This window comes from Nasonia vitripennis, chromosome 3 (assembly GCF_009193385.2).
Source record: "Nasonia vitripennis strain AsymCx chromosome 3, Nvit_psr_1.1, whole genome shotgun sequence".
Lineage (NCBI taxonomy): Eukaryota > Metazoa > Arthropoda > Insecta > Hymenoptera > Pteromalidae > Nasonia > Nasonia vitripennis.
The window spans coordinates 9,868,237-10,083,353 of NC_045759.1; the positions used below are offsets into that span (position 1 = coordinate 9,868,237).

At 38.7% G+C, this 215,117-nt stretch overlaps 32 protein-coding genes and 2 long non-coding RNA genes across 69 annotated transcripts; 13 read left to right on the plus strand and 21 right to left on the minus strand.

Annotated features, from left to right (window-relative positions):
• Positions 1–17,677: 17,677 nt before the first annotated feature.
• On the minus strand, positions 17,678–48,624 carry LOC100119358 (multiple C2 and transmembrane domain-containing protein). Of its 4 annotated transcripts, none has more exons than XM_016984481.3 (14): positions 48,317–48,624; positions 39,929–40,302; positions 36,502–36,912; positions 33,899–34,213; positions 33,481–33,623; positions 33,180–33,371; positions 26,973–27,121; positions 26,317–26,722; positions 25,783–25,925; positions 25,270–25,629; positions 24,882–25,011; positions 24,420–24,515; positions 24,018–24,343; positions 17,678–23,935 (listed from the first exon to the last, which is right to left on the minus strand). In XM_016984481.3, exons 2-14 carry the CDS (start codon positions 39,981–39,983, stop codon positions 23,800–23,802), a joined length of 2,862 nt encoding a protein of 953 aa, XP_016839970.1. In that variant the 5' UTR covers positions 39,984–40,302; positions 48,317–48,624; the 3' UTR covers positions 17,678–23,799. The 4 variants fall into 4 exon arrangements, with proteins under 4 accessions (XP_016839970.1, XP_016839969.1, XP_008213341.1 ...); XM_016984480.3 differs by having other exon boundaries at positions 24,420–24,551; positions 39,929–40,299; positions 48,317–48,623; XM_008215119.4 differs by having other exon boundaries at positions 24,420–24,551; positions 48,317–48,623.
• Positions 42,445–45,567, plus strand: LOC100679324 (speckle targeted PIP5K1A-regulated poly(A) polymerase). 2 transcript variants are annotated; one of them, XM_031926106.2, is made up of 6 exons: positions 42,445–42,818; positions 42,903–42,991; positions 43,141–43,482; positions 43,547–43,635; positions 43,706–43,966; positions 44,050–45,567. In XM_031926106.2, the coding sequence occupies exons 2-6, from the start codon at positions 42,912–42,914 to the stop codon at positions 45,495–45,497; spliced, it is 2,220 nt and encodes a 739-aa protein (XP_031781966.1). In that variant the 5' UTR covers positions 42,445–42,818; positions 42,903–42,911; the 3' UTR covers positions 45,498–45,567. The 2 variants fall into 2 exon arrangements, with proteins under 2 accessions (XP_031781966.1, XP_008213344.1); XM_008215122.4 differs by having other exon boundaries at positions 42,446–42,818; positions 43,136–43,482.
• A 3,176-nt stretch (positions 48,625–51,800) lies between the features above and the next one.
• On the minus strand, positions 51,801–60,567 carry LOC100119295. Of its 2 annotated transcripts, none has more exons than XM_001603036.6 (11): positions 60,183–60,567; positions 58,930–59,144; positions 58,257–58,849; positions 57,869–58,174; positions 57,732–57,794; positions 57,109–57,655; positions 56,764–57,034; positions 56,518–56,697; positions 56,096–56,432; positions 55,607–55,998; positions 51,801–55,509 (listed from the first exon to the last, which is right to left on the minus strand). In XM_001603036.6, exons 2-11 carry the CDS (start codon positions 59,084–59,086, stop codon positions 55,239–55,241), a joined length of 3,117 nt encoding a protein of 1,038 aa, XP_001603086.2. In that variant the 5' UTR covers positions 59,087–59,144; positions 60,183–60,567; the 3' UTR covers positions 51,801–55,238. The 2 variants fall into 2 exon arrangements, with proteins under 2 accessions (XP_001603086.2, XP_016840066.1); XM_016984577.3 differs by lacking the exon at positions 60,183–60,567 and adding an exon at positions 59,378–59,841.
• A 1,421-nt stretch (positions 60,568–61,988) lies between these two features.
• Positions 61,989–68,867, plus strand: LOC100119259. Its single transcript, XM_001603012.6, has 10 exons — positions 61,989–62,868; positions 63,136–63,925; positions 64,023–65,045; positions 65,126–65,818; positions 65,901–66,526; positions 66,596–66,826; positions 66,926–67,302; positions 67,375–67,629; positions 67,702–67,888; positions 68,046–68,867. Exons 2-10 carry the CDS (start codon positions 63,145–63,147, stop codon positions 68,073–68,075), a joined length of 4,203 nt encoding a protein of 1,400 aa, XP_001603062.1. The 5' UTR covers positions 61,989–62,868; positions 63,136–63,144; the 3' UTR covers positions 68,076–68,867.
• A 264-nt stretch (positions 68,868–69,131) lies between these two features.
• On the minus strand, positions 69,132–73,855 carry LOC100679834 (probable basic-leucine zipper transcription factor Q). 2 transcript variants are annotated; one of them, XM_008215116.4, is made up of 3 exons: positions 72,972–73,855; positions 69,353–69,845; positions 69,132–69,270 (listed from the first exon to the last, which is right to left on the minus strand). In XM_008215116.4, the coding sequence occupies exons 1-3, from the start codon at positions 73,227–73,229 to the stop codon at positions 69,218–69,220; spliced, it is 804 nt and encodes a 267-aa protein (XP_008213338.1). In that variant the 5' UTR covers positions 73,230–73,855; the 3' UTR covers positions 69,132–69,217. The 2 variants fall into 2 exon arrangements, with proteins under 2 accessions (XP_008213338.1, XP_003424245.1); XM_003424197.5 differs by lacking the exon at positions 72,972–73,855 and adding an exon at positions 70,060–70,621.
• On the plus strand, positions 70,713–72,431 carry LOC107980938. The gene is made up of 3 exons (XR_001729067.3): positions 70,713–71,232; positions 71,310–71,512; positions 71,595–72,431. It is a non-coding gene; the product is annotated as an uncharacterized LOC107980938 (long non-coding RNA).
• A 930-nt stretch (positions 73,856–74,785) lies between the features above and the next one.
• LOC103317434 (low-density lipoprotein receptor-related protein 6) lies at positions 74,786–77,849 on the plus strand. Its single transcript, XM_008215527.4, has 3 exons — positions 74,786–75,035; positions 75,098–75,579; positions 75,651–77,849. Exons 1-3 carry the CDS (start codon positions 74,918–74,920, stop codon positions 77,175–77,177), a joined length of 2,127 nt encoding a protein of 708 aa, XP_008213749.2. The 5' UTR covers positions 74,786–74,917; the 3' UTR covers positions 77,178–77,849.
• LOC100116930 (holotricin-3) lies at positions 77,400–78,909 on the minus strand. 3 transcript variants are annotated; one of them, XM_016984654.2, is made up of 3 exons: positions 78,297–78,432; positions 77,879–78,089; positions 77,400–77,788 (listed from the first exon to the last, which is right to left on the minus strand). In XM_016984654.2, exons 1-3 carry the CDS (start codon positions 78,309–78,311, stop codon positions 77,625–77,627), a joined length of 390 nt encoding a protein of 129 aa, XP_016840143.1. In that variant the 5' UTR covers positions 78,312–78,432; the 3' UTR covers positions 77,400–77,624. The 3 variants fall into 3 exon arrangements, with proteins under 3 accessions (XP_016840143.1, XP_008213337.1, XP_001600990.1); XM_008215115.2 differs by having other exon boundaries at positions 77,849–78,089; XM_001600940.5 differs by having other exon boundaries at positions 77,400–78,089; positions 78,297–78,909.
• Positions 78,910–88,061: 9,152 nt separating this feature from the next.
• Positions 88,062–90,396, minus strand: LOC100679428. Its single transcript, XM_031926214.2, has 4 exons — positions 90,305–90,396; positions 89,745–90,038; positions 89,188–89,590; positions 88,062–88,700 (listed from the first exon to the last, which is right to left on the minus strand). The coding sequence occupies exons 2-4, from the start codon at positions 89,829–89,831 to the stop codon at positions 88,327–88,329; spliced, it is 864 nt and encodes a 287-aa protein (XP_031782074.1). The 5' UTR covers positions 89,832–90,038; positions 90,305–90,396; the 3' UTR covers positions 88,062–88,326.
• On the plus strand, positions 90,036–90,849 carry LOC116416752. The gene is made up of 2 exons (XR_004227096.1): positions 90,036–90,182; positions 90,307–90,849. It is a non-coding gene; the product is annotated as an uncharacterized LOC116416752 (long non-coding RNA).
• On the minus strand, positions 90,259–93,662 carry Wds (Wolbachia density suppressor). 2 transcript variants are annotated; one of them, XM_032597743.1, is made up of 5 exons: positions 93,428–93,662; positions 93,013–93,327; positions 91,878–92,939; positions 91,493–91,649; positions 90,259–90,847 (listed from the first exon to the last, which is right to left on the minus strand). In XM_032597743.1, the coding sequence occupies exons 1-3, from the start codon at positions 93,443–93,445 to the stop codon at positions 92,667–92,669; spliced, it is 606 nt and encodes a 201-aa protein (XP_032453634.1). In that variant the 5' UTR covers positions 93,446–93,662; the 3' UTR covers positions 90,259–90,847; positions 91,493–91,649; positions 91,878–92,666.
• A 1,550-nt stretch (positions 93,663–95,212) lies between these two features.
• Positions 95,213–97,630, minus strand: LOC100679298 (neurofilament heavy polypeptide-like). Its single transcript, XM_003424221.5, has 3 exons — positions 97,059–97,630; positions 96,875–96,973; positions 95,213–96,782 (listed from the first exon to the last, which is right to left on the minus strand). Exons 1-3 carry the CDS (start codon positions 97,143–97,145, stop codon positions 95,721–95,723), a joined length of 1,248 nt encoding a protein of 415 aa, XP_003424269.1. The 5' UTR covers positions 97,146–97,630; the 3' UTR covers positions 95,213–95,720.
• A 107-nt stretch (positions 97,631–97,737) lies between these two features.
• On the plus strand, positions 97,738–104,105 carry LOC100119007 (condensin complex subunit 1-like). 4 transcript variants are annotated; one of them, XM_031926211.2, is made up of 19 exons: positions 97,738–97,959; positions 98,060–98,200; positions 98,278–98,471; positions 98,548–98,690; positions 98,762–98,843; positions 98,886–99,203; positions 99,282–99,614; positions 99,681–99,849; positions 99,927–100,315; positions 100,389–100,781; positions 100,857–101,104; positions 101,178–101,298; positions 101,362–101,867; positions 101,939–102,193; positions 102,251–102,523; positions 102,598–102,740; positions 102,803–103,183; positions 103,267–103,413; positions 103,502–104,105. In XM_031926211.2, the coding sequence occupies exons 1-19, from the start codon at positions 97,842–97,844 to the stop codon at positions 103,612–103,614; spliced, it is 4,467 nt and encodes a 1,488-aa protein (XP_031782071.1). In that variant the 5' UTR covers positions 97,738–97,841; the 3' UTR covers positions 103,615–104,105. The 4 variants fall into 4 exon arrangements, with proteins under 4 accessions (XP_031782071.1, XP_031782072.1, XP_031782073.1 ...); XM_031926212.2 differs by having other exon boundaries at positions 103,505–104,105; XM_031926213.2 differs by having other exon boundaries at positions 103,267–103,398.
• LOC103317396 (glycine-rich cell wall structural protein-like) lies at positions 103,543–105,483 on the plus strand. Its single transcript, XM_008215112.4, has 3 exons — positions 103,543–104,784; positions 104,920–105,077; positions 105,155–105,483. The coding sequence occupies exons 1-3, from the start codon at positions 104,770–104,772 to the stop codon at positions 105,309–105,311; spliced, it is 330 nt and encodes a 109-aa protein (XP_008213334.1). The 5' UTR covers positions 103,543–104,769; the 3' UTR covers positions 105,312–105,483.
• LOC100118928 (suppressor protein SRP40-like) lies at positions 105,362–108,165 on the minus strand. 2 transcript variants are annotated; one of them, XM_008215111.3, is made up of 5 exons: positions 107,904–108,165; positions 107,496–107,702; positions 107,281–107,424; positions 106,444–107,214; positions 105,362–106,249 (listed from the first exon to the last, which is right to left on the minus strand). In XM_008215111.3, the coding sequence occupies exons 1-5, from the start codon at positions 107,919–107,921 to the stop codon at positions 106,007–106,009; spliced, it is 1,383 nt and encodes a 460-aa protein (XP_008213333.1). In that variant the 5' UTR covers positions 107,922–108,165; the 3' UTR covers positions 105,362–106,006. The 2 variants fall into 2 exon arrangements, with proteins under 2 accessions (XP_008213333.1, XP_031782110.1); XM_031926250.2 differs by having other exon boundaries at positions 105,362–106,289.
• A 2,699-nt stretch (positions 108,166–110,864) lies between these two features.
• Positions 110,865–112,217, minus strand: LOC100677900. Its single transcript, XM_003424171.5, has 2 exons — positions 111,955–112,217; positions 110,865–111,882 (listed from the first exon to the last, which is right to left on the minus strand). Exons 1-2 carry the CDS (start codon positions 112,099–112,101, stop codon positions 111,502–111,504), a joined length of 528 nt encoding a protein of 175 aa, XP_003424219.2. The 5' UTR covers positions 112,102–112,217; the 3' UTR covers positions 110,865–111,501.
• Positions 112,218–112,913: 696 nt separating this feature from the next.
• LOC100679277 (glycine-rich cell wall structural protein) lies at positions 112,914–114,222 on the minus strand. The gene is made up of 3 exons (XM_003424220.5): positions 114,094–114,222; positions 113,786–113,904; positions 112,914–113,434 (listed from the first exon to the last, which is right to left on the minus strand). Exons 1-3 carry the CDS (start codon positions 114,169–114,171, stop codon positions 113,176–113,178), a joined length of 456 nt encoding a protein of 151 aa, XP_003424268.4. The 5' UTR covers positions 114,172–114,222; the 3' UTR covers positions 112,914–113,175.
• Positions 114,223–117,135: 2,913 nt separating this feature from the next.
• LOC100680065 (MAR-binding filament-like protein 1-1) lies at positions 117,136–121,047 on the minus strand. Of its 3 annotated transcripts, XM_008215108.4 has the most exons (8): positions 120,780–121,031; positions 120,488–120,559; positions 120,138–120,407; positions 119,821–120,066; positions 119,226–119,744; positions 118,292–119,140; positions 118,040–118,210; positions 117,136–117,847 (listed from the first exon to the last, which is right to left on the minus strand). In XM_008215108.4, exons 4-8 carry the CDS (start codon positions 120,052–120,054, stop codon positions 117,737–117,739), a joined length of 1,884 nt encoding a protein of 627 aa, XP_008213330.1. In that variant the 5' UTR covers positions 120,055–120,066; positions 120,138–120,407; positions 120,488–120,559; positions 120,780–121,031; the 3' UTR covers positions 117,136–117,736. The 3 variants fall into 3 exon arrangements, with proteins under 3 accessions (XP_008213330.1, XP_008213329.1, XP_003424217.1); XM_008215107.4 differs by having other exon boundaries at positions 117,136–117,698; positions 120,138–120,559; positions 120,780–121,047; XM_003424169.5 differs by having other exon boundaries at positions 120,138–120,559.
• Positions 121,048–121,068: 21 nt separating this feature from the next.
• Positions 121,069–127,231, plus strand: LOC100116887 (hsp90 co-chaperone Cdc37). Of its 4 annotated transcripts, XM_016984036.3 has the most exons (7): positions 121,083–121,185; positions 124,436–124,712; positions 124,876–124,913; positions 125,056–125,189; positions 125,268–125,712; positions 125,793–126,098; positions 126,391–127,222. In XM_016984036.3, exons 4-7 carry the CDS (start codon positions 125,140–125,142, stop codon positions 126,643–126,645), a joined length of 1,056 nt encoding a protein of 351 aa, XP_016839525.1. In that variant the 5' UTR covers positions 121,083–121,185; positions 124,436–124,712; positions 124,876–124,913; positions 125,056–125,139; the 3' UTR covers positions 126,646–127,222. The 4 variants fall into 4 exon arrangements, with proteins under 4 accessions (XP_032454557.1, XP_016839525.1, XP_032454556.1 ...); XM_032598666.1 differs by lacking the exon at positions 124,876–124,913 and having other exon boundaries at positions 121,069–121,185; positions 124,424–124,712; positions 126,391–127,231; XM_032598665.1 differs by lacking the exon at positions 124,876–124,913 and having other exon boundaries at positions 126,391–127,231.
• LOC100118787 (polypeptide N-acetylgalactosaminyltransferase 35A) lies at positions 121,306–125,482 on the minus strand. Its single transcript, XM_008215098.4, has 7 exons — positions 124,211–125,482; positions 123,806–124,148; positions 123,044–123,725; positions 122,848–122,965; positions 122,274–122,762; positions 122,073–122,204; positions 121,306–121,986 (listed from the first exon to the last, which is right to left on the minus strand). Exons 2-7 carry the CDS (start codon positions 124,146–124,148, stop codon positions 121,825–121,827), a joined length of 1,926 nt encoding a protein of 641 aa, XP_008213320.2. The 5' UTR covers positions 124,211–125,482; the 3' UTR covers positions 121,306–121,824.
• Positions 127,232–127,354: 123 nt separating the features above from the next.
• Positions 127,355–128,342, minus strand: LOC100118748 (derlin-2). Its single transcript, XM_032598667.1, has one exon. The coding sequence runs from the start codon at positions 128,201–128,203 to the stop codon at positions 127,487–127,489; it is 717 nt and encodes a 238-aa protein (XP_032454558.1). The 5' UTR covers positions 128,204–128,342; the 3' UTR covers positions 127,355–127,486.
• A 676-nt stretch (positions 128,343–129,018) lies between these two features.
• LOC100118712 (chromodomain-helicase-DNA-binding protein 1) lies at positions 129,019–145,772 on the plus strand. 3 transcript variants are annotated; one of them, XM_031926439.2, is made up of 20 exons: positions 129,019–133,281; positions 135,293–135,402; positions 136,222–136,497; positions 137,564–137,752; positions 137,839–138,172; positions 138,264–138,423; positions 138,498–139,018; positions 139,095–139,372; positions 139,456–140,428; positions 140,511–140,678; positions 140,767–141,051; positions 141,125–141,489; positions 141,563–141,797; positions 141,865–141,909; positions 142,026–142,142; positions 142,234–142,464; positions 142,541–142,861; positions 142,935–143,458; positions 143,608–143,727; positions 143,816–145,772. In XM_031926439.2, the coding sequence occupies exons 1-20, from the start codon at positions 133,276–133,278 to the stop codon at positions 144,099–144,101; spliced, it is 5,544 nt and encodes a 1,847-aa protein (XP_031782299.1). In that variant the 5' UTR covers positions 129,019–133,275; the 3' UTR covers positions 144,102–145,772. The 3 variants fall into 3 exon arrangements, with proteins under 3 accessions (XP_031782299.1, XP_001602612.2, XP_031782301.1); XM_001602562.6 differs by lacking the exon at positions 141,865–141,909; XM_031926441.2 differs by lacking the exon at positions 136,222–136,497.
• A 194-nt stretch (positions 145,773–145,966) lies between these two features.
• Positions 145,967–149,510, minus strand: LOC100679023. Of its 2 annotated transcripts, XM_003424154.4 has the most exons (12): positions 149,210–149,502; positions 149,013–149,121; positions 148,565–148,929; positions 148,264–148,453; positions 148,006–148,170; positions 147,777–147,927; positions 146,863–146,967; positions 146,697–146,779; positions 146,594–146,634; positions 146,458–146,507; positions 146,221–146,347; positions 145,967–146,160 (listed from the first exon to the last, which is right to left on the minus strand). In XM_003424154.4, the coding sequence occupies exons 1-12, from the start codon at positions 149,384–149,386 to the stop codon at positions 146,038–146,040; spliced, it is 1,686 nt and encodes a 561-aa protein (XP_003424202.2). In that variant the 5' UTR covers positions 149,387–149,502; the 3' UTR covers positions 145,967–146,037. The 2 variants fall into 2 exon arrangements, with proteins under 2 accessions (XP_003424202.2, XP_031782304.1); XM_031926444.2 differs by lacking the exons at positions 145,967–146,160; positions 146,221–146,347; positions 146,458–146,507; ... (1 more) ...; positions 146,697–146,779; positions 146,863–146,967 and having other exon boundaries at positions 147,079–147,927; positions 149,210–149,510.
• Positions 149,511–149,952: 442 nt separating this feature from the next.
• Positions 149,953–154,453, plus strand: LOC100118563 (arginine/serine-rich coiled-coil protein 2). Of its 4 annotated transcripts, none has more exons than XR_004344797.1 (7): positions 149,997–150,291; positions 150,810–150,896; positions 151,302–151,358; positions 151,890–152,011; positions 152,874–153,203; positions 153,286–153,691; positions 153,773–154,450. XR_004344797.1 is itself a non-coding variant. In XM_001602448.6 (6 exons), exons 1-6 carry the CDS (start codon positions 150,229–150,231, stop codon positions 154,064–154,066), a joined length of 1,284 nt encoding a protein of 427 aa, XP_001602498.2. In that variant the 5' UTR covers positions 149,953–150,228; the 3' UTR covers positions 154,067–154,453. The 4 variants fall into 4 exon arrangements, 2 of the variants coding, with proteins under 2 accessions (XP_001602498.2, XP_016840123.1); XR_004344796.1 differs by having other exon boundaries at positions 149,999–150,291; positions 152,892–153,203; positions 153,773–154,299; XM_001602448.6 differs by lacking the exon at positions 151,302–151,358 and having other exon boundaries at positions 149,953–150,291; positions 152,892–153,203; positions 153,773–154,453.
• Positions 154,454–155,010: 557 nt separating this feature from the next.
• Cdk1 (cyclin dependent kinase 1) lies at positions 155,011–157,387 on the plus strand. Of its 2 annotated transcripts, none has more exons than NM_001161461.1 (4): positions 155,011–155,145; positions 155,407–155,702; positions 155,791–156,110; positions 156,180–157,308. In NM_001161461.1, exons 1-4 carry the CDS (start codon positions 155,109–155,111, stop codon positions 156,421–156,423), a joined length of 897 nt encoding a protein of 298 aa, NP_001154933.1. In that variant the 5' UTR covers positions 155,011–155,108; the 3' UTR covers positions 156,424–157,308. The 2 variants fall into 2 exon arrangements, with proteins under 2 accessions (NP_001154933.1, XP_008213292.1); XM_008215070.3 differs by lacking the exon at positions 155,011–155,145 and adding an exon at positions 155,162–155,300 and having other exon boundaries at positions 156,180–157,387.
• Positions 157,388–157,614: 227 nt separating this feature from the next.
• LOC100118529 (apolipoprotein D) lies at positions 157,615–163,029 on the plus strand. Of its 2 annotated transcripts, XM_016984429.3 has the most exons (6): positions 157,615–158,765; positions 160,758–160,877; positions 161,034–161,160; positions 161,421–161,516; positions 161,880–162,355; positions 162,821–163,029. In XM_016984429.3, exons 2-6 carry the CDS (start codon positions 160,758–160,760, stop codon positions 162,824–162,826), a joined length of 825 nt encoding a protein of 274 aa, XP_016839918.1. In that variant the 5' UTR covers positions 157,615–158,765; the 3' UTR covers positions 162,827–163,029. The 2 variants fall into 2 exon arrangements, with proteins under 2 accessions (XP_016839918.1, XP_001600276.1); XM_001600226.6 differs by having other exon boundaries at positions 161,880–163,029.
• A 555-nt stretch (positions 163,030–163,584) lies between these two features.
• Positions 163,585–170,719, plus strand: LOC100118491 (acidic phospholipase A2 PA4). 6 transcript variants are annotated; one of them, XM_008215092.4, is made up of 5 exons: positions 163,585–164,159; positions 168,232–168,495; positions 168,578–168,915; positions 169,040–169,244; positions 169,397–170,719. In XM_008215092.4, exons 2-4 carry the CDS (start codon positions 168,232–168,234, stop codon positions 169,215–169,217), a joined length of 780 nt encoding a protein of 259 aa, XP_008213314.1. In that variant the 5' UTR covers positions 163,585–164,159; the 3' UTR covers positions 169,218–169,244; positions 169,397–170,719. The 6 variants fall into 6 exon arrangements, with proteins under 6 accessions (XP_008213314.1, XP_003424261.1, XP_032454560.1 ...); XM_008215093.4 differs by lacking the exon at positions 163,585–164,159 and adding an exon at positions 164,746–164,878; XM_008215094.4 differs by lacking the exon at positions 163,585–164,159 and adding an exon at positions 166,952–167,115.
• Positions 169,559–172,802, minus strand: LOC100678228 (NAD-dependent protein deacylase Sirt4). The gene is made up of 4 exons (XM_003424241.5): positions 172,086–172,802; positions 171,698–171,977; positions 171,343–171,625; positions 169,559–171,266 (listed from the first exon to the last, which is right to left on the minus strand). The coding sequence occupies exons 1-4, from the start codon at positions 172,153–172,155 to the stop codon at positions 170,943–170,945; spliced, it is 957 nt and encodes a 318-aa protein (XP_003424289.1). The 5' UTR covers positions 172,156–172,802; the 3' UTR covers positions 169,559–170,942.
• LOC100679579 lies at positions 172,799–175,422 on the minus strand. The gene is made up of 2 exons (XM_003424193.4): positions 173,524–175,422; positions 172,799–173,445 (listed from the first exon to the last, which is right to left on the minus strand). Exons 1-2 carry the CDS (start codon positions 175,025–175,027, stop codon positions 173,336–173,338), a joined length of 1,614 nt encoding a protein of 537 aa, XP_003424241.1. The 5' UTR covers positions 175,028–175,422; the 3' UTR covers positions 172,799–173,335.
• A 56-nt stretch (positions 175,423–175,478) lies between these two features.
• On the minus strand, positions 175,479–177,948 carry LOC100118450 (abnormal long morphology protein 1-like). 4 transcript variants are annotated; one of them, XM_032598668.1, is made up of 5 exons: positions 177,758–177,948; positions 177,313–177,528; positions 176,868–177,056; positions 175,920–176,783; positions 175,481–175,834 (listed from the first exon to the last, which is right to left on the minus strand). In XM_032598668.1, the coding sequence occupies exons 2-5, from the start codon at positions 177,463–177,465 to the stop codon at positions 175,676–175,678; spliced, it is 1,365 nt and encodes a 454-aa protein (XP_032454559.1). In that variant the 5' UTR covers positions 177,466–177,528; positions 177,758–177,948; the 3' UTR covers positions 175,481–175,675. The 4 variants fall into 4 exon arrangements, with proteins under 4 accessions (XP_031782560.1, XP_031782561.1, XP_032454559.1 ...); XM_008215089.4 differs by having other exon boundaries at positions 176,868–177,059; XM_031926700.2 differs by lacking the exon at positions 177,758–177,948 and having other exon boundaries at positions 175,479–175,834; positions 176,868–177,059; positions 177,313–177,648.
• Positions 177,949–178,305: 357 nt separating this feature from the next.
• Positions 178,306–180,272, minus strand: LOC100678181. Of its 2 annotated transcripts, XM_016984373.3 has the most exons (5): positions 179,924–180,262; positions 179,699–179,842; positions 179,181–179,613; positions 178,723–179,081; positions 178,306–178,638 (listed from the first exon to the last, which is right to left on the minus strand). In XM_016984373.3, exons 1-5 carry the CDS (start codon positions 180,089–180,091, stop codon positions 178,480–178,482), a joined length of 1,263 nt encoding a protein of 420 aa, XP_016839862.1. In that variant the 5' UTR covers positions 180,092–180,262; the 3' UTR covers positions 178,306–178,479. The 2 variants fall into 2 exon arrangements, with proteins under 2 accessions (XP_016839862.1, XP_008213313.1); XM_008215091.4 differs by having other exon boundaries at positions 178,723–179,613; positions 179,924–180,272.
• A 2,654-nt stretch (positions 180,273–182,926) lies between these two features.
• Positions 182,927–186,605, minus strand: LOC103317433 (ELKS/Rab6-interacting/CAST family member 1-like). Its single transcript, XM_008215526.4, has 4 exons — positions 186,239–186,605; positions 184,465–184,842; positions 183,351–184,373; positions 182,927–183,263 (listed from the first exon to the last, which is right to left on the minus strand). Exons 1-4 carry the CDS (start codon positions 186,377–186,379, stop codon positions 183,102–183,104), a joined length of 1,704 nt encoding a protein of 567 aa, XP_008213748.1. The 5' UTR covers positions 186,380–186,605; the 3' UTR covers positions 182,927–183,101.
• A 444-nt stretch (positions 186,606–187,049) lies between these two features.
• Positions 187,050–193,820, minus strand: LOC107980841. The gene is made up of 9 exons (XM_016983477.3): positions 193,545–193,820; positions 192,594–192,884; positions 189,500–190,402; positions 188,964–189,098; positions 188,702–188,773; positions 187,975–188,097; positions 187,768–187,890; positions 187,593–187,697; positions 187,050–187,513 (listed from the first exon to the last, which is right to left on the minus strand). Exons 1-9 carry the CDS (start codon positions 193,743–193,745, stop codon positions 187,289–187,291), a joined length of 2,178 nt encoding a protein of 725 aa, XP_016838966.2. The 5' UTR covers positions 193,746–193,820; the 3' UTR covers positions 187,050–187,288.
• Positions 193,821–194,207: 387 nt separating this feature from the next.
• LOC107980842 lies at positions 194,208–198,878 on the minus strand. The gene is made up of 9 exons (XM_016983480.3): positions 198,675–198,878; positions 196,800–196,994; positions 196,293–196,708; positions 195,864–196,212; positions 195,409–195,579; positions 195,064–195,174; positions 194,860–194,979; positions 194,667–194,777; positions 194,208–194,585 (listed from the first exon to the last, which is right to left on the minus strand). Exons 1-9 carry the CDS (start codon positions 198,822–198,824, stop codon positions 194,430–194,432), a joined length of 1,779 nt encoding a protein of 592 aa, XP_016838969.2. The 5' UTR covers positions 198,825–198,878; the 3' UTR covers positions 194,208–194,429.
• Between the last annotated feature and the right edge of the window lie 16,239 nt (positions 198,879–215,117).

Below are 215,117 nucleotides of genomic sequence, written 5' to 3' on the forward strand. Positions count from 1 at the left end.
TCTCTGTTTGTGTGTGGGCCAACGCACGATTTTTCTCTCTCTTTGATCTAGCTCGGACTAAGCGACGAAGGATGAGTATCGCGTTTTTACGGGCCGTAATGAGATTGTCTTGATTCGATATTGAGACGTTACTTTTGTACCTATCGGCCTGACTCATTTTCATTTGTTTCGAGGTTTTTTGTGGGATCGGAATCTTGGCCAGAGAGGATTTCGTAATAGGATAGCTCTGTGCGCGGGGATAATTCATAATCGTAGCGTGAGAGTAGAAAGAATCCGCGGGGATATTTCAGCTAATTTAGCGCGCTGCGAGTGCGTTTCAGAAAGAGCTCGCGATAAAGAGCTTGATGAAAGGCTATCGGATTATACGCGGGAGATTTATTTGCTTTTCGTAAAATTGAATTATTATTGAATCTTCGGTGCGTCGGGCTGAAGAAATCCCCGAGATTCGGGCAATTAATTTTAATAAAATAAGAACAGCGACCTCATAAGCGGCACGCGGTGCCGAGATTTCTTACAGAAATACGACTTTGAAATCCACTTGCAAAATAACAACGTAATCGATAGCCAAACGATCCCCGAACTCCCAACAGCCTCATCATCATCTTCAATCTGTGTAATGGTAACTCACTCCTCTAATACACCGAAGCGTGAGTCGGCTGGCTGCATAAAACGATCGAAGCCCATCCTATCTCCCATCGACGCCTCGAGTACATCCATCTATACACACACACGTATATCGTGTGGGATCCCTCGACCTTTCCGACGAGACAATGCCGATGAGCAGCTTTACACCTACTAATTACATCACGTTCGCCTCTGCGCTGCAGCGATGAAAGTATAGTTAACGCCGTCGTTGATCGGCCCTCTCGATAAGGATGTTTACGCAAACGCGATCTTTTTCGCGTCGTACGTATTATATTGTTAATTAACTTCGCGGCCCGACGTAACGCCTGGAAAAAGGACATCAATGATTCCAGAAAACTCGCGGGTTTTATAAGCGGCGACTGCTCGGCTTGTGCTTTTATTTCAACAAAATAAAGCACATCGACGCGAGGAATGCGTCTGGTGCAGTTACTTCCGGTCCGCTGACTCGATAGGATCCTGCTGCGCTTATCGCGGGGGAAAGCTCTAATCTGCTCGCTATATATTTTAATATTTACGTAACGTTATCGAAAATAAATTCTCTCACGCCCCGTAGCTCTGACTGGATAGTTCTCGAATAGATTTTTTATTTTCGAACTAGGCCATTCGCGCGCTGTACGTTACGTCAGTAGAAAAAGGACGTCGTGTACGCAGCCAGACGTATGGCTTTCGTAACGTCGAATCGTATTGTTCTTAATCGGTCGCGTCGCGAACTTGATTTGTCGCCCTGCGCGATTAATAATCCATTCGCAGTACGTTATAGAAACAAACAGTGGCACGAGTATCACTCGCGATTATATGTGACAGGAATTGGGTAATCGAGGGCAGGAACACCTACGCCGGGACTGGAATTTCAAAGAAACGAATAGTTATGCGATGCTCCTACTCCGGTAATTTTATGTCCCGACTCGCGATCGGTTGTTGGTCTATGTTGAGGCTGTACTTGCGACACGTCGAGGCGCCTGCCTGCACTCTGTGAATTTCAATGGCAGATTTCGTTTTTGTTAGAGAACGAGCCTAGTATAATCAACGAAAGATTCACGTGGCATACAATCAAGTATTTGTTTACTATTAATTACAACTGGTGGCATACGCCGACAGGAAAATTGCACTTCGGAGAGGAAATAATCACGCGTTATTCTCGAAAAAACACCGCGTCTACAATCCTCCGAGTCGAAGAGCCGTGAAATAGTATATGAACTTTCGCATTCTCTCTCCGACACTCGAGACATTAAAACGACCAAAAAGCATAAATTCCATATCGAAAAGACCAGCCGTCCCTCGCGTGTATCAAATTACCCTCTATACAAATACCATCGGCAGATATCGGCTTGTCAAAAGAGCCCCGACGAGACGATGGAGCGCGAGAAAAACGCAAGTAGCAGCATCACGACTCGTCTGCCGCCGCAATAAGACACAACAAAGCAAGAGCATCAAGATCGGCGGCGTATTTCGAGGCCGAAGTGCAGCGCACGTTTGGAGGTCGACGACGAAGAAAACACGTGAAAAGAAAAGCGACGCCGGTACACACAAGATCCTCGAAGGCTACAATGTTTATCCCTTTCACTGCACCGAGAACGCCGCCCCCTCCGGTGTACGCGTGTCCGTGTATAGTGTATATATATATATATATATATATATATATATATATATATATATATATATATATATATATATATATATATATATATTTTATACACATACGCCCAAAGAACACAGCTCGACTTGAGAGAGGAAACTGCCGCGCGCTATTTCTCCGTTTTAAATTTTTAGAGAGAGAGAGACTGACGCGCTTGGCTTTATTTTTATTTTTCCGCAGCGGCGCGCGCTTTATGCGAAGGATTTCTCGAGCGAGTTGCATTCGCGCGGCCCTTTTTGCGTGGAAAAAAGTTCGCTTTTTTTTCAAAGAGAGAGATGCGGCGCATTGTTAATCCGCTCAAAGCGGCTTCGGATAGTTACGCTGCCGCGTGTAATTGTGTGTAATTAATGTCGCGTTCTCTGCGCTTGATTCGTCGTTGCAGTTTTTCGCGAGAATGCGGGAGTCGCGGCGGCGGGTACTTTTAGAAACACGTTATAAAATATTTATAAATAGTGCGCGGGGTATATAGCATTGAAACGGATTTTCCTTTCTAAATTTCTTGCAAACCGTTAGACACAGTAGTCCGCAGCGTAAGCCGAGCGCGTTCTCTCTCTCTCTCTCTCTCTCTCTCTCTCTCTCTCTCTCTCTCTCTCTCTCTCTCTCTCTCTCTCTCTCTGCGTCTGCAATTTTATAAAATGTATGCTATTAATGCGCGCGCAGTGAAAATTAATTGTGTTACACTTAAGCCCAGCGCGTATATATACCTTTGGATAATGGATCCGATGCTGCATGCGTGTGTATAAATACACGTTTCTGACAAACGTAATTTCACCGCGAATTCTTTGTCCGATTGAAAATTTCCGATATCCGAGTGTAATTAGAATCTTTAGCCTGTATACGTGTGTGTGTGTATCTGTAGCAAAAAATGGGCGCAGTCCGCGATAGCGCCGAGTTTCGCGCGCCCGCGGTCCATTAAACCGGAACGGCCTTATATACCAGTAGTAGGCTTTATTCACCGCGTGCGAGCGAAAGACGATGTCCGTTCCGCAATCGCTACTGCGATTTTTTTTTCACGTAGCAGTCTATGGACTTTCCTTCGCGTGCTGTGACGCAGGGTTCAATGTTTTTCTATTTCAAGAGGTATCTAAGTGTTGAATATTCAAATTTGAAATTTCGAGGCTGTATTCATGAGCGGGAATTTTCGTAATTATATGAAAGTATAATTACAGGATTTTTCGTAACATTTAACGATACCCGACGAACAATAGAATAGGTATAATATAACATTTGAATAATGCGCATACGCTTACAAGGGATATTCAAAATGTCACCAAAACCACAGCTTCTCGCTCAGCGTACTGTCTCGCACCAGCCTGTCCGTTACTACTCACACTCGTGTACGGGCGTTAAGCTATTAGACGAATAAAATCGCAATAAAATCGCGCTCGCGTATCTTTCCCGATGCGAAATGAGAACGAGCTCACACACGAGCCGGGAATACTTTATGCCAGCCGAAAAAGTAACATCGACGAGCTCGCGTTACAAAACAAAGGAATTACAATACACACACTTGCACGGACGCGCACAGGCCGGGCTGCAAGCGAGAGCTTGTATACATTTTGTATTCATCGCGTGTGCGTTACGTAGTTACGTAGGAAGACATTATAGCGGCGAAGTAATCGTAACAGGTATCGTTGCATATGTGTGTACGCCGTTCGAATTCCGCCTCTTCCATTCTATACTATAGCTCGTGTGTGTATGTCTCCTTAAACAATTATCCTTTACATAAAATGCGGATTTTATTACGAACGCATCTTCTCACACTGCTTTACGTAACTGTTTTATACATAAATGGTGAATAGTAAAAAAGAACCTCGTAAAATCTAGTCCACAGGGTATTTAATATACCCTGTAGAATTACGTCATTAGCGCAAAAATCTTATTCGGAGAAGTGACTTATTTTTGACAAAAAGAAGATTAGCTGTCACTTAACTTCTCGTAAAGCCTACTTACCGAAAGTAAAATATTTAAATAACATCGCATACCCGGCTAATAACAGCCGAGCGCGCGGCCGCGTGATTATTCAACCACAGCTATACCGGCAAAGATAATAATCTAATTTCAGGCTCTAATTTGATTTACAACCGCAGTATAAGATGTCTCTCCCTCTCCTTACTCGCCTTCGAGTCCTCGTCCATTACACACCCGCATTTTTCGCCCAACCGACGAAAAGAAGAAAGTTGTCGATTCACACCGCAAATCAAGTAATAGACCGCGAAATGTCGTGATCGAGAGAATAGGCAGCCGGTACATTCCGCAGAGGCCGGATATTGCGCGCGGATAACAAGAAGATCCCGAAGCGACTTGCGACACGCGCTCTCCCGAGGATCACGTGTATATTATGCATATACTGCAGTGGAGGCTGTGCCGAGAGTCTCGAATTCAATGCCCGGATACGCGGCGTTCTTGATGCCTCGATGATTGCGGACACCTTCTTTTTCTATACTCAGCTCCCACTCGTGGCAAAAGCCTGTAATTGTACTGGATTTCTTCTGGCGCTTCGCTCGCTCTCTCGGCTGTGCGGAAAAAAGAAGCAATAGCTGAGGATGATGCTACCGCGCCGCGGCGGCTATGTAAACAGTCATTTTCTTGCGAGATGATCTTGAGGGAGCCGGTGGTTTGCGGACAATGGACTTTCGGTTTTCAGGTATCAGCGGCGCTGTTGTATAATTTTGCGGGAGTCGAGAGTTTTGGAATTTTTCTTTTTTTTTGGCAACTGTTTGCGCTTGGAGAAATGTGAGAAAAAGAAAGCGCCGGTACAGGGATTATTGTGCTTTTGCTTGAATTTCGAGTTTGAGCACTTTCCAATTACGTTATTGATCGAGCCTCGTGATTTTCATATTTTAGAGGAGTACACCTCGAGAGAACAATAAAGCATAATAGCGCGATCAGCAATGGGGAAGGATTATGCTTGAATAACGAGTGAAAAATGCTCAACATCCTTAGAAACGTCTCTCTCAGTCTCGGTGAATAGGACTCGGGTTTCTGGGTCAAAGTCACCAATACTCCTGGGCGCGCACCCCATTGTTTTTCATCAAAAAAAGCGACCTCACAGCGCTGCGCGAATATCCCACTGTGAAAATGAATAGATCCACTGTGTCGTTTTCAACTTTCTTTACCCGTTTGTCTCTCGCGCACAACCGGCTCCGCTCTTTTGCGCATCGAGTGTACGAATTATCTTAATTCTCACCTCGGCCTTTAAAGAAAAAATAAAAAATTTCTCAACTCGATCGAACGAAAAATTCGTCCGGCTTCAATGCAGACTCGTAGTATCTCACGCAACACACTAGCTATTTTCAACGTAAATTCGCTCTACATACGTATATATGCATACTCTCGCACATAGCCACGGTGAGTCGTGAGAAAAGTGGGCAGGTTGCGGACTGCGAGCGCGAGATGTAATGTAGCCGCTCTTGCGCGCATAGTTACTTTCTTGGAGCTAAGGCGCGTCCGGCCCGCGCTTTATCCACCCGATGTATGGAAATATATACAGGCGCTTTATCGTGACCGCATCTACTGCACTGGAATGACTTCACAGCTGCTGCTGCTACAGTCTTATGGATCACAAAGCCGCCGCTGCTTGTAATGAGAAAGTTATACGCTCTACTATATAAACTCCCTTAACTGGAGGTCTAATAGACCTGCGTGTACACGCTCTCTTGTAATGAAGTTCGATGATATTGATTTTGAGATCGGTATGTATGTAGGAGTCGCGCGAGCGACGCTTTGGCTTACTTTTTCGGACTTTCCAATGCTGTTCGCCGCTGCAGGCGAGGAAAATTCGATTAACGGATCGAGTTATAGATACGCCGCTAATAAGCTGAAAAATGTGGAGCGAGAAGAAAATGTATCAAATTTCCACGTGTATATATCTAGTACGATAATAAAATAGCTTTCCTCATTTGCACAACCAGTTTGCCCGCCGATTTCAATGTGAATGTCACGTACACCGTGTAAGATGATAAAAAAATTGTGGACTTTGAGCTTCGAAATAAAATCTCGCACATTTTCCCGACGAGGTATACCACACGCCCATCGACGTTACTGCATTATTACGAGGCCTGATTTACGAGCGGAAAGTGTATTGGTCTGCGGGACGCGTATAACTCGGTATACGAGTGTAGGCTATACGGTTTGTGAATGAAATTGGATTGTTATCTGCGGGAGATGTCGTGCGATTTCTCTTCAATTTCTACTTCACGACTCGGCGATTTGTCAGCGTTTCTTTCGATTTTCCAGCGCTGTAATTAATTTTTCATTACGATTCGTACTTGTTATTTTCATCAGTAGTGTGTACTCGTAACGACGTTACGGAGGAATCTTACGAATTCCGCGCGGATAACGAAGCAAGTAGGTGAGTCGGCGGATGAAAGCAAGAGATCGGCTGCTCCAGTTACTACATACGCGTTAAAGTCACCAGTTGCACGTTTCACGTTTCTTATACACAGTTGCGACCCTTTCAGTCACTCCAAATGATCCCTTTGCTTGACAAAATACGGCTTGTTTAGCTGTAATTTCACTGCATACGGGTTGAATACTTGCACCAAGGTTTTTCGGTTGGAGAGGGAAAAAAATTGAAAATCGACTAGTCACTTCGAAGGATAAGCCGTTGCAACATGGATTTTTCACTCGGGGGTGTGCAATTGCTCGGCGCCTTTTTGTTTACTTAGCCTTCGAGGCGTTGAGTACAGCTGTTTGTATTATTGAAAATAAGGTCAATAGAATATAGATAAAAATCGGCGCTCAAAATTAACAATGGATAGAAATCGCAGCGGATGCACGTCAGGTGCAGTTCTAAAACGACCAAAAAGTCGCGATCCGCAAGCTGTATCCTCGAATCTCCTACTTTCATCAGCGTTCGCGCATGCATTTCACCGACGTCGCGAGCAGGTACTCATACGTAAATAAACGCACAACCCAGCTCAGCGTCTCATCCAATCGACAAATCCCCGATCAATCAATCACACTCGAGGAAAATCAGCCGAGCGCTTAGACCAGATTTTCTCTCCCCTTGCGAAAATATTCGCCACGTAATTTTTCCGCTCGAAGCGTCAGATAATCGAACGGCTTGCCCGCGCGTTTCCTCTCTCGCGCACGGGTCAAAGGATCTTTCTCCATACCTATGTGTGTAAGTATTATACACTGTACAGAGAAAGAGAGAATGAGTCAAGTCAGGGCGAGACTGGCGCGGTTGCACAAGCGAGCGCACATATCGAACGCCAGCGCACTGTGTGTATGCTGGCCTCTCACTTTTCTTTTCTCTCTCCTTCTCGTGTATACGTAGTATGTAGGCTGCGAGAGAGCCGTTCCGGAAAGAGAATGAAAAGGATCGTAGGTGCAGCTGGGAATGCCAACGCGCTACTGGACACACTCACACAATGGAGTTGGAATGGACGTTCTGGGCTGTGTGTGATAACGCTCGAGTGGGATACGCGGATTTTATAATCGACGAGGGTGAAGAGCGATTTTTCAAGAAAAAGTAGAGCAGTTATGTTTGTAATAAGCATTATTGGAACTGTTGATTTTAGATGCTACCGTGTATCACGTAACTGCAGGTCTGATTATCTTAAAATGTAGCTGCGGTGCATGTAATGTAACAGCTGATCGAAATCTCATGAGAGAGCGCTTAGAAAATAAAAGTTCGCAGAGTGCAGTGCAAAGGAATTTCCTTATTCCTGCCCCTCTCTCTCTCTCTCTTTCTCTCTCACTCGGCTTATTATAAACTCGCGGATTTGAACTTTATTCCAGCTTTAATGGGCACGTTATTTTCGGATTAACTAGATCAAAGCGCGTGCGCGCAGGTAAGTTTTTTCTAAGTAGTAAATTGCCAGGGTGCAGAAGTTTAATATATTTTCAAAATTATTATTACATTTTATGTAAGTTGAGAGAGTCTCAGCCCTCAAGCAGTAATAGTGCGAGCGGCCCAAACATAAAGTGATTTTGGCATTGGTGACAAACCCTTATATATGCACTGGGCTCGCTGTATACCGACGAGGAAAATCGAAAAGCGCCTATGCGCCACCTATCTTCGCTGGCCCGAAACTGAGAGAGCACGAAGGGCCAGTCCAAAATTGTTTTGTCTTATATACAGTGTACATCGCGGTGGCATTAGTTTCCCACAATATGCAACCCGAGAATCGCGAAGAAATTGCAAGGCGAGTCAACGAGATAAACAAATAAAACGTGTTAGTTATCGCAGGCACGGCTGCAAAAAGTTCTCGAAATTGAAAGAGTTCAACAAAAAAGAAACCTTCCGAGGCGGAGGCATCCGCGCGTATACACTTCTAACTTCTGGCTCACGGCTGCATTCATACTTCACCGTGCGGACTTCGGCGAAAGTAAAATTGAGTTAAACTAAAGTTGTCCATGGAATTCTAAAGGAATTTTCGCCGTATCGATTTTTCCTCCCTGTAAGATGGAATTATCCAAGCGTTATTTTCTCATTTACATTGTAATTATATTGGTGGATGCAGAATCGCGTGCGTTTTCGCGAAAATATAAACGAGCGTTTATTTTCCGAATAATGGGTCGTTTCGGTATACTTGAAGTTCGCGAGATGAAGAAGATGCTTTAATAATACGTTTCGCCGGAGTTTGAAAGAGAAGATTCAAGGTCTGCAGTGTATGGCGCTGCTCTCGCGTCGAATCTTTGTACGAAAGAGAGCATGTCGATATCCGTAGGAATTTAATGATATACCGTTGACCATGAGACTATAATACAAGAGTGTAAAAAAAGTACGTAAGAACGCTCGTAAATAAATAAATCGAGAAAAGTACAACGCCGCGGGCTTGTTGCGTTAAACTTTCTTGTAACAACCGTCATTCAACGTCATCGCAAAAAAAATTGTTGGACTAGATAATCATTAATTATGCCGATCTATAACGGCAATTTCTTCGAAGAATTTGGCGCCGCCAATAAAAAGTAAACAACGCCGCGCAAAAACACCTCTTTCGAGTCCCATGCCGGAGAGCTAAACGCGGGATGATAGCCGGTCATCAATGCGCATAATGAGCTCCGTGAAAATACAAAGAATCGAAACGTCGGGAAAATGAGTACTAAGACACTTGATTACAGACATTCGCAATCCGAACAACGCGCGCGTAATAACACGAGAGCATCGCGAGATTTCCACCATCCGTCAAGGAACGTCGGATTCCGTATGCGCGTGTACATCATCGAATGTAACATCACGTGATGAAATGAAACTCATCGAGCAAAGTGTAATTTCACGTCGAATCTATCGCGTTTTCTGACATTCAATAGTTATCCCCGGCGCGCAAAGTTTCTATAAAATTGCGAGAACATGAACCCAGACGTCCTCCAATATTAGCAAGGGCGAGTCCAAGCGGCGCACGATTTAAAATTTTTCGAGACTGCTATATATGCGTGGTCCAGTTTCGCAAGGGCGGGAAAACCTGATTGCATCCGGCCGTTGCGCCTCGTAAAATGTACCGCCACTTGAGTTTCCATTCGGTGAATGAATATGAAAGTACACACGCGTATAAGAGCTGTGCCGTGCAAATCGGTAATTCCGCTGTATTTTCTCTCTCGTTCCCGCGTTGATTGGTCTACATATTCAGAACTGCGTTCCTCTGTAGCACAGTTTATTGTCTGTGTGTCAGTCTATTAGCTGCATGACTGTTGGGTTTATGCGTTTACGATGCGTCCATTATTTCTTTTTTTTTAAATTTCCTTCTGGGCCTATTATTCGAGGATGAGTTTGGACTCGAGCCAGGTTTATAATTGCGCTCTTTAATAAATATACGCAGAGGAGCCCTGGCGGTAACGCGCGTCGGATGCTAATGTCGAGCGGATGATCTAATTACTGGACTTTCGTATGCAAATCGCGATGACACTGTGTATCGCACCGCGTGTATTCTAATGGCCCTATAAATCAGAAAATCGAGTTTTTAGTACAGAGAGAAAGAGAGAGAGAGATTTATCGTTCCGAGTTTGCGTCAGCGCTTATTCAAACGCAGAACAATAATAGCCGTCGCGTTCGATTGGCTCTTCGGCTCCTTGAGCGTGAAGAACATCTATATACCTTACGAGAGAAAAAAGGTCGATGCACCGAAATTACACAACCGAGAACGCGTTACAGGCTCGTTTATAATTCAATTTTGCTATGCGCGGCTAAGATATCCCAAATTCCTCGCGGAACAATCGAATCATATCCGGCTATCAAAGCCTTTAACACTCGTAATTATTGCACAACCCACAGAGGAATCCCCCGTGGACGAGTTGTGAACTCTTCCTGATCCAAGTTTCTCGCCAAATCATCGCCGTTCGCGCGATAAATCCCCGCATTGTTCAGCGCCGCGGTTTTTTCGCTCTTCCGTGAAAACGGCCCGAAAAAAGGAGAGAATAACACAGCTCTAATTGGACCTGCCGCGTGACCGATGCATCTGGATTCTTTCTCTCCGTCGTCGCTATGCAGAGGAGAAAGTAGTCGTCCCGCCCATCCAAAGTGCAGTGGCATTCAATCCGGAGGCTGACTTTTACAAGTGTTCTCCTCGAGCCCTAATCTACTCGGGCTTTCCCTCGTGCGGATTCGTCTTCTGTTTTTGTGTTCCGTACGCACATTAGTGGAGTCATTATAAACTGATATATCAATTATGCGGCGATTCGGAGATTGATTGTTTTGGTAGATATACGAGAGAGGCTCTTAGGCTCCTGATTGATCGACGAAAGTGAGGCTCGCATTGTTGTCGGTGTGGATGAATACATCACTCCCTGGGAGGCACACAAAGTACTGATCTTTTAAATGCTGTTCTCACGGTGTGTCTAAGACGCCCGGCTAATCGCAGCAGCAGCGAGAGTGTCAATAAGCGCACGCGCCGCGTCACTTTCTCTGAAAAAGCAGAGCTTTGTAGAGGAAAAAAAGCGTCTAAAAGGTCGACATCCAAGCGCTGATGCGGCTTCTCTAGGTTAACAATCGGTATTGTTCCAGCGAAACTTTCTCTATCTCATTATATCGGCGGGATATCTAATTGGAAATAATTATTGCCACTCGATTTTAATTCATCTCTCGACAATCCCGCGGACGCCGCGATATCCATCGAGGATGTGCAGACGAGTTGCAAAAACTTTCCACGCCTAAAAACTGACGAGAGCGCAGCGCTATAGCGTCAATCAAAGTCGGATCAGCTTTTTTCCTCGCGCCTTTATATACTAACTCTCGGATGTAACAATTGCCCGCGCGATTTTCGAATTCCGCGCGGTTGCCTTTCTTTCACTTTCTACCGATTTTGCATCGGCTTCTTATGAGCACCTTTCCAAGTTCCCATGAGCTCTCCGAGAGGGGAGTGGTTCTGGCGGACGATGGTCACGACTTACGGCTTCGCTGTATGACAAGCCTGCAGGAAATGTTTCGAGTTATAAACTTTGCTTCTTTTTCTACGCGACATCGATTACGCGCTACAAGCTCGTACTTATATTGCCATTAGGACATACGGCAACAACTCGATTTATCATTCGCACTTCTGTACAACTTCTAATTGAATTACTCGTTATGTGCGTAGGATATAATGATCACACGCACAAATTCCTTTCTGCGACTGCTGTATACCAGCTGAAACTCCGATCGACAGATCTCCCGGATAAAACTCAATATAGAGAAAATTTCACCGGCATCGCGCGCGGGCGTGTGTGTATACGCCGACGAGGCCGCTCCGCGATGAGCAATGAACTTGACCGGAAGTGGGTCACGGTGGCACTAACTCTTCCCACTAGTCAGCGGAGAACGCATAGGCATACATGCGATGCCCCTTACACGGACATTCTTGTGCGCGCAGCTACGCCCGACAGAGGAGAAAGAGATAGAGATAGAGATAGAGAGAGAGAGAGAGAGATTCCGCGAATTATCGCGATTTTTCCACGCGAGTATTATACATTTGGATTCGCGTGGATGTGCTTTTCGAGTTTCTCCGCGTTGAAATAGGGATTTGCTAATTGTATCGATCCTAGAGCTATGCATGTATGATGTGATTAAAATTTTGAAATCGCTGAAATCTACTATCCCTTATCAAAACTTCCAGTCCCTCGTTCGACTCAGTTAATAAACCCACATACACACACAAATTATGCAGAGAGATAGAGGAAGAGCCTACACAATTCCGCGAGTTCCTTTGTCCGCTCGCTCGCAGATTCCTCGGTCTGATCTCTCTCCCTCGGCTGAATAATTTGCCCAGTGCAGAGCTGGCCCGGGCCAAAACGACGCCGCCGCGCCGAATCGATGCTGCGGCGGCAACGGCGGGGGTATATAATGCGACGTGACCTCGTGCGCATATGCGGTCGGAACCGCGCGAGAGCGTAGGATTTTTCTCTCCAATTTTCAGGAGCTTCCTCTGCTGCTCAAGTTTATTCGCTTGGATTATAGGAGGAATATCGGCGATGAATTTGGCGGGAAATTTTGAAACGTGCGTGGGAGGATTTTTTCAGGGAGGGCTATTTCGTAATTAAATCTATAAAAAGGAGTGAGCGCGCGACCTCTACTGTTGCTTTTCCTCTTCTATGAGCTTCATAGAGTAGAGACCACTTCGGAAAATAGCGGTGGGCCATTCAATTTGCCCCTGGAGGCTGATGGTACGTTGAGAGCCGCAAGTTTGTTCCGATGGAATAGAGTTGAAGCTTTGAAATAGTTGTCGAAATCGAGTGTAACGTTTTAATTAGTCATGGAATCATGATTGATAATTAACTAACTGTATTATAGAATCAGCGAATGAGAATCGAACAGCTGAGAGAGAAACACTGTTCACCTACGTCCCCCTCCCCCACCGCCGCGCGGCAGGAAAGCGCCTTCTCGGCGAAATTTTGTACCGATCTTCTCTATAATTTCTCCTTATATGAGGGCGGCATTGTCCGTCGAAACGTTGAAAAGAAAAGAGAAAATATTTTAAAGTTTTTTCTCTCCTCTCTCACCACACAACCTGCCTCGGGAAGACCGATAGAGACAAATCAATATTCTCAACTAACTTTGATGTCACATTTTTTGGGCTCAGTATTCAATAACCTCGATGAAAATCGATTATAAAAGACTGCAGTTTAGGCAGTTATAGCACAAGAGGCTCAGGCTGCAGGTCCAACAAGACAGTTTTGACACAGGTTGCAAAACCGTATTGTCTTGTATCACGCGGCTGTACTCTATTCCTCATACTTCCCCGCATGCCTCCTAAAACAAATCTTGTTTTCCGTGTGGGATATGATAATAAATTTCGCTGATTTTCATCGGAGCCACTCTGTAGTCATACATATACTTATATCTACTAACACTTATTCGGCGGTTTACCGTTGAGGTGTGACTTTCTCTTTCATTGTTCGCGAGAGTTATAGGCGCCGAATATAAGCGTATGCAGGCTTCTCACGATTTCGCAGCTCCGCGCGCGGCACAATGACTCATAATGCGTGAATTTCGGGCTCTTGTATACAGATCTTTAGCTACTATGATTTTCGCGAAAATTGTGCAACTCGATAATCGCCGGAGAGGTGAACTCGTTAATTACAGTAGGTCGTTCACTTTTTTGTCTACTCATAAAGACACCACCATAAACTCCTAAGTATATATATACAGTCGAGGGAGGGAGACGCGCGCGGCAAATAACTCAGATTTCATATAGCGGCACATAATGGCAGACTTTCTTAACTTTCATCTTGTAATTCACGAGCGAGCGAATTATTGTCAATGTGATTCAATTTCTCATGCAAAAAATGCGCCTCCCGCGGAAAATAACTCGCCGCGATATTTTACGTACAATTTTGCGCTGCTGCATTATTGAGTAAAAGTGCGGCGACTTCTCGTTAAATTGAGCCAGACGCGCGCGTCTTCCATTGCATAAAGGTCATTACACTCGCGCGCGAAAATAAAAACAACGACTTGTACACGAATTTCTCCTCGAGAATCTCCTTTTTATATTGATCTCGAATCATCTCGCTTTAAGTACATACACGATTGCGTCACACACGACTGCAATAAAAATCGCATACTGGTATAACAGCGTATAATCGAAAAGGACACAAGTCGAGCGTGTAATACAAACGCATCGCGGATATACGTGAAAGATCGGAGCTGGCGGGACAGTGACGGGAGTTTTCACCGGAAGCCCGAGTTATGGAGCGCCGACGAGCGATTAGGGATCTATGGGAAAATACGCGCCTCGCGTTACAGAATCACTTTCGGACACGTTCGCCGCCGGTTTAATGCACGCGTTCCCGCGAGAGCAAATATCCGTTATATATGCACTTAACGCTTGTTTGCACAAAGCAATAGGGGTAATAACGTGCGACGATAAACCGACCTTTTTCGTCTATATTATACGCATGGCTTATAAAGCCTCCGGAGCGGAAAAATCTTGCCAAACGAGATTTGTCAATATCGCGATCGTAAAGAACCGAAGAGTAGCTGAAAAACCTAACGATCGCTTATTTTACGGCTGTCAAAAATTTTGCAAGTGCCCGGTGTTTCGCTACGATCGTTTCCGGCTTTTTATCTACCGCAGAAAACTGCGACGTCGACGTCCCGCGATTTCACGCAGCCCACGTTTACCGATCAATCGGCTGCAGGCAATATATGCAAAATATTTGCACTGCACTCCCAGCAGGCAGAAAGTTACGATCGCGAGGTGTTCAAGGTCAAGGCGAAAGAAAGTCCCCCGTATAAAGCCGGGACGTCGTAAAGCGCCGGCGTGGGACGAATATGTGTTTATGTATAGATACGTACAGGCGAATCACACCTATATATATGTATACACACGTCCATACGGTTATAAGGACTCGCGCGCGAGTGAAAGAGCACACGCGGATCTCTCGCGCTACACTTTCACGTCGCAGCTGGACCGATATCGGCGCTGCAGGTTCAATGCCGATTTGCTGGCGAGTCATCGCTCGTATATGGTATGTACTGTATATAGGTAGATGGAGGGAATCATAACAACAATAACACCTGTGCGCGCTGTTTTTATCGAGTTTCCAAGCTGCCGGTGAATTTTTGCGCGCGAACGAGGTCGATATAATTTGATTACTCGTTTTTACGCCCGCGTTTATGGGGGAAAGAGAGAGAGAGAGGGAAAGTTGACGTTTATAGTGATCGACGTGTATCGGTTGCTTGCGGAGAACGATGTGACGAAGATGTGGGAGGGAATCGGATGAAAAATCGATGCTTGCGCAATGCTCGATTAGTAATAATGGTACTATTGTTGTATACTTTGTTTATCGATTCGATGTATAATATAACGGCGGAAAACTGATTGGAACTATAGTAGGCTTGTTAGCACGTGAAAATCGGAAAGGACTTTATAACGCTCGTTCCGGCGTAATATATCTCCCGTGTGCGCGGGTACATCATAAAAACGCGCGCGCGAAATATAAAAGCGACTTTCTAAAAAAGTCATATTTTCACAGTTTTCGACACAGCAGTCATGTTCTTCTCCCCTCGCAAACTTAATTATCTCACACTCTCACTGCAGGTTATTCTCTCTTTTTTTCTCCATTTTAATCCGACAATTTCTCACCGCATCCCTCGCTGCGCGTGTGCATACGTCGCACAAGCGAAAACGCGGCTTTTTAAGAAAGTGAATTCGCAGGACCATAAAGCTATGAATAATTCATAGGTACTTACACGCACACGAAAAAAAAGGGATCACTCGAAAGCCCAGTACAATAATAAAACGCGGACAACCGGTCGCGTTAAGTCGCGCTCATGAAACTAGTAGAGAATTCACGCGGAAGGTGGAGAAGAGAGCCATCAAAAAGTGGATCGACCGGATCCTCGAGAGCCTCCGACTTTCCACGCTGCATCGCGAGTCGCGCTCGTGATCGGCGCAAGCCAGAGAGAGGCTTACGATGAAAAAAAATACTGTAACGGCGCGAGTGGTTTATCGCCGGAACAAAAAATAACTTCATCGGCGAGGAACGAAAACCGACTTTTCTTCGTGCGTCGTGTGTTGTGTGGAAAATATTTTAATCGTTGATGAATCACGACCAGAACGCACACTCCGAGTGTGCTGGATTCGAAAGAAAACACTTTTCCCGCCGGCGTGAATAGAAGCATTCCAAGCGTAGACCAATTTGGATCACGATTCGAATCTGTTGCCGATTGTCAAAGTGGCGATCTTGGTCGAGGCTGTTGATCATCCCGAGAGCGCCGGCTTTTACTTTCACCTTCGGGCAAGGTCTAGGACACACCTGGAGGCTAGAAAAGAACTTTCCCGCAGAGAGCGCTAGAGGTGAACGATTTCGATCTAATTCGTTTTTTTTCCTCCGCTCCTTCCGACGCACGCATTTCTGTCAGTTTTGTGTCCACGTCGTATGCTCTGATTTTTCGGACTTTCTTTTTCTTGTAGCTGATATGCCTTGCGGGACTGATGCGAGTCGACAGGCGTAGAAATTGTGTTTACGGCTTATTAGAGGAATCGACTGATGGTCAATATACGAAAATATTTCTTCCCCTCGTTATTATCTTTTTTTAATCATTGATTCGTTTGTACAATATACTTAAAATACATTGTTTAGCGAGCGGGAGAAAAGTGGACTGATCCGGAGCCGAGATATAAGAGGCAAACGAGATTTAGGAATCGAATTGCTAACGAACGCTATCGGTCTAATCTCGTGTGTAGCAGGAAAGCAGGTTGTTCCACTTAGAGATGCTTCCCCCCAAGAGCGATTCGATGTTAAGCATCTCAAAAAACAAAAAAAAACGCCTTGCTTGTTTCTGCAACGACTTTACAAGCGGCTCGTTTAACTTTTTTCACAATAGTTTTAATTTGGCAATTCATTGTAAAGCACGTTACGCAAGTTATAATTAATAGCGTAAACGCAGCGTTATTAAAGTCATTATATCGCCATTACATTCAAGACGTGCAATTTATCATTTTACCAGGTCAAGAGTTCAAGAATGTGCCGAGACACATTTTCACAATGTCTAAGCGCGTTTTAATTTGAATTTGCTGTCGCGCCAAAAGAGCACAAAACAAAGCGTTTCGCAAAATCCTTATTCGAAACATAATTACAAATTATACGGTAAAAAACGGACTTCAAGCTCATCCCGATCCCCGACATCTGCAAGCTCGTCACGTCTGATCGAATCGTCGACGGCATCGCGTTGACCCCTCGTTTCATCTCGCGTATCAAGAGAAACGATTCGTCAGCCTAATCCATTGTGCATTAGCACTTGTCACGTGTTTCCTTGTTAGCCCCGCGAGGAACGTGACGAGCCGCGAGTATAGCTCCGTGACTCGATTACTGTTGGCCCGAACTATGGCAGGCGTAAATATGCCTTTGTCGTTTCCGTGCCGCCGGCACTTTCACCTCTCTTCGCGAATGCGCGAAAATATCAAGCTCTTGCGTTGAAGTTGGAGGATATACTATATATGTCTGGAGGAATGCGCAATAAACAACGGGAGATTATTGGATATTAATAAAAGCTTCATTTATTTCGATATTTATCTCTTCTTCATATATAATATAATAATGATAATAATAACGATTTTTTATCACTTCGTAAGTACATGAACGCAATTTGCTGCAATGATCGGGTTTGCGTTGCGTTCGACCCAGAAACGAAGACAATTCGATTTCAAAAGTCCGCAGCGTACGTAGCTCGTTCGCATGCGCAAATCGATCAGCAGTACAAACATCGTTTGTTCAATTGGTTGCAATTTTGCGACAGCCATCCGATCAGATCACAATCGCACTGCACAATCGTCCTCTAATACACTAATTAGATTCAGGAAGTTAAGAATTCTGTGCGAAGCATTTTTTTGCAATTTCTGTGTTTTTTTTTATCTGGATCAATAGTTTGAACATTCATAATTTCAAGATATATTATAATATAGTATAGAAGTATAATTTTGCACTTATTCGACGAGATTTCATCGCAATTGATGCTCAAACTCTTGCCAGACCGTCAACATTAGTACGCGAAACTTTTTAGGCATTCTACTGTTAAAATCTTATCCTTGACCTGTTATAAATTTATAATTCGATGCTTGTGCCTATTATTGACTACTGAAGCTTTCTCGCTTGAAAAATTTGTATTTATTATAATACGAAGAAAATTGAAAATTTCACGCTCGAATATGCAACTAAATTGAGCGCTAAGTATGTTCGGTGATAAAGATTGAAATATAAAATAAGATACGTTTGCCAATATAAAGTTGTAACATATAATGTTACATTTTTGGAAATTTTATTCAACAAATGATGCATCAGTTGAATGAATTTTTGTAGTCACAAGCGATTTAAAAGAATGCGTAGAACTATTTTCGATAAGCAGCATTTGTCCATGATTCGTGACTTATCGAGTTTATATAGACTAGTTTTCTCGAGAAAGGAAGGACATGAGTTTTAGTTGGAAATCGTAAATGTTCAGATCGCTCAAAAACAGTATTTATAACCAACAATTATATTTTCATTCTTCAAATTGACTTTTCTAAATTATTTACATAGTCTCACGTCCTTTTGGCTGCGATATCGCATAATATTTATATATGTCAACTTTTTAATACAACTCAACAATAATTTGTACACTTTGTATTTACTTTCAAAGTCTAATATTTATATACTATACTTGATACACACTTTTAATTGATCTCAGGTCCTTCCTTTTATTCATATAGTATTTATCGAAGTATAACGTCTTGTATCAATATTTTGTTTAGTCTATTTTATAGGAGTGCGTGACAGGATAGTGCCTGTGCAAACATGCAGTTTGTTTTAGAAAAATCTCTATAATAGTAACTAGAAAAATTACTTTTAACATCGAATTGCTTCTATCCAATATATTTTATAAAAGACACACCAAAAGCTGTAACTTATATACCTAAAAAACTATTAAAGTCTCGTATACACTTGAAACATTGGAAGTACAAAAATGGAAGAGTATAAAAGGGCATGACACGTTGTTGAAATTACTAAATCCATTATTTCTCACGAAAATCTTATTTAACACGTCGCTTTATTCATAAATATTGATAAATAATAATTAGGAATGTTTCTTACTCATATATAATCAATGCTGTTGTATACAGGATTTTTTTTGAAAAGCAGATTTCCTTTTACTTAAGATACTCAAAACTGTTTTATGCTCGGAAATTATGACATAGTTCAGATAATTGATTATTTTATAATCAATGATTATGCAATCATTGCTTCTAAATAATTTTTCATTTCAATGAACGATCGAATGTTCGCCGCTGTTAGTTATGATATTTCATTGCCTAACTGATGTAAGTAACGTATGCACAGAATATACTTTGCTATGCACATTGATCAGAATAATTTATTCATTTAAACTATTTGAAAGTAGATTTTTTTTTTTATATGATAAAAAACGAATAATTTTATAACTCAAATCGAGTTTAAATAAATAAATTTGGAATCGTGACTAAAGAAATAGTGGCTCATACATTATTTCCATATACATATAAGAGACTAAAAATTTTTGTAAAGATATAGTATATCAAAAGACATCTTAATCGATGTATTTGTAATTAAAGGTATTCTTGTTAAATGCAAAGTTGGTTACTTTTATACATTTATTTTTTCGTGTCCGTAGGCCCAGCTCTCTATACACATATATTTATTTTAAAATATAATAGATCAACGATGGTTGAGTTTTAGAAATAAAGTACAGAGGCTATTGTATAACACAATCATCTGAATTAGTTTTAGAAGATAGTAAGACATTAATTTATTCGTTTAGAAAAGATCATTATTCAATAATTTATTAAATTCATATTATCAAATGACGTTCTAACGAGAAAGCATGCACAGGCAAAAATCGTCGATTTTATTCTACGATTCCATTTTAGATTACAGGTATACATATAATCATTTTTTGAATAATTTGTGCAAAATATACATGCTTCTTTGTATAATAGCACAGAACTTGATCATATCATGATTTAACTTTTGGTGATCAACTTTCACCTTTCTATTTTTTGGTAGATGCACAGCAAATTTTAGAATTAAGCTCCATGAGAAGTGACCACACGTCTAACAAAAAAATTATGATGCTATTGCGATGCTCGGTAGCCAATCTTATAACATAGTCGATTTTGTTTGAAAATCGTACGTCTCGATTCATCTTATAAGCTTAACACAACACGCCAGTATAAAAAATATTTCTAGAGATTTATGAAATCTCCTCCAGCAGAATATAAAAAAATCCTGAAGAAATATAGCACTTTAGTTTTTAAGCTCAACTTGTTATTCGTCTTTCACCAACACTCAAACTTGCTTTAAAATATAATGTTGAAATTTTAAGCTCTAATTCAGTTCTAATTTTTTATACGTTCAAACTTCATGTTATCAGATAACCATCATAATTTAAAGGACGCGTCAAATTTAGTGATGTTTTTCGGCAATTTACTTCATGTATTTAAACGCGTACATTTGTAAGAAACTAAGCTAACTCAAAACTGACAGTATAGGTCTGTAAAGAATTACAATACTTTAAAAGTGCACCATAAAGTTATGAGTTCATAAATAGTAGTATTTACTTTATGTGCCCAAGTTTCGTCTAATATTATCTTAAAACTTGAATCGCAATGGTCTGTGATGTTTTCGCGGATAAGGAAGCAAGGAACTAACTTGTAATATTTCTTCTCGCATTGTCATTCTAATGTTAATCTAACGTTTTTATCACACTCTCTTGCAAGCCTTCACTTTCATTCATTACAATCACTTTGTTTGTCTTTATACTTTATAATGCACATGCATACGTTTATTTGTGATAACCGTGCTGTAGCAATTTTACTGCACGGCCAAAGCGAGCTTTAACAGTTTTCTCGTGGGCAGGAATAAGCAAATCGTCATTTCACAATACTTTGATGTGAAAAATAATTTTGTTAAACTTAATGCTTTCGATTTTCGATTCATATAATGAAAATAAACCATTTATTTGTTGAAAACAATTTATGATCATCAAATAATCTTACGTCTGCCTACTCCCGCAATTCGTTAAATTTCTTTAGCCTAGCTAACCTAAGACATCGATGGACGAAATGGTCGGCGATCTTCCGAAAAAGATCGTAATAATGAAGATATATTTAACTGTGTGTGTATCATCTACGTATACCTCCTCTCGAATCCGATAAAGCTAGACGTAGTAGTTATCGAAATTCTCTATAGAAATTATTTACGCTTGATTTATCAGTTTTTAAAGATATGCTAGAAGAGTCAATGTATTTTGTATTCATATATTATAGGTATTGCGTTGTAATGTACGCGTAATTTATTTTTACGCTTGAAATTTTTTTTTCGAATTTCGTGCGATTTGTAATATTATATGATTCTTCTATGTTGGATATGGCATAAGTTTATCGTCTGGCCTTTCAATTGATCTTATTAACGACCCAATTTGTAATTAGCTATAAATGTGTCGAAAATTATTGATGTCTCCATTTTTAGCGATAGATCATGATTTTTTCTTGATTATGTTAGTGATTATGATTTGCAGTCAGGTTTTATCAATTTAGAAACGTAAGCGGTATACATATATATCTGACTATATATAGAAATCTAATTTCGTTAGTCGATAAAATTTGTAACTTTGTTGTACGATAAACAGTTTAAAAATAAAATTGTTTTCATTCGTCAATGTTCTACCATTGGCCTCTAATATCTTTTCTCGCTCTGCTACATTTTAGAAAATAGTCATAACGTTCCATTAACTAATATTTCACAAACATCTCCATTAATATCTCTTAAACTATAGTTTGGCCAACTTTGTGGAAGTCTTCAATGATTTAAAGATACAAAAAATAATTGTAGATTTGTACGTATAGTTGAAAACGAATTACATTCGATCTTTTATTCTTCAAACTAAAGGCGGTATGATAGTATGTATATATGTTTAGGAACAACGACTAAAAATCAAGCGCATACTTGGTCTCATAATTTGGTCTTTAAAAATGTAGTCGCTAATTACAAATCTGATGGTTAATCAAGAAAGGAAATCGAATAGCCCATTAGTCAATGTTTCTTTCCTGACGTCAAAATATGTCGACTATGACTTTCTGCTAGTCGATAGCCTACGTAAAGGTTTTTCATTCTACAAATCTTTCACTCCAGAGAAACGCGATCGCACGAATTTTCGAAGCACATAGTGTGGATAGCAGAGAGATCATCATTTATAATCGAAACGAGAGAAGCTCACGCTTACATCTTACGAAAACAAAAAATTGTCGACCTTGCATTACTTTGCATTTAGAATTATGGAAGTACGAAATCACGTTTTGTTGCACACATAATTTTCCATTTACTATAGCCTATTCCTGTGAGAAGAAGTTTTGTTTTCGTAAGCATACTTTTCGTTTTATACATAATTGACAAAGCCTTTCATTATTCATATTTTATATAATACAGAATATAATTTGCGCGACTGATTTTTTTTGGCTTTGCTAATACGCAGATGCTCGAAGTCAGCGTTTGGAAAACATTTACACGGATTCAAGTATATATAATACCATAATATAGGTTTGCGCGAATTAAAATATTGAGAGATATAACAGCACCGAGAAAATTGCGTTTAATTATTTTGCAATTGCGGATTCTCCAGCTTAAATCCTAATCTATAATTTGCTTAACATTATGTCACATTAAAAATGTATAAATAACTTTATGTTTTAAATATACTTTGATTGTACATATGATCGTAAAAATTGCTTACATCGATAATAAATATACGTAGCGAGCATATTATATAACTGGAATCTTAAAAGGGATATAATTACAAAAATAATTAGCGGCTATTGACTCAGTGCTGTGGAAAAACATCAACGTTTCATTTTACTTTATAATAATCCAACGCCTTTTTTTCTTAAATCGTTTGTTTTTTTTTACTTTAATAAGGCAGCTATTTAAAAATCTTCGCGCGATCGTGATCCGTTTCCATGTAACGCGTGATCACCTCGACGCTGACTCGGACGACCATTGAAATCATAGTAAACTATAACATGCGGCTCCTTACATGCGCGGGTGCACCTAAAACGAGTGCACTTAAACAACTTATCTTATACAATTTATCACATCTTAAACGTCGTTATGTCGATATAAACCTATCGTTGTAAAACACATATTGTAAATCAGTCCCTCTTGACTAAAAACACCATAAAAGAAAATTATCAAAAAACTGGAAGTTCATACGAGTAAAATATGTAAAGTATTAACGAAATATTCGCACTATGAATGTTATGTTCTTTGGAAGTGTGTAGTAATGTATATATAAAAAAATGACTGCAGTCCTCGCGAGTCGTCCAAGCCTGCGTCGAAGCATAATCGCCTGCTAACCGGAACAAGAAGAACAACAACAACTCTGACGCGTCTGTCGTTTGCACACACGCACACACGCAGTAGCATAACATCTCGTGCTCAGTGTCTCAGTCCATGTCGGGCATGGTTTCCGGCTTCTCGGTTGAGCCCATCCGCTGGCGAAGGTACTCGAACTTCTGACGCAGCAGAGAGCGCTTGAGAACGCCGTGTGCCCTGAGGCCCGCGACATCAGGCCGCGGGACATGCTGTTGCTACGCGGCCGCCTGTTTGTGACGCTTCCGGAGCTCGCGACGCGTCGCCGTACCGGTGCTTCCAGCCGTGGGATTAACCGATGCACCCGCGGCTGATCGGCTCTCGCAGTCGGCCGTTGGTACCGGTTTCAACTCCCTGAAAGAACAAGGCATACGCGGTTACAGCCGTCAGGTATGACTAGGTATGGGTCAGGTTTTGATGCGTGCTGTGCGCAAACCTGTAGTTTAGCAGCTCCTCGTCGTCGGGTACCCTGGATATGAGATCGAGAACTTCGTTGTTGGGCACCGTGTGAGGCCTGATGAGTTTCCGGGCGAACTTGTTGACGCCCCAGCCGAGTATCAAGTAGCGCACCGGGACGAGGTAGAGTACGACCATCGCGAGGATCGCCAGCAGCATCGCGAGATAGCTGAGGTAAGGAACGGTGAAGTTGAACAGGTTCTTCACCCTCTCGCAGAGGCTCGCTATGTAGCCGATCGAGTTTTGCACCGTCTGCGTCACTTCCTGTATTGCCTGCAGTCGCTCCTTCAGACTCTTTTTCTCCTCCTGTGACGAATCACCAGAATCATAATCGACCCTTACTTTCGTACAAGGTTACAGTGCACTAGCTAACTTTGCATACCTTGTCTTTGTCTTCGTCGTCGTCGTCGTCGTCTCCGGGAGTCGGAGGACCGTCTTCCGAGGTGGGGTCCGTAGAATCTTGAACGTGAACGGTCATCTGGTGAGGAAGAGGAGCTCCGGTCAAAACTGCTACCTGTTCGCAAAGCAAGGATTCAAGCAAATTTATCGATCAACCCGTCTCTTTCTCTCGATTTATGTATTCTCGAGCGATAACGTCGAGCTCCATTGTATTTTTAATCCAACCTTGTGCCTTGGAAAAGCGTCATGCAAAGAGATGTAATATATTACACAATGGAAGCAACGCGTTTTCCTTTATCATCGTGGGAGAGAAAGTGAGAGAGAAGTACTAAGGACTGCTGCTTTGTTGTGTAAGTCATTGCGGTACGGGGAGTTAGTGCATAAGCTTTTTGTAAGCGTTAGAGTATAGAGGAGAAGGAAATGCGTATAGGTAATGCATCCTTACCACATAGTACTTGAATAGGATGAGGAAAGCAGCAGTCGGTATCATGTAGGGCTCAAAGTAATAGACTCCTACGACGAAGAGGACGAGGGCGATGATGCTGCGCATCTTGCTCTCCCACTCCCAGCAGCTCCTGCAATTCGGAGATGTCAGTTTAGTCGGTCGGAAAAATCAACAATAAGCGAGTCCACAAAGGGAACCGCTGCTACTGCTGCGGTATACACGCGCGCGCGCAGCTCCCATCTTCGTTTGCTTTCATGCTCCAATTATTTTCCATTGTGCAGCAGCTTACGCGCATTGTGCTCTGGCTTCGCGTGCAGCGTTTTGCTTTTGGAATATCATTGTTTTTGGAAAATCTGGCTATGTAATAATTCAGATTACAGGTTCTTACTGTATGTATTTCCCCAAATCGATGAATATAACGATGATCGACTTGAGTCTGAGGACGTTCCTGAGGAAGACCTGCCTCTTGAACTTCATCTCGGGTTCCATGTACTTCTTCTCCTTGGGATTGAGCGTCCTTATGCAGGCCCGAAGGACGTTCCAGAGGACGGTGAGCTCGAGCAGGATCTGCGGGCTGTTGCCTTTGGCTCGACATCGCAGCTTCTTGTCTTTGAGCGCGTACCAGCGTTTCTCGCCGTTGCGAATCTTCAGGAGCGGTATCGCGACTTTCCCGAGGAACTCGACCTTGTGGTCCCGGTCCTCGTCGTACACCGTCACCTCCAGCACCGAGTTTATGTCCTTCACGTTGCTGAAAAAGTTTCATCGTCTCTTTAGTCAAAACTGTTTCGTCATCGCGCACTCGATTAAAATGCGTGATTCAGTTCGGTACAAAAAAAAAACGAGATTAAACCGAGTGATTTATCAAAAGTATGCAACGTGAGAGAGATGCGATGACATTTACAAAGTGAAGATTTTCTGCCAGTTCGGTGTCAAAGTCTTGTATTCCGTCTGAGTCTGCAGCCTCGAGTTGACAAGTTCGAGAACGCAGAAAGGATCGCTCTTACCACCCAAGTCGGCTGCGGCGAGGCCTTGCGCTCGGTAAACCTGGAAGAATTATAATTAGCGATATTGCACAAAGTTGTGTGTCGGGAGTTAATTTTCGGAACCGCGGAAGCTTTTTTTCTTTCTTTTTTTACCACCGTTACATAAAACGGTAAGGTATAGCTGAAAATCGTTACGACGGACTAGAGCTGCGTATAATAATAGTCCTGATGCGAACACGAGTCTGTAATAAAAATTCCACAAGAGACTGGGAATCACACGCGAGAATATGGAAATACCATCCTTAGCATATTTATCATCGGCATCGGCAGACAAAGAAATTCCAACAGACAGACAGACATGCCGCTTCCGCATACTAGGAAGCCCCTCAACCGACCAAAGTCCCTTCCACCCTTCGCAGCACAAACGACAGCACAGAGACACTACACAATACCTTGACCGTCAGGTGGCCAACGTCCCGTGGCCTCTGCAACGTGTTAGCCAGCGCGTACTTCTGCATCATCCGAGCCCTCTCCTGAGGCGTCTCCTCGTGCGCAGCCAAGTCGCTGATGGTCTCGCTCGCGGTAGTCCCACTGATGGTGAGCAGCAGGAAGATGTTACCAGCGCCGTCTTCGAGGTCCCGCCACAGCCGGTGCGTCGTCTCCCTCTCAAGGGTCGCCAGGTCGATGACCGCTCGACCCATCAGGTCGTCCTGGTGACTCCTGTCCCTGTCCCAGACGGTCACCTCCAACTCCTGGCCCAGGTATGGATCCTCGTAGAGGTGCAGGTCGAACTGCTCCAGCCAGACCGGGTTCAGGGTCTTGTTCGCCACCTTTGATTTGTACTTCTCGGTGCCCAGGCTGCGAAGAAGTGTTTTATGAAGAAATTTCGGAGGCTTTAAATCACCCTCGCTCTATGTAGAGTATATGCATGCGCTTTACGAGCGAACTTTATGAGCATTAAAAAATAAATCTTGCGGGTCGCGCACACATCATTTCTGTGTGTAATACTGTGTGGATATAAGAATAATATATAAAACGCGCATAACTTAATGTCGCGCTTGGGAGAGAAAAATATGCAGTAAGAGGGAACGGGAATATTTTATCTTACCGGAACTTGACGTAAGGATCCGAGAGACCGTCGATATCCATTGGCAGTAGGTTCTTCGCCTCGACGAGGACTATTGTTACAACCGAACTCCATATCTGAGACTTTAGCTTCCGATTCACGTCCGCCAGTCGACTGCTCCTTTGGAAGTACTGCAATGAATACGACGCGTGTGTAAAGTTTAGTTCGAGTAAGCTTAACACTCGATGTACACTCGATGAGGAAAAAACTTTGATTATATATTTTGAATTTTAAACTGTTAGCGCACCGCGCATAAACTTCTCATTCGCAACAACGATTAATGTACCCTGTGAATATCCTCCATCCTATCCTTGAAATTCCCCTTGATCTTATCGAAGAAGTCGGGAGAGTCGGGTCGAGCATCGATAACCTCGACTGCTGCATTAATAGCAGCTGTAGGTGTCATCTTGGATGACTGCAACGAGCTCGTCGAGCCTTTGAGATTCTTCGGTAGTCCATCTAATCGCGCCTCGGATTTTTCGCTCTTCACGTCGTGCAGTAGAATCGGAGAGCCCTTGGGGAGAGCAGAGTTTGCTTCGTAACTTTCGCGTTTACTTTTTTTTTCTCGAGGAAATAAGTGCTGCCTCTTCGTGCGTTTTCTTTTTGCTTGTATTTCGTCGTTCGAGAAAAATGTGGTTCTCCGCGGCTTTAGTCAAGGTTTGCTGCTAAATGACTCGTTTTCTTTCTCCTGAGAACCGCAGTTTTGCATTTCCACTATACACCGATGTGCAAATTCAAAACCGTGACGACGCTGTATCGCCGTGTAATAAATTCGCGCATCGCCCAGTTAAACGCGTTCAATTACAGATAGTACACGAAATGGAGCACCTTAACTGCGTACGACGTATTAATCGGAGCCAGCACACGGTATAATATATAAGTAGCATATCACTGCGCGATCATCAAATTTCATGGCAATTACTCCGGTGCATATTGTCGCCGTGTGTGTTACGTGTGCATGCGCGATGACCCAGTAAACGGCGCACTATTTCCTGTCATTGTCGACATAATTCATTATTTATCTGACCTTTTTACGCGTTAACGGAGAGCCGACTCTCGCAATTATACAACGGCAGCGCGCGTGCGCCGAATCGCGAAAAAACAAATTAATTTGCGAAACAGAAATTCAATACAACTCCGCGGAGATTATATATTGCTTTTGTTTACCCAAGTGAGAGAGACAGAGATAATCTTAAAGCGCTATAATAGTTTCCGCGAGTTCGATGGATAAACAGAGCCGAGTGAATCAATATATAAGTTTAATTTTAGCGCATCCGCACTCGATTCCTCCATCGAAATACAAGCACACGCAGTCACGGAGGCAGCAAGCAAATCTCTCACTTCTCTCGTCGCGTCCGTCTTCCTCGGCGACGTACTGATCTCGCTATCAGAACTGTAACCCCTGCCGTGATTCTCCTCGATGGCTTTGAGCCTAGCCTTGTGCCTCTCCATGATCCAGGTCTCGATGGGCTGGAGCCAGGGCCGCTTTTCCATACACTCCTCCCAGACCTTCTCGGCCCTCGCCTCCACGAGCTTTTCCACAAGCTCGACCCTTCGTTCGACCCGCAGCTTCAACGCCGCCATCGTCAGTTTATCCCGCGTTCGCGGCGGACGTTTGACCGGCTCCTCGACGGTCGGAGACATTTTGGCAGGTGCGGCTTGGCTCAGCTTGTCGGTCAAGGCCGCGTATTGTTCCAGGAGCTCCGGGTGTTGGCGCAGGCCTTCGGCCAGACGTTCCAGGACGCGCTCCGACGTCAGGGACAGCTTGCGAGCTTCGTCGGAGGAGGTCGACGGTGGTGGGCCATTCTCGGGGCTCGTCCTTTTTTGAGGAGAGTGAGTGAGTACTTTTCGATGATTCGTTCTCGTGGGCAGAGGAGAGCGTTAGATCTGACCGACGATGACATAAGCGCGCTACGGACTTGCGACGTTGCACAAGCTTTGTTTTTTTTTATCGCAGCTCACCGTTACACGGCAGCGTGTAATTATTGAGAAACTTCTCTTATACTTTGTATCTCGAGTTTTCGTCGCTGCATTATTATTAGAAAATTCTCTGCCTTTTTCTCAAGCGCTAATGGGTCGTCGGAGTAATTACTCTAAAAAGAGTCATTATCGCTTTAGTCGCAGCGGTGTAAAGTATCCAACGCGACGACAAGGTACGTATAAGAAAAGAAAGTGAAAAAAACTTTGCGGACATAAGACGTCTCGTTAAACAATGCGACATTGAGTAAAGAATTCTCTGTGAGGTCGGATTTTATTTCTCGGTACACACCGCGAGCAAACTGCGCGACCGACTTAACCAAATAAAAATTACGTACCGCTTTCGTTTTTTACGAGCGAGTTTTATGATCTCTAGCGAATTTGATAAAACGAGAATTTTAAAATCAAACGATAACACTGCCACATCGTTCACCCACGAGTGAAAAAAAATCACGCAACTCTTCCAGACAACTCACTCATCCCGATCGTCATCTCGACGCTTTTCCTCTTCCTTTGCTTCCTTCGCTTCCTGCATTTCTCGGCATTTCGACTCCAGAAAGCTCTCCGTCATCAAGCCCCAGCACTATCGCACTCACATACGAATACGCGCGGCCGCTCGTCGACCTTGAGCGCGGGAAAATTAAAAAAAGAACAATATACGCGCCGCCGGCGAAATATTCGGAGGCTGCTGCTAATTGGTCACTCGAATGCGAGCGATCGATGCGAATGTAAAAAAAACGCGTTATGTAAACTCCGATTTTAACTTCCGTCAAGCGATTCGATCAACGATATATCACAGTATAGCCGAGAATTGAATCATCTAGTAACGCGTTAATTTATCAGTATAGTGCCCGCATCACAGCTGACGACGTCCGCAGTATAATAAACAGTAGAGGCGCACACAAACACGTGTCTAAACTCACGGAGAGCGGAATAGCCGGCGCGCGACGGATCTAAATATAGAAATTACACGTACACACGCCGACGCGATTAGACTTGCGCTCGAGCCCAAAGACTCGGCATCACTGAAGCCGACGTTCGATTCCGCTTGGCTAAATTTTATCCTAAGCCGTCGAGCCGCTGCAGCGACGTTGTTTCGCCTGCCCCTTCTCTCTCAGACCTACTCGGCTGTAAGAGAGAGAGAGAGAGAGAGAGAGAGAGAGAGAGAGAGAGAGAGAGAGAGAGAGAAAGAGAGAGAGAGGAGTTGGGTAAACACTAACACTTATATACACACAGCGACAGGTTCATCGCACACTTGTTCGCGGTATGTATACGCAGAGCGTCGAGAGCGCTCTTTATGTCGAAGAGGGAGATTATAGTTCACGATTTTCGCGGATTTTCATCGGTTTGGCCGAGAGTACCTGGTTTATTTATAAGCGCGTGGGTGATTGATTCGGGCGTGTCCGTCGGCTACTCGAAGCGTGAATTAGGGGTATTTGATTGTAGCTCGACGGAGTGACATTGAGGACAATGTTATTGTGTGTGCGGCTTTTCGACGTGCAGTGTGTTTTCAAGGAAAGTCCCGAGAGTTGATGTATTCCGCTGATGAATGACGCGATAGTGCACACGTGCTTCTGGTAATACACGGTCTGTAAGTGGCACTCATTATGAAAAATGATGCCGGAATTTATTAGTAATGATGCCATCAGCGTGAAATACATTCGTTTGGACTGAATTACCTTATCATCAGTTCTTCGTTTGTTCTAGTTTTCAAGATTCCGCGTAAGCGATTCGATCACACAAACCCATGTCTCTCGCAATAAAGCCCGACTAATTGCGCGTTATGCCAACATATCCCAACATCCATTAATATAACCCTTATCTCGGCGCACAGACAAGAAACGACTTTGTATATATAACGTACGGGTGTACACAGAAAAGAAAAGAATCCGGTCTGGCTTATCGCTAACCGCACTGATATAAGCTCGCGGGAAACAAAGGTTACACAATAAACTCACGCACGCGACACATCGATCTCCTCTACAATATACACTCGTCTCTTCAATTAGAGCCGCTTAACGTCGCGTTTGCGCAACTGTTGTCGCCCGTACGTGTGCAGTAAGCTCTAACTCTTCAATATGCACAGAATCCAAATCGGTTGTCTCGTAAAATCGCTCGGCTGCATAGCGGCGCCTAAAAAGCTCGTAAATTATTCCCCCGGTTGAATGAAAGTTGCCTCGTATAACGTATACACAGAGGCTACGATTATGCTTATACCTGTCTTGGATGTGTAAATAAACTGTTTTATTATAAGGAGAAGCTTGTGTTTTTTTTGTCGCGTGAGTCACCGAATAAAATGGTTATAATGAGATGCTAATATAGACGGAGTTTACTTCCAAAGCAGTTTTTTTTTTTTCTAAAGCGAGCGCTTCCGTTGATACGAGTCCGGTGCATTGGAAAATTTCGTATTGTAATTTTCTGCCTGATTATTTTTCCGTGGAAATATACGACGGCTGCGCGGTCGGTTTCGTGCAAAAAGAGCGTTCTTTTTCCAGTCGCGGGGCTGAACACGCGAATATAGCTCGTGTATACGCGATGTTTGAAAAAAATCGTTGACCGCTGAACTCGTGGTTTTTCGTACATACCGTATCAAGAGTGCATGTGCGAAATTATATGTATAAAACGCGCATAAGGGAACTTTCAGCACAGAAAGAACGACTTTATTTAAAGCTCGACAATGGTCTCTCGAGAAATTTTATTCGAGAAAAGCTCGGAAAAGCTCCAAACTCGAGAATACAATCGTTATTGTTATTAAAGCAGCATAGGATCTTTTCTATTTAACGGCAGTGTTATGACGGCCCAACTAATTCAACAAATGCGCGCAGATTAGCAGCGCATATTTCAGAGCGAAGCCGGAGCTTTCGGCGCAGCTTGCGGGATATAATAAATCACCGCGCGCGCGGTGGCCCTAAAAATACAAGGACCACACACAGATGCGCGAGGAAACGTCGAATTCGGAAAAAGGCCAAAAGCACGTACACACACCTATAACTCGGCCAATTCTCATCTTCAATTCGCTTACGTGTCTCTTTCCGCGTTCGCTCGTAAAGGACGTCGCGTCATTAACTCGAGCGTCGGATCTGCTCACACATACGCGGCTGGAATATAAAGCCGAGAAGCGCCTAATGCGTTTTACGGCCACCTCGTTAACGGCGAGAATGTGTCGCGCACCGGGTTATTGACGCGGAGATATAAAGTTGAATTCAATCACGGTAAAGAAGTTTACGCTCTCGTGAAAGAATGTTCATGTATAGAAGCGAGAGAACAATAAACGATAGCGTTTCTCCGTGGATTATATGATGGAATTAAACTTCCAGCTATATCTCTCGCGGCTTTGTTAATTTTCTTCGATGCGATACTTCACAGTCTCTTGAGTTTCCAGGAAAAGCATCTTGCGCAGGCTTTTTTATATAGCCAGCATTTTGGAACAAGTCCACTGGGATAACTCGCCTTGCGCGTTTGCGTAGCTTCTTTAGTTTACACTAATTTCGCAAATCGAATGTCCACTTGGCGAGTCGGTTCTTCTTCACTTTTTTAGACCTATACACGCTGCAGGGCGTATTTATCTTCGTTTTCATTAAGCGCATCACTCTGCGCGATAAGACATGTATTGTATTCGGGCTGTATGGCAATAGTGGAGATTTTCCTTCGATGCTATGGAAACTATATTATAACACTTCTGGGTCATCTCGATTTTCCATAAAATATAATTCACTTATTAACGATCCCGGAATTAAGGTCACCTGCGCGAGCGAGCGTAAACACGCTAATGCATTCATGGAAAAGCGACGACGCGTCGGGACGATTATCTCAAAACTCTATTCCGGAACCACTTTCGGAAACTCTCGCGCGCATTCGACTGATCCAGTTCGATATGATTTCAAAAGCGCGCATCAGCGTCGCTTCGATTTTAAATTATCAGAGCCGACGCGCTGCGTATACGCACAAACAACTTCCGGCATCGCTATAGCGTCACCCACGGCGGCTTTACCTTCCACAGCCGTGAGCGCGCGATATGGGAAAAATAATTCTCCCGAGGGCTCGACGCGAAGTTAATCAGCGGAATCGCCGAGCGCTTGCTCTACTGCTTTGTGTCGGCACTTTATTTATTGCGTTTGTGTAAAACGCTGCTGCGCCGTGGGCGTGACGCTTACGGTATTTTTTCTTTTAATTATTTATAAATTATTTTTGAAGCGAATACACTGCTCTCACCTGCTCTTTCTCCTGCTGGTTTCTCGGCCAGAGAGTAGCGGAGATGAAAATCTCGCCGAGATGCTGGCGCGGCCTGGCCGGATCCTTGAGCTCTAGCGTAAAATCTTGAGGGTGTCCTAAATCCAATTGCGTTAAATCTAACAGTGCTGCACCCATAAAGTCGTCCTGAAGACCCCAGTCGTAATCGAAAACCTGAGGAGCGGGGAATCCGATCGATCAGAGTTTATTGCTTTTCGTTCCACTTACGGTCTAGCTTTTACGGTCGAAGAAAATTTATTCAATATTAAGTGCATATGTGTACCTTAAAATTAAGAGGCTGGAACGGATCCTCGATTGGCAAGGTCACACTCTCGTCCCACACCGGGTTTAATTCTCGGTGAACTGTGCGTGACTTGTGTAACAGACGACCGCTGCATTTTATTTTCACGTAAGGATCGCTGGCTCCTGAGTGTCAAACAAAAAGAAAAAAACCGCCTTTATGTTATACGTATACGGCTATCGATTTTTCCTTAATACGCGAAAGTAAAACGGAAATGAGCTATACAACTTAAACCTCTAAATCGCACCCTTTAACCCACTTTCCCGCCGCGAGATTGCCCAATTTACCCCCTAATGCATATAGGAAACGCTTCGCCGTGAAATTAGCCACTCGCGATAAGATCCCCCCTATATCACTCAAAATGATTTTCCATCTCCCAGCAAAAATTCCACGAACTCACCGCATCGATCCATCGCGACGAGATTGGCACCTCTGCGTATGTGCAGCCGCAGCTGGAAGAAGGCGTGTTGCCGAAGCGCGAGCTCGCGTCGACGCGCCGACTCGTCCTGGAGGATACCCGTGGGTACACCCCCGCCGTCGGATTTGCCACCGGCGTCGTCCTCGTTCTGAGCCTCACTGCCGCCGGAAACCCCAGCGGGTGAGGCTGCCGGAGATGGACGCTGGGCCTTGGGCGAACCGTCGCTGCAACGGCCCGAGCTGTCGTCCTGGAGCTGGACCACCTTGTCCGCTCGGTTCGTACGCGCCAGAGGAGATTCTGTGCAGTCGAATCGGTGAAAAATTGATTTGAGGGAGGAATGGAGAGAGAGTGAGAGAGAGAGAGAGAGAGAGGGTTATTTATTTCTGGCTGAATTGGAACGGGTTGGGAATGTATCGCGTCGAGCGCGAGCGCGGATCAATAAGGTTAGCGCGAGAATTGCGACGATCTGCGAATATGTCGAATGGAATATTGATGCATCGCGGGAGATTGGCGGTGTCTTTGTCGTTGTGTGAATTGTAGATGTTATACCGTAATTGGAGATTAGATTAGATATAGGAGGTGAGTATCGTGTCTTAATTCTCTGATATGCATATTCGCTATGTATAATAAACCGCAATAACCCCGATCGATACCACATCACCGTACATAAACAAAAGAAAAAAATATATTCTTCACCTATATCCTCGGACATAATAACGTCGGCCTTCTTTCGCCACCACGGGAATCTCATGAATACATAAACAAACGCACTCAATCCGCAGACAATGCACGTCACGTCGTTGTAAAATCGCGCAAAGCCAACATCTTCTTCAATTTTTCACTCTCGTAATTTATCGTGTGTGTACATTATACAAAAGCTTCTTCGTGTAAAGAAACGTTCGCCGTGTGTATAACGGCGGGGCCGACTGTACACGAAGACCACAGCGGATATATAACTCGGCGCCGAGTCGGTAGGAGTCACACACGGACATGGGCGCGTGTGAGGAGGTGTAAGTGGAACCAAACCTGATCCGCGAAACTGACAAAAGATAGTATACAGGGTGACCCATTTTTTTGCGGGTAGCGCGTGCGCCGCCGCCGCTGCTGCGGGTTTTTACGGCTTGGAAATAATCTAACGAAAGACGCGGAGAGACAGCGAAGTTTCGAGGATTTTCTGGGAAAGTTTGGAGATTTTCAGGTGTTGCTTGTTGAAGAGCCCGTGGATTGTTGCTGAAATGACGCTTTTATTGCGTTTTTTCGGGAGAGAAAAAATGTTTTGGTTTTAAAATTTTTTTTTAATAATTCATCAACACGGTATGAAACTTTTGTAAAAACAATAAAAATGCATATATTTGAGCTTACGAATAGCCGGCAAATAAAGTGGGCGATTGATTTGAAAGTTGACTTTAACGATGATTCTAGCAGTCCATAAATCAAAACGATCACCCTATAGATATAGATTACAGTGCCGTGACTAAAATACCTAATTCGATTTTTTGCGCGTGCGGGACTGTTTATTTGATCCTCTAACATGAAACGAACCGCGTTTAATCTTCTTCCTTCCTCGCCTCATGAAAAGCAAATACTTTAAATAAATAAAACATATGCTTTGAGAAAATAAAGATATTTTTTTTATTTCTGAAATCGGTGTGATGAACGGGGAAGATCGTTTTTGACGATGAAAATAATGAAAATTCGTGAAGACACTCGATTGCTTGACTAAAATTTCAGAAAATATGGTTATACGTGGGAGACTTATCCCGAACTCTATAACACTGTATCCCACGCTTCGCACAGGCAGGTACAAAGAAGAAATAGAATCGCCGGGTATAATAGGGAATTCCCCGAGCTAAAATTCTGCCTTCGCCATACGCTTATGCCGAGATCAAAGGTGTTCCGCGAGAATAGGATAACGGTAAAATATAGTTTAAATAAATCCTATGCATATCTGATAAACTTTTTTCTCTTTTTTTTAAAGAAAATTGTCATTCTATAGAAGCCACCTGTGGGAATTATACCATTTTCTGCAGTCGAAGATAAAAGATAAAAGCAATAATAAATGCACAGAAAATGACAGCCTTATTCGCGATCGGATCGTGACAATCATCATCAAATCGCTGTGCGAACGACTCTGAATAGACATTCAATTCCAAGTGCCAATTTGCGCACTTTACAACGGCGCATATTGATTTCGAATGAACTTTAGATTTTAACGGAAAGCCCCGCGATAGCACGTTCCATCTCGTGTGTATGGCTTTGAATTGCTTCGCCGATATACGTGTTTATTTTTTTCATAAAACACTTCATTTGACGGATATATTTATGTTTGACAAAACATTGCTTGGTATACGATACTCGATATCTCAACACCGTCAATCATCTCTTGTTTGACGTACACGATGCACACCGAGAGAATATGCGGCCAAAGTGCTGTTGCAATTAATTTGTAACCGAGACTCTATTACCTATATGCGTGTGTATGTCTTACGGTAGTGACTCGGTTGCAGCTATGCTCGATACACACGCAGCTATCCGAAACAACGTATACGATTATACCGGTTACAAAAAAAAAAAAAATCTCTCACCAGGATGATTGAGGTAGTGTCTGGCAGGGCTCTGGGTCGCCGATGAGCTCCTGCTGTGCTCCGACGAGTAGTCCGCCGCGTAGTCCGACTCCTGGGCCTTCCCGTGGGAGTCGAGCAGTAGCCCGGCGTCCTTGGACTTCTTTCTCTCCTTGCTTCGACTTCTGACCCATCTGGACTTGAGGGTAGCGAAGAACTCGTGGGTCCTCTGAGCCACGGAGACATGTCGGTGCTGATGGCGCAGTCTGTGGATGACTCCGCTGTCGCCGGTACGGGCCCGGCGATGCTCCGGCGAACGACCCGCCGACGAGCTTTCGCCACCCTTTGGACTCTCGCGAAGCTCCGTTGCGCTACGCGACAGCTGACGACTCCCGTTTAGGTTCAGCCTGGAGCGATCGTCCGTTCGGTTCTCCTCTGCAAAGAATTTTTTTTGTGATGATTTGCGGATTTTTTACGCTTTGATATTTTTGGCGGGAGTTCAGAGCAGATATCGCAAAACGGGAGCGGCGGTATCTTTCATCTATGTAGCTCAGAGGCGCGCACTCGAGAAAGCTTTGTGAACGAAGTGGAAGTTCGCCGAGTTGAATATAAGTTTTTATTGCTTTGTATTGTTTTTCTAATCAAAGGATGCAGTTTTCAATCATTTCAAAGTCTCGAAAGCTCGCGTTCGAAAAAGCTTAATCGATGAAAGTTCGATTCGCACTAAAGATATCCTATACTATTATATACACGTAGGTGTTCAAGGGCGTCGCGAACATCGATTCTAGAGCCGAAATATACCCGCAAGCACACATCTGTCCGTTATTCAAATGAAGAAATTAACGTATAAAAGCCGCACACGATCCCGGCGCGTATGCGAGGGCCCACGCGATTTCACGTGGTCTCGTCTATATTAATATTTTGACAAGCCAATTCATTCTAGCTCGCACCAGTATTAATGCATGTACGGGATCGAAATTATTGTATCGAATCGTAAAATAACAACATTACAACAGAGTGCCGAGTTAATGCGTTGTAAGCAACATTAAATCTTTCGAATCCCACTCACTCCTCTTTCTCTCTATATCGGTCGTGTCGTTCGAGTGTCAAATACTCCGTTTACCGAGGATAAGGCTCGCCTATACGAGCATCCATAGCTTTTCCTTTATCGAACGCCCTTAATCTCATTGACACGCGTTCGTTCACGCAATCCGAAGGCGCAAATATTTTGAAACCGAATTTCTCGAGACAACGAAAGTTTCCAAACGGGATGTTGTGTCTTTTATGCTGCCCTTTACGGATTTAGTATGTAAGAACGACGACTATATAGCCGAGGCTAAAAAATTGTCTCGTTCAGCACTCGAAATGCCACAGTGTGTCGCGTTTCTCGCGTATCGACTATCGATACGCCCCTATTCTTCAGACCTGACACATTATTTTTTGAAAAAGTTGCACGTGTCTACATGAAATATTCGCTAGTGCGACGAACATTTTGAATAATTCTACAACCGTACAATACATAACTCTCTCTCTCTCTCTCTCTCTCTCTCTCTCTCTCTCTCTCTCTCTCTCTCTCTCTCTCTCTCTCTCTCTCTCCTCCCTTTTAATAAGTTCCTTATCAAAGAAATCTCATTTCTCCGCTGAACAACACATAACAAACCGCAAATAAATCTTTAACATACACACGACGCTCCGGAGCTTCGATAAGAAAGCCCAGAGCTCAGCCATGCGTCAGCATCGTCCGAGCTCTCCCTCCGAGATTTCCCAACAGAGACATGTATATATGTATATAGCAAAAAGCTCCTCTCTCTCTCTCTCTCTGTCTCTCTCTGTCTCTCTCTCTCTCTCTCTCTCTCTCTCTCTCTCTCTCTCTCTCTCTCTCTCTCTCTCTCTCTCTCTCTTTCCATCTAACCGTATATACACTCGATATTTGATCCTAGGATTTTCCGGTATTAGTCCTGCTTCTTCATCCGAACTCGAGAGAGTATAAAAGGAGAAAGAAAAAAGAGGCTGCGCAGAGTGTACAGCACCTGAGCGAGGTACAGTCCAGCACAGAGGTAGAATGCCGCGGGTCGGATTATCCGCGAAGTTTCTTAGAGCTTCATCGCGCGTAATTGGATCCCTCACGCGCCCGCAAGCCCAATCGGCTGCAAGTCCAGCTTTGAATACGCCACGATCGATCGGACCTTCAGAGACTGTGCTTTTTTCGCTAGCCATGTAAGATGTGATGATAAACAAGGGATACGGTGTTTTCGGCGCGTTGTTGTACTTAACGAAGCTTTCGAGTACACGTGGTTAAGTGGAAGCTTTTAAACGGACGCTCTCGAGTTAATTGTATCTAATTAACACGATTTCCTCGATGCAGTCGTTTTTCATTAGTCGCCATTTCGATATACGGTAGGTATATAGGCGTCCGGACGTGTCGATTGACTGATGAGCCAATTTCCGACCAGTAAGCTCGACGCGTAAATGTTTGCTCTCGCTCATAATCGAACAATTATCGAAACGTTAATTTTGATTCGCTCTTGATTCTCGCTATTTCAACGATGAATAAAAAAATATTCGACTGCGAATAATAAAACTGATATTTTTCGATCCCAAAATAATTTCTTATTAGCAAGAATAATTTGTCGCCCGAATGGTCTAAGGGTCTCCTTGTCAGCTTTACGCCTCCGCGTTTACTCTCACACGTCCGCCTAAAAATAGCCGTGCCGCGAAAGCTCGGATTTTTCAAAGACTATATAAACTGCACATCTTCAACGAGCCACCGCATTTTGGTCGACGTAAAGCTCAATAAAGCTCCGGTAAAATAATCCATGTTTGCAATATAACTCGACACTCGACGAGGGTTAAACACTCGAGACGGAATTAAATTGCGAGCTTTTCTTAGCTGCAGGTGCTCACAAGCTCTCGAGAGATGCCGTTCCCGACGAGGTCTTTGTTTGATATAACAAAAAAGCTTGCTGTTCGGGATTAGTTAAGACGCATAGGCTCCAGCAACTAAATACCCTAAACACGCGCAATTTGTGTTTTTGCAGAGCTTAATGCAAAAGCTCTCCAGAGTCCCGGAAATTAATTATCGCTATCGCGAGTCATAAGTTTCGGAATATCCTATAACAGAGGAATTCCAAACTTTTCGGAAAAAAGCTCTTCCCGCCAAAGTTACAAATTTCTCTCCGAGATATAATAACGAATTTTTATCGCTCAACTTCATCGCTCAAATTATCTCCCCAAACTTCCGCCCTGAAACACACGTCACGAGCAGCTTCATTTCTCAGCTGGCGCAAAAAAGCTCTCGAGCTTTCGGCCTCATTTGCGCTCTTCCACAAAAAGGCCGGCCGCGTCTGATTTGAGTGCGCGACCCCCGACAAGTTCAACCTCTGCCCGCGACAGAGAAAAGCTCACATGTATAGAGGAGAAACCTTAAAAATGCGTTATTACGACGACTCACCATGCGCCGGCTCGGCATCCTCGGAGCTCGCGAGCAGCTCGACGCTCTTGCTCATCCTAGAGTGTCTCGCCGGCGCTTCGCTCACAGTAGCAGGCAGGAGGCTCGGGGTCCCTCAAACAGCAGCAACTGCTGCTGCTGCACGCCTCCGACGCTCCGCCGTTCTTCTCTAGCATATTCCCAGAGCCTCCAGGCTACTGCTCCGCTGCTGCTGCTGCTGCTGCTGCTGCTGCGATCGATGGCCCCACAGCAGCTCGTCGGCATCGAGCGCCGCCTCCGCTGCTACTGTACACTTTTAAAGCTCGCGCTGTGCTACGATGCTCTGCGACGGCTACCTGCATATAGGACGAGAGAGTCTTGCAGCTTGGCTGGATCTACTGCGAACAGAAGACAAAGAGGAGGAGCTTTCACTTTTGGCGGAAACTTGAACCGCTTTGAAGCGAGCTTTCCGCGCGGGAAATTTGAATTGCAGATTGTGGCTTCGTTGGTGGAAAGCTTATTGAAGCTCGTTATTATTATTAGCTAAATGCGTTTTTAATTATGCCGCGGTAACTGGGTCTCTGTTACGTAACCGTCGAAGCTTCTTATATCACAGTCGAAAGAGTGATAACGCGCTCGCTGAAGATGCCTCGCTTTACGTACAAAAAAACGACACGATAAAGAAGAGAAGGGTCGTAACAGAAGCTTGGATAAGAGCGGTCGTTCTCGAGCTCGTAAAAAAAACGAAAATATCACTCCCACGAGTATACACGGTGCAATATCATATGCGCAATCTTTTCATAAGCTTACGACCGAAAAATCTAGATGACGCACGACAAGCTTACGACGCAAATTTAAAATTTGCAGTTCTTCGTTCAGAAATAGGCACGTAATTAAACAGGCGGTACCATTGGCATTCTATTTTTCACAAAGACCCCATCGATCCACGTGAAATAATAAAGCCAGTGTCGTCTCTTTTTTGCGCGAGCTAATCTCGCTCGTCTGAGTATCAGATTATAGCCCTTCGAAGCTCGAGCCAGAGAGCGGGATCATCTATAGATGAAGTTGACAAGAGAGTCGAAATGAGCTCCTTTATTCAGTGAAAATCGATTTTCGCCCTGATTTTCTTTGTGCACTGCTGACTTAACTATTCGCCGAAATCGTTTAAACATCGAGTGAATTTTTTTCTTCCACAGCACACACGCGCGAAAATTCAAAGTATAGGGAAAAGAGAGACGTTCGAAAGTTTAAAAAGCAAGCAGCGACGAACTTATTTAATTTCCCACGCAGAGAGCGGACCGTCAGAGTGAAACTGAACGCGATGCCAGGTGAATTTTCGGAAATAGCCCAGACGACTCGCTGCTAAATTGGATTAATGTTGTATACTTATACGTGCGTCTCTGAAAGCTCCCCCGCATGTCTGTATACATTCGGTTACGCCAGTTCCTATCCCGTCAATAATAAATGTAGCGATTCGTGCATCATCGCACGCAAAAGCTGCTTATCTTCTCTCGGCTTTGCCTCAAATATTAAACAATTGCCGCCGTCGGTTTCCCTATATCCATCATCGGCTTATTATACTCATCATCGTCGCAGCTGTGTGTGTGTGTGTGTGTGTGTGTGTGTGTGTGTAATTATTGACGATGGGTGGTTTCTTTTATCATCGAGGGGATGACTTGTTAATACGAATTATCTCTTCGCGTGTGTGCGATATTACTGCTGAGGGCAAAAGTCGATTAATTAAGGAGTACAGGTATAAGTAATTCCTTCTGAGGACGTGAAAAAGCGATTGTTTCAAAGGTCCCGCCACTGGTCACGTGACCGGCAATGCAGCCATCTGCCCAATGCCCTAAACTACCTATATACTAGTCTAGTAAAATTAGCTGTGAAATCGCCCTGCGGTAGAAATGGCTGCATTTTGGATATTTGGTAAATCGGGGTCGGAAAAGCCGATTCTGAAATTTGCAGCTTCCTAGAACGAGGGGTTCTATGCGAAAACAGCGTGCGAAAGTTATTTTTGCTTATATCTCGAGATCGGCTTGACCTATGAAAAAATGGCTGGCATCAATGGAAAGAGCGTTAAATTTTGCATTGGAAACGATTTTTTACTCGATTCCGATGAGCGCAAAGTTCCGAGATAATTAATGAAAAAAAATTTGCTTGGTGTAGAGGCAGGGGAGGGGAGCGCGCAGACGACATGGCCGCCACCGCTCTCTCCGCGCGCAGCGGCGGGACGGCGGGAACCGAGCCGCGCTTGAATGCGTCCTGCGAAAATATCATTTTTGATTTCGCGGCGACATCCGGAAAACTTATTGTATGAACTTTTTATTAATATTATCGAAATTAGCTATATAATTATTAAGTATGTATAGTTAATTATGAATTAAATAAGTAATAAATGTTCTCAACAATATAGCTATCCAATGAGCGGAAAAATGGCATTACCTTGCATCCCAAATTTGGTTTAACCGGTGCACCAATGACGCTGAAAAAATGAATTAGTCATATTTCATATACTTTTGTATGCGCGGAAGCGATTTCTTTAGTTTCAGTGACCCATAGTACATTACGATACAAGTGTCGTATGAGGCACATTCGGGCACGGCGAGGGTGCTTACGCCTTGCTGGAAAGTGAATATACGACTCGAGTATTGTACAATATTTTATAGCACCGCTTGATTAAATCCGCCAAGTCACGCAAATCCGTGGCGTAAGAAGCCCTTTCTGGCAGCGTGAGGTTAGCGCACCGGTGTAGCTCTAGGTTATACATAATACGGAAATCATCCTATAGTTGAGGCTTGGAATGTGTCGCAAATGTAAACAGTCGAGAATCACAGCCAAGCTCATGAATGGACGCTGCAAGTGCGTGTAAGATATACTTACTCTTGATTGTTGCAGTGAAGGATAAAGAGAGGTAACTATAGACAATTGATATATAAGTAGTATAAACTAGAGATTTTTCACATGTTGCGTGGATATAATGTAGTTCTTTGTTCAGTTGCAGTGCATGTATGCTTTACGGTGCGTGTTACGCTTTAAGTGTCGGCGAGAGTTATTCGTCTATTCCATGGATCTTTATTGTGTGACGTATGTAAACGTTTTGTTTTATTTTTATTCATTTATACCGAGTTCTCGAGGAATAAGTATGTGACTTAGAGAACAAAAATCAAGTTATCACTTTATTGCCCCTCGCCCCATTGTTTTAAACAATTGATCTGTTCTTATTTTCAGAATAGTACAATATCGTTTTTTTTAATTTTTTGGCGAATTGTTTGGGAAAAGGAAATTGTTAATTGCGAAGTTAAGAATTGTAAGAAGAGAAAAATGGAAGATGATGATATGAAATGTGAAATTTGTAATAAGATTTTTCAAAACAAGCATGATTTGGTGACTCATATAAACAGCTTTGCTCATCAACAAAAAGAGAGGAGTCAGAGGGCTGTTTTTATTAATCGTGTTTCTAGTGACATATATATCAACGAAATTATAAAATGTATTTCACAATTTGGACAGATCAAGAAATACAATGTAATAGCGAATGATGGTTTCAATGATGTAACCATTGAATTCCAAGACAAGTAAGATTAGATTCTATAATGGAATGTACAAAAATATCAGATTTTAATGATGTTTTTTTTACAGAAAAACTAGAGAAATCGTATTGTCTAAAACAATCAAAGTAGGCAACAAAGAGTTGTGTATTTATTCATTTCAGCGTTACAACAAAAAACGTATGAAAACTATCTTTCTACAGACTGTGAAGAATCTTCATTTTTATTCAATAATTGATTATACTTGCAGATGATGAAACTCCTAGCTTATGTTATGATAAAATAAAGACAGTTTTTAATAGTCAATCAAGTTTTAATGATCAACTACAAGCGTTTATTAAAGCTGTAGCTATAACCAATGATGATGTCAAACAACGCTATGAACCAGTATGTCAAACATTAGACATACTTTTCCAAACAACTTTATCCAAATTGAAGAGTCATATGTTTGGTTCAACGGTCATTGGCTTAGGATTTAAAAATTCAGATTTGGATATTTTTTTGAATATAGGTATTATATCAGTATATTGTATATATGTTACATCAAACAAATAGAAGTCCAGATTAATTTAATCCATTAATATTTCATTGCAGGTATACCAGTTGTTGAAGAAAATACCTGTGTCAGAGGTCCTCATGTTATTACAGTGGATAGGCTTTTTGTAATAATCGAAAAAGTTCTGCGCAGCAACATACATCTTTTTACAAATTTCTGTTTTATTCGCAGAGCAAAAATTCCAATAATCAAGTGTTTTTATTTGCCAACAAAGGTGCGCTGTGATATTTCCTTTAAAAATAGTCTAGCGCTGTATAACAGCAAACTTGTACATTATTATCTATCAAGTGATGTTCGCTTCACGCCAATTATGATGTTAATCAAGTACTGGCTTCATGTCTATCATATGAGCAATGATATTGGCATTACCAAATATGCAATTACAATCTTATTCATATTTTACCTTCAACAAATCAAGCTTGTTCCTCCTGTAATCAAATTACAAGAAGAATGTTCAGTGCCAATATTTGTTAAGGGTTGGCAAGTAAACTTTAACAAAGACTTTCAACAATCAGCAAGGCTTCGTGCTGAAAACAAATATACAAACAAGAGTATACCCGAAATACTTGGAGAATTTTTTGAATTCTATGCAAATTATGACTTTGAAACTCAAGTTCTTTGCCCTATTGATGGTCAATCATACAGCAGAGAACAGTTGAAAGAAGGAAATTGTTTGTCACCAAGCCAGATGAGATACATAAACTATCTAGAAGTGGACAAAAATCCTCAAGTGTTACAAACTTGGAAACCAATATGCTTACAAGATCCTATTGAATTAAATAATAATATAATGAAAAATGTCTGCAGTGCAAATCTAAAAAAATTTCAAAATTATTTTTCAATTGCTGCAAAAATAGTTCATGACTCATCAGAGAACGGTTATATAGATTTATTAAAAAATTTATTCAATGAACAGAATTACATAGTAAAGTACAATAAGATCAAACAAGAAAGTATTACATTACAGATTCAGTTTGCCGAACTTTTTGCATCCAGAAAAAATGGGAATTTAATAAAAGATAAATCTAATAATAACACAACTTGGTTCGACATAACTTCAAATGTAGTCAAACAGATTTTGGAAAAAGTACTAAATCTTAAAGTCAATGAAACTAAAACAAATCCAGAAGTTGAAAATGTAACAGTGTTACATTGCAAAGGGAATCAATGTTTATGGTTTAATCGAAAAAATTATAAAGTAAATCGTCACATTCCGAATGCACTTGAGAAAGAGATACTTATAACCAAGATGTTAATCGATGATATGGAGAAGAAAAAAGACTTGTCTCTTGTATCAGATATAATTATGGACGTGAAATGTCACATTACGAGAAAAGCAACGCCGAACGATTGTGTAGTCATAACAGTCTTCGACAACGGATGTTCAGGCAAAATATTCAATAAATTTGTAAACTACTTTTTAGTCAAAACTCAATCGATTTTAAAGCAAGTTTTCGAGTACATACATAAAAATCCAAACCCTTAAATATTTATATTTGTTCAAAGTTAACACAAGAGCCTTCAGTAGCAATAAATAGTATACTTGATTAAAATCAGAAGCATGTATGAATTATTAATATCCATCCACAATAGACGCAAGCCTCAAAAAGGAAGTAAGTATGAACGTAGAGACCAACAACGCAGACATTATAAAGTCAGTTAATATTTGTAAAGGCTTGTAACACACCCGCGCGCATGTCTACTTGACCCAGTCAATTAGCGCGCGGCAAAGGCGTCGCCGAGCTCATCAAATAATTGATATCTTCTATCAAATCCCGCGAAATTATCGACTCGAAGCCGCGCAAATAAGCCGCATGCGCCTATAACTAGAAGGTATGTTGACACAGCTCTAATTGTACACCCCTTCAGGCTATTTCCGTATTGCAGGCCTCTACTTGGAAAAGGGAAAACACAAAGCCGTCCTCCCGTAACTCGATGGCTTTTCAACGCCGCAATAATAACGAGAAGAAGCTTTTTGCAGTAGCGCGGGAAATTCAATTGCGAATCGAAGGCAAATGCAGGCCGAGCGCTAACTATTTTACGCGGGCTAATTTTTCTCTCCTGCTATATACAGCAGAGAGAGTGAGAGATAAAGGGAGAAGCTGGGCGAGGAGACAATCGATCGGAAATTGAAGCAACGGGTCACCCAGTGATTGGGACACATCTCTCCTGGGTCTTTATCCGGCCTCGCCTGCATAAGGCATTGAATTATTGAAATCGCGACACTGTCGCCTGCTCTCAAGCCGATCGCAACGCTAGCAGCTTCTCTTTATATACACCTCTCCGCGCTGTATATTCCCTGTAGGCGCCGGTAATAACGGCGCGATTTGCCGGGCCGTTACCTCGGCCATGTAAAGGTCCTCGTCTATACGGTATATTTTTGCATTACGAGAATTCCGCGCGCGGAAACGCGACGCGATTTTATCGCTCTTTTGTACGACTCTTTTCACGATATTTCATCCTAATCTATACCCTCTACGCTTTGAATTGCGCGCGTGTGTGTACGTTGTGGATATTCGTGAATCGTGCCATATAAGCCGTTTGTTGATGCAACTCCGAAAAGTTTTCACTCGAAAGCTCGTTTTCCGCTAAGGTCTTTAGTTTCTTCGACTATTTTCGTAGCCGGTCGCTCTTTAAATAACGTATCGATCCGATTTAAACAGTGTAGAAAAATAAGAAAAAAATCAATATATCGTATATTTATAGGTGTATTACCACACAGAAGCGTGTCGCGAAAATTGCAGTTTGTCTCGCGCTGATAAAGCTCTCATCGGTTCATTTAGCGCGCAACGTATATCGATTGTCGAAAGCTGATACGATTCTTGCGAAGACTTTCCGTTCGAGCAAAATTATTACATAGCGCATTAATCTAAGGCAATGGATCTCGCAGCGTGTATTGTTGCTACTGCTAAAAGCTTCGACACGCGAACTTTTTTTTCCATTAAAAAAGCTCTCCACTAATGACTCTGATGAATCACACGTAAGAGCAGTTTTTAATTAAGAAGGTTGATGTTAAAAAAATAAATAATAAAAAATTCACCGCTCACTTTCACAAATTCGCACAACGTCTATATTAATTATGCGCAGCAGCGGAGCGAAAAATTTATTAATCACACGTTCGCCAAATTCAGTTTCAAATCGTCGGTGTTCAACGAACGCTAATGCGCCGTGAAAATTCAAAACTTGCAACGCACAAATTCATTCCCAGAGCTTCGTCTATGGATATATAGAGGTGTACCCCTGAACATGCGTGCTTTGCCTCATTATAGCACTCGAGCATGAAGTTGACGGCGCGCCCACACACACACACGCGCGCGCGCGTGTTCGCGTACTCACGCACTCAGACGCTGCGCGTTTCTGTTGATAATTTGTATGAATTTTAAAGTTAACGAGGACTATTATACTAGGACTAGGAATTTCTTTTTTTTTTGAATTACCGACGTTTAACGTTGTTCTCTCTCTCGCAGATGCGAAAACTTGGAGATGTTGACTGTATTCTCGAAAGTTTTACGGGTTTTGGAGCAGCGAATATTTGAAAATCGTTTTTAAGAACTCGATTGTTTTTGTAAGAATTGAAATATATAACACGTATGTTGTGCTAAACGACTATTTAACGTTTTCCAGAAAATCATTATCTTTTCCGAAACGACTCTGTTTCTCAACGGCCGGACGCAATTATATCTATCGATAAGGTTTTACAGTCTCGAGGTCGTTAATTAAAAAAGCGTTTCCCGAAAAATCACTCCGCGCACTAATGTGCAACATACGCACAGGAGTTGTATCTCAATAGCCACAAAATTGACAGTCAGAGGATATAAACAATTCTCACAACGTCACACAGCCCCATCAAAACGCATCGGCGATAATCCAAGCCGCGAAATATCGCATCCGCAGCCCCACGAGGCGTAATTAAGTCTCTATCTCACTCGCGCAGTTTCCACTCTACTTGCTCTCGGCACACGTACGTATATTGGAAAGAGATAGACACTCCGCAATGTGTACACACGCGCGCATGGGGCGGATATCGGCGTCTCCCAATTGGCTTAATCGGCTGTTACGTATATAGGCGCGTAAAAAGGCGGCAGAGGATTAGTTCAAGTTGCAGCTGCACAGAGAGATGTACTTCTGGTTTAATAATCTCACGGCGCTGCTTATACTGTCAATTGGCATTTAGTCTCGCTGTGCAACGTTTCATCACGCGTAAAAATGAAAAAAAACAAAAGACGCACTCGTCGCGAGCATCTCCAGAGAAACGTGCTCGCGACTCACCCACACAGGCACACACGGTCAGAGGAGAAAACCTACCAAGAGCTGAGAAGAAGCGGTAATCGCGCTCGCGCGTCTCATTTGCGACTGGCGCTCTCGAGCAGTAGTAGAGTAGTAGCACTCGGTCATACTCCTTCCACAGCAGCCGCCGACTCGACCTCCGCTATCGTAACGTATCTCCTACTCGCTTAGCATATTTCGGTGTGACTTTATCTCTCGCCAGCGAGCCGCGTATGTTCCTCGATGTGTACTTGGTATTGTGATGATACGCGGAGCGCGATGTACACGTCGGAGAGACCGGCACTGTACTGAGAGGACGTCGCGAGGCTCGCGCGCTCGGGAACGGGAGGCCACTGAGCTCGAAGAGGAGAGGGTGGCACAGAGTCGACGTCGGAGGGGCGGACGTGTCGTGAGTCAGAGTCGTCGGGGGTATGTCGCGCTGTGTGTATATAGAGTATAGAGAGAAGCAGACACTGCGCTGTGTTATGGTACACATACAGGGTAAAATCTTGATGCCCGCCAGGGGGTGAGGAGAGAGGATCTCGGTAGAAAGCTCGCGCTGGAAGAGAAAAAGCACGGGATGCGCCGCGAGCCGAGAGGGAGAGGAGGGCGACTACTCTAGGCTCTATCGACCGGAGCCGATATGCGCGATGCAGCACGTGTGTGCCCTCCTGCAGCTGTGTACGTTCGTGTGCACCGCTATGCAGGCTGTGTAGAATCGCTGTAGTCTGTCATGTGTGTGCAGGACGTGCGCGCTTTCTTGGGGCTAGTGAGAGGAGCTTGCGACAGCCGGCGAGCTTTTTTCATGGCAGCTGTACAGACGAAGGGGATGATGACTTGACAGGGTCGTGCGCGCATGCGCCGGGATGCCTGGAGGGGAGCGGTGCAAAGGAGCTCTGTGTCATGTGTATGGGTATAGGAGGATGAAAGCTCGTGATTTTGTTGACCCTTTTCGGAACACGGGATTCCGTCTATCTCTCTCCGTAAACTTGTGATCTATTAATCATTCTCGGGATGCTACGCTCTGCCCTGTCTGACTCAGCCGCGTGATCTTGTCGCTCTAACTTTTAGTTCTATTGTTCTATATGCGCGACGATGACGATCCCTCTCGTGAGTGATGTAAAAATAAATCTTGTAAATATAGAAGAAGAGATTGAAAAATAGCTCCTCGCGTTCTGCAACGCGCCAGTTGAATTGCAAAGCAGACGCGAGAGAGGCGTGGACTCCGACCCGTCGCATATACCCAATTTTCCTTCGATCACGTCGCGTTTGAGTTTACCTTGCACAGGCCGTTGCACGGTATTCTCCCAAAAATAAAGAGTTGTTAACTTTTGATTCAAAATTTTAAACGAGGTATTCTTCAGAGATAAGAATATTCGCTCCAACTGACCTGTCACACGTGTGGCGATCGCGCAGTATCGTAAGCTAGTGTGGGATAACGAGTTTGCGAACTCCAATTAAAGTGCGCCAGAGGAGTTGCTGGATTTACATGTGTACGTGGTTTAGCTTATTAGCCTCATCGAGATTCAAAATTATTGCAGAAAGTCTCCCTTAGTTTGCTTATTTGAAATGGACTCTATACGCACTACTTGGTCAGTTTTTATTGCTCCTTAAGAAAAATTAAACTTCTCACGGCCGCGATGACGTATATACGTTGGAAAAGAGCTCTATCGCTAAAATTTTCAATTCGGCCTTTTCTAATTCTCCCGCTGATGTTTCATTGGCAATTAAAAAGTTCGCAAACGCAGGGAAGTTACACGATATACTTTTTAGATCGAAAAAGAATGGCATACAATGAATTTAAAAAAAGTTCCGAACAAACTTTGCTCCTCCGCCGCCGGTACTTCACTCGATCTCGACGAATATTGCTATACCAGGGGAAACTTGCGAGCTTTTTTCATAAAAAAATATAAGACAACTCGTCGCTCTCGACAGAGCAAAAACTGATGCACCTATGTGAATATAAGTGTATTCGAAAAGTCCTCGTTATACATGCGTAAAGCCAAACGAATACGCAATCAGTCGAAAGCGCGACGATAAAGGCCCGTATAGTTATATGGCCGGGCCAAAGTAAGAAAGTATACAACAGTATAATGTAGAGTACGTAGTAATCTGCGTATATGCAAGGCTGCGGATGCTCACGAGGGCAAGCGATTTTCCCTCGCGCTCACGCGGGTGATAAAGGCCTGCTGCAGCCCCGTTTCCATAGCACCTGCCCGCGAACCATATATCACCTAGTCCTCGCGCGAATAAAAATGCGGCTGTGGCATTGGGTTTCGAAATTGAAAATTTTCGCTCCTCGCTCTGTGCATCAGAGCTTCACACCGAGATATATTGAAAAGCTCAAGAGTACAACGCGTATATAAATATATACTTTCAATCCGACGAATAAAGGGTCAAAGTCGAAACTGCCGTTAAGGCAGTAGTTCACGAAGAACGAACGCTATAGCTACTCTCGCGTATATGTACGGTATATATAATAGTCCGTAATTGGAACTGCCGAGCGCACACCTCGGAATCGGGTCAATATGTTAATTTCGAGAAAAGTCCTCGCCTCGCGTGAGCCGCCGGTTAACGAATCGAAGGCGCGGCTCTTTTAGATTAATCGCTTGCGATGGCGTTTGATAAATAATAGCTGCTCGTTTAACGCGGTAATTCACAAAGAAATTCGATTCCGGAGAGACACCCGCGATTGCCCGCGTGGTGAGCAGGTGTGAACCGACCTATACATATATACATACATAGTGTGTATACTTGAAGGGCCACTATACTTTGTGTACACGAAGATGCCACTTGAATACCAAAGTAGGACACGCGAAGGATCGAGTGCCTTGATCTTCCAGTTGAACGGATTTTTCATATGTGTAAAATTATATATGCGATCGACGTTTTACTTCAAATTAGCAAATTTTTATGAAACAATGCGCTATTATTTTTCGACTTTTATGGAAAGTCAGATAGTCGAGCTTTTTTCATCGGGAAAGCTCGTCACGTTGGGCGAAACAAGAGCGGAATAATCGCCCCCGAAGACAGATACGTATTAAGCGACGCATCGTAAGAAAGAAGGAAGGACGACACAGATATATACATACATACAGGAAGATGCTTTGAAAAGTCTGACGCGCTCATTGATCTCGTGCGGCGAGAATAAGCAAGTGTCTCTATATACATGTATATATACACACGCATACATATATCTATATTCTCGTGTGTCAGCCGTTTTAGACGCGAAATCGGGCGACATCGTGTCTCGAGGAAAATATGAGGGGTGTGCGGAAAAATGGCAATGTCGTGTATACGCGAAGTAATGACGGAGGGGAAAAAGGGGGGCATAAAATGAAGTTGTGTACGGCTTAATGGCTTGGAGGGGAAAGGGGAACGAATATTCTGTGTATATACCCTCTTTCGCGCTTTCGCGGATAAACAAATCGCGCGACGAGACCTGACCGTGCGTATAAATTGTGAAAAATGTATGATTTTTTTTATAGGAAGAGAGATTTGGTTTAATAAGCAAACGTCTTCGTCGTGTATAATAAAGATTTTATTCAGCTTTGTAAAAAAAATCGTCCGGCATACACAGTATGCAACCACATAGACTTTCATTCGATCTATATTTATATGTACATGTATATAAATATTTATAAGTCCGCTCCGATCGAAAAGATAATTCGAGCTTGCACAATTTTTAATTTTATACTTTTAATGCGATTCATAGCGAGACTCGATAGCTTTCTGTCATGTAAATTGTTCAAACTAATTATCCTTCCATCAGGTCATTAAAAAAAATCAGCAAGATTTTTACGTACGCAAATTTTATTCCCGATTAAAACGTGCGAAAATGAAATGTGCATTAACATAGAAGTATATATTACAGTCTCTGTATTTACAAAATCAAGGATTACGGTTGTTTTCGCCTTACAAACTACAAAATGCGAATTCAAATCGACGTGAATTTCGTGCTTTAAATAAATGAGTCCGAGGTGCGTCACTCTTAGAAAAGTTATGTATGTACCAGTAGGTCACAAATCAATTTCAATTATGCATTTACGCAAGATTTCTTTTTGACGAATTGAAAATTTTCATTATTTATCCATTTCCACTTTCTGGAAAATTGCGAACGAAATGCTTTTTTTATTAGCTCTGCAATTTTCATTATTTTTTTTTTGTTTAACTTTTTAGTGATTGGATTTTGTAGCATAATTTATTTACACTAAATCTATAAATCATAAAACTTCACTCAAAGAAAACGTGCAATTACGTGTGAATGAATATGATTGCTAATTGCCCATGATCAAAACTAATTGGATTAAAAAGAAATTGTATACTATTTCTCAGGGAATTAAGATTGCTTACAAATTAAAAATTTGTAATCGTTACAAAATTAGGTAAAATCGTTAATAATATATTTGTTGATTATATTTTATATGAAATAATTTTATTTACATTTTGGAATAATGCCACGAAAGAAACGCTTACGTTTGTACATATAGATTCAACAAGATTTAAAAAGACCATGGTTAAAAGATATACTACTATGAATTATATATGTGACCGAACTGAGTATATAATTTGCGTAATACATATTTTATATTTTGTAACCCTTTGGCTCAATTTGTCTCTTCTTCGTTGCACAATTATACAATTTCCGTTATTTTAAAAGGTCTAAATTTGATTTATTTGTACGTTTGAAAATTACCGGACGTATAAATAAATATATACTAAAAATCCATCTATTTATTGCAACCAAAGTATTTAACTTTTGAAAAATTAGATGTTTTTTAAACAAATAAAATAGCTTTTTTCAGTAAATATAAAATATTTTGAAATTATCTAATAATCGACGTATTAGAACACTTCCGTAATTAAGACAGCCAAGAATATATAAATCATAAAAAGTAACAAAATGCGGCCAAATTGTTAAAAAAATGGCAATGTTTTTAAATAAAATAAACGCAAGCAATTTCTCTTTTTCACTTTTCTAAAAGCAATTTTTCCTTGGACTCAACTATATCTTAACTAAAATTCTACTAAATTTTGTTTTCACGTACGAAATGAATTGCGTTTATCACAGACTATACCGAAAACACCGCATTAATAGCATTATTCGATAAAATAAAACGAAAGAACATAAAAAGAATAATATACAAATTACATTTAAGAAAACTCAATGTACCTCGCACCTTCAGATTTACATCATTATGCATTAATTCGCTCTAAATCTTGGCAATGCATACTCGAAATTGTACCGCTCAAAAATGAATATCTTATTGAAAGTGCGAGGTAACTATAATTGTTGGATGCTGATAAGGAACTCAGTAGGAGTCAATATTTTATTGATGAAATCACGTCAAGCAGTTGGGATTCCTTTCGTTTTATACAGAAAAACCATATCATTTGTGATGTGTAAACATGAAAGTATAGCAGGAAACGTAGAACATTTTGTACAACCGACACTCTTCCTACTGATTTTGATCTTCTGATATTCTAATGTAGACTTCAAAATACAATACAAATATAAAAATGTATTACATTTTAGAATTTGTAATTTTTGCAAGCTACGACGTTAGCTATCATTTTTAAGTATGAACTCAGTAGGACTTTTATATATATATATCTTTACTATTAGAGCAGACAAAAAGTATTAACAATGCTGTGCCCGTTATTTGATCGACTTAAAAGTTAAGTTATACACATTTTATACTTCTACTGCATTTTAAAGGATCACGTTTTAAGTTAATAAAAACCTTATATTAATGCATTTCGAGTCAACTAGGAAGAAATGCACAAACGCGAATCAGAACAAAAGCATTGTATTTTATTAATACATTGTTCAGTAATTCAAAATAACTGCGACATTTCTATTTTCGCAGAAACAACATACACTCAATAATGAGTGCACTGATAGGTCTAATGACTACTTTAATGAGGCGATCAATTTTGGTACAAGCACTTTGAACCACTTTGTTTTTATAACAATATCTGAATTATAGTCTAGATTCAAAGAGCTTCGCGTTTCTCGCCTACATTCTTTATTTACAAAACGCTGTAGTTTTTGTTATCCTCAAGAGTGCCGCAAACATTAAGTAAATTTTAATGTTTCGTTATCTTTCATTTGACATTCTTAAATAATAATGTGAAACTTACATACTTTGCATAATTGCGCCTATGTTTATATTAATAACATTTGTACGAATAAAAATGATGATTTTACACGTGTACATTCTTACAAGGAACTTCACGAGTGAATGTTCGAATGGAAATTACAACCAGGAAGTCAAGGTAATACCTATTTACATTCTTTACTAGACGCGTTATTCTCGATGGGATCAAAATAAACAAAGTAAAAGTTATGCCTAATTTTATTTGTGTGACTTTTTCTCGTTGAAAAAGATCGTAACACTTGTATTAAACGCATAGTAAAAACTGTTAAATAAACTTCTGTTTGAAGAATAATAAGATTCTGGATGAAAATCTTCGATATCGCGTATACTATAAAACTTAAAGTTCATTTACTAAACGCTCAATGATACAACTTTTCCCAACGAGATGGACCATATCAAGGGAAAAAGGCAAAAGCGCGCAAAGTTGAAGCAGCCTCGTCTTAAACTATCAAATCGAGACGTAGTTTACAAAAGTCGTGGAGTTAGGGAAGTCCAAGAACGGCCAAGTCATACTTGGCACATCACTTCACTTCATACTGACTCCGCATACGCTGCAATGTTCTTTAGCCCTGATATATATATATATATATATATATATATATATATATATATATATATATATATATATATATATGTGCATAGTAAACAAGAGGGAGATTGTGTACACAGCAGGGATAAATACCGATTAACAAAAATATATACAAGAATACGGCTAGAGATCTGTCGTTCGGTGGCCGCGAGTCTACGATTCTGCGCGATTCCTTATTTTTATGCTCGACTTATCGAGGTCGAACCCACTTCTACCAGCCCCCACCACCACCTCCTCGGCCCCTGCCACGAAAGCCAGACGTCCCACGACCACCGAACGGACCACCACGCCGCGCAGACGGAGGAAAGCCGCTAATTGTCATCGGCCTTGGTCCTGGTCCGCCTCTATCCATCCAAGGTGGTCTCGGTCCCCCGCCTCCTCGGAACGGAGTTCCACCGACACCTCCGCCATTTCCTCCTCCCATTCCTGGGCCTATGCTGCCTCTCCCGCTAACCATACCACCTCTTTGCATTGACGAGCCCCTAAAATTAAAAATTACAATAAATGTTACAGTAAATTTGTAACTGTAGCAGTTGATGGAACAAAAACTTAAGCAACATCAGCTTTTTATGTCAATACCTTCCAAGTGGTCCATCAAAGAATTCAAATTCCGGTGGACCTTGATGAAAGTCCTGCATAGATTGATTTGGCGGAAAACTCTGATTTGGCCTGAAGTCGGACTGATTTTGATGGAAATTTTGGTTAGGCCGGAAATCCATTGATTTATTGTGGCGAAAATCAGGCTGATTTGGTGGAAAATTGGATTGTCCTTGATGAAAAGGCATTGGCGGAGGGGGAGGCGGTGGCGGCCTAACATCTACTCCTCGCATTTCTGGTCCTGGCCCTTGTCCTAGTGCTGGTCCTGGACCCAATGTTGGCCCTGGTCCTAACCCGGCTCCTAATCCTGGTCTGGGTCCTGGTCCCATCCCCGGGCCTGGTCCAAGATTGGGTCCGCTTCTTGGCGAGTTGTGCTACAATTCAAAGTTATAGGGAAGTTTAAGGATCGGTAATTTTAAGATTTTGTTGCATTAAATGATTATTCTTATGTAATGTACGTTGGATGCTTACCATTGGATTCATTCCTCCAGGACCTCCAGGACCTCCAGGACCTCCGAGACCTCCGGGACCTCCAGGACCTCCGGGAACTCCAGGTCCTCCAGGACCTCCAGGACCTCCGGGACCCCCAGGACCTCCAGGACCAGACATTAAGCGCATGTCCATGTCACCGCCTCCGTGATGGTGTGGAGGGCCAGGTGGCGGCCCAGGAGGCATGTTAGGCACTCGCATATCACGATCCTGAGATCGTAGATCCACTAGTACACGATTACCCTTCTTACCTTCGCCTTCCTCATCGGACATTTCCATATCGACGCTTTCGACAATATCGCCAATTTGAACAGGCCTTCTGTAAAATAAAATACGCATTGAAATGAATTGTCTTGTTACATAAGTCTGATAACAAATGTACTAAACTGCATTGCACTACTAACCGATAATCTTGATCCGTATTGGTCCATAGATTATTATTTGAAAGAGGTCCGGGCAGACCATCATTACTATTATTGGCTGGACTTCCCGTAAGACTAATAAGATTACGATGATCCACATCAGCACCTTTCATAAGCCGATGAGGTAATTGTTTGTCCATTGACATTGGCATCGGTAAAACCCTTTTAAAAAATCATCAAATGTAATACATGGCAAGCGTGGAAAAAGTTTTGTTAATTAATTATTACCTGTGGTCTACATCACCAACACTACTTAAAATTGGCTCGTTTGACTGAGAATCATTGTATTCCACTGGTTCATTAAATGCTGTCTTTTCATACATAGGTGGAGATTCTGGCGTTTCAGAGAGGATTTCATCTTTTGTTCTAGAGTTTTCGGACCAAGATGGCTCGTTAGGCATATCCCATTGTTCATTACTTGTCTCATTCCATGAATTTTTCATTTTTAAATCATTCACTGGCCAAATCGGATTAGTATCATTGTGAACCGGAAATACGACTAAAATTACAAAAGTTACTGATTATAGATCAATTTACTAAGAAGTACAATAAAGACATAAATCAGTCTCAAACCTTTTTCTTCCCATTTGGGAGGTTCCTTTGGTGTATCATTGGCAAACGTCCACGTAGGGAATTTAGGAGGTAGTTTATTGTAACAATTATTGTCATCTAAAAACTCTATAGGTGGCATAGGTGGTGGCTGAAGAGGGTTCACATTACTCGCAGCTCCTTCAAACGAATTAACAGTTGTAGAAGGATTCTGGCTATTTTCACTGGAATACGGCGAAGGAGTATGAGATTCTCCATTCAAGCTTCTATTATGTAATGGCGTACTGTGACCTAAATGAATGTTGTTCACATTTCCCATAGGTGTGAGCGGACCGCCCATAAGCCTGCTCATCACTGGTGTCGATGGCATTTGACCAATGATAGAGGGTCTGTAGTCATTGCACGGTATAGGTTCAGGCATGCCATCTGTAGCATCTAAACCGAGACCTGGAATACCACATGAATCAGAAGTTGCATCTGATGATGGTAGTACGGTTTTCAAAAAACTTGAAACTGGTTCATCATTATTAACTTCAGCAGGATGTACATCAATAACTTCGATTGACTTATTCTGAAATAACAAAAAAATTGACATATTTAGCATATTATTGTGTTTTTTTTTCTTTATGCACCTTAAACAAACATACCTCAATAGAGTCATACTGTTGACTATTGCCAGATGCCACTGAACCCTCATTAAATATATTTCTCTGTAACAAAATACAATATTATGTTTGCTTTTAGCAACAAAATTATTTTCGTAGAAAAAAATTATAAATCTTACAGTATCGAAGTCCAAATTTCCTCCCATGAATGACTGAAAATTATTTGTAAAATCTGCGGTTGTATTATTAACTGGAGCGGTCACAGGATTATAATCTTGCCCATAGGACCCATACATAGATGGAGGAGCAACATTTATCAAAGAAGACTGATCAATTTGACTCTCTTCTGGAAGCTCAATGTCACTGTCAGGACTAGGTGATGGGGCATTTATATCTGGTGATGGAATAGGTGATGCCAATAAAGGCACCAGTTCATCCAACTTTTTCTTTAAATTTTTAACTCTACTCCCAAAATTTTTATAAGCCTATAATGTTCAAATGTTGAATAAAAATTCATAATATGGTGTATTAAAATGCATAAACTGTAGGGAAAAAAACGAAACTCACATTTACAACGATTTTTACTTCTCCCCTCTGTGTCTCATAAAACTGATCAGCTTGTTCAAGTAGATCAAGAACTTGTTTTCTCTCTCGAATCTCAGCTTCAAGAGCTCTGACATAATTCTCAATGTTTCTTGCTGCCTGATCAACTTCTTTTTCAGCATCTTCTACTCTTCTTCGATCCTTCAGAGAAGCGCATAATTCTTCAGCATTGTCAATATCTACATTGCTATCTCTTAAATCCCTTAGTCTTGCATCAGTAGCAGTTTCAAGCGTGGCACATGATCTCATTGTAGATATAAGAAGGGCAGCTTGAAATTCTTCAGGCTGTTGAATAGGTTGAGGTTCCGCTTTCTTTTTCGGGGCTGCTGAAATGAGCCCCGACAAATCGGCAAGAAACTCTTCATCGTAAACTTGTCTTTGATCCCAAATTTTAAAAATCCTTAAAATCCGATGTTTCACTTTTTCATCCCGGACCATTGTTGTGGCCCGTTGCAGTGTTGTTCCCCACGATTCCACAAACTCAAAGTTTTTCCGCTTTGAGTACTGAATAACATCATTAGCCAGATAAAAAAGGGTCAACCTGTGCTCCACTTTGACTAGAACATTTAAAAAATGATAAATTTAGCAAGAATGTAAGATTTGATATTTAGTTGTAACAGTTGATTTTTTTAAATACCTTTCTTTAAAACTTGCAGCCAAGTGGCGACTATTTTTTTGTGGTGCTGCCTTCTTTCCAAGCACCATGCTGAAAGACTTTGAATAGATTCTTGAGAATCTTTCAAAGACTGGAGACGCCTTTCAAATTGCTCCTGATCAAAGTCATTAGAAACCATTTTTAGAGTTTTTCACTGATTTTATGACTTATAGTAGGTCTTGTAGACACATGAAAATCTGAAATATACAAAGCAAATTGTATAGAGTACATTCAGCATAGCACTACTGTACACTACGTGCACACACATCATTTGGAAACTGTGCAAATTCAAAGTCAATAATCAAAGAAAATTGTAAACAAGAAAAAGACAAAATTGCACGTTTTCAAAAGAGGGTCTACAAGAATAAATAAAAAAGTGTGAATCGTTAATAATCAATCAAAATTGACGTATCTGCTGGACGTCACATACTTAATAGGGGCATTATTGAAAGTTAGCAAAATATTTGGAGCGAAAGATTCTAGTCACCCGGATAGCACGACAAATCAATTATCACGTATCCTAAGCCCCGATTGGCTCGCTAAAAAGTTATTCTCCAAAACATTCAATCGATCGTATTGATATGGCCTGGACTTGTATTTCTGACGGCCATTTTTTGTTTACCCGAGCTCAGCGCCTCCCGTGTTGCACTATACCTATACATACATATATATGTCCACTGATATTGGAGCACTCGTAAAATTCACTTAGCCGTACGAAAGTAAACTAAAATTAAGAGCGAAGAGCTGATAACGCTCCAGCCACGCGAATATTCAATAAAAAAAAATAGCATCACGAGAATCGTGTGAAATTTCATCCGATCTAAGACAGCTGTATAATCACTACTGATTTCCTTGTAAAAGCTTTAAAACCCATTCCACTGATTTTGCATTGCAAGTTTCCAAGTCTATCGAACAAAAATATTGATTTTTCAAACGCACTGCATTCAACACTGATTTCGAGTTCGCACAAACAAAACACTGACTCTATTCACTTGTTACTGGCTCAAGCACCAACAAATGATCCCCATAATACTGCTGGCACCCCTGCAGAACACATGATCCTCTTCTCTAATACTAATAGAAACGAAAAGACCAATAATTATTCCTAAAAAATAATCGGCAACAAGCATCTCTCTCAGCAACTTTTAGGTTACCTCTGCCCTCCGCGATAAAGGCGGCGAGCGCGCCACTAATTTCTAGGTTAGAACTTAGAAGCAGAATCAGTAAAAACCTACTGTGTAAGGGTTCACATCTCGCCGGAACCTCGGCGATTTCCTCGTCGATGAGCTCCCCGGTATGCTGATGAGACTATTATACACTGCCTTAGCAAAAGCTTCGGACACGCCGACGCGCGACGAAGAAGCCTCCGCGCGGTGAGGATGACAGGCGCTTTCCTGACAATCCTGACGACCGCTACCACTTGCTGAACTCAGCGGATATAACGAGAGCTTGGAAAGTCGCGAGTTCTGTTACTCGAGTTTTTGCTAAGATTTGCTAGACCGACTGATGAATGAGCGCCGATCTTCACGAAAACAAGACTCCGCCATTTTTCAACCCCGTGGGTGCCAAAGTCGCCGCACTGGACGGCCGCAACATGGCCGGTGCTACGCTCGCAATTCGCGAAGACGAGAAAGAGAGAGAAAAGCACTCAGTTACTCACACGTGTAGGCCCTGGCCACATAGACGCGTATGCGAGCGCTGCATGCGTACGTGTGCGAAGAAGTCACTAAGAAAATGTAGTGCTTTTTCATACTGCCAACTATCCAAAGTCACTTTCCTAGAAGAGAAAACGAAAGTGGGAAAATACAAATACACCGCAACAATCATAACCTCAACGTTCCAACGTCTATCTATCTATACGCTGTGTCTATTTAAATACGTATTTTTGGAAGAGTTGTATTTATTGAGGTAAAGTGTATACAAGCAGAAGATGAAACCGCCGTCAAAACTCGACACAGTTGGAGCGTTCGTTCATACACTACCAGAAACATGGTTATTTTGGACAGTTGGCTCCACGAAAAATCACCACATTTTCTTAGTGACTTCTCCGCACGCGTACGCGTGCCGCGTGTAGGTATATATATCTATACGTCGTTCCATATATGAAACCAGGCGAGAGATGCGGCGATTTTATTAGTGGTTTTGTGAGATGCCCGCGAGTTGTTTAAAACGTTCCATGAGATTTTCAGAACTGAAATTGTTTTTCAACAATCAACAAATCAGTGCGATTTATTGAATAACTCATTAGCAGAGAGGTTCTATTTGCATTTTCTTTATTTATAACTATGAATAAATCACCGCATGGTCATATATGCATTACATACATTTTTAAGATAAACTCGATTAATTAAAGCCTATATACTGGTATAAATTAAATTTATACTTGGGAATTTTTACATTAATCTGATTTTAAGCTATTTCAAATTCTTAACGCTTTTTGTCCCCACTCCAAAGGCCTACAGTAATATATAAATACAAGGAATAAATATCAAGAACGACAGTTACTTATAGTTTATAAATTGAAGCAGAATCGTCGACACTCATGGATCACCGGCTGCAATAATCCACAACCCTGAAGAGCTAGAGTATGCTATCTGGAGGATCAGACAAAGTATATTAGCTATTTATTTACTACAATCTTAAATTCACTGCTTAAAATCCAACTAATTAATGTGTCGAAAAAGTAATAGCTAATAATCGTTTCATTATTACAAGAAGATTCCACTCAATATAGGTTTTCATCTTTTCCCTAATTTGTCTGTAATCTCTAAAAAAGTAAAAAATCTCTCTATACCTACATCTATAGATACTGAAATCCATCACGCGCTTTATGTCCTTAAAATCGAAATACATCAGCTACGGCACACACAACATCAAGGGTGCTCGTAAAAAGCAATACCAAGAACTGCAAGAAGTAGGGGGCATCGCGTCATAATATGGAATGACAATATACATATATGTATAGAGAGAGAGAGAGAGAGAGAGAGAGAGAGAGAGAGAGAGCTGTGAGTGAGAGAGAGAAACAGAGATCTTCGTCGAAAAAAAGCATTCTCTCTCTCCGCCCATCGAGATCGCTGGTGATCGCCGCAAGTCGGTGACGTGCGCTCATGCGGGTAGGGTCTGTCTACATGGGTGTAGTGAAGTAAACTGGCCGTCTCTCGTTTATTTTTGTTGCATATTACAACAAAAAGAGGGAGAGACACCTATAATCCGTTCGCAAAGAATTAGAATTGTGATAGCAGTTGCGGCAACGCTGGGACATACTCTTGAAAATTCAAACGTTTCTGCCGTTGCTTTTTCTCTCGCACAAACAAGCACCAACACGCTTGCGAGACGAGAGGAGACGTGTTGTGTATATATATATATATATATATAAACGTGTGTAGAGCTCTTCATGTTCTCTCGAGTGTTTATTATACGTGCCGCAGAAAGCAGAGAAGAAACGAAACGAACAAAAGAAAACGGCCGCACGTATACAGAAAAGAAGCGAAAGGAGAATTTCAAGTGGTGATAGGTATATCAACGGCTAGTGTCCTTTTTTTCGCGTCACCAAAGATAAAAGCGTCGACTATATCTCCGATGAGCCGCAGCAGCAGCAGCAGTTTGTTTTACAACGGCAGCAGTGAAGGACGTTGACTGGTTTTTTTTTTACGAATTGGAAGGCTGGAAGAAGAGAAAAGAAAGCGAACCAACGTCTATGACGCCTTAGGAGGTAATCCATTCTTTTATCCCAGGCACGAATTCAACGCACACCGGGAAACCCATGTGCGACTTTGAGGTTAAGTTCCGGAAAAGCGAAAGTGCAAAGGAAATCGGGGCCAGGAACCTGAGAGGAAGTCTCGCCTTTGCAGCCGCTTCGACGAGGTAGCTCTCGATGATGCTTTGCTGCTGAAAGATTCGGGGACGACGAAGCAACTTTTGGTGAGTCATATATATATGTGTATATATATGCGCACTTCGTGTGCTTGCTTTTTTCTCGAGATTATCACTTTTCCTTTCAATGAGTACTTGATCGATCGGTCGAATGGTTTTTCCAGAGAGAATAGTTTTATTCCGTAAACTACTCTTTTATACGTTGTTTATAGGTTGATCTAAAATTATTGCATTCCCGATAAAATAACAAACCGTTTGACAATAAAGAGTAAAAATGAAATGTACAGAATTTTGATTTGTCATTGTATGTTCCAGAATAACAAAATGTATGACGAGATATTCAAAGTTTTCGATGTAGTAAAAAGCCACTTTCGCAAAAATGGTAATACATCATTTGAAGAATCATCTGTATTTGAGCTTTTGGAGAATTTATATCCTGTATATGGGGCGGCTCAAACGATAGCAATTGTAACAGGCGTGCAAGATGCCCAAAGGATAAGAAACTGTGAGGATTCTTCTAATGAGTCCAAAGTAGAAATTTTGGAAAGTGACAAATCAAACGATGCCGACAGTATTATTGAAGTTGAAGTACCACAAAAGATTCATCCTGTTGTTGACTTGATAAGTAATTCACCTGAATCAGATGATGCTGTTATTGTTGAAAATTCAACTAATCAGAATGTTCAAAATATTATAGAAAATAATTTAAACATAGAAGTTGAAAACAGTAGCTCTGGAGATAGTGATAATGAATATCATGGTTTGAGTGACCCAGATGTTTCAAAACTTTTTGAAGATGAAGGCTGGAATGAAACAGTTCAAAACATACTTGGAACTTCAAATGCAACACCTCAACCAGATTTCTTAGCAATGATAGGGGGAGGATTTAAAAAACCAAATTCGAATCTGCTTGAAGGAGAGCAAAGTAATCCTGGCATAGCTGAAGAGAGGGAAAATTCAGAAATGTTAGAAGAAAATAACAACGATCCTAACAATAATTTGGATGGAGGAGTTTTAGAAGAAGAGCCAGTTAGTAACAATAACAATGCATTAATATCAGAAGTAACAGATTCTGTACCTGGCTGCAGTAAAGATACAAATGCAGGTATGTTTTACATAATATTCTAATTTTTTTCTAAACAAAAAAAAAGCGCTTAAATCCTTAATTAAATATCATCAGTAATTTGAGCATTATTTTTCAGTCATAGCAATGGATTTTTGGTCAAGTAATGAAAAAAATCTTCCGAATCATAACTTTCATCAATCAACAAGTCCAGTTCCAGGGTGTAGTAAAGATTTTGATGATTCACATAACCTTGAATCAGTCTCAATGTTTGCAGATGAATCCATTCAAAAAGATGCAATTTGTATTCAAGAAATTATACCATGGGCTAATTTGGACACAATATATTCTATTCTTAAAAAGCATGGCAATTCACCTAACAGAAAGCAATTAACTTTGTGGGATTTAATGAGTGAAGTATCAAGTCATATGAATACTAAAGTTGGCAAACGAAAGCATAACAATGACGTATGTAAAGTACCTAAAAAGAGTCCTAAAATGAATGATGTTGACGAATCATCGCTAGATTTGCTTCCGAATACGCAATCAAATAATATGGCTTGCAATGAATCTTCTAACGATTCTCAGTCTTCCAAAACAGAGTATAATAAATCTATTAGCTCTGAAGTAACAGACACAAATCAAAAGAAGCATATATTCAATAGTGATACGCCTAAAACGCTATTTTTTAACAAGAAAGATTCAAGAGATTCTGTTAAATCCATTGATTCCCTAAATAAATCAACAAATAACACCAATATCAACTGTATTATAATGGATGAAACGGCAAATTTAATGCCAGCTGAACCAATGAAAAATCAGTTCTTTAATAACTCAGCAGACCTTCTAGTTCCTAAATTGAATTATAATCATCATCATTCCTTAAAATTCGCAGACCGTCCTGTTAGAAAAGAAAGAAATGAAACGATTGTTAGTGGTTCACTTAAAGATTATTCAAATACACTGCCAGTTCATGCTTGTGTTTCACCAAATGATTCTGAAAGTAACAAAATGGTAAATGGTATCAAAATGTTAGGGGATATTTTTGATAACTCATCAAGCAAACCTGCTAAAAATTCAGAAAAAGAATTGGGCACAATCAAAAAAGAATTAATGGATATGGCTGATTTTTTTAAAAATAACGAACCTTTTTCACGAGAAGGTTGAATTGAACATTTGTTAAAATCTGTAATTATATTAAATTAAATATGCAAATCAATGATAATTTTTGTAATTTTACAGACCCCAGTATAGCAAAAGATGCAGCAAAGTTAAAACAAAATGGTGCTGAAATAATAAAACCATCAAAGCTTGAAGTCCAGCAGAACTCGCCAGTTCGAATTTTGACCACACCGACAACAACTTCTTACATACGCGCATCGAACTTTAGTTACACAAACACTAATTTAAATGTAAACCAGCAGAAAATAGCTGTAAGAAAGGATTTAGGGTATCAGACGTTAGAGCGATTAGCCGTTGTAAACAACAAACTAACTGCTATACGACAGCGAAAAGTATCTAGAGTCAATGTAAAGTCAGGGTCATTTTCTGCAAACATAGAAAATCCGTTTTCTTCAAAGCCAAAAAATGAGATTCTAACTGTTAAACCGGTCACAGCAGCCGAAGTTCGGCAAAGGCAAGCTTTAGTACCAAATTCATTTTGGCCAGGTCCTGCATTAATAACATCAAAACACAAACCTATAGCAGCACCAAAATTAAAAACTCTACCATCAGGACTTGTAATAGAACAAAATGAACACCAAAACCGAACATCAGTACCGAAACTCAAAATGTTAGGGCCCCATGCCTCACCTAATACTAATTCTATTAAGCCTGCAGATCCATCAAAGATGTTTCCGATGCTAGATCTACCAAAACTTCTGCCCACAGCAACAGTTACATCTTCACCAATGCTAGCACAGACGGTGAATTTAGGTATGCGTATCTTCTTTTGTACTATTCTACTACTAAAATTCTCATAACAAACAACGATTGTTAATGTAATTTTTTTTCTCAGAAAATAAACCATCAACCTCTGGCGGAACTTATGAAATGCAAAAAATTATATTTCAACCCTCAACTGTAGCACTTGATCCCAAAATCTACAATAAATTACGATCAATGTTCCCTGATGTGAGAAAGTCTTACGTCAAAAAAATTTGTATGAATCCTCCAGGTGGAGCTTATTTAAATAAGGACCAACTTTTGGATGCATTAATCAATCATCTTCTCAAAGAAGGCGATGCTCATTTACGGACTATAAACTATATGGCTGAACAAGAACATCAGAATAAAATTAGCACATTAAGCGTGGATGAAAAATATGAGTATCTTTTGGGAATTTTCCCAGATGCCGATCCAACTTATTTAAGAGATTTCGTAGAAAAAAGTTGTAGTACTGAACAAATATTGCAAGAGTTTATCCAACAGAAGCTTGAAAAGAAAGACTATCCTACAAAAGCTCAGTATCTTGCTAAAATCAAAATAACAGAACAAATAAAACAATATACGACAGATTTTAAAGTTGAACAGTTTCTCGAGTTGTTTCCGGATCCATTTAAGCATTTTGAAGATCAAAGTCGGAAATGTGATTATCAACCGATTGCAATGGAATTTTTAAAGTCATTTTTCAACAGAAATAAGGTGAATGAATCTTTTTGAAAGTAATATTTTTAATTATCATGTTTTTTCAAACTTTATTTGTTTTTGTAGGTAAATACGATTTCTCGTCAGTACTTGCAAAGTGGATACAACCTAAGCCTTACAGCCAAAGCATTGTCAGAAATTGGTTCTGATATGAAGTCAAAAAGAATGACTCCTGAAATGCCAACTGAAAATATTCCTTTGCTTCAGGAAATGGCTTTCGTTAAAAATAAGAAATATATTCAAAATCACGTAGACACGTTAAAAGCTAAAGAAGAAGAATTATTCAAAGCGTTACAAGTAAGTCATGAATCATAACATATATTGAAGATGATAGCAAAAATAATTACGCTTCTTGTATACAGGCAGTGCGTAGATTAAAGTAATTTTTGTTTTCAGGAAAAAAATCTGTTGATAACTTGCCAATGCTGTTTTAATGACGAGTGTATGCCAACTAAGAGTGCAGAGTGTAACAGTGGTCACATATTTTGTTTTGATTGCATTATAAGAGGAACCGAATCTAAATTAGCAGATGGAGAAGCTCATGTCAAATGTTTTACAAATTGCGAGAGTGAGTTTTCTTTGGCAACCCTTCAAAAAATATTACCTCCAACGACATTTAGTGCTCTTCTGAAGAAAAGACAAGCTGCTGAAATTATGGCTGCAGGAATGGATGATCTGGTATCATGTCCATTCTGTCACTTTGCTAGTATACCACCACCTGAGGATAGAATATTTAAATGTTTGAACCCAGAATGTATGAAAGAGACTTGCAGGTATGTTGTAAGATACTGTTTTTATACCAAACCCTAAGTTAAGTCACATCTTTTTAATTTCTATTATTTTAGGCAATGCAAAGAATTGAATCATATACCTTTGAGGTGCGATGAAGTTATTAAAACGGATAAAGCTCGTCATTTAATCGAAGAAAAAATGACGCAAGCATTATTACGCACATGTTACAATTGTAAAAAACAATTTTATAAAGAAGATGGATGCAATAAAATGCAATGTTATTGTGGTGCTTTAATGTGTTATTTATGTGATAAACCTGTAAAAGGTTATAGTCATTTTAATCCTCAGGGTGGATCGAATACCCATCTGTAAGTATAACTGAGTGGCGGCAGGCTATTTTTGTAATATACACTCATATTAATAATTGTTATTACACATAGTTGTCCTTTGTGGAGTGACGATCGTCGTTTGAATGCTGAATCTGTTAGAAAAGTAGCAGAAGAAATGAAAAAAGCCATGCAAAAGGCTAATCCAAATTTAGAAATTGATATGGATTCATTATTACCAAAACTGCCGCCTAGAAGTAAAGGAGCCCATGATGACATACCAAATGCAAACCAGTTACCTGTAAGTATTATATAAATGTATATGGATAATTATAAGACAAACATAATTAATATTATTTAAACCTATTGCGAATCAAAATATAAAAAAATTAATTATTAATAATATTTAAAAATCGAAAACTCGTAGTAAGATTTTTATATGTTGTGAAACATTACAGGATCATGTTCGAAGAGTAGCTGCACCATAAACAGTCTTGGTTATGAAACAGAAGTTGAAATAAGGTTGGGAGCCAAAGAATAAAAGTGCGATGAGTTTCGTAATGTTTGTTTAACAATTTAATGATCATCGTAAATTTATGATGTTAATTTTCGTTACGTATTTATACAAGTTTCAAAGTATTAGTATGTTAGGATATCGAGGAAAAAAAATGATTTGCTATTCTTCCTTTTCTATATCATCTTAAATGATCGAAGCGACATAATGTACATTTCATTTACATATGTTAATATCTCATATATTTCACATGTTTTGGTTGGAAATCCTTAAAAAAAAACGTTTGTACGGTAGTATTTAAAGGAATTGTTAAATTTTCATTTAAAAATTTCCAAAATCGTAGATTATTATTTGTTTAACGTTTGTAAATTTTGTGTATGGTGGAGTCGTAAATGAGTATGTTTAATATAAAGTCTGAGACATAATTTTTATAAAAATAATGACAACTCTTCCAAACATTCTGGTCGATAGTACTGTAATTAAAATCCTGATCAGTTTTAAAGTCTTAAAATGTTTTAACCTGTATCGCCATAAAAATTGTACCTGATGGCGTCTTTGATCAATGGTATTGAGATTCATTTTCAAATATTAACAACCATTTTTCAAATACGCCTTTATCGTGTAAACAATGTCGTGTCTGGTACACGTTTAAGAGAAAGTTGCAGGATGAATAGTTTCTAGCAAAAAATTAATGTAATTAAGCATAGTATGTAAAACAAAAAAACTTTTTTACCGTGATAATTAATAAAAATCAAGTTGCTATAACTCGGACTTGTATACTTTATTCTCTCATTTGTCTTTTAGTTTTACTATGAGTATACTCGTTCCAACACAATTTATTAATTTTAGAAAATTTTCGAAAAAGTACTTTGTTTCTTTTGTTTTAAGTTCAATAAAAGAGCAATTATTTGACTTTATACATTGCTATCTCCAATTGACATTTAATTAGAACATAAAATGTATCTGAGCAAATAACTTAGATATTTTTTCTGTCTTTGTGATAATGAAATAAATAAACTGATGTCGCAAATTCAAAATTCTAGATATCAATAGTTTATTCATCAATTTAAATAAAATATAATATAAGATATATGTTGCTTTATACAACGTTCATCTCTACCCCATTACTATGTCCAATGGGCCGTCATCGTCGTCATCGTCGATCGGAGCTGAAAGTGACAAAATTATTCATAAAAACCAATTACCACGTTCAATACTGATGCAAAGCACTGTGTCTACAATCCATATTACCTTTAGTAGTCTTGTGCGGTTTTGGCTTACGAGTTGGTTCAATCACGGTAAAACCTGGCTTATTACCATTACCGCCCTCAGGCCACAAAGGATCGACGGGCTTCTGGGTAGTTGATGTCGGGAAACTTGGCTTCACTTCAGGAAAGTTTGGTTGCTTGTTGTTATCACCCCAGATAGGTCGATTCGTATCCTCTGTAGTGGTTGTGGTCGGTTTGACGGTTACTGGAGCCTGGGTTTGAGGGTAACGATTGTCGTTTCCACCACTACCCCAAATCGGTCGGTTTGTGTCTTCAGTTGTGGTGGTTGGTGCATTGGTCACTGGCGGGGCTTGAGTTTGCGGGTAAGCTGGTTGCTGTGGTTGAGGGTAGACTGGCTGTTGGGGTTGCGGATAGTTCGGCTGATTATTTCCTGGCTGCTGTGGATAGACCTGGTGCCATTGCTGTTGTCCATTGACTCGGTTCGGTACCGGTCCGTCCTCCGAAGCGATGATCATCTGAAACGTATCAACGTTATATGATTCCTTTAACATCTCTTAATCTCGATACGCGCACACACAAACGCACGTATGTGCAAAAGCAAATGATCGATATAAAAATGGTTTTCTATCGGTATTAAAATTTAACGTCTCGATTTCCCAAAGCTTCGTTAATTCCATCGCGGTTGATAACGTCGAGCACGCTTCGATCTTCATATCCAGATCGACTCACCGTGTCTTGAGTTTTGGTATTAGTGCAAACCCATTCGGCTTCCGATACCGACACACTGGGATTAGTTTGCTGGGTCACTTGAACTTGAGGATAGTACTGCTGCTGCTGCTGCTGCTGCTTCTTCTTCTGTTGCTGATAGTGATTATGATGCGGTTGCTGCTGAGGATAATAGTTCTGCTGCTGCTGATGGGGATAATAGTGCTGCTGTTGCTGAGGATAGTAATATTGCTGTTGTTGTTGCTGGTAGCCATTCTGCGGTGTAGCCGGGAGATCGAACTCGTAGACCTCGTAGGTGTATCCCCTGTCGGTCCAGTAATCGGCCGATACTCCAGCCGCGAGAAGCAATAACAGCAGTTTTTTCGCCGTCATGTTATGTCGAGGCTAATTCACCGATGAGACTGTCGTCGGCTCTATTAGCTCAGGAGAAACTGTGATGTTCCGAGCTATGGGATCGCGCTTATATATAGATATTCGGCTCTTCCTACCTGTACAGCGACACGTGCGTTCGCGACAAGAGGAAACGCCGTACAATATAAGAAAAGATTTGCGCGTGTATACTTAGACTTCGGGTTACTTATCGTGAAAAGCGCAGAGTCGTTTCCTTTTCTTTGCCTCAAAATTCTCGAACGTGATCTGACAATTAACGACCTTGCCAATCGTATAATGCATATCAGTCACGTTTATTATACGTCTCTGTGTGTGTATGGCCGATAGATTGTATAATATTTACAATACTGTTTTGACGAAAAGTTACTTAATCCGGAAAACGCTAATTTTCCAGTTATGTGGATCGTAAATGGTATCGCACGGGATGATGGAGCGCAGTCCTTTTATTTGGCTCATAAATAGATCGGCGCTATTATATTGAACGCGTCGCTTTCTTGGATCGTCGGCCAGGATTTGAACAATCCCATAGTTTATATAACAATTTTTCGTTAATGCAATAAGGGTTTAAAAATTGTCTTGTTTTTTACTGAATGTACGATTTATCGGAGTCACTATTACAGGTGTGCAAAATTCAGGCAGGCGAAAGTCCGAGAGTCGTTTCTTATGTTTGAAAAAGTAATTTGTAGCTTTCAGTTTGCAAACATCGACTCGCAACATACCTATATAAACCTCATAAAACGCTCGACTCTTCTCCGTAGTAAAATGAAACTCAGAAGTAGCTTTAACGTAAGTCATGTGCATATGTTTAATATTTTTAAGAAAAAAATCTTTTTGTGATTTATACGAATTTTTCATTTGCATAGGTGTTGTTGCTATCAACTGCGATACTATTCATCTTAATTGTTCTGTCGCGCAATAATGTATATGCAAGACGACTTCATTCTAAGAATGGTTTTAGACTGAATAACGTAACTAATAGCAGAAAACCTGGTTATTTTTCTGGCAAACGTATTTTTTTCAATCAGTAAAGGTTGAATGAAAGATATTTAAGTGGGAAGCAGAAAAGGTATGTTTTAAAAGGAAATTTTTGAAGTCAATTATTTTTATTTTAATTGTCTAACGTATACGTAAATCATAAATCGACATAGGCATTCTGATGACGTCAAACGATTATACTTATTGTCTATCACTCTACACTAATAGCAGTTGTTAAATATACACCTGTTACTTTAATCTGTGACGATCTTATTGGTTGGAACGGAGTATTTGTAAAATCTCGCCACTTCTGCAAACTGAAGATAAGTCATGTACAAATAAGTTATTTCAGATATTTTTTATATTTTCAAGTTTGAATTTCATATTGAACATGTCGAATAGATCATCTTACATGAACACTCTTTATCGTCAATGATAAATAACAACGATAATAATTTACTTCGGTTGTATTTTAGAGTAAACAAAAGTTCATCCTAGCTTGTTAAAAGAAACAAACTATCATACAAGTAGAGCGGGTATAAGAGAAAATTGTAAAGATTCAAATAAACATATTGATAATATTAAAATTTATTAATCAATAAAAATGCAGTGCACACGCAATAGTCTTTAAAAACAAAACACAAGACTAAATCTAATTTTAAAAACATTGCATTTGATTCGAATTTAGCTGTCGATGGTCTTGCAGCATCAATCGACGAGATATCGGTTTCACTTCTCTCCGAATCTGATGTCAATCAGGCCGTCACCGTTGGTGTTGGGAGCTGAAATAATAAAACAAACAACGTCATTAACTAAATGCCAGGATGACAAAGAAAAATCGTGCAAAAGAAGCATATTTTAAAAAATAACATATATTATTTTATGGATTTATATATTTCAGCTTACTGGTCGTCGGGTAGTTTGGCTGGCTCGGCTGCGTCGGGTTGACTTCAGAATAAGTTGGCTGATTCGGGCCCACTTGTGGATAGGTCGGCTGACTCGGATTCACCTGAGGGTTGCTTGGCTGCTTTGGGTAGCTAGGCTGCTGCCACTGTCCCTGATTGCTTCCTCCGGTGTTTGGCGCGGGTCCGTCTTCCGTGGCGATGATCATCTGAAACGTTATTGTCAGAATTCAGAGAAATGCAATTGTGAGACGGATTTATGTAAATAAAAATGTGTTTGTCCTACCGATCACTCGTTTTAATTCTTCTACGCGAGAGTAAAAACAAACCGAACATAAATTTCACCAGTTTCTTTCTAATTTAATTTAATTCTTACATAATCGAAAGAATAAATTAATTTCACCTGAGCAAAACAATAAATATTTATGATTTTAAATGGCAGCGCAACTTAACTGCCTCTAAATGACGCAGCAAACACTCGTATACACTGAAGCTTAACCGCAAACCTCGACGCTATGCGTCGCGTTGTTTTTAAACTCTCGCTAATGATTTATAAAAACACCGCGAATTCTCGAGTACAAAACCATCATTATATCGATCCTTTGTGCAAAAAGAAAAAGAAGACAAATATGCGCTCGATAAACTCACCATGTCACCAGTTTTGGGACTTTTGCAAACCCACTCGGCGTCGGTAACCGATACACCGGGAGGCAATTGGAACGAAGCAGCGTTTTGCCATCCATTCGATTGCTGGTAATTGGGTCTCTGCTGTTGATAGCCCGGGTAGACCTGCTGAGGATAGCGTCCGTTGCTGTACGAGTACTGACGGTTCCAATACTGAGCCGAGCTCTCGGTCGCAATACCGATCAGGAGGATCGTTCCCAGCAGGAAGAGCTTCGTCGCCATTTTGCTCGTTAAAAAAGTCTTCGTTTCTTTACACGACCGAACGAGCAGTCGAGTCGAGAGACAACTCTGATTCAATGGACTATGGGGTTCACCTTATATATCCGAATTTCTTCTACCGATCGCTCAGGCAGAAGAGAAATCGGCGCACAATGGATTTTCGCTATACACAGATTAAACACTACCCGATTTGCCGTGTACTTCCTCTTCTTTGGAAAATATCCGACAATTAACAACCTTGCAGCTATTAGTCACGTTTATAGATAACACATAAACTGCCGCGTTCCTATTATGGCTTCTTTGATATAAAGAAGCTTTTCACACTGGTACAGCTTCGCGCGCAACGTTGCTCAATTTCGCGATAATATAACGGCGCACCAGAAACTTTATTGTCGTGTGAGGCCCGATATTGTACACTGATATGCCTCGCGCGCTTGGAAGACGAAATTTCGATCGGCCTCAATAGCCGACTCGTCGAATAGCTAATGCGATGGTAATTAATCTGTTGAAATGACGACGCATTGTTCGCCGTGTGAAAGATCACGATTCACATATCGACCTCCCAGTTATTCCTGGCGCGTTGCTACACACTCTGAGCCGATACTTTGTTTGCGAGCAACTATATAAGAGAGTCGCAAGTGTCGTTAAAATTTTCCTTTACCGTGAATATTATTCACGTAAGACATGGCATTAGAGATCGTCGGAGTGTAATTATCTAATGACAATGATTCCCTCGAATAGCGCGGAAATCGCGAGAAAAAACGCGGAAGTTTTGAAAAGAAAACGTAAGTTTCGGTGTATTGATTCTAAATAATATAGTCAATTTTTGTTTTCAAGCTTGGGTAAAATTTTTGTTTGGATGTATTTGTGTGTAGTTGATTTTTAATAAAAATAAACTTGTATATTACTAAGCGTGTTCACCAATACTACGATGCCATTAAATTTCTAAATGATCGTTTCGTAGTACAAATTAAGTAATCAATTGGTAAACACTTTTTCCAAAATTTTATAATATTGGTAATTCAAAATGTCTCCTGCATTTGATGCACGCATACGTAAACCTCCTCAAATAATGTCTTTCTAATATCAGACTATAGAGTTCGAACTGCGCGTCTTATATTTGCTCATAATTATAATAATCAACATTAAAAATGATTTAGTATTGGAAAATCTATATCAATACAAATAATTATGCAAATGTTTATAACTTCTCTTCTAAAATTGAATAAAAATCGTCTATGTTGAATATTCACCATACGGGAAATAAATAAATTGTAAACATTGAAAATAATTGTAAAATATAATTCATGTACAATATAATTCTTCATATTTAATAATTATTACAATGAAGTCTCTTTTCTCAGCCATGCAACTTATCTCCGGACCTGAAACCTTTTAAAAAACGCTTGCAAGTTTCAGGACGGTGCACCGGTGTTGAGATGATAATGTTTAAATTTAAAACGCATGCGCACTATATGAGCCTATCATATAACATGATAACGGTCTATCTTGTCTTGGCAACATCCGGTCATGCTTTTTAATAGTGGGATATATTTCAAGAACCAGTCTAGATAAACAACTTAAAGCGTCGATATATGTAATTTTATTTGCGGTACCTGTTAGTTTGCAAAAGAAGTTATTCGAGTAGTTTACTAAACATTGAATTTTGTACAAAGTATTGCCAAGTGATCATGTGTGTTATTCACCGTTATGTTCTTAAAATGGAATCACGTAATATTCTCTACATAGTAGGAGGTGTGATTATCACTGTTTTGGTCATTATTTTGATAGCAACTGTTTGTTTGATAGGTAAGCATTCGAATTTTCATCAAAATCAAAGCTATCGTTTAACAATTAATCATCCTCAAAAGGCAAGAGAGGCAGAACGAGTCCAACGGAAACAAATTCGACAGTCGTTGAGCCGACCAACGAAATTCCGATAAATTTTTCAAACGCTCTCGTTGTGCAATTAAATTATTCGGACCTCTGGGCATTGGACATCATCAACGGAGATTCTGTTTTTGTGACGCGCGACTGGAGTGAGAGCTTTTCCTCTTTCGACTTTTACAAGAAGAAAACCGTGTACTTCGCGAGTTCAGTTTTGGGAAAGCCTATACGTTCTTTGTCGAATGCTTATCCTCATCTAAATCAGCCTGGGGTATGGAACGCCGAAAAAATAGCGGTTGACGATTTGAATGGAAACGTGTACACCATCGACGGATGGGCTTCGAAAATAAACATTTTTGACGTATTCGGAGAGCATTACAGCATCGTGGTATCTGATCTGAATGATCCGAAAGATATCGCTCTTGACTCTGCCGTGGGAGTCATGTTTATCTTGCAGTTATCATCGGTATACACATTCCATTATTTTTAATCGTCCAAGTACATCGATCATCCATTCATGAGAAGGTATATTTTTAGATCTTGAAGGCCAATATGGATGGGACATCTCCGGAAACGTTGATTACCAGAACGGGTATTTCAGCCTTCGCCATAGAACGCGACAGACGGGAGATTTATTGGTCCAATGTCGCTAGCATCGAGAGCACAGATTACGCAGGAAACAATAGTAAAATCGTTACCAAGCTCACCAATATCGTATCTAGTTTGGCAGTCCTGGACGATAAGCTATTCTGGTTGTATCCACCTTACGGCTTCGAAGATTCGATCCTGTGGTCCTGCACACTCGTGAGTAACGTTTGCTCAGGTGCTTCGAAAAGAATATCCATAGACAATGCTGTGGGAATCAAAGCTTACAAGTTCGATCGCAAGCTCGAGATCGCTAACCCGTGCAAACGAGAGGCCGAAGGTTGTCAACACATGTGCATCTTGTCCTCCGAACGCGGACGTAGCTGTGCTTGTACAATAGGCTGGCAATTAAAAAGCGATTGCACAAACTGCCAACCAGTCGACGACTTTCTACTTTACGTGCAAGGAAATTTTGTCAAAGGTAGAATTTTGAACTTGGAGCAGAATATTTTCATCGAGGCCATGCTACCCATCAAACTTCTCATAGAGTCTTTGGTTCAGAAAAGAGCGATAGATTTTGATTACGATGCGCGAAATCACACTTTGATTTTCAGCGACGATTGGGATCTGAACAAGATTGATTTAAAAGCCGGTGGAGAGCAGATTCGATTGGGAGCCGATGTCGGTTACGATATGCTGCCAGCGATCGATTGGGTGACCAAGAACTTGTATTACATCAGGGCTACTCGGTGGGAAGGTGTGAGTTGTATTGCAGTTCGAAGTATGAACACTTATAGCACGATAGAGGAAGAAAAATTACTGTATCAGACAAAAGAATATCAATATCCTAAGTCGTTGGTTGTTCATCCGAATCGAGGCTGTATCTTTTTTACCATCTATAACTCTCAGACTAAACAAGCCCGAATCTTGAGAATGAACTCCAACGGATCAGGATTGGAACGCTTTGGAAAAAATTTGACGATCAGCGTTAACGAGGCAGGGCTCGCTATAGATTACTCCGAAGACAGACTGTATTGGTTTAGTGCAGATAAGAAAAAGGTTTGTCGTGCGAATTTAGATGAATCCGATTTAAGTGTCATCGACGTGTCCATTGTAAAAAATCCGAGATCGATCAGCGTGTACAAAGAGTGGATGTATATTACGAATTTGACGAGTGTCTGGCGTCTCGACAAAAACACTGGCAATAACCCGATAAAGATAGTGCCGAAATTCGAGAATGATTCCAAAGTGATAAATGGGGCGAAAATTTTTAGCCAAAATTTGCAATACATCAGCGAAGACCATCCTTGTGCTATTGGCAATGGAGGGTGTGAACGGTTTTGCTTCGCGATACCTGGGAAGAACGACCTGTCTGTGTCGAAGCGAAAATTGCAAAAAGTTTGCGGTTGTAAAGATGCTGAAATTCTCCAAAGTGACGGCAAAAGCTGTTTCGTCAGTCCGTCTCAAAACGATCCATGACAAACAATAAATTATAGCCATTATAAAAACTGTTTAATAGTATTATTATATGTATTGATTTTAAGCAATAGGTATTAGAACATAACAAATAAATTCGTATTTAACACTTCAAAAATTTTGTTATTGTACTTTAAGTTTGTACGATAAATTTTATAAAACGCAAAATATTAGAAGAAAGAGTATAAGTGGGGGTGTAAGTTTGTAATAGAATAATACAAACGGTTTTAGATTTGCTCATAAATTATGCTATTATGAAAGTCAGATTTATTTTTACACAACATAAGATGCACATCATTGCAATCACTATGAGATTTTTCTCATATCATTCGCACACTATTGGGTAAATAATACATCATTAGAAGTCACGAGTATGATGACAACATCACATATTAGGCTTTCAGGCAGAATTCAGTATTTTCCGTACGGCATCAAGTCTCAATGGACGGTTTAGTAGGGGTCTCCATGACCATTTCCATGGCCGAAACCACCGTGTCCACCGTGTCCACCATGTCCCTGTTCGTGGCCTCCGAAACCTCCCTGTCCACCATGTCCCTGTCCGTGACCTCCGAAACCTCCCTGGCCACCATGTCCCTGTCCTTGACCTCCGAAGCCTCCCTGGCTTCCGTGACCACCACCGAAACCTCCCTGGCTTCCGTGACCACCTCCGAAACCTCCCTGGCTTCCGTGACCACCACCGAAACCTCCCTGGCTTCCGTGACCACCACCGAAACCTCCCTGGCTTCCGTGACCACCTCCGAAACCACCCTGGCTTCCGTGACCACCTCCGAAACCACCCTGGCTTCCGTGACCTCCGAAACCTCCCTGTCCACCGTGTCCACCGTGACCGTCGTACTCGTTATCGTGCTTGTAGGCTGCCGCCGAAACGACTACGGCTGCCAGAGCCAAGATTACCTGGAAAGGTAAAAAATATTTCACACTCATTATAACAAAAAGAAAAATAATATTAGTTATTTAAAAATAAAAAGGAAAGTCTCGATGATTTTATCTTGAAAGAACAATCGACTAATAAAGAAAACAGTAAGCGACTAAGTGTTTTTGTGATATTGTAATGATAGTATATTATATACGTCAAGCCTACTAATGACTCGATCTACTCACCAGTTTGCTTGCCATGTTGCTAGTGACGAATCGTTCAGTCGTCTGATGAAGCTCGTCGAAAATTTTCGTCTTTTATATCCGCGCGCGGGAGAAACCACCACGCATCCAAAGGTTATCTTCGGCGGCCGTATATTATCACACACTATAGTCAATGTTTATACAACACCATCTGCGAAATAATGAGGAACTCTTCGCTCTCGCGTGAGAGCGTTATGTTTACTATGAATAATACACTGCCTTTTTTATTCCGATTCGCACGTAGTCCTATCGAATGAGGAAAAAGCCCACAGACCCCATTTTGGGCCAAGGCCTTCCTGAGAAGATACTGGTTTTCTTGAAACGTCTCGGACTCGATTCCGTTGATAGGCTCTTTTATTATTGCTCGGTAATTAGTCAGTGTATATATCATCCCCGCGAATAAGATCTCGCGTTTATTAATTAATAATTAAGAATAACAAGTATTGCTTGTTAACATTTTTATTTCGAAACGGTACATGTTTAGCAATCGCACTCGCCTTTGAACGAATGATAATAAAATTTTTAATTTTAGTACAGTTTAGTTATGCGAAGATTTTAAGCAAAACGCTTGCTTGATCATTATACTTCAAGTGATAACTGTCTAGACCTTGACAACGAGATCTTCTTTTTCAAGTGCATTGCACGTCCATGACACATATGCAGATGTACTCTGTTATGCACTGCAGCTTTATTGGTGAAATGTTCAATTAAATCTATAACTTTCCATTTTGACTTTTTGCTTCCTCCTAGAGGAAGCTTTGTAATAGTAAAATTGTGAGTTTCTTCAAAACTTCTAGAAAATACTTTTTAGTGTGTTAGAAGTTCAAATCAAGTGTTTTTGGAAAATGTCTGTATGGATGTGTGTGTGTATGTATACCGTAATATTTCTGAAACTACTTTGTCAATATCAATAAAATTTGATATGCATATATATTTTTGGATTCTGAGTTCGGCAAAAACAGTTATTTTTTAATTTCTTGACTATATTTTTTTATGGCCATTTTTTGATTTTTAAAAAACACTATTTTGCGTTTTTATCAATCATCCCATTGTTACAAACAATTCAACTATAATGCATTTGAAAGAGAATAAAATTACCTACTTTTCCTCGTTTGGTGCTCGGGATTGACCGCTTTGTTCGGCAGATAAAATGAAAAAGGCGATTTTTTTTTAACTCATATCTCTGAAACGAAACGTCATAACCTCGCGAAAAAAATTATGTCAATGGGTCACGTGTCAAACTATACCCCATTAAAATTTCAGTACTTATTTTTTCAGTAATAAATCGAAAACTGAAAAAAAATGAGTTTTTTTTGTGCCTCGATTACGGAAGTAAAAAGGCTTTATTGCACTTGAGATTTTGGGAAAAAGTAGATATTTTATGTGTCTTGGCTAAGTTCATTGCGCAGCTTTCAAACCCCTATGGTTCGTAAGATATCAAGGTTTCAATTTTTTTTTGAAATTTTTTGATTTCTCATATCTCTAAAACAATGTAGTCAAATGCTTCAAAATTTTATTTGGTGATTCACTATAACAAAAGCTATCTGCTGTTAAAATTTTAAACGATTCCATCAAGCGGTTTTCAACTAAAGAGCTAAAATGTAAAAATCGTTTTCTTGAAAATTGCGCGAGCGACCTATCTAATGAATAACCTGCTGTTTTGATGGTTAGGTTGGTTATAGGAACACATGTAAACATGCGTGAATTTCTGTGAAAAAAAATTGACGACACTGTTGGTATTCTATAATAAAAGTACAGAGAGGTCTGCAAACTTTTGGACAATGAACTATCCAAAACTTTTATTAAATTGTGTATCAAAAATCGCCTCATACATTAGCAAGCAGATATATAGATATATTAAAACAATATTTTATTTATTGGACTTATAAATTTAGTTGGAGGAAGCTACGTGCCAATGAATTGGAAGCGGTTTTTACATTGCTAAAAATAGTAGCACTCCAACAGGAACCCGCAAAATCAATGACATACAACAGTAATGATACCGACCAACTGTATTTGTTCACAATGAGGATAAGATGCACTGGAAAATATGCTGAACTTTTTGATTAAACAATATAAGTTCATACCGAAGTGCACGATTGGTTGAGTGGAATTTTACAATTAAATAAATGTATGCATATGACGGTATGCATATAAATATTTATATTGTAATTTAAATACTAACTATTGTCATTTCTGGGCTAATGTAGACACCTTTTGAATATTGATGCATCGTGTATTTTTTATTTTTATTCATAATTATTGGAATTTTCTTATTAGTTTAAACTATTCAACTATAGTCATGTGAAAATTCATAAAACTCATAATAAAGCATGGAATAAAGATATAAATGAATTTAGGAGTAAAATAATATATTATCTTTACATGTAGCTTTATCTCCTTCTTTTATAAGTGTATTTCTTTTTTAGAAATCACGTGCTACACACGAATAATTTTCTTTTCACGATTGTGAATTATCGAATCACTGCCATCAATTGGTCGTGCGTATGTAAAAATCAAAATCATATAAGGAGAATTAGTCTTCATTTTATCAACAGCATCATTTTTTTAGAGCTTATACCAAGTGAAAAAGGTTCAATATATATTTATAGGAATAAATATTCATGTAATTAAAAGTTATAAAAATATAATGTGAAAAATATTGATAGAATATATTTTGACTGCGCATTAACAAATATATACATTCCAAATTTGGATTTATTGTCAATAAATTTACTCTTACTGCCGTATTACTCACGCTATGAAAAGCTTGTATCATATAGATTTACAGAGTAAAAAAAAATAATGATATAATTCATATGATTATGTATCCAAGCTTAACGAATACAATCATTGTCTTTCAATTAAACGACCGAGTAAATTTAACTTATACTCGTGCTGCATAACTCACGGCTATGAAAAGCTTGTATCACAGTTGAGTACAAAAAAATAATGACATAATTTATACGATTATATATCCAAGCTGCATAAATACAACCATTGTGTTACAATTGAACGATCGAGTGAACTTACCCGTGAATGAAACGATTAAGTTTTTTAAAATGTCTGTTGCACATCGGCTACACGCGCATTTTTTATTGTAAACAAAAATAATAATGTACATTTTGTCTATATAGGCCTTACGCCTTTTTTTTGATAAATATATAATTTGATGCATTTAGTGTATACATACGCGTGTTTCGAGTACACACACCTTTTCAGTAATATTGTTATAAGTGTAACTATGCATATTTCTTGTTTAGCGCAGGTTTTTTTATAACAAGATAAATCTTCTGGATGTAGAATTCTTAAAAAACTGAATTTATAAGTGATGTGTCATATAATCTCGAGACAAAACTTTGTATATTTTAAACTTTGTATATCGCCTATTTTGCTTGCACATGTGGAAGCAGCCATAGAAATTGCAGGGTGGTTAAACCAGCTAGAAACACCATACAGCACTGCCAGAACGAGCATGTACATCTCTAGGGTTTTCTCCAAGTGGTTAAAGTATCTAGCGACACTCAACAGCAATGTTATAGCAGTGGTCAGGTAATTGACGACTCCAGCAACGCCAATCAGTAAGGCCAGACTGGGTAATCCAGCTCCAGTCATATTACGATGCTTAAAGTGACAAGATATCGTCGCTCCCTACGAAAACTAGGCACAATTAAAATTTTCAAACGAAAACTAGCACAACTCACGATTAGCCGCGAAGAGTAGCACAGTTCAGAAATGTCGCCAAGAGTAGCACAACTCATGTATTTCCCGCGAAGACTAGCACAACTCGCGATTTATATTAGTTAAAATGTGAGTATTTTACTTTTATTGTGTTATTGGGTTGATTAAGCTCATGAAAACCTTAGACAAAGACAGACAACCCCCGGAAATTTAAAAAACGATGAACAATTTAAAAAAATTTTTGTAAAAAACTATTGTATTTGGGAAAACAATTTTAAATTCAGTAAAAAGTTGTAAATTGTGAATATTTAAAACTGTTCATTAGGGATAGTTTCGCAAAAATCAGGAAATTTTTATAGAAATTCGTTGTTTAAAGTTTGAGTTGTGCTAGTGTTCCCGGTAAATCGTGAGTTGTGCTAGTCTTCGAGGGAAATACGTGAGTTGTGGTAGGTCTAGCGTGCGTCAAATGAGTTGTGCTACTTATGACGGGAAATTTGAACAGTGCTCTTCTTAGTAGGGAAGCGATGATACGTTAACCATCACCACCAGGCAGCGTGAATCAAGTGCCATGGCCATCTTGAGGTAGTTCAAGCTACTGGAAATGCCAATACGCATTTCGGAGAGGTCAAAACGCCAAAAGCTCTACCAAAAAGTGAATATCCATGGCAAAGGTAAACATCATAATTATAAGGAAAATTAGAAAGCCTATATTTCATCAACAGCAACATGGTATTAGAGCTTGTACCAAGTGCAAAAGGGTTCAATATATATTTATAGGAATTAATATTTTAACTGAATAAATATTGCCAAATTTAGTAGATTTATTATGAAAAATATAACTTACACTTGACTTACATGACATAATTCATACACGATTATGCATACAAGCTGTTCAAATAAAACAATTGTGTTACAATTATCTTCGAACACCGACAATTGTTCAAACGATTCAGAAGAGTATTTTTGACAGGTGATAAATTTGAAACCTAATCACAAATAAAATCAAAATCACGTGCCCAATTATACAGTGACACAATAACGTTATAGATTCTATGCTAATATGGGTATGGCGATGATTAAGAACTTGATAATTAGTAGCAATTCACAGTCAATCGGTTAGACAGTCCTAAAAATAGTAGAATCGTCTCATGAACCTGTCTTCTAAATATTGTTATATTGTCTGTGAATTATAATTTTATTGTTTTCAAATACATTAAGTATGCAAATACTTAAGCCAAGTTATCGAAATTTCTCCATTATTATTTTTCCGACTTCGTCTAATTCAGTTTATATTTCATAAAAGTTATCTTTGGAAAATTACCGAGTTGCCTTACTACGAATTTTGGATTTTTTTTATAAAAGTTTGATGACGAATAAAAATCTTTGATAAAGAATAGTAATAAAATTCAGTGTAGTATCATTTATTTTACTATTGAAAATATTTGTATAGCTTATTCTATTTTGCGTACAAAAAATTACGATGAAAAAATTCTGATAAGTCAAAGTATGCAAACAGTGTCCAAGCACATTTACTAAATATTAAAAATGCGACGCACTATATTCTTAAGACAAATTTTAATGAACTTTTCTTTATGATATGTAAATTAAATCAGCTTATTTGCTAAATCAAGTGTCACCATCGAAATGGATGACAAAGCATCACATTGTCATACATATATTATAGGTTTACATTTAGTGGCCTGAATATAATATTTGACAAACTAATTATACAATACCTTATGTGAAATACGATCTATAAGCTAAATAAATGAATTAAAATACTCGATATGTGGAATTTCATCCAAGCATTATTGCGTCTAATAATATTTACTAAACAATGAGTTAAATAGGCAAGCTCTCAATTTTCTACGAACAACATTCATAGGTTTCGTTACATGACAAATTATAGCAAGTCGACGTTTTTTAACTCTTTGAAAATATTGTTATTATTACTATAAAGTTCTATGATGGATTTAATATAATAGTAAATAATAATAATAAGTGTAAGATAGCGCATGCAGGAACGTAGGTTTATAAAATATAAATACAGAAATTCAAAAATCTTCTCATAAGTACTTATGAGAGTCTAATTTATTATGTACAATAATGGAAAACTGATATAGTTGCGATTACTATGAGATTGTTCTCATATTATTCGCAGATGAATGGGTAACTAAATAATACGTTATAAGAATTAGTCACGAGTATAAATGATAATAACACACATTGACTTTTAGCTTAGCGTTTATCAACAAAATAGTATATTATGCCACGAGAGGGTTAAAAAACTGGTGAGCCCATAGCAAGTGTGACAGTGTATTTTATTTCCCGAGGGCAATATGCTATTTTTGCGACGGCTTAGGTAAAGTGCTACATTTGATTTTTGGTGCCAAAGGAGAACGTGGCCCTTTTACCTAAGGTGGTGCAAAATGAGTATTTTTAGGGCAGCGTCAGTCCTAGGGTGAGGATTTCTCCAAGTATACGTATAACATCAACATTGCCCGAACCTGCCTGAAAGCCGTGTGGGTTGTCGTACTTGTAGACTGCCGCCGAAACGGCTACGACTATCAGAGCCCAGATGATCTGGAAAGAAAAAAATGTTATTGAGTTATATATATACGAAAAGAAAAATAGTAGGGGAGGCTAAAGCAAAACGGACCAAATATTTTGTCTAATTTTAAAAGTTTCTATGATCTATAGAGAACAGTTTTGTTAACTTCTATTTAAATAGAAAACAAAAAATAGTATATTGTGTACCAAGAGCGTAAAGTAGGCTTTTTTAGACCGAGTGTGGAGATTGCAGCACGAGTCAAGGCGATTAGCCCAAGCCGAAAGCGAGGGCGTTTACTAGCCGCAGACGACATAAAAAATAGAACATACATGTAGTTATATTTGATTTTATTCTGACACACCTTTGAAAACGTGATAGTTCGCTTTACACCGGAATTTTGAAAAATAAATTAACATTAGTTTTTGATAATATCAATTAGAAATCTATAAGGATTCATTTTTCTGAGTTAAAATTTCGTATTGGTTGATAACCTAATGAATCCACTTTAAATTCTAATCAAAAATATAAAGAACAAAATTAATTGAGTGATGCAAAAAACAATGAAGCAACTAACAAGCTGGGACCAAGATCTATTCGCCTTGTTAACGACAACTTACTCAGGGTTCCTAACTTCTCCACACCATTTAATTTTACACGGACTTCATGGCGCTGCTGTATCTTACACCCTACTCAGGATTCCTAACTTCACCACTCCGTTTACTTTTACTAGGAATGAAGGCGCGCTTCGCGCGCTCCTTATTCTATCTATGTCTAATAACCCTGGTAGAAAAAACAACATAAGTTTTGGGTACACTAATTTCTGCTAATATTTTTACCATATTACCTACCATATGTTACCATATTCTGTAATACTTTTAATATAAATATATTAACAACGCCCAAAGTCGTTGTCGTTAAGGTCTGAGAAGTGAATTTGAAGAAAAGTTCAGTAGAAGAGTCAGTGAGTATAAGCCTATTATTACAACCCTATTCATTTGCATTGTAAAAAAGCTAGGCAATTGAAATTTTACACAGATACTTGATATGCTACCTATAAAAACATGTAATCCAGATGATTTTAATTTAACTGTTTTCATTCATATTTTCACATTGAGGCACATGTGAATTTTTTAATTTGGCGGGTCACATTTTGCTTATAGGCAATTACGCAGTAAATACTATCTCTAGCACATTGTATTTTTGGTTTTCAGTGTATTTTTACATGAAGAAAGTCTTGTCAAGACATTAATAAGAATTTTAACTCTTAACAGTCGTGAGAGATTTTGAGATCGATGCCTATTTCTCTATTTTTGCATTTGCTCTCATTCGAAAACTAACGGGTCTAGAGAGCATATATTTTACATATACATTTATTTTGTGTCAATGAAACAATATACAAAGTTCAATTAACCTTAACTGAAATACTTTTTATTTCGATTCCGACACTGATGTGAATAACTTATACGACTAAATAATTATCATGGGTGTTGAAGTCGAAATCAAAAGTATTTCAGTTAAGGTCAATTCAACTTTAAATATTTTCACAACCAAAACAGAAATATATATGCAAAAAATGAGCTCTCTAGAAATTAGTTTTTAAATGAGAGCAAATGCAATGCAATGGAAAAATCTCAAAATCTCTCACAACTATTAAAAGTAAATATTCTCATTAATGCCTTAACAAAAAAGCCAAAATATTTATCATTTTCTCCAGGTAAAAATACACTGGAAACCGGAAATACAATGTGCTAGAGATAGTAGTTACTGCGTGACTGTCTATAAGCAAAATGTGAGCCGCTAAATTAAAAAATTCACATTGCCGTTGGTGTGAAAATATGAATGAAAACAGTTCAATTATCTAGATTACATATTTTAAAATTTAAAGGGCATTGTAGTGATAAACTCAAATTCACTGACTCGGATACTGAACTTTTCTTTAAATTCACTTCTTAAACCTCACCGTGGGCGACTTTGGGCACGGAGACACAATATATCTTTATACTTTTTATTCTTTTAATTGCACTTCTCACTTATATTTAAAAAAAAAACTAAATAACATACACACACACACATTATTACCTACTTCAAATAGGGTTAGGGTGACACTTTTCAATGCACATGTTTCAATACTACACTTTTGGTAATGATTAATTTATCAAGATTTCTTGTTGGTAATATTGCATATATTTTTTTCTGAATCCGCTATTCAGATTTCATACTATTTAACCTCATTTCATTTTATTTTAAACACCTGAAAAATTTCTACCAGGGTTATGACTGTTATGAGGGTTATGAATTTAAAGCGTGCGGGTTCTCATCTGTTACCTAGGCAACCGACCATAGCAACCAATCAGAATCACGTATTAAAGGCTTCACAACCAAGTCCATCATTTTTTTAAGAGAGGAACGCGTACTTCGTGGCGCTGATGGACGCTTGACAAGGCGAATGGAACCCAGATCTAGTCCAAACATTTCGAGAGAGCTCCTTTCGACTCAAAACTATAAGGTATATCTGCAAGGATACCGGTTTTATGTCGAAAAATAATCCTTGAAAGAGTTTGGACAGAATTCGGATTTCAGAAACCTTAGTCTGGGTGTGTCCTTATTAGTGTTTTTTTTTATATTATAACGAATAGTGTATAACGATGTGACTATAACAGTATGGATATCTCAGTCAACTCAGCAGTTTGCTTATCATGATGCTAATGGTCAACGATTCGTAGAAAGGATCCTCCTAAAAAATATTGCTTTTTATATCTGCACGCGGGTGAAACGAACAAGCATCTAAAGATTGTTTTCTCATCCGTAGGTTATCACACTGTTTGCAATGTTTGCAAGTTTTTCATTCACACATCAATATTAGCAATGCCATAAAGAGCAATTGCGTGTGCAGTCAAGTAGAGTCGGAAGCGAGCTCGCACGAGCCGAAGACAAATATTGCAACCACACTAGGTCGAAAAGTATACTTATAGCTGTTATTGCACACCACATTTACCATACTTGTCACTCAAATATCCTACGCTCTTTTATGCTGATCAGTGCTATAAAATAGCAAAAGATACTCGTGTCAAAAGTAGTCTTTACTTTATGGTATTGCGTTTAGCTCCCTTCCTGTATTATGCTCGTAAGCTCACCACTCGTATCGTAATAATATATACAATGGCGTGTGTTGAAAATTTAAGTAATTTTTCTATATTCCTTAAATTATAAGTTTAAGCATTTATTATAAGCGCCTTTACAGGCTTGTATGCCATGATTAATTATAAACTTTTGATAAATGCATTATAAACTATTCATAATTAATTTTTTGTTATTATATTCATTCTGTTTTTAATTTTCGCCAAAATAAAAATCAAGTACGTCATATGTGCACTGTTTTGCTATGATATGATTGAAATGAATGACAAAGTATCACATTGTCGGTATATAGTAATCATTATAGTATAGGTCTACACTTATAGAAATCTGAAATATGTATAAACATTCACAAATTGGAAAAATCATAATTACAAAGATGGGTTTGAAAAATGATTTTATTCGAGAAAATATCCAGCATAATTTAAATTTTTACATTCCAGTTGTTATTAAAATATTTCTAATAATCTTTCGCAGGAATATTATCGCAGTTCGTCCACAGTGTCATTAATTAAAATCACACGCATTAAAGGTTAAACAAAACTATCGCGATTCATAATCAGCGGTTCAAAATATAAATAGAAAACTTGGATAAGAAACTGGATAGCCGGCGCTACTTGAAGTAAATTATTCCGCGTACATCATTTACGCGGAATCCGGAGGTCCGTAAGAGTCAGCAGGTGGTCCATAGCTATCAGCTGGTGGCCCATAAGATTGAGCGGGTGTTCCATAAGTGTAAGTCGAGGAAGTCGCAGTGGCCACGCTTTGCACGGCTTTCGGTGGCTCTTCCTTCTCGACGGCGCGCAGAGGAATTTCGTGAACGTAGACCTTGCCTACGATAGGGGCCTCATCGCTCACGTAGGTGTGGAGCTTGTAGGGCTGCTGTTGGAGTACCGGAGCCACGATGACGTTGTTCGTGATGGTCGCTGGGGCTTTAAGGGAGTGGATGAACTCCTTCTTCTTGGCGATTTCATTCTGGACTTTGCTCACTGCGCTGCTAAGGAGGGCCGTTGCTTTTTCTGTCGAGAAAGTCAGAGACAGTTGGATTAGTCGAAATTTATGACTTGATGTGCCGAATTTTTCGCTTTTGTTGACGCGATACTACTCGACGAGAAAAAGTTTGTTGAACTCTAGAGCTCAAACATTACACGCATCGTACGATCAAGAGGATGACTAATACGTTGTTTTAGGCAGCACTACAAACTAAATAAACGATAATATTCGTTCTGTGGAATTTTTCAGGCATTATAGCATCTCAAAATATTCACTAAACAATTTTCCACGGACTCACTGTTTGCCCAGCATAACTCATCGAGTTTTAAAAACAAAAACTTTTGCGCTTATTTCAATTGTAGATGCACGCGATACACTGATGGGTTTTCCCGTGACTGCTTGAATTTCACACGTGAATTAGCAGTGTCGCAACGAGCATTAAAACGCCATTTATCGGTCACATTGTCTATAAACTTTTCTCACTAACATCGCGTATTTTTTCGATCCTCTCACCTTTGATGGGCATCTTGTACTTCAAGAGCCTCTGAGTCTTGTCAGAAACGACAGCGTAGGCGTTGCTCAGGTGAGCTTTCTTCGACTCCATGAAGTTCCTGAAGAAAGCCTCCTTGGCGGTGCGGATGGCAGCCAGCCTGGCCATTTTGGCGGAGGCCGCACCCTTGAGCAGAGCTATTTTGGCATCCTTGAGACTGGTGACCATGCCTACTTTGGCTTTGATCGCGGCTTTGATGCTGTTGGCGGCCGCCTGTTTCTTCAGGACAACGGATTGCTTCAGATCGCCGATCACACCCTTGGCATCGCTGATGAGTTCTTTCTTCGTCTCGATTATCGTTGTCAGTGGGCTAGTGCCGCTCTCTTTGAGGGCGAAGCTCTGGCCGCTTACCACGAGGCAGGAAGCCTGAAAAATGTTTTTATTTATACTACTGCAGAATTTTTTGTTAATTGGAAAACTAAATCAACGATACACTGTATTATCGTTCAACGTATAGGTAACTCTTTTTTTACGAATATATAGAAAATGCAAGCTTGCATCGATTTTCGCCTCTACTCACCACAAAAGCCAACACAACAAAGTTCTTCATTTTCGATGGGAAGTTAAGACCACAAGTAACGAGACTAGTTTGACTCGGGAAAGCCATAACACTGAGCTTTTATACTTAGTTTCAGAATGACGAGTCCTGTGTGAGAACCTACACTTTCCCGAAATGTTCTCTGCCTTTGGGCCATTTTCATAACTGCAATAACCTGAGCTCGTTCTGGAGTTCGCCGTTAGCCATCGGAATTCGGCATTCCTTTGACGCTTTCACTGCACTTCCTCGTGATAAGGAAAATGCAAGCTTGGAATGCTATGAGTGTACGTTATAGATGGATAATTGGTAGTGCAGTGTTTCTTAATATTACGATGCATGTACAGCATATTGATATAAATGAGAAAAAGGAGAGAAGAAAAATTATTGAAACGTAATTTGATAACGACGTATGACATGCAGGTATTGAACATTATTCGATATTCGCTGTAATTAATATTCACATAAGCAATTATGCTTTTATCATATAGTCATAAGATTTTGATAGTATGGTTCATTATATTTATTTGTATTTTCATTCTTACAGAGACAGATGCACACGGACTTGAAAAATTGACAAAATTTGAATTTCAACATTTACAATAACTATACGAATGAAAACGTGCATAACTAACTGCTAAGATTCAATATCCGCAAGATGATTTAGTAAACATCGCCGATAACCCGTTGCTCTTCTTCAGACGAATGTGCGCAATTACATAATTTAATTTACTCCGAATTCACCAGCGTTCTCGAAAGAGAAACAAACATTGGGTATATCGCAAAGTCGGCCTAATACACAGCGTATATCCGGGAATCCCTACTTTAGACAAAAATCATCTAAACAAAAACTCATCTTGTTTACAGCTACTGCCGGGCGACGAGCAATTGGGGGAAAATATTATCGTTCTGGCGTTAATCGGTTTTTCCCTGATCGCTTTCCTCTCGTTTTCGTCACGCAGCTCGGCTATCATGGCTTTTGTGGAATGCGCCGTTTCGTCGTTGTACGCGTCTTGGAATATCAAGGTTGCGGCGGTGAGAATCGAAACTCCAGCGAAGACGATTAACATTATTAACTCTAAGGCGACCTGTCGAAATTTCAAGCATTATTTTTAGCTGGCCGTGTATCAATCGTTCATTAAAAATAATTGGATGACCCGCGATTTCTTAATGAGACGAGATAGCAGTTGCCGCCCTCTCACAACAAAAGTAATCGTCGAAAGTTAAGTGTATGATATTCGTGATGTCGAATTGGCCGAGTAATTATTGTATGTATTGATTAAAAAAATGTTAAAATTAAGTGGCAATTAAAAAGTTGCAATAATCAGCTGTGTACGTATACGCGCATCTCCGAGGAACGCAATCTTATTTTGTTAGAGCTAGATTTTATACAATTGTTGCGTAACTAATTTGCATGTTCAAAGTATTAATTGATGTAGCGAATGTCTTAACGATGATAAACGTACGACTGTTTTTCGAAGCGCTACCAGTTATCGAGGAAAGAATACGGATTCTATAACTGATTAGAATATGTGTTACAAAGCAATTACATTATTTATTTAAAAAAAAGGATGTAACGATAACTGCAAATGCGCTATAAATTAAATTTTCTAGGTTATCATGTACTGACAAATCCTTCGTAATCGAGTGCCATTCTCGCGCAGGAGAACAATAAAAACCTACAGCATGCATTATTACACGACGATAATTCGCAACGCTGTGTCATTTATTACCTCAAAAACGACTCTGAGAATCATCATAAAGTGATCATGTTTCGATAGCCATTGCCACACCATGATAGGCGATAAGAGGGCCGTTAACAATGCTTCCAGCGCGTGAATGACGGCATTCGACACCAATTTCGAGATGACGCCGTCCTCGCCGTATTCCCTGCAAATGCGTGTACAAAGGAGACTCTTCTATTAAATTCACTTTTTAATCGAGTCGCGGAGAGAATGGAAATGTATCGATTTGCATAACAAATAGCGGCATCATCGTTATTGCGCACTATCGCTTTCCTCGCGTCTTCTTTATTTACAAATCATTTAATTTTTCAGCACTATTAATAGCTCCGAGCAGTATTGTAGCAATTTTCTGACATTTTCTCGCCGCACTAACCTAGTCGATAACGATTGACGAATTTCGATTTCCTCGTACGAGTAGTTGCCGGCGTCGTCTCTCATTGGGTCGGAACGGATTACTCTCCAATTTGTCATTTTAACATAGTTGTGTACTATTGATTTTGAAAAATCATTATTTTCTCAGTGCACTGAACGAGCGAAAATGCACTCCAACGCGCGAAATCATGGAAGACACATATTTGTTTGATCCGCCATATTTGTTACGTATATCTATACCTATCGTATTAATATTCGATGGCTTAAGCCATGCTTTGAGTAGTTAAAATTGAAGACAGTGCATTTTGTAATTTTTCAGTATTTTTTATTTCATAAAAATAGAAAAAAAAATAAATAAATACAAAGATATAAATATTGTCGCTTACACTGATATATAAGGTTACACGCTTAGCGAATTATACTCTTTTTCACATTCGTCGAAAAATCGCAAACATCCTAATACTTTTTGCATAATACTTTTGCGCTTATATGAGATTCACATAATTATATCTCAGATCTTTTGGAGCCTCGCCGTAGATTAACATTAATTATAGAAGCATAATTTAATTAAAATTTCATTTTTTCTCATCTATAATGAAAAATCCTCTAACTCATTTTAAATAATAAATACACACTAATTAGCTATAAACAAAAAATTAAATCACAATAATGCAATAGCCGCAGAAAAGAATTTTTACAAATGCGCAAAGCCTTATATATTTTTTAAATTTGACGCAAGTGCAGTATTAACCAAATAGTATTTCGAAATAATTAAGATAAATCACTAGACTCAATAACGTGGATATTCGTACGGTGCATATCGGTATGGATAATCGGAAGGATAATAGTAAGGATTATAATTGGGTTTTGTCCTCTGAACTCTAGGACGCCCGCCGCTAATGGGCTGCCTATCGTTCCTGATTTTCAAGCGTCTGGCCACCTGTTGCCTGTAGACGAACAGAGGCCGAAAAACCCGAGCTTCTTCGGCCTGAAGATCGTCGAGCGTATTTTTGTCCGATTGTTGATCTATGGATCTTCTCGACCTTGAGGATAGCGCCGTGTCCTGTATTAAAAAGTATAATTCAAACTCTAAAAAACTGACTATATCGTATATAAAGAAACGTTAGATATCTCACCAACGCACTGAAGCTACCGGAACTCGATTTCGAATCCGATTCCGAAGAAGACGTCACAACCTCGGGGACGACGTTGTCGGCGTGATTTACTCGAACTCCTATTGGTTTCTCGTCCTTTCCGGGCTCGAGGCTGAAGCGAATCGAGCGAACTTTGCCATCGAAGCCCGTCTCTTGTTTCACGTGAACGCGTTCCAAGTGGCTGTCTTGATCGGTACTTGCCACCGGCAGATCGGTATTTCTCTCCAACGATCCACTGCTGATCACACTTGTCGGATGCGAGGCTATCTCGCCGGCGAGCAGTATCAGGAACGATGTCTGCAAAATCAGAATGATATGTACCATAAATTTGAATTCAGACACGCGTTATACTCTCGACCGCAACCACACGCAAAAAACGAAACGAAAAATCCCTCACCAGCAGTAGGTTCTTCATCTCGCTGATGTTGCTTCGGCGAACAAGAGACTTGAAATGATATTCCCGCGCGCACAACGTATCACCTCGAAACGCACTTCCGTTCTCTCACTCTATAGACCGCGCACTGAGAGCAAAAAAAAAACTGCGATCGATACACATCCGCTGGCGATGGTACTCTCGAGTAGCAACCGGTCCGCGATAGTCTGGCGGCTCAGCTGCCAGCAACAATGCTTATATATACAGAGCTCGCTGCGGCGATCCTCTCGCAGCTTCGTCACCTCTTCGCCGTATAAGAGTTAGCATATATTGCTGAACGTATGTATACATGCAGTTTTGCGCTCGCGTGCCGCGCGAAGCCCTGACTGCATATTATTATACGTGCAAAAGGACTAGGTGCATCGACGATGCAGGGGAGAAAAAAAAAAGAAGTGTCCTGCTCTCTTTCTCTCTCTCTCTCTCTCTCTCTCTCTCTCTCTCTCTCTCTCTCTCTCGCCGTGCGTACACTTAACGATGCTGTGTGCGAACGAGGGACGAGTATCCTTGTGCAGTTCCTTCGAAACCGGAATATTTCCCTGCGCGCAGTGGGTATTATGAATCTCGTGTGTGTAATACGTCATATACGATATTATAATGCGCTCGTGTCGCAATTTCGAGCGATGTTTCGCGCGCGCGGACGTGAGGATGTTCAGATCCGCTGGAATTTTTTAAATATTTTTATTCGTTTATCTTTTAAATTTTTTAACGAATATGCTGGACATTGCATTCGCACGAATCTCGAATGCTTTTGGAAATTTTTTCGGTTTCGCTTCGCCTATATGCGTAAAGACATAATATTGACATAGAGTCCGAAAATGTAGGTATAGGAAGTTTTCCGGAGGTTGATTACTTCGACCAGTGAAAAACACGTCAAGGCAACTTTTGGGTACGAGGTAGAGCCCGTTGTGGGTGACGCAACTGCGAGTGTGTACGTGTAAAAAAAAATTCCAACTTGCTGATCGATCACTACTTTGAGGCCCTTGGTGTTAAACGCCGAATCACGGCAACGCATTCAGAGAAGTGTGTTACGTACACAATATGCGCTCACAGCGCGGGCGGCGGTCATCATCACTTTCCGGTAGCTTCCGCTAATCCGTGTCGGATGTGAGTAACGCTTGTCGCATAACGACCGATATACTTATATGCGTCTATTTACGATGCTTACGTTAATTCGTTTGTTGCGATGCAATATCGATTCGGTGTAGCACAGTTTCTTATAAAATTCTAATAAAAACTAATGTGTGGACTAGTGAAATTCGAAAATTGAAAGAAATTACTTTGTACCATAAGAATTTCGTTTTTGCTGTGGTTTTCTAGATTATCGACTTGTTGTAACATACCGATCGAGGATAAATTCGAAACTTTTATAATTTTACAAATGTTTAGATATTTGGAGATAAAATAATTCGTAAACATCGAGTCGATTGATCTGAATAGTAGCAAAAAATTTTAAATATTTGATTAATTTAATGCTTTGAAATTATGTTTTCTGTGATCTGAAGCATACATTGAAGTTTTTAAACTTTTCTAAAGATTAAAATCAATGCTTTTACTTATATAAAACGGGTAACGAATTTGCTTGTCCTATCATCAAGAAGAGCCTATGATATGCATGCCATTCATAGTAAGCGAATATAAAAGAAAAAATGCCCAATCAAAACAAAACGCAGTATGTAAGCTCAGTAAACGTAGATTACTAAATGTCAATAGCTAAGAAATTCGTCAAAAAGATAATAAGAACTGTAGAACTATTTTCCAAAAGTTTATTTCTATTATCATGCGTATACAATTCCAATTTTCATATTATTTTATTGATTTCTAATTCATAAATAAACAAGATTACATATAGGTTATAAGTCACAATTAATAATCATACCTTAATAATTAGAAATACATTGACCGAGGTAAGTATACTTAGTTAACTAGCGCACTTTTTCCGTTTGTCCGTTTTCCAGACTCCGCATGCTCCGCGAGTCAGTACACAATATCAAATTTGTGACATGAATTTTGAGCCAGAGACGATTCCATAAATCTGAATTATAGGCTATTTATTATTAATTTCTTATTAAAAATCAATTGATAAAACAAATAAATTGTATTTTGTTATTGCACTTTAATTTTTTATAATGTCACGTTAATTATTAATTTTTGATGCTCCTATTTTACAAATGTTATTATTTCTACAAGTCCCTTAGAACATTTCCACTGCTCTTTAATTCGATGAGTCTTTTCCGCTCTCTGAGCCATGCATTCTTTTCTAAAACCAAATCGCTTCTCCCACTATTTCGAACGTTTCTGGAATTTTAAACCTTCTTGGTGTTCTGACCGGTTCTGAGGTTCTGACCGTTTCTGGAGTTTTCAACGCTTCGGGAGTTTTGACCGTTTCTATAGTTTTGAAGGTTTTTACTGGTTTGACCGTTTCTGGAGTGTTGATCGTCTCTGTGGTTTCGACCTTTCCTGGAGTTTTCAAAGCTTCGGGAGTTTTGACCGTTTCTAGAGACTTCACCGTTAATGGATGTTTGACCGTTTCTAGAGGCTTTACCGTTAATGGATGTTTGATTGTTTCTAAAAGCTTTACCGTTAACAGGTGTTTGACCGTTTCTGAGGTTTTGACCGTTTCTGGAGTTTTCAACGCTTCGGGAGTTTTGACCGTTTCTAGAGGTTTTACCGTTAACGTGTGTTTGACCGTTTCTGAGGTTTCGACCGTTTCTGGAGTTTTCAACGCTTCGGGAGTTTTTACCGTTTCTGTAGTTTTGAAGTTTTCTACTAGTTTGCCCGTTTCTGGAGTGTTGATCGTCTCTGAGGTTTTGACCGTTTCTGGATTTTTCAACGCTTCGGGAGTTTTGACCGTTTCTAGAGGCTTCACTGTTAATGGATGTTTGACCATTTCTATAGGCTTTACCGTTAATGGATGTTTGACCGTTTCTGGGGTTTCGACCGTTTTTGGAGTTTTCAACGCTTCGGGAGTTTTGACCGTTTCTGTAGTTTTGAAGGTTTCTACTGGTTTGCCCATTTCTGGAGTGTTGATCGTCTCTGGGGTTTCGACTTTTCCTGGAGTTTTCAACGCTTCGGGTGTTTTGACCGTTTCTAGAGGCTTCACCGTTAATTGGTGTTTGACCGTTTCTGGGATCGGTTTCTCAACCTTTTTTTGCTGCATTCTATCATCCAGCACCACAGTGGAATCATGCATCTTTTCAGTTTGCGTGCCGCTATCTACTTTTTTCGCTAACAACCTTGCGTGACGGTTACTGAGTTCGTTCTCAACTTTGCCAATTTCTGCAATCAATTTCTTAATTTTCAAAAGATTCATCTGCGCCTCCTATAAAAACCATATGTGTATTACTTTATCGGCGCTCAAAGATACTAAAATATACTCTAGATTAATATATTAAATATGTTTCGAGTGCTTACTCCTGTTAAGTTTAGCCTAATATCATTAAATTTCGTCCACATTTCGTACCAGTAGTCTTCTGTCTGACTTGCCTCGCTCATATAAACCAACCCGTCATACTGTTTAAAAATAAAAACATAACTGTAAATGTTGTTTCATAATAACGAATATTCAGCAGTTAATGAAAATTTTTCTTTTACTTACCCTACTCTTGCTCTGATAGGGTTCACCAACGTCATCACTACGACAGGTGTTTGTCGCGGCGTTGTTAGCTTTTTCAAAGCTCTCCATTTCGCTGTTTAAAAATCTCCTCCAAGCACTATGTATTGACCAGTGTATTACTTTAAAGAAAGAATTTTGCAGAGCCAATTAAAAACTCTCAAAAGTATCAACCGGTTTCTTTTTGAAAAAGTAAACAGATTCATATGACAATAACGCTATCAAGACCTACTATAGACTGAGGCGCTTCAATTTTGAACGTAGACTAGCCTGAGGTCGCTTAGAGGGTGATAAGTACTTAGTAAATTTAAACGACAATAACTGTGAGGGCAGCAGCTATCAACGAGAAAAAGCAATTACGGGGTTCTTTTATTTTGTGTTGTTGGTATTATGTTTGAAAAACATCAATATATAATGTTAGTGTGTGGATAAAATAGAAAATTTAACGCATTCATACACCACCTCACAGTTAAATCCAATAAAAATCAATTAAAAATTGCGCAAGTATATTTTACTCTCACTCCTCAAAACGTGGCTATTTTGATCGAAGGTGGAAAACAAATTTCTTTTCAGATACACACTGGTAGGGACATATGTCTACTCGATGCTGTCTAAACATATTATACGCCTATAATACTTACCGATACATACAAACACTATAGTGTGTACCTCAGGTGATCATTTCTGCTTCGTAAACAGCCGAGAACGGACGTCGTTCTAGTGGTAGAATCAAGATTTTTCAAGCGTGAAAAAAGCAGTGTGTAAAAGATGATAATCAAGGAGTTCTCGATACCCCTGGATAAAGATGAACTTACGCGCACGTATTTCGGGCAATACGGACATCGGGATCCTGTGCCCTTGCAGATGCTCAATCGTGAAATCAACGGTAAGATTTGAAAACCGTATCGTATTGTGTGTGCGTGTGTGTCGCGCCGAAGCGAAAAAAAGTGCGTGTAATACAAACGAGTTAAAATGTCTGCTTGCAGCTATGAATATGCAGCAGATGTCGGAAACGGAGCCTTCCGAGCTGGTGCACGAGAAGCTAGATTTGTTTCTCTCTGTGATCGTACATGGGAAAAAAGTCGAACTTGTTCTGCTGCTCCGGTTTTTCGGGAAAATTTTGAAGAGTACCTTTGTTTTTATCTTTTTTTCATCGTAAGCGATAATTACAATCAGGTAATAAGTTCTGTCGTTATTATTACAGTCTTACAGAATCTGATTGGCTACTTGGAAAAGAGAGATGAGCAGACGCAAGAGTTGGAGGTTGAACAGAACGAGAAAATGAAATTGCTTTTCGCGAATAAAGCGCTGGCGTACGTAGTGTCAACCACACTGTGTCTCATCGAGGATTTGGTCGCGGAAAATAATAGTAGCAATGGAATGGTTAACGCTGGTAGGGTGAGTAGAATCCATGTGCTTTCATGAAAAGCTATGAATAGCCACTCGCATTCGATCTTATGTTTTTGTACTTCAGCGCAAGAAACCGGCGCAAAAGTCAGACACCGAAGAAGAATGGGAGACTCAGAGGGAAAAGGTGATGGAAACAGTGCAGAGGTGGTTGCAATTACCGTTAAAAAACGTATGGTCCCCACCGATCGTCGAAGATTCATTCGTAGGGTAAGACTATTTCGTTCATTGGTAAATTTGAAACATTTTCGTCTCCTATATACATCGCTTTCATGTTCCAGGACCGTGAGTCAGATCTGCTACAAGATCCTCGAAAAAACGAAGGACATAAAGTCGAAGACCACGCAAACCCTCATTTTCCAGGTAAAACCTTTCAGCGTTCACGTTTTATACATTTTAACAAAGCACACCTCTTTTCACCCACAGATCCTCGGTACACTGGTGAAGAGGTACAACCACGGCATAGCCTGCGTAGTACGCATAATTCAACTCGCGAAATTCCACGAGGCACTCGCAGTGCCGATCGGGACTGGCGTCGTGCTCATGGCTACCGAATGCGGCTGCACGGGTCTGATCAAGGAAATAGCTCGGGAAATCGCTCAGAACGACATTGGCGAAGCGGACGCTCGGAATTTTGGCAGTTTTCTCGAAGCCGTCGCCACTGCGCAGCCCGACATCGTGCTGCCCATCATTGACAACATAATGGATTATCTGAGCAGCGAAGTGAGTTGAAGATCGACCGAATAGTTTCGCGATGTTCGAATTATGATCTGATGCACATTAGGAAATTTCGATTTCCAGTCTTACGTCATGAGAAACTGCGCGATCAGTATTTTGGGAATAGTCGTTCCCAGCGCTCTGACGGGCGACGACTTGTCAGCTGAAAAGCGCGCTGTAAGAGACGATTGTTTGGATTATTTGGAGGAGCACATTTTGGATACGAGTTCGTACGTCAGGTCCAAGGTGCTTCAGACGTGGCAGAAGCTATGCTGCGAAAGGGCGTTACCCGTGTCCAGACAAAACCAGCTACTCCAGGCTTGTATCTTGAGATTGGAGGACAAGGTCGCGAGCGTTCGGAAACAAGCCCTTCAGCTACTCCGGGCTATACTGCAGAATAACCCGTTTGCATCGAAGGTAACGATATCGTATGAACATTTTTTTAAGCTTATCCTTACGGATAAAACGAAAATGACGTTGCAGATGAATCAAGAGAAATTCTCTCAGAACCTCGAGCAAGCAAAAGCTGATCTGAAACAGCTTCAAACTGACGTGTATCACACCATTGGGGTAGAAGAAGAGAAAGAAGAGCTGTGGAAGACGCAACTGCCAATGATCGAAGAGGCCATCGATAAGTTTACAGAGGATAATAGTAAGTGTATAGTTTGTTTTGACAAACGCGTCTCTTGTGTAATAAGGTGGCTTCATGATTTACAATTTAAATCTCAGCTATGAATAACAACGATGAAGACGATGCCAATAAAGAGCACAACGACATCGACATCAACATCAAGGAAAGTTACGACAAGATTCAAAGTTACATCTTAAAAGATAAAGGCATGAAAGCGGTGAGCTACTTGCATGCCATTTTTCATCAATCTGGTTTCGCCAAGGAAATGAAAAACGAATCCGAGGAGACGAAAAAGGAGGCGCTTCTTCTGTTCATGTACAAGATATTCATGAATTCCAAGCCGACCAACAATAACAACAAGGAGGAAGAACCGGAGAACGAGACAGCTGACAAAGAAAGATCGAAGGAAAAGTTGACCACCGATCGAGAAGAGATAAAGCAGCTGAACGCCCTGAAAGTCAGGAAGACCTTAGTCGCCTACTTGCAAGTAATGACACAAGAGTATCATGATACGTTTTATCGATCTAATGTATTTATTCCAATTTCCATATCATTCGCAGAACACTCACACGTTTTCACTGCAAATCGAAAACAGCATCCCCATAGTGGAAAACTTGCTGTACTCGATAAACTCCAGCGATGCCATAGAAGCCTGTTCTTACCTCGGCACAGCTTACCAGTTTCAAGTAGCAGGAGCTTTGGCGGCGGTTCGAAAGGCGCTCTTTCAAATTTTCTCCAAAGACCAGTCGGTGCGGGACAACCTGGCCAACGTTTACAAGGAGATCTATCTTGGACACTCGGACAGCCAGATGACCAGTCGAGCTAAAGCTCTGCTGGCGGTCAAAGCTCTCATCCAGTTGCTGGATGGTATGTTACCCGGACAAAGCGCGGCGCTGTCCAAGCTCGTCGTATCGTGGAGGAGTAATAAAGAGCTAGATGTAGAGGCGTTGCAAGTGAGCTATTTTACTTTTTTTTAAAGAGTTGACGATGTTGTGTACAGGTTTATGAATTCCGCGTATGATTTTCAGATAATGTGGGAAATGTTCTCGCTCAAACTGCCGAATACCACAGAGGAAGAGAGTCGATCGGCTCTGATGCTTCTGAGAATGGCAGCCGAAGCGGAGATGAACATCATGACCGATAATTTGAACGTCCTTGTGAAAGTCGGACTGGGTCCCAGAGCGCAAAACGATTTGCTATTAGCTCGCGATACTTGTCGAGCTATTCTCGCTATCAAGCAAGACTGTTCTAAAGATATCGACAAGTCTCCGATCAGGTATTTATAATTTGTTGATTTTTTATACATTTGGTATTTAAATATACATTAAATCTGTATTTATTGCAAACAGGTATCCCAACGATCACGAAATGTTTAAGCAAATCACTAGCCTCCTGGTCGGCAGTTTCTTGGAAGAAAGAGAAAACGGATACACGTCGTTCGCCACGGACGCCATAAACGTCATTTACCAGGTAAAAGAGCATCAGCAAAAACAAAACCACGTTATGTACAAATAAACATTCGACAAATTTCAGATGGCCGATCAGCCAGCCCAACTAGCCGAGCAGGTGCTGGCCCAGGTAGCAAAATTAGGAAATTTCATTCGAAGCCCATCATCGAGCTCCCAAGAGTCCGTCGTCGAACATTCTGCCTACAGTCTGTCTCGCTTTCTCTTCCTCATCGGTCACATCGGCATCCGCGAGATGGTCTACTTGGACCAGTCGATCTTCAAGGAATTGAAGCGTCGCAACACAGTTCGCGAGCTCAAGTCGGAGATGAAGGCGCGCGTGTGCAATATGCGCCATCGGCGAAAATCCATGAACGTTTCACTTATGTCCATTGTGTCCAATGTATCGGCATCCAGCAGTATTAACCTGCAAGTACCTGGAAGTGCTCAGCGCTCGATCAGGAGAAACAAGAACGAAGAGGAGCAAGAGGACGGTATGGAGGGCGCCACTGCGGATGATACCGACGCCGAGCATATCAATATGGTTCTCGAGCAGGAACTGCTGTCCGAGTCTGGATATTTGAGGAAATTCGTGTAGGCGGACGTTTGTTGCTATACGTATTTTTTACGAGATGTTTGCAATGATAAAATCGCATGATTTTCAGGCCGCTGATTCTGGACGTCTGTCAACATCCGGACAAGTATCCACTAGAGGTCGTTCAGGCTAACGGAGTTCTGGCACTCAGCAAGTTGATGACGATAAGCTCGGAGTTTTGCGAAGCCAATCTTCAGCTGTTCGTGACTATACTGGAACGATCGGCCTACCCACAGATAAGGGCGAACATCCTGATAGGGTTAGCAGATCTGATGACCAGATTTCCGAACCAGATCGAACCCTGGACGTCTCACATTTATGGGCGGTATGTGAATGCAATTTACTACTAGTTCTATTAATTTACTGATATGTGATCGTATAGACTCAAAGATCCGGATCTGGCGGTTCGAAACACGTGCGTACGGATGCTATCCAACCTGATAATGGGAGAGATGATCCGTGTCAAGGGTCAAGTTGCTCATCTAGCGCTCTGTATGGTGGATGAAAACGAGGCGATTCGTTTGGACACGAAACAGCTGTTCAAGGACCTGTCGCAAAAGGGAAACGCTCTGTATAACGTCATGCCTGATGTCTTGTCTTGCCTGTCCGATTCGGAGCTGAATCTGACAGAAGCAGACTTTCAAACAATTATGAGGTAATACCAAATTTCTTTAGATAAAAAAAGAAAGTTTTCAAGCTCGCTAAGTTCATTTCTCTACATCTCTTCAGCTACATCCTAGGATTGCTGCAGAAGGACAGGCAAGTTGACAGCATCATCGAGAAACTGTGCAGTCGGTTCAAACTAGCCACGACCAAACGACAATGGCGCGACTTGTCCTACTGCCTCTCAGTGCTAAAATTCAGCGCTAAAGGTACCCACTCGTTCAATCGAACCAAAATTTGATTCTAAATTCTAACGATTTCAACCATTCAGGCATAAGAATCCTGATCAACGATCTTCCGCTGCTGAAAGAGCAGATCTACAACCAGGACGTGCAGCGAGCGCTGAGCAGCATAATCGAAGGGGCAAAGCGTCGACCAGAAGCCAAGATGGCTTGTGTCGAACTCGAGGACAAGATCAAAGAGTTGCTCGAGTCCATGCACAACCAAGAGAATCCGGGCGGAGAGTCGCAGGTACCGAAACTCGTATCGGATAACGACGCTATGCCACCACCGAAAAAGCTCGCGCCCAAGTCCGTGAAGAAGAGTAAGCCTGCGAGACGGAGGCGAGACGAAGATGACGAGGAAGACGAGGAGGACGAGGATTATGGAAATCAATCTTCGATTGGCAGGAATTCAAGCTTCAATAGAAGCAGTGAGTATACAGTGTCAGAGTCGTTGCGGACGTGTGCTTGAAAGAGTTCTAACGCTAAATTCTTTTTCAACTGAATTTTGCAGCTAAAAGAGGAAGAGGAGGTGCTGTCACCAATGCTGATGACTCAACGGTAAATAGTGGCTCAGAGGAAGAGTACACTGATAAAACACCCAGTAGGCGAACTACAAGGAGGACTTCAAAGACTCCTTCGCGAGGTAGTGCAACGCCGGGTACGGTCATGCTGATTCAATTATAGCTCTCTTTTAGTACAGGTTTATTATGAAACTGTTTTCAATCAAAGAAATTCACTTTAATTAGTAGGAAGAACTCCACGTCGAAGACTTGCTGTCGAAGCTGACACAAGCATGTCTACACCTACGGCGGAAAAGAGAACTCGATCGAGAAGAACAAGTCTGAAGAATTCGCAATAATATTTATATGGTTGAAATTCGCACGAGCGAAGAAAGATATTTTTGGAAAATCGCACATTTTATTATAAAGTTCATTTAGTGTGTGTATTTAGACGTAATATATATTTTTTTTAATTTTCCTATTTATGATTTGTTGAAAAATATTAATATGGTTAAAAAAATTATTTACTATAGAAAATAGAATATCCCATATACATTTCTTTTTCGAACAATTGTCCTTGATTACCACGAGAAAATTGATTCATATAAAAAAAACGTATCACTCTGTATACGGGCAGCTTTTAGCCGTGGTCGCATAAATTATTGACATATTTCCTTATAGTCCTAGCATCGCAGCACACTACTGACGGGGTAAAATCGTTCACAGTCATCCTGGAATGAGTCATACTAAACGAGGATGCATTGTACAAAAATCAAGCCAACCATTCCGCCACTTTTTGTAATTCGTAAGATGATACATAATAGATATACTACACCGATGACAATACAAAGACAGTTCATGCTTATTCCAGACCAAACAGCGCGACCTTTTTTTTTATTTACCGAATAGTATTTCAGACATATCTCGAGTCGACTTCTTTGTTAGAGTCTCCGAGTATATTTATATTCATCTGATGACGCGGAGCATCAACAACAGCCACAACAACATCCAGACATAATACATGCTAATTTTATTTGAAATCTTCGATATTGCAATTATTTTCCAGCATCCGGTCAACAAGACACCTTCATCCCAAAGTAATCCACAAGTTGATGTTTCTATAGGGCAAAATCATTTTCAATACACAATATCACGAACAATATATTTTCTCAGCCCATTATTAATTGCAGCATATATTTTACGCGCATTATAAAATGGGTTTACATGCGCAAGGTCAATGCTCAGAAGATTTTATGAAATTTTATCCTCATATAGCCGCCGCGTATGGGCAGTGAATCGCAAATAAAAGATCGCAGTATATCCTCGCACGCACTTCGGCGGGAAGCCCCTTGTTAGTCCTGTGTTGACTTGGCAGTTGGCGCTATAACAAAACTTCCTCCGCTGCATGTTTACGATATGTGTGGAGGGGATATTTCGAGTGCATACGTGCATCAGACTAAAGGTGCACCTATATAAGGCTCATCCTCGTGTCCCACGCGACACAATCTTCCAACATGCTGCGATACTTGGTGAGTACAAGCTCTGATCGTGACTGCAAACTGTGCTAAACTAATTAACAATCATTCGCATTATATAGTCCTTTACTGTGTAATTTTTCATTTGGTGCAATTTACCGATGATGACTTTCATTTTTCCGTCCACAGACGCTGATGGTTTTCATCGCGCTATGGGCGAGCTTAGCCTCTACTCTACCCACGAGCGTAGATCCTGTAAAAACTATAACGAACGTGGAACTACCGGATAAGCACGACGCGGAGGCAGAAAAGACTGACGATTTGGAAACCGACGCTACTTTCTGGGGGTGAGTCGATCGTATTATTGTCGCAATAGAAGATTGCTAGCAACATTTTAAAATGTTCATTTTTTATGCATTTCCAGAGGCTACGGAGGCTGGGGTAGGCGACGTTACTACGGCGGCTGGGGCGGACGACCCTACTACCACGGCTGGGGTGGCCGGGGTTACGGTTGGGGAGGAGGATACTACGGCGGAGGCTGGGGAGGTCGTTATGGAGGCTGGGGTGGATACTACTGGTGATCACAGCTATTCATCCGTTTTTTGATCGATATTCATGTACTCATACTGTATAAGCATGCATAATCATTGTTTATTTTTTAAAAAGTGGCCAATTTTGAACGTAGACTGTAAAATTAGTATATCTGTGTAAACTAGATTAATAAATTTAACTGTAATTTTTAAGAGAGCAGAAGTTCAGAGAGAGTTTTAATTTGTCACCCTTCTTCTTGCCTATACACCTATGCTTAATTATATCTTATGAAAACCAGTGGAGTCTGAAGGGACTCAAAAGTGATTTATCGAATGATAGGAAAAAATTTGAATATTTTATTGTATTTTATTTTATTTTATTCTATTTTACTTTCTTCAAATTAACAATGCAATACAAATAATTATAACATATAATAATGACTGTTTTTCGACTTCGTAAATCGTTGCACACATTATTTGTAAACTATACATCATATTATTATTTCAACTCGCGTCAAAACAATAACAGATCGTTTATGAAGTCACTGTAAATTATCGTTATCGGATACTTGAAAATTCTGTACAACATAATAGCGATAATTGAAACAAATAACTTTATGATTCTAACAATAGAAATAATCGTGAGTCATCTATATCTCTAGTTCCACGCGCCGTTAATAAATTCACAATGAATAATAATAAAACGCAGATATCGAACTCACGATCGAGCTCGAATTCAGCATTCGTCAATCGTAATCCGAATCATCTGCTCTATAACGATATCGATTTCCATAATAGCGCGACCTTCCGTAAAAGGGATAACGCTGACGTAGCCGCGTCTCCTGACGATATCTGAAAAGAGGTCTGAAGACCATATCTTCGGCGACGTCCATGTCATCCTCCGAATCGCGAACTAAACTTTCTTTCCCGCTTCTCTGCACACTCGAACTTTCAGCCTGGCTGTCGGCTGTTTCTGACGACTTGCTGACCTGGAAGGCAGGCGACAGTTCTCAACGTCTTGATTCACTCCTATAAACGGGTTTATAGATTTACATACCAATTTTAATCTAGGTATTATAGAATCAGAAATTAATTATTTATACTAGTGATCTTTTACGCTATAATATCTTCAAATTAAAATTGTACACATCGGTATTGCATCGTTTTACGTTGGCGAACTTACCACGCGATCGTAGTATTCTGTGCTATTAGAAGCCGAGCTGTCGTCGTCGTCGTCGTCGTGGTCTTCATCAGCGGACCGTTTCGTTTCCTTTCTGCTGGTACTCGTGCTGGTTTTCTGAGTACTTTCCTCCGAGCTGTCGGATTTGCTGTCATCCTCGTCCGAGTCGATCGACCTCTTCGCGATACCGGTATTGGTTGCGCTTTCAGTCGTACTACTGGCGCCATTTTCGGTCGTGCTACTGCTGTCCGCATCGTCTCCCGAATCGGTCGACCTTTTTACGTTTTCTGTCGTGGTACTGGAGCTACTTCCACTATTGGTTGCACTGCTTCCGTCGCTTTTCGAATCGCTACTGTCATCCTTCTCGTCCGACTCTGCTGATCTCTTCTCCAAATCTGCGTCATCCGATTGGCTGTCGTCGTCGTCTTCGGTACTCTCGGAATCGTTGCTCTGGCTGTCATCGTCTTCATCGTCGTCGTCATCATCATCGACGGATCTCTTCCCGACGAAGTAACTCGGTGCTTCGCTCGACGACTCGATCATCGGCGCTGCATCATCTGCTTGCGGCAGCGATTTCGATAGCAGCTCGACGATGGAATGCTTAGGAAGGCTGAAATCCTGCACTTCGCTTGGGAGAGGGACTTTTTCGGTAGCCACTCCGCTTGAGAGATTGAAGCCCGAAACGATTTCCAGGAGCTTTCCGGGCTCCAGTACCGAATCATTTTCCGAACCATTGGGAAACGACGAGGCTGGGATTGCGATGCCTTGGCTTGTCTGGAAATTCAACATTTATGTTTTTATGGCTTATAGAATGTATATTAGAAATAAGCGATCACTCACGGTATCATTGTCGGTATTGTTAACCAACTGCGACAGGCTGTACTCGTTGACTTCGGCCACTTCGGCAGCTACAGGCTTTCCATCCGTGGCGTTGCTGCTGTTCTGCTGCGGCACAGCGTGAATCTCTTGGCTGTGCGCGATGACCTATTTCCGAAATAGCCTCGTTATTCTCAAATATTTTTGTTTTATCGTTAAAATTCAAAGTAAGTATTAACCAAATTGGGCGCATTCACGGGAAAGAGGAGCAAATCTTTTCTAACGACGACCTCGGAAACCGAGCCGTTCTCCAGAGCAGCTTTTACGGTAGCATCGATGCCGGGATCTTCAAGGCTTACGGTCTTCGTGTCGTTCTGTTGGTCGAAATCATCGCAGCTTACCAGAGCCGCGGAAATCGCGCACAACAGCGCGAGCCCACACTTCACCTGCAATATTCCACGAGAAACGATGAATATTAGTCCTGTAAATATCCCAAAAGTCCTGGCATGTAGCACGTTGCGCAATTCATGCACTGAATTTCTTTAAAATCCAAAAAAAAAAAAAAAATATTGTATCGATTGGAAACATTCGGCTACACGCGAACGTAAACATATTTTTCAACCGATATAGGATAAACATATACTCACTCGCTCGAAATTCCTCATTTTTCTGGGACACCAAGGGTTTTTTTCCAGTCGGTCAAGGCGCGATCCTTCTCTGCGCTTCTGGTTACACTCCCGCGGAAAAGGCGCAAGTCTCTGCTCGACGATAACGGTGCGCCGTGAGTTTTTATATTGGATGAGCGACGCGTTAGCACTTCGCCGCTAAAAGACACGCGCACGGCCCGTATAGTTTTGCTCGATGCGAGGCTGGATTGCCGAATCTCTCGATGTTGATTCGTCATTGTTTTCGTCGCGTTCTCGGAATTTACTTTGCGGCGCTGGAAGTTTTCTGGGTGAAGAGATTTTTCTCAGAAGGCAAATGTATAGTTATGTATCTTCGCTTGAAAACTCGGAGTATGGAATCGTCTGATTGTCTATTACGAAAATTGAATTCTTTAAACCACAAATTACTCGCGCACCCCATCGAGAAATGCCTCAGACAAGTATTAATTTGCATTTGCATTCAACGTAATGATGCGAGATATTTTTAACCTTCGCAGAGTTCACGCGTGAGTTCTATTCTTATTTCCAAATATACGTAACGAAATTATTGACACGTCTCGAGGAGCCGCCGGGCGTTGAGAGAAAAAAATAGGTGCCACAAACGGAAAAAGACACGAAATCTTCGAGGAATTCTACCGCTTGTTAAGCGATTATCACTCAATTTGCCGTCGATTATCAGCGGTTAGCAGTCCCGTCGCGCTCGACGCCTCAAAGCCTATATAAATCATTCTACGCAGCTCGTCTTTCTCGAGTTACACTGCGGATCCTCTCGACATTCAGTTCTTTACGCCGCACATCACTCGCTGCAGGACTCCCGGTGCATCCAAAGTGCTTCGCGTATAAACAAAAGAAGATCAAATCAATCACTATCCGGTCGACCGAGCGAGTTGTATACTTCTCTCCGCGAGGAACTCGATATGGAAGCAATTATGAAGCAGCTGTTGTCGCTTCTGATGTGTTTTTTTCTCGTCTCCCCGTCAAGGTCAGCCGAGGACGCGACGCCGACCTTGACACCTACGACAGAGAGACCTGCTACCTCCACGACGCTGAACGAGGAGGAGCACAAGGCTAAGGAGCTTCCGATCGATTTGTTGTCGCCCGACAAGGTCTTGCTGGATCCGAACGTGGTTTTGGCACGAGTTGTCAGGGATACGTATAGTAACTATGGTGGTGGATGGGGTCAGAGACAGAGTTTCAGCAAACCGTACGAGAGACGTCCGTTTGGCATTGACGGATATTACAATAGGTTGATAAATACCTACCGTCGGCCTGAGCCGCCGAGGAGGAAGGCCGAGGAAGTTAGGAGGAGGTACGAAGCTGCTCCGAAGCGATTTAAAGTGTACCCGGTATTTCCTGGATAATGAATGGTGTAGATATATACATGAGTTGACGTGGCCATATAACTGTTGTATTATTTATTTATTTATTTATTTTCTTTGCAATAAAAAGGCTGAATCGTACAGACACGTATATTATGCTCTTTATTCTCTATATTTTGTTTGAATTCCCTCGTAGTTTTATCAATGTACCAAAAATGTAGTGCCAAAATATGCGTTGTCAGATGTCGCTCATTTGACAAGGCATCAAAAAGTATACATTTTAAGCAAAAATAGTATATTACGATACTAATCCTGTAAAGTAGTTTCACCCTCTAGAAATACCTTTACCCCCTAGTATCATACGATATTGAGTACGATATCAAGTGGCGCGGTAGCGCCACGAAGGCGAGTTTAAGAAGCAGACGAAGCCGCGACGCCCGTGACACTATTTACTTCTATATTGGGTGTTCGGATTTTTCATTATTCAAAAAAAAAATACTTGTAATTACTGTTGGAAAGGTGTTTTGGCTTATTTGAATGTTTTCTGAGCTGAACTATGATTTACAACAAAAATATTAGTGAAAAGGATGCTTATTTTTATAATATGTGAGTGTATATAATCTACAAATGCTAAAATCACGTTTTTCTTCTTCAGCCCGAAATGTGAAAGGACCGTTAAGTTAGCCGCAGGAAGTGTTAGGACCGTGAAGTTGGCCGCAAAGCTATATACAGATGGGAATTGCTTTCTCAAGCAAATATAATAATATATGACGATATTTAAAATTAAGAGGTTGCCGGTGCATACTCTGCGTTCCGGAGCTGTAAGATAATTACTACGTAACTTGCCATGCCGTTTCATGTTTTATTGGTGAACAAATAAAATCTTCTTTTTATATATTAGAACGTCATACAAACACTATAAGTACAATGAAACGGGCATGACAAGTTACGTAGTAATTATCTTGAGAGTTGTTCCTTGCTTCATTACAATTAAATATAATAAACTTGACTTTGTTTGATTGATCTCAGTTCTTTTCTATCTGTAATTTCGTTGCGGAATATATCAAACTCGCCTAACCTTTTACTTTTTTAAAAGTTAATTTTTTTTTTATTGACACAACGTTGTACGTAAACCGAGATGTATAGAGTGCATTTGTGCACGAGCGTGCGGTAAATCGAGGTTTACGCCACGGCTTGTCATAAAATTTCTATAAAGTTGTTAAGTATAATAAATTCACTTGACTTTGACACAATTTGAAACAGTTCGTTTTTTTATTAGCTTATGAGCCTGCGGTGACATTTTCAATCATAAATTTCCACTCAATTCAATTTTTCGACTATTTTTACCAACCAAAACTAAACTTTTTTTCAGGTCGTCGCTTCGTGTGAAAACTAGCACATATGCTTAATTTTTTCAGCAAACACTAGCACAGCTCGAAATTGGCCTTACTCTTCGCGGGAAATGCTCGAGTTGTGCTAGTCTAGCACGAGACAATATATAAAAAAATATAACAAAGCGATAAAGTGCAGGGACGAAATTGAAATCTTTATATAAATTGAAAATCCATTATAATGATTATTTGGTATTTGATTTCTAAAGTAACAATGGAATTAACAAGAAAGGTTTGTTGTAAAACAGTTATTGTTTATTTAGATTATATACAATCACGCATATCACATATTTTAAATATTATTGAAAAAATATATACTCCATAACAGATACATTAATTCTAAAGACGTTCTTACATCACTATCGTCTACAATAATGATCCGCAAAGTTATCAAAAATACAACGTGTAAACGCAATTCTAATTATCCAATAACTTTGGTAAGTAGCTATCTCCTAAAGCTATTTCTATCACTTATACGGTATACATCTTACGTTTTGCAACATATACTTGAATCCTATATATCGATGAATATGAGATCAAATATACAATATGATCGTGTGCTTTTTAAAAGTAAAATCTTGCGTTAATTCAAATTATCACCATCATAAATTCTTCGAAATCAGTCTTGGTCGTTTCTAAAAAATTCTCTGCACACATTGTCATCACCAATATGATAAATAATTAAATTTGCTCGGAAAACTAATGATATAAGCACGAAATTTAAATGATTCGATCAAAATATTAATCACGTCGACGTAATTTTGAAAACCGTCAAAATCGAAGAGTGATGTAATATGAATGAAATGATTGACAAAAACTGATGCGGTAACTTGTAGCATCGGTACCATAATGCAAGATTCCACCAACGCACTAGAACCTAGGTCTGATTCCGGACCGCCTGAACGCTCCCTTCTTGACTCTTTCGCGGTAAGCGAGTTGTTGCCGGTAAACGAAAAGTGGCCGGAGTACATTGGTACCGGCGGCTGTCTCGAGGTCATCGGACTCCTCGGCGCTGCGCTTCTCAACGTCGTCCTCATCCGCTGGTGTACCGATTATCTCGGGATCGTCCAACGATTCAGCGATTATCAGGTAGACCTGTGGAGTCTGGGCAGCTGTGTCGACGTTCTCCAGAGGATCAGTGTTCTCCAGGTCGACGGGTTCCGATTGGTTCGTAGAACCGAATTCAGTGTTTGGCCTGGCGTTGACTACCGACAACAGCAGAAGGGCGACGAGAGCTTTGCACGGGAGAGACTAAAAGGATTGATCATTGTAATCAATGTTGATGATAATTTTTATTCGATTATTCATTTGCTGATAACTTACCATTTTGATAATGTCGTGGATTAGATTTTCGGGAAACTTTCGACGATAGAACGGAAGAGCTTTGCAAGCTCTGTAGTGATGTGCTTCTCGGGGTTGCTGTTTCGCAACTGCATGCTCCAACGGTCGGCTACCAAGGCATTTATACATGACACTGACGTCAAATGAGAGCACGCTAAACGTTCAATGACGCTCCGGCCGAAGCGATAAATGACCCGGTAAACTCGAAATAACAAACTTTTAACCGACACGGACGTCTTCGCCGTAATTGGTTAATTTGTTGTATCGACAGGATCACGTTTCTGGAGCACTCTTTATGCTGCGCCGGTACACACAAAAGTATAGAAACAATGTAGTTGAGGCTTTCGGTACACAAAAATAGGAAGAAGCTGGTATTTGCTGAGAACACAATGAAAATTTATTATGTTTGGGGGGCGAAAAAGGATGTTGACGAGGAGAGAAAGTGAAGATAGCTGATTTGATAGGAAATCTAATGTCGAAGATAAATATTCATTTATTACATCGAATTATTGTGAAATTTTTAAACAACTGTAGTAGGATGACTTTTAGGTCAAAAAGAGAAAAGCGTGAATCACAGTGGTCACATGATTATTGCCAAAGTCTACAACAACACTAGGAAAGTCTTGTGAAAATTCAAGAAGCGCACATTGGTGACGACCTCTTCTCGTTTATGTTTTGAAAAATTGGGATTCACGCACGCGCTTCCGGAAAATTCTGACTTAACTTGTTATTGGGATGATTACGATTGCCGCGGGGACTATTAGAAATGCCCAGCTACTTGCGGCTGACTCACCTTCTAGAGATCCTAATGGCTTTTTTAAACAATCAAGCTTCTGTGCGTCAAATGTTATTTATGTCTAATAATCCATCAGTGTGATTTCTGGAATAACACTGTTATAGTGTCAGAAAGGAAAATTCAATATCCATATAACGATGCAAAGTTACGTTTATAATTAATTTATTTACATTGCAAGACTTAAAAAGAGGACTTGCAGTCTTATTTTTGTTTATACATTAACTTTCGTTCTACTTATCTATATGCGCTACACAAGTATGTAATTACAGCTAAATTAATACTTGTCTCCACTTCTGCGGAATGTTCTTGAGAAAACTGATTCGATGACAAAAAAGAAGTGTCTGTGTAAAATTTCAGATCACTTCACATTATGATCTTAGGGTCGTTATTAATATGGTCTTGGCGGATTAGCCGAGGTAGATACCGAAACCGGGGTATCCACCGTATCCTCCGTATCCACCATATCCACCATATCCACCGTAGCCTCCGTGTCCACCGTGATGTCCGTGGTGGCCGTGTCCGTATACACCGTGACCGTATCCTCCGTGACCATATCCACCGTGACCATATCCACCGTGTCCGTATCCACCGTGTCCGTATCCACCGTGTCCGTATCCTCCGTGTCCTCCGTGGCCGTATCCACCATGTCCGCCATATCCACCATAGCTGAAGAGATATTTTTGTAATCGTTAGTTTTATCCGATTTACTTAAAATGTATAGCATTTTTGCGTTTCGGAGTTGTGAGATTATTAATAAACGCCCTTGAAGGCAGTACTTCGCACAAGTGATAGAAATTTATTTTATAAACAAGGCTTACATAATGTTGATACAAACGTATGTGTTCTTTATATAAGCGTTAAAAAATTCTTTCTAGTTTACTTATTATATTAACATATATTGTCAACTTGAAGAGTGAACGTATGTATGTATACGCGCTTTTAAATACTGCTCAAACTAATAATCTGTTCAAACTTCTTGTTACTATGTTCGAAACGCCTATAATTTGATAAACTCACCCAAACTGAGCTCGAGCCGAGGCAGCGGTTTCCAAGTCATCATTGGCAGCGGCGGGAATCGGTGCCGGAACTGCGGCGGCAAGGCACATGCCAACGAGGGCCAGCAGGAGTACGAGTGTCTGCAGAAAAGGGTACTTTTGTAAAAAAACAATTTTTCATTTTTAAATTTCACTATTTGATTTTAAAATAAAAGACACAAAAATAAAATCGCGCTTTGTCATATCGCAAAACTCGCAATAACAAAAGACCCGAAAATAAAAACTAGCTTAAACGCGAACTTCCTGAACAAACGTGTGTGTCTCACTCACCGAGTATCGCAACATGTTGAGGGTTTGTAAAGATTTGTAAAGAAATCCGGCAGAATGAATCTTATATATACGCCTCATTGGCCAGCTTTATCCCTCCCTCCACAAACATTCAGAAAGTAGACTTTATAGCGTCATTCAAGAGTAGCCGCTTGCGCGGACATTATACACACGGGGGATCCCTCGTCGCTCCTCTTGGCTCAAGGATGATATTTTTTTTCCACTTGGCGCGTTAATGAGCAGTTCATAAAAAGCATTTGGAAACTCGCGCGACCACTATTATAATATTATACTGTCTCGGGGGTTATTGACGCTTGTATACATAGATGAGATGAGACCATGATTCGTCATATTATTTGCAGATTTCATCGAGTCGTCTGCGCTCTGCGGTTTCCATTTTTCCGAAATCCCCCTGCGCAATAGAATAAATATTAACTTTGTCCCTGTCTCGCGGCTATAGTAGCGAATTCCGCGAAAATCCAATCAATCATGGTAATCAACTCGATAAGAACTCATCAGTGTTTGCACTGCCGATTTCTGCATGAGGAATCGGGAAACGCAATTTGACGATTTATATATACCATGAAAATCGTAATCGCAATATGTCGTGGACCGCATTTGACAGGATAATTGCGTGAAGAAATTTTTCTAAGAACCTTCGCACACGTGTCATTCGGTGCGTATTATACCGGCAGGTGACCTCCCGCAAACTATGAATTAGACAGGGTTATAGTGGGCATAATGATGTTTGACAGGTTGCGGTTGAAGAGGTTCTCCTTGTTATTTGTCGTCGCTTTTAATGTAATCAAATATTATTTTTCTCGCGAAAGAATAGACACACACACACACACACACACGTGCGAAAATTTCGAGGTACATGCGACCTTCTCCGGTACAGCGAGGCTGGGAACACCCACGGCCACGTGTCTGCGCGAAAGAGAGGGTTTTTCTTATCTCACTGTCGTCTATGGTAGCGTGAGCGTATACAAATTTTTGTTTACAGTTCTTCCGATACTTTTACGAGTCGCGATTGCTTTTTTATTGCTTTTTATGAATTTACTTTCATCGAACCGTACGCCCCACGTGTTTATATTATTTCGGTACAACACGATATAAAATAAACCTGTTATGGCGCAGTTCGTTGGAATCCCAGAAGAATTTATTAACTTGACAGGTGTCAGGTCAATTTGTTTGCATATTCATCGGACGATTCGTCAGTAGCGTATTTATATGTTTTCATTTGAATCCGAAAAAGCAAAAAGGTACTTATATAATTTGACGCTTATAATAACACGAAGTATATTAAGTGTGTACAGGATATGCAAAAATTCAAGGGAAAATAATATAATAAGGAAACTGTCGTACGTGACTTTTATCAGGCAACAAAATAAACTTTGGTTAATCAGACACCTACTATAATTAAAACCGATCAATCTCATCGTTATGTGAGAAGAAATTTAGTTCCAGAAAGTTTCTAAAAATAAGCAATCGATTAACTCGTTCCCATATCCTGATCTTCTTATTGGTTTTCTCTAATTGTTATATCTATGACTCATATATCCGTGTCTACATATCGAGAAATTCGCATAAGTGGCTACTATACTTATATAGCTATACCACTTTTTCGTAACACACAAACACGCGGAATCCGAGGAGACGCGCGAGTATACACAAATTTAACTATAAGGAAAACATTCAAAAAAATCACCACATGAATAGCTTATAAGATGCAAATAAACTATCATGTCTTGACTCCGGATACTCGCAGTAGCGATCGCGTCGAGTATACATTATCTCGTCGAAATTTATCGATATATAATAAAGGATATTCGAAAAATCGAAAGTCTTCGAAAGTGGAACAGTTTCCTCCTGCAGTTTATCATCCTCTCGATCATTTTTTTAACGATGAAATAATCAGATTCGCAAAAATGCTTGCGCTTCTATATATGGAGTAAACGGTCGTTAAATTGTCGCGTTAGCGTAATAATTTTGAGGATATGCCTAAAACACACATTACACGTGAGGCTATTTGCGCAATGAAAAAACAAGTCTCGAACAAAGAGGAGCATTATGAGAACGTTGATGCGAAGCGCTTACACTCAAGGATGACGATTTTTCTCATGTATGTATATATAATGTACTTCAAACGCACGATGCGCGCCGCGAGGATCTAGAAACTGTGGCACGATAAGCATTAAATTATGCCATGATTTATTTGAGAACTTTGCATTCAAACAAGACTGCAATTTTTTTCCAAAAACGATTCATCGCGTCACTTTTATTCTCCTTATATTTAAATAATTTATATTATACATTAAATTGAGTTTTTGACCTTTAACTATGTATGTATAATTATACTTTTAAAATCGTTTAGTCGCGCTTTGTATTCTGCGGCAGTTTGTTTACTCTCTTATCTGGTTATGGTTAATATATGTTTACCAACCGCTTCATAAAGGGACGATTTTATATGGCTATGAATTGTCATTATGAAACTTATAAACGTTATTTACTCGGAAAAAAGTTTAAGAGATCCGATGCATAAAAGAATAGTTTTGTATTCACTGCGACTGCAGTTGACTCAAGTATTTAATATAAAGTAGAAAATTAAATGTTGAATTTTCAAATATAAAGAACAAGTGTTTATGGTATACGTATATATTTATTTATTTATTTTTTAATTACAAGTTGTACATTACACTATACATAGTATGTAACCTAAAGCAATCCAATAGAATTACACGTAAACAATTAATGATATAACACGTTTAATAAATGTTTTGGTGTTCAATTAGAAGTCTAAAGTAAGCGTGATTCCAAATTTCAAATTATTTAAAAAAAAAATAATGAAACAAACTTATATATTGTCATGTCATGAAGTTAAAGGTTTCAAAACCAATAGCAATATTATAAAATATTTAAATTTTTCAGTCTCTATCAAAAAAGATTTAAACAAATATGAAGGATTTATATACATGCTTAAAATCTTATTCAACTATACAATAAACTCACATTTTGTCAGCACCAATTAAATCACTAAGAAATGAATTCTCTTTTTAGTTCTTTTTTATTTCTAATTTTAGTTTCAACCAATTCACACTACTTTTAGGAAATACTGTCCGAATTATTATCATATGCAGCAGGACCAATAATACAAGTGTGTGCTACACAATTGAGTTATCTATATCCGACGAATCAAGAGCCTAAACCTTCAGCTATCATTGATTACATAAATCTTGAAACATATTCTGCTATAATAAAAATATATATTTATTTTGAAAAATGTTCACGCATCATGTTTCTTTAGCCATGAAATAATGTGTCGCATCTTCTTTAAACAATTTTCAAACTATATAAATATTGGTTGCGAGGTACAGAAGCAGTCATAAATAAAATATTTCTAGCAGTAAAATAATAATTCTAGTGAAATTAAAAATAAGAAAGTTTACTATAAACAATTAAGATAGCAGTCATAAAATATTTACGTATTATGCAGTAAAATGGTATATTAGAGACTAATCAAATTCTGGAGTACAAATGACCATTCCATGACGTTCTCCTGGGACGATGTATTTTGCGCAGAGGCCGCAGTACCTGGATTGTGCTGAAGACTTTACGACGTCAAAGAAAAATGACATTATAAGGATAGTCAGTCCAAATTATAACAACGTGCTATGTGCAATGAAAGATTATCAGTTGAAATGCTGTTTTGGCATTTTGGACAAAGTACATGGTTTCTATTAATCGTCACATCTGAATTCTGTAAAATTACAATGTAAACATGCAAAATTATTATAAAATTAACATTTTAAAATTGATCAATAGTGTTAAAATGTCATTAAACCATTCATCATTATAAATTCAATATAGGAGTGTTATATGCCCAAATGCAAAAACTGCATTTATATTAATCATCCAATGTAAAGCATTAAAGGTCTAAAGTAAAACTTACGTCTTGCTCATTTGCTTGGCCTCCTAGACGATCATTTTCAGTTCGCAATTGCAAATTTGCCATTGAAAGTGATTGCAACTGGTCTTGTAAATTTTTTTGTGTTACTCTCATTTCTTCAAACTCTTTTTGATGCATTTCAGTTTGTATTTTGTACACCGAAATTATCTCCTCCTACATACAAAATATAATTGAATATATTTCAATATTGTTTATGTTTTACAATAGTTATGACAGTACTAATATTAAACTTACATTTTCCTTCAATTTACTGTTATTTAAATTCAACTGCTGAATAGTTGTATTAGCTTTGCTCGATTCATGCCTCAGAATCTCAATTTGATTCATCAATTCGTCACATTTCTTATGTAAAAGTTTTTTCTCTTTTTGTAAGGTTCCCTTTTCAGCTTCATACAATAGACTCTGTCGATCAAGAGATGTCCTTTCTTCTAATAAGCTAGTTCTGGCTTCAATAAGCTTTTCTTTTTCCAAAGATAAAGAACTGCGCTCTGCTTCGATCTTTTCCTTTTCTTCGATAACTAATTTCTTTTCAAACTGCAGACTCAGTCGCTGCTCCAATAATTCAGTCTTTTCATTATCTAGTATTTTCTTTTCTTCGTCGAGATGTTTTTCTATATCAGCTAACTTTTGCGAATTCTCTTCTGATGCTTTGGTTTGCATTGTCGCGAGTTTTGAGTTCTCGTCTCTTAATATTTCCAATTCATAAATAACAGCATTGTAATCTGATAACATTTTCTGAAACTGCTTTTGAACTTTAATAGTAATTTGTTTATCATCGATGCTTTGTATTTGCTCGTCGATCAATCGCTTACGATATTCACGCAGTTTTTCTTTATAATCCTTGACCTTATCTTCTGGTAGGCTGCTATTGGATAGTACTTCAGAATTTTCGAAAATCTGAATAATATCAGCCGATTCTTTCAAGAATTCTTGTATTCGCATATAGCGCGAACATTGCGCAGCGAAACATTTTCCAAGTTCCTCTATTTTATTGTTATAAAATTTAACGTTCTCTTTTAGTAATTTTTTATCATCAGATGACTCATCAGATGTTTCAACTTGTAAATCAATCAATGGAAAAATCTAGAAAAAACAAACAATTCTTTATTATAAATACATCAAAATTGAATAGCAATTTTAATAAATATAAAACATTGCATAGACTTACATTTTCTTCATATTTTTTAATTTGCTGTTTCAACGAAGTAATTATTTCTTCAAGATATTTTAATTCCAAATCCTTTTCACAACATTTAACAAGTAATTTTTCTAATTCTAGAGAATTTGTCATATCAGATTTTTGCTTCAATACTTCTTTCAATTCTTTATTGGCCTTTTGCAACTGCTGACTAAATAATTCAATGTCAGTCAAATATCGTTTTTCCAGTTCTTGCAATACTTCCTTAGTTTTTGAGTGATTAACTTTTACTTTATTTAATTCTTCTGACAAAGTGTCATTTTTTTTTAAAAGCTCTTGTTCATTTTCAAGTTGAATGTTGTCATTTTCCAGTTGTTTTCCCTCTTCCAAAAGTGAGGTATTGAAACCAGTAAGTGTGGGAAGATTTTCTGTGCTAACATACGTTGATTTTTTTAATAAAGAAGATGCATTAACACCTTCTAATGAAAGACCAGTTGCACTACTGCTATTCAAAGACGATTCTTGTAATTGATATTTGGCAATCTTTTCCTGAAAAATTTAATGTTTTTGTTGTAGAGTATAAATATTTCAACAATAATAAAATCCGTACATATAATCTACTTACTCGTAACTCGTCATTTTCTTTTTTTAAACGACTCATCAATTGTTTAGTTTCCATAAATTTTTGCTTATGATTGTCACAAACTGTCATAACATCCTTTTGCCACATTGTAATAGTATTAAACTGCTGTTTGGTGGCACTGTTGTTCTGTTTTAAAGTTTCCTTCAATTTAATATTTTCTTCTAGTACGTTTTTTAATTTTTCCTCAATTTCTGATGGGCTCATCATAGAGATCATTGAAGTATGATCCTGCGAAATTAATGAATATACATAATAATTAAAATGAAAGGGAATAACAATGTATTTTAGCACAAACTTACAGTCAATTGACTTTTCTGTTGAATTTCCAAATAGCTAGCCAGTGCATCATCTCTAATTGATTGCAATGATGTTTTACCCAGTACAACGAAGGACTGCTCCAAATCATCATTAACGTTGATGTTATTCTGCTGGAAGATGGAACTAGCAAGAGCTACAGGACCAACTTCATTGAGTTTAAATTTGGGCAAGCCATCTTGAACATTCAAACCCAAACTCTGTAAATGATCTTCTGTAGCAACATTTGGATTCGCGTTGGGAACTAAGCTCCACTGTAATTCATTGTTAAATGAAGAATCTGTCATTATGTCAAAACCTGACATGATTTCAAGTAGATTTATAATCAAATTACTGATGTAAATGATTCATGAGTTGTACTCCTGCTTTTTTATGCTTGTTTTTCTTTAAAAGCTCGGCTTGTAACCTATAAAATTGAACAAACAGTATATTGCATTATATGAGTTCACTTTTCCACGATGCACTTCTGTGCAGCAGTAGCAATAATTTTTGGATTTCAAAAGAGCTAATATTTTTTATCAATTTAATAAATGAACGTTTGATGCACTGGATGCAGACTATAGTTTACTAACACAAATATGTCAATTATGTAAAAGTAAAAATACAAAGCGCCAAGCAATACGTACCGTTTGTTTATATATACTTGGTATTGTGCGAGATAAATTCGAAAAGCTTAGAATTATCGAGACTATACTTTGAGACTTGCTGATGGTGAATCTTTCTAACGCAAAGATTGAAACTTCCGGAAAAATAACGAGTGCACGCCGCACGCTGCATCCATGAGATCAGAGCATCCGTTTTCCGTGAATTTGGCTTGGGTAGAATCGTAAGGGTGACGTTATTTATTTTCGTCGCATGTATATACCATGCAGGGAACTCGACTGAAGGTAACCGCTTTAGTGAGAAATGCAAAATCAAAAAGTCACTATACTTTTAACATTATAGGTTCAGAGGTTTTTAAAATTGTCTACTTACTATTGTCTAATCTAATACCTATTTTGAATCTTCCAGTAAAATAAAATTTTGGACTGGGTAAACAACAAATTTAAACGCACTATAAAATATCATAATCAAAGTTTTATTTTTCTCTTTTAATAAACACATATTTAGGTTAATAGTATTTACATAATGTGAAATAAAAAATAAAAACAATTTTCAATACACATTAAAAATATATTGTTCGGTATACATTACATATTAATTCAACGTAAATATTTCAACAACTTAAAAGATATAATATAATATAATTTACAAATATATAACAATTGAAGTTATGTATAAATAAATCGTAGGAATATCAAAATATTTTAAGAAAGTATAACATTAAATAAAAGTTTTTAAAGTTAGAAGAGATTCGAGGAATCGATTAGTAAACATATAATGTGTTTTACTAATAAATACTAAAAAATATTTCAAATTATAATCAGTCAATGAGTGTATAGCTTATTCCAATATGTATAATATATTGCTATCAAAGTTCGTATTTTATAAAATCAATAGTGTATAATTTTTTTATATAAAAATTTTAAGTAGTTTATATCAAAATTCATAAAATTATTTAAAAACACTCGTTGTTTTAGGGTAAAAAGTATCTGTCACTTAAAAATTGTAAAAAAAATGTATTAAATCATTCACATAATTTTGATTTGAAACGTTAATATGCTATTTACGTCAGCTTGCAGCTTTAAGAGGTAACTTTGACCTTACAAGATCCCATGTAATAGTTGACTTATCATCCTTATAGCATAAATCCATTGTAACATGCATATTCTTTTTAGGACCTACAACTCCTAAGCAGGTTCCTGTTGCTATGTTGTAGATTGGTATTTTATTCTGAAAATAATGACGGATTATTGCATATATAATATTAAAGTTTTTATAAGATAGATAATATAAGTTAATAAGTAGCATAAACTCACAGAGCCATTAACCTTCCATTCTTGTGTGCCACCCATTTCATGGCATTTACCAAGTCTAGGCATTTTTTCACTTCCCTCTAAACAAAGCATTTGTCCTAAAACCAATTCCTGCCTGTCTGTTTCATACCACATCTACAAAAAACATATTCATTATCATAAAACTCTTGAAAAAAATTCTCCTACATAAACTATTTTTTTTACCTGTGTTTTAATCCTTAAACATGGCGCTAAAATTAATTTGGCTCCTTTGGTTTTTACATCTTTCTCACTTTGAATACAAAGAGCTGTGTTACTGAGCCTTATTTGGTATTCATTGGTGTAGTTTCTCTTGCGTGAATGCCAGGGCTGAATCAATTTTTGATTAACTTTACTCCATTTACTTTTCATCAATTCTGGATTGTCATCAGGCAAAGTTAATTCTGGATAAACATGTTCTAAATACCAAGCAAAATCTTTGCAATGAAGTTTCTGGCGCAACTGCTGTCTTTCTGTAATATCACCATAATCTATTTTTTTAACATTTTTAAGAAAATATTTTTTGTACTGATCCATCCAAACATAGGCTACTCTTAAAGAATTTTTTAGCATGGTATCTTGCTGATCATTCCCTCCATAAGGTCTTCTTCTTCTGAATACATGACCTACTCTTGAACATGGTATCAATTCTATGCTGCCACCACACATCCATATCTAGAAAATTTATCATACAAGTCATAGAACATTTTTACATCACTAATTGATATATTGCTTTTTAAATTGAAAATGTTTTACTCACTCTAAATGATATTTCTAAATTTTCACCACCCCATACATCCATTCCAGCATCATATTCACCAAGTTCAAAAAAGTATTTTCTGTCCATTGCAAATAAACCTCCAGCCATGGTTGGTGACCTATTGATGTTTAAAAAATAGAATATTCATTCTGAATGTCTTTAAATTTTATACACAAAAATTATTCATTATGCTTACTTAATAGGTTTTACAAAATCCTGCTCTAGTGATAATGTACCGATTGGCAAACTATCCCATTTAAAATGTAAGCCCCAATTAAATCCACCTCTCACTAATGGACTTGAGCTATATTGAAAGGTATCTGCATTTATGATATCTATCACAGGCATTGGCACAATTGTTCTTGAATGAGATATTCTAGCTAACAAAGGCTCTAACCACATTTTATTTACTTCAATATGACTATCCAAGAAAACTAAAACTTCTCCAGTAGCTTTCTTTGCCCCAAACATTCTTGCTCGAATGAGGCCTTCTCTTCTCTCTGTTCGGTAGTACTTAACTTTATTGTCAAAATTTTGCTTAACATAATCTCTTACTTGTTCATGGAGACTTTTACTATCACTAAAGTCATTAATTAAAATAATCTCATGTAACAAATGTTTGGGAGTTCTATCAAGAATAGAATATAGAGATCTTAGTAGAGTATTGTAATGCTCGTTGTAAAAACATATAACAATACTGGCATTTGGAAGTTTTTGGTCATATGTTTGATTTTTACATAACTTGTGCCTTGTATCAGGAATATCCCTATGTAAACTAAGGTTATCAGAAACAAGTACATTAAAAGCAAAACTTTTATAACCCTCTTCTCGCTTCTTCTGTTCGTCCATATTTTTTACCAATCCTAATTCATCCAAACCTAAATTCCAAATTAAAATTAATATATTGATATAAAATGCATGCATAGGTAATCTAATTCTAATTTCTAGAGTAAAATACCTTGTCCAACAGTAACAGATGGTTTAACTGGAACAGGCATTAACTGTTGTAGAAGTTTGTCACTGTTTTTGTATTCTCTTCTTGATTTCCAATCATACTGTTCCTTACCACCAACCAGTTCTTTGCCTAATTTATAGATAGAGTTACTATTCTCTTGTCTCTGCCTTATTCTTTGATCAAAAGTTGACTCCTTGAGAGAATTTGGAAGATCAGACACGAACATAGTGGGATTGACATTGTTATCATTTTGAGAAAGCCGAGAATAAAGATACAAACTAAATGCCCAAGTGACGGAAGCTATTACGATTCCGTAAAAAAATGAAGCATATCTTGTCGATATCATCTGTAACAAAACAACAATACGATGACTAAAAGTAAATAACAGAGGACTAAATCATAACATACCTTAACGATTTATTAGCATATTATAAAAATTCATCTGCTTCCTTTGCAAGTGGCATTGAACTCTCAGTGCCTTTCCAAGTCCAAACACATCATCATGGGAAAACCCACCAAAAGTCCTTACGTATTCTCAGAACGTTCTATCCTATCGTTCTCCCACTGACAAAGTGACAACTCTCGTAAAAATTACGGTCCTTTTGCTAACTACCCTCACAGCTGTTTTCCTAGTAGCCACAACACTCCCGCCATTGGTCAACCTGCGCGCAGAAGTACACCGCGAAAGACTCTAGAAACTGCGCCGGCTCCAGTGCACCATCAGAAATCAGAATCTACCGCGACCAACCCGCGACAGTTAACAAGTGCAAATTCCGTATCTCACGAGGAAAGCTGACGACGAGAGTAAAAAGCGAGTAGCCGGTAGCCTTTTTCGGAGTCGATTTTTCCAGCCTAGCGAAATCAAGACCGGGTGAAAATGGTTGACTATAGCAAGTGGAAAGACATCGAGGTGAGTATTATCGTCGCTGCATTAGGACGATATCCGTTTCTTTTCAGCGCTCGCGGCGGGTAGAAAGTTCTGGAAGTAGGATGAAAATATACAGTGGCGGAACGGCCTTATCGCTGATTGTTTATTTGTTGTGTTCTGACTGAGAGTCTTTTCTGCTCCATAGGTATTTGTGCGGATGTAGCAACATTTTTGCCATTTTGTGTGAGTCAGCTTTGGAGTTCTGGAATTTACTGGGATATTATCCACTTGTTCTCTAATGCAAACATGGAAAAACGCTTTATTCTTAATCAGATCATATTTTTTTCTTTTTTTACTGATACAATGAATCATTTTTTTGTAACAGATCTCAGATGATGAGGATGACACTCATCCCAACATCGACACACCTTCATTGTTCAGATGGAGACATCAAGCAAGAATCGAGAGAATGGAAGAGAGGGAAAGAGAGAAAAGGGAGCACGAAAGAAAGAAACAGGAGTAAGCGTTTTACTACTTTATTTTATTGCCAACTAAGTCAACTGTGGAAACTTATTCACATTATTTGCATAAATACAGAACTCTCAAAAAACTTCAAGAAACTATGAAGAGAGTAGCTGAATTAGAATCATCAAAATCTGATACAACAGACTTGGATACTTTGAAGAAAGCTCTGCAGGATTTGGAAAAGGAAGAAGAAAGAATCAAGAAAGAAGAAGAAGATCTTAAGAAGAAAGAAAAGCTTACACCATGGAATGTTGATACCATTGCCCAGCCTGGTTTTACCAAAACTGTCATAAACACAAAACCAGCAAGGACAAATGACGATGCTGATTTGCCCGATGAAGAGAAGGAGAAAAAAATGAAGCAGTTCATCAAAGAAAATGAAAAGAAGCTGAAAGAGTACGGAATGCTGAGAAGATATGATGACAGCAAAAAATTCCTCCAAGAGAATACAAACTTGGTTTGTGAAAACACTGCCAATTATTTAGTAATTTGGTGTATAAATTTGGAAATGGAAGAGGTGATTATTTTTGAAGATATAAGAGCAGTCGCGATTTTTTGTTATCTACAATTCTAATTTTACATAATTATGCCTTTTAGAAACACGATCTTATGGAGCATGTGGCTCATCAGTGTATATGCATGCAGTACATTTTGGAGCTTTCAAAGCAATTAGATGTGGATCCCAGAGCTTGTGTTGGCTCCTTCTTTAGCCGCATACAAATTGCTGAGGTTGAATACAAAAAGTCGTTTGATGATGAGTTGAGATTGTTCAAAGAGAGAATTCGTAAAAGGGCAGCTGAAAAAATTGCAGAAGCTATGAAAGAAGTTGAAGAGGAAGAAAGAAAGGCTCGTTTAGGACCGGGAGGTCTGGATCCAGTTGAAGTGTTTGAGAGTCTTCCACAGGTAAAAATAATTTCTTCACGTACGCATTGATCACAAGACTTATTTTATTTAAATGTCCTTGACCTCTGGTCTCAAGTTGTATCCACCAGGCCTTTGATAAGATTCTTTGATCAAGTCATTGTTATACATTTATATTTGTACTGCTATTGTTCCAAAGACAAGATATAAGATAGATATTAGATTTTAATTTCTATAACTCAACTAAGAATAAATCAACACTACTATATAAAGTACTATATTGAATACTTAATTTTGATAAATTAAACAGTAATTAATGACAAATATTTTACAGCCTTTACAAAAATGTTTTGAAGTACAAGATATTCCACTACTACAAGAGACAATCGCGGCAATGCCAGAAGAGGAAGCACGATACTACATGAAAAGATGCATCGACAGTGGATTATGGGTACCAGATGCAAATAAATCCAAAGAGGGTGATGAAGCATCAGAAGAAACAACTGCTGAAACACCAGATGCCAATAAGTCAAAAGAAAATGATGAGGCATCAGAAAAAGCAACTACTGGAACACCAGATCCAGAATAGCCTTCTATGAAATGCAATTAGCCCTCTAAATCTCAGATTCAAGTGAATTAATCTATGAAAAATTGTTTCCATTTGTATATGTTCACAAACTATCTTGAAATGAAATCATTGTGCTTCTGTTTCTCATGTTCTGTATTATTATTATTATTATTAGCTGTACGAGACTTTACAAATAGCAATTTCTTTTCTCTACTTGTAAGTGAATGTCAAGACTGAAAAGAGACATATAGAAGAGCATTTCGTCATTTTCTTACTATTGATTAAAAGTAATGACACAGTCACAATCATTAGCTATTGGCATTTATAGGTATAGGTAGAATTATGTATATTTATTTGAAAATTTAATTGAGTTGGCTCTATTTATTCAAGCAGACTTTTTACAAAAATAGATTTTGACAAGCAGAGCATTATTGAAAATTCTTTGCAAATGCAACTACTGTGTTTTAACTGAATACTCGATTGTGTCAAACCCTTTTAATCAATCTTAATGCTAACACATTCAAATTGTACATACTTAATATTATAAACTGTTTAAATATAAAAGCATTTTGAATGTAAATAAATTATTTTTTTTTTTTGAAGTTGACATGACTTTTTTATTATGCAAACATTATATTAATTACTATTTTATTTACTCGGAGTATTAGATAATCATTTACTTACAATATTACAATATATATCAATTATAATAAAAAACGTGTAACAATGCTGATCTTACAAAATCCGTAATTTACATTTATTAATATACATTTACATTCATAAATAGTATCTTCATAAGATCCACCTGAATCTTAATTGTTTTCTATATATTAATTAAAATAAGAATGAACATTGTTTTAAATCACTGAATATTTGGCATTTGACCCCAGTTGAAACCACCTGGTCTGTCTTCGGGTAATGGCGTATAGTCTGGATCATCAGTGTTGGAATCAAACAAGACTTTTAAAATATGAGGAGTTTTAAGTATTCGGAATCCACCAACTTGTTGAGGAAAAACATCTTCAGCAAAATAATATATATGTCCAACAGCCATTCCAATTAAATCTACCCATACTGCATTTCCCAATAATACAGAAAATCCAAGGAGTACCCATGGTAAATAGGGTGCCTGGAAATTGAGCAGTCCAAAGAAATTCATTCTTATTAGAGGATTACGCCGTGACCAAACATAGACCAGCATTATTGTAAAAGCATGTCCTAAGAATAACAAGTTCACAAAAAAGGCAAATATAATCATACAAACACCACCAAAAATAAACATCATAACAAAATCAGCTGTTCTTCCCCGAAACGATTCCTCCTCTAACATTCGACAGTATCTGTATGTAAATATTATATTGAACAAAAAGTTGAATCCAATAGTCCCAAAAAATAGGAAAGTGGTAATTAAACGCCAGAGCTGCCATTGTCGTGTTATCAATATAGGATTGAAATACAATTGGAATGGTGAAACCAAATCTAATTGGACAGCTAAAGTTGTAATGACGCAAGCTGTTGTATATGCCCGTGTAACAACGGGCATATGCAAGTATTCTTGACGAAAAGTTTGATAAGCCATTGAGAATGATTGATTTCTGGACTATAACATTATTAGAATCAAAATAATCATAAAAATAAAAAACGATTGATTTTAAGGTTATAACATCATGCAGACTAGATATGTTTCTCTAGAATCTTTCATACGTGTAAATCGACTGCATTGAAAACTTGATTTATGCAGTTACTCCAGAATAATCATCACCCATCAGTAGTCGGATGGCAACATAAAATCGTTTTGATTGTACAATGGAAAGATCTAGAGAAATATGTACATACAGATAATGTATACACAATAGTCCTAAAACGTATTGCTATAATCTGCTAGCTTGAATTTCGTCAAAATAGCATCGTGATTTGATAAAATTGCACGATCTGCAATTCTATAGAAAAGTAGCGGTAGCGCGGAAGTATCCGAATAATGCAAATTATGTGCGACAATAGTAAGCGAGGAACGAACGACTTGGGTATATCTTATTGGAGTTGTGGCGTAATTCGTGATGACAGCTCGCGTAGTTTGCCACGTAGTTGTTTTCGCTACTTGCTCGTGATCCTCTTCTCTGTCAATTGCCGATCGTCGACCAGAGGGTGTACGTCCCTCGAAAAATCCAGGACGTTGGCAAAGAGTTGAGGTTTTCAGGACGGTGTTGTACCTGGTATCAGCCGTGGATCCCCGAGCGAGCCCAGCTTGCGCGATGACTTTACAATAGTTTCGAGCGCCAAGTCAGTCCAGCGGCGTATTTTCCACTTGAGAAAAAACCATGAAAATCAATAAACAAATTTAGAAGAAAGTTTTACCAGATAAGAGCGCTTAACTACAAGAAAATTCAAAGATTGATAAATACTATACGTGTGTTCAAGGACGCGTAAGCCTAACCTAATAGTAACGCGCAGTTCAGCTGCTGCGCTTGACACTTTTTAAATTCACCTTATGTTAACGCATCATCAGCGCCAACTGGTGGCCAACAATGGAAACCTAGGTAGATTGTAAATTTCGCGTGAGTACATACGTTTTCAGTTTTCACATAAACAGTGGAAAAAGTTAACAAAAAAAAAATACGACATTGTTTGTTTCAAAAAGTTTTTGTTTGAGATCAGTACACGTAGCTTCTAAAAACACCCACACAGTGCTTACATTTTCCACTCTGTCCAGCTGGACACGAATCCCAAACATCCAAAACATTAGCAATCTTGTTGCTCTGTGTCTCTCGTGTCGTCTGCTCTTTTTTAACAAGCCTCATGAAATAAAAGTACATTTGTCTAGAGTAAATTTCAAATGAAAGATCGAGTGCTTGTGTTCGTGACCAGCTGGACAGAGTGGAAAATGTCGGCACTGTGTGGGTGTTCTTATGTACTTAAACAGGTACGTACCATTATCATAGTATGTATGACAATTTTCAATAGTTTTTTTCTATTTTGAACCTATGGCATGCATGACAATTTTCAATGCAGTTTTTTTTTCTATTTTAAGAGTTTCTGTTTCAAGTATACAAGAAGCTACGCGTACTGATCTCAAACAAGAACTTTTTGAAACAAACTTACGGGACATATAATCCTCGCGTCGGAAATGGTTGTAGCAGACGCACATATTGGAGATTATATTTTTCCCAATCTTGCAAGCAATTACCCATTTCTTGCGCAATTTTTCATTTTTAGGGAATCTGTAGAATGACCTACTTTTATCAAATTTGCACTGTCGCACACAACACCAATGTCCTAGTTTATTTTTTGTTAACTTTTTCCATTGTTTATGTGAAAACGTATGTACTCACGCGAAATTTACAACCTACCTAGGTTTCCATTTTTGGCCACTAGTTGGCGCTGGTGGTGCGTTAACAAGGTGAATAGTCGTCTGCTAGTACGGTTCCCGAGGAGAGTATAAGGAGCTTTGAATTTCGCGGCGCGCCCCCCACGATCGCGATAAGTCGATCCCGCGCGCAAACGTCGCGCTTGCGCCGGAAACGAACGAGTCGATTCGCGAGAGGTCAAGATCGAGAACGGAGCAGCGCCACTCGTCCTCTTCCGGTGCGGACGTGCCACGGGCTCTCAGGGTAATATTTTTCGTCTATCATTCACGTCTTGATTGCGCTAGTTCGTAGCGGCGCCGAGGCCTCGGAAAGACTTGCCAGCCCGAGGGCAGCCCGTCCCGCGGCGCAACGCAGCTAAATCGTCCGACTTCGCCGGCCTGGAGACTCGCAAATTCGCTTGTTATACCCGCAGTCAGTCTCCGACCGACATCTCGGACCGCCGCTACACACACTGCTCTGCTGCCTCGCCTAACATAGCAAACGAGAGAGAGAAGCTGCTGAACACGTAATAACCAGCAGCCCAACGGGGAGGTAAAAATTTTCTTGGGATAGATCTCGAATACGAGGTCTTTTTTTGAGAGAAAGAGCGCAGTTTTGTACTTGTATTGTCTCGGTTTTGCAGTCGAGACCGACTCCATTGCTTTCGTTCGCGTTGTTGCCAGATTATACTCCCGTTATCGCCCGCGACTGACAAACATGGCTTCTGACATTTAAATTGCTCCAAAATAATATTTCTTGGATTCAGTGCTTGATTGTTCGAACCAAGTGTTTTACGCAATCGTTCTTTGGAAATAGTTCCTCTTTTCAAATCAGTTTTACTGGCTGGAACCCGAGAAAAAAAGATCAAAATAATGTCGACGGTTCTTGCTCAGTGGGTGTGGCTGTCATAAGTTTGTAAATCAAGTACTTGTACCATTGATTCGTATGAGTGCTATAATCGAAAAGTTTCAAAATGCATTTCAAAGCGAGTACCGAACTCGACCTATTCTACTTGATCTGTATCTTTCGATAAGACCCATTTAAAAACCGCTTCTCTTATCACTTTTACACACAGCAAACAATTGCTTCCTTATATGGTCATAACCATTGAATTGGATATTCGTCGCAAAACGTAATTTTTCCATTCCATATCAGCTGATCTGTCATCTGTAAAATTTAAGTGTAGATATTTTATACACTATGTCTGCAAAATCGCGATCAGCCGGTCTGCCATATTTTACTGGCAACGTCGCTCTCGAACATTTTCGTGACGTCGCGCGCCACTTTACGTAAGTCCGAGCCCCGAGGCTAAGCCTGTAAAGTGCAGCGCCGCCGGCTCATTGATTTGTTCATTTATTCAGGACCTGAATATCGACTCGCGAGCAGGGCTTTGTCTGGCGAGGGGTATCACAAAAAGAAACTGGGTTTCTTGGTGGACAAACTTCTATGTTCTAACAGCCAATTATAGCTTGCATGACTCTTTTACGTATATACCGCTGCTTTATAGCGTTTTATCGCCACGATATTTTATTGCGCTCCCGTTTCCGCGCCGTTGATAATTTATCCATTACAAGTCGCTGTTTTATAGAGATTACCTGATTTGCAAGCTTACGTAAAAAAATCGTAAATTTTGTCATTCAAAAATATTTGTAGAACAAGTAATCGCTGTAAATATAATTGTCGACGTGTATTTTTAAACATATGCAAACCGTCTCGCAATTTCCACTGAAGCTTTCAGCGCCGCTAATTAAATTGTAAATTTCATGGCGTTTAAGTACACATTCAGTAACGCAAATACGAAGGCGTTCCGCTGGATCTGCGCAGTTGAAATTGCGAGTCCAAGTCGAGTGTTTAGCGAGTGCTGCAGCGACGAGACGAGAGGGGAGGGAAGACCACTTCCGTGTAGTCTCGATTCTCTGAAAAATGGCAGTCGTCTCGTCGTCGAGATTTCTCCTTGACCTCGAAAATGTAAAGGCCCAATGCCGCGCACGAGCTCGTTTCATGCTTTTTTCTCAACGCGTGTCGTGGAATACCGCACACGCGTGTCCGAAATTCCATCGCCGTAAGATACACGATATAGGTAATATTCAGCGTCGCGTCTCTCGTCGACTGGTGCGGATATATAGTGAAAGTACCGTCGCGGCGTTGCCAAGCGAACTCTCCCGGCTAATTATGCTTTCGAATTAGAGCCCGGCGACGGGGGTGGATCGTTATTTTTAGCGGGAGACCAGTGCTCCGTTTGCGCGAATTAACGAAAGAATTTTGAAAAAATGTCTATAATTGTTTTGGGCTGTTTGAATTTTCCGCCGGATAACAACACCTAAGCGCGATAGCGGCAACATGGTTTTCCTCTGCGATGTCAAATTCTTCGAAATAACTGCGTAAGAGCAAAATCATGGTGGGAGTCGAGAGAAACCGCGTCGCGATTCGAGGAGAAGCAACTGCGTCAGAGGCATTGCTGGGTATTGTAGTTTTCGCGGGGTGCAGGGGAATCGAATCGAATCGCCGGACGGTCAAAGACCGTATACTAACGGTCAGCTCTTAAGGTCGATCTGCAACAGTAGTTTTTCTTATCGCTGCGGTGCCGTTATCACTTTGTTCGCGCTGCGTTGAATTAAACTGTTGAACAAGAGTTGCGCATAATTTTTATTATACAGCATTAATTCTTCCATAACACTATTGAATTTTATTTAAAAAAACGAACTTGAACGTGTAAGCTGAAATGCTTGTCCTAGCGAGAATTGCAGCTTTGTAAAATTATTGATCGTCGGCGGACACCAAGTTCACCTACAATTAAATAACCATTTCCTGTTAGCTGTTATGTATCGACCTTTAGGCAATAATTGTACCTCTGACGGTTTCTGATCGTCAGCTTACCTCTGCGGGCCAGAGAGAAACGAGGGAACGTGGAACCCGGACGCGCCGCGCGTTGCATGACGGGATTGAACTCTACTACTATATGCTACTATATGCTCGAGTGTGTAGGTGGGGGAAGAGAGAGAGCAAGACGACGAAGAAGTAGGAACGAGGGAACAGGGGGGCGAGAGAGAGAGGGAGAAAGAACGAGAAGACGAGAACGAGTCGTCAGGCACAAAATGGCGGCCACGCTCGAGCTCGTGAGCATATAGTGCGCGAAACTTAGTCGAATTACGCGATATGTCGGGGAGCCGCGTCGCCGTTTTCGTCTGAATATTGCGCGTTTTAGTGCAGCGAAACGTTCTCGTATTGTTGATCGAGAAAACTTAGCGTTTGGAAACGTAGACCGCGCGTTGGATCGAGAACTCTGCGACGCGTACACTGGTGTACGATGCAGGTGAGTGTGCTCGGGTCTGCCGACGACTTGTTCGATTTTACCTACGATTAGGCCGATTTTTCCCGGATATTTCGGCGTTTTACGATTGCCCTGATCGTGGCGCACGCGGGGACGTAAAATTTTCCCATGTGGCGAGTGGTGTTGGTTTGGAATAGAGGCGAAAACGTGGGGACTCCGACGTTTTGCCGGCTTTCGAGGCTAGGAAAGTGCTTTAAAAAATCGGGGAAAGCTCCGGGGTGCTTTTTGGGACTTTCAAGGGCTTGGGCGTTGTCTCGCCGTCCACCAGAAGCCAGGGTCATGCTGCTCTTACACTTAGATTTTTCACAATTCTTCAGAGTTTGGAGGCTTTCAATAACCTAAAAGTTTGTTTACATTCTCTTCAAAGGGGCTTTTCATCCCCTAAAACCTCGTGTTCCACCCCAATTTCCCGTACAAACGTTTCCTTGTTGTCTAACTTTACCTAGGAAAGTGGTTATTTGAAAATTCTTGACGGACCCATTTTTGCAAATTCAGTTCAAAGTTTGGGCTCCACAGTCCTACAACTGTCAATGACATTCGCTCTTTCATCTATATTCCTTGTGCGATGTGATTGTTGTACAGTCTTTGAGGAAATCTTCTCAAATTGTCCTCTGATTTTATTAATCTTTGGTCCAGCCTTTCATACGACTGTCAAAACATTTCCCATAGAACTAGATTCGTCAATATTGCTGAATTTCACCATGAAGCTTTCATCGTTTCAATGAAAATGCTTTCATTCAAGTATTTTCAGATGAATATCTTCAGTTTTAAGCTAGCTGTTTCATAAAATGAACTTGTTGTTAACCCAAATCTCTCATCTTATGGTACATTTTTATAAAATCAATGGAGTTTTGATATCGACTGCGAATATTGTTAGAGAAAATATAAGATGACTTTACAAGGCAATGCTCTCTCTCAAATAATTTAAACAAATTTTCTTGAGAAAAAGGTTTTAATATTGTCATTTTGAGTTTGAAATTTATCAGATTTTATGTCTGTTAGCATATCTAAAAGGATATGTAATGCTTTTTTCACAAAAAAGTTAATGAAAAATTTTTTAATCATGTGATTTAGATTTTGAATGAAGTTTAAAATATAAAATACTTTAATACATTAAGAATTTTTTTTGCATATCTGCTATAAAGCAATATGCTTTTGGAAACTTAATTTTATATAGTTGCAAATTGTTTTAATTTCCAAGCTTTTATAATTTAGATCAATTTTTTATGATTAAAGTAGATAAACACTAAAGAGCTTCACTTTTTGGGCTAATAAAAATGTCAGTTTGTTGTTGAATGCTCAAATAATCGACTTTAAATATTTTTTAACAAACACATATTTGAAGAAAAAAAATTAAATACAAGAAACCAAGTGACCTTATAAAAAAAATGTATATCTGAAAACAAACAAAATAAGAAGTGCGCTGAATGTGCAATAAACTTTTATACCATAAAAATGTATCAATGAATGTGGTAATAAATAAAAGAAAATATTTTATGAATTTCTTGTCTCCTGTTCTACTGAATTATACCCTTCTTGAACATTATATACCACTGTGGCTGTCCTCGTTCATATCATTGTACATCAATAACATTGTCCAAATCAGTTAAATTTGCCTACCAAATCTTCTTGTACCACCTATGCCTGAAGCTCATTGAAATATCTATGCTGGGGAAATGATATCAAAATGGTGGATGAGTTACATAAAATGGCTGAAACAGTCTTTATTTTAGGTCAACTGTTATATTTGAATTTTTATTACTTCATTTTGCTCTAGCTTTACTTCCCAGATGCATGTCTTCTTAAAATAGTGGATGAATTAATATACTGAAATATTACTTAAAACAATTGCTTTACAATTGAATTAATTTATTTTAAATACTTGCAATAATCATCAATAAGAGACAAAGACTATTCCAAACAACACCATGGCCACTATGACAACAATAAATCTTAATTGGACCTTTACCTATTTCTTCAAATTAAATTTCAGAAAACAGAGTCTGAATCTGGTAAAGAATCTGCATCAGATTCTGAAAATGAGAGCAAAAGTGACAGTAGTTCCTCTGGAAGTAACTCAGGATCTGGTTCAGGATCAGAAAGGTGGGTACAGAGTAAAATATTATTCACTTGATCATTTGAAAGCTCATTATTTAATAAATGCCAATTTTTTCCAAGTTTGATAAAGAAATTTATACAAAACTCAATTTATTACTTGATGAAATTTCAATGATCAGTTTAGAAAACCCACAAATACAATCATTCCAGTGTGATTACCAAAGCTTATAAAACTAACATTCTGCAAATTTTTGTCATATTTTTCTATTTGTGAAAATGCATTTTAAATTTCTTTTTAATAAATGTCACTGTATGCTTCACTGCCCACAAGTTTTATTCAACATGCATTGAATGTTCACTACTTACTTGTTTGCTTTCTCCCCCTTTTTTTTAATTGTTAGTTATGCATTTGCACATGGTGTAAGTCTGTTAGAAAAATCATTAAACTAGTCAGTTATCACATATTCACATTTTCATTTTAAATAGGAAATTATAAAGATTTTAAACAACTTTGATAATCATTATATTATTCATAAAAGGATTTTATGTATGTTACATTATTAAATATTGATAGGTACTTTAAATTTTTATTTTATTATACAGTTTTTAATTTTACCAGCAATTTGTAAATTAGATAACTTGACAAAACAAAAGCATACAATTTTTTTTTTAACGAAACAAGGTTAGATTATAGATCTTGAATACATCAAATCAGATTTTCTCCAAACTTATTGCATGTCTAAACAACATTGTAGATAGCACATTAGGAATGATAAATATAATGGGTAAATTGTTCTTCAAGGTATGATGCAAAATCACACTCATTAATTAGTGAAATAAAAAATTTTCCAACTGTGAAAGCAGTGACTCTAGCTCATCTGGTTCTGGTTCAGCCTCGGGTTCTGACTCCGAAAAGTCAGACAAGTCAGATGCACCTGCACAAAGCATTCAAAGCAAAAGCTCTAACCACAGCACAGAAACAAAAGTTAGGCATAAAAGCGACTCTAGTCGTGAATGGGACGAGAATCCTGATATATATGGCATCAGGAGATCTGCTCGTTCGAGAAAAGAGCCAGATAGGCTCACAACAACTCAAGCAGACAGCGAAAGTGACGGCCGTAAGAAACTTAGTAAGAAAAGGTGAGATAACATGGAATATAGGCTTAAAATGAGTATGAATAAATTACAAGAAAAATTGAAAATAAAATAATAGAGTAAGAAGGTTAGCTTTTTATTCAGTTTTCAAAAGGGCTGTTATAAGCTCAATCGCATAAGAAAGTGTAGGGAAGATTTTTCTAGCTTAATATATGACATCAATATTTGTAAATTTTTATAGTAGTTTATCTACTTTTCATCTCTGAATACATAATTAATGTTTTACATGTGCATATATATGTATATGTCTATATAGCTTCACATTCAAGTATAGATATACATCTATAGATGTATTTCAATGTAAAAGTCATAATTTATCTAATTGACATAGTAAAACCAGGTATATCTATACATATGCTTTAAATGTGGTAAATAAAAATAGCAAAGAATATCCCAAATTGCAAGTGAATTAACTATTTGGCTACATCAACAGTTAATAAACTTTGTGTGCACTATACCATAGAAATAGATATACAAGAAACACGCGTGCTTGATCACTACTTTTACTGTGTTTGTGTCAAATTTTATATTTTACCTAACTAATTAAATAATCATCTCAAATTTATGAGAAGGATTTTGATATTTTAACAATTTCATCTTTTTTAATATTATTAACATGTTTACTTATTCTGTGTGAAATTTAATAAATAATAATGCTAAAATGACGAGGCCGTATTATCTACATCCATAGATGTATTAAAATATTTTTAATTTTTTAAGCTACCCAGTATATGATATTCAAAACTTATAGCTATTTTTGCATAATTTTAATTAAATTTTTTTTTCATATATGATATTTTGAACCCCTGGAAACAAAAATCGACTTCTCATGCATGTGTTGTGGGTGCACAATGTTCTACTGAGATATATAGGGTGCATATTATTTTAGCAGGTGTAAAATTCTCATTTTGCGCGTGCTAAAATACTGTATACCTTAGGGCGTCAATGAATCACTTTGCGCCTATTGAAAAAACATGAAAAGTTGTTTTTTACACCCAGTATGTCAAAAAGACTTTTTCAAGATGAAATTAAATAATGTAATTCATTTTAGTGGTTCACGAAATACGTGGAACTCAGAAAGTTCTGATTCAGAATCTGAAGATGCAGAAGTTAGAAGACCACCTCCCAGCAAGTCGATTAATCGACGAGCTGCACAGAAGGCCAAGGAAAAAGCCAAAACAAAAAAAAGACGTGTGTCTGAGTCCTCAGATAATTCTTCATATGACAGCGATGAAAGGAGGTTAGTCATTTTTTACTTTTGTTATCAAAAATTTATTTACTACGCAAAGGTAAAATTTGAGGCTAAAAATGTTATTTAACTAACAGACAAGTAACAAGACGGACAGGAGCACAAGTAAGTTATAAAGAAGAGAGTGAAGCTGGTACAGATAGTGAGGATCTTATGGAAGTAGATGAAACTACTGTAGAACCAGTTGAACATGATAATGCAGAGACTATTGAGCGTATTCTTGGCCAACGAATTGGAAAAAAAGGAGTTGTTGGGAACGTTACTACTGTTTATGCAGTCGAAGAGAATGGAGATCCAAATCCAGAAAACCTGGATGGTGAAGAGACTGAAACTCAGTACCTGATAAAATGGAAAGGATGGGCGTATATCCATAGTACATGGGAATCGAAAGATTCTCTAACAACCCAAAAGGTACATATAATGTTATTCTATAACCTTTGGAACATCTACTCACAATTTGACTGAGAATTTTCATCTAAATTAACTTATTCTTCCAATTTAGGTGAAGGGAATAAAAAAATTAGAAAATTATGTTAAACGTGAACAAGATATTAAACAATGGAAAAAGTATGCAGGGCCTGAGGATATAGATTATTTTGAATGTCAATTAGAATTGCAACAGGACCTTTTGAAAAGTTATTACAATGTTGAGAGAATCATAGGTAATTTGACTTTTTCAAGATAAATAACATCACAATAATACAAAAATGTTTAATTATACTTTTAATTGATTTAGCTGAAGCCAGCAAGCTAGATTCTAACCATCCAGACTATTATTGTAAATGGGAGAGTTTGCCTTATTCAGAAGCTACTTGGGAAGATGGTGCTTTAATAATTAAAAAATGGCCCGAAAAAATACACGAATTTCGAGATCGCGAGGATTCTAAAAAGACGCCTAGCAAGCATTGTAAAGTATTAAAATATAGGCCCAAGTTCCACCAACTGAAAGAGCAGCCTAGTTACATGGGAAGAGATGAAAACTGTCATTTGAGAGATTATCAAATGGATGGTTTAAATTGGATGATTCATTCATGGTGTAAAGAGAACAGTGTTATTTTAGCTGATGAAATGGGTCTTGGAAAAACCATTCAAACAATATGTTTTCTGTATTACCTTTTCCACACTCAGCAACTGCATGGTCCATTTCTGTGTGTTGTACCTTTATCAACAATGACATCTTGGCAAAGAGAAATGGTCCAATGGGCCCCAGATATGAACTTTGTTACTTACTTGGGCGATGTTCATTCTCGGAATGTGGTAAGTTATTATTTTATTGTTTTTTTAACTCACAATATCTATGTATCTACAGAAACATTTTACTGTTTTTAAATAGATCAGAGAATTTGAGTGGTGTTATGATTCAAAAAGACTCAAATTCAATGCGATATTGACAACGTACGAGATTGTTTTGAAGGACAAAGCTTTCTTAGGTGCTTTAAATTGGGCTGTGTTACTAGTAGACGAGGCTCACCGGCTGAAAAATGACGACTCGCTTTTATATAAAGCGCTAGCTGAGTTCAGCACCAACCATCGGCTTCTCATCACAGGAACACCGTTGCAAAATAGTTTGAAGGAATTGTGGGCCCTTTTGCATTTTATCATGCCAAACAAGTAAGCGTATTTTTATTTTTTGCTTGTACAATAATCATGATTTTGCCATGTTTATTAATTTTAATAAAAAATTTTACGCTTAGATTCGATTCCTGGGAAGAGTTTGAAAAAGAGCACGATAATGCTGCACAGAAAGGGTATTCAAAATTACATAAACAACTAGAACCTTTCATTTTAAGAAGGGTGAAAAAGGACGTCGAAAAATCTTTACCAGCCAAAGTCGAGCAAATTTTGCGCGTCGAAATGACGACTTTACAAAAACAATATTACAAATGGATTCTGACAAAGAATTTTAATGCTCTAAGAAAAGGGAACAAAGGCTCAACGTCAACGTTTCTGAATATTGTGATAGAGTTGAAGAAGTGTTGTAATCATGCGTTTTTAACAAAACCAAATGAAAATGAAAAGAGAGATAACAACGAGGATTATCTGCAACAACTGATACGCGGCTCGGGTAAACTTGTCTTGTTGGACAAATTGCTTGTTCGATTAAAAGAGACCGGGCACCGCGTTTTGATTTTCAGTCAAATGGTTAGAATGCTGGACATTCTCAGTGAATATCTGCAAAAAAGGCATTTCCCTTTTCAAAGGCTCGATGGAAGTATAAAAGGCGAATTGAGAAAGCAAGCATTAGACCACTTTAACGCACCAGGCTCTCAAGATTTTTGTTTTCTTCTGTCTACTAGAGCTGGTGGGCTTGGTATAAATTTGGCCACGGCAGATACGGTCATTATATTCGATTCTGATTGGAATCCCCAAAACGATTTGCAGGCTCAAGCCCGAGCTCACAGAATCGGACAAAAAAATCAAGTGAACATTTACAGATTAGTAACGAAAAGTTCAGTAGAGGAAGAAATCGTCGAACGTGCCAAACAGAAAATGGTACTTGACCATTTGGTCATCCAAAGAATGGATACCACTGGTCGAACAGTGCTTGACAAAAAAAGTTCGAGTACTAACACAAATCCTTTTAACAAAGAAGATTTGACTGCCATTTTGAAGTTTGGTGCGGAAGAATTATTCAAAGACGAAGAGGATGGAGATGAAGAACCTACGGTACAAAAGAATTTCTAAAAGATCAGGACATACTAAAATTGCAAACTTGATTTTCGATTTATAATTTTAATTCTTTTTGCAGTGTGATATCGATGAAATTTTAAGGAGAGCTGAAACAAGAGATGAGGGTCCTGCTACAGTTGGAGATGAATTACTTTCAGCATTTAAAGTAGCTAGTTTTGCCGCTTTTGAGGAAGAAACCGAACCTATTCCTCAAGTAAACGAAAATGACGATGAAAGTAAAGACTGGGTAATTGTCACGAAAATATTCTTTATTTATTGATCCATAATTCCAACTTTTTTTTAATGGCATATTTATACTTAACTGTTACTTTCAGGCTGAAATTATTCCTGAAAACTTTAGGGCAAAGGTCGAAGAAGCAGAAAAATCAAAGGAAATGGAAGATCTTTATCTTCCACCTAGAAGTAGGAAAACCTTGCAGCAAATTAACGAAAGTGAAGGCAAAGGCAAGAAAAAGAGGAAACCCCAGTCGGGTGACGAAAGCGATGAGGATGAAGAGTCTGGCAGTGACGAAGAAGGTAGCGACGATGGCAAACCAAAGAAGCGAGGTAGACCACGAACGCAACCTCGCGAAAACGTCAAGAGCTTTACTGACGTAGAGGTAAATAATTGATTAACAAATCATTTTGACAATAAAATAATTTATGTCATCTAATGATTATCAACAATTGCAGATCCGGCGATTTATTAAAAGCTACAAAAAATTCCCGGCACCGTCCAAGAGATTAGATGAAATAGCCGCGGATGCAGAATTAAACGAGAAGCCAATGTCTGAACTATCTTACTTGGCAGAACAATTGCGATCGCGCTGTGAAACTTGTCTAGCCGAGTCGGAGACCAACGTTGCCAAGGAAAACAAAGTTGAGGAAGAAGACGGCAAGGGACCAGGTAGAAAACGTAGGCGGGGACCAACTTTCAAAGTTGGCGGTGTCATGGTTAACGCAAAATCGTTTAGTGCTGCTGTTACCGAGCTTGAACCTTTAGAGCAGGCTTTACCCTCCGATCCTGAACAACGAGCCAATTGGCAATTGGATCTCAAGTAACTAAAACTTTTGACAAACGTCTCAACTCTGTAAAAATAATTTTTATTAATCTTCTTGTCTGTCTTACAGAGTTAAACCAGCTAACTTTGAATGTGAATGGACGATCGAAGACGACACCAGACTATTGAAAGGAATTTATATACATGGGATGGGTTCTTGGGAAGCAATTAAAATGGATGAAAGTTTAAAATTAGGTGACAAAATACTTATTAATGGTAGTAAAGCTCAAATTAAACGTATTCAAACTCGGGGAGAATATCTCTTGAAAATTCTTAAAAAACAAATGGATCAGAAACTTGGAGTGGTAAGATTTTTAATTATTTTAATTTGATGGTTCCTTTTATTTATAAGACTTTATTTCCTTATTCCAGAATAACATTTGCTATAACCTATTCTCCTTTCACCTCGCATCCCAGGTAAATCCGAGATAAATTCGTAACTCTTTATTACCTTGTTCACCCCTTTCATCTCATTCAATGTATATAGGAATGCTTTAAACAAATTTTAAAACATGGGAATTTTACTTTTTCAGGCAAAGCAAAGGAAACCTCGAAAAACAAAAGACATGAAATCTGCTATTACTAAAGAGATAATTGAAGAAAACGAAAGTTCGGGGGATGAAAAGAAGCATAAACCAAAGATTGAGAAGGTATATAATTTGAATATTATTTAAAGAATTTCAATTTTTAATTTATTTCAAAATTAGAGAATTTAAAAATGTTTATCAATTGATCTTTTAGCCCGTAAAAAAAGAAGAGGAAATAGTGGTAATGAAAAAAGAAGTCAAAGAAGAAAATGATATAGTGGTAGATGACAACAACAAAAAGAAAGATAAGAAAGTAAAGAAAGAAAAGAAAGAAGGCAAAAAGAACAAGAAAACTAAGCAATCTGGACCAATGCACTTTACAGCAAATAACGAGCCGCGAGCGCTTGATGTTTTGGGTGATCTAGACCCATCTATATTCAATGAGGTATTTTCAGAACATGATATATCGATCTTTCAACTTTATTGCTTTTGAATTAAAATAACTTGTCATTTATTTGTAGTGCAAAGAAAAAATGAGGCCGGTGAAGAAAGCTTTAAAAGCTTTAGATAAGCCTGATCAGTCGCTTAGTGAATCGGAGCAAGTAGCCCACACTCGCCAGTGTCTTGTACAAATTGGAAATCAAATTAACACCTGTCTTTCAGAATATAAAGATCCAGAACAAGTAAAAGAGTGGCGAAGTAATCTCTGGTATTTTGTGTCCAAGTTTACTGAATTCGATGCAAAAAAGCTTTACAAGTTGTATAAACATGCAACTAAAAAAGGTGACGGAGGCAGTGCGACGTCTAGTCCAGAAAAGAAAGAGGAAGCTATTACCCCTAAGGTGATAAAAAATTCATTAATAGTGTATTAATTTTAAAAAATTCAACAAATTAATAAGTTTTATATTTTAACAGAAACACGATGAGAAACATAACTCGAAAAATTCAACAGAGAACAGCAAAGAGAGTCGAGCGCTAAAGCGGCGAGCGGACTCTGATGAAAACTCGAGCAATGGTAACCCAGCAAAAAAGCATGTGATATCTGCATCGACTTTAGGCAGCATGGGTACTTCGTCTTCTTTGACCATTGGTGCCATTACCATTACGCCTGTCACAGCCGGACAGCAAAACTCGACGTTAAATACGACGAACAGTGATGGATCTAGGAATAAGGACCAAAAAGATAGCAAGCACAAAGAGTCAAAGAGAGAAAGAGACCGTGAAAGAGATAGAGAACGTGACAGAGATCGAGATAGAGACAGAGATAGGGATAGGGATAGAGACAGGAGTCATGGAGATAGGAGTACAGACAGAGTAGGAGGAATAAAGGACGAAAGAATAAGGAGAGACAGTGGAGGGTATCCCGGTGGTTACGGCTATAGTGGTACCAGAGAAGACGAGCACTGGATGGGCAGAGATAGGGATCCCCGCGATGGCAGGTAGGCATGCTCGTCATTTAAATTTTCTTTTGTTTTGTATTCAAAATAAAATAAAAAGCCTGTATTGTGTAACAAAGATTATCTAAATCATATTGCTCGGTACTGCACACATTTATGATGCACTCACAGATAGTTTATAACTGTTACAGGTTCGGAGATCACAAACGCGAAAGATTCGACTCATATAATAGAATGTCAGGAGGATACCATCGAGATAGAGATAGAGAAAGAGACCGTGATCGAATGCACATGAATGATAAAAGAGGAAGGTGAGTACATTATCAATTTTATTTATTTATTTGTATATTTATTGTCTTAAGCATATACTTAATTTAACAAACATTTTTTGGTTTTCAGCGATTACTATCGCTATCCGGGCGGTCCAGGAAGTGGCTACGGTGGATATGGCGGCCCGGGATACGGCAGTGCAAATGCTGGCGGTGGTAGTGCCTATCCCCCTGACATGCCTCCAGGACATTTTCGCGGTGCCGGAGGTGGTAGCAGTGGCGGCGGTGGTAGTGGCGGCGGCGGCAGTGGTCGAACCTACCCAGGTGATGGCTATCAAGCCGATGGCTGGCGGCAAGGCAAAGATTATCGCCGGGACTATGACAGGCCGCGACCGCCTCCTAGTGCCAATTCTTAGTGCTCCGAGATCTTGCCACCGTCCTCAAGTTTGTGACGTCCTTTCGCCTAAACCGGAAAAATCCAGAGAGCGAATGGATCTCTTGTCTCGACTTACTAACGTATCATCACCTCTCTTACGACACTGAAAATAAGACTCGTGGAATTAGAATGAATGCGCGTTTATACACGGAGTGTTGATTGGAGTTCGATAGGCTGTTTTCGGGGCATACATCACCCACTTCATCTCGCTGTTCGACTAATCGCGATTTTATATGTGTACATGTCGGGGAATCGTCACCGTGACGTTCGTCAAATTTTTTTTAATACATTAAAGAAAGACGAAAAAAGAAAAAAGAAAGGAGAAAAATGTGTAGGCAGCGCGTAAGAATTGTTAGGCGAGGAATATACTTTTTCTAATGCGACTCGTGATTAAATATTTCATTTTTCTACATTACGGTGAAATTGTGCAATTTTATTATTACTACGAAAATATATTTTCGGAATTACTTTCGCCACCCTGCAATCCTAGCCCCGACATCAGTTAGTTTTTAGTGAGAAAAAAGATGCCTTCCTTTATGATGTCAGTGATGCATAAAATGAATGTTGCATTTCCAGTACTAACCGTTGTACATTCAAATTAAAAAAATTATGATTTATTTGTACAGTATATGTCTATCGTCGTGCGATTGTGCGCACCGTCGCGTTGCACAGAGTCTCGATAAAGGAAATTCGGTCAACGTGCCCGAAGTAAGCGTATATTTTTTAAAAACGGTAATTAGATTTAGTTGAAAGACTTATGCATATATATATATATAAACAAATATACATACAGAACTATTAATTGGATAGTGCTCTATCATTGAAGGATGGTGGATTCTATCAGATTGTGTTGTATAGCATTGTCTTTTGAAGTTTTTATAAACAAGAGCGAACCTCTTTATGTAAAATTATGTAAAATTAAGGTCATCGGGACGATAACAGTTGACGAGGTAGAAGAAAAATAAAAACACTTGTACAGGAAGCTGAACTTATCCAAAATTTTTATTGTATAACATCAACGTTATTGTGATCCCGTAACTTACTTACGTGTGCATTACGTACATCGTCTTGCGATCCTCGCACACACTTACCATTTTATGCATCTGTATAACTATTTAAATTTCACGAAATCCCTTTCGGGCACACTACAAATCAAAATGCTCAAAATATCAATAGTTGAAAATTGATACCATTTTAATTTTTAATATAAAATTCTGCAATTTTATAATTGCATAATTAGTTGCGTACAATATTCTTGTCGATTTTTCCCTTCATTTTGTAAATGATATATTTTTTGCAACCATCGTGTGCATTTGTGTAAATAATAAGAGCGCAAGAATGGATCCAATGAGAATAGCAACGGCTGCGATACGTGGCGCCTTCATTGTATGTTAAATTAAAACTATACTGTAAAGAACAGAGCACAAACGTATCCCAGCCTTAAGAATGATTGTAGTAGAATTTAGATTTTTAAGTTTCTCAATAACATTCATCATGCAGAAAATATATAAATATAGTGAGCTGTGTTTATAATTTATTATACTACTGTAGTCGAATATAAATCATGGTGACATGAACAATATACCGAAGAGTTTACTGTATATATTATAATAAATAAGTAAATAAAGTAATTATAATAATATTGCGATAATTCGGTATCGTAGTTATTGCATAGGTGACATTTTTCCTCTAAAATAACTTACAGTAAATGTTTTTATTTTTTATAAAATGTCAGCAAACAATTATCTTTTAATATATTATAAAATTTTCGTAAATTTTGTTGTATACGTTAAAAGATTTAGTAGTTGATTACTAATTTAAATAAATAAATGAAAAAAAATGAAAATCAGTTGTTGGTATGAATTTATTTTTATAATTTCAGCCGTAAAAAAATACAAAAAGTAGACTATTTTTAATTAAATTATTATCGATGGAGGTGTAACGTATTTTTTAGCAAGATTTTCTGATCCCTCATAAGGTGTGTTAACAGAATCATTGTAAAACTTCAAGTCTTGAAGCTTCTTTTGCAGCTCAGCAATCTTAAAACGTAAATTAAAATTGATTATTGCTGTTAGTTTTATAGATACGTTATAATTTACCTTTTCTATTTCGGCTTTTATCTTATTCTTCTCTGTCATAGGGCTCATTCTTCCAGATGCTCTTGCATCGCCAAGCTTCTTTAATGATTCAACCAATTCGTTAAAGTTTTCGTTAAAACGACTGGAACTAAAAGATCAAAGAAATTGTTGTAGCATGTTGATGTTGAGTAATTTTTGAGAAAAGGTTTTATCAGTTAAATATAAATGGTTTAATTTTATAAATATTTTATTAGTTACTTAAGCTGGGGGCGTCCTCTTGAACTTTTTACTTTTCTCTCATTATCCAGCTAATAAAATCAATAAATCAATATATTAGATACTTTTTTTCTACATATATATTAATTCGTTTTATTGCAGTGATTCTTTTTCTCACGTTTTTTTCGAAGCTCTCGTCGTGTAAAGCAAAAGGTGCACCTAGATGACATGTTCTGTATTAGTAATTTATGTAAAATTTAAGTAAAACAAAAACAACATACTTAGTGAACGATTTAACTTGTCACTGCGTCTACTATGAGGACGTTTGTAACTGTATCTCCATTGCTCCAACGCATTTCGATCTCTTAATAATAAAACACTTTATAATTGTAAATTGTTCAAAATAAGAATTAAAGTATTAATCATAGAAGTTGATATTTCACTAACATGGATCGTTGAAGCTTTGCCGCTTGATCTTGTAAAAGCTCCTTTGCGGTCGCCATCCAAAGCATCTTTTGCTGATAGGCAATATTTCCACCCGCACTCTGACATCTAAATAATATTATAAATGATCTGTTTATGACAAAGAAAAAAGTAAATAAAACCTTATCAAATCTACGAAATCTATACTACTGAATGTTGAATAATTAGTTAATTTATAAATAGTTAATTTATCTCAATTTTTATTTTCAATTAACGTATATTATAGACTACAATGCTACAACAAACAACTTTGCTACTCTCATCAGTAACACATGAAATTGCGTAAACTTCACAACTAGCGTTTCTTTTTAGCCTTAACGTGTGATCTTTCAGTCGTGATTCCAAGATAAGCTCTTAAAAAATTAAACATCACCTCTGGCTCTTTCAATTGCATTGGTTTTATCTTCAGTTTAACTCTATCGTTAGTTATAACGTCAAAAATCCTATCTTTCGCATTAGCCTTCTGAAGTGGTGTAATGTTTTTCATTTTTATTTTCTTGTAGTCTCTTAAATTAAAGTCCACCGGCTCTATCTGACACAATTTCACGTTTTTCCGTTTCGCAGTGACCAAAAAGTCTAAATTTTTTCTTATGAACAACGATCTGGGAGACGGTCCCAGTAAATGAAGAAAATTCGATTCGGTCATCGATTCCGGCGAATAAACTTTTGTCTCGCGAAAGTTCTGAGGTTGATATTTTTTTATCGATTTGTGCACTTTTTGTTTGCAATCGTCATTGCAGATCTCGTTCTCGACAAACACTCCCTTTCGGTACAACGACGCGGCGCAAAATTGGCAGATCACGATCGAATTGTCTAAATTAGTTTCGATGTTATTGTCTATTCTTTTCAGAGCCCATGAACTTTTTCGTGAACCATACCTACTGCTTGGCTTGTAATTCAGAGTTTTCGATCTCACTGATGTTTTCGATGTCTTTGGAGCGAGCATGCTGTATCTACTGCTTTTGACTAGCTTTATTAACGGCCTCGGTTGGTAGCATATTATCGTAGATGGCTTTTTCTCGATTTTATCTAAAAAAATATAATAAATAATACTTATTATTCGTGAAGAGCTGTTAGATCGTTATTGTAGAGAAAAATAATTCTAACGGTCCGAAAGTTTTCTGAGTTGAATAGTTTCATTGGGGTGCTCCACATTCCACATAGTTCTCAGAAAATTTATGATCCTCGAGCAATCCAAATCCAGAATCTCTTTAGGAGGGAAAGTCAGCGGATTGTGAGCTACTTGCAAGTTTTTTAAATTTGGTACGAGACCTGTTCAATGTAGTAACATAAAATGGTAAAATACATCGAGACCTATACTGCAATAATGCAGCAATGAAAAAATTCTAGATCGGCATTGCATACCTAGTTCCAGAGGTAATTTTTCTATGTTATTTCCTTGCAATAAAAGTGTTTCCAGAGATGCATGGCCCTTAACACACGATGGTATGATCACCAAGTGGTTGTTTCTCACATCCAACCACTTCAAATTCTTCAGTGTTGTAAAGATCTCATCTGGCAGTTCCACTAAATTATTCGAGTCCAAATACAACATCTGCATTATATTAAAATTGTTAGTCGTGCGATTCGATAACTCGCCAGCTTGGTAAAAAAAAAAAAAAAAGGCGAAAACAATACATGTGTTAAAATAGGTATACTAATTCACCTGCAAACACGTGAGTTGTTGCAATATGTCAACGGGGAAAACGCAGATGCCAGCGTTGTTTAAATTCAGATGTGTGCCGCTAAATTTCTCTAGTAAATTCGGTGAAGTTATCACGTTCTCTCTGGCTAATATGGTTTTTTGACGCCACAATCTCTTAGCTTTTGTCACCGGGCTTGCGGTGAAGCTCATATTCAAACTGGTCATACTTGAATTCATATCGCCCTGAACAGGAGTTTCCGATGCCTTGGCCATCGCTTTGGTGAACGTGTCTTCCAATCTTGTAAAGTTTTTCGTAGGAACATTTTTATCGTCTTTAGGGTCGTCGATTATTTCGGGCTCAGAGTTCAAATCTTCCGATTCTAAAGCTAATTGTGGAAATGCATAAATCGATGAAATACAATTTGTATACAATATAGTTATAAAAAAAAACATATTTTATAAGGTATACTTTTTTCATTTTCTTTTAAAAGATCTTCAATTGTCAGGACGTGCGGTGATTTCGACAAGCTGCCTTCATTGTTTTCATCGTAAACTTTTTCAGATTCTTCTTCAGTATACTTAGTAAAAAATGAAGCTTGGTTATAATAAATATATTAATATTATATATATATATAATATATAATTAAAAATGTATAATTGCGCTACCTGATTTTTTCCCGTTTCTTCCGAAGAAATTAAATGTTCAGTGCTGAGACATTCTACATCCGTCAGGTTCTCGAAACTTTCGATGCCCTTTGAACTTGACAGAAACTTTCTCTCGCTGTCATCGCCCCGAAATCCATAGAACTGCGACAGCAAATGTTTGTTAATATCTTCGGACATGTTTGAAAAAATGAGGCATCGAATGGAGAAAAAGTAGAGTAGCCGCAAACGTATGTACTTCTCGAGAAAAACGTTTCCAAGGATACTGGAACGTTTAATCGATAGTAGTATTACAACAGATCGTTCGATATCAGATGCATTTTTATTTTAGTTAATTAACGTACGTATATATACAAAAAATCCATGGCGGGGTTTATGAAATTTTATATTTTTATTTTCATGTCTATTCTTTTAAAATTCGTATAGCCATATTCACTACAATAAAAAAGAATCTATAAAATAATTTTCATTTCTAATTTTCATTTCCTCCGTTCATTTTCGATGCGTATTCTAAGATACGTGATTCGGTTTATTTCGAAATTCCACCCTTTCCCACCCCTCAGCAAATATGCATGCGTCAATTACGCAAGCGCATGAACACCTCACTCAGGCCTCAACTTTCAAGCAACCACATTACCACAATAATAAAAGGGCAACATATGTATCGACGTGCGATGCAATGTAGACCCGTGTGAGATGCAGGATCCGGACTCCCCCCCCCCCCCCCCCGCGCAACTCTACACACTATCAAGTATCATTCTGAGCGCGCATCGAACACCGAACACGCGCGCGCTGATGTCAGTCTCTTGCGCGCAGAAGCTGCTGGTTCACTTCGCGTACAGCTAGTGCTCTGCGCGTCTGTATAGCCGCGTCGTCTCCGTAGCTCTTCTATATCCGCGGTATAGACGTTCTCCCTATTGCGTCGATTTTGCAACGTCGACCCCGGAGTCTATATAAGTAGTATATACAGATAGACCGGGGAAGAATCGCGTTTTCCAAGTCGAGGTCGTGCAGTCGCCATCATGAACTCGCTCATGAATTACGGCAGTGATGGCGAGAACAGCAACGATTCCGACGACGCCAAGGTACGTAATTTCCTGCTTTCACACTCGATCTTTCGCTGCTATGGTGTTGTTCTCTAATTGCTTCTTTCTTCCGGGAGAAGAAAGTGAATTCCGGCAAGTGTAGCTCGTCGATATCTGCGCCCGTGTAACGGCCGCCATATTGCTTTTGCGCTGTTAGAATATATAGCATAGATTAAATGAGAGATTTGCTCATTTTGCGAAGAAAGAGGTATTCGCAAGGGCCGAGTCTCTGATTTAAAAAGAGATTGCCTCGTTGCTAACACGTGCTTTCTGTAGAGTTTTTTTGTTTGACTTGTAAGAAATGTATGTGACTTTGTAAGTCACGTTGGTTAGGTGTCGTGCGACACTTTATGCGCCTATACTGGATCTCGTGTATTGATTTTTCTAATACTGACTTTGAACACAGTATGTACTTCTTCGTTGAATATTCAGAGCATTATCTTTTAATTCAAATTTTACCAAGTACTTAATGATGTTGCTTTGAACGTTTCATTGAAAAACGTTGTGTAAACTTTCAGGTTCCTGGTCCAGTGGCCAAATCCAGCATTCCTGTCAGGAGAGCAAGTGATGCTATCTACGATCCAGTCCCAATGGACATGAGTGAGGTATAAGTGAGACGAGTATTATTTATTTGTGACCTAACTTACAATATTAGAGTTTTGAACAAGTCGGGTAGGGACCCTCCTATATTACTCACGAACCTTGTGTAACGGAATTAACTTTTTCTCTTTTGTTACTTTTTTTCATGCTTTTTTTTCTTTTTTAATAAAAAGTATTGTCCACATTAATTTTAGATTTCATCCTGCACGGATAATTATGTTGTACATTTTTTACTCGTGTTCGAATCACACAAATAAACTTTTGCTTTGAATGTTTGATCAGTTGGCCGTGGTATTTTTTTTTATAATAAAATACATATAATTAAATGGGATTAGTATCATTTCGTGAGATAATATTAACACGTAGCTCTGTTCGTAATTCATGATACAATATCTACGCACCTTGGCAAGGTCAGTGCTGTACGAGGGTCTTGCAAGACTACCCCAAGTCCTATTCCGAAGACTTAGGTGAGTAGAAGACGCTGCCAGAAGGTAACTCTTAAAAAAAAAATTGAAATCATCATCACGGAAACATGCATTAAAGATGGATTTGGTATTAGATACAATATGAATTTATACCTTATTCAATCGGAAAGCAGGTTTTTCTGGTACGTTTTGTGAAATTTTAAGAGCAGATAGCCAATCTAATTGATCTCTATCTTTTTCTTCAAATTTGATACACTTGTATCAAGACTTATTATTAATTTTTTAACATGTTTTAAGTTACTTTCTCATTCTTTTTCAAAGTCAAAGTATATTTTTATTTCTGAAAATTTAATTCCTTTTTGCAAAAAATGTTCATAATTTAAGTTTTTCTTTTGTCAATGACAGTCATATAATGTTTAACTAACAAGCAAATGCATTTACCTTGTTTTGTCTATATACCAATAATTTTATAATGATACTAGGGAACAAGTTGGTTTTGGATTTGATTTATTTAAGTAAATTAAATACTTTTGATACTGTGTCTGTGGTAGTAAGTATTTTCATTTTCTTCAGGAAAGCAACAACAACAATTCTTCAGATGATTCGGAGAGAGAAAGGAGTCCAGTCAGGCCACATGTCCCATCATCCAATCGCGCAGATTCTGCAAAAAACTCTGCTTCATACTCAGACCAGAGGTATACTGGTTTGCTTTTCAAATCTTTTGTTAAGATGTGCTTGCATCTTTTAACTATATATAATTAATTATTAATATTTACTTGACTTGAACAAATATAATCAAGTAAAAAAAACTTTGTATCTCACATAAAGTTGAACTAAACAAGTTTATAGTCTATTAAACGAAGCAACTTATACATATTTTATCATAACTAAAAAGTTTTTTATATTTCCAAAAACTTACATAATTATTAATTAACAAGACATCCATTTATTACTCATATAACATAAAATCTACTTTATTATAAATTGCATAAAAATAACATAATATCAAATGAATCATTAATCACATTAGCTATTTGAAACCAGTTTTTATCAGTATTTGCACTTAGAATGTACTTTTTGGGTACAGATACTTATAAGTATATATCAGTAGCAGCACATACATTAGCAATTTTTAGTTTCTTTTTAAAAGTCATTAATGAGTATTGTACTGGTGAGTATTTTAGTACTTTACTCATATACGGGATATTCAAATTCGTAGGTTTTTTTTAAGTTCAATATATTTTTTATAGATATTGATTTTTTTATCAAGTTAAAATTATTATGATACTGCTATGAAATTATGGCTTCAAACTGATTTTAAAAGTGGAACAAATTATTTTATTTTCAATGCGTATGAGCTAAATGTTATTTTTATAATTGATATTTTTATTATAAAAATTTCATTTACTCTTATGATTTTCAAAGTTTGTAACCGATTTGTAATTATTCTGAATTCCGCTTTTAAATGTTGAATATGCATATCAATGCATTCATCCAATCGCACGATTCGTAATTGAAATATATAATAATTCGAATCTGTGTGGTATACCCCTGCAGAACGTAATCGTTTTACAGGCGCATAGACAATGAAGAGCGTTCTTCGAGCTCTCGCGATGGTCACAAGCACAACGACAAGTCTGATGAAAGTAATGTAGACAAACATGAAAAAAATAATAGACGCGTAGATAAAAAGCGTGATCACAAAGACAGCAAAGATTCCAAAAGGAGCAAAGATGATGATAGAAAATCTAAAGATGATGATAAGAAATCCCGAGACAGTGAAAGGAAATCACGGGACATCGATAGGCGGAAAGAAAAATCCAGCAAAGATGATAAGAATGATGAGAAAAGTGAGAGGGACCATCATCGTGACGATCGGAAGGATAAGTGAGCAATCGTACATTTAAATATGAAAAATTTCCAGATTATTAATATACACGTTGCTAATTGTTTGTACATCGATTTGCAGGGACAGAAGGGATGACAGAGACAGACGAAGAGAACGAGACAGAGACAGGGGCAGGGACAGAAGCAGGGACAGAGACAGAAGTAGAGACAGGGACAGGGATCGACGTTACTCTAAGGATGACAAATCTAGGGATCGTCACAGAGATGATAGACGCTCCAGAGAGAGGGATCGGGTGAGATCGAGGTCAAGATCAAGGGATCGTGGACCCTCGCACAGGCCATTCAACTACCGAGAAGACAGAAGCAAAAACAAACTAGCACAATTAGAAAAATTGGGCATAGAAATAAAATCGGATGAGTTATTGACAACTTCTAACCAACAAACTTTCTATAACCCACTTGCAACAGCGACGCAAGGAAAATACGCTGAACAAATCCAAAAAAGAAAATTGCTGTGGCAGAACAAGGTCAGTACTTATGAAAATTTGTCATGTATACATTTGAGATAATACACATTCCCAAGAATTAACGACTGGCTTCTTTTACAGAAACAAGACGATACTAAAGCTGCTGCAGCACCATCGACAGCCAGTACATGGGTGGGTACAACGTTTACTCACGACCAAGATGGTAAAGTGACTGCTAAATTTAAAAGGCTCATGGGTATCAAAGGCGATTTACCAGCTACTCCACCAGCTGGCGCTAAACCTGAAATTTTAAAGAAACAAGAAGAAATGTTCAACAACATGGAACAACAATACGAAGTCGCTCGTGCGACAACACATACGCAACGGGGCGTTGGTCTAGGGTACGGAAGTGGAGGTTTTCCATTCCCACGATAACTTTAAATATTGTAAACATAAGTTGTATCGATTGTATAGTACATTTTTCAATATCAACTGTACTTTATCCATTATCAAAGAATGTTCAGAGTGAGTCCTTCAAGATTTCGCTGGAAGAATTATTGCGATAAAGTCAAGTACCTTGCGAACGCCTTGTATGACAAATAGAGTTAATGAAATTCTGACATAATAAGCTTTTTTTTAATGAGTGATATTACATTTTCTTTTACATATTTCAAATAAAATAGCCATTTATTAGAATGCTTAGATTAATAAGAATCATTCACTCAATATAATTTTTATTTGTTTTAAATTCAAAACAATGTTTCCATCATATAAATAAGCCAGTGTAATTAAAAAGATTTTGCAATAAACAGGTTGACAGAATTATTATTAGTTTTTTTCCTTTACCTATGAATAAATGCTCTAAAAATTGCTTAATGTTCTTAAAAAAGATGATTACCAAATTAAATTACCTCGATTGTTATTTTAGCCTTCTTAATACCTTATGATATCTAAATGCTCTGAAAAAAGATTAATTAATAACATTTGAAAAATATGATTATTAAATTAAATTTTCTCAACACTTCATGAAACCTTTTGAATAAAAAAAATTTTTGGCAAATCACGTAAATTTTTGTATACGCGAATATAAAGTCTCGCACATATTTCCATATGAATTTACTCAAAACTGACCGTACGATACCTCTTCCCATTCGGAACTCACCAGTTCTCCCCATCGCCCAATGGAAACTCCGTTGACATTCGAAAACACAGCCTTCAACCAATCGCATATTTTGGCGGTTGTCATCTCCCTCCTGATTGGTCAAGTCCTCTGTCTCAACCTCTTTGACGTTTAAACCGCGAGACGCTGCGGCAACATGGCGTCATAACGTTTGAATCGAGCCGTTTGTACTGCTGCTTTCTCATCGCTCAGCCCACCTGCCGTCTCTCCTCCGACGCGCAGGCTAACGCGTTGAAAAAAAAGTCAAGAAGACCTAGTTAAGTTTGTGCATATCTGCAGAGGAGAGAAAACAGCGCAATGGATAACTTCATCAGGATCGAGAAAATCGGAGAAGGTATTTTTGTTTTTGTTGCTCTCTGCATGGTCGTCGTCCTTCTTGAAGGACCTTTGAGTATACTTATTTATTTTGCACGCGATTCGAACCACGATGCGATCGACGATGTGTTTACCTTGCTTTACATGTGCTCAAATTTATTGTGTTTTTGAGAGGTGGTGAACTTTTTGGCTCTTAGTTTTTCTCGTCGATTTCCATTTGTTTATAAGGTCTCAGTTGCATAGTTATGAATGACAACGTTGTGTTGATTTATTTTCTCAGGTACGTATGGAGTTGTATATAAGGGAAAACACAAGAAGACTGGCGAAATCGTTGCTATGAAGAAGATTCGACTGGAAAGTGAGGATGAGGGAGTGCCATCAACAGCCATTAGGGAGATATCCCTTTTGAAGGAGCTCAAGCATCCGAACATTGTGAGCCTAATGGATGTTCTGATGGAGGAATCGAAGCTCTACCTCATTTTCGAGTATCTCACGATGGATCTCAAAAAATACATGGACAGCTTAGGGAATGGCAAACTTATGGACCCAGATTTGGTCAGATCGTACTTGTATCAGGTGAACAAGCTCATTCATATTCATAGTAGCACATCATTCTGAATCCAAATACAGTCTAAAGTTTAATTATTATCATTTACTCTTGTAGATTACACGAGCAATTCTGTTTTGTCATCAACGTAGAGTTCTCCATCGCGATTTGAAACCCCAAAATCTGTTGATTGACAAAAAAGGAGTAATCAAAGTAGCAGATTTTGGTCTAGGAAGAGCGTTCGGTATTCCAGTACGAGTCTATACACATGAAGTTGTCACTCTGTGGTACAGAGCTCCTGAAATTCTTCTGGGCGCCAATAGATACACTTGCAGCATTGACATGTGGAGTGTGGGCTGCATTTTTGCTGAAATGGCAACAAAGAAGCCACTGTTTCAAGGAGACAGTGAAATCGATCAGTTGTTTAGAATATTTCGGTAATTAGAAACCAATAGGAACTAAAAGTCATTTAAGAACAAATGACAGTAACTTTTCTTATTTTGCAGTGTGTTGAAAACACCTACTGAAGAGATTTGGCCAGGCGTCACACAACTAGCAGACTACAAAGCAACTTTTCCTAACTGGAAAACAAATAATTTACAGGCACAAGTGAAGACTTTGGATGAAAATGGAGTGGACCTGCTGGAAGCTATGTTGATCTACGATCCTTCAGCAAGAATAACAGCCAGAGATGCATTGCAGCACAAATACTTTGATAACTTGGACAAGAGGAAATTGCCAGCTGTATAAAGAGGATGTTTTAATGTCAAATCCAGATGCTGTTCAGGGTTTTTAAGTTTTTGAGTTTTAGCCTTAATTTAATCATTTTAATACAACTTGAGTATGATTCTACTAGATTTTAGTATAATATTTATCTTTTTAATACATTTTAGAATAGTGAATTTTAACACATATTTTATTTTTGACGATTTCATTTGAACTCGCTTATAAATATATTTTGTCATTGAAACTACACGTGGGATGATAAGCATCATTTTTTCAAAATGGTTAGTTTTAACATTTTTATCATCAATAGCTGAAGTGTCCGAATTGACAGCGAATTACTGCGCGATACATGTTAGAAATCAGAAACTGAAAAATTCACAACTGAATACCAGTCTGTAATCAGCGTGCATTGTTCAACGATATTTGAAACAGTGTACACTTAATTTTTCATTTCAAGACAAGTGATTTAGGCATTGCGACATTGTAAATAGATCGCGTGAATTAGTCTTATTGTAGTTAAATCAAGTGCGTAAATACGCATTGCCTGTATTATTTTTTAAAACTTGAATCAAATTTTACTCCAAACAAACTTGCAATCTTTTACCGCTTGGCTGCATTGTTAATAGTATACTATATCTAATTAAAATTGAACTTCAAGTATTGAATTCACGAACAACCAAATATTCTGTTGCCATGTCATTCGTTGTAAGAGTGAGCGATGAAAATAACTTAAAAAAAATATTTAACGTAATATACATAATATACCCTGCGATGCTTTCGTACGAAATTTTTTATCAAATGTTAAGACTTTGAAAGTACAAGCAATTACTTTATATGGAAATTCAAGTATATCGTAATTGTATGACAACAAGAACTATATTATGATACAAATAAAGCGATATACAAATGACAACGTGCGTCTCTGCGTAGACTGAAACGCTTGTAAAACAAACCCCCTTCAATTAAACAAGACAAGAGTTTAATATAATTGTATGTGGCCGTCGAGCGCTCATTGTTTTCATCCCACTTGACACGTCGCTGCGCTTGATCGACCGACATCCGGTAAAGACATTTGTGGAAAATTGCTTGTATTATGTACACATATACACGCCGGTTTCTCCGAATCTCCGCGAGTTTAACGTCGATGCGTCATCCATTAGAGCGACTCGACTCACCACCGTACATCATCGCATTACAGTGTATGAGCGTCCCGTAGGGTCATCATCACTGCTTGTACGCGTACATACGTACTCGCTGCGTCGCCGCGAGCAAAAAAGAATCTTCTTTATCTTGACCATGTGCGGATGAGAAATTTCGATGTGCTTCAGACATGTGTTACGTAAATTTCTGCCAACTGTGCAGCAGATGACTGCGAGATGCTGTCGGAACCTTGCTCCGAAGGCTTTTGCCTCTCTTTCTAATGTAAGCAATCTTTCGGTCTATTCACGTGCAAATAAAGCAGCAGTAAATTAAGTAGCGTAGCTCTATGGACCGACCAAGATTCGACTTTGAAATTTGAATGTCGCTCGAACGTTTTCTCTTGCACGCTGCAGTTGCTATAGCATTCTCTTGATAAAGTTTTGAAAAACTTAAGCATAAAATTCCCAAAGTGTCATTCACGAAAGGACATTTTTCTTCTCACATGAGCGATATACGAAGATGTCATCAACGCATTATCTGTATCTCAAAACTAATGACTCGTGAGTCATCACTTGTCCGCGCTAAAAAACTGATATTCTTTCGTTGTAAATTGGTGGAAACCCCAACTTGTTTGTAAACAAACAGAACGAGATTTTTTCATTCCGAGTAGTATTTTTCTGAACGTTTATCTGGAAATTGCTCGCATCGGGTAAATTGCTCGAATCGACCCGTATCTCGAGTTTTTCTCGAAAATATTTCCTCCCTTTTTGTACAATAAACTAAAAAATACGACAATTCGTTGTTTGCGAATTTACTCCGAAAAAAGTTATCGTAACAAATACCAAACGCTGAATTTTCCTGCTCGAACCCTCTCTCAACTCGAAAATTCAAGCTGTAAATTCCAGAACTCTCTTCTCTCACAAACTCTCCGCGAGCCCTAAGGTCAGAAAACCTCCATAAACCGAAGAATAAAAGAAAAGAAAACGTCCCTCCAGCGCGAGGCTCGTCCCTCGCGTTGGTGCGCGCGTCGTTGTAACCGCTCTCGCTCGCATATACTTACACGGAGCAGGGAGCTGCCGACGCAGTTCTGTGTGGGGGCAGCCGTATAAAAGCTGAAACGCACCGAAAGAACTGTTTATACAGCGCGCACGAGTCTGGGAGACGCGAGCTGTCCGTTCAACTCTACACTTTCTCTGTATCTCTACGAGCGTCCACTACCGAGCAAAGTGAGTTTTATTATTTTATCGTTCTGGGGTTTAACGACATGGCTGCGCGCGCGCGCGCGCGCGCGTTTTTTTCGCCTGACCGCGGAGGAGCGAGTTTACGGCTTTTCTGCGATATGCCTGTGGTTGGAGCGCGTGAGTAATACGGCATCTCTTTGCGAAGGTTTATTCTGTATGTGTGAAGTGGCGTTGACTACAGGCTTTGTAAATTGTTTACAACAAATTAGTTTATTTCAATGTTCGACAGAATACGTTGTCTATATTTCATAGCACTAACTAAGTAGATCGCAAGAATTCGTTGTACGGAGAAAAGCGGCTTAGCGCGAAGAAAAAAGAAGAATTGCATAAGCCCGTAATTGTCCGCGAGAAATCCTTTAACGAAATAAGGGAAGAAGACGTTGCGGAATATATGCCTATATAACGCATCACTCGACGCGCGGATGATGATGACATATCCAGCGAACGCATACAACTCCATTCGCGCGTAAACAGCAAATAGCCGGTTTGCTAGAAACTACGAAATCTCGGCTTTTCAATATCACCAGCGAGATTTTGCAAGGGTCACGGCAGAGATCGCGCGTATAGAGCAACTTCGATAAAACGCGACGAGATGTTTGATAATACGTTATGCTTGTATACTCTCGGATTCAGCTCGTTTACTATGTCGAACCGATTTCTCGATCTTCTCCGAAGGCGTAAGTTGTACGCTTTTTTGATAAATGTGAATCAAAGGGGAAAAAACGTCCGACGAGGTCTTTGCTCGGCAGTTTATTACGCTTCAAGGCGACGAGAGCTGCGAGTGCGTGTGAATCTCGAGCTACTGCTGCCGGTTCAACTTGAACCCACAGACAGCTTCTCTCGCGTGAGAGATAGAATCTATGCTGTTTTTGCGACATTATGTAGTGCGGAACAGTACAATTCATCGTCGGCTTATCAACTGGATGGCGCGTTTATCGAATTTTTTTTTATTATTATTTAGCTAGGCCAGATTCGCATTGTTCCGGCGACAGTTGAAAAGAACAATGCGACGCGTGTGTCTTTGTAATTGTGTTTTCTCGGAACGTACGTAAACTGATTTTAGAATTTATAAGTGCTTTCGAGAGTCGCTTTAATACAGTCGCCGGTATGAATATTGGATAATTACGACCGTTATAATCGCTTCCTCTTCTGCAAAACAAAAGAGATTCATACGGAAGTCGTTGTAATCGCATTATCGCGACGTTAACGCGCTCGTAGACAGGTCGTAATACTTTGTATAGTTTGAACGTACCATTTCGTCGTTTTGTATGATAAATCCAGATTGAAACTCTGCAGTATAGAATCAAGAGAGTTGAAATGGTTCATTTCGATGTTTTGTACAACGTGTGCAGTCTTGAAATACACGTACGCGGCTTTATGCAAATGCAGCTCGCGAACACATGCCATAACAGGCTTTTAATATATGTAACACTGTCGAGTTGCATAAACTGTCATTATACTTTCTCCTCGTTTTGCAATGGAATTAATGTATATTCGAGAAGCTGTACACAATCGGACGTCAATTACAATTACATTCGCGAAAACTTAATAGCGATCGACTAATGGAGTTAAGAGAAGCAATTGTCATTCTTGTTATACGCGATCTTTACGGCGCACAATGAGAATTAACTTTACCGCGGCAATAAGAATTTCAAACATTTTACACGTGCCTCGCTTTCAATATACACAAGGAGCTTACTCACACGGTGTAGTTAATTCTTTTACACAATAATGGAACAGTGATAATTGCCGACCTTTTACGGTCCCACGCGGAAACCATACACCTGTTTTATTTACGTTATCTCGGCGCTTCTTGAATTATTTAAAGCCGGTGAAAATCGTAAAATAAAACGTTATACACACCTTGGTATAATAACTTGTCTCTAACAATAAAGCATGAATTATGTTCTATCTCTCAGCGAGGGAAGAAGAGATCGGTGCATACAATAAGTAATAATGAATCTGTTTATTTATCAGATGAGGTCGCTGACGTTGTGCCTCGTGCTGGCAGGATGCGTCGCAGCTGCGCTGGCTCACTCTTACCATCTCGGCGCCTGTCCCGTCGTCGAGCCTCTCGCGGGCTTCCAGATGAGCAGGGTAATTATCATTATTACTGTTGGCATGATGCATTATCGACATGTGAACAAAATTCAAAATAAGTATCATTATGAACAATTTTCTGGGTCAAGCGCACGAGTTCTAGAAAGTTGAAACTTCTCTGTACGCTAACGTTATTTATATCTCGATTTTCAGTTTCTCGGAATCTGGTACGTAGTCCAGAAGACATCGACGGCCAGCAAGTGCATCACTTACAACTACACCCGAGGAGACGAGCCCGGCGAGTACAGCATCACTCAGGACTCGGACATTCCAATTCTGGGTAAGTTGAATAATTCACCGTTGCGCTATATTATGGAAAAAAAATTTTGGTGAGTTTTCAAGGCGATCGCGCGCTGCACCAGATCACGTTATTTATAGCCGCCTATGCATTATATTAAAGTCTCTCCAATCGAGCCTCATCAGAGAGTGTATAGCGGCTGGTGCAGCCGTCAAGTGGCATGAATTGCGCTTGGCTTTTATGAATCGCTTTCGACGTCGGACACTCAATGGTCGTTTTTTCTCTCTCTCTCTCTCTCGCAGGTCTCACGTCGTTGAAGCACGAGTACCACTACACGGGCGCTTTGAGCGTGCCTGAGCCCAGTGTACCGGCCCGTATGACCGTACGCTTTCCTCTCAGTGAGTATAATGCCGTCAATGTGTCTTTTTATTTCTTTTGTTACTCCGCTGTTTGCGCAGCATCGTCTTGTGAGATGTCTTTATTCGAGAGGGTCTCGGCGGGTTTTGATGGATGGGTGGACATTTTTCACACTCTATAGTTGAACGGGATATGCTGGTACCCACAGAGTGACTTATGGGGGAGGTGTAAGGGTAGATAGAGAATCTTGAGGTCTTTTTCAATGGTCAATCGTTATGCTCACAAATATGATTGAAGAGTAAATATGTTGTGTTTTTCACGCATTGCACAGTTTGAAATTTCACGTTTTTTTTTTTGCAATGTTCACAACTAAAAATATTAACGTTGCAAAATAAATCTTTCAGGCGTAGCCGGCAGCGCATCCCACGTAGTCTTCGCCACGGACTACGAGAACTACGCTGGTATCTTCACCTGTCAGAAGCTGGCCTTCGCTCACCGCCAGTCAGCCACGATCCTGTCGCGTACCCGTGACCTGGACAAGGCCTACATCGATAAGGTGCGCGCCAAGCTCAGCTCGTTCGGTGTCGATCCCTTCGACCTGAGCATCATCACACAGACCAACTGCCCACGCGGCAACAACAGCCTCGACGTGAACGTAGACCCGCACACCTTCTCCGCCGAGAACATCGGCTCGGTCGTACGCAAAGCCGGCGAGAAGATCGGCGACGGCGTCGAGTGGATCGGACACCAGGGCAGCAAGGTCTACCACAAGATCGCTGGTACCGAGGACAAGAGCTCCGAGAGACCTGCCACCGTCGTCCCCGTGAACTCGCAGCAACAGCCACCAAAGGACGCCGCTGGAAAATACGAGAACAACGAGGTCGAGTGGATACCCTAAGATGGATAACCCCTGGGCTTTTGATAATTTTTATTGTAAATAAGTATATGCGTAAGGACGAGTTTTATATAGAGAAGCACGATCTTAATGTAGGTTTTGTAGGATTTTTTTTAATTGAAATTTTGAGTAGTTTGTAATTTTACTCGTATTTTGCGTTTAGTACAAAAAGCTCTGCCCCTCTTTGAGAAAATACTCGTTTTGTAAGCTCTTTTTTTTCTAAATTGTCGTTCTATTTTGGAATGGAGAAATTGCAGCAAGAGCATCCATTGTATGTCGTACATTTAAGTTGTGGACGTTAGTTAGCATTTGCAATTCGGCTAGAACAGAAATTTTGTAGTAGATCTAAGCACTTTTACAGGTATTTTAATAGCATAAACAGATTCGACAGATTTTACAATATTTTTCTACATTCTATCGAAATTGTCTGACGACCGTTTCGTTTTGCAGGTATAGCTTCGACTATAGGATTATTAGATTGTATTTCGAAAGACTCTCTACTCTTATACTGTATTTTTTTAACATGACAAAGTTGAGGTTGTGATAACGGATGTCTTTTCGAAGACACGACGAACAAAAGTTTAATTTTGTTGAGTATATCTATGACTAATTGTGCATCCAGACAGAAATATAATAAATTCTTATGTGCCAAATTCAAATTGGTATCCTTATTTTGTATACAATATAATTAAACACGTTACTCTCGCTCTTAAAAGTATTGTTTTTTATTCAAGCAAAATATTGGTATAGAGGGATCGCGATGCGAATCGTTCGTTCATTGAGACTAGTTGGCGCATCGATGCGACACAGTTCTGCCGAGCTAATAGATAAATAATGACTGTGGAGCAATAAAAAAAGATTAGAAGAGGACGACGCAGTCAAAGAAATCAAAAGCTCCACTTCCGCAAGACGTTTGCCAAGAGAAGCAATGATTATATTTTGTAAAAAAAATTCTCAAAAAACAGAAGCGTAATTTTTAATCAATATAGATAGATCGCCACTTTCAAAATGCAACAAAGTATAAAAAAAGGCAAACTTGGTCACTCTCGACTTCACACATCCGCATCAGGAAGTTCAAATCGATCGACGTCCCTCCTCCTCTCCACCCGTCCTCTCTCAAAAGCATTCACAAATTTCAGCCGTCGCTTTATGTTTACCCTACATAGCTCCAAGCTACAAGTGCACTACTACTCCGCATCCCTCTCGCGCGATTTCCATCCATCAATATTTATGAATCCTCTCTCTCGAGAAAAAAAAAACTCGGCAACAGCACTGCACCGTGACACATTTTCCACTCGTGTACTACCTGCACCTGCTCCACAGGCGCTTATCGGCACATATATAGGCGAATCGAATACATTCATCGCGTCATCGGTAGCGACACAAGTGAGTGAGAAAGAGAGAAGACACCGGAGACTCGCGTAAATAGTATACACAGATCGAGTCGAGCGAGCGCGAGTATGCGTTGTGTATATATAGCGACGGAAAACAGCGCAGAGTGTCAGACGCGACGAGCTGATGCTCTCCCCTTCAATAAAAGGCTCCGACACACGCGCCGAGCGTTGTTCTACGGATAAATCATCCCGACGGCTAGTTTAGCCGATCAGTCTGACAGTGACCGCTGGCAGATTGGAATCGACGACGACGACGTTCGGTATCTGCTCTCTATACCGTCCTGTGCGCGTATAGACCTTCGGAAAGCAGTTGATGGAACGGAGCCCTTTTGCTGCTAGCGTTTGATATCGGTCTTATCGCAATCCAGTTTTCTCACCGACGCAATTCGAGCAACGTAAGTGTTTTTGATTTTTCGCCATACTATACTCGCTCCTCGACAGTCTAGCGGTCACCGGCGTACCAAAACAAACACAACCGAGCCGAGCTCTTTCCAAACTGTCCTGTAGCGTTTTTGCGGGAATCGAGAGATGAAAATAATCAATTCCTGAACGCACAAGCGCCGATCAAAACACGAGTCGCATAATGGGATATTATTCAGACGCAGATTATTCGCCGTGGAAAAATTTCAGCCGCGCGCCGGACTCGCGTGCGCGCTGCGGAAATTCTCCTAATCAGTCTTCATTTGGAAAATGAGCGGCGAAAAAAGTAGGCTACATCACCGACGATGCAGCGTATATGAGCGGCGAATGGATTAACGAGCCGGGAAAACTGGCCGTCCCCTTTGTTCGCGAAAACAATAAAGTTTGCCGTTAAAAAATTTTTTTTAAAAAAAGCTCTCCACAAGCCCGATCGATCAAACGTCGAATTGTTCGCGTGTCGCCACCCACCGCACAGGTCGTCCGTCGCGCTGTATATATGTATATACGATATCGCATGGGGGGGAGTGGGAATGCGCAGTGTTGCAGTACGGGTGCACCCTGACTGTCGACGTGCTTGCGAATTGCGCAGCTTGCAAGCTCTGAACGCGCATCTTCGCTCGTGTGTGGCTGTTATTGCGGGGGTGTGAGAGCCTCTTTCGGGCTAGTCTTTCGCAGCCGACTGCAGGAGCTAAAGGTGAGAGTGGATCGAGTTTTATTTTTTAATTTAAAATGCGCAATAGCGGTGTTCATATACGTTCGGGTAGAAATTTTTTGAAAAATTTAAAAACTCGCTCACGTTCTCTGGTAACGTTAAAATTAACATAACGACGAAAACCAAGCGCGCATTCAAAAACTTAGCTGAATGACCAGAAGCGACGAATATTATCACTTACTCAGGAATGTGCTAGCATCGAACAAAGAAAGGAGTAGTGCAAAACTGCGCCGAGATTATAGTGAATTCGCCTTCTTTATTTTCGAAGCAAAAGAATTGGATGTGTCACGCCGGTGATCAGTTCAGTCGTTAATCTCTGCAGTGTACTTCATCGTTATTCCAACTACGTTCTACACCTCTCGGCAGCCATTAATCTCACCCCACACGCATACGCATCGTCGATCTGCATTTCCGTAAATACTTTTTTTACACACGCGTCGATTTTTTCGATCGTTTTTGCGCTCGTATAAACACGCTACATATTGAATGTCGTTATCGATCGTTTTTACATTATTCACCGCGTGATTTCGCAGTTTTATCCGGTATTCAGACGACGTTACGAATCCAATAAACGGAATACAAAAAATAACGCTCGCCAATAATTCCGTTAAACTATATAAAATATCAGCGTTTCTTCTTTTAAAAAAAGGGCGGGCTTTTGTCGCATAACACAACATATATACGAGAGCCGCTTATTTAACTCCATATACGTGATCCGCCTAAAAAAGTCGTCGAATCGATCGCAGAGTGCGGTCTCTCTTCGCGAAATGAAGATCGAACAAAGGAGATTCTGCTACTGCTCGTCGTCCCGCGGAAACCACATCTCTTATTTTCTGTTATACAGAAGTCCGCCGAAACGAATGGCTCTTTGTGTCTCAGGGTTACACTATTCTATTAGAATGCGCGCGCGTAAATGCCTTTTTTGGAATATATGTTAAAATATTCCGTTCGAGCGTGGACGAGAGAATACAGCTTGTTTTTTTTTCTGGTTGGTGAACAGTTACGTTCAACGCGTCGGTCAATTTTCCAGGACTGCTGTTGTGTAGTCGAGAGATATTCGGTCCAGGTTCAAGTGCAGGCAAGGTTCGCGAGCTGGGGGACCGCGAATAATTGACCCACATCTCCGTGATTCACCGGGGGGTACCTTATTCCGTACTATACACACTCCCCCGGTTATAAATAGTCCGCCTGCATTATTAATAGACATGTTCGTCGTTGGCTTTTTTTTTCGTTAAAACTGACTGCAGGTAATTATACTGTGCGGTATTCGAGAAAGAGTTATATGATTCGTCCTTATCCTTTCCCGCGCACTGAAATCGCTGCAGTAGCTACTCTTGGTGTATAATCCAAGTAAATATTGCCTGCGTTGTATAATGGCGAGTCCCGAGAATGCAATTATCGGTTTTAATTTCCCCCAATCGAACAACCTATACCTCGATTGTGATTGAAATGATGTTTCAAAATCGGAAAAATTGCGAAATTAGCTACACTTCTCATCGCATTCAAAACCAGGAAAATATAGAGAACGTCTATTCCTTATACTCGTCGCATAAATTTTAATTTCCGCCCGTCCGATACGTCGAACGACCTTTTTTGCTCCGAATTAAAGCGCTCCCCGATTTGCATGCGATCTTGAAATGTCTCCCGAGTCATCTTTAAAAAAAAAGGATAATCGTCGCAATAATTTAACCCACATGCCTAATCAATTAAGCGTCGTATCTCGTATCCCTACACATCAGACACAGCCAAACTATCCGCACACACAGGCCGCTAATTTACGATCGCGCAACTCTTACACGCCCGATCGCATAGCGTCCGTCCTTCACCGACTCTCTCGCGGCAAACATTCGAGAAGCAGAAAAAAATTCGGAAACGCTCTCGCGAGAGTTCAATGAATCCTGGTGTTCTTTTCCGCTATAATACCGGCGATAATATCGAGAGAAGCGCAGAGGTCGACCGGCGCGCAGGATTGCCTTCGTATCAACCCTGAGAAGGAGAGAGAGAGAGAGAGAAAAAATACAAGCGAGAGTAGTGCCGAAAGGCTCGTCGCGGGGAGAACGAAGCGACGACGCGCTGCATGCAGTAGTGCGTTATTCGACGCGCGAAGCCAAGCCGGTGCGATCACTGCAGGCGAATCCGCGGGATTATAACTTTTTCATAGATAGACCGAGCTTGCTCGAAAAACGTGTTTGTGAAGTGCGCTGTTTGTCCGGAGAAGGGTGAGTTTTTTATTTTTTTTTTTTTTTGAAAAATGCAATGCTATGATATAGGCAGAAAGATTTTTTTTATTCGTCGTTCTAAAAAGCACACGTTATTTGCTTGTGATATATCACGATCGTAGGGAATCATTTTCAGGAGATGCGATGACGCTTGTGACTGAGCAGATTTGAATGACGAACTAATCAAGGCTTGTTTATGTATTGACGATTGCACGCGCCTTTACGTAAATATACGAGAAGAGTAATGGGTATAAAGCGCGTCGATATAGCCTCATCTTCAAAGTGTCACTTCCTACTTCAGACTGTTTTTTTTTTCTATCGGCTTTGAGAAAAATATTTTCATCAATAACGCCGACTATTATACAATAGTACTGCGAATGCGAGGCACTAGGCCATTAGTCATTAGGCGTCATTCCGATCGCGGCATACCTGCAGCCGACTTGTTATCACAACATCGGTATACGTGACTCAATTCGACGCGCGGCGCATAAAAAAGCAAAAACCTCGAAAAAAAAATAAGCGAAAAATTAAAAAGCATGACTCGCAGAGCGCAGCATCCCGCACGGTTTAATTTAATCCCGTCCCCGCGCTGGAAAAGTGCAAGAGCCGCAGTCACCTTCACGAGCGATGCTCTTTGGAGATTTATTCAATCTAGTCTGTCGTTAAAAGTCGTTAAAAGCCACCGAGATATACATCCCGTTGCGCTACTCTTGATTTGCTAATCGCTCGCTCGGCTGCGTGTGTAATGCATCCAAAGCTCGAATGTTGCGCCTCATTGTTGTGTGTGTGTGTGTGTCCTCGCCTTACGCGAAATGTTGATTTTTTTCCTCTCTCTCTCATCTCGCTGTTTATCGACGATACAGGTAGTTTCCATGGATTTCCTGTCTCGTTTATTATACGATGCTTCGCGTTCGCGGTAGTGCGTATATGGGAATTTTGAGGTATTAGCGATTATGAGCTTCCAGTATCGTAGGTCACATCGGTTACGTGTAATTGCGAGCGTCGTCAACGAGATTTAATCGGGCCGTTTAGGATTAAACTGTCATTGGCTTGTTCTTCCCCCGAATAAATATAATAAACTATAAATCCTCGATTTTCCTCTCGATCTCGCAACAGATGCAGTACGCGATGCTGCTGGTGGCGGCGATGCTGGCCGCCTCGAGCGTGAGCCTGGTGGGCTCGTCCGTCCTGGTGGCCGACCTGGCGATGACGCGGATGGTCGAGCTGAACGCCGGTGCGCCGTTCTGCGCGCTCTACCACGACCGCGGCGTCATCCAGCGCATGGTCCTCGGCTCGGACCCCAAGAAGGTCCGCCAGATCTCCAACAACCTCGTGGCCGATCTCGAGGAGACCTGCAAGGCTTCGCGCAGCAAGGGAAAGGTATTATACATCGATATTGTATCGATATTGTATCATCCGAAAGCGGAATATATAGTTGTATAATCGCGCGACGAATCCGCAGAACCAAGCTCCGGGCGGCGGGATCATGTACCCGGGCACCAAGTGGTGCGGCCCCGGCAACATCGCCAAGTCGTACGACGACCTGGGCCAGCACGCGGCCGAGGACGCCTGCTGCCGCGAGCACGACCACTGCCCGACGACGATCGGGCCGCAGCAGTGCATCCACGGCATCTGCAACACCTCGCCGTTCACCCGCTCCCACTGCGACTGCGACGCGAAATTCCGCAGGTGCCTGCAGACCATCAACACCGAGGTCGCCAACACCCTCGGCGCTCTATTCTTCAACGTCATACAGGTCACCTGCTTCAAGGAGAGACGACCTTGCTCGCAGTGGCAGAGGTTCGTGTGTCTCGTATTAATTCTTCATCTACTCGCATTTTATTATATAATTATCGCCGCGCACTCGTCCGCGATAAACAGGATATATTCTCACGGCACATGGGCTTTGTGGATAATTTCGTAGCTGCAAGCAATCCTCTTACGAGTGGCGACGCTCCCAGAAGTACATTCTGCCGAACGAGTGGAGCCCGAGGGCCGCGGCTCAGAACAAGCTCCAGACGCTCAACACGATTTTCCAGTCCTTCAACGCCTGGCTGCAGCAGCTGATCTCGCACAACCAGCAGCAGCAGCAGCGGCACTGATATTCCACCAAATTTCGCGCGTAAATTGTAAATGAAGCCTTTCTTTCAATATAGCTGCGCGGCCTGGTGAAGGTTTTTTTAGCGGTGATGGTGCGGGCAATGGTGCGGGCAATGGTGCTGGTGGTCGGCCGATTGATACGCCGAACTGTAACTGATGGAATTAACTGTTCTGATTTCAGAAACGGCTACGCAGAAGCCGAATGGGCTCGACTCTGCTCCCAGTACAAGTTCCAGCCGAGCGACAAGTACGTGCCATTGATGCCGCTGAATTTGTAAGGGACGACTGTAAAGGACGACTTTTATCATACTTGTAGCAGCGGCTGATGTTAGATTCTCTTGTATTTTTTTTTTTTTTTTTTTTGTATCAGACTAGTATATATTATGTATTACGTAGCTTATAATGTAATGACGACGATAATCAGCGCAACGAGAGATTTATTTTGTTTCTCTTATAGTTTTTGTATAACTTGTACGAGTAGTTGTATAGGACGATAGTTTAATACCTCGCACACAGTGGCCTTCCTAATTTAGAATAATGTACAACGTTGACCATTTTTCTATGCATATATGTTTCTTAGGCTCGCAGATAATATTATAGCGTTTCGAGTTTTCTTTCGAGCTTGAAAAGAGCGCTGAATAACTTTAATGCGCTGAACGTAAATTTAGCGATTGACTTGAATGCATGCGGTTTTGACTATCCGCCGACGATGGGACTGAATACTTTTAAGAGACAATGTTTTGAAATTGTTCGGGATTTTTTATTTCTTAACGATATAAGACGCGATTATTTTTATTTTACGTTAAATGTGACGATAAGGTGATTGTTTAAAAAGATATCAGTATACTGTAAACGATGGTATGCGCTTTTATTCATCTGCATTGTTCGAGTCAATATTATGTTTTACGTTAAGCGAAACTACGCATTGATGATGGTAACGAGAGCTTCCGCGTGTAATAGCTGTAATAGAGCATTAGGTGATAGAATAACGATTACTTTTTTCATTGTGTCTATCAAATACTCTTAAAAACAGCTGTATCTCCGATTTTATACTGTTTAATTATTGAATAGTTCTTATGCCTATTGTGATAGTAGTAAAGAAAACTCTTCAAGTTTTACACTTTTTACGACGACGGTATGATTATAGTATTGTTGCATGCAGCAGAACGTTTAGAAATTGCTATATGTACGCGACTTTGAGCAAAAAAATCTATCGCTTCTTGAACGATCAGTGCATTCTTATATTGACGTGGTATCTAGTCTTTGTTTTTAATCTTATTATTTCCAAGTTTTCAAACAATCATCATAGTTTTTTTAAACTCGCGAACTATACACAGAATAACTGAAGCTTCAAACCCAAATCTATCATTAATAATAACTTAAAATAATAAATTGATGTAAATCCTTATTGTATTGTACACTCAATTATTCCTATTTGAATTTCTATGAAGAATGTTTTAATCTGTAATCAAGTTGCAAGTCAATAAAGATTTTTCCACGCGTACGTCTGGTTTTTATTCATAAAATATATAGCATAATTTAAAAACTGCAGTGCTACTATATACATTGAGTCATTTACATCTTTATAATATACATAATTACATTAACTTTAACTTTTTAGCAAAGCAGAAGCATCGGGGTGTCTTGGAATTAAAATTGTACTTTGAGTTTCGAGATCACAAACCTCATTTGAAAATGTTAAGTTTTCGTTCAATTTTAAAAAACTATCACGATTTGTCATCAGTAAGCATTGGGAGAATTTCGCCACACCTACCATGAACCCTGATCTGAGCATGTTCGTCTCCTCTTGTGTCTCCAATATTTAGTATTGCTATTGGCTTCACAGCTTCGACTGCCTGGAGTACAATTCTATAGCCTGAGAATGTGGTCAAAGAAGTTCCGAGAACAAGTAGAGAATCAGCCTCTTCAACCTCGTTTTGTACTCGTTCAACAACCTGTTTTGGTACATTATCCCCAAAGAACACAATGTCTGGTTTCATGATTCCACCACACTTTGAACAAGGGGGTATTTTAAAGTCATCGATCTGGTCCTATGAATAAAGACGCAGAATGCAATAACTCGTTTGAATTATTTTTCAATTGACGCATAGAGTGGATTATGCATACCTGAGACAAATCAACATCACCATCTGGTCTTATAGCTTCGCATGAAGCTTTCATATCAGGATTCAGTTTATTAAGAACTTCTTGAAAGACGAATCGATCAATCTTGTTATTGCAACTGAGACAAACTACTCTATATCCAGTGCCGTGCAATTCAACAACGTTTTTGCTACCAGCTTTTATGTGAAGATTGTCCACATTTTGAGTGATGACACAGCTTACTTTTCCAATATCCTCCATATTTTTTAACCACTTGTGGGTGACATTGGGTTGGAACAGCGAGAAGCTACAAAGTAGTTCAAAGTATAAATAAATTACATATATTATGAGAATTCCAAACAAATAATCTGAAGGGTACCGTGGCCAAGCTGCATAATTTCTTGCCCAGTAACGTCTTCTAGTCTTGTCGCTTTTACAAAAATCCTGATAAGAAACTGGTCTACGATCGCTGGTTGCAAATAGTCCGACACCTTCTGACCGATAATCAGGTATTCCACTTTCAGTAGATATTCCCGCTCCTGTTATAACACATATTTTTCCAGATGTATTGACAAAGTGCTTGAGCATTCTGACGTCTTCCTCTCTGGCGGGTTGGCATTTTGGAACAAAAGCAAGACTAGACAGACTATTGACTCGATCTATGAAAGAATTTCAAAATTTATAGTCAAAATAGAAAACCCTCAGTAAATTTTGATAAATGCATCATATTTATCAATAATAATCGATTAAAATGTACAAATTCTAACCCGTAAAGTTTAATGAGAACGAACAGTTTTTCAGGCTTATTCCACGTATGGTTGGTACGATTAATGACATTTCTTGTTTGCTTCAAAGATTCACTACGTTCTTAACGAAATTTTATTATCATACTTTCTAATGATGGCTAATTTTGAAAAGGTTTAATGTATCACAACATGCTGTTATGATACTTTGTGCAACCGTACGGATAAACTAAGATTAGATTTAGATATAGGCTGAATCGAATCAGCTGATGAGAGCAGTTCAGTGTCGTCTGCTACTTTGACGTAAACAACAGCAGAGCGCGCACGATGTTGATGTCTATATGAGTAATACTTGAACTGATATTTTACAGACTTTTTAGAAAATTGTCAATCGGGTAAATACAAATAGAATAATAAAAAATGCTTTATCATCAGCGTATAGCTTAGATAAATTTTCTATCAATGCACACAAAGTTTTTTGATATGAGCTTTTTTCCATTAAAAAAGTCGGTTTCAATTCGTGCAACTATATCGGGGAAGTTGGACAACTGTTTCCGGGAGGCGTAGTACTTGGACAATATAGTAACCGAAAGTTGGACAATGTTGCAATACATGGACAAAGCTAAGCCTGTAGTAGTTAGACAATATTTTAAGTATCACGAGATTAGAATAAGAAAAATTATAGGAATAGTTATAAATGGGGAAACTATAGATATTAAGGTAAATAAACTCTATTATTAAATTTTTTATTTAATTTTATTATTTCTTTTTACAAAAATAATGCACGCATAAGTGACAAAAACATCTAAAATTGGTCAACTTTTTTTATGCAGTTTTTTCTTCTTTTTTTTTTACTTTGGTTTGTAAAAATGACACTTCCAAGTTTCCGATTCGGATGAATCAACATTCAATTTATGTAAGTGATCAGTTAAAGCTGCAATATTCTCTTAACAATTTCCTAATTTTACAGATTTTTCAAATTCTCTATCTGTAACTCTTTTTTTATTTGCAGTTTCTTCTTTTTATTTTCATTATACTGCTGTACACTAGCTGTTTCTTTTTCTCTCATCTTTCTCTTTAACTTTTATTTAACAAAGTTTATTGCTCCCTTTCCTTCTTTTCAACTTTTTTTTGTTGCAATATACATCATGTAAGGCTCAATAGCAGATAAGTTGAAATGCACAGAAGTGTCTCATATGGCTTCATTAACTATTTCAGATCACTTCGAATTTGATTTCAACTGATTCAGAAGTGATATCAATAACTTGACTGTTCTAATCAGTATTCGGCATCTGAACTTCAACAAAGTCAATAGTAATATTGTCTGACATCCCATGATCACAAGACTCGTCTGATACTGTAGCGATCATTTCTGCATCAGATACTGAAAACGAACAATTATAATTATTAAAAATATGAATTAGAAAAGAAGTTACATTATTTACATAATAAAATTACTTACCATTACAAAGTTTTCTTAACTTGAGCCAAGATTCAAACAATGCGACGTATGCCACATCACCACTCCATACACCATCTGTTTCTGCTTGCTTAAAAGATGCCAATACATCTGGAGAAATAAGATCTTGTTCGAATATTTTCAATAATCCTTCACTTATTTCTTCTCTATTTTGAACTGCGTTGTTTGTTGAATTGAATTTGTGAGTAACATCTTTTTTTTTATTTTTTTTACTTAAAATGTTATAGTTAACGGCATCAGCACATAAAGGGTATAGTCCGCAAGTTTTAAAACCAGTAATAGCAGCTTCAGTGAAATCACACGCTTCCAAAGCCATTTTCAAAACTGGTGGAAACATTTGTTTCTTGAAATTGTATATGTTGTTATCTATTCTCCATTCCTGTAAGACCTTCTTATACGAGTCCTTTAATGGATGGAATATAGCAACATCCAATGGATGGATAATGTGTGTTGCATTTGGGTACAATATTATCAGTTCAATAAGATGATCCTTGCAAAACTTAAGTAGAGGCAACGTTATTTGTGAGCTACGTCCATCCACGTATAAAATCACAGGAAAAACATAGTTGTTTTCTTTTAGCCACTTGTAAAAAACATTAGTAATATAGCTGTAAAAGCTCTCTGATGTCGTCAAACCCCGTTCTGTGTTTACAACTCCCCAGCCTTTTGGTATTTTATCTATAACACTTTTCTTTGGAGTCTTTTTGAAGTCAAACAAAATCATAGGAGGTGGCATAACTCCAGAAGCAGATATGCTGAACAATACTGTTGAGGTATCTTTCTCGTTACTGGATACAATCTCATGAGGAGCCTTAACTCCTTCTTCAGTCAAAACTTTGTTGTATTTTGGGGTAAGCATAAACGTTGATTCACCTGCATTAAAAATCCTGTGCGGCTCAATGTTTAACAATTTTTTGTCTTCTAGGTGCAGTCTTATCTTTGCAAACCAATCTCGAAGATCTTCTTCAGTGACAGGTGCTCTTGTGCTAGCATGATTGTGTACAATCTTGTTGCTGAGGTTAGGATTACGTTTCATGAAGGCACGATACCAGTGCTGTCCAGGCCTATTATTCTTGAATGGGGTGTCAATTTTCTTTTCAGTTGCATACTTTTGTACGTAATCAAGAAGTCTTGATTTGGTAACAGGGTGACCAGAATCTGCACTAAACACTATCCATGACACAATCTCTGCCTCATCTTCCGTACTCAACACTGTTCTGGGGCCCTTCTTGCACTCAAGTGGTACTATACACTTTGACTTCAAAAAAAGTGTACTTTTAGGAACCCCAAAATTTGCGGCTGCTTGGCGTAAAGTTTGGCCTTCACCCATCGCATTGAGAGCAGCTTGCAATGCTTCTAGGCTATAACTTTTTTCTACCTTCTTTTTTTCAGCAGATTTCTTTACACTACTTTTCTTATACGTCTTTTTTACCCTCTCTTTTGTTTTTCTTTTAGAAGTCTCCCTCATATTCTTTTTCCTAGGCATTTTGTAAACTCAAATTGGAGCTTTAAAGGTTAGGCATACAGAATGAGCATAAATCTGTCCGGAGATGACATTTGTTCAGAAATTCAAATCCAGAACTTAAACTAGAATTGTTGAATTTCAATAAATTGCCTTTTTGCAACAATTTTCTGACAAAAAACAAAAGTATGAAACAAGTTTCGTAGCACGTCTCCATGCATAACTCTCTCGTCTTATATATTATATACATTAGCCTAACGAGGAAGTCGCGCTTGTCCAACTATATGTATAATGGAAAGATCACTTGGACAACTAATTTCGAATTAATAACAATACTAAACCACTTTGTTTTTTGATGCTAACATTTGATAGCGTTTAAACTGGCGTTCAAGTCAACCAAGTCATGGTGGTCCAACGTCCGCCAAGCGGTGCGTTGCGGCCTGCGTGTGGTGGTATAAGAAGTGGCTCCCGCATGTATACGTATAACGAACGTTTTTTATTTATACATTTTAATATAAATCTTGTTGCTTATAAACATAAAGTATATTGTATATTGTATACATAGTATTCGTAATAATACATAGGAATTGATTGTAAAAAATATACGTATAGTATCTTTGTCTATTCCGAATCTGTGTATGCTATGTGGAACTTTTGCCTTTTACGCATTTATTAGTTTAGAAATGTATGATTGATATAATCTCGAAGTATTTTGTTTTCATCAGTAAGTAACTCTATCTGACATAAATAACTCTTTTCAGTTGCTCTTAATCGCAAAATATCGATCTCTTGTTTTTCGATTCGACTATTGTAAACATCAGCCGAGATCTCCTGTTGACACAAACATATTATAATACAAAATGTTCAGGATTATTATTATTGAAAAAAAATAATAATACAAACGTTAATAACTTACAGTCTCTTGTAGATCGGAATTTTGTGCTTGCAACTCAGAAATCGTCCTGCGTGCTTCTGCAAGCTCGGCTTTCGTATTGTCAAGATCCACTTGAATTGTGCCAGATTTCGTTCTCAGCAAGTCGATTTCTTGTTTCAATATTTCGCACTTCTCTTCGGTTAACTTCAGTTCATATTTAAGTAGTTTGTTTGATTCGTGCAGACTCCCTCGCTCTTCTGACCATTTATTCTTTTCCATAAGCAAGGCGTCATTCTCGATTTTGATGGCTCTGAAATCTTTCGTCAAGTTTTCATCTCTAAGCACGTCTATTATCTTTTCGTAAGTTTCCAGCTGAGTCATAATTTCGGAAAAGACATCTTCTATATTTCCAAGACTTTCTAGCTGTTGATTTAGATTAACCATTTCTTCTTTTAACTTTGAATTTTCTAGCTCGATAGAGCATCCTCTTACTTTATTTTTCAGTCGTTCGTTCTGCTCTCTCAGTGCCTTATTCATAAGCTTCAAGTGCATGATTTCCAAATCTCTCGGATCTACATCGGACGTGTTCCTTTTTTGCAAATGGTCTTGCAGCTTCCTCGAATCCGCTGCAGAAAACTCTGTTTGATCCCAGCTCGTTCCCCTCCATTGCTCCTCCGTTTCGTTCATAGCATCCTGGATCAAAGATTCGATGGATGCGCTTACCGATGCCTTTTCCATACTACTGATAGCAGCCTGAGTCTCCACCGTTGCCGATGATCGGGACATCTCAGCGCTCGTTAAGTAAATTGTGGAATGAACCGACTGTTCCATGTAATCCAACGCACTGTCGATTTCATCGATGGATCCTCCTACGGATCTTAACATACGACGATTTTTAGACGTTTCCTATGATTTAAAAACAAAATACAAAATCAACGTTATGCTTTTTCATCGAAAAAGAAAATTAATCGGCTCGATTGAAATACTCACGCGTAAGGCTAATGCAACTTCATCCTGGAACGTTGTTATTTTTTTTTCGTACTCATGCTCCTGCATCACGGTATTGTTTTCGGATCCTTCAACATTCTTCTGCTCAGCTTTCAATAATAGGTCCACTTTGTTATCAGTAGCTGTATTGCAGTTACAGTTACTCACACTCGAAACGGCCGACTGCTCGTCCTGCTTAGAGTAAAATACAAAAGCGTTTATAATTTATACAGTACATTGCGATATACTAGTGCGGCTTATATATATATATATATATATATATATATATATATATATATATATATAAAAATAACGCCGTACCTATATGAAGGACCACTTATGGCATAATTGTTGCACCGCGCGGTTAACGGTATGCAGGGTAAAATAATGTGTGTTTATGGATCAGAAATATTCATAAATTAATGTAAATTATATGTGTTATACTCACCCTATAATCGCAATCTGACACTCCTTCATCGGGCGATGATCCTCGTATGGATTCCATCAGGTCCTTACCCAGAATTAAAAACGAGTGCTCGCTATCTTCGAGAACGAGAATATTATTCTTTTGAAACATCTTCGATGTACAGTGCCGCGCCATATTGAAAATTCTTAATAAATGATGCTAAAGTGCTCGACGAGTCATTCAACGCTTCTACAACAGCTGGAAGGGAAGATTATTGAATTTGAAAAATGTGATGAACTATCCTAGCGTCTATGTGCTAGCTACTCGGCTCGGCGGTACAACCACTCATTTAGACTTCAAGCGCAGGAATGAAACACTGTCGAGACTCGAGGTGCATCAGCCTGTGGAAAATTGCGTTTGAGTCGAAGTGGGGGTAACAGCGCCGAACAGGTCGCCACACTCTATTCTATGTAGGTGTGTATCTTACCCGTAGACGCCGATATTGCCGATGCACAAGTCGAACCGCAACTGAAAACTGATGCTATCCCGCACGAATGCGCAGTTGTCGATCGATCAGCTCGAACTTCTAAGAGTTAGCTGATACTTTCGACGTAAAATGTGCCGCACAGGTTTTAGTTCATATCCTAAGCAAAAGTACGCACCTGCAGCCCTGATTCAATTAAGTAAAAAGGCATATTATATTATTATAATGAGGTGAAAAGTGCACCATGTATCCAAGATGCGCTTAAGGTTCGATTAAAGACGCCCGAGCGAAGCAAGGCAGTAAACTCACCCGCGGGTATAATCAACGACTTTAGTCCCGTGTTGCATTATGTACTATTAAACTACTACAAAATCAGACGCAGGGCTTGTTATTCTGCCCGGATTTTTAATATCCCATTACTTGACTTGTCTATCTCATACGTGCGCAAAATGATTTTTCAGACCAATTTTTTGTCACGCCAGATGTTTGTGCAAACTAAAAGAACTCTACGCAGTAATATTTAACTATATTCATTATTTAAAAAACAAAGCTCTGATAATTTGCTATGGATGTGACCATAGATGTTTTTATTTATATTTATTTAACCAATATTAAATGCCTGCTTATATGAATGTAGTACTTCATAATACAAACTTAGCTTTAATGAAAATTGTAAGTACATATGAGAATATTAAACTTACGGATTCTTTCTTACGCTTACTTTTTCATGTATTTAAGAAACGATCGATATAATTTCGTAGTATTTTGTTTTCATCAGTAAGTAACTCTATCTGACATAAATAACTCTTTTCAGTTGCTCTTAATCGCAAAATATCGATCTCTTGTTTTTCGATTCGATTATTGTAAACATCAGCCGAGATCTCCTGTTGACACAAACATATTATAATACAAAATGTTCAGGATTATTATTATTGAAAAAAAATATAATACAAACGTTAATAACTTACAGAAATCGTCCTGCGGGCTTCTGCAAGCTCGGCTTTCGTATTGTCAAGATCCACTTGAATTGTGCCAGATTTCGTTCTCAGCAAGTCGATTTCGCTTTTCAACATTTCGTACTCCTCTTCTTTTGACTCCAGTTTACATTTAAGTAATTTATTCAATTCGTATAGTCTCTCTCGCTCTTCTGACCATTCATCCATTTCCATATGCAAAGCGTCATTCTCGCCTTTGACGGCTTCGAGATTTATTGTCAACTCGGTGCAGTTTTCTCTGAGCAGCAGAGCTTCTTTCTCCAGTGTCTTTTTGACAACTCTTTCCCGATCCAACAGTTCCATAGTTTGCTGATCCATTATTTTGTCCAGATCTTCGCATAATTTATTATTAAAATCTCTTTCTTTCTTTCCACGCTCTGTCAAATCTTGTACAGTGAACGAGCTGTCAGGCAATATGCACGATTTCTTACCCTCTATTGCTGACAAAGAAATACCAGCGTTTGCTAAGTGCTCGGCACTTGCGCTCGACCGCGCCATCAGTGTGTTAGGTGCCTGAAATTTGATACTCTCGGTCGCGATTTCCGTCGTTCGCTGCACCTCTGGTTCGGTGCTCATGCACAGAGTCCCTACTGCAGAAAGCGTATCTGCCTCGACGCCATGAGGGGCCACGGACTCAGTTTCCGCGCTGACGCACTGCGTTCTTGTCATCGATGTCTCAATCGAATCGAAACTTTTCCGAGACACTTCGCTTTCCTGCTCCGAGTCGTCATCCAGCATCGTTTCAGTCTGCGCAATTGTGTCTACCCTATTCAGCGAATTGTCTGAAGAATTTACCGAGCTGTCAATGCCATTGTTGGGTTCATCTGATGATGCCTTCAACGAATCGAGTTTTCGCGTAAGCTCCTATAATTTGTATAAAAACACGTACGATACGAGCTGTAAACTGAAACGCTTTATCATCGCCTTACAGAGCACTGCAAATACTCACGTGCAAAGCTGAAAAAACTTCTTTCTGGTACATCGCTATTCTTTCGAACCGCTCGTTTCTCAGCTGTTTTTTCTCTCTTAGTATCTCACGCGAATCGTTCTCTGTGTTGCGGCAACTGATGCTCGAAAAAATCGACAGTTGATCCTGCTCAAGCACAAACACGTTTGTAAATGTCGGTGAGGTATGATGTGTTTTATACTAACGAAGAAAATCTTATTTACTCACGCTATAATCGCATTCTGACATTCCTTCACCTGGGGACGAAGCTCGAATAGATTCCACATCTTTTTGCAAAATCACAAAAGATTTCTCGATGTCGTTAAAGTTTAAAGTGTCATCACTATGATCAAAGATGCTTGGCGAGGCGTCGTCGACTTTTATGAAACTCCCCATTTCACTTGCACAATATTTTAGCAACAAAGTAACGTAAGTACATATGCAATTTTAGGCAACTATGGAAAATATTCTCGAACAGGTGCGCCGCTTGAAAATGTAAACAGCTTTACTGTTTACTTGTATAGCGGAATCGAGGGCCGCTCGCTGCCGACTGACTCGTTTCGACTTCAAAGTTCAAACCGCGGACGTACGTCGTAGACTTATAACATGAGGTCACTTATAGAGGGTGACACTTTCGCCGCGACAAAGATAAACAAGTAACCGTCAAACCGTCCAGTAGGAATGCGCTATCGGCATTATTTTGAAATCTGAATGCTGTTTAATTTTTTTCCTGTTAGTTTCTATTGACTTTTTCCTTAGAGTATTTATTTAAAGTTATATATTTCAAGCTTAAAGCCAATTTAAGAGTTTTATTCTGTCGATATAATTATCATCTAAAAATTGTTAAATATAATAAACGAAACAGGAGCGGTAAATATAACACACGAATGTGCAGCTCCAGTAAACATTCTGCAAATTAGGTGATTATCGGAATTATTATAATGTCAGGCAAGAAAATGTAGGCAGGTATCATAAGAGATAAGTATTTTTTGTTTTAATTTTTTATTTATTGCAATGTAAATTTGAATTTGATTGAATACAGGCATGGGTTAAAACAAACTTTTGCGCGCGTGTATTTCTAATGAGAATTTATCGGTAATTAAATCGGTAATTTATCGGTAATTAAATCGGTTAAAATGCATATGTATTTTCATAAAACGCTTAATTAAAAGAAAAAAAGATTATTTTCATTAGAGAGCGTGTATGTGTATGTGCGCGCATGTGTATGAGAGAGGAAGGATGCGAGAGACGGAACGTGAGGTTTAAGAGGAAGACCGGATTATGTCATAAACCGGAGAAAGCCCGAGGAAAGGTTTTATGAGTGAATCGAGCGAGAAGGGTTTTATGAGTTTATGATAGGTAGGAGGGGCGGCGGAAAGAGCGGAGGGCTCAGCGCAAGCGCTGCACGCGGGGAACAGGCCAGGGCCAGCTGTTGGGTCCGAGAGCGACCGACGCATGAGTGGGTGATGACGCACGAGTAAGGATGAGTGAGGGTGAGTGGAGGGGGCAGGTACGGCCAGGGTGCCGACCGGCAGCCCCTAGGAGGGTTAGTTCTAATCCTGCCAGCGCAGAACGCAAACGATGTATAGGATAAAATAGGTATAGACCTATCTCTGGTAGCAGCATTCCCGAGAAAGTACCTGAAAGCTACCGAGATTTTTCAAATCTAGCAGATTTCCAGAGTAGAATCTAGATGAAAACCCCGATAAATCAGGCATGATTTCTGGAAGAAATTTCGGTAGAATTTTTTCTCCACTATGATTTGTTCATATAACCTTACTTTTCACACCAATGATCCTGCTCTGCATTGACATTGTTTGAAAATATTCATAAATTGATGCATATATATATACCCTATAAATTCATCTACAATGTTTTTTGAAGGGGAAACATGATTTTTAAGGTGCACATTAATAGTGAAAACCTAACCCTACATACTCTCATACATGACAGTATGTACAGCATTGTGTCATTGATGCACTCAATGTCACCAATGATGAGGTTTGCACAGATATTTCAATCTCATCAGTATGCGAGCCAGTTACTCTCAACCACCAAATCTCTCATAATCATGGTAAATCCATGATATTAAAGTTAGATATCATGATAGCAAACTCTTTGAGGTCAACAACTCGACATCCCTCGAATATTGTGCTATCACTACAATCTTTTATTTTGGAATTTCTTGATCGCTTTTTTCTGGCTTCTAACATGGCTAAAACAGCTTTTTTTAGCTTATCATCCACCTTCTTTTTTGCAAAATGACCGTTTTTTGGCGAGGTTACGTACGGCAACGCGGCGTTGCCAAGTCGCTACGCTCTCTTGCGCATGTTTGTGTTGGTGTACACGTGTGTGAGAGCGCCACCGGCTGGCAGTCGTGCTCAACTACAATTTCAGACCACTAACGCGCTCCGCCATATGCTATCGAACGGAATGGTTGAGAACGACTGGGGGCCCTGAACTACCTTAAGTCAAGAGTATCGTATAAAATTTTATAGCACAGACTGCTAAAGCCCACAAGTCTCGCCTATTCGTGACTTAACAGCGGATTTTAGCCACACTGTGCTATAAAACATATTATTGATTATTTATTTTGATTCTAAGTCATTTTTATTAATTTCCAATGCTAAAAATAGTAAGAAATGAAGAAATCAATCTGAACTGGACAGTGACTGTTAATAAATTGCTGAACATTTCTACCAGGGTCGGTGACGCGCGATTGTGTTTATATATTATGTATTTATAATAATGCCATACGATTATGATGCGATCAATGTCTAAAGCAATAGTAACCTTTTTTGCGCATTTAAATATCAATTTTGGGGAAAACTAATTTTAACTTTAATTTTATCTCAGCTCGTATAGAAAAAAAAACATTCACTTAACATTTTTATATTTAGAGATTTCGTTATTTTTACGAGTCACTTTTTTCAAACTTTTAACTTTATTGAAAACAGTTTTTTTAGGGATTCAATTTACAACGATATTCGCCGGATTTGAAATGTATGTTACGGGAATGCATCGAAGCTGTTCATATTCGACAATTTTTCACATGAATATTATTGTTTCTAACAATTTTTTAAATATAAATTTTCTGTTCACTTACACCCCTCGTTCGGGACATTCAGTATCCGTTTATCATTGAGTAATAATGGCTATACTTTTTATAAATTTACATGAATGTAATATATAAAATAGGATTATGTTATTGCGAATTGATGTGGACAACAATAATTTTTAAATGCTATTGAGTGTATTTATTGGATATAAAAGTATAAAATGTGGTCACTTCTGTAAAATTTTGAGTGTGCAGTTTTAGTACAAATTCGGTTGATCAATTTTTAAAATCATTTAATAAACAGGGAACATAAATCTTCTTATACTAATTTGTTGGAGGTTGCTGAATTCATTGTTGATTTCTCAAACGCTCAATTTTCTCTCGATACTCTCGATTCTCGTTGGACAATGTCTCTATCTGTTGTAAATAATTGTCCTCGGCTGCGATCATTTGCGTCAAGTCTCTTTCTTGTTCGTCGATTAGCATTTTGTACGTTTCGACTGTGTTCGCCTGTTGGAATAAGTTTCATAATGATCAGAAAAATAATTACAAGGAAATGATAATTAAAACAAAAACTCGTTAGTAATATCAACTTACAGTCACTTGGTATTCGGCGTTTTCTTGTTGCAGCTTAGCGATCGTCTCGTGTGCGGTTGCAAGCTCGGCCTTAAAATTATTCAGATCCTCTCGATTTACGTTGAGTGAACTTTCCAGCGAAGCGTTTCTCTCTCGAATCATTTCTAAATTCACGTTCAGCAATGCTATTTGGTCATCGGCATGTACTCTTGTTTCGTACAAGAACTGTCGCTCGCGTAGCAAATTATTTTTTCCTCTTTGCTGCATCTCGTTCTCGTCTTTCAGGGCGTCGATTTCTTCGGCAAACTCGCTACACTTTTTCCTCAGCAGCTGAACCTCGTCCCTCAACTCTGTGATTTGACACTCTTGCGTGCGTTGTTGACGTTCTGAGATTGCTCTTTCCTCCTCAATAGATTGTCTTTCATCCAACACCCTCACTTTTTGATCCTCCAATGATTCAATCATAATGCCCAATCTTTCAATTTGGCCCATCAAACACTCTCTTTCTTTGTTTAGGCTCTGCGTCTGTTGGAGCGTTGCAGTAAATGCAGCCTCTCTTTCGCTCAACTCTTTATCCCTTTTATCGAGGCTTTTCTCGATCGCGGCGTATTTTACCTGCCTTTCCTTGTCGATCATAGCCTTCATTTCATCTTCTTCCTCGACAGAGTCCACCCCTCGCACCAAATGCCTGTAATCAGCTAGTATTTTCTGGTACTGCTGCTGAGTGCTAAACATACTTTGCTTCTCCTCCAAAATCTCGAGTTGGACAAAATACAGTTTTCTGCTGTGACTTCTCAGTTTCTTTTCAAGCGCAGTCAGAACGTCTTCACTCAGATATTTCATATAAGCGAATTTTTGTAGTTCGATTGCGTGAATCGTTCTGGCGCAGTCTTCGATAATATTTTGTTCGTCGTTGAAACGAGTATGCAAATTACGAATGAGCCGATCGCTCAGCTCTTTCATGTTCTTTGTGTAATCCTCGACATGCTGCTTCAGAATTTCGCCTCGTAAAGAACTTGGCGTAACTGTGCCCTGCTTATGAAGCTGAAAAATACGAATTTTTTATTACACCGGAATCTCGAAGCGTCATCATCTTCGAATAACACTGTAGTAAATCGTTTTATGTTGTACTCACGAGTTTTTCCAGATGCTCTATCCTGGCTTTCATAAACGCATCGTGTGTCAATAAGGCCTGTTGTTCCAGTGTCTGCCGAATCAATATACTGCATTTTATGTCCGCTTCGGACAATTTTGGCGGTCCTCTAGCGTAGTTGTTTGTATTCGCGATAACATGATCCGTTTCCATCGCAGAAAGCTGAGCGTCGCTCATGTGCGTGACTACCCATTCGTCATCGGTACCGTAGTCCTTCGTCACCGTTGCCGACGCTGCGCATTCGTCGTGGCTGCCCGGCACTTTTTCACTGTCAACCAGAACTTTCTCAATCACGCAGCTTCCTGGTGGTTCGTTCATCGTCCCGTCCACAACGGCGCTCGAACAAATGGATTTGTTTTTCTGGCATAAGAAATACACATATTAGGTACGTGTCAGCGATGCGACTAGTTTTTGATTGATTAAGGAATAGTATATTGTGCAACTAGGGGGGGAAATTGGCTTTCTTCCCTTGTTGCACACCGTACTTTTTATGATAAGTGCACGAATAGGCCACTTATCATGCATATGAAAGGAATGGAAAATTCGAGGATTTTTCAAAGTAAAGCAATAGTATATTGAACATTTTCAAATTTTCAAAAATTTTTCCTCGTAGAGATGTTGCAGACGACTTCTAGCAAATCTGGATAGAAATATTCCAGAATTCATGTCATTTTAGATGGGATTTCTACCGATGTGTTGAGACTGGAGTCTACCCAGTTTATACAAATCTTTTCTGGGTAATTATATTTTATTATAGCCTATTTCTGGAAATATTACCGTCCAGATTTGCTAGAAGTCGTCTGCAAGAGTTGCGGCTACATAACATAACCTTGCTTTTTTGCTTTTTTTTTATGGTTCGTAGGATTTGGACGTGCGACTGACTTTTGATTCGCGTGTATACATAATATACATGTATCACTGATAAACCTGTGAATAATATCATAACAAATATAATAAGCCACAATTACAAATAGTTGCCAAAAAATAGCCTTTATTGCTCCCCGGGTAATTTATTACCTAGCCGAGCAAACATTATTTTGTCCGGCATTACTGAATAGCTTAGCCCGAGATCTTGAATTAAAAAAAAAAAATTCGAAAATGACCATCCCTATCAAAACTGCGAGCTATTTGAAACAGAGTGAAATTGTTCAAAAATCCGTTCAAAACGAGAATCTTCGGTCTTCAAGATCTCGGGCTAAGCTATTCAGTAATGCCGGACAAAATAATGTTTGCTCGGCCAGGTAATAAATTACCCGGGGCGCAGTAAAGGCTATTTTTTGGTAACTATTTGTAATTGTGGCTTATTATATTTGTTATAATATTATTCATAGGTGTATCAGTGGTACACCTTTAAATAAAATTATAACAAATATCATAAGCCACAACTATATGCATTGGTATTATCTAGCGTCTGTCGTGACGAGTAAATGCATGCGCAAAAGGTTATATAAAATATACGTTAGTGCGGTCGATCCGAGTTATCGGCGAGATTTCTCGAGTATTTCTAGTCGGGATTCTACCGAATGAATCTGCAGAGCCGCTAGGATATTGACTGGTTCAACCAGCCAAATTTCTATCTAGGGTTAAGAATTAAAAAAATTTCGAAAAATTTGAAAATACTTATAGACACACACACACACACACATCCATCGGATAGGCTGCAGAGTGAGGAAAAAACTCGATTTTCCATTCACTTTACATGCATGGAAAGTGGCCTTTTTCGTGCACGTATGATAAAAAATCGTTTACTACTCACCTCGTCGGAAATACTGGAGTCTAACTCGCGCCAAGACGTCGAAGGATACACATTGGAGGTCGGGAACTCGTCGGCGTAGCTTGCTTCGAGGGCTCCGGGCGAACCACAGCCCGTCGAGAAGCTATTAACAAAATGAAACATCTTGCTTGGGAATCCGTGAATTTTCTTTCACACAAAATCTATCACTTTCTATCACGGCTCAACGACTGATGTGCTCGCTTCGGCTTCCAAGGGAAAACTGTGACGGTGTCGTCGTTCGGAGCTTATTTAAACCTTTCCGATGCCGTCGATGGATCGAGCGAGGAGTCGGAGGGCAGGGGTAGCGTCGGTGCTGCAGATGCATCGATGCGATTTTGTGCGCACGCACCGTAGTAAGGAAATCGACTGATTTTGACAAGTAGGGATGACATAGAGTGTCTTCTTGGGGATGGAGTGGGTGGGTCCGTCGGCTCTCTCCTTGAGTCCTTGCGGCTAATGCTTCCCTCTCTCTCTCTCTCTACGCCCTGTTAAAGACATTGCATATAGACGGTCAGCTTAGTTCCCCTCTTAGCCTCCCCTAGCCAAGCTCTAGCCTGCAGGTATAAGCGTTGCTCTTGTCGATATAGGTCTTAAATGTTTGCAATTCGTGCAATTTTTTCTAAACAAACAGGCACTCAAAAAAAAAACAACTGCGGCACCTGTTTGTACAACAGTATTATACTTTATTCTTTTACATTAACTAATCACATATAATATTGCACAAATCATTACAACATAGTAGATGATATATTTGTAATCGGAAATCTATAAGAAAAAAAATTTGTCGTTGCTATTTTTTTTTTTTGTAAAAGACTACCTAGAGATTATTAATTCGAATCGTGCGATTGTATCCTATACCTCAACCTCCTAAATAGTTTTGTTGAAATTGCATATTGTAAAAAGACACGCAGCGTTTGTACATATATTTTGAACACAGTTTTATAACATTATCTACGTTTTCGTCTTGTAATTTTAGCCGTTAACATCAGTTGGCTTTGGAATGATTGCAAACTCCTCGTTGATCTTTCGGGGTTAAAGCAAATCGTTGGGCCTCGAGGTCAGTGCACAGGGCCCGCCGCCCTTCTTGTCCATGGCATGTTTAGCGACGCTGCTATGCGCCGCGTACACGTGATTCTCGAATTGTTCGTAAACGCTGAAAGTGGCAGCGCAAACCGTACACCTGTATGTCAGATGCGCGGGCTTCAGAGTCATGCCGTGATCGCGAGCTACGTGGCTAAGCAGCTTCGATGCGTAAATCTGAAAATATACGAAAATAATTAAAATGTTATCTGGGACGCAGTTCGATGTATGCGAGATATGAGCGTGGTGTACGCACATTTCCGCAAACTGGGCAACGGCCTCCATCTTTGCTACTGTTAGCAGCTTCCTGCATGGTAGAGGTCACGAGTCCGTGGGACCTGAGCAGATGTCTTTCTAGCCCCTGATGACAAAATTATAATTTTTATTTTGAATAATTCGACACCTATATATAATATTCACTTGAAATTTACCTGGCCTGTGTAGAATCTGAAATTGCATTTCTGGCAGTTCAGTGGTGGTTTGCTGTAAATCATTTTTGGATGTATCTTGAATTTATGAACCCATTGCATATGGTTTCGCAATTGCTCCGGATCCTGTATGTATTTTTAAAAAATCGTTAGAAAATACGCGCGTGATTTGCTTGATTTTAAAAAGATTCAGCCAATGCGTAAACATACCTCAATGTATACATCGCATATTTCACAGGTAACAAAATTTGTTGCGCTCTTATGCCTGGCAGCAGGATTTGCTTGACCTTTTGAAACTAGCGCGGAAGACTGTGGCGCGTTAGCCGGTGTATCCTGCAAAATGAAAAATTGAAACTATATAGTACGATGTTTAATGTGTAGGTACTTAAAATTAAAAAAAAGAGTGAGTTTTGTTAGAGCTTTGCTTTCAAATTATGCTATGTCTATGTATTAATATTATGGATTGTTACAGACCTTCATAATTTATCACACGTACGCTACCAAATTAAAAGAAGTCGTCTTGATTCGTTCATTATGCACTATATAGGATATGGCTTATTTGTAAAGCTCCCCGCGCCAAATTTAACTCTATTTTGGGGTGATCTGTGTGAGAGTGCTACGCGTACTACGAGAAAAAATTCTCTATATGTGTAAAACGATTGTATAGCACTGCGTAGCTGCAAGGCGCGTTTACACGGTGCCAGAAAGAACTGCTCACGGCACGGCAGGCACTGCTATAAAATAAGCGCCAGAGCGTAGCGAGACAGTGCAACTTACGCCACTTCTACCGTACTGTACTATTTTATCTAAAAGTTATGGATAAAAAATTGATTTAACTTTGAATTCATTTGTTTTTCAACCGAGAAATTTTAGATCAAGTTATCGAATTTGTGAATTGCTAGGTGCTCATATAGGAAAATACTAGCTGGTGACAGACCGTCTGATGTTTCTGACGTTCCCTCAACTCGAATAACTGTCCCTGAAGTCGTATTAGCTGTTCCTGTAGATGCTAGACATAGTTAAAAAATGTTGAATTAATATTACGTTACAATTTCTCGTGTTTAATAAGCAGTAAAACTTTTTTCCACAAAATAACTGACGCAACATCATGTTCTATACTTCAAGGGAATGTAAAGGCAGTTGAATTTAAAAAATATATATGAAAGTACATTATTAAGTAAAATATAAATGTTTTTTACTGAATGGATCGAATTCGAATGTCCAGGAGGATTATTGTTAAAACCAGGAGGAGGCATGTGCTGTGCGTTCGCTTGCTGTGGCATCTGTATACCTGGTCCGGTACTCAAGCTCTTTTGAGGCTGTTGCGCTTGTTGCTGCGATAAAAAATTTCTTTAAGAGTACAATAAGTTCGATCATTTTAAATTTTTTAAAAGTTAAATAATTTGTGATTTTAATCATTTCAATGGAATTACGCGGCTCATAACTTTTGTTCGCTAAAATGATTTTAGCTATATACTACTATAACGAATACAAACGAATAAGTTACGAGAAAACGACGTTCAAAGTTTTATTTTTGAATGCAATCTAATGTAAAAATGTTCACAAAACTATAAGCAATTAAAACATGTGATAAAAAAATTCAAGTTTTTGGCCAAAAATCAGTAGAGTTCAACCTTAAATGAGTTTAGCATGAAACGCTGTTGCGGATTTCGGATGCGAACGTTGTATTCTCGGGGTAGGAAAGATTTGAGATTTATATATTGCACGTATATACTTGGGATTTATGTTGCGCCGGCGGTGCTTGAGACGTTATGACCGTCTGAGCTGCTATCTGGGCAGCCATTAACTGATTTCCCCCGGAAACTTTGATTTGTGGGGCCGTCTTAGTAGGTGTGCTCGGCCGTTGTATACCCATCGACGCCTGTTGCTGAGCTGCGTTCAATTGCTGCTGCAGTGCTTGCTGTTCCTGAATGCAAATTTTCTTCTTGGGGATCGGTTTTTGTAAGTCATGCGATATTGGTTCTGGACGATCTGCGGGCTTTCCGCCGAAATCCTCGAAACATTTTCTGCCAACTAAAAGTTTCTCCTTTTCCAGCTCGAGAGTTCGAATGCTGTTCGTCATGGCTTCGTAGACTAGAGCTTTCTCGTCAATGAGACTCTGCTGCTGCTTAATCAGAGAAGCCTTTTCTTCGCTCAATCGCTTGTCCCTTTCGTCGAGATTTTTTTCGATCGCGACATACTTTTTCTGTTTCTCCTTCTCTATCAGAGTCATCTTTGCATTTTCCAACTGTACAGACTCCAACTCGAGCACCAAACGCCTGTAATCCGACAGTATTTTCTGGTAATGCTTCTCAACGCTAATCATCTTTTGTCTGTCCTCCACGACCTGAATCTGTACGGATATCAACTTTTTGCGATAATTCGTTAGCGACTTCTCGTACTCGGTAAGATCATTTCCAGCCAACGACTTATCATCGGCTAATTTTATGCTTTCAACCGCGTTAATCATACTGGCACATTCTCCTATGATATTTTGCTCTTCTGCGTAACGAGATTGAGTGGAAATGAAGCAGTCGCTCAGCTCTTTCGCTTTTGTCATGTGATCGTCGATGTTCCGTTGCAAAATTGCGCTTCGAACAGAACATCGATCCAGTGTAATTTTGTCTTTACTGGGAGCCTGAAAACACACACAGATTTTCAATTGCACTGAAATTGCGAAAAGTTGACTTAAGGTGGGTCTCAACAGCTGATTCACGATTTTTTTTCATATTGCTCTATACATATTCAAATTTTAGGGACTCGGCTGTAGTAATAATAGAAGGTTTATACCGATTTTGAGCCTTTTTCGTTCATTAAAATTCAATTTATTACTCATAATCATTTATTTTGACTGTTACAATCCCGCTACCCTAAGCGGGTCTTGGGCGTTGTCGTCCAGATCGGACGGGTGGGTGCCTATCGCCACTACACAGCGCGTCCTTAGGTTGCGGATAGAGGAACAGCCCCTGAGAAAGAGGTTAGCTGCGAATAAATTGAATAAGCAGCCGCGGACAGCCGATAGGAACAGGCGTGGGTGTGATGAGCCCACACTGTCGAACGCATTCATCTAGAAACACTACGCAAGCACCACAACAACAAAAACACTTCACATTATCTCTTATCTCTCAATCTATCTCTTTCATCACACATTACAAAAATGAGCCAAAATCCTGCTGCCGAGGAGGATGCGGGAGCGATGACAACTGCCCCGAAAGGGGATGTGTAGAATGATTCGTCACCTGGTCTTACGCGGTAACGATGCCAGCGAAGGCGCGCTGCCTTGCAGGGGGGCGTTAGGATGCGAGAATGAAACCTTAGTGTGTCTGACGACGAATTGACACTGTCCTCGTCAAAGTCGGAAAGCTCTCATACTTAGTTCTAGAGAGGTATGGGGGTTATCACCTCTAGAACGGTGGACTCACCTGCGATCGGAACAGGATCCGAAGCGCGCGGGTTTAACATAACATCATGGCTCAAAAAAATCAAATCCGAACCAAAAGGGACTTAAGGGTCGGAACTTGGAATGTTCGCAGTCTATACAGAGCAGGTGCGTTTAAAGAACTCGTAAAGGAAGCTGATAGGTACAATCTAGATTTGGTAGCAATACAGGAATCGCGGTGGCCAGATGGCGGAGTACTAGCATCGGGTAACTTCACGTACCTGTATGGGGCCGGGAGTGGGGGATCTCTAGGCACCGGATTTCTCGTAAGCAAAAGCATCATACATTCGGTATGTATTTATTAATGTACACTGTCCTACGGAGGACAAAGAAGAAGAAGCTAAGGATCTCTATTACGAAACTTTAGAGCAGGTAATCGACCAGTTCGCGTCTTACGACACAAGAATAGTATTAGGTGATTTCAATGCTAAAATAGGTAGGGTATATGAAAATTCAAAATTTCAGCCCTCTAAGTATGATAGATTTTAATAGAGAGCAAAAATTAAAATTATCGAAAAAAATAATCGTACAATCATTGAGAATTTGATTTTGCTCTCAATTAAAATCTATCATACTTAGAGGGCTGAAATTTTGCAAGGTGATTTGTTTCAAGCTGTTAAAACAATATATCCACTTGTCTTTATCTCAAATGCTGTAGTTTAAATTCTCATGTAAACACCCATGTGTAAATTTTGCCCCCGGAGCCATGGGCTTCGGTGAAGATCAGCTAGCGAAGACAGACTAGCAAAAATTATTACGCTAGCCTGTTTCTACATAATAAAATAAACATCCACATCACAAATTAAACATCTCGTATGAATACACTGCATATAAGGCTATATAATGATAGATACTGCTTGCGACTGACTTGAACACTGAGTTGGGAGAATATCTGTCAAGATCATCACTTTTAGACTTCATTGTTGATAATCTCGAACACACAAATTTCACCTGATGTTATTTCTAATATTCACACTTACATAAAAACATGCATGCCAGAATAGTATACATATATGTTAGTGAGTTTTGAGTGTCATTATATGTAAATTTGCTGTAACTGCTCTTAACTTGTATTTTCAAAATTTATTGTAAAATCCTTTTTTTTTAACGTAAATGATTTTAGAATATACTGCGTTAAAAGAAATTTGATTATTAAGTTTATGGATTTTAGGTTATAAACCCATTGGTGGAGTCAAGTACTCAACATAATGTGGGCATATTTTGTTGACACATTATGCTAAGAAAAATATGGCTAGTAGTTATTCACCGGCCATATCTTATGGCGTATTTTCTACGAGGGTATATGAGCAATTAAAATAAAACATAAAACAATTTCGAGTTTTTGGCAAAAAATCAGTGGAGTTTCGTCGCGATATCTTCCTAAACTTACGATTACGATATCTTCTTGCAGTTCACCAGTGTCATCAAGTTTCCGCTTTGGAATAGCGCCTGTTTGAGTGACAGGTGTTTGCGTTTGAGTTTCAGCGCATATGGATACTGATTCGGTTTCCGTACTGACGCTTTGCATCTCCGACGACGACGTTTGCGCGGTCTCGATATTCTTCAACTTAACCTTTGCAAGGGATCTTTTTTTATCGACAGATACAGTTGATGCTGCATCCGTGCATTCTTCGCGGTTGTTTGATTTCGTTTCAACCTCTGCCAACTCTGGCAACGTGTCCTAAAAATTGAAAAAAGTGTATATAAATTCGATCGTTGAGTCAGTTCACCTACAATTACTAATTATGGCACTTGATTCGTTCCAAAGGTCCCTTTATAGACTGTCGAGATAATTAATTTTTTTGCTCCATTGGTACGTAGGTTATCATTGATTTGTGAAAATCGAAAATTTAATTTTATTCGTAAAACAAATAATTTATCAAATAAATTGTTTCAATAATTAACTATACACTCGATGATTCTTAAAATGTATTGATTCTTTCCCCAATTTATACAGTATAACATTGAAAAAGCAATTTAATTGTAATTTTATATATGATAATTAAAATAATGTCTAATTATTTAAAGACAATTGAATTAATTTTTCTCGTTATACCAATGAAGTAGGAATTCCATCTGAAAAAATAAAACGACCAACTTTCGCATTGTCTACACCCCACCGACAGCAATCATTGCTGCCACTACACATTTTCAGCAAAGGAAAAGCCGCCCGCACGCTTATATGGCGCCCACGCATAGTAGCGCCTTCCTGAAAGTCAAAACAACGCAGCGCCGTATCGAACCCCAAAACGACGTGGCTTGAATTGCAGAGAAAATACACGCGCGACTATGGCGCGAGCTTTTTTTTCAAGTTCCAAACGAACGAAAAGTTCTTAATCACCTCGTCAGAAGCGCTTTTGTCAGTTCGCGACGGATCCATCGATATAAACTCCAAAAACTCATAAGACGCATCATCCTGAGGCGAAACATCGGCCATTGAATGCTCGGGAAATACAGCTTCGTCTTTCATAACATTCATCTTGCTGGAATTTTTCAAATCTTGGGCCACGAATTCGATCCCTTTCTCGCGCGTCTCACTCATTCGTATAATTCTATCTCTGGTTGAGCACGACGACTCCTATACGCACGTTATCACTTCGACTCCGACATGAAAACTGTGACGTTTTTCTTATCTTTCGAAGCGAATGTTTTTCCGTCGATGCGCAGTGAGTAGCGACGGTCAATGAGAGAAGCCGATGCGATCTGGTGCGCACACGCAGTCTTGGGGATGTTCAGCAGGCTACTCGACAGCTGATGTTGAAGAAAAATGGATGATCGCTTCGCCTTTTTTCTTTGCGCGTTACGTAAAGAATTGTAATAGTTGAAGCAAGATTGAGACTTTCATTTACAGGGTAAGCATGCGGCTTCGCAATTTTTATACACAGAACTTCTGTGTTTGCAGCGTGTATTAAATACGCAAACGTCAATACGATTAGATAACTTTGAATTGTTCAGGCACTTCAGTTTCTGTGAGCGGTATAATAAATAATACAAATGCATTTTTTGATGATTTATCGTAGTTATACGATTTATTTTATTGATTTCATATGTAATTAGAGAGAAGAATATAAAAATGATTTCATAGAACATGATTATGTATGAGGGAATTGAGGTGAATATCTTTCGTCAGCAACAGGATTCTAATAAGAAATAGCATTCATTGCTATTTTATTATTCTACGACACACCCAGAGGACCAAGCGCTCTTCTTTTCCACTGCGTGAGGCCTAAACATTAGGATGTGTCGAATACGTATGTTTCAGGAACTCTTCGTAGGTCGCCGACGTGGTAGTGCACATCGTACACCTGTACAACAAGTGCGCAGGCTTCAGGATCATGCCATGATCGATACGCACGTGGTCAAGCAGCTTCTTCTGGTGGACCTAAACATTGATAAATTTCAATTGTAGCGATCGACGTTAACTAAACTAAGCTCTGTGAGATGCTGGGCATGGTGTACTTACTTTTCGGCAATTATTAACTGGACAAAGGCCTGCATCTTCGCCACTGTTTGCGCATTCCTGCATGTTAGTGGTCACGAGTCCGTGAGTACCGAGCAGATGTCTTTCTAGACCCTAATAACAAAGTTAAGATGTATTGATTTTGATTATACTTTTACCGGAAAAAGAACACGTTAATTACTGCGACGAAAGTTACCTTATCTGTGAAAAATCTGTACGCGCACCTGTGGCAGTACAGCGGCGGTGTGTGAATCATCGTTGTTTGTACTTTGACATTGTGAGCCCATAGCAAATGGTTTCTTAAATGATGCAAATCCTGCGCATAGTTTATAGAAATTATTAAAGAATATGTACGTGGTTGTTGATTTAAAAATAAATCCTATGCAAACGTGAAACATACCTTGCCGTATCCATCGCATATTTCGCATTTAACGAATGTGTCGCTGTCTTCAGGATTCATGCTAAAGGACCAACCTAGTAAGGATGGTCGTGTCTCGTTCGCTGATGAATTCTGCAAAATAAAATATATCGATATTGATATTATTTATTTCGAAAATCAAGAGGAAGCTAGTACAAAAGAAATGGAATTCGTTGTAGTCTTCGTTGCGTGCTTGGAAATTTGCTATTTTTAGTGACAACTATATTATCTTTGTCTCAACTCAGGAGTTGAAGTTTATCAAACGTTAGCAGTCGAATGATTTCATTTCAGTAATGGAAAAACTTTCAGTTGAGATTCATACTGTACCTCTTGAGATTCTTTCTGCACCTCTTGTTGTTGTTGTGCAGCCTCATGCGTTTGCATTGAAAGTCGGTTGATTGGAATGGTGATTTGCGTGATTGGATCAATCTTTTTCGGCTCGTACGGAGTCATTGGGATCCCGTTCTGAAGTGTACCCGTACTAGGAGGTCCTACGCTCTAGAAAAAGAAAAAAAGTCAAGTCACAGTCTGTCAAGCGAAGATAGATGTTATGCGATTGGTTCCTTCGGTGCGCACGCGCCGTTTGTTATTTATTTATTTACTCATTACAAAATGTAATTTGTACAAAAGAATACAAAAATAGAATAATACGTCGACCCCCGAGGTCGAATGAGACCGTATCTTGGCGGCGGCTTGAAGCTAGAAGCCCTTACTTTGGCTCTAACTACTAACAATATTGAGCAAAGTTATGTATGCGAATAAATGTTTAAAGTTCAGCTTACCAAGGAGCCAACCGTACTCGTCATGCGAACCACGCATGCAGTCTGTTGCTGCAGAAGTCCGACCATCAGTCGATGTTCGTGGGCTCGTTGATCATGAGGTATCAATCCAATAAACCTTGATCCATTCCCCGCGTAATACAAGAATAACAAGTTGCTGACACCGGGAGACGTCGACGGTAAATAAACGCATCCCGCGTAGTCATTTGACATCGCCTTTCGCATTCTGTCCAGCGCTTGACAAGGCGACGCAATTAATTCGATACTTTTCGTATTCTCCATGTCGCAAACTCCCATGAGCTTTTCCGGAAAAAAGTTCATGACAAGCTTCGTGGGCCATCTTTCGCAGTCCCTGCAATGAAAAATAGAATGCTGTAACCGACTGATATCGCGATATGCTGGATTTTAAAGTATCGAAGCTGATGGGCTTACACTTCCTGTTCGCGAATCCCTGAGACGCCGGTTACTTCCACGGGTACCCCGAAACGCGTTGTTTCTGCTCTTTTGTCTTCCCACTCGAGAATGCCCTTCCAGGACCCCTTTCGGTTCATTTCAGTCCGATTTGCCTGATTCGAGGGAGCTCGAGGTATATCAGTAGAGGCAGCGTCGGTATACTTTGGCGTATCTGTACCCATCGATAACTGCTGCTGATCTTTTTTTCTCCGTATTTGCCATTCAACTGTTTTTAATTCTCTGTCGATGATGCTCTTCTCCCGCCTATTAAGCAGACCACTTCGGATAAAAAATTCAATTGTTGCAGGACATCGTTTTTTCAATAATTTCGCGTAGTACTCGAGGAGCTCTAGCGAACTTAATTGTCGAGTTAGAGGTTTGTCATTAACAGGAGCCTGAAAGCAAATGTTCAACGATTGCAAAGAGAAATTACGAAAATCGCCTGTATACGAATGTTCACTTTGGAAAATCGTCTCGTATACTCACGTTTGCGGCATTTTGCAGTTCGCCGGCAGTGCTGCTCTGTTTTGAAGAATCCAGCTCGGTTTGAGTCTCGGCGCACGTGGATACCCATTCGGTTTCGGTACCGATGCTCTGCGTCTCCATCGTCAAAGTTTGAGTCGCCTTTGCGCTTTTCGAATCGACTGGTTTATCAGTAGATTTAGTTGAAGCTAATGCGGGCTAAAAATTGAAAAGAGTATTGTGTTATGATATCGTGCTTGTTTACCTACGCCCAAAGTATAACACTCTTTGACAAACTTATAGCTTTAATATCTCGAAAAATTTGTTTTCATGATACGTGAACGAAAAAGGCCACTATCCATGCATGTAAAATGAATGGAAAATCGAGTTTTTCTTAGCAGCGGGAAAAAATTACTCCCTTGGGAGGAAAAAGTCTCTTCCACCCAAGGGAGTAGTTTTTTCCTCACTCTGCAGTCAATACGATAGATGTGTGTGTCTATATAATTATATTCAAAATGTTCAATATACTATATTGTTTTACTTTGAAAAGTCCTCGAATTTCCCATTCCTTTAATATGCATGATAAGTCGCCTATTCGTGTACTTATCATAAAAAGTACGGTGTGCAACAAGGGGGAGTGGCTTTTTCAGAATCGGGTGGCTACGGTGGCCTACGCCGCCCTCGACTCCCACTCGTGCTCAAAACATCACCCTCGCTAGAAAAAGCCAATTCCCCCCCCCCCCCCTAGTTGCACAATATACTAATTTTTAATACCTGCATTAATACAGTAGCGTGAGGCAGCGCGTTGGTTTGCCGCCTTGCATCGCTTCGCGATTAATATTAGTAATATTAATATAGCGTACGTCGTTATATGATGCCAAGTTACACGGATTGTATTCGGCGATTACGTATTTCCTAAATTATGCATTTTTTATAATTTAATTTTGTATTTTTGTATGAGATAAAGGATAAAATATAACTTTCAGCTTTTGATATAGGAAAATTGCTGAAAATAATTGGGTTGGATGGGGCATGTTGCACCGAAGTTGTTATTGAATTTATGTATGAAAAAATCGCTTTTAGTGTTGTGTATGTCAAAAAGTGTTAAAAAAATATGTTTGCCACGGTAAAAAGTTGTAATTTGAAAATGTTTACAACTTTTACATTTAACATTTTCATGTAAAACGTAAATCCGTAATGTTTTATTGCAAATAATTGGTATTTTTAGCTGTAAAAAATCGATTTTGGGCTGTAAACTCGAGTTCTAAACATTTTCATGATTTGATGTTAATGGGAAAAAGTTGTATTTTTCAATGATCTATAACTTTTCCATTTAACTTTTTTTTGTAGAATGCTTAGAATTCGACTTAGAGCTAAAAAACCGTTTTTAGCGATTTTTTTTTGGAGGTGACCGTATTCTGCGTATACGTGCAGGATCAATCCCAAAATAAATCTGCCAGCTTAGCATTACGAAGGAAGTTCGCACACAAATTTTTAGCCCGATTGATTAAAGTCTTTCCGAGATAATCGCATAACAGAAAAATTTTTATTAAAAAAACGCTTAAAAATCGAACAAATTGTGCCCGCATTTCAAAACGACGTAGAGGATCGGGATACAAAAAATAGTTTTTTAGCTTTTGCAAAAGGAGACTTTTCCTAAAATTTCAGCCCGATCGGTCGAAAATTGCGTGAGATATCGCATCTCACACATTTTTCGCACACGAAACTATAAGGCACTTCCGTGTCGCGGTCGTGCCTAAAAAAATATGATGTACAACAAGGGAAGGGTGGCTTTTTCAGACTTGGATGATGTCTTGAATCTTGACATCATCCTCGTGCGTTATAACGCTACAACGAGTTTATTGTTTTGAAAAGTAATGATTGGTCTTTTGTACTCACGTTATTAGAATCGCTACCGTCAGGTTGTAACGAGTCTGGTGAAAAATCCAAAAACTCGTAAGATTCATCGCTATCGTCTTCGGACGAATCGTAGTACACTCGTTGCTTTAAAAATGTAGCTGGTGTAGCTTCGTCTTTCGAAATATCCATTCTGCCTTAGAATTCTTCGATGTGTAAGTCACGAAATCGGTTACTTTCCTACGCGCTGTCGCAAAAACGTTAGTCCGTCGCGTCCTGGCTTTGCTAGTGCTGGTAAAGCTGTGCTGCTTTCCGATCGGAGGGTGTTCCTGTACTAAATACGATCCGAGTCGTAGCGTCGGTCGACGAGAACTGAACCCCTGGTGCGATTTCGTGCGCACGCGCAGTCTTCCGGGTGTTTAAAACGATCAACTGATTTTCAAGGAAAGGGGATGGCCTCACCGCGCTTGTGTTTACGTGCGGGTTAAGAAAAATTTCAGGAGAAAATTCTTCGGGGATACGTCTCGTGCGATTTTAATGCAACGAGATACGTATATAGGCCAGGCTGCAGGGATTTGAAACTGCCTTATTGTGACATAATTTGTTACAGCAAACCGATTGTGCGATCATGTAAAGGATGATGAGCAGATGAAAGGGTATATGTTTTTCACTCGCATTTCCGTTCCTTATTGTTAGTTATTAACAATACATTGCAAAAAAACGCGATTTTAGTCTTTTTTTTGTTTATAACTTAAAAACTAAGGGAGCTATCAGTATGCCTCAATAAGGTGATTTGTAGAGAATAAAAATATCTACAAAATGAGAGATCGAACTTTTCAATCGGATAATTAGATTCTGAGATAATTAGGAAAAACCGAAAAATTAGCCGTTTTTTCGAAAATTCATAGCTCCGTCATTTTTTGAGCTAGAGCGCAAAAATATTTTGGAATAAGTAGGTATTACAATGTTCTTTATATGTGCAATATTTTAGTAAGATAGTTAGTTAGGTGCTGTCGGATAATTAGTTTGCTCAAAATCGCGATTCAAAGTTTGCGGTGCGTTTTTTTCCGGCAGGTCCGTATGCTGTACCATACGATCGATTGAAATTTCAAAAAAGGGTCGAAAAGTTGACATCGTGCACTACAAAACGTAGATTTCAGTTTTTCGATCAAGCGCCTGGAAACATGCGAAAAACCGTCCTAATGTTCGCGAAAATCGGCCGAGCGCGCGCTCGCAGTCGAGTGGAGGGGGGGGGGAGCAGCGCCGGAAAAGAGGCGTAAATATAGTGATAGGCCCGCACGTTACTTATCTTTGCATTAACATTTTTCAGCATCTACTGTAGCTATTTCAATGATCTTTTTTTGATTTTGGGGTAATGGAACTAAAGGAGTCACATACCTTTCGTAATGATTTTTTCTGAAAACAGATCAAAGAATCGGATTCCTCTGATTTCATTACCCCAAAATAAAAAAAAGATCATTCAAATAGCTACAGAAGATGCTGAAAAATGTTAATGCAAATATAAGTAACGTGCGCGCCGCGCGCGCCTATTACTTCACGGAAAAACTTTTGGTACACTGGGAGCTCTAAAAATTATACACATAATTTATTTGGAGTCCTCACGATGCCGATTTGACTCTACGCTATATTATTTTGGAAGCTCTGTACATCCGAGATTCACGGATGTACAGAGACTCCAACTTGGAACCCTGGGGCGCCCAATTCCCGAATGGAAGCCTTTCCCCCACCAAGCGAGCGTGTTTAGGCACGCGAAGAAAACGGTGGTGGGGGAAGCCTGCATCTCGACCCGTCTCGGCCTGCATGCCAGAATGGAGGCCCCAAAGGTCCAAAAGTGGAATCTCTTAGACTCCAAGAGTTTCGGACTACCCAGAGTGCCAAAAGTTTTTCCGTGTATACGCCTCTCCTCCAGCGCTGCCCCCCCCCCCCCCACTCGACTGCGAGCGCGCGCTCGGCCGATTTTCGCGAACTTTAGGACGGTTTTTCGCACGCTTCCAGACGCTTGATCGAAAAACTGAAATCTACGTTTTGTAGTGCACGATGTCAACTATTCGTTAACATCGTCAACTAGTCAGTTTTTTTTGAAATTTCAATTGGTCGTACGGTACAGCATACGGACCTACCGGAAAAAAAGCACCGTGAACTTTGAATCGCGATTTTGAGCAAACTAATTATCCGACAGCACCCAACTTTTGCACATATAAAGAACATTGTTATACCTACTTATTCCCAAAATTTTAGCGCTCCAGCTCAAAAAACGACGGAGCTATGAATTTTCGAAAAAACGGCTAATTTTTCGGTTTTTCCTCATTATCTCAGAATCTAATTATCCGATTGAAAAGTTCGATCTCTCATTTTGTAGATATTTTTATTCTCTACAAATCACCTTATTGAGGCATACTGATAGCTCCCTTAGTTTTTAAGTTATAAACAAAAAAAAGACTAAAATCGCGTTTTTTTACAATGTATTTTTAATAACTAACAATAAGGAACGGAAATGCGAGTGAAAAACATATATCCTTTCGTCTGCTCATCATCCTTTACATGATCGCATAATCGGTTTGCTGTAACAAATTATGTCATGTGAAAATGCTCGACAGCTTGGCCTAATATAGAAATCGCTGGGAATCGGGCTAATATACGCCGCGATGCGCCGAGCGTTATATGCTGAATTTGCTCGGCAGTAGTAAGTATACTTACGCACAATGTACATGCGGGATGCTGACATTGTCGCAGCCGGCCGATCGATGCACTTCGGTGCGTCCGGTGAAGCACGTGGCTTTCGCGCGCTATAGCAAGCGCTTGATGTTCGGAAATTTTTCAAACTATAATAAATTGACCCGAGCTGATTTTGTATGAAAATTCACTTAGAGCCGAATTATAAGCTGGCGAGGCTGGGACTTTTAGTTACGTAGGCTATGGTTGTTTAAACAGTATTTTTTTCAATTCTGCAACATTGCTCGAATGTAAAATTTAAGCTTGAAGCTATAGTTGAGGAAGTTGGGGTAGCAAATCCAATGTTCATTTGCGAAGTTACCGCTGTGTTTTAAGGGCCTTAATGAGAGCAAAAACAAAAATTGAAAAAAAAAAATAGGTGTCGAGTTAAAAAACTATATGAAACGTGAAAATTCTTACTTATGCACTGGGAAAATAGAGACGTTATTATAACTTCCTGCGCATATATATGAAAATATAATTGGCTAGAGTACAATATAACAACAATTATCGAATATCTATATAAGTTGCAATATAAAACATATGTCATAATAATAATCGACTTGAATATTTTCTTTAGAGCTACCAAAAGTATGCCAGATGTGAAATAATGTTTGAAATATCAATCAACTAAAAAAAAAGATTAATAAATTATAGGCATTATATTTTCTGACGAGTTGTTTGCCTAGTTTTCATTGCAAAAAATACGCAAAGGAAAGTGGCCATCGCTTAGCGGTCAGGATAGTAGCAGGACTCGTAAACATTCTACCAAGGTGGGTGTTAATTTTTTTCATGCTTTTTATTGAACTGACAGTAAATGATTGTATACAAAAAAACCGCTGCCAATTCATTGGCACATAGCTTCCTCCAACTAAATTTATAGTTCCAATAGATAATATTATTTAAATATACAATGTTAATGCTTTTTTAAATATTTTCAATCTGGATTATTTTGCTGAAGGAGCAATTAAAAAATAATACAAAATATTGTGGATCTGAATAAGTTGGAATCGAGTACAGGGCAACTACAAAAGAAAAGTTTTATTTATATTTCAATTGTATTATTAATATTTTACAATATGTCAATGTTTGTGATTAATATGTTGCGTCAAATATCTCTTACAAGGAAAGGTACCCAACCCGAACTCACCGATTTTGATGATTTTCATATATGTTGTAGAACATAAAAAAATAAGAGACACGTATTTTTTTTTATCGGCTAATTTTCACTTTTAAGGGGTAAATATCTCGGCTTAAAATTAATATTTTTCAATGAAACAAATTGGAGGTTATTTCTTACAAAAAGAGCAAGTATTTCATGGTGATTTGAAGAGTAAGGGTAGCATCCCCTATTTTTTAGGTGTTGAAAACATATATTTTTTGGCATAATTTTATAATAAAAATGTTTAAACCGACTAAAAAAAATTGGAAAAAATGTTTAAACATCCTTAATAACAAAATTTAGTTGACGTCTTTCGGTGTTTTCATAAATATTATCCCTAAGCTTTTATAAATTAGCATAATTTCAAAAGTAATTTCATAAATTATAAAGTATTTCATAAATTGCATAATTATATAATTTTATAAATTCAAAAAGTCCACACTTTTTTGCAAATGAAAAAACATAGGTTAATAAAATTAGTTTATCAAACTCTTTTGCGTTTTGTAATAAAATTTAATGTTGTCAAACTTGGGAGTTTTTCATTGTTACAATTATTTCGTAAGCCGAGAGTTTTTTAGATGAATTCTCGAAGTAATGATTATTGTATCTATAGTAAAATATTTATAGTCTGGAATTCCATAATAATACTATTTGCTACGATTTAATGAATTTATCAAAAAATCTAAATTTAATAATAAATATTATTCTAATTATTATTATTATTTTTCATTATCATTGCTATTATCAGTATTACTGTTATTATTGCTATTGCAATTATGCTTATTCTTCTTCTTCTTATTATTATTATTATATTACTATGATAATTTTTGTTATTGGAAAAAATACATAAAAGAATATTAATACTCGAACTTCATTTGCAATTAAAGAACACGTTGTTATTGAAAGGGAATTTTATATGCATTCATTAGTTTAATGAATGTTATCGTACATTCAATGATAATTCCACAGATAAATGTCTTTCACTCATAAAAGTTGTTGACAATATGTGCGAATCAGTATGTTCTTTTTTTAGATTGTTTTCATCGAGTGTTTACCTCAGCTGCCTGTGTTATTTTTCAGGCAGTGAGTGAGTTTTGTGGGTATTCTAGTTCGATGCCGGAAAGTACGAATAGTACGTCTTTTTGTTTGTCAGTGGTATCATACAGTTGTAGAAAATTTTCTTTAGTGATTTTATATAGATTTACATTATTCAATTTCAAAGTGAATAAAAGTTGAATAAAACCAAAAATAGAGTTTTCCGAACATCACAAAGTGGAACGAGAATTCTTCTCCAATGCATAAATTAATGATTTGATTCAATTTACATCGTGCATTACATGCAAAAACACAGCTTGTATAAATTTTACCGCTTGTTTTCATTTTAGATTGAAAAATAAAAATTAATCCGTTAAACGTTCTAAACTTATTATTAGCATACTTTCAAGCGTTAAACATACCAGATAGTGTCACGATTTATCACGAAACAGAGTTGGCCGAAAAAATAAAAGAAATTTTAATAGATGCAACACATGATTTCAACGATGTAGAAATGATTACTGATGACTCTTTGGATTTTCAAGAAGAGTATAAAGACCATAATGCGGAAATAATTGAAGATGAAGTGCAACATCATTTTCCTGATCCGGATATAGCACCAACAAATCAATGTACAGCAGATAATGAAGAACTAGATTTTGAATACAAAAAAAGAGCTGTAGAATTTTGGAGAAGTAGCAAAACGAAGCAAAATTTAAGTCTCAAAACAGTGCAAAACAGATTCAAAAAAGTATCATCTATTAGTCAGCTACGTCGTTGGGCTCATTCAATTAATAAATGTGGCACGTATAGAGAAAAAGTAGCACAAATTTGTCAGTATACCCTGGATAATTTTCAAGCAGCTCTCAACAGTGGTTCAATTATCCATGATGAAGATATAATTCGATGGGCCTTACAAGCTAAAAAAGAAATTGGTTTTGATGATATTAGATTCAAAGCTTCTAAACATTGGTTACTCAAATTTAAGCAAGCACACCGAATAGTTTCTAGGAAAATAAATAAGTTCATAACAAGAAAAACACTAGAAAGTAGTGCAGAACTTACGGCTAAAGCTGAAGCATTTGTCGATGACGTTAAATCGTGTATACCAAGGATTGGACTCGAAAATTTGTATAATACAGATCAGAGCGGATTTCAGCTAGAAATGCATTCTGGAAGAACATTAGCAGTAGAAGGAGAAAAGCAAGTGCAATGTCTGGTACAGTCAATTTCAGCAACAACGCATAGTTATACTATACAGCCACTAATATCAGCTACTGGACAACTGTTGTCACCGCTATTTCTTGTTTTAAAGGAACCAAGTGGCAAGTTTGGCCCTATTGTAGAACAAAACATATTTAGACCAGAAAACGTGTACGTGGAAGCATCCAAATTTGGAAAATTAACAACAAGTAAGGGAACTAATAACAATTTTTACATTGTAATATCGTTGATCAGTTAATTAGTAAGTCGTTTAATTGCAGATCACTTCAAAATCTGGTTGGAAAAAATATTTTATCCCTATGTAGGCCATCACTCAATACTATTACTTGATTCTTGGAGTGGTCATTGTGACAAAGTTATAGAAGAAACAATGCCACAAAATAAAATTATTAACATAAAAAAATTCCAACTGGAACCACAGGAAAAATACAACCACTTGATGTCTATGGATTCCGTATTTGGAAAAACTTTGTCCGAACATTTTCTGATAATGTAATGTTAATGGATCATGAAATGAATTTACATGTGAGAAATAATATAATTAAACTTCAATCATTGGTTCACAACCAACTGTCTTCACCGAGATATATAGATTTGTTTAAATATTCCTGGTATAAAAGCGGTTACGTCAATGAAAAACCAGATAAATTTGATAATCCTATAGATTTCAGTTTTGGAAAGTCTTGTGCAACACATTGTGAAATAGAAGGGTGCACAAACATTGCAATTGTACGATGTGGTTGGTGCAAAAAAGCATTGTGCTTTAAACACTTTTATGAGGACTACCATTATTGTAAAAACATCGTAAAATAATATATTTTATGCTCAATACAAAAAATGCACTATGGCAAAAGATAAAAGATTGTAGATTATTATTATACTCTAATATTATAAACAAAAATACATTATAAGTTGACTTTACAATAAAGGAATTTCAATAACATTCTGATAACAATTTCTACGGAAATTATAAAACTGCTTCACACACAGAATTTTCTTGTTTACAAATTTAGGAATTTGAGGTGGTTTGGTTAAAAAGCACAACCATTTAGCCTATTTGTTCTTTAGGGGTTTAGGGTTTAAGGCTCTTTAGTTCACATGTACAGGCTACAAAGATCACACATTTATAACAAGTTTTTATGAAAGTTAACATTTTTTTTCGACATTTTCGTCCACCACATTGGTTCCGCCATTTTGAATTTTCAAAATCTGATATCAGATTTGCAAAGAGCGATCTCGAAAACCCTTATATACAAACCTTCTACAAAATATTATGGATTGAAGTATACTTATAGTTATTTTGTGTTAGGGGTGGTTTACCCCCTAAAGGGTAGTATCTATGAAAAAATCGAAAAACTTAATTTGTTTATTATAGATGTTTACAAATTTTTTCCAATTTTTTTAGTCGTTTAAAACTTTTTTATTATATAAAATTTTTTTTCGATATTTCCGTCCGCCATATTGGATCCGCCATTTTGAATTTTCAAAATCTGATAACAGATTTGTAATCAGCTACCTCGAAAACCTCTATATACAAACTTTCTACGAAATATTATGTATTGAATTACATATTTACAGTTATTTTGTGTTAGGGGTGGTTTACCCCCTTAGGGGTAATATTTATGAAAACACCGAAAGACGTCAACTAAATTTTGTTATTAAGGATGTTTAAAGCACAGTGCTTTTTTGCACCAACCACATCGTACAATTGCAATGTTTGTGCACCCCTCTATTTCACAATGTGTTGCACAAGACTTACAAAATAAACTTAGAATAACAAAATTTAGTTGACGTCTTTCGGTGTTTTCATAAATATTACCCCTAAGGGGGTAAACCACCCCTAACACAAAATAACTGTAAATATGTAATTCAATACATAATATTTCGTAGAAAGTTTGTATATAGAGGTTTTCGAGGTAGCTGATTACAAATCTGTTATCAGATTTTGAAAATTCAAAATGGCGGATCCAATATGGCGGACGGAAATATCGAAAAAAAATTTTATATAATAAAAAAGTTTTAAACGACTAAAAAAATTGGAAAAAATTTGTAAACATCTATAATAAACAAATTAAGTTTTTCGATTTTTTCATAGATACTACCCTTTAGGGGGTAAACCACCCCTAACACAAAATAACTATAAGTATACTTCAATCCATAATATTTTGTAGAAGGTTTGTATATAAGGGTTTTCGAGATCGCTCTTTGCAAATCTGATATCAGATTTTGAAAATTCAAAATGGCGGAACCAATGTGGTGGACGAAAATGTCGAAAAAAAATGTTAACTTTCATAAAAACTTGTTATAAATGTGTGATCTTTGTAGCCTGTACATGTGAACTAAAGAGCCTTAAACCCTAAACCCCTAAAGAACAAATAGGCTAAATGGTTGTGCTTTTTAACCAAACCACCTCAAATTCCTAAATTTGTAAACAAGAAAATTCTGTGTGTGAAGCAGTTTTATAATTTCCGTAGAAATTGTTATCAGAATGTTATTGAAATTCCTTTATTGTAAAGTCAACTTATAATGTATTTTTGTTTATAATATTAGAGTATAATAATAATCTACAATCTTTTATCTTTTGCCATAGTGCATTTTTTGTATTGAGCATAAAATATATTATTTTACGATGTTTTTACAATAATGGTAGTCCTCATAAAAGTGTTTAAAGCACAATGCTTTTTTGCACCAACCACATCGTACAATTGCAATGTTTGTGCACCCTTCTATTTCACAATGTGTTGCACAAGACTTTCCAAAACTGAAATCTATAGGATTATCAAATTTATCTGGTTTTTCATTGACGTAACCGCTTTTATACCAGGAATATTTAAACAAATCTATATATCTCGGTGAAGACAGTTGGTTGTGAACCAATGATTGAAGTTTAATTATATTATTTCTCACATGTAAATTCATTTCATGATCCATTAACATTACATTATCAGAAAATGTTCGGACAAAGTTTTTCCAAATACGGAATCCATAGACATCAAGTGGTTGTATTTTTCCTGTGGTTCCAGTTGGAATTTTTTTATGTTAATAATTTTATTTTGTGGCATTGTTTCTTCTATAACTTTGTCACAATGACCACTCCAAGAATCAAGTAATAGTATTGAGTGATGGCCTACATAGGGATAAAATATTTTTTCCAACCAGATTTTGAAGTGATCTGCAATTAAACGACTTACTAATTAACTGATCAACGATATTACAATGTAAAAATTGTTATTAGTTCCCTTACTTGTTGTTAATTTTCCAAATTTGGATGCTTCCACGTACACGTTTTCTGGTCTAAATATGTTTTGTTCTACAATAGGGCCAAACTTGCCACTTGGTTCCTTTAAAACAAGAAATAGCGGTGACAACAGTTGTCCAGTAGCTGATATTAGTGGCTGTATAGTATAACTATGCGTTGTTGCTGAAATTGACTGTACCAGACATTGCACTTGCTTTTCTCCTTCTACTGCTAATGTTCTTCCAGAATGCATTTCTAGCTGAAATCCGCTCTGATCTGTATTATACAAATTTTCGAGTCCAATCCTTGGTATACACGATTTAACGTCATCGATAAATGCTTCAGCTTTAGCCGTAAGTTCTGCACTACTTTCTAGTGTTTTTCTTGTTATGAACTTATTTATTTTCCTAGAAACTATTCGGTGTGCTTGCTTAAATTTGAGTAACCAATGTTTAGAAGCTTTGAATCTAATATCATCAAAACCAATTTCTTTTTTAGCTTGTAAGGCCCATCGAATTATATCTTCATCATGGATAATTGAACCACTGTTGAGAGCTGCTTGAAAATTATCCAGGGTATACTGACAAATTTGTGCTACTTTTTCTCTATACGTGCCACCTTTATTAATTGAATGAGCCCAACGACGTAGCTGACTAATAGATGATACTTTTTTGAATCTGTTTTGCACTGTTTTGAGACTTAAATTTTGCTTCGTTTTGCTACTTCTCCAAAATTCTACAGCTCTTTTTTTGTATTCAAAATCTAGTTCTTCATTATCTGCTGTACATTGATTTGTTGGTGCTATATCCGGATCAGGAAAATGATGTTGCACTTCATCTTCAATTATTTCCGCATTATGGTCTTTATACTCTTCTTGAAAATCCAAAGAGTCATCAGTAATCATTTCTACATCGTTGAAATCATGTGTTGCATCTATTAAAATTTCTTTTATTTTTTCGGCCAACTCTGTTTCGTGATAAATCGTGACACTATCTGGTATGTTTAACGCTTGAAAGTATGCTAATAATAAGTTTAGAACGTTTAACGGATTAATTTTTATTTTTCAATCTAAAATGAAAACAAGCGGTAAAATTTATACAAGCTGTGTTTTTGCATGTAATGCACGATGTAAATTGAATCAAATCATTAATTTATGCATTGGAGAAGAATTCTCGTTCCACTTTGTGATGTTCGGAAAACTCTATTTTTGGTTTTATTCAACTTTTATTCACTTTGAAATTGAATAATGTAAATCTATATAAAATCACTAAAGAAAATTTTCTACAACTGTATGATACCACTGACAAACAAAAAGACGTACTATTCGTACTTTCCGGCATCGAACTAGAATACCCACAAAACTCACTCACTGCCTAAAAAATAACACAGGCAGCTGAGGTAAACACTCGATGAAAACAATCTAAAAAAAGAACATACTGATTCGCACATATTGTCAACAACTTTTATGAGTGAAAGACATTTATCTGTGGAATTATCATTGAATGTACGATAACATTCATTAAACTAATGAATGCATATAAAATTCCCTTTCAATAACAAAGTGTTCTTTAATTGCAAATGAAGTTCGAGTATTAATATTCTTTTATGTATTTTTACCAATAACAAAAATTATCATAGTAATATAATAATAATAATAATAAGAAGAAGAATAAGCATAATTGCAATAGCAATAATAACAGTAATACTGATAATAGCAATGATAATGAAAAATAATAATAATAATTAGAATAATATTTATTATTAAATTTAGATTTTTTGATAAATTCATTAAATCGTAGCAAATAGTATTATTATGGAATTCCAGACTGTAAATATTTTACTATAGATACAATAATCATTACTTCGAGAATTCATCTAAAAAACTTTCGGCTTACGAAATAATTGTAACAATGAAAAACTCCCAAGTTTGACAACATTAAATTTTATTACAAAACGCAAAAGAGTTTGATAAACTAATTTTATTAACCTATGTTTTTTCATTTGCAAAAAAGTGTGGACTTTTTGAATTTATAAAATTATATAATTATGCAATTTATGAAATACTTTATAATTTATGAAATTACTTTTGAAATTATGCTAATTTATAAAAGCAGAAAAATAAATAATCTTTGATTGAAACATAAAACGAGACGTTATTTGTTACATACAAAATGATAGAATAAAATATCGGTAATATGTCTATACTCGTGTCTACGGTAAAGCATAGGCCTTCGGCTTGTCTGGAGGTTAGGGGTTTGGAGTCGTTTGGTTAAAAAGCACAACCATTTAGCCTATTTGTTCTTTAGGGGTTTAGGGTTTAAGGCTCTTTAGTTCACATGTACAGGCTACAAAGATCACACATTTGTAAACAAGTTTTTTTGAAAGTTAACATTTTTTTTCGACATTTTCGTCCACCACATTGGTTCCGCCATTTTGAATTTTCAAAATCTGATATCAGATTTGCAAAGAGCGATCTCGAAAACCCTTATATACAAACCTTCTACAAAATATTATGGATTGAAGTATACTTATAGTTATTTTGTGTTAGGGGTGGTTTACCCCCTAAAGGGTAGTATCTATGAAAAAATCGAAAAACTTAATTTGTTTATTATAGATGTTTACAAATTTTTTCCAATTTTTTTAGTCGTTTAAAACTTTTTTATTATATAAAATTTTTTTTCGATATTTCCGTCCGCCATATTGGATCCGCCATTTTGAATTTTCAAAATCTGATAACAGATTTGTAATCAGCTACCTCGAAAACCTCTATATACAAACTTTCTACGAAATATTATGTATTGAATTACATATTTACAGTTATTTTGTGTTAGGGGTGGTTTACCCCCTTAGGGGTAATATTTATGAAAACACCGAAAGACGTCAACTAAATTTTGTTATTAAGGATGTTTAAAGCACAGTGCTTTTTTGCACCAACCACATCGTACAATTGCAATGTTTGTGCACCCCTCTATTTCACAATGTGTTGCACAAGACTTACAAAATAAACTTAGAATAACAAAATTTAGTTGACGTCTTTCGGTGTTTTCATAAATATTACCCCTAAGGGGGTAAACCACCCCTAACACAAAATAACTGTAAATATGTAATTCAATACATAATATTTCGTACGGCTAAAGCTGAAGCATTTATCGATGACGTTAAATCGTGTATACCAAGGATTGGACTCGAAAATTTGTATAATACAGATCAGAGCGGATTTCAGCTAGAAATGCATTCTGGAAGAACATTAGCAGTAGAAGGAGAAAAGCAAGTGCAATGTCTGGTACAGTCAATTTCAGCAACAACGCATAGTTATACTATACAGCCACTAATATCAGCTACTGGACAACTGTTGTCACCGCTATTTCTTGTTTTAAAGGAACCAAGTGGCAAGTTTGGCCCTATTGTAGAACAAAACATATTTAGACCAGAAAACGTGTACGTGGAAGCATCCAAATTTGGAAAATTAACAACAAGTAAGGGAACTAATAACAATTTTTACATTGTAATATCGTTGATCAGTTAATTAGTAAGTCGTTTAATTGCAGATCACTTCAAAATCTGGTTGGAAAAAATATTTTATCCCTATGTAGGCCATCACTCAATACTATTACTTGATTCTTGGAGTGGTCATTGTGACAAAGTTATAGAAGAAACAATGCCACAAAATAAAATTATTAACATAAAAAAATTCCAACTGGAACCACAGGAAAAATACAACCACTTGATGTCTATGGATTCCGTATTTGGAAAAACTTTGTCCGAACATTTTCTGATAATGTAATGTTAATGGATCATGAAATGAATTTACATGTGAGAAATAATATAATTAAACTTCAATCATTGGTTCACAACCAACTGTCTTCACCGAGATATATAGATTTGTTTAAATATTCCTGGTATAAAAGCGGTTACGTCAATGAAAAACCAGATAAATTTGATAATCCTATAGATTTCAGTTTTGGAAAGTCTTGTGCAACACATTGTGAAATAGAAGGGTGCACAAACATTGCAATTGTACGATGTGGTTGGTGCAAAAAAGCATTGTGCTTTAAACACTTTTATGAGGACTACCATTATTGTAAAAACATCGTAAAATAATATATTTTATGCTCAATACAAAAAATGCACTATGGCAAAAGATAAAAGATTGTAGATTATTATTATACTCTAATATTATAAACAAAAATACATTATAAGTTGACTTTACAATAAAGGAATTTCAATAACATTCTGATAACAATTTCTACGGAAATTATAAAACTGCTTCACACACAGAATTTTCTTGTTTACAAATTTAGGAATTTGAGGTGGTTTGGTTAAAAAGCACAACCATTTAGCCTATTTGTTCTTTAGGGGTTTAGGGTTTAAGGCTCTTTAGTTCACATGTACAGGCTACAAAGATCACACATTTGTAAACAAGTTTTTTTGAAAGTTAACATTTTTTTTCGACATTTTCGTCCACCACATTGGTTCCGCCATTTTGAATTTTCAAAATCTGATATCAGATTTGCAAAGAGCGATCTCGAAAACCCTTATATACAAACCTTCTACAAAATATTATGGATTGAAGTATACTTATAGTTATTTTGTGTTAGGGGTGGTTTACCCCCTAAAGGGTAGTATCTATGAAAAAATCGAAAAACTTAATTTGTTTATTATAGATGTTTACAAATTTTTTCCAATTTTTTTAGTCGTTTAAAACTTTTTTATTATATAAAATTTTTTTTCGATATTTCCGTCCGCCATATTGGATCCGCCATTTTGAATTTTCAAAATCTGATAACAGATTTGTAATCAGCTACCTCGAAAACCTCTATATACAAACTTTCTACGAAATATTATGTATTGAATTACATATTTACAGTTATTTTGTGTTAGGGGTGGTTTACCCCCTTAGGGGTAATATTTATGAAAACACCGAAAGACGTCAACTAAATTTTGTTATTAAGGATGTTTAAAGCACAGTGCTTTTTTGCACCAACCACATCGTACAATTGCAATGTTTGTGCACCCCTCTATTTCACAATGTGTTGCACAAGACTTACAAAATAAACTTAGAATAACAAAATTTAGTTGACGTCTTTCGGTGTTTTCATAAATATTACCCCTAAGGGGGTAAACCACCCCTAACACAAAATAACTGTAAATATGTAATTCAATACATAATATTTCGTACGGCTAAAGCTGAAGCATTTATCGATGACGTTAAATCGTGTATACCAAGGATTGGACTCGAAAATTTGTATAATACAGATCAGAGCGGATTTCAGCTAGAAATGCATTCTGGAAGAACATTAGCAGTAGAAGGAGAAAAGCAAGTGCAATGTCTGGTACAGTCAATTTCAGCAACAACGCATAGTTATACTATACAGCCACTAATATCAGCTACTGGACAACTGTTGTCACCGCTATTTCTTGTTTTAAAGGAACCAAGTGGCAAGTTTGGCCCTATTGTAGAACAAAACATATTTAGACCAGAAAACGTGTACGTGGAAGCATCCAAATTTGGAAAATTAACAACAAGTAAGGGAACTAATAACAATTTTTACATTGTAATATCGTTGATCAGTTAATTAGTAAGTCGTTTAATTGCAGATCACTTCAAAATCTGGTTGGAAAAAATATTTTATCCCTATGTAGGCCATCACTCAATACTATTACTTGATTCTTGGAGTGGTCATTGTGACAAAGTTATAGAAGAAACAATGCCACAAAATAAAATTATTAACATAAAAAAATTCCAACTGGAACCACAGGAAAAATACAACCACTTGATGTCTATGGATTCCGTATTTGGAAAAACTTTGTCCGAACATTTTCTGATAATGTAATGTTAATGGATCATGAAATGAATTTACATGTGAGAAATAATATAATTAAACTTCAATCATTGGTTCACAACCAACTGTCTTCACCGAGATATATAGATTTGTTTAAATATTCCTGGTATAAAAGCGGTTACGTCAATGAAAAACCAGATAAATTTGATAATCCTATAGATTTCAGTTTTGGAAAGTCTTGTGCAACACATTGTGAAATAGAAGGGTGCACAAACATTGCAATTGTACGATGTGGTTGGTGCAAAAAAGCATTGTGCTTTAAACACTTTTATGAGGACTACCATTATTGTAAAAACATCGTAAAATAATATATTTTATGCTCAATACAAAAAATGCACTATGGCAAAAGATAAAAGATTGTAGATTATTATTATACTCTAATATTATAAACAAAAATACATTATAAGTTGACTTTACAATAAAGGAATTTCAATAACATTCTGATAACAATTTCTACGGAAATTATAAAACTGCTTCACACACAGAATTTTCTTGTTTACAAATTTAGGAATTTGAGGTGGTTTGGTTAAAAAGCACAACCATTTAGCCTATTTGTTCTTTAGGGGTTTAGGGTTTAAGGCTCTTCAGTTCACATGTACAGGCTACAAAGATCACACATTTATAACAAGTTTTTATGAAAGTTAACATTTTTTTTCGACATTTTCGTCCACCACATTGGTTCCGCCATTTTGAATTTTCAAAATCTGATATCAGATTTGCAAAGAGCGATCTCGAAAACCCTTATATACAAACCTTCTACAAAATATTATGGATTGAAGTATACTTATAGTTATTTTGTGTTAGGGGTGGTTTACCCCCTAAAGGGTAGTATCTATGAAAAAATCGAAAAACTTAATTTGTTTATTATAGATGTTTACAAATTTTTTCCAATTTTTTTAGTCGTTTAAAACTTTTTTATTATATAAAATTTTTTTTCGATATTTCCGTCCGCCATATTGGATCCGCCATTTTGAATTTTCAAAATCTGATAACAGATTTGTAATCAGCTACCTCGAAAACCTCTATATACAAACTTTCTACGAAATATTATGTATTGAATTACATATTTACAGTTATTTTGTGTTAGGGGTGGTTTACCCCCTTAGGGATAATATTTATGAAAACACCGAAAGACGTCAACTAAATTTTGTTATTAAGGATGTTTAAACATTTTTTCCAATTTTTTTTAGTCGGTTTAAACATTTTTATTATAAAATTATGCCAAAAAATATATGTTTTCAACCCCTAAA

Excerpts from the sequence above, each read along its gene's own strand:
- LOC100119295 (XM_001603036.6), bottom strand. The coding sequence starts at position 59,086 with ATGGTTTCTAATGACTTTGATCAGGAGCAATTTGAAAGGCGTCTCCAG. Across the intron at positions 58,175-58,256 it reads AAGTAAAAATCGTTGTAAAT|GCTTATAAAAATTTTGGGAG; the intron begins GTGAGTTTCGTT and ends TGAACATTATAG. Across the intron at positions 56,433-56,517 it reads AATACGGATCAAGATTATCG|AAGGCCTGTTCAAATTGGCG; the intron begins GTTAGTAGTGCA and ends TTTATTTTACAG.
- LOC100118712 (XM_031926439.2), top strand. Across the intron at positions 138,173-138,263 it reads ATTCTCTAACAACCCAAAAG|GTGAAGGGAATAAAAAAATT; the intron begins GTACATATAATG and ends CTTCCAATTTAG. Across the intron at positions 142,465-142,540 it reads ACCCATCTATATTCAATGAG|TGCAAAGAAAAAATGAGGCC; the intron begins GTATTTTCAGAA and ends ATTTATTTGTAG.
- LOC100678228 (XM_003424241.5), bottom strand. The coding sequence starts at position 172,155 with ATGTCATTAATCGTACCAACCATACGTGGAATAAGCCTGAAAAACTGT. Across the intron at positions 171,978-172,085 it reads GTTCTCATTAAACTTTACGG|ATCGAGTCAATAGTCTGTCT; the intron begins GTTAGAATTTGT and ends ATTCTTTCATAG. Across the intron at positions 171,626-171,697 it reads AATTATGCAGCTTGGCCACG|CTTCTCGCTGTTCCAACCCA; the intron begins GTACCCTTCAGA and ends ACTACTTTGTAG.
- LOC107980842 (XM_016983480.3), bottom strand. The coding sequence starts at position 198,824 with ATGGATATTTCGAAAGACGAAGCTACACCAGCTACATTTTTAAAGCAA. Across the intron at positions 196,709-196,799 it reads AACTGCAAAATGCCGCAAAC|GCTCCTGTTAATGACAAACC; the intron begins GTGAGTATACGA and ends ATTTGCTTTCAG. Across the intron at positions 194,778-194,859 it reads ACAGATTTTTCACAGATAAG|GGTCTAGAAAGACATCTGCT; the intron begins GTAACTTTCGTC and ends CTTTGTTATTAG.
- LOC100679428 (XM_031926214.2), bottom strand. The coding sequence starts at position 89,831 with ATGGCTTTCCCGAGTCAAACTAGTCTCGTTACTTGTGGTCTTAACTTC. Across the intron at positions 89,591-89,744 it reads TTGTTGTGTTGGCTTTTGTG|GCTTCCTGCCTCGTGGTAAG; the intron begins GTGAGTAGAGGC and ends AACATTTTTCAG. Across the intron at positions 88,701-89,187 it reads GTACAAGATGCCCATCAAAG|AAAAAGCAACGGCCCTCCTT; the intron begins GTGAGAGGATCG and ends CTTTCTCGACAG.
- LOC100118450 (XM_031926700.2), bottom strand. The coding sequence starts at position 177,465 with ATGGCGCGGCACTGTACATCGAAGATGTTTCAAAAGAATAATATTCTC. Across the intron at positions 177,060-177,312 it reads TGTCAGATTGCGATTATAGG|CAGGACGAGCAGTCGGCCGT; the intron begins GTGAGTATAACA and ends TTTTACTCTAAG. Across the intron at positions 176,784-176,867 it reads AAGTTGCATTAGCCTTACGC|GAAACGTCTAAAAATCGTCG; the intron begins GTGAGTATTTCA and ends TTTAAATCATAG.
- LOC100119007 (XM_031926211.2), top strand. The coding sequence starts at position 97,842 with ATGATAATCAAGGAGTTCTCGATACCCCTGGATAAAGATGAACTTACG. Across the intron at positions 97,960-98,059 it reads GCTCAATCGTGAAATCAACG|CTATGAATATGCAGCAGATG; the intron begins GTAAGATTTGAA and ends GTCTGCTTGCAG. Across the intron at positions 103,184-103,266 it reads TTCAAGCTTCAATAGAAGCA|CTAAAAGAGGAAGAGGAGGT; the intron begins GTGAGTATACAG and ends TGAATTTTGCAG.
- LOC100678181 (XM_008215091.4), bottom strand. The coding sequence starts at position 180,091 with ATGGGGAGTTTCATAAAAGTCGACGACGCCTCGCCAAGCATCTTTGAT. Across the intron at positions 179,843-179,923 it reads TGTCAGAATGCGATTATAGC|GATCAACTGTCGATTTTTTC; the intron begins GTGAGTAAATAA and ends GTGCTTGAGCAG. Across the intron at positions 179,614-179,698 it reads AAGTTTTTTCAGCTTTGCAC|GAGCTTACGCGAAAACTCGA; the intron begins GTGAGTATTTGC and ends TACAAATTATAG.
- LOC100679023 (XM_031926444.2), bottom strand. The coding sequence starts at position 149,386 with ATGTCCGAAGATATTAACAAACATTTGCTGTCGCAGTTCTATGGATTT. Across the intron at positions 148,454-148,564 it reads AACAACTCACGTGTTTGCAG|ATGTTGTATTTGGACTCGAA; the intron begins GTGAATTAGTAT and ends AATATAATGCAG. Across the intron at positions 147,928-148,005 it reads ACTCAGAAAACTTTCGGACC|ATAAAATCGAGAAAAAGCCA; the intron begins GTTAGAATTATT and ends ATATTTTTTTAG.
- LOC100118928 (XM_008215111.3), bottom strand. Across the intron at positions 107,425-107,495 it reads CCGTGAATGCGCCCAATTTG|GTCATCGCGCACAGCCAAGA; the intron begins GTTAATACTTAC and ends TTTCGGAAATAG. Across the intron at positions 107,215-107,280 it reads ACAATACCGACAATGATACC|ACAAGCCAAGGCATCGCAAT; the intron begins GTGAGTGATCGC and ends TTGAATTTCCAG.
- LOC100118563 (XM_001602448.6), top strand. The coding sequence starts at position 150,229 with ATGAACTCGCTCATGAATTACGGCAGTGATGGCGAGAACAGCAACGAT. Across the intron at positions 150,897-151,889 it reads TCCCAATGGACATGAGTGAG|GAAAGCAACAACAACAATTC; the intron begins GTATAAGTGAGA and ends CATTTTCTTCAG. Across the intron at positions 153,204-153,285 it reads CGTGACGATCGGAAGGATAA|GGACAGAAGGGATGACAGAG; the intron begins GTGAGCAATCGT and ends ATCGATTTGCAG.
- LOC100118748 (XM_032598667.1), bottom strand. The coding sequence starts at position 128,203 with ATGGCTTATCAAACTTTTCGTCAAGAATACTTGCATATGCCCGTTGTT.
- Wds (XM_032597743.1), bottom strand. Across the intron at positions 92,940-93,012 it reads CCGGTAGCTTCAGTGCGTTG|GACACGGCGCTATCCTCAAG; the intron begins GTGAGATATCTA and ends TTTTTAATACAG.
- LOC100679277 (XM_003424220.5), bottom strand. The coding sequence starts at position 114,171 with ATGAGGCGTATATATAAGATTCATTCTGCCGGATTTCTTTACAAATCT. Across the intron at positions 113,905-114,093 it reads TCAACATGTTGCGATACTCG|ACACTCGTACTCCTGCTGGC; the intron begins GTGAGTGAGACA and ends CCTTTTCTGCAG. Across the intron at positions 113,435-113,785 it reads TCGGCTCGAGCTCAGTTTGG|CTATGGTGGATATGGCGGAC; the intron begins GTGAGTTTATCA and ends ATATCTCTTCAG.
- LOC107980841 (XM_016983477.3), bottom strand. The coding sequence starts at position 193,745 with ATGAGTGAGACGCGCGAGAAAGGGATCGAATTCGTGGCCCAAGATTTG. Across the intron at positions 187,891-187,974 it reads TATGCGATGTATACATTGAG|GATCCGGAGCAATTGCGAAA; the intron begins GTATGTTTACGC and ends AAATACATACAG. Across the intron at positions 187,698-187,767 it reads TCAGATTCTACACAGGCCAG|GGGCTAGAAAGACATCTGCT; the intron begins GTAAATTTCAAG and ends TTTTGTCATCAG.
- LOC100116887 (XM_032598666.1), top strand. The coding sequence starts at position 124,680 with ATGGTTGACTATAGCAAGTGGAAAGACATCGAG. Across the intron at positions 124,713-125,055 it reads GCAAGTGGAAAGACATCGAG|ATCTCAGATGATGAGGATGA; the intron begins GTGAGTATTATC and ends TTTTTGTAACAG. Across the intron at positions 126,099-126,390 it reads TGTTTGAGAGTCTTCCACAG|CCTTTACAAAAATGTTTTGA; the intron begins GTAAAAATAATT and ends AATATTTTACAG.
- LOC100118491 (XM_008215092.4), top strand. The coding sequence starts at position 168,232 with ATGCAGTACGCGATGCTGCTGGTGGCGGCGATGCTGGCCGCCTCGAGC. Across the intron at positions 168,496-168,577 it reads CTTCGCGCAGCAAGGGAAAG|AACCAAGCTCCGGGCGGCGG; the intron begins GTATTATACATC and ends ACGAATCCGCAG. Across the intron at positions 168,916-169,039 it reads CCTTGCTCGCAGTGGCAGAG|CTGCAAGCAATCCTCTTACG; the intron begins GTTCGTGTGTCT and ends ATAATTTCGTAG.
- LOC100679834 (XM_003424197.5), bottom strand. The coding sequence starts at position 70,428 with ATGACGGCGAAAAAACTGCTGTTATTGCTTCTCGCGGCTGGAGTATCG. Across the intron at positions 69,846-70,059 it reads ATACCAAAACTCAAGACACG|ATGATCATCGCTTCGGAGGA; the intron begins GTGAGTCGATCT and ends GATACGTTTCAG. Across the intron at positions 69,271-69,352 it reads ACCGCACAAGACTACTAAAG|CTCCGATCGACGATGACGAC; the intron begins GTAATATGGATT and ends TGTCACTTTCAG.
- LOC100119358 (XM_016984480.3), bottom strand. The coding sequence starts at position 39,983 with ATGAGCAAGAGCGTCGAGCTGCTCGCGAGCTCCGAGGATGCCGAGCCG. Across the intron at positions 36,913-39,928 it reads GGATGCCGAGCCGGCGCATG|AGGAGAACCGAACGGACGAT; the intron begins GTGAGTCGTCGT and ends AATTCTTTGCAG. Across the intron at positions 25,012-25,269 it reads GATTTGGGGAAATACATACA|GAGCTGCTGGGAGTGGGAGA; the intron begins GTAAGAACCTGT and ends TCCGAATTGCAG.
- LOC100679579 (XM_003424193.4), bottom strand. The coding sequence starts at position 175,027 with ATGCCTAGGAAAAAGAATATGAGGGAGACTTCTAAAAGAAAAACAAAA. Across the intron at positions 173,446-173,523 it reads GTTAAGAAAACTTTGTAATG|TATCTGATGCAGAAATGATC; the intron begins GTAAGTAATTTT and ends GTTCGTTTTCAG.
- LOC100118787 (XM_008215098.4), bottom strand. The coding sequence starts at position 124,148 with ATGATATCGACAAGATATGCTTCATTTTTTTACGGAATCGTAATAGCT. Across the intron at positions 123,726-123,805 it reads ATCTGTTACTGTTGGACAAG|GTTTGGATGAATTAGGATTG; the intron begins GTATTTTACTCT and ends TTTGGAATTTAG. Across the intron at positions 122,763-122,847 it reads ATTTAGAAATATCATTTAGA|ATATGGATGTGTGGTGGCAG; the intron begins GTGAGTAAAACA and ends TAAATTTTCTAG.
- LOC103317433 (XM_008215526.4), bottom strand. The coding sequence starts at position 186,379 with ATGTTTCATTTTGTTAATAGCTTCTCGACGGGCTGTGGTTCGCCCGGA. Across the intron at positions 184,374-184,464 it reads TAGAGCATCTGGAAAAACTC|CTTCATAAGCAGGGCACAGT; the intron begins GTGAGTACAACA and ends CGTATTTTTCAG. Across the intron at positions 183,264-183,350 it reads ACGCCGAATACCAAGTGACT|GCGAACACAGTCGAAACGTA; the intron begins GTAAGTTGATAT and ends TTATTCCAACAG.
- LOC100679298 (XM_003424221.5), bottom strand. The coding sequence starts at position 97,145 with ATGGAGAGCTTTGAAAAAGCTAACAACGCCGCGACAAACACCTGTCGT. Across the intron at positions 96,974-97,058 it reads CCTATCAGAGCAAGAGTAGG|TATGACGGGTTGGTTTATAT; the intron begins GTAAGTAAAAGA and ends ATTTTTAAACAG. Across the intron at positions 96,783-96,874 it reads TTAGGCTAAACTTAACAGGA|GAGGCGCAGATGAATCTTTT; the intron begins GTAAGCACTCGA and ends TGGTTTTTATAG.
- LOC103317434 (XM_008215527.4), top strand. The coding sequence starts at position 74,918 with ATGTGTGTTATTCACCGTTATGTTCTTAAAATGGAATCACGTAATATT. Across the intron at positions 75,036-75,097 it reads AGCAACTGTTTGTTTGATAG|GCAAGAGAGGCAGAACGAGT; the intron begins GTAAGCATTCGA and ends CATCCTCAAAAG. Across the intron at positions 75,580-75,650 it reads TTATCTTGCAGTTATCATCG|ATCTTGAAGGCCAATATGGA; the intron begins GTATACACATTC and ends GTATATTTTTAG.
- LOC100679324 (XM_031926106.2), top strand. The coding sequence starts at position 42,912 with ATGTATGCTTTACGGTGCGTGTTACGCTTTAAGTGTCGGCGAGAGTTA. Across the intron at positions 43,483-43,546 it reads ACCATTGAATTCCAAGACAA|AAAAACTAGAGAAATCGTAT; the intron begins GTAAGATTAGAT and ends TTTTTTTTACAG. Across the intron at positions 43,636-43,705 it reads TCAGCGTTACAACAAAAAAC|ATGATGAAACTCCTAGCTTA; the intron begins GTATGAAAACTA and ends TTATACTTGCAG.
- Cdk1 (NM_001161461.1), top strand. The coding sequence starts at position 155,109 with ATGGATAACTTCATCAGGATCGAGAAAATCGGAGAAG. Across the intron at positions 155,146-155,406 it reads GATCGAGAAAATCGGAGAAG|GTACGTATGGAGTTGTATAT; the intron begins GTATTTTTGTTT and ends TTATTTTCTCAG. Across the intron at positions 156,111-156,179 it reads CAGTTGTTTAGAATATTTCG|TGTGTTGAAAACACCTACTG; the intron begins GTAATTAGAAAC and ends CTTATTTTGCAG.
- LOC100119259 (XM_001603012.6), top strand. The coding sequence starts at position 63,145 with ATGTATGACGAGATATTCAAAGTTTTCGATGTAGTAAAAAGCCACTTT. Across the intron at positions 63,926-64,022 it reads CAGTAAAGATACAAATGCAG|TCATAGCAATGGATTTTTGG; the intron begins GTATGTTTTACA and ends ATTATTTTTCAG. Across the intron at positions 67,889-68,045 it reads CAAATGCAAACCAGTTACCT|GATCATGTTCGAAGAGTAGC; the intron begins GTAAGTATTATA and ends GAAACATTACAG.
- LOC100118529 (XM_001600226.6), top strand. The coding sequence starts at position 160,758 with ATGAGGTCGCTGACGTTGTGCCTCGTGCTGGCAGGATGCGTCGCAGCT. Across the intron at positions 160,878-161,033 it reads CGGGCTTCCAGATGAGCAGG|TTTCTCGGAATCTGGTACGT; the intron begins GTAATTATCATT and ends CTCGATTTTCAG. Across the intron at positions 161,517-161,879 it reads GACCGTACGCTTTCCTCTCA|GCGTAGCCGGCAGCGCATCC; the intron begins GTGAGTATAATG and ends TAAATCTTTCAG.
- LOC100680065 (XM_003424169.5), bottom strand. The coding sequence starts at position 120,458 with ATGTCAGGTTTTGACATAATGACAGATTCTTCATTTAACAATGAATTA. Across the intron at positions 119,141-119,225 it reads TTAAAAAATATGAAGAAAAT|ATTTTTCCATTGATTGATTT; the intron begins GTAAGTCTATGC and ends TGTTTTTTCTAG. Across the intron at positions 118,211-118,291 it reads ACAGTAAATTGAAGGAAAAT|GAGGAGATAATTTCGGTGTA; the intron begins GTAAGTTTAATA and ends TTTTGTATGTAG.
- LOC100677900 (XM_003424171.5), bottom strand. The coding sequence starts at position 112,101 with ATGTATAAATGCCTTGGTAGCCGACCGTTGGAGCATGCAGTTGCGAAA. Across the intron at positions 111,883-111,954 it reads TCCACGACATTATCAAAATG|TCTCTCCCGTGCAAAGCTCT; the intron begins GTAAGTTATCAG and ends CAATCCTTTTAG.
- LOC103317396 (XM_008215112.4), top strand. Across the intron at positions 105,078-105,154 it reads ACCGACGCTACTTTCTGGGG|AGGCTACGGAGGCTGGGGTA; the intron begins GTGAGTCGATCG and ends ATGCATTTCCAG.